Below are 282,321 nucleotides of genomic sequence, written 5' to 3'. Positions count from 1 at the left end.
CGCCTTAGCAAAGTTACAATACAATCGTTCGGATACATTAATGCCAAGTTAAAACTCTTGCACGGCAATCGGTTCTGGAGCCAAAAAAGTCCCCTGACACATTTCCTGCCATATCCTACATTTCTCGACAAAAGGCACATGATTGACCAAACCCTCTCGATATTCGGCCTAAATAGATTTGTCATGTCTCATCTTTATAGGGGCGGGGTTGCATCTAAATTCTAACCTAACCTATCCCTTCTTGAAATAAATCTAAACTTCTTGGGCTATAAATAAAAATTACATGTCAAAGGTTTTCTTGTTCATTGGACTGTAATATACCACTCCCCAATGTTTAAACACTTGACCTTTAGTCCCATTTTAGCACAAATTGTAGCAAATTAGATTGGAAAATGTCGGTTCCTTTCATCACTCCAGAAATACCACAAGTTTAGCAAGGCATTGCATGATAAGTAAGGTAGACATTGCGACACACTGAACCACGAAAACAGGAACCAAAAACAACTTCTCAATGACTGTGGTAATTAGGTTGCACGGACTTTGCAGCAAACAAATCGCACTCTAAAATTTTTTAACTAAGAACTGTTGGAATGAACAGTGTGCATTGCCTAAAGTTTTAATAGGTTCTATGATTGTTGGTCAAAAGTGCATATTTGAAAAGAAAAAGGCAACATCGAGAATTGACTGATATCTTCCCCTCAAAAATCAATATTATACCCCATGTACTTCTTGACCAAAGCTATAATTAAGAAACACCGTATGTTGCTTATGTGGTGTTTAAATATCTCATCTTTCTCGACTTCTAATCAAATAAAACTGAAATTATTCGTACTGAAAACCTAAACGCTTTAAAAAATTGAATTAGCTGCTTTTGTCCTGCAATTGCCGGTTTAGCGTCGAAATATAATGCAAGCAAGACGGAATGCACGAAATCAAACAAATTACCAGTACATTTCTGTGTACATGCACAACAAAGGAGACATTTAAAAAGTTATTCATTAAGCCTTTCCTAGAACCCATTTGCGAATCCAAAAAAAGTAAAAGTAAAATAGTTTTTTGTTAATGTAGTCAATTACGTCGTAAACTCGGTCCTGTTTTAACATTACAGTTTTAAAAAGGTATTGTTCTCTTACAATTTAAAAGGTTACAGGGCAGCATTAACTGCAAATGTACTTTTATATTCCAATAAACCCAATTTTAAAATTTACGAATTTCGGGTATAAAAGTTGAAAATACTTTTTTCAATGGGTTTTAAACTTTTTAGAATGTCAACGCAGAAGGTTTTACATTGAATTCACCAAAAATGTACTTATTTACTGGCTCTAACCCTGCCGAAAAGAAAATATTTACTTTTCGAATTGTTAGGACTTTGCCTTGTCAAGTTACAGCTTGTCATTGTTAGCCATGGCGCAACTTAACCAACAAAGGCACGGATCACCTAACATACTGCGCCATCGCCATGGCTTGGGATAACAACCTAACTGCTATGGTGAAGTTGTTTGAATAAAAACATTATTTATGGGAGTGTGCTTCATTAGACCATTGCGAGCTATTTGAGTGCAAAGTGGAGGTGGAATTTCCTTCTTACTGGTACAAAGCGGTAAAACATTAGCATACAAATTCTGTCAGGTGATTTTGCAAATAGTGCACTTTCGCACGCACAGGCACTTATAGCAACACATGAACTTTGTTCGATAACAAACAGTCAGTAAAGCTGCACACTTTTAACTGTTTCCGAATGGTTTGAATTAAAAACAAACACCAATTGAACGTTACTTTGCAGCAACAATGCGCTAATCAGTAAACAGACGGTAAGTTTTACCAACAGTGTAATCATAAAATACAGTGGTAATAATTTACAAAGTGAACTATTGGTGACTAAAACAGAGTCACAAATTATCCCCAACCTCGCCCATGTCTAAAAGTAGAAGCCACAAACCAGGTAAAAACTAGTGATGCACCGAACCCGCCTAAAAAGGTTCGGGCCGAAACCGAATATTGTTTTTAACTGAACCGTGTGTTGTTGAAGTGAACTCAATTATGTCAAACCAAAATCACTTTCACAATGCGAAAGCTTTACTAAACTTGTAATATTTCGCAGACAATGTGGCAAGTATTTTATAGATACAACAAATAGTTAGTTTATGATGTTTCGTATTGGCGAAAATGAAAGTTTGGGTATTAATTCCATGCAATCAAAAAGTTCGGTTTCGGCCGAATTTTTAAAAAAGTTCGGGTCGAAACCAAAACATCGAGAAACAGCGTATTCGGCCGAAATGTTTCGGCCAACCGAAACTTCGGTGCATCACTAGTAAAAACCCGATTTTTCTTAGACAAAGGTCGAAAGCTAGTCGAAATCAAGCTTGTTTTTGTACGAAAACCAACACGCAATTGGTTTTCAACAAAACAAACCCCAAAGTTGGTAAAATTGCGGCACAAATGAGTCTCAAATGTTAACTCATGCCCGAATCAGGCCCGGTTTATTTAGCAACTTAGGCCTGAAACCAACTAACAATTCTGTGATCTATCTGGTTTGTTACCAAATCGCCCCTTGATCGTTGCCCTGGCAACCCTGTTTCGTTACTAATGTTCTCCTTTTTTTTCTGGCAACACTAATTGTCAAAGTGACATTATTCAATTTCTAAGGTTACCTTGTCAAACAACCTCAACAGGGATAAAACTAAAAAGCAATGGACAATTCTGGGTGAAATTTTGTGGTGGTCTGTTTCTATAAACATAGCTCAATACAATAAACTAAACATATTCGTTGCTAAGTAAACTAAACACAGTCGATGTGTTCTAAAAAACAAACGAAATAATACCTTTTTTGTTAACGGATCATGAGACTCCAAAAATTTTTTTAGGGGAATTCCCATTCGGTAGTTTGATACGAGTTCCAGGTCCTTGACGCAATCGTCTTGTTTGTGCACTTCGGAAACCAATCGTCGCATGTTCCAATAAGAGCGATGGTATTTTTTACTTTGGTCAATATATACAAAAGCTAAAAAATTGGTCATTTGATTTGAAAATGCGTTTGCAAAAACAGTGAGGAGAAAGTCGTAAAGGAAACTGAAGCAGTTCATTCTTTACTTCAAACATGTTTGTAGAACAGTATTATTGTCTAGACTAGCGGTCGCCACCTTTTACTCTAAAAGCAATTCGGACACGTAAATAAACATGGGGAGCCACAAAGCCCTTTTGAAATGAAATGCCACTGTACATAACGTACTTCTGTGTTTGATACGTATTGTTACACAAATATCAACTCCGAACAAAAATAGCGTATTGCACTTATTGTGTTAACCTACGCGCCGCCAGTTTGCCTCTCACCTTTCATAGCATTTCTTTTGTTGCTACCGCAACTACTGAAAGCGGGCACAGTAATGTTATTAAACTGAAATCATTTTTGACTTTTGTAATCGACACAATCGTCATATAATTCGTTATTAAATGTTGTAAACATTTTATAATTGCAAAAACTGAGCCGCATCAGAAGGATCAAAGAGCGACATGCGGCTACAGAGTCGTTGGTTGGCTACGCCAAGTCTAAACCATGACATTTTCTAGTCACGTATCGTTAAAAGGTTTGGTATAGTATTTGTTTATTGTACAAAATCTCAATAATATAACAGAAAGGGAAGAGTGTTTACTAAATATTAAACAAACCACGTGTACAACGGCTTCAAAACCACTTAACCTTTTTTCGAGACTAAATATTTTGTCAACAGAACTATATTTTAAATTGAATTACAATCGTGTTCTCCTATCCAAGCAGCAAGTTCTGTCAACCCCAAAACCTATTACGATAACACTTTTCTGTCAAACGCAGAACGATTCCGTGTAAGCCTAGATGTTGTTCAAAAACCCACAGGAATTTATTCCCGACGTTGTTCGGTCGTGAAAAGATTTCGTTGAAAAAGCAATCACTCAACCACTCGAGAGGAACTATTTGGTGCAATAGTCGTTACAAGGAGTTTCAGCAGAAAAAAGGTTCACTAGGGAAATTTCAAGCAAAAAAAGGTTCTATTCGGCGTTTTCTGTTATCGCCAACTACACCACAAAGAATGTGTGTGGTAAAAAAGTTCCCCAATGTTTTTTAACTAGCAAGACGAATAAAGGGTGAGATGTGTCTCCAACAGTGACTTTTCATTTTTTATTGGCACTGCAGGGGCAGTTTTAATAAAATAACACACTCTGGTACCTGTAAAATTATTACAACACATTAGTCGCATTGACGATGATTCACGGGGAGACTTTGTTATGGAGGCGTTTTGTCGCATTCAGGCATTCCCACATTCGATAACAGTCGTCAATAACACCGTATATGTCTAGTCTAGAGTCTAGACAACATGATATACTTTTATCCGCTTCGCCTGGCAACCATACGCTAACGTAATGACACTTGGCCAATATTAGATAGTGCACGTTATTAGCACAAAGTTTCTTATCAGATCATATTGCTTTTGTCGTCTCAGTATACAGTCATAAAACATATTAGGGATTTAACTAGCGTCGGTAAGGTGCAGCGGCTTGCTGGGGTACGTTCCTGTTTGATGCGCGCTTCTTTTTTAGACATACAAAACATTTTACCAACTAAACAATACAACATATATGCGTCATATAAGGAAATTTTTGTATTTTTATTTTTTATCTTTGTGGTTTACATCTTGTTAATTTTCTACTAAAAGGTTTTTGAAAAACACATTGCACCAACTAAAGCTACATACATTGCGAGAAAAGCATTTAGTAAAATTCCCCCGTTTATTTTTAAAATTACCCATTAAATATGCCCAGTTAAGTTTGTCAATATTTACCCTAAAGTTAACCTGAATTGGTCTTTTTTCTCTTTATTTGTGGAAACAGGGCAAATTTGTGGATGTAAATAGACCCAGTAGAGCAATTTTCAACAACGGATTAAATTTCCCAAAAAAAAAACAGCACAAACCCACTGTTTGCCCAAATCCAGACCGAATATGGCGTTTTAGCGGTGTTTTAAACTTTTTGCGCAAAATTATTACCAGAAGGTTGCAATCGATCAAAAAACGCAAATTAAAACTAGAATGTTGTTTCTCTTACACATATTAGCAATTTACACATACCACGTCAACAAATTCTGTTTGCTGTAGGTAAAACGGATATACATTTGTTATACAACTTTATAGTTGAGACCCCACACTTCTGTAGTTGTAAATTGGTCTTCGTGTTAATTAAGTGCCATCATTTTTACATTTACAAAGACAATTTGGGAACATAAATTTAGAATGCGTTTGTTTAAGTTATTTTTGCATCATTAGTGTGTTTAGGTGAAAAAAAGCGAAATTTATCAAATTTCACTAAAAAAGCAAAAATTACAAACACTACATAATTGAACGAGGTGCAACAATTTGCGTTAATCTGCGGTCCGCGATAACTTTTTGTTGACATACAGTTACCTATGCCCGAGCGAAACAATAACGCTTTATTGACCTAAACGTAGATCGGTAATAACACCATCGTTTTGTTCAGCAACGATATTGCGGATATTGTTTCGTTGTACATGGTACTGTAATGATGACACGTTTTAGGAATTTAGACAGGAACCGAAACTGGCGAAGTATTTGCTGTAATCACATACTTAGAAAGCATTCCAGTGAGTCCTACGAGTTACATAGGTATTTTCGTTCAAAGTGCTGCTTACTGTTCCCATGATTACAAGTTGTGCAAAGAACCTTTCTCACAGTTTGGAATGTTCATTGAGGGTAAGCAACACATTCGGGTAGTCTCCTTAATTTTATTGCGCCACACATTCCATTTCATACCAATGTTACATTCACTACGACACTCATTCCATTTCAATATTCATTTGATTGTTTGGTAGTTTAATCTTGTGATAATTACATAACATATTATTTTTAAATCGCTGTAATTAGGTTATAGGGTGAACGTCGGGGGAAAGTGGATTCTCTGTATAAGTTTCCCAGCAAAATATTCTTATAAATTAACTTCTTGACAACCAGTGTTTTTAGTTATGTTGTGTTGCAATATCACCACTCTAATATTAGTTGTCTCTTTTGACGTTTCGTGCGTATTTACACGAAACTTCGGGTAACGGATGCTCAAATATAAATAAAAAACATGAACTAACAACAAAAGCGTTAATAATTAAAAAATATCATCATCACAGTAAAATAGACAGCTTGTTACGGTGAATGAAGCTTCGCATAAAATTAAACTGTTTATGTTACTATGAAGCAACAACTGTTGATTGCAGCACAAAAGTTTACCCTACGTGATAACCTTAATGAGTCATGGCATATTTTTTAATCCAGGATATTGCAAAATCCGGAAAAAAATGAAAGACGTTGTAGCATATGTCGAGTGAAATAGCTCCTAAGTAAAACTATACAAAACAGATCAAGACATGTTCTGCAATATTTTAAGTACAGCGCAGTCAATGCAATTTTTAAGGTCAAGAGAAATTTAAAAACGTTTTTTTGATTTAATTGATTAGGAATACAAATCAGAGAATGTGTGTTAAAATCTTTAACGCAAATTAATGCAACACATCGAAACATTACTGTTGCCATACGCGTAAAATGCAATATTGTTACCAAAGTTAGGTTTTAACTTACAATCTCAAAAAGCAATGATTTGTGTTTTTTTCGTTACGGGTAGTCTTCTTTGCGCCGGTAATAAGCTTTCATGCTAAACAAGATTAAGAATAAAAACCTTTGCAAATGTTTGCTTAGTAACAAAACGTATTGTTATATTTTTAGATCAAATTGAACATCGTTGAAAATGTATAAGACATTGCTACTCTCTGTTCTGGTGCTTGGTATCATCGTTGTTCAAACCAGTGCAAGTTATCTGCCAGTTGCACCTGCATTTCCTCATCCCATTCCATGGTTTCTTCGTCGAGGAGGTATCAGATTTATCTTCAATACATAATATACTGACCACTTTTTAGCAGTGGTGGGATTCAAATTGTTTGTCAGCCGGTTCTATCACACAAGTCACACTTTTCAGCCGGTTCTGTTACAAAAAGTCCATTGACAGTAACCAGTAATGCCAACCGGATCGCTGATCTCATAAAATTTCGTAAGACGGTTCTATATAGAAGCGGTGCAAACCGGCTGAATCCCAACACTGCTTTTTAGTATTAACATCTTACTTACAAACAAAATTGCAAAAAGTTTCATTGCAAAATAAGTTTTGTTGATGACTTTGTTTTAAAATTAAAGACTATTGGTTAGTGTTTGCTTGTTTCCACAAAAGTTTGTTAAAACTTATTCCCCAAAATTTTTCACAGATTTAATGGAAAGAATTTTATTGGTGGCTGACATGATGAAAGAAGCTAATATGAAAGAAGATTAAAGTGCACTCAATCTTAAATCTCAAAAATGTTTGTTTGCACAGTTGTTAAATAAACGGTTGAAAAGTGTGTGTTTCTTTGCTTTATGTTTTGACAAATCTACAAAGTGCATATTTCACCCTCATTTTAACTATTAGGTAGCTTGAGTTGAGTTTATTTCGCTTGGTCAAAGAAAACATAGCGACACAAACTGAGCAATCAACAAGCCGGAGATAGCTGGGCGACGTTAAAACGTCATGGACACAAAACAGTGGACGGCACAATTTGTGATTAATCGCGCTGCAGTTACACCGTATCTGTTCTTCTCAGTTGTATTGACAGATCGAAAAATGTTTAAGATACTGTTACTCTCTGTTTTGGTTCTTTGGCTTATCGTGGATCAAGCCAGTGCCACGTATCATCCCAACCCAACTGATCTTCCAGTGGCTCCAGTCTACCCTCATGAAAAACCGTGGAGTTTACGAGTACCAGCACCACCAACAAAGTGGAATCATGGAGGTACAATGCACGCCTTTGTTTAAAAAGTGAATGTTTTAATGCACGCAGTATTACCCTTCAAACAATTTAATTTGGGTTTTTGGCAAAAAATACCCCTATAACGAAAATTAAATTGCACAGATTTAATGGACAGAATATTGATGGCAGCTGACAGGATGAAAGATGTTTATACGGAAGAAGATTAGAGTATCACATCCAAACATGAAAGTCAAGAATTATAAATAAACTTGAAACAAGAGGAAAATTATGTTAAAAAACGTTTGTTCGATTTTTGTTTTAGAAGCTCCACAAAGACAAACACATACCAAAATCAAAACTTTCTGGGGTTTATTAGTGGTATTAACCCTAATTGATTTATTTTTATAATAATTAAGTACTGCACATGTATGTACGCGATTGTAATCTGCTGGCGAAGGGACGGTTTTAGTGAATAGAGTCATATTGCTAAACTACACAGAGTGGACCTTTTTCAGTCCTAATATAAACCCTGACAGATTTGATGGCAATTTTTTTTTTTTTTTTGATTTGATGTCAATTAACAAAATAACTCTCGTTGTCTCATTATACAGTCATAAAACATATACGAGGAATTTGTAGGAAAGTGCGTAAGTTTTGGACAAAAATAAAAATGAACTAAAGTAAAAAAGATAATTTTTGAAAGTGTGGACATTGAACAATTCTTTCAACACATCGAAATCGTAAACACAACATATTGTTTCTATGCCGGTCTCCACATGGGACTTCACCTAACAGTAAAAGTTACAAATGTTGAGAATTTGAGATGAGTTACTTTGATGAAGAACTAAAAGAATTTTATCTGTCACAATTAAGAAATAAAGAATCACAAGATGTTCAAACTAAAAGCAAAAGAACAAAGAAAAAGGTCAACAATCAAACAAACGAACAACAATACGATGTAGAAGAAAAATCCTCGTCGCCCATTGCTGTACAACCCTCAAGAAAAGTGGAGGTTGTTGTTTTTAAAAGACATAAAACCAATAAAAAGAAGATTTTTGATGAAAAGAGTACAGAAGAAACAGTCGACGATACTGATATGAGCAGGTTAAAGCCCAAAAAACTGTTGAGTAAATTGCAATGGGATGTTACTGCGTTTGGACTGGAGGGTTATTCAAAAGAAGAGAAAAGAAAGTTAGAAGCGGAAAGGGCAATTAAACTTGGTGCAAAACCGAAAAAGAGACAATACGTCAATTATAAAGTAAGTATCTTTGTTTGTAAGATATATATCTTAGTAAACGACAATTATTGTGTATCTTTATCTGTTTTGCACAAAATGCCATTCTTTCATTGTCTCAACGGTAAGTCAAATTTGATTGGTACAAACAGAACTGACCATCCATATCTCACCCTGTCTGTTTTTGTCTTAAAAAATAAAAACTTGTGTAAATTACACTTGCTGGATATGTACTGTCGGCAAGATGATGAGTTGGTTAGTGCAACTGCATTTTGTTCTGAAGGTGGTAAAACTATCTCCACCACTTGTGTTTTCCCAAGCAAGAAACCTAAATTTAAGTCACAACCCTGCAAACAAGAAAAAATGATGAAACAACTGTCTTGCAAATAAACAGATTGCTTCAGCAGACTCATAGTGAGCATAACATGTTCAGATAATGCCTGCCCACTGAGGACAAAAATGAAACAAACAAACATGTACTTTTTTTTTCACGAGGTTCGAACCCAGGACTCTCCCGGGGACGAATCCCGATCAGGTTTTTTTTATGTCTGTATATGGGTCAGGCGCGCCAGACCGTTCGGCCAAGTTCCTTAAATTGCACACGCTAGATATGTGTGTTGTAGCCAAGATGGCCAAGTGGTTAGTTTGAGTGCCCTGTTAATCAATCGTTATTGGTTTGAATACCGTTTCAAACACTGGTTTTTCCCTAAGCAAGAAACCTAAATGGCATTGCTCCAATTTAGTGGGTTGAACTGTATTGAAATTACTCACAACTCTATAAACAATTGAGTAAATATTTCAACAAACTTAAGAACAACCGCCCTGTTCGCGGGCTTATTGTAAAAGAAACACATTTGGATGATGCCTGTCCGCTGAGGATAACAGTAAAACAAACAAACATGTACTTTAAGTTGAAGAATGTTTTCTTTCATATACAGGTTTTAATGGAGGAAAGAAAGAAACAAAAGTTGGAAGAAGAGGCCTCCCACGAAAAAGAAGCATCTCAAAAGTCCAAGAAAAAGAGACAGAAGAACAACACAAAAACTGTCTTTTGGCAGGATTCACTCAAAACTAAAAACTTTGGCCAAGTTGGCAGTTTTAAGAATGGAGTTCTCAAAGTGTCAAGTTTTGACATAAAATCTGTGAAACGAAAGTAAACGGTTGATGTTTTCCCAAATCAACAATAGGTTTTTGAAGTTCACTAAAAATTAACTTCAAATTGGCGCCACAAAACTGTTTATTGTGTAACCAGACTGTGAAATGAAATCAAGAACAATTAAAATATTTTGATTCATCAAGATAACATGTAAAAACTGCAGTGTGGTATAAGCGCTTGATTACTGTCATGAATGTTTGATAAGTTGTTCAACAGTTGGCCTTCTTTTTGCATCCCGCATTAAACAACTTTGAACTATCTGTACAAGCCGTTTGTCACCGTATTGTGGAAATTCAATCCTGAAAGCAAAACAGTTTTGTCTTTAGTTATATTTGTTATACACTGTAAAGTTTTACACGATTTTTTTCTCGCCAAATGATGAATTAGAAACCAAATGTCTTAATGTCTATCATTGAACTTAATAACTTTATCAAACTGTCAGTACACATTTGCATTGTCACAATTTCGGATTCATAAAGAATAAAAATGCATGTGTTGGTGCTGATACAATACCTTGTGTTGGGATTAGTAATGGCAGAAAGTTTTCGTATTTGATGATTGATGTGTTGGAACGGCGTCCTACCGTACATCATTAGGTACAAAATACAACCAAGCGACCAGACATCTGCACGGGGACTTATCTAATACAGAAAAGCATATTTACACTGGCTCTCAGACTTTGTAACCAAACATACCCAATCTCAAGCTCTTTCTGCAAAATTCACAAAAGCTTAAGACTGTTTTTACCTTAAACTTCAAGTCATTGCCATCTCCACCAGACGACATATCAACTATCGCTTCAGGAGCCATATAGTTCAGTGTTCCAACCTATTCAGGATTTAATGCAAAATGGCAAAAGTTTAAATATATGTTCCTGGTTGTTTGTGCAAAAATACTTGGCCAATTAGATAGGATTAACCAATACCAAACCATTTTTATTTTCAGACTGTTAAAAAACTTTTTTTACTACAATAAACCTCCGTAAATTGGACTCAGTTAATCTGGATCTTCACCTAAATCAAGCAAAAACTGAGGTACAAATGATTTGTAATGTGGTGAGACTTCTTAAACTAATAGACATCAGTTAATCTAGATCAGGGGTGGGCAAACTTTTCAGTGCAAGGGCCGCATTCAAAAGTTTATAATCTTATCTGGCCGCATGGTATTTCACAAACGGCGCCAATTGCTTGCTTGTTGTTTTGTTTTAAAACAACTGATGTAAAGGATAAGGTTTGTATCATATATATACCATTTAAAGTCGCCTAAGATGCTCTGATTAAAAATCTAACTTGTGCACAAGTTTAACTGAACGGAGCTAACTGTTTATGACGTTATAAACTGTATTGTGGCGATTGCAGTGCCCGTTTTTTCGCATTGTTTGCACATAATAAGCGGATAAAAAGCCTGGTGCATATGGTTACTAGACTGGTAATGTTTTTTCCAGTCCCAAAATCAAAAATATTTAGCAAAAATAGATTGCGGCCGCAGGTTGTGCACCCCTGCGCAAAATTATTACATAGTATATTTTCAGCTTTATGCAAATACGTTTGTTCATGATTGTACAAACAGGGGTTGAAACGCTACAATTGTAATTGTTTCAAAAAAACAAGCGTTTGTTGCAACAACGACTGAACCACGTTTTTTGTTAATGAAGTCCTTGTGTCAAAGTTTGGGGGTCAACAGTGCAAAGTGGGCTGTATTTGAAAACGTGAATCGCTTTTACTTTTATCGAACGAAGAAATTGTGTCAAGTGACGATTTGCATAATAACGTGGCAGGCTAAAGCATGTGAAAAGTATCTGTGTTTAGTTCCAAAGTATCGTACGGGTACAGATACTGCACATGGTATTGGTATCGGCAAGTCGCACCCCCGGTATTTTTAAAACTCTGCGCCTGTGCTCATAGTACTATTCAGCGTTACTCGGGAAACATTTGGCGGGCCGCATGAACTCCTTTGCCGGGCCGCATGCGGCCCGCGGGCCGTAGTTTGCCCACCCCAGATCTAGATCTAAGGTTTACTGTACATATCTAGAAAAAAAAAAGTTTTTGCCAAACAAGTATATATATACAATATAAAATGTAACACTACCATTGTATCTTTGAAAACACTTGTCACATCTGACTGAATGGAGTTTGCAATTCCAAAATCAATCAACTTAAGGGTTCCTTTTACAATGAGGAAATTTGCTGGTTTTAAGTCAAGATGAATTATACCTGCAACATAATAATACCACAGTGTGAAATTGTATTGTTTTTCATGATAATACATTTGCATAAAAATATTTGATTATCCAAAATCTTTGTGTTTGGGTGCTTTAGAGGTTAAACAAACTTAAATTTAGAACCGTGGTGCACAAAGTATTACCAGCCAAGTAACCATATACATTTGATTTTGTGTACACCTATTATGTGCAACAATGCAAAAAAGCACCACGATATAGATGATGACGTCATAAACAGTTAAGACTGATCGTCAGACCGTGCCATTAGATGGTGTATACACCGATTTTTTTAATTCAGAAATTTTGAAACAAAACCAAGCAGACACTTGGCAGCCATTGGTAAAATAAGGATCTGTGTGGAGGCCCTTATTTACCATGTTGATGAACTGTATTCAAAGCTGCTAACATTTTTTTCCAGAAATACCAAACTTCATAAGGTTCAAGTCTTCCATTGTTTCGTTTCAGGGATTTTGACAAATCGGTCGAACCACATTCCATGACTAGATAGAGATCATCCCCAGTTAATTCGCTGTTGATGAAAAAAATGTTTTTTAAAAAGAGCTCACTAGCTGCTGAAAGATTTTAGTCTCTGTTATATTGCAATTTTTTTATGTTACCATGGAACTAAACAGAATGTGCAATTAAACAGATTTGCTTGAGCACTAAACCAGTTTAGGTTAATTCAGATCTTCTCCTAATTCAGACAAAACTTGAGATACAAATGATTCGTAATGTGGTGAGGCTTTAACTAATCAACATCGGTTAATTGGGATCTTCACCTAATCCCGACATTTTTGGTCCAAATGGGCCTGGGTTAACAGAAGTTTACTGTATTTAAATAAAGCTGAGTTATGTGCAGAATGTAATGTTGGGCAAAACATACAGCTTACAAATAGGACAGTTCAAAGCTAGCTACTTACTATGTATACAGATGAACAATGTTGGGGTTGTTTCTCAGTTGTTCAAGAAATTTCACTTCATCCAGAAAACCTTTTTTCACTGCAGCGTCACAATTTTTTAGACTTACCTGTGAATAAAAAAAAAACGTTTCTGTGATATATACCTTTCTATGTATGTCCTTATAAAAAACTTTAACAAATATTTGTAAATCACGTTTAAAGAGCTCTTCTGGCAAATGTGATTTTATTCCGACGTTTCGACGTCCTATACAGGTCGTCTTCATCAACTTGATACTATGCCTGGCAGCAATAGCTTACATTTGTAAATCACATTAAAATAGTGCACAAGGTAACTGGTTAATTGTATACTCAAACGCTTTTAGAAAAAATGAAACAAAAATAAAGTCTGAAATTGCACATCAAACCATTTGTGTTTTAAAGGAAACCCACATCTAATGGATTAAAAGTATCAAGAAACCATGTTCAAAATGAAGGGTCCTCCATACACTAATGTTTTCAGAATATAACTTAAAACTAGAAAGAACTGACTAAATGTAAAACAGTGACAATAATGAACAGAAATTGTATAAACGTACACTTATTCAAACATATTAATTTCAATCCAGTATTAAGTTAGAATACAGGATTGTAAATTTATTGAGACTTACATGTTTTACAGCCTTGATTTGTTTTGCTGCGACATCAAACACTTCAAATACTTTGCTTGACCCTCCTTCCCCTATCACTTTCAGAACGATGTACGATTTGTGGTGAATTCGTAACACTTGCACATTGTTCATCCAACTTGCGATTTCATCTGTTTCTAAAGAAAAACAGTCAGTTATTAGCAAACTTCAGTTGTTTATGGCCATATCTATTGCACAGAATGCTTGCAAATTCTGTTTTGAGTATTACTTAATGCACGCTTCCACCAGACAGCTCAGTTAAACACACAGACAAAACATTTAGCACCATGAAAACAAATCATTGTTAAGATACTCCCTGTTTACCACAAAGTGCCAACCCAGAGATGCTCAGTACCGAGTACTCGAGTTCTGGCTCGGCTCGACCCATCCATACTGCTCAGTTATTTCCAGTTTGTAGATTGTTTTTATGCAGTTTCAGTATGTTTTGCCAAGCAAACAAAACTAAATTCTTTACAAAACTCTTCATAAAACCCCACTTAATACCAAAACACATCCTAACATAATACATTACCTCTAGCTACAGGAAGAGAAGCAGGGGGTGGCATTAAGTTGGCAGTGGCAGGTGGTTCTGTATGTGGCACTCTGGCAGGTGTCGGTGTAGGTACAGAACTTGGTCTTACAGCAGGTGACATACTGATAGCATGTGCTGCAAGGTTCGGTTGAGGTTGTCTAATTGGTGGTGGGAATGTTGGTCTGGTTGGTGAAGCTGATACTTGTGAAACAGGTTGTGTGGGGAACACCTTTTCAATTCTGTTATCAGTTGGAGTGGCACCAACTGCAAAATATAATTTATTAATTTAAATAACTTTTTTTTTAATTTAAACAATTTTTTTGGATGCACCCTCTTTATTTACTATTTAAAATAAATAACATACACTAATACAGTAACAACAAAATGGTTAAAAAACTTCTATTTATCTAATATGATTTTTTTAAAAGGAATTTTTTTCACCTTCAGAAGCAAGTGGGAAGACCATTGGGTATTCACTCTTGTGCTTTTGATCGTTTTCTCTGAAATTATTTTTTTTAGTTATGAAATGCAGACGATATTTTTGAATCATTGCAAACTTACGGTTGTAATGCACATGGTATTCGTCTTGGCTTGTTTACAGGACCTGACCTTTGACCTGCAAGATAAAACATTACAATAAACCATAGATTGACCAAAATAACTTCTGCTATGCTGAGTTGAGAAAAAACTGTAAGAATAGTAAATCCACAGCTACCAAACATTTAACTATCTTTTTTGAGTTGGAGAAAAACATGTACATTGTTAAGGCTTTAAATCCAACATTCAGTTAAATAAATCACAAATTAGTTAAAAAAGTTGCTTACTAAAGCATATTTTGTTCAAGCACTTAAAATGGGGATTCTTGGTACCCGCTTATTTAAAATTTTATAATTTTGGTCTAATCCTACTGATTAAATGGTATTGACTTTTTGTACGAATATTTGCAGAGGTCCAATATATCTGGCCATCGATTTTTACATCAAAAATTTCTTTTTACCATTAGTTTTGGATGTCATCATTGGTTTTTGCACTGATGTGGTGAGATGCTCTTGTTTAGTTTGAAGTGCATGTCTGTTCGCAAGTGATTTGGTAACGGAAAACGATAATCTAAAATAATGCAACAATATGTTACTGAAATCCAGCATACAATAAACCTTTTTAACAAACACCAGAGAGCAGGCATTATAAATACTGAACAAAAAATGTAGATAAAGCTACATATTACCACCATACATTTTTATGCGTGGAAAATATACAGTTTTATGTATGGAATAATCATTATTTCAAGGTCAGTCCGCAAAAAATATTGTTAATCCCTGGAAAACATGATTTTGAACAAACCTTGGTGGAGATGGAGTTGTAATACCGAAAAATGAAGGTTTAGTGACAGATGATCTGCAAACATTGTAAGTTAGGAATATTAACAGCAGAATACAAGAAAAACTTTGTTTCCAGCTTAAATAGTTTTGGGATCATGGTCAAGTAGTAACAATGTAAAAGTAAGAAATTTTAAACCCATTAGAGTGATTTTCTTAAAGTCGAGAATATTTTTTTAAAATTAAAATAGTGTGTTACACCCTGAATCACCTGTTTTTCTGTATTGGTGTCATCATTTTTCCACTTGGTGTTTGAACAAAGGTTGGGGGTCTGTGAAAGTTTTGTTTTAAAGTCTTGTAAAAAAGACAAAATGCTTAACAACAGCAAATATACCTTGGGCTTTCAGGAAAATCCAAAGCCTCTAGTTCCCTTTTGATGTGAGCCGGCCTAAAACAACATGTAAAAAAGTTATTGATTATAAGCTGCATTTAGTGTTTAAGTAACAACTATTTGCAAGAATATCAACGCGAACTGTATGAAAACGCCGGGCTGTCAAAAAGTCTATACCAGTAATTCTCAAACGCGGCTCTCAGGGCCACATGCTGCTTCAACCAAATCTCAGAAAACCACCAAAGATTGCTATTTTAGCTTTCAAGGTAATAATCTTTAGTTATTTTTTCAAGGTTTCGTTTTTTTGCAGCTCCTTACACACTTAAAAAACTCTCATTTGGCCCAACAATAAAAAAGTTTGAGCACCACTGGTCTAAACAAGACATTAAAATTGTCCGACGTATAAATGGTGGGCTACAAACTTATAGCTGCAAATTACAAGCAAATATATGATATAAGGCGACTTAATAGTTTTAATATACAGATGTGACACAAAAACTGTAAGCTAGGTGAGTTATAGGGTTAAAAACTTTTACAAGCAAAAATATGGTATTGGGTGACTAAATAGTTTGTATTCTACTTTGCAATAAGTTACATATACCTGATTGGTGATTTAATGCAGGTATCAGTTAGCGAATGTTTCGAAGTGGGAAAAATTTTCATGATGGAATCTCCTTGAAAAATGAAAAATTTTAACAAACTGTGTGTGTTACTAGTTTTAAACTTAGTAATGCTTACCGAAATCATACTTGGCCACTTTTGGAGTTGACATTGAATTTGTGTTATCCCCTAAAAACAATTCAGTTTGACAAGATTGACATAAACAATAGTTTACAAAAATGACACACAGCATAAAATAATTAACAAAAAATATCATATACATTGAGAAATATCAGGCCATATTTTTTTCCATTTTTAACTGCTGTACACTTGTGCGATGTGTAATGTAAAAGATTAGGTCAACTCATAACCAAAATAGCCTGTGTTCTACATGAGTTAACCTTACTTACGTAGCACTGAGGAATTAAACATTGGGTCATTTTTTAATCCCAGATTGGTTTCATTGGACTTCAACCTCTTAATTGCATCAGAGATTTCTTTTGAATCTGGCAGAACCATTTTTCCCAGTTCTAAAATCTTTTTGGCTTTTTCAAGACGACCTGCAATGGAATGAAACAATTAGAACAGTGTTTCTTGACCTTTTTTGCGCTCGTACCCTTTGAGCTTTCATAAAATTTTCTCGTACCCCTGTCTGCAATGGCCCACGTAAGTAAACAAAATTGTAGCAACAGGAATTAAACTCAGTGTATTTATAACTTGGGTGTTGGATGCATGCATGAAAACATTATTGTAAGTAGTACAAAACTAACCCTTCTATATATATAACAAAGTAACTTGTTACGCATTCTTCACAAATATGCCTAAATAGCGTATAATTTCACACTACATGTCGTACCCCCTGCTTTGGTGTTTCGTACCACCAAGGGGTACATGTACCCCTGAATTAGAATATCTGAAAACCCAGCATATTCCAAACCATTGATCAAGGCCTCAGATTCATTATGTGTAGCCACTATGGCACAGATTTTTTGTTCCAAATGAGACATTTGAGCTTTTTCACATTACTTTCATTTATCTGTTTTGAAATGTTCCACATAAGTAAGTTTATTTTGTACAAAATATTCAAAGAAAATAATAAAAATTTTTAAAAAAAGAATATGGGATGTAGCGAAAGACTCTGCGGTCACCGTGTCAGCTACCCTTATGCAAGTGAAGAAGGGAGACTAAAACTAAAGATTTACCGAGTGCTTTTCATCAAATTCATTATCCACAACAACTCACCAGAGTCAACTTCATATTGTGCGAATGCAACATGAATAAATGGCACAGGTCGACAAGTATCAGTTGCAAAGCGGAAAGCCACCCCAGCATCTTGTCTGCTGCTTAAGCTAAAAATGTAAGTAGGATAATACAGATTCAGATATAACATGTCTAAAAGATAAGTATCACTGAGCAGTACCTGATAAAAAGTGCCTCTTGTGCAAGAATTCTAGCATAAGTTTCACTTCTTCTGTGAACTGCTGGATCAATATTCTTTTTTGCTTGAAGAAAAAACCTACAAGAGATTAGAGTTCATCCCACAGCTAAGGCAAAATGTTACAATCACAATTACTGGATACAATTTTGTATAATAGTAACTTTAACACTAAAGTGTATAAAAAAGCAAACCACTATGAGATAAGAAACGTCTTATGTCAGTCCGCAAAACATGGCAGTTCCTGATAAGATTTCAGGAGGCCATCATGTCCTACATGCAAGACCAATTTCAGCGGGCACAAAACAAGCGATAGAGGTTAAGGCAGGACAATTAAATGCCTTTAGTGCAGAATTCCAACATGCAAAAAAAAAAATGCACAAAAAATTGCGCATACAGTTGCCACTGGCACTGCAGACTAAGTCTTAAGTAAAGCTTGCAAGAAATTTGTTTTGGTGTGCAGTTGTTTAGTTTGAAGGACTAAACACTTTTACTAACTTGAGTAGCATCATTATCTTACTGTTTTAACATTCGTTTTTTGTGTAAAGTGTTGTCCAACTTTAAGCAGTCTTGAAGAATTTGATTCCATTTTTCAGGGTCGTCACCAACTTCTTTTAAATTACTTGTCACTTTCCCTAAACATAAGAACTAGGAATAATATGAATTAATTATTACTTGCAGGTATTTATGTCGCACTCGCATATTAAGTTCATCAGGTACATTGAAGTCGTTTGTCAACAAAAACAACAAACTTACAGTTACAGAAATCCGCCCAAAAAATACCTGTGACATTTTGAGTATTGGTATTTTCTTTGTCACTTTCGGCGACACATTCGTTTTCTTTGAACATTTTGGACTAACGAGTAACGAATCCGCTGTAAAGAAAAATGTTAATGTTTTGCTAAAAAAACTACTAAGTTCAATTTGAAAACGAAGCGCCACTATTGCTGCTATAGAAATCATAAATATTGGACAAGTCTCATCATAGAAATCATGAATTTTGTTCATTTTTAAAACAAACATGTCACAAAATAAACAGTCCGAACAACCTTCAATGCCGTCTTTGTTTTAACTGCTACAGTCAATGAACAATCATGCATTGGTTTTGCCGCGTAATCTTTAAAAAATGTGTCACAAACCTCTCTGCATGACATAAAATCTACACTTATATTTTCTTCAGGAATTTCTACTATCAACAGCAAAATACAGTAAGCTGAACGAAATTTTTTATTCTTACAATACATTGCTAGTCTAAAATACAAGACCTACAAAAATGACCCCAGTTCAATACAACTGTAAGCAGAACATAGTTTCAACAAAATTATAGAAATATTTGTTTAGATGGGGCTTAACCTGATAGAAGCAATACAGTTCATGTTCTATTGCACACGGCTTTAAACTACAAATTGGCAAAATTCCAAACGAGTACATTTGTAGAGGCAGATTTACAAATCATTGGTAGGTCTATTCCACTATTTTTTCATGAGTGAAATTGGGTATGCTGCTAACTGCACATAAGTTAACTTGAAGAACAATGAAGAAAAAGTATCAATTCAATTGCACAACTAGCTACAGGCTCCACATGCAAACATTCACCGATCAATTTTACAAAATTCATACCACATAGTTTTATACTGGATAGCATCACCAAAAAACAGCAAATTAAATTTGCAAATTCTGCAGTAAAATAAGGATCGTAAAGAGTTTTTTCCAAAAAATATTTTGCAATATTACACTATTTACCAAAAGTTATCACAAAATTTTGCCGTTTACGATATACGTACATAGTGCATGGTTTTATGACAAAAAATTAAGCATAAGTTCATGTACATGATGTGACTTGATGCATTAGAATTTAAAAAAGTTTAAATTGGCATCAGAAAATAAACTCTAAGAAAAATTACCATACATTTGCTATTTAGTATGCAGATCAACACTTGCAATCTTATTTAGGAATGTGTTGGGTGAAGAAAAATCTGAAACAGTACACATTTCTATATGAATGCAAACAGTCCTCAACACACATAAAACTTTAAGACGGCATTTGAATTAGGTCTGCAAATGGAACTTTAATTTTGCTCCATAAAGCAACACCCTCTTTATTCACTTTGATCTGCAAAATGGCATAATTGGTAAGGATCTCCTTAAGATCCATTGTCTTGCGAGCTTTAAACAAATCAATCTCCTGCAGTGCACTATCAAGAAACTCCTTCGCAGCAGCCTTGCTTTTGTCAAGATTTTCATCTGATTCTGTGATGCTCTTGTCAAGTTGCTCAATCTTGTTTTCAAGTTGTTCCTCTCGGTCTGCGCCCATCAATCTGGCTTTCATGCCGCTGAATGAGAAGGTGTTCATCTTGCCTGTCAACGCTTGCTTCTTCTCTGCTCGTAAATGATGGACTTGGTTGTCATACCACTCAACATCGTACTGGAGTGCCTCATGACGCTTGCACAAAGCCTGTAAAAAGAAAAATACACAACATTGTACATTTATTAAAGTTTCTGACACAACAAGATGGCAATACATCCTAAACAAAGAACTTGAAAGGATCTTTTTGCAGCTGATACCCCTTGTCATGTCAAGTTACTTGTTTAACATGAATTGTGTGATTTTATTACTAATGCACCTCTTAAGCTTACGATTTTACCAACAAAAAACACTGAACCACTGTTCCAACCACTAGGTTGTATATTTAACTAAGTAATCTTTAATTTCACAAGCTCTGAACAGTAACTTTGATAAACATAGCTACTGTCATTATTATTGTATTGTCACACTTCATTGAAATAAAGGAAGTAATTTACATAATCGTGTAGGCAAAATAACAAATGTAAGAAATGAACATTGAAACTTGTTTGTGCAAATACACTTGCAGCAGGAACAAATTTATTTACTTGTTTCATTTAGGTTAGCTCCGACACAGTTTAATTCAGGTAATTTATACATTTGTATTACCTTTAAGGAATCAGCAAAGTAAAGGTACTCCTTTAAATTTTCAGCAAGTATGTCTTCTTCATCAATCAAAGTGTCAATTGATTTGCCAAGAATTTCAATTTCACTTGCAGCTTTTTGCAATGCACTGTGCAAAGGCTCTGATTCGAGCAAAGCCCATTCTTTGAAAACTCGATCATAGTTGCCATGGATCTTGTAAATTCCAAACACTCTTTCAGCAAGTTTTGCCCGAACACGTAGCAAATTGGACAAAGCTGTTTGCAACTGATTTGCATACGATTTCAGCTGATCAAACCTGCACAAATTGCCAGATATACACGTACATATATATATATTTAAGGCCAACTCAAAGTACTGTTTGAGAAAAGTTTCCTAGAACAAACATTTTTTAATACTTCAAATGTTAATTACATTAAATTTGTTTTTGAAAAAGAAAATAAGAAGACTTTTAGTATGCTATATTGGTGTGTTTAGGGGTGTAAGTTATTTAAAAATCTGCAAAAAGGCTAATATGAGAAGTTGAAAACTTTATGCGAAGAATATGAATTAGACTAACAATGATTCTTCATATGCAGGTACAAACCTTATGTCCGGTTGCTTTACACGAAGCGAAGCATTCACTTTCCTCAACCACGAATCTGACATTGCCTGATAGTCAGTTGCCATAACAACATCCCTCCATCCATCTTCCTTCAGGATGAAGTGCTTGACGATTCGGTCACTGCTGAGCTTATGATGGCCAGCAAGTCGGTGAAGAAATGACTCCAAACCACCTCGGCGACGATCAAGAAATTCCACATCAAAAGTGTCGACAGCTGTAAGCTTATTCCATATAAAGTTGGCTCTCTTTTCAGGCAGAGGTGGAATGATAACCGATGGGTACATCGCTAGTAGATAGTTACGTAACAACTCAAATTCACTATATCTTCGCCACAATGAAGTAACTGACTCATACACCGAACTTTTGGCATCAAGAGGTGTTGTTTCGATCATATAAACCACAAAGGTTTCCTGCATCTTAAGACCAGTAGCTTGGGTTCTTTTCTCAGGATCACTGACAGTTATTTTTAGTTTATTTAACATTGTGTCGGAGTTAGGTAAAGAATCATCGCCCTTGCTTGTAACTGGAGTTGGAATTTCAACGCCCTCCTCATCAAAAAGATCATTATCTTCAGAGCTACTCATTTTGAATGTCAAATTCCGTATTACATCTAAGTAAAATATGGTAACAATGGTATATCCAAGTTAACAACAAATAAATACCAAACATTTTTTATTTGTGTGGATGTCAATACAAAACATTGTGCTTTGAGGATCTAAACTCAGTCTCAAGCATGGACTAAATGTTAGGGCCTTAGAGTGTATTTTCACCCAACCAGCTAAGAAAATATGTTGATGAGGTGATCAAACACAAATCCTCCACAACAAACCGTCGAAAACAGTGTAAACACAAAGTTTTCAAATGACATTTTGTACAAAGTTTTACATTTTTGCGTCATACACCCAAGCAAAACCACTCATCCGTAACGCTAAAGTACTTTATCGGTGCCCGCTTGTGGCCGGTAACAGACAAATACAAAATAGTCAAAGGTTTTTTACCCTGAACAAAAGTGGTTTAGGCCTAAAACAAACAAAGTTTATAAATTGACATTTTTGCTGTACGGGTCATTGGACACATCTGGCTTAGATAGAGTAAATTATGTCAATTATTTTTAGATACGTTTTGTCTTTTCGTACGTTCTGTGGCCTAAATTTAATTGATGATCTAAATATACAGATACAGACGATAGCTTTGGGGCAGCGTTCTCAACTTCTCATCAAATCGTATCTTAGTTAGTTACGTTTGTCGTTTTTTTTTCGTTCGACATGTTGCACCATCTACAGATAGGACATTTTGTTATGTTCCATCTTTAAATTCCTATTGCAATTGCTGTATCAAACTTTGTTACAAATTGCAGTTTGTTTACACAATTTTGGGTACACTTTCAAGGGATGTCAAATGAGTTGAGGTCGGTCCTTTTGTTAAGCATTGATCAGTCGAAATATTTATCAAATTCTAACACTAACAGCACTCGAAACTATCCCTATTTTGTAAATGGACTATACAGGCTCATTTTAGTCATGTATTATATAGGCTATTGACAAGCATGTGGCCAGAACTGTCAGATACGTCACACCAAACACGCGACATGCCGTTATTCATTGACTAAACCACAAAAAAATCACTGTTAATCACCACCAAACAAGCCAGGTTTGTTCGACACGACAAACACTGTGTCAATTTGAAATTTGAGGCAAAAAAGGGTAAATTTATTTCTAAAGCTAGGCAATTGTTAATTACGCTATTGAGCTAGCATTAACAGTTGGCGAACCTAGCTGTGTCAGCTTAGATTTAATGCTAGTCTACTGGTACATGAATCACGAATAAAGTTTGCTTAAAATCAATTTGGGCTGCAGTCGCTGAACAGGTCAGGTTTGGCAAATGTTTGAAAAAACAAACAACAGTGCATGATTAAAGTGTAAAATACTTCGTGTGTGAAAATAATTGCTAGAAATAAAACCCAAGCGGAAAAAGGTGTTTTGTAGCGTCTGGAACTTAAAAAATGCCAAAACATCACTTGTTCTACAAAAGCGACCAGCCAATTGTTTCCGCATTCGAATATCTGAAACGTCACAATGGCGCAGAGGAAAAAGGGTGAAAGTGAAAACAAATCGCGGCAGATCCGGGTACGTAATGGGCCACGTATTACATCACAATACTTCATTGTGACGCGTCCGTGAATTTCAGGAGAGAAAACTTTAAGGTACTTTGAAAAAGCTTTACAAAAATTTTAGCATGTAAAATGTTGTGCTGTATTTGCCGCAAAGCCTATTGTACTACATTTTATAAACGCTTTTTACTCTAAGAATAAGTTTTTGGTGTACATTTTACAAATATGAACAGATTTGACTTGCTTGTTTAGGTCAGTTTAGGCCTGAATGGCATTACACTACAGGTTAGCCGTACAGTGATCTCTGTATAAAGCGTAGAGACCAATTATCGGTATTTGCGGTTTGATCTCATGTTGCTTCAGTCAACCGCCAGTCTGAGAAGTTGATTTGTCCGTCTGCTGTCTTGTGTACGTTTCACGGTTTCTAATATTCAACTCCCAAGCATGAGCCCACATAAACCAACGCTGTATGCTTTTGCTTTTTCATTTCAGTAGGGATTTCGCCAGCAAGAATGACAGTTAAATGGTTGTATTACAGTTTTATGAGTGTATACCGACCTTGTTAAATTGGGTATGTTATTCTTTGTGGATTTGTTCAATTAAATTGGTACATCTAAAGTTTTATGCTCTTCTGCATTATCTTTGACTGTTTATGGTGTCTATGGCTGCGTAAATAATGGCAAGTTGTGTATACACCATTTAGGTCGTGGGTTAACCACGTTGACGTTGTGGTTTAATTTATCACCTTTTCCGTCTTACTGTAAACAACACGTTCGAGTCTAATGGTACAAAACGCTTTATAGTTAGTCGAAAAACTGTTGATGCATAAAACGGTACGTTTTGTTATCTAAATACCGGATGGAAGATAACTATAAAGCTATTGTTCACAGGCTTGAAGACACCCACTTAAAATCAGTATTGTATCACGGTGAATCCATCATACTTTCGATGAAGAAACCACGAATTGTTAAACCGTTTGTGGACGCATTAACACTTTACTCGTGGTTTTGACCTCCCAAGTTGTGACTTAAGTGCCTAATGTTTACCTGTTTTATGTCTATTGTAGTCTTTTGAGGCTGGGGTATTTGCGTAAAGGGTAGTTCTGTTAGTTACTGAATATGTGCAAAAAATGTGACATTATGCTACGCTTGTTTAGTTTGAATAGAAATCTAGTTTGACATTTTGTTTTCATGAAGCATGTTTTGGTCACCAATAAAACAGCTTTTATTTGAGTCGTAAACTTTAAAGTTTATTGTATGCAGTGTACGGCTGATACAATATACTTTATGTGCATAATATTGTGCAATATTCCATCTGTTTACCGATGTGTTATTGAATATGGGTCTAAGAACAGAACACTTTGTCAGTTTTGTTTTGTCATGAATCAAACTTATGTTTGAAACAATCACTTTTGTTCGAAGAGAAAGTTTTGACTGTAAGCACCTCTTGAAACCATAAGCGACGTACCATAATGTATTGTTCGCTCTTGATGCTTTCAGTGGGGAGAAATCGTTCAAGCTTTTGGCATCAGCCACGTGCCGCTCTTAAAATGGCCTGAAAAGTAAAAGTTATAGCCTTAAAACGACCTGTTTATGCCACCAACTGAACACTGCAATTGTTAGTTCTTAGGTTACATTTACAACTTTTTGATCAGTGTAGTGACTTAAGGGCCGCTAGCGCTGTGATTTAATGCGAAAGGTTTTTACGAACTGCCTTTGCTTCTGTTTTATGAATAATTTTGGTCGGAGTGTATTGCTGTACTTCTTAAGCCTAATTTATTCCTTAACTGGCAAGCAGCACCGCAGTAAACTTGCACGACAGCTCAGTCGACTCTAAACCTACAACGCCTCAACCATATCTAAGAACTGTGTACCTCAAAGCAAATATTTGTTATTCAGTCAGCAGACTGTGTGCGACAAGTCTCAAATGGTTTCTCACGGGGCAATAGAACCGTTAGTTCAGCCAGCAGTAGTCTTGTACTTACTACTTTCATATTGAATTTATATATAGTTAACCTTGTGTCGCGTTAAATGCTTGGTTCTAGTTTACTGACCAAATTGACCTGTTAGCTAGAGTAAGAATATGCAGGATTGTGAGGTAACAACCATTTTAGAGTAAAATCAATGAACCAAATCTAACCAGGACCGCCCAGTGCAGATTTCCAAAAATCGGCCAAAGACTGCTAAACTTTCTACATGTCTTAAAGTTTAGTAGAGTTAAACCTATTGGTCACAGTTTTAAAAGGAAATTAGAGGTTTAGTAAAGAACAGAAAACATCGTAGTTATCAGCTGAGTTAAGCTAAAGTTCAGTACCATTGGCTTGCCTAAACTTCCAAGAAAAACCTGCGGTCTGTTTTGCACGTATTGCGGTAAATGCCGAGTGTAAATTTTGTCAACGTTACGCCAGGTTCTTAGCATGCAGTTTTTCTGCTTTACCGTTGTGTTTGAACAAAAATTGCCGACATTATTGACATGGCTTGTGCTAACTGGCTTGAATCGTAAAACATTCTAAAACTATTGTGTACTTAGTTGTACATGGTTAAGTTCATTGAGCTAAACTCGTCTGTATTTTGGTCGATGAACATTAAACCAAGTTTGATGCAGCCCCTCGGTTTTGACAAAGCTGTACAAAGGGTTTCTTTAGGGCGGGGATGTAGAACAGTTTTGTTATTAGTGCCGCTTCATCGTTTTGCAACGGACGCTACTCTTTTCGGATGGCCTTTGTTATAATATAATTATTTTTCATGGTATCACGCTGTTCTTGCGCCTTTTGTTTCTTGCATTCGTCATTCATTGCTCTGAAGAAGTCCTACCGTTCTGGTGGACGAAACGTCAGCGAAAATACAAGTTATGGATAGAAACAACTAGTATTTTTGTTTAACATTAACACCAGTTGAACGACATTTTTGTTAAATTGCTGGGCATATTACACATTCTTATGACACAAACCGTCGCCTGTGTCACAATACTGAAAAGTCTAGCCCAGTGGTTCTTAACCGGTGAGAAATTTCCCACTAGTGGGAAATTTCATGTTTTCGGAGGGAAATTATGTAAGCTTGAAAAGAGCAAACTCGCGCTCGAGGGTCGAATCCGGCTTTGAATTAACCATTGAAAGTTACTTTACTAAAAATTGTCTGCAACAACATGTAAGATTAATTTCACTAAGGTTTACACGACACATACAAATCCAAAGGCCGTTTGTTACATCACAGACAAGACTAAAACCATCAATGACTTTGCTATTTTGCGCGAATAAAAGCCTTTCCTTTGTTGATTGTGATGCAATAAATGAATAATGCATGCAGAGCAGACTCTTCAGTATTCCAAATAGTTTAATCTCTCACAGTAGCACTATTTAAACTCAAAAAGATTGCAGTATACCTTTAGGGTCCAGACCAAATCGCTCCACAAAATTATTTTATTTAAAAAATATTTTTTTGTTAACGTAGGGCACAAAACATGATTTTAAAAATAACAGAGGGGGAAATTCGAAGTTGGTGATTGACGTTAGTGGTAAACCACACCAAAAAGGTTAAGAACCACTGGTCTAGCCAGATAGTCGAATTTGGCTTGCAACATAATAATCGTTTAAGATCGAAAAGTTACCGTTTTAACCAAGTTTCATAAGCCGAATATCTAGTTAATAGTTTGTTCGTTAATATACCATCATTAGTATAGATATATTTTTGTTCTACTTGCTCCCAAGTTACATCAGCGGTCTCGTGTGACTGTACGGCGGCAGGTTGTGTACAACTTCTCCAAGAGTCTAGTAGCGGTTCGGCTTGATCTTAAATGTTGTTGGAATCTGTCTTACCTATTGGTATAATGCATCCATATTGATTTCCCAGAGTAAACTTATTTTTATTAAACTCCGTTTGCTATATTTAAACTTTGGCGTGGTATAAAAGAGTTAAACGTGTTTTACCCGTTTTGTCCAAGTGTAAAACCATCGATCGTAGCCCGTTTTAAATTGCCACCAAATTAAGTTAATATCGATTTCAGGACACCTCTGGCAATCTTGCTACGATACGTCACAGTCTGATATGTGTGGTATCACTTTGCTGTTCTTGTTGTGTTGGGTGTGGGTTGGCAAAAACCCAGGGGACAAATTGATGTTGTAATTATGTCATAGAAGTTGAATGTATATGATTTTGATAATGGACGCAAGAGTTGTAAGTAGGGCCGGATTCGGGCTTAGGATTTGTTTATCAGGTTTTTTTACAACCTGTGTCCGTACCTGAAAAAATGTACCTAGCTAGTTGCTCCTAAGTCCTAACGTCCAATAGCCCTAAAACGTTCTTTTAAGCCATCGCTTATTATTGTCTTTGTCTTCATTATTATAAGCTTGTCAATCAAACTTTTTGACCAAAACCACCTTCTCAAAAACGGCTCCTGGATCAGGCCCGAATTTCGGGCCTGCTTACGACTCTGGGTGGACGTAATTTAAACTTATTGAACTACCAGATGCTGTCATTTACAGTTGAAAGTAGTCACGAAATTGTGCCTGAAAGTACAAGCCAGAAACCCAGGCCAAACCTAAAAACGGAACCCAAATTAGGCCTAAAAGTTGGGGAAATTGTGGCACAAATAAGACTGAGTGTAAAATACAGGCTCGAATCAAGCCCGTTTCGTTTAACGTAGGCCCGAACCCGTCCCGAATAAGGGACTTTTAACTCTGTTGTATGTATACTTGTTAAGCTTATGTTGATATTGTAAAAAAAAACAATGCCCAAATAGGGGTAGCATAACGTGCACCACATGTAATTGTAACGAAGTCGATGATAGAATTTTATGCTTTTTATGATATCGTATATTCAACTGCGAAATAATTTGCGCAAACTTTTTTCCGTATCAATTGCGTCTGCTGTAAAGTATTCCAAGTTTCCAAAATGGCGACAAAATTGAGTAGTTGTTTAACTTTAAAACAAGATTTATCACCGAAGGTCACATTATCGCCGCAATTCCAAGCTCGAAAAAACTTTAATCGCTAAAGTGGATTAACTCCCGCTCTAATGCATGTGTACTGACGTAAATAGACTAAGATTTTGCCACAATCGCATTTCAAGCGATCAACAGGTTACAAATAAAAATATTATTTCCAAAAGCTACAAAAAGTTGTGGCGAAAATTCAATAACATTTGATTTCACCGTTGATTTTGACGCCAGATGCCGACCCTAAAGTTTAACGTAGCTGGAAAAATTACGCATTTTGGGGTTGACAGTGATGGATGTGGTACCTTAACCTAAAAACAAATAATGGTTCTATTTGTATGACTAACTCAATATGTCGTTTTTAGTTTTATCGAAATATATAAGTTCTTTCCTAAGATTTACCACGACAAATCATGTTCCTCAAAAATGTGTTTCAAAAATAAACTCAACACAAAAAAATCACTTTGTTTTTCATGCAGAATCAGAAAGAGAAAATAGGTAATACGCCCGGCTAAATAGAACATGCGAAGTTTGGTAAGGTACGTGCCGCGTCGATACCGCATGACAGCGCTACGGTGCGCAGTCGGTTCAGTGATATTGCTTGTTATTTACATCATGATGTCGGGGGAGCAATCGTCCACCGGCGCAGGAAGAAACGACGACCCTCATTTTCAGTTTCGCGACGATCACAACGCGATGGCAGGCGAGATACTGGACCAGGTCGCTCAAGAGATGGAAGAGCAGCAAGCTCTTGCTCCTGGGAGCCACCTAGGGGATAGCGAGGTCGTCGAGAATGAAGGAGGAGCTGGAAACTTTTCGGAAGAAGGGATGCTGAAACCGGAGGTAAGTGACTTGTTTTCGTGACATTTTAGCGAACTTTTTTCCACAAAAAGAAATCACTCTACGTCGGCGAAAAAAGTATGCTAACTTTGTGCAGATATTTCAATGAGTTACCCCAAAATACTACGTAATAGTTCTAAAATAGCACAAAAAGAAAATTCCTGGTTTAATTATGTCAGTATGGAGTAAAAAAAGTAATTTCTTCAGGTTTCTGCGGAATTCGATAGGGCAATAGCCTTTATTGCATGACAACTAACAAAAATGCAATTGTTTGCGCACAATCGTAATGTGTTTTTTTTGTCTTGTCTTTGATCACAAGCTGTCTTTGGATCATTCTTATGCGCAATTTTGTATAACTAGCTAAAACCCTGCAATTAACTTTCGTTTTTCTGAAATACACATTCAGGCTTAAGGACCGCGAGCCCTTGATATAATAGCAAAGGGACCGTTTTGAAAAAATAATGAAAAAGTGTGAGAACCACTGGTATGGCTGAACACTATCAAGTATCAGCCCCGTACAGCCTTTTGGCTGGACCCTGAAAAAAAAGAACATTTTCAATTCTTGCGTTCCAGGTGTTTGAATATTTTACCGAAGATGAACTGAGACCTTGGTTCCCAAAGCCGCAAGCGAATCCTTCCGCTCCAGGAGAGTTCGGAAGACCGGTGAGGATCACTGATAACAAGGAGGAGACGAAGAAAAGGATTAAGGAGGGTTGGGATAAACATGCTTTCAACCATTATGTCTGTGAGAAAATTTCGCTACATCGCAACCTCGGAGACAAAAGAGACAAAGAGTAAGTAGAGTTTTAAAACAAATATGGATATGAGTTTAATGGCGATATGCTACATTTTTTTCGGAAAATGCTCATGTCATCATAAGTGGTAACTTATGAGAGACTGCATCAGTTACACCCGTTAATATCCACTTGAGTCACGTTAAATAAAGATAAAAAAGGTGCGAAACAAGCGTTGCATAAAAACTACATAAAAAACGCGCCCAGAAGTGAGGTGTAAGCCACCTGCAAACCAATATGGATAGGTGTGGGCTAAACAACGTATGGATGGGTTGGACGGACGGACACCAGGGGCGGCTCGTGCTAGGGTGCTGCGGAGCTGCAGCACCCCCTAGATATTTTTACTTAATATTCCCACCACAACATTACAGATAACTTTCATGATACTTATTTTTTTATTCTAAAGTATAATTTTTATGAGTAAAATTTCCGCCTTGATCGGCATTTTTTTCATTTAAAAAAAAAATTATGGCATTAATATGTTATCTATGGTGGAACTGCAGCTCCAGTTTCATGACTGATCGTGACGTTTCATGACGTTTTGCACTTGTGCGCATGCGCACTTGGGAAAGCTACATGCCGGGCGAAATAGGCGACAGGGTGCTGCGGCTCGCGCAGCTCCACCAATCACGCAGCGTGTGAACCGGCGTGTAGTTCAGTGTTGTCTGTTCCGGGTTTACTGTGCTACAAAACCAAACTCGTTTGCTATATTCTTGAGTTCGACAGTAAGTACAGTAAAATAATTATTTTGTCATCTTTTAATTTATTCTTTGAAGGTTAGTCGTGGTCTTTTAAGATGACGGTAAGTGGGCTTTAGTTTTTGCAGTGATCATTGAATTAAAAAGGATGAAAAAAATGTATCTACCCAAAAAAGTGTATCTACTTAAAAAGTGTATCTACCACCTTGGAAAAGAAAAAAAGGTCATCTAACCGTTTGAAAAGTCACGATTAACCTTTATAATAAAAACCTGAATAAAAAGTTAAGAAAACTGGGATAAAACATCCGCTATCTTAGTGATGACAATTTCAAGTTTGGGTTTCTTAACACACCATGTGGACAGTATTTGCAGCCAAGTGCAATCTTGTGTATTGATATAATGGACATGTACTGTTTCTCTAAAAACAGTAGCTGCTAAATTGCTTCACAGGAAATGTTTCTCAAAAATGAACATTCTACAGGGGAGATAGTAGTTACCACCAAGCATATCCTGTTGTTAGAAAAGTTACTGAAACTTTTAAAAAGAAAAGCCAGTTAGCCAGCAATTTCCATGAGTCTCTCAAAGGCAAAACGGTTCTTGTCAACACTAAAAAGGGAGAAAACTTTTCTAAGGAACACCATTATTTCCAAAAAGACTTGCACTTGCAGTGATAGCACTAAATAGAAGAAAAAAAAAACAGTTTCTTAGTTGTCATTTGGAAATCAAGGAAGAAGCTATCCATAATTTTGCTCAAACTATAACTTTATGATTCATTTAAGTTGTAAAATAGAAGCACAAGGTTCAATAATATGTTTTAAATTTAAGTGAGAGTCTTGTAATTTTCAAAGCTTGGAGAGTTTTGCACTTCAATAAAGGAATTATAAGCTACTTGCCACCAAATAAAGCAGCAAGTGTAGCAGTTAAGAGCCTTAAAAACAATTAATAGTTGTACACAAAAGTTAAGTAAAGATGTCGAATAAAATAAACAAGTTCTGACACAAATGTAATGTGGTCGTTAAATTTATCAGTTATGATACAAATTAAAACCTTTATGGCTAGTTTTTTTGTGGCAATTATAATCTGTGAAGTGTCATAGAATATGTTGAAAATGCTGACTGTGGCTATAAGTTACCTAAATGATTAGCAAGTGTGTTAGTTAGTAGTCATTGTTATAACCAGTTTTACTTTAATGTTGTCCAACTGAAATACTTCGATCTTTTTCGACTCATTTATTAATATTTTTTTCCATGTACTGTTGTTGTGTTTTACCGTATTTACAACCGCTTCGTTTCGAGTCTGTGTCACGTGTGTTTTTGTGCCACTTTTTTCCTGCATGTTATTAAGTTTGGTCCGTCGCTGTGCAAGTAAACAAAATTCCCCAATCATACCGTCTGCGGTTTACACTCGTGTGCATTATTGCGTAACAAACATTACGTCACAATGGAGTTGCCGATTAAGATTTGTATTACTTGTTTTTGTACATAAAACAATGGCTAGAAAACTAGAAATTTTTTTTCTATATATTGCCAACTAATATTTGTTCAATAAAGGCTAAAATTTGGAGCAGCACCCCCACAAATTTTAGGCACGAGCCGCCACTGACGGACACGTAGATCTGCCTGCCTAAATCGCTGAAGATCCAATCACAATCGCAGGCCTAACTAGTGACAATCGCAGGTCTAACTATGTGACAATCGCAGGTCTAACTATGTGACAATCGCAGGTCTAACTATGTGACAATCGCAGGTCTATACCGAACCAAACAGCCGTGTTACATTAGAACACACAACCTTGAATTTTTTTAAAGCACTCGCGTTTGTAACTAATCCAAAACCCAGTATATGAAACCTTAGGCCAAACGGAATCAACCGTTATACACATTATTTGCACAGAATATAAATTTCATCAAGGATTTTGACATCTTCAGCTCCTGTGAGCGAATACAACACTGATATAAAAAGCGAAAAAATAGTAAAATGGTAAAACTATTAAATAGTAAAGCAAGCTGCCAGTATTGCATGCAACTAACTTGCCAGAGTTAACGCAGAACCGTTTGTAACTAAGCTACATTGTTATAGATACTGGAAGAGTAACAGCCCAAATATAATAGCGGTCACATGCTAATTAGAGTTATTTATGTTCCAATAAAATGATATGACATTTTTACTGCACTTTTAGGTGCAAGGAAAGAAAATGGAGAAAACCTGTTCCTGACACATCAGTAATCATAATCTTCCACAACGAGGCATGGTGTGCCCTCCTGCGGACAGTGCTTAGCGTCCTGGAAAGTTCTCCCAAGGTTTTACTTAAAGAGATTTTGCTGGTTGATGACGCCAGCACACTCGGTATGTACGTCTAACAAACATTTTACGTCAATATTCACCAGAAAATGGTCAAAAAATAAATCAAATCATTTTAACTTTTGAGACCAGTATTGCTTTACTAATATTATCTTGTATTTCTGTTGAGGTGGGATTTAAATTCCTATAAGGCTCTTGTCGTGGGTTCGAATCCCACCGCATTCGTCTTTAACGTATTTTTGAGCCTATCAGAATGCAGTTTTACTTGCTTGGGAAATCACTTTTCGGATTTAAGTCAGCCTTGTGTAAACATCAAAGTTTTCACAATTTCCTGTCATGCAACATCCTATAAATATTTCCGAGGGTTTGCCACTAACTGTAATGAACTTACAACAACTTGATCACATCCTAAAGAAAAAAGTTAAAGAGTTTTGTGTTTAGACGACTTGGGAAAGAAATTGGACGATTATGTCGCAAAACTGAAGGTGGTAAAGATCATACGGTTACCTGAACGGTCCGGATTAATCAGGGCCAGGTTGGCTGGAGCAGAAGCTGCACAGGGACAAGTCCTCACATTCCTTGACTCACATTGTAAGTAACATCTTAATTATGAGTTAAGTTGCAACTCAGTTCTCATAACGGTACCGCTGTTCTATATAGTAAACCACTGCATAACGGTTAAGATAGGGTAATATGTATGCTGTTTAGTAAGATGTCATTTTTCCCCCTTTAAAAGTTATAATTTTCAGGTGAGTGCGCCCCTCACTGGCTGGAACCAATGTTGGAGCGAATCGCTGAAGATCCGACCAGGGTTGTTTGTCCGGTGATCGAAGTTATAGACGCCGATACGTTTTCGATGAGCCTCACCACAGCAAGGTAATTTTAACTATTTGTCCGTCAACAACTGATCACCTATTACCAGGGTTGCCATACCGCCCTTGTTTCCAAGATTAGTCCTTATTTTGAAGGGCAATGTCTAAAAAAGTGTATTGTTCTGATTTCTAAGACGGTCCTTGAGTCCTTATTTTGTCTTATTTTCAACAATTGCAAGGAACAGACTTAGTGAAATGACAGTCAAATCCCTGCTACAGGTAAAAGTTAACCTATACCTGAGCTGTCATGAGATGCACAAAGTATTTTCTACGAACAAGGAGTTGCTGGAACAGATTGTTTCGGGCCAAAAAATATGGCATGTGACATGGCATGACTTGCATAAATGTAAAGATTTGTTCAAAAACGTTTTTTCTTTGTTTTGTATGAAAATTTAAGTTTACAATTGTCCTTATTTTGGGTGCAAGTCGATAAACAGGTACTGAACTTCTAAGAACTGCTGTCAAAGATTTTTTTGTTTTACTTGAAGTGAGAGTGATTCTTTTTGAATAAGGTTTGCCAGTTTTTACCAGGAAAATATTTTTATTCTTGGCTATCTGTTTTAATTGTTTTGAGTGATAAGTGTTGCGCAAAAGAGTGTTTTTTTCTGTGTTGGATGCAAAATATTTGGGTTAAAAGACAACACAATTTTGTTGTTTTTGGTATTCTTTTACGGAAGACGGGAGGATTTTGTCCCCAAAATATCAGTTTCTTATGGTTTCTCTTGGTTATTTGCAGGTTTAAGTGTTTTTTTTCTTTAATATTTCACTGTAGAAACGCACATATGGTTAGCATATGTTTAATCACTACGGGTTGTTTTACCTTCTAAAACAATTTGAGTAGTTTGTGGTGGTGGTTTTCACATCGTATGAGGCTGTAAGTATGTTTGCCTCGAATTAAATCTGTTCAAATGCATTCGGTAAGTCAATTTTCTTCTTTTAAAGTGATTAGTGTTTGTAAATACATTTATAAATGCGTTGCGAACACCGAGCTGTTTTCGCATGTGCAATATACATCGATCTTGGTTTGTCCCAAACTTTAGAAAAATATGCTGGTTTCCTTAACAAAGCAAGTTACAAAAAACGACATTTGTTTTTTAAACCAGCGGTTCTCAAATTGTGGTCCGCGGTCCTCGAGGGTCTGCCTAGCGATTTTAGAGGGACTGCGAGGTATTTCCATACATGCAATCTTATTTATTATCAGATCTGTGACTGTAAAAGCAAAAAATATGTGACTGTAAAAGCAAAAATTAGACATTTAAATAAGTCTTCTTTGAAAAGAAATATTCCTTCATTTGAGGCGTTTTTTCGTTTAGAATATTTAAAACTGTGCATTGTGCACCTAAATTACATTATTGTTTTAGTTTTATTTGTGACGTAATAAATTGTCCTTGAACTTTTAGTTGTCATCTACAGGTTTTGTTTCGCTTAGGTTTATTCCGTTTTATAAATAAGTTTATATTTAGCTTGGGCCGCGACTCGCGAGTGCGCGAGAAAATGGCAAAGGAACCGTTATGACAAAAAGTTGAAAAAAAAGAACAAATGTTTAAAAACCACTGTGTTGAACAGCTTGCTTCAATTTCAGCATCAGGGCTAAACAAATGACACAAATTAAAACATTTTTTTTTAGTTGTAATACCTCACTAATCACTACATCTATTTTTACAAGTCCAGTTACAATCCTCTGAAAAGCATGGCCAAACACCAATCTTATAGTTGTTTAACGAAGCACGTAATATTATCTTAATCCAGGTCAGTGCAGCGCGGAATTCTGGGATGGAACCTGAATTTTAACTGGGGCCCACAGCGTCCGGCCCCAGGCCAAGGATACCGAAATGACGCTGCAATCACTTCACCCACTATGGCCGGGGGCCTGTTCGCGATGAGCAAAAAATATTTCAACCATCTGGGAACTTATGATCCTGAGATGAAAGTTTGGGGAGGCGAAAACATTGAGATGTCACTTAGGGTAAGTTTTGTGTCACTCGTTTGAGGCTACTCAAAGCCTGTTTTTGGCTACTCAAAAACTAAGAGTTTAGCCAATAAAAAACTGAGTTTTGAGTTCCTTGAAAAAAATGGCCATTTTGCCAAAAAAACAACATTTTTAACACTTAAAACCTGAGTTATCAAAAAGTATCAATTTAAATCTGAATTTTTTTTGGGAAAAAATCTTAGCATTTTGTCAAAAAATTTAGTTTATGCCATTCAAAAATTTAGGGGTACGTGTCGCTTAAAAGCAAATGGTTATGTGTCACTTAAAAATTGGCGGCTGTGTTTCAACTAAAAACTGAGAGTAAATGGCAATCAGAAACTAAGAGCTGTGTGTCACTCAAAAACTGAGAGCAGAATGCCAATCAAAAGGTGAGTTGTATCTCACTCAAAGTGTAAGGGCCATTCGAAATCTAAGGGCTATATGTCACCTAAAAACTGAAGGCTATGTGTCACACAAAAAATTACGGTAAAATGAAAACTAATATTTAAAATCTGCAAAATAAGTAGTGTATCACTCGAAATCTAAGAACTATGCGTGTTACTCAAAAATTTATAAGAGATGTACTGTACATGTAATGTATGATAGAAAAACGCTGTTAAAACCATCAATTGGAATTACATACATTTCAATATCTTTTATCTCGAAGATCTGGACCTGTGGTGGGACTTTAGAAATCCACCCCTGCTCTCACGTAGGTCACGTGTTTCGCAAGAGGGCGCCCTACTCCCATCCAGGCGGAGGAAATGTGATAACAAGAAATAATAAGAGAGTAGCCGAGGTGTGGTTGGATGAATACAAAGAACAATATTACAAGCGGGTGCCAAGTGCAAAATCGGTAAGAATTTTTGGATTAAGCTGCTAATTTTGCGGCGTCGTAATTATGTAACTTATTTTGTTTTTGTTCTATCCTGAGGTTTTTCTGCGTTATTGCAACACAAACAAGTGAACCTAAATTTAAGCTTACAATCTCTTTGCCATTGTCAACCGGTCAGCACGAACTTGGAATCCTAAGGCCAAACATACCCAGTACACTTCAAGCATTTTTTTCAAATAATAGGACACTTGACTCGATAACTCATACAGTTGTCTTCGATGGCTGTTTTCCAAAACCGTTCAGATTTAACAAAATTGACGAAGTGACAATACAAATGAACTTTGATCTACTTAAACTTTGGGTAAAAATTTATGCCCCATTTATGTGATTCGTCTTTCCTAGGAAACACATATGATTTGTTCTGTTACTTTACAACATGATATTTAATGGTTCCGCTTTGAAATTAAATTATACAAAATTTTCAGTGACTTTTGAAATGTTTAGATCGATGCTGGCGATACGTCGATGAGAAAGAAGCTCCGTGAGGACCTCAAGTGTCGAAGTTTTAAATGGTATCTCACTAACATTTATCCGGACCTGTATGCGCCACCTAAGGAAGATATCCTGAAGAGCGGAGAGGTTAGCCGAGATTGTGGTGTACCGGATTGCAACTTAAATTTGACAAAAGGGAGAGAACACTTGCTCTAAAGTCTAAACTTTTGGGTCAGACTAGTAAGCACGCTCGAAACTTGGAAACCGACTCGAACCACTTTTTTCATAAAGCCGGATCAAAGCTCGAAAGTTGGATATAATGCGGCATTTTTCAAGCCTTTCAAGCCAAGTCTCAAGCCCGTTTTATTCAACCTGATGCCCAATCCCGAACCCGAACCGAAAAGCCCGGTCAGATTTACGACTGTGATTTGGGTAGTCCCCATTTCTTCGACTTAAAAATATGAAAACAAAACGTTTTGTGTAGCTGATAGATTAAATATAATTAACAAATAAACTGAGATGAATACATTCATACTGGGATCAGCCTTGAAGCGTCGATGCAGACCAGCGATCACGGCATACTAATGTACAAATCATAGTACGCCAGGCCTATAAAAGGCGTCATAGCGAATCAGCCGGTCTCCCAAGCATTCCCAAATGGCAAAAATTTAGCCTGCGGTGGGATTCGAACTCACGACAGGAGTCTTTACGGGACTCGCGCTCTACCAACTGAGCTACACAGGCTCAGTGGAGAAACCACCGAAAGTCGAATCACAAGCACCGTTGCCTACCTTGTATGCTGCGCATGTCAGCTTGGGATACCGGCTGATTCGGTATGTCTTTAATAGACATGCCTTAACAAATAAACCCGTGGAAATATTGAGTTTTTGTTGACTTTCAGTGGCACAACGGTGATAAGAGTGGAAAATACTGTCTGGATTCAGCAAACCCGGATGGAAAAGTTGGTGTAAAAGCAAACATGTATATTTGTCATGGGATGGGGGTGAATCAGGTAAATGACCTTTTATATATTGTAGTTTTTTTTCAACAGTGATTTAATTTTGTGTGCTTGGTGTTTTATTTATCTCATTCTGCAAAACCACATTGCTCAGTTAGACTTTACGGGAGTCTAGATGTTTTTGATCATCCACAAGTAAGTTTTCCACGCAAATAAAGCTTTTTTCGCCTTGCCTCATTGCAACATTTTTTCTAACATTTTTATCGTCGCATCAAGGGAAATTCGTTACATTTGTTTACCAACAAAATCTCCTGACAAACAAATCTAAAACTTAATATCTAGCGCAGTGGTTCTCAATCAGGGTCAATGGCACCCCAGGGTGTAAGCTCACTATGTACACCCACCAAAAGTTAGTGAGCCATTTTCTTTAATAATGCTCAGAATTAAGTGTGTGCTGCAAATGATAAAATTTTCTAATTTAATCGACTATTTCCCACACTATTTGCCCATATTGAGGTTATTTCTAGCCAAAAAAATCATCCAGATACATCATGGACTTCACAATTTAGTTGGGTTTGCTACATACATTTTTGGTAGGGGGCCACAGGTCTTACGAAAGTTATTTTTAGAGGGGCTCAGGGCATGAAAGTTTGAGAACCACTGGTCTAGCGTATCCTAATTTTGACACAATTTTTGAATTTTTGTTTCAGGACTTTGAATACACGCGTCAGCACGAGATCCGGCATAATTATGTGAAGGAACTTTGTATGCAACCAGACGGAGCTTCGTTGATCGCACAAGAGTGTGTTTATCCCAAGGGTCCAGTTCCCGCCCAGCAAAAATGGGAACTCACTTCAGTAAGTTGAAAAATGATGATTAGGTACAACATTTGTGGGGTGATATGATTGACCTGTTTCATACTAAAAACGACTGTTTACGTCCAAAAACAGTTGTTGATTTGAAACAAATGTTGCACTTGCATTACCTGTAGCTATCTGGGCTTCTTATAGACTTTTGCGCTAAAAAGTGAGTTTATAAAAGCGTGCCCATAGAACTACAAAGCAAAGGATCATAGCTGGGGGAAATGGGGGAAATTTATATTGAACATAGATAAACGTTAGAAAACTCTTTTAAATATGTGGCATTATCATTATTTTAAAAGCAGGGAAGAGTGTAAGAATGTCTGCCAAAAAGTCCAAAAAGCAAAATGTATAACTTGCGGCTGTAAACACCACTGAAATTTTGTACAAATTTAAATCAGTGTCATTGTATTGTATTGTATTGTAACAACTTTATCCCACAGTACGCTTTTTGTGGGGTGTTATTCCGACACTAAATTAAGAAATAAGCATCTTGCTAGCAACTCTAAATCGTCTACTAAACGCATAGCGCGTCAATTCTTTAAAAAACAACGGTAGCGCACAAAACAGTATGGGAAACACTGTTGTTGTAAACAAACTTCTCTCTTTGCAGGACGGTCACATAAAACACGTTCTATCCCAGAAGTGCATAGAAGCAGTGGACACTTATGTTCTTGTTCAACCATGCCTTGACAGGCCATCGCAAACTTGGTCAATACAAGAGCTAAGGAAACATTAACGTCTCCAGTGGAAGGCCACGGACTTGTGGTGGATACGTATATGTTTGCGATTCGGGTCGGGTGATAAGGCCAAAGGGCCGAAGCTGATTAGATCTTTTGTATTGTAGAGTTGGTAATTTGAGAGAAAATTACCGATAAAGGCAAAAGACATGACAAGAGTTTAAAGTAGATGACATTTAGCATAGATTGTAGATTGCTTAAGGTCATTTAAGCGGTGCTCATTGTTTTTCTTGCTTTTTAGATTATGAGACGCAATTTAGTACCATTTTTAGGTTTGAAAGGCTTGTGTTTGAAAGTTTATAGTTCATTAGGATTGTTTTTTTTTTGGAATAAACACGAAATAATGAAAGTTGGTGAATAGGGACCCTACCAAATTAGCGTTGGCAAAAAATACACACATGTCTTAGTTTAAAATCGTACCTTGGTTTTCAGTAACAAACATACGACTTTTTCTATTTTACCTTTGCAGTATAATCGTGTCTGTTATTTATTTCCGCTACTGGAAGAAAAAATGTATTTTTAAGTCAAAAATAATTTCTCTATGAAACATCATTGAAGTATTTAGTTGTTTCCCGATTTTATTTGCACGAATGACTGGGTGCTTATATGTGATTAGTCCTATAGCTTTCCATTATGATTTATAAGCATGTATTTTATTTACCACAACAGTTCCCAAAACGTATAATTTAAAAGTGTTTTTATCCACACAAGGCTCGTATTATATGTTAGTCTCCTTGTACGAGCATTTATGGTATCAAAGTGTTTACAATCTAAGCCTGTTTAGTTGCGAACTCGAACTGAAATGACTATGTTAGCACGTTTTGTCACGGTTGGTTAAATCTCCTTTGAAATCTAGCTTGATGCACAGTGGTGGGATTCAGCCGGTTCGCACCGGTTCTATAGAACCGCCCCACGAAATTTTATGGAGGTCAGCGAACCGGTTGGTATTACTCGTTACTGTCAATGGACTTTTGTAACAAAACCGGCTGAAAAATATCACTAATATAATAGAACCGACTGACAAACAATTTGAATCCCTACACTGTTTATACATATCCATACATGCGGCTTGAAACTTGTTTTAGGGTTTGTATTTGAAAGTTGTTGAAAAAAAACTAACCTTGCTTGATACAGTAAATCTCGGTTAATCCGGACCCGTTTGGACCAAAACATTTGTCCGGATTAGCCTATGTCGATTAGTTAAAGCCTTATCACATGACAAATCATTTGTACACCAAGTTTTGTCCGAATTAGGCAAAGATCCAGATTAACCGAAGCCGGATTAACCGAGGTTTACTGTATTTATCTTATTCTGCATTCGGTTTACTGAGTTCAACAAAATGCGTTTCTGTGATTTTGGTTTTGTCGTACTGATTGCTTTAAGACGCGTGCTGTGCTTTTTTCCGGTGCAATATTTCTCTTTCTTCTTCAACATTGTGTTTGTATGACGTAAACACCGGAAACGCGCAGTTTCCGCTTCAATAAGCTTCGCAACAAATAGAAACGTAAAAGACGAATATGTCATATACTGTGTAGTTAGGTGCATATTATTCTACGTTAAACTTATTTTTATCATAGCTACCAAGTCTTTACTATACCAACGTTACATCTAAGCCGTGCAATTACGTACTGAACAAGAGAACCTTTGCTGCGCACAAACTGGTGTGTGGCCACTGTGTGCACATCTATAATGTAGACCACAGTGGTCTTTAGTGTATTCAAGGAGCTTGTTAGTATGTCCAGGCACGTGAAAATTCAAGCTTCGCCTAAACTCGTGTGTATAGCCACCGCATACACACATGATGTTGCTCGGGGAAGTTGTGTGTTTGTCTTGACACGCGAGACATGGAAAGAAAAAATATTGGTTGTGACCAAATTGAAAAGCAACTTAGTTTAATGAAGTGTTTCTTAACTTGTGTTAGTTACCGACGAAGTTCTATCTGAGATTTAAACATCCTTTAGTCAGCGATTTTTTTCTGCATCTCATAAAATACCAAATGTTTGATGCATGCAAACCACATGTCATAACGTTGCCTAAATCGTCGCACAAACATATCGTCATAGAAGTTGCAGTTTAGTGCTCCGTTAATACTTTTACGCTCGGCGTGTTCGTAAAGGTCGAAACCAATTTGTCCATAGTTGAAACCTTAAATTTGATTCGAGTCTAAGGTGAAATAACATGTTTTGACTTAACGAAGTGGTAAAAAATGAGAATATTTTAGTCGTTGTAGAAAATGGTTGAGTCGCAGTGTAATTCATGATTTGTACGTGGTTGTCTGTTTGTGATGAAGTTTTTATCTTTTTGCCATTCATTGGAGCACAACCATTTGTCATTCCATTCTGTATCATAGACACGTGCCACAGGGAGCCTTCGGCTGGGGTCTGGAATTTCACTGGGCTACTCAACCTGGAAACAAGGGAATGGAAATACAAGAGAATGCTAGAGATGATCCTTTCACGTAAGATAACTCTTACCCAAATATATAATTAACGGTGCAATAGAGTTGTAAGTTAGGCTGGGCTTTCGGGTCGAGTCTGGGAAAAAATTGAATAAAACAGGCTTAATTCAAGCCTAACTTCACACTCTGGGCTTATTGGTATTGGTGAAGCAATATCACCGACTTTCGGACTTTGATGAAGTGTTGTGAAACAATGATACCAAAACCTGTCCGTCTGCGACGCGGTAGAAAACAAAAATTGGGGCAAATTGATTTTTAAAAATGGCGTAAGATGACCTGAACGAGGCTTCACACGAGAAAGTTGCATACTCTATTTTTAATTGCTCTCTGCTGTTGTATTCCAGAACCCCTGTCATGGCTGGTGCGGTGTTCAGCGTCGACAAAGAGCATTTCTTCCGGGTGGGGGCGTATGATCCAGATATGGACGGGATCGGTTCCGAAAATCTGGAACTTTCTTTCAGGGTAAAAAGACCACTAGTGAACTATAAGACTTAAACTGATGTCAGGCCATAACGTACACATATAACGTTGCTTACAGTGGTTTTTGCTGTACTTAGGGAGTTAGCTAATGTGTATGGCTAGACATATGAAGACCTATATACCGGTGTGTAATCACAGTGTGCTAATGTTGCTTACAGTAGTATAGGCACTGCTCTTGCCTAGCTTATGATTATGCTCAGACATACAAAAAGTATGAGGAATGTTGGTGGTAATACAATACCAAACCATCTTCAATCAGTTAAAATACTTCCAAACCGTTAAGAGCCCTTTACGTCCTAACATATTTTGTCATTAGATCTGGATCTGTGGTGGGTCAATTGAGATTGCTCCTTGCTCAAGAGTTGGTCACATAGGAAGGAGGAGGAAGCCTTATCAGAAGGAGTCAGATTTGGAGGCTGTCCTCCGGAACAAAATCCGAGTTGCAGAGTTATGGATGGGAGAATACAAATGGATGTTTTATCGAAGAACTCCCAAGGTACACTCCTGATTTAAAATTACCAGGTTAAAATTGTGATAAAATGACCAACAACAATTAGATTTGGAAACCTACTATCAGTACAAATTTTTTTATGGAGTCATAGCATTCGGTTCGCACCGGTTCAGGAGAACCAATTCTGGATTTTTTAGGTTTTTAGGTTCTAAGAACCGGTTGCGACCTGTAGCCTTAGGGCTGTAAATGGCCAAAGAGTTATAAGGTTTACAATTTGCCCAGGAGCCACTATTAAAAAATAAACATATTCATTTATTTAAATTTTCTAAACAATAATTGCCTACCTAAAGTTTTTCAGCAAAAAAGCTGACTTTGTGACCAATTCAAACCGCTGCAACTGACATTTGTCTAACATCGCAGGCCCGTACTATGTTGATTCCGGATTTGGACAAACGGCGTCAACTTCACGACGAACTGCAGTGTGGAAATTTCGAGTGGTTCATGAATGAAATATATCCGGACCTTCACATCGTCCCATACGAGGATCTTATCCTACATGGAGAGGTTTGTATTTGTTTTTAGAAAATCTAGGCACCAACCACAAAAAATCTTTAGAAAGTCCTCTATTATTGTATTACCTGAAAATTGTTCCAAAAAAACATATGCTGTCCAGGTCAAGGAACATCATGTATTTGTTTAGCAGGTTATTGACCAGTAATTCACGGTGAAATCAATTGTGACACATGTGGTAACGAAGCATAATCTTATGCAACTTTAAGAATAATTCAAAATCCAACAAATTGTAACTCATCGTGCGATTGCAATAGCACTGTAAAAACCCTGTCAGTGAGTGCCAACAAAAGCAATCTGGTATCATATTTGTCATAAGCATACTTACGTGCTTTTCCTCAACGTGAAAAAGAAATAGTTTAAAGTCGAGCTGATTTTTGCTTGGTGAAAGAAAACGCAACGACACAATTGTCCAAAATAGCTCCCAAGTACTGTTGTAACGTTTTTAAGGGAAAAACTGAAGGGTGTAACTGCTGGACAATGTTTAAGGCAAGCGACAATGTATCCAAACGGTTTTTAAAACGGCTTTATTACCACAAATGTAATAATTCAACAATATACTTCCCTGATATTTTGCAGGTTTTTAGAGTTTTAAAGATCTGATTTTACGTTGTTATACTTGACTGCTTGATTTAACATATTTCGACAGATTCGTTGTTCTAGCAACGAGGATTGGTGCTTGGAGTCAAACAACATTCATGGTAATCCAGGTTCTGTAGTTGATGTTGCACCATGCCATGGCGTTGGAAAGGGACAGGTTTGTATAAATAGTCTGTTGTGAAACCTAAAAACAAAAAAATGTAAAGTTGCAAAAAGCAAGTGATTATTTTAACAATTACAAAATTGCCTATAGTTAACTACATGCGCCAAAGCAAATGTAGATGCAATATGCCTGTGGTTTAGCATTTAAGTTACCTTTAAATTTTTCCTCAGTACTACGAATTAACGGAGCAGGGTGAAATCCGTCAGAACACGATTTCAGAATTGTGTTTGGCCGCGAGAGGAAATGAAGTCTGGACAGAAAAGTGCAGATATCCTTGGCATGACGTTCCCGCCTCGCATAAATGGCTGGTGCTGCCGGTATGCGTGTTAAAAAGCTGTAAAAAGGGCGGTTTTGTTATGTTTGCAATAAGACATCAAAAATCAGAACACATGAGTACAATTAACTGTAAAAAGTGTAGTTTTGTTAGCTGTACATCAAGATACACATAGTACCAAGAATTATATATACCAGAGTTGTAAACGGGCCTGAAATTGGAGCCCAAACCCGGCCCGAACCCAAAAGTACAAGCCCGAAACCCGGCCCGAACCCGTTTTTGAGAAGCCCGTTTAGGCCCGAAAGTTTGATTGACAGGCCTATAATTGAAGCCTCAGAAAAGACCAAGACAACAAACACAATAGACAACGCGAACAAGGCATTTTAGGGCTGTTTGACATTAAGTCAGGTCCAGCAACTGGCTATTTAGCTCGTTAAATTTGTTTCTAAGATATAAAAAATCAGAACACATTAACTCAACCGTTTTAGACTCGCAGCACCCTAGGAAAGTATTTTTGTTTTTCGGCATAATATGTAGGCTAAAATCACAAAATTTAACAAAATTTGAAAAGTAAGGGGTTTGTTGAAAATCACTGATGTTTTGCAAAGAATTTTTTGCCGATTTTGAAAAGCTTAAACCTAACAGCAAAAATTTGTTTACAACTTACTTCAGCAAGGTCAGATTTATCATCCGGAGACGAATCTGTGTCTGACCGCAAACATCCACAAGCGACAAGTGAGTTTACTGAAATGTGTAAAGCAGGGAACAACACAACTGTGGAAGATGGGACAAAAGGACGGGTATAAGGAAAGTAGGTACATCGACTTGTTGCAAAAACTCAATAGTATACGGATGTCACACAAATATGCCTGATGATGACAAAAAAAATTGTCGAAACGAAATGCTTTACACAAATACAGGGTCTGATTTTTTTGCTCGGAATACCCAATAAGCTTACAAGAAGCAGTGGAGCATTTTTTCAGTTGCACATAACTGATCTTAAGATGCGGTTTTTGAGTATTTTCTTATAGTGACTGCACAATCTACAAGTTAGCTGTACAACAATTTAGCAAAATATATATTCAACTAATGTTAAAGTTACCAAATAAAAACGTGTTGTTTGCTTTTCTGAACCATAAACCTGCCTCATGCCAAATTACCTTGATCTTATGCCACAAACTGACTGTCCACATTTTGCAAGTGCTTAAAATCCTTCAATAACAGCTCACTATAGAAATAAAAACTACCGCACATCATATTAAAACTCAGCAGACAACTTCAGTACTTTAACAACCACCCCATAAACTTTTAAAACACATAAAATGTCGCGGCCTGTCACCATACTTCTTCATTTTGTAACCAACATTACTCAACTAAAGCTAACTAGAGGTGTAAGGCCTGTATACGTGGATAAGAGCCTGGTTGCCGGAAGCGCGATGCGTCGTAGACCAATCAGCGTATTTTGGGTCCCTCGAGCAAAAAGAGGAATGTTAAAAAGTTCAACTAGACCAAACCGGAAAAGTGGCAACATGCAGTTAGAACAGTTGTTAGAAGTGGCAATTTACACTTATTTCCAAATGTTTTGTATTTCTTTGGTTTGACTACATAAAGTTGGTTAACATTAATTAACCGTTCTTTCAAGAATGTTGCTCCGATTTTCATCACAAAAATTACACCTTTGAGAGTGTTTTACTATGAATCCCATTTTTGGGTGTTCTATTTACATTGGCCTGCATGCTTACGTGATTTTTGTGTTTAACGGAATTTAGTAGTTTGAGCGCATAAGCGAGTTTCGGAACGCTTCGGAAAATTTCGGAAAATTTTGGAAAATTTTCGGAACTTTTCGGAAAATCTTTGTAATTTCATTATCTGACTGTTATAACATATTCTCATACTATTGCCAGCTCCGGCGGAGGAGGAAACGGAACAATTGGTCGGCGACCTGGTCGACAAACTGACGGAGTCGAATTCGACGGAACCGATCGATGGGAAGTCCCCCCAACTGAAAGTGGTATATGAAGAAGCTGTTTTACCGAAATCTGACGAAGCCGAAGTTAAAGAATGATAGTCAAACTATTGTATTGCTATTTAGAGAACATTTTTTCGCGTGCACGTTGCTGTAAAGCTAAGGGGATGGTCAGTTTTTTTTTCGATGTTTCAGTGAAAACGATTCTTGTCGCATTTTGATGAAATTAAATTCGTTTTAATGCGATTTGTGCAAGTTTGTAATGCCTGAAATTTTCAGAATTTTTTGTCGGTTGTAACTCAAATAAATCACTGATAGAACACTTATAGAATGAAGCGAAGAAATAAGATACAGAAAACGACGAAACACTGGTGCACAACGGTTTATCTCAAAAACTCATTATAAGACGAATTTTTGACATCATATGTATATTTTAAAGAAATTTCTGCACATAATTTTCTAAATGTCTTGGCCGAAACTTCCATACATTTTGTGTAAACAGCAACAAAAAATATATACAGCATATGATTGTGTCATAGCAAGCCTAAAATGAGACCGGCTTTCCATGATTATGAGATTGTTTTTCAACAAGGTTTTGCAACAACTAAACGTTACCACGGCTATAGCAATCAGGTAAAAAACTGCTTAGTGTATCGTATTTGTAAATTATCAACTTTGTGGTTCGTAAAAACAATCCAATGGTAGTTAAATGGCGCAACAGGTTCGTATATATTATAAATATAATTAGGATATGGAAGTCAAATATTACGGTCTGACGACTTCCACGAATGTTGGAGCCATTTGGGAGTGTCGGGAAAACCAATGGGCGTGGGATTTACGATAAAATCATCGGATGATTGAAACGAATTGTTTCCGGAATGTGTGGAACCAAAACAATTGAGGCACTGGTTGTGGTGGTGTTTCGCAACATTCCCAAACAGTACACAGAATACAGTAACTGGTATTCACTCATAATCTAGTGTTAATGCGAAACCCTGTTAGGTTATAGAGTTAGTGTCCGATCTGTGACAACCATGGTTTAAAATGTGTTAAAACAGTACTGGCGTTTGACTGTGACAGGAAATATACAAATAACTTCTTTTATTTCTTTATGTGCATGCATTAAAGGTTTGTAACAACCTAATAAGTTAAATATACTAAGATCAATTTGTTTGGGATATAATACATTTTAAAATTTTCTACAATAAATTTCAAAACATTTGCTTTTACATTAAAGATCCGTTTTGCAACAGTATATACAAGCTAAATAATTCAAGACAACATATAAGGCAATAGATCTGATCTTGGGTAAATAAAGTCTTTAAGGCAATAAAGAAGAGATGAGACACAAAATTTACATTTACAGAATAAATACAAATAATCACTGTGATGAGATAGTTGTACTATTGCAAAATTTAACAAACTGTGCGAAAGATGAAATAGGTGTTAAAGCTGTTGCGCAAATAACATGCTTCTTTTGTTTCTTACCTCATGTATTTTACTATGTAGCCTAAATCAAAAAAAAATGTAACATTTCCTCAATCAAAAAAAATTCAGAAGAATAAAATTCAGATTCTATTAAAATGTTTAAACAAAAACAGTACAACTGTCTTTAAAACGTCTAAGTAATAAGATTTAAAATTTGGAATAAAACAGTCTAAACACAGAAAAAATCCGAATAAATTTTTAAATGCTGTGCAATGGTTAAGCAAAACATTCAATGACATTCCAAAATAATGTTTATTAGGGATAATTATTAATAATGCTACATTTGTTACTGAATAAATTAGGGCAAAACACCGTTAAATAATTTAAGGCAACGAGGCAACGAAAACTAATAACAAACTTTCAAATCTTAACTTTTGTTTCAATCAACCTGTTAACTTATGTGGCAAAGAGCAACCTGCTGCATATTTAGTATTAGCATCTGTAATAACCCCTAAGTCAGGCGCCATGTGAGATACGAATGGACGTGCACTTCCGTAGTACGGGCTTCTATGCTTGGCTTTCAGATCTCTTACAAGACCTTGCCAAGAGCGCCTATCCAAATTGAAGTTGTCGTATTTGTAACCAAAAAGTTGCTCGTAATAGTAAGAGTTTCTGACAGTCCAAACTTGTGAATTTAACGTAACTCCGTTCGGGTTCATTGTAGCGTTGCAGAACGGCGACATCGGCCAATCAAATGATCCAGCTTTGTCAGGAGTCATTTTGGTTCCCATCTGTTACAATAAAAGCGTTGACAGTTGTAATAAACTTTTTAATAAATTTGTGGATAAAATCTCCCATGTACACAGTACCATTAAGCTAGAAATATAGCTAAACTGTTGGATCGTAGTATTTCCGACAGTGATCGATAATTTCATTATATTTGGTTGCATACATTATGGCATTTTTATCTTACGTAGCCTTTATAGTTGCGTTTATTTTTGTTAATTTGTTGCAATTAAAATTTAAATTTGGGCCGATACACTAAAACCTTTGAAGTCTAAAGTCTTTTAAGGTTAAACAGACTCTATTTAAATAAGATCCTGTAGATGCCTGTTACTTTTCAGTCTGTTAGCATACGCTACTGTTGTATCAATCCCTCATGCTAAGTCTCCGAGGACTTGTGGTAATATAAAATACTTCACACTGTTTGGGACGACATCACCAAATTTACCGAATGGTCCAGCTAAAAAAATATTCCACTTTCATCACTGTTTTGGGGGTGGATACTTTTTGAATTTGCGGCGTTACTGTTAAGCAGCATTGTACCAACGACATCACTCTACCTTGTGGTAAGATCCGATAAAACTCGACTCTGTCCAATCTTGGTCTCCGACTTCATCATGTATAGCTTTGTAAAGAGAGTAAAGTCTGTCAATCTGGCTGTGGTGAAGACTGAATATCGGATCAAACGCAGAGTAGGTGATGGTCAGCATACTGTACAGGCAAATGTGTTGGATAAAAGAACCCTTTCCGGTACAAAGGCAATTGTGAATCTGTAATGTAAATTTTTCTATGTTCATGTTTAGAAGCAACAGCAAATGATTTTGGACACTATAGCTTTCAAATATTCTATTGAAAATCTGTTATCTAAATGATTGTTTTGGAGAGAATTTTTAATAACCCTTTGGTAAATACCCTAACACAGTGGTTCCCAACCTTTCGTGGACCATGGCCCCCTTAAAGTAACTTTTTGGCCTCGTGGCCCCCTTCAAGTTACCATGTAGGACCTGTGGCCCCCTTGATATGTAGATAGCAATCTCGCGTTGGAATGCGGTATTAATTTTGGCCTTAAATAGGTCTAATACAGTAAATGAGCGTGATAAACCTCACTATAAACAAATAGTATGTGAAATAGTCGATTAAATTCGGGAATAAAGTTGAAGTGAAAACGACTTTTAGTGGGTGTTTCTTGTGAATCTACGCCCGTGGCCCCCCGGAACATAGCTTGTGGCCCCCCTGGGGGGCCATGGGCCCTGGTTGGGAACCACTGCCCTAACAGAAATCATCCATTTTGCAAAGATTAAATTTTCACACAAGATTTAATTGAAAACACGATTTAATTTTTTACGTATGTTTGATTACTTTGTATTTACACGGAAGTGTATGATACTAATTTTTTCTATTTTTGTTTATCAAAGTGATTTGGAGTACTCACTTGTTTTAAATTTACTCCCTGATAAAAAAACAACAACAACATAGAATAGGCAATCAAGGTAAATGTTAGCCGTTTATCAAACTTACAATAATAAATTAATATTCAATTTGAACATGACATGGCAAATTATACCTGATTATGTGGATGCTGCTGCATTAGGTCGTAAGTTGCATAGTCGGGCATATTCATTGCTCTAATCACACTCCGTAACAAAAGCTTTTCCCACAAAAGGCCGTCCATATTAGGAATTCTCCAAGTGCGACTAGATACAAAATCAATAGTTTATGTGACAGAAAATTTTTGGCAAACACGGGGTTAGGTATTGCAGGCTTTTCAATAGTTTTTTATACTACGTCTGCGTTATTTTTCTTCCAGTCCCTACACTTTGGCCACAAAACAAAAATGTTTTGAATGATTTACAGACCGCTTAAAAGTTATTTACGTGAAAGAACACTTTAGCTTTTCGTGAACAGTTTAACAAAAATGCAAAGTTTTTCTCAATTTAACGAAAGAAAAAGTGTCGTTTACGTCATTTTTAAACCCAATTGGCAAAATTTTGTCAATGCTATTGACAAAAATATTCGATTATCCGGTTTCTGTATGAACAATGCGCGTCATAGGGAACCCTATAATGAAAATAATCACTTTATGCTATAATGCGTAATTGTTTTTACTTTACTTGATCCTTAACTAGACAAAACAGGTAAGAAAAGTATTTTTTTCTAGTTATCACCTTACCAAGTTTCATTGATAACTTTGACGTGGTTTGTCATGATTGAGCCATGAAACGGATTCTTAACGTATTTGTTAAGAACGGAGTCAAAAATCTCAGCATCTCGGAACAAATAAGGCAAGGTGGTCCATCCACGTTCAGTCCAATCCCAGTACGGCATACCAATTGACTTGTCCTTCAGAAATTTGTTCATTCCTGTTCACAATGTGTTTGTATTGTTCATAATGCGTAAAATTTTCATTATCAAATTTAATTTCGGCGAAGTATAAACCAAATTATCTGCAGTTCTATAGAGCGTTTGAAAGTATTTTAGGATTTTTCATTATTACTCCAATGCAGTGGGTTAACCTGGGGTAATTACCCAACGGGGTATTTTGACAATTTTGTTTTTGGGGGGGGGGTCATTTTATGATAATGTACAGCTTTGTGACGTCATGTTTGGTAACTTTATTATTTTTCTAAATATTCAAGGGTTTCAAATAAGAGATGGTGTTAGATTTAGGAAAAATTTCTAAATCAGAACATTTTTGTCTCCCGCACTAACATTACTTGTTTCTCCAGCAGGGCTAAGAATTAGTTTCTATTTCAAGGATTATTTTCGTACATCACAGATTTTCCATAATTGCTTCAATAACATCCTCAGTTTGGTGTTTTAATCCACTTTGCAAATACACGCATATTTAACTTACCCATTTCCAATTGGACAATATGTAAACGATGCCAGGCCAGGAATAATGGATGAGCGTGCCAACTGCAGTGACCGTTTCCGTGTCCAACGATAGTTTTGTACCAAGGACATTCGAAAGGCCATCCATGCCACTTTACAATATACTGTGGCAAAGGGAAAAAATGTAAACAAAATTGCAATAAACTTTGTAGATACAAAGGTCGAAGAAAAATTTTTAAAATGAAAGCGAAACAATGTAACATAACAATATCGGAACCAATTATGTCGACACCAGGGCCAAACCTTGGAAAAACTCTAGACGGGCTCTAACCATGTCAAAAAAGGCGAAAAAAATGTAGGCATAACGATATTATAACTGACTATGTAGACACAAGATTTTAAAACCAAAAACAATTTCCAAACAGGTTTTAAGCATGTCATACAAAAGCGAAAAATTTTTTAACAAATCTGAAAGAAACATAAATATGCTTTTACCTGGAAGCCGTCAGACGAGTTTTCCGCTTTAAACTTGGTGTAAGCTTGAATTAAATCGTGCATTTCTTCATCAGTTAGTGTTCGAACGTTCTTACGAGTTACGTAAGCTGCGAAAAAATAGTAAGTTCCTCAGAGCGTTTTCAAAGTGTGTTGCTTATACCCACTTTTAGATACTGTTATGCATGTTTGCATTAACCATTCGAAAGCAGTGTTTAGTGTTCATTCTGTAACAAACAAACTTTAATTCAAGGTGACTTCAGTTAAGACGCAATAACTGGACAATGTTTGTCAAATCAACGATAAAATCTTCGAACATAGTCTTGGACATGTGGCCTGCACGTAAAATTATAAATTAACGTTATCGCAGCTACTTACGTTTTGTGACGGCTGAGCATTTTCTTCCTTCACTTCCAACACCTTTGCATCTTCCCAGCACAGTAACTCCATTTGATTTACAAATCCTTCCTCTCGTCTGCAATCCGCCCCATGACGATTTAATACAAGTGCTCCAAGATGACCAACTCCCCCAAGCGGCTGAAATCAAATTAGGATAAACTTACATTCATAACTGGGATCAGCTCTGAAGCGTTCATGCTCACCATCCATCATGCATACTCACATATAAATTATGGCAAAGCCTGTTTTGCAATAACAAATACACAGACTCTTTTGAGTGAGCTGAATTTGTCAGCTAAGTAATGTTATGACAAGGCCTATTAGAAGCGTTGTACCAAATCAAGCCGTATACTTAATGGAAGTGCCAAGGTGTTTTTATATACAGTATGGCACAGGCTAGAACAATTTCATAACCCGAAAGGCTGCCTACGCCCAGTGGTGGGATTCAGCCGGTTCGCATCGGTTCTGTAGAACCGTCTCACGAAATTTTATGAGATCAGCGAACCGGTTAGCATTACTGGTTACTGTCAATGGATACTGTCAACTTTTTTTGCACAGAACCGGCAGAAAAATAAGACTTTTTGTGATAGAACCAGCTGACAACAAATTAGAATTCCATCACTGCCTACGCCTGTATATTAACCAACCTTTTTAAACCGAAATCGCGCAACGCACAAAAAATACTGAAGCACTTATAACCAATTTAAAAAATATGGAAATTTGTAAAATAATATAGAAATTCAAAAAATAAAATTCTACCTTTATTGCAGCTTTTGTTGTCGTCTCCAATACTGTATCCTTTCTTGCAGGTGCACTTGCAGCAACCAGTACCAGTATCTAACATTTTTCCGTGCGCACATTTGGCGGTGCAGAACACATTTCCCGTCGGACATTTCTTGTTTTCAGACGCCCGCAAGGCGGCGGTAAGGAGACCCTTGGTTGTTGCGTCACTCATCGGTATCAACGTCACGTCCGGTTCTGATTGAACTTCGTCGAAGTTTTGGTAGAACATGACTTCTTTGCTTTGCTTTAGGCCTGAAAACATGGATAAGTAAAAAACATGCACTGTACAGCAATAAAACTAAATATATGTGGAACAATTTAATACTTTGATTAGTTATTTAGTCAATGAGACACAACTGTGTTTAAAAAGATCAAGTTTATTTCCGTTGGTTATCTACCCTTGAGTTCAAAAATTCAACGCAAATGTCTCTACCGCTATCGCTTCACGATGGAGTATTTTTCACAGTGCGTGCTTGTGCTTTTGTAGAACTCACCTGTACTTTGCCATGAAAGTTGCGGACAGTGGACACTGTTTTGAACTAAGGTCTAATCAGCCATGTTTGTGACAAGACATTGGCCGTTTATGCTACTGTTAACCTCAAAATCCATAGCCATACAACTGACATCCGAGATTGCTTATCTAAAGCCTTACAAAGCGGCGCAGCACAAAATCAACTTAAGTTGCTCATAGGTATAACTTATTATAGTATACTATCTACTGTAAACACATTTGGCTACGAATATCACAAAAATACTAGACAGGATGATAAGGCATGGGACGTTTTCCGAAAGAAGCCTTGGGCAAGGAACGCAGCGCAACGCTTTTTTAATCAATTAGCGCGATTCGCATGCTGTTAGGCAAAGATAATGCCAATTAAATAGGTCAAGCATTACAGGGTTAAAACGAATAAACCCACTACATAATGCTAAAGCAAAAAAAATACGTTGTCCTAAATGGGAAAAATTAAGGACTAAACTATTTGACCATAGTACCATAAACTTTGAGTTGTATTAAAACGTCATCAACCCTCAGGTCAAGTTATTGACGTGTCATAACTCATAACCTTTGCACTTGACTCAGCTAAATTGGTCTTCGGTTGATGAGCGGATTTTGTCGCAAGACACAGATGGCGTCGATTTTGTTAATATTTTATTAGGATCGAACCTAATTTGAGTTCAATCACATAATAGGAAACTAACGATAATTTGCCTTTCCTGTATTTGTTTCCATTTGCAATTCGATTGCTATTTAAACGCATCAATATGTCAAGGAGATAGTATTGTATGAAAAAATACCTAATTCCGCCGAAAACATGAATGAAATCATTTAAGAACGTAATTGCAATTTGCAAGTCGGAAAATAGTTTTGCATTAACGTTAAGACGTTATAACCCAAAACAACGCAAGCACAAATGGCAGATATAGTTTTAAAATATGTTTTTGGAAACACTTGTTTGGTTTCCGGACTAAAAGTAAATAGCTTACCTTCCATTAGTTCCTCTTCCGTGACCAGAGCGGTCGTCAAGGCAACCAAGACGCACGCGACGGCGCCCAACAGATTTTTCATTTCCTACCTGTTCCTTTCCAACTGCAAGAAAACAATAGGAATATATACACTTCGATTAACGAGATAAAAGCCTTATTTCTGATTCCTGTTATGAATTTGAGTTCACTTTGGTTACCTTTCCAGACTAATACCTTACCCATTCACCAATGTAACAAATTTGATGACTTTTCAGGCTATTTGCAAAATAAAAACTCTTAACCAAAAACAACATATGTTTGATAAATGTATTCTTTCGTAAACAAATCTTGTCATGATTTTAGAGACCGTCAATTTTCCAGGCTCTCCGCAGTTTTGCCAAGTCGTAAGTTATAAACTACCACCTTGCAACGTTATATGTCTATAGATTTCACTATTTTAGATCACGCTTGTTTCCTTGATCCCATTTGGCAACTGTTGCATAATACATGTGCACTAGACATTGGCATTTCACGGCGGGATGTAATTCATTGCAAAAATTTTTCCCAAACAAAGAAGTAATTTGTTACAGTTCAAGGCATATTTCTTAAATTGTTTTTGTAAAGCTTTATAGCAAAGAAAAGTTGTTTTTTAAGTTCGCATACGTGAAATTTATTGAATATAGGCAGAATTTATTAAAGGCAGTTCCCAACGATTCTGAAGCTAAAATTTTACACTGTTACCATATAACGCTGAAAATTTAAGCACAAATCATCATGCAACGACACTGTAGCACTTAAAACTCTGGTCTTATTTCTTTTTGCGCCAAATTTAATTTAAATCACTGTGTGACAGCAGGCTTGTAAGCCTAACCGGGCTTTTCAGCCAGGTTCGGTATTATTTTTGAATAAAACAGGCGTGATTCGGGCCTGACTTTACATTATACATATATAAGTTGTAATTTCATCTTGTTGAATTTAACTTTCGGGTCTCATTCTTTATTGCAACAAATTTCGGCTTTGAAAAATTTCGGTTAAAGGCCTCAATTTAGGGCCCGTTTACACCTCTGCTTGACTAATACTGACAAAAATACTTTTTTTAAGATAACGTATTTCGACAGATAAACTAATAGATAAACTGCTTATACCTAAAAGTAAAAAGAGTACAACTAAACTGAATATAGAGAGATTAAACCATAATATATCACTCAACAGAGAAAGATAAATAGTAACTTAATGAAACAGCCCCTAAAACATTCACAGAATAGCCCGAATTTGTAAATCGCTGTAACTCATTGACACGCAACAGTTCCACTTGATCAAAGTTTTCTCATAAAATTTCATTGTGGCGTCTTTCGGAAAGCAACTGACAGCTGATCTATCGCTTCCTTTCCCGAGTTATTGATTGTCAGCTGCCTAACACTCCCACAGAAATACAATCATTTCGTATTAGCTTCAATTCGCGCCGCTAAATTAACATTCCAAAAACCGGGAATTTTAGAGTTACTGTTATACCAATGTGTACGTGCACGCATAAAGCAAGTTTAAAAAGCAGCTTTATCTATTTAAAACGTTTGTAACCAGGCTGTAAAAATACCAACTTTTAATCTTTAAACGTGTTTTATTGACCTATTATTTACACCAGTGGTTCTTAACCTTTTTTCCTTGCTGCACCCCTTTCAAATCACCAACCAATCTTCGCACCCCCTTTCAAATCACCAACCAATTTTCGCTCCCCCTTCTGTAATTGCTTAAATAGAATAGACCTAACCAACCTTAATGATTCAGCATCCCCGCACCCCCTAGGAACAGTTCTCGCACCCCCTGGGGGTGCGTGCACCCCTGGTTAAGAACCCCTGATTTACACCATTGATTCCCAACGTTTTTCGACGAATTCCACCCTTAATAATTCAAAACATTTGTATGCCTCCCTAATATAATACATAGTAGATGCTAAATCTTACAAAGATCATTTACAATTTGGTCTTTTATCACCTTTACAAGTTATATTACCAGAGCTTAAGTGCCCATTTACAAACCACATGTAAAATTCAAACTAAATTCCACCCCTAAAGTTTTAAAATTCCTCCCTGATTGGGAACCATTGATTTAAGCTTTCAACTTTTAATAGATTAAACACAGAGTAAATCACCTCACTACCAACAGCTAAAACCCAACCTAAATTTTCCACGTCGACAGAAACTCACATCAAAAAGTGTTGGCTGTGTATAGCTAAGCATATGGCACGTGGATTCATATACACAAACCGTCCCGACAAATTGCAAGAATTCCAGGACCGAAATTAAGCACTGCTGCTTTGCCAACGAGAGTCCATCACGTAGAAATAGCTATGTGCAGTGTTTAGAATAAAATCTAGGACTATATTTCACTACATATGTTTAGAGCATAATAAAGTAAAGCCATTTGTGTTTGTGTTCGTATTGACTTTCAAACGTGTTTTCATGTAAGGTTTGATTATTTCATTTTTTCCGTTTTGTACTTTACTTTATATTTACGTTTTTAAAAGCGCAGTAAACATCGGTTAAACTGGATTTGGTTAATCCAGATCTTCGCCTTATTAGCACAAAACTTGAGGTACAAATGATTTGTATTGTGGTAAGGCTTTTGATTTCTAATGGTAAACTAACGGACATCGGTTTATCAAGATCTTCACCTAATCCCGAAAATGTTTTGGTTCAAACGGTCCCGATTAACCGAGGTTTACTGCAGTTTCTAAAATAAGGTTGTTATCAATTGGCCACCTTACTTGTGTCATTTAACTGTTTTTGATTGTTACAAGATAGGCTAGAAGGCAAAATGCTTGATTGCTAACGAATAAATACTGCTTCCATGCTAACGAAAAATGTGGTTTAATTTGAACTATTCCATAACGTTGAGTTAAAACGGCATTAACTATTCCATATGCTATATTGAAAAATAACAGGTAATAAATGAAATTCATCGAGAAATATTTTAACAGAAATACAATGCTGTGGGTATCGGTATGTACAGGACAAATCGCAAAGTTCATAAAACATAATCGACGCGATAAAAATGAAAACAAATGTATTGCACGTTGCAGAAATTCTAAGTACTAAAGAAAATATATACAAGAAAAAGTTAAATTGTTGCACGCCTGTTAACCAGATGTTCTTTACTGGGGTCCAATTCCCATTACATGGGTGTAAATTGAAGTAAGCAAAAACAGTTTTTGGTGCGTGCATTATGCATTATTGACAAATTTTAGACAATTTTATCTTCTAAATCCAAACACACATTACCTAACTATAGGGTACACTATGTATTTTTTATGTCTGTAATTCTTTTATAACTTATATTTATTTGGGATGTTTAGGAGGCACAGTACAATCGGCAGGATAGTCGGTGTTCTTTTGTGTAATGGTTCCAAGTTTAGGATCCATATTGGACTTAAAAGGTTTCATAATCCCGTACGACGAACTCTTCTGCTGTGCCATCAAATCTTGTACCAGTCTTTTCCATGAATAACCAGCCAGATTCAGAGTATCGTATTTGTAGCCGAATAACTGCTGGTAGTAGAATGAGTTTCTCACTGTCCAAACTTGCGAGTTGAGAGTGACTTTATTCGGATTCATTGTAGCGTTGCAGAATGGCGACATCGGCCAATCAAAGGAACCGCTTATGTCAGGTGTCATTTTAGTATTGGTCTGAAAAGATAAAAACGTTTCTTTACAGTTCCTACCTATGATCCCCAACAGGCTGCTCTTGCGCAATTACTCGAAAATCCAGATGCATTTATCTTAGTGCACTTAATGAGGTTGTATTTAGCCCAAGACAAATATAAATCTATGTTGGTTAATATGTGTGTTGCCTCAGAGTGGACTAACGTTGTTCACAGTGGTTATTAGTAAACCCAGTGGGCTTGTGTTTGTCCAGACATGAATAGCTATGTTGACTAAAACTTGTGCTTGGTCACAGCATCGCATCAAATGTTGCTCACAGTGGTCCTAAGTGTACTCAAGGAGCTTGTATGTATGTAAAGACACATTAAAATCTATGCTGCGCATAAACTGGTTTGTGGCCGCGGCATTCACATCTAATATAGCTCACAGTAGCCCCAAGTGTTATCAAGGAGCGTATTAGTATGTCCGGACACGTAATAACCTTACCTGCTGCACCCAAGCTGGGGTATGACCAAAGCATGTACCTTTAACGTTGCTTCCATTGGTACTTAAACAACGGATGTACATGACAACAGACATAAATATATATGTGCTGCGCTTAAACTATAAGGTTGTGACCACAGCGTGCACGTCTAATGTTGCTCACAGGGCTTCTAAGTGCACTTAAGGTGCTAATGTACATGTCAAGAAACATGAAAATCTAAGTTGGGCCCAAACTGGTGTGTGACAATAGCGTGTACATCCAATGTTGCCAAAATCCGTTAGGTCGGGGCTACTCAATCGGCAGAAGGTGGTTCGCCCTTAAGCAATTTTAAACTTGTAATTGAGTTGCCCTGCCATGCTCCAGCATGTAATAAATATAAAATCGTTAAACGATAAACTAACCGCTACGTAGGATCCGATAAAGCTGGATTTTGTCCAATCTTGGTTGCCCACAGCGTCGTGAATAGCTTTGTACAAGGCGAGCAACCTGTCAATCTGACTGTGGTGAAGTCCAAATATAGGGTCGAACGCTGAATAGGTGATGGTAAGCATACTATAAGAACAGATGTATGTTCTGTACATGCTTTCACCGGTACACATACAATTGTGGATCTGGAAATAAGTAACTCTTGTTTATTAGAAATATGTGGTTTGATCAAATACGAAACAACTGTTGTGTTGTAGATTAATTTAACGAATGACAATATTTACGTTCTCTCAGCTAAAAGTTGCGCTGTAATACTTGGCTGTCTGTAAGCCATTATCATTAAGGGGGATGCTACTACATAACAACTCATATCAGATAAAGTCAGCAAAATACCGATATGTGGCACAAAGAGCAATTGCACCATAATTCAAACAGCCGCACGTTAAGCTAAATTTCTAAAGGCGGCGCAAAGAGCACAAACAACGTTAGTAGCTGCTCTACCGACGGTTAGGGCTACTAGGATTGAAGGTTTTATAATTAAAATAACAATAAACTCAACGTATATACTTAGTTCCTTATCTTACTTTCGTTCCTATTTCCATTCTCAGTGTTAATTTGAATAATTGTGCTCTTTGCGACACTTGTTATCATTGAGTGCCTGTTTAATCCAATTTGTTTACCTGGTCATGCGGACTTTCTTGCATCGAATTGTAGGTTGCATAGTTGTACATGTTCATTGCTCTTATCACACTCCGAAACAGCAACTTGTTGTAGGACAAACCCGCCAAGTTAGGATACCTACAAGTGTGACTGAAAAATCAAAGGTTTACAATTGGATGGGAAAAAAACGCAAAAAGATTTTCCTAAAGGCCATAAGACAGTTTTGTAAACTTGGGATCCAGAGCAACACTGTGTTTCCTAAACGAGTTTTTCCGGCTATGGCTTATATAAGGGACAATGTGGTGTTTATACATGTGTTCCGTAATTGAGGCTTGTGAGCGGGTCTGAGCCCATAAGTACAAACCCTAAACCACAAACCTTATTTTTGTTAAACAAAGCCTGAAACTTGGTAAAAATGTGCCAAGTCTCACAACTATGGTTTCTCCTCTCTAAGTTCCCTAACGTCTTCTTCCCAGTCGTGTTTACCCACAATCCGCCAAATTCACTTTATTGTGAGCTGTAGTCATGTATGTGCTTTATAATACGGTGTAGCTGCGCGTTTAGCCTTTATCCATCGATTGGGCAGCCACGCTTTTGCGCTCTATAACATTTCAACGTTGCGCAGCTATTTCCGATTTGGTTTTTGTTTTAGTGCCATTGTGTCGCTACGTTTTCTTTCATCTAACGAAGTTAGCTCATGTCAATCAAGCGGCGAAAGTAATTGATCCGTATAACTTACCACGTCTGATTAAGCACTTTGGGGTGCAGCGGCATATAAGTTCCATGGAATGGATTCACAACGTATTTGTTAAGGATTGGATCAAAAATCTCATAGTCGCGAACCAAATATGGTAAACGCGTCCAACCAATCTCAGTCCAATCCCAGTAAGGCATTCCAAGCGTCTTGTTTATCAAGTATTTGTTCATCCCTGTTAAAAATAGTTAGTGGTTATTAAATATGGTTACTCCGCAACATTATACCTACAAAATAGTGTAATCTTTGACCCTATGTAGTCAAAAAGTAGGCTACTGTAAGACAACAATGTAACCTGTACGCCGCTTAGTGGTAAATGTTTAGGCACGCAAGTTTGCTAAATTCCGGTAGGTGACGCACTCAAATTTTTTAAATGTAGTTTGCGTAACTGACCCATATACAGACACAAAAAGCCTGATCGGGATTCGTCCCCGGGAGTGTCCTGGGTTCCAACTCCGTGAAAAAAAGGTTAGGGCTATTAGGGTTAGCTAAATCGTGTGTGCTGTGTTAGTAGCTCTACCAACACAGTATTTCCGAACTAGTTTCAGGCCATGAAGCACCAGTTTAATTACCGAAATCGTGCACTTGGGTCTTGTTAAGTAAAAATAAAGCAAGCAAGCATATTAGCTTGAAATATATTCCTTCAAAACAGAATTTTGAGGATTGATTACAAACGAGAGAGCTAACAATAAATGGCTAATAATTTGGACAAGCTTTTTTCGTGCTGAATGTTCAACAAAATATGAAACTATATCTAGTTTATCGCCAAATACAATTAACATGCTACGCACCATTTAAAAAGTCATCATGGACCATCAATGATCCATGGACACACCAGTTGAGAACCACTGGTTTAGTTTGAAAAATCATGGCCAACTTAGAGCATGAATTATTTGTATTTTACTTTTGTGTTCATTGGCCACTTATTCGTCGATTCTATTTGAATAAGTTTACAAATTAGTGAGAAGGGCAACAATTTTGAAGGTTATAGGGTCAAATCATTTTGTGTGTCAATTGCTTACCCATTTCGAGTTGGATAATAATTAAACGGTGCCAGGCCAGGAACATCGGATGAGCGTGCCAACTGCAGTGACCATTGCTGTGCCCCTCAATGTGTTTGTACCACGGACATTCGAAAGGCCAGCCATGCCACCTTACAATGTACTGAAAAACACGGATTTCTTTAAGTCGTGTTATTACAAAAGAATCAAGTTTAGAATTGTTTTTCGAATCAGGAAAGGCCAGTTTAAATGTTTATAGCAGTTGTTAGATTCCTATTTTACATAACTGAGCTTTTATAGCAGAGCTAGAAGCTTGTAATCTAAACCCATTTTTACCAAGAAGCCATCAGAGGAATTGTCTGCTTTAAACTTGGTGTAAGCTTGAATTAAATCGTGCATTTCTTCATCTGTCAGCTTTCGAACGTTTTTACGAATACGGAAAGCTGTAAAACCAAGAATTTTTACCTAAATGAAGGCTGATACAGTTGTATTATGATTATACCTGAAAGAAATATGTAAAATAAAAGGCTATTTAAATATGCAATTGTTTCGAAACCTTTTGTTTTAAAACCTACACAGCCTTTTTATGACATTGTCATTCTAAAGCAGTTCCACACTAGCAATGGACACAATTACAAACAAACGGAATTTTACTTCAAACCTCCTAAAACCAGCCCGAAATTCGGGGTCCCCAAACCCGGCCCAAACCCGAAGGTACAAGCCCGAAACCCAGTCCGAACCCGAACCAAATCTAGACCAGAAAAAACAAGTCTCCCCGTGTAGCAATCCGATAACAGTCTATACTAGTGATGCACCGAACCCGCCTAAAAAGGTTCGGGCCGAAACCAAATATCAGGCCGAACCTAAAAAACCCGTTTATAAGAATGTTTCCAACTGAACCTTGTGTCGTTGATGCGATTAAACTCAATTTTGACAAACCAAAATCACTTCACAATGCGGAAAGCTTTACTAGACTTGTAATATTTTGTAGACAATGTGGCTCATATTTTATAAACACAACAATTAGCTAATTTATGACGTTTCGTACTGGAGAAAATGATAGTTTAGGCATTAATTCCGTGCAATCAAAAAGTTCGGTTTCGGCCGAATTTTCAAAAAAAGTTCGGGCCGAAACCGAAACATCGAAAAACGTCGTATTCGGCCGAAATGTTTCGGCCAACCGAAACTTCGGGGCAGTCTATACGAATAGCGAATACTATTTCGAACACCAAGTGTAAAAATTGAACACATTTTACATTTTGTAACACTTGTGCAAGTTCTGTCTTGACTCCCGGCTCCTTTACATCTGCTCAATGCAGTGACATTGTTTGCTTTACAAATCCTTCCTCTCGTCTGCAATCCGCCCCATGCTGACTTAATACAAGTGCTCCAAGAAGACCAACTCCCCCAAGTGGCTAAAAAAGAGAAACGAATGGTTTTATTTCATATAAAGGGGAACAGCATTATCATAGGAAAACTTGCCAAATTAAGTACTAAATTTTTTATTAGTATGTTGTTTATAAGCTACATATTATTTATGAGATCATTTCACTTGCTCAAAGCGGATGTAGCCATCAAAGGTACATGTTTCTTGTTGTTAGATTTCTGTATTGTTTAACTTTTTTTGAAATAATATACTGCGTAACAAAAGTTTATTTCATGCAGCCTTTAAGTAGCTTCATAAGTCTTTACTTGGCTATTTTAAATTGAAGTTTAAAAACCCTGAAGTATACATTACGTTTCAACGTTGCGCAGCTATTTCTGGCTTAGTGATTGTTCAGTGCCACTGCCGTTGTGACGCTATATGTGCTTTTAAATAAACTCAAATCAAATCAACATACTTCAACTAAAACATTAAAATTCTCAATAATAAAACGGACTGAGAAGTACTCACCCTTTATGCAGGTTTTCCAATCAGTGCTCAATTTGTAACCAATCTTACATGTGCATTTGCAACAACCGCTGCCAGTGTCTATCAATTTCGCTTGATCACATTTTATGCTGCAAAGCACCTGACCTTTGCCACACTTTTTGTTTTTCACCACACGCAAGGTGGCGGTACGGAGCGCCTTGGTTGTTGCGTCACTCATCGGTATCATCGTCATATCTGGTTCGACGGGTCCAGCTTGATCAAACCTCATGTAGGGCATGATCTTTTCGTTCTGCATGATACCTAGACACATTGGTGGTTATTTCAATAATTTAATATATTTTTGTGAAGATTACAAAGGCCTAATTGAAGGCGTTATACCGAACCAGCCAGTCAACAAGCATCCACATGTGGCAAGGCGTAGGCTTCAATGGGTCTGGCGTACTGTGATTTATATATATATTGTGTATAAGTGTACGGTGATCGCTGGTCTGCATAGACCAGGGGTGCACAACCTTTTTGCTAAGACGGCCGCATCGCAGATTCTTATTTCACCAACGGCCGCCATTTACCTGCTTGTTTTTGTTTTTAATTTGTGAAAATAGGGCTTGTCCCACATACATAAACCATTTAATGGCGTTCAGAAAGCCCGGATAATTGAAAACTTGATCAACAGATTGAGCTAAACAGTCTGACGACCACTCTGAGCTATTTATGACGTCATAATCTATATTATGACGCAAGAGGTGACTGTTTATTTGCATTGTTTGCACACAATAGGCGTCTATAAAGTGTGATCCACAGGGTTACTAGGCTGGTAATATTCTTTACAGTCTTACCAAATCTATTTAATGCAGTTTGCAAGTCAAAATATTTAGCAAAAGAGGTTTTTACGTCACGGCCGCCAGTGCATATATTTTAATAAACATGTTCACGGCCGCACAAAATCGTCTATTCGGCCGCATGCGGCCGTACGGCCGCAGGTTGTGCACCCCTGGCATAGACGCATGCGGGCTGATCCCAGTTATAAATTGATGTCTATCTTAACTAATATTGGTCAATCTGGCGATCCTATGCTACGAAGCTGACATGTGCAGTATACGGGGCAGGCAACGGTGTTTGTGATTCAACTTTCGGCAGGTTTCTCCACTGAGCCTGCGTAGCTCAGTTGGTATAGAGCGCGAGTTCCGAAAAGACACCTGTCGTAATTCGAATCCCACCGCAGGCTAGATTTTTCTAGCCTACGCCACACGGCAATGCTTGCTGACCGGCTGATTTGATATAACGCCTTCAATGGGGCTGGCGTACAGTAATTTCCAATAACTTATCAACCGTTTAAAGGAATCTTTTAAACAGTTGACTTTTTAAATGATAGTTGCCTATTCTTAAAAACGTCTGGCACCCCATAAGCCCATGAATTTCACGTCATGCAAGTAAGCGTGGTGTAATCCATTTTTTTATGAGCAGAAACAACTAAATTCGCTTTAAAAGTGCGAATAACGATCGGTGGTTTGTGCAGACCAAATATCACTTCAACACAACGATTTTTAATCTGTGTGTCTCGTCTATGCCCTTCGAAAGCTTTTGTTTATTCCATGTTTTTATTTCCCTACTGGGATCAGCCCTCAAGCTTTCGTGCAGGGACTGCAGACCATCGATCACGGTACACTCATATGTAAACCACAATACGCCCGGGATGGGCTACAGTCGTATGTTCAAATCCCACCGCAGGGTAAGTTTTACTATCCTATATGCTTTTCCATTTGTGTTAATGCTTGGATAGCTTGATTTGGCGTAACGCCTACAATTGTAATTAGTTGTCCTGGTGTACAATGATTCATGTTTTGCTCGACAACCAACACCACAAAAAGTCTGTAGTTAGTTCTTTGCAATGACCTAAACAGTATGTTGATAGCGCCAGGGCCTTTTAAATTTATATTTACCCGGTTGTAAACCTCTAATTTGATGGTAGGCGTACTGCACTAATGATAACAATATTCATGTCATTTAACTGTTGTTTTAGATAGAGGCGTTTATCCGCTCGTTTAGTATCGTTAGTTAATTCAAGACTCTAATTATCAACAGGCTACACCAGGGGTGGGCAACCTGCGGCCCGTGGGCCACATGCGGCCGTTCGATTAAAGTTGTGCCGCCCGCAGAGTCACTTGAATTTCAAATGCAATGGCAATTGAGTCCAAATTATTATATTTTTTTGAGCAGATTGGTGCGCCCGGTGCTATTTTTCTGCGACCTAACAATAGGCTGCTAAAATTAAATGCGAATTTTACTTGTGGCAAGGCATTTTTGGTATGCAACGAAGTTAAATCACCTTGTTTTTTTTATAAAGGTGCGGCCCGTGATCTAATCATCGCAATAGGATTTGGCCCCACAGTGAAAAAGGTTGCCCACCCCTGGGCTACACTGTTGTTGTGAGATACTATAATTGCTATCTCTTTTGAGAAACATAGTGGGCTAGTTTTGAGTCAGAATTACTGCCTAAACAGCCACATTTGTCCGCACAAGTGATGCTAAAATTTACATACAGTGCGTTGATTAATTCTCTTTTACCGGATATGTGGCTGCTAAAGTTGACATGAAATAAAGGTTTAGTATGTCGGTGTATGTAAGTAACTGACGTACGCGTTTGAGTATTTATTTTGGCATATATATTGGGAAAAAGTACGTATAACAACACTATTAGTTTGTTACACAAGCGAATAACTGGTAGGCCCCTGGACTAATGTTAAGTAACCGTTATAAACATTAATTTTGTATTTATTCGTAGGTTAAACATACACAGATAACGGCAGTCATCGCCATGTTTGTTACTCCCCAATTTTTGACGCAAATTTTAACAAAAAAAATCGAAACAGTCGCTTACCATTTACCAGCTCTTCATCAGTTACTCTCAGCGTTGCCGTAGCAATCACGACGCGCACCAGCGCGCAGTACAGCGGCAACCAAAGCCCAAAATGCATTTCCTATGTTTTAAGCTACTAGAGAAATGTACAGCGAGTCGTTTAGAATATGGCGTGGGAATTAACATGGAAATCCTGTACACAACCGCCCCTGTATATGCTGTACAGCCTACGGTACTATGACGTGCCTTTACAATAAAAGTTCTTACTGCTGAAAGCTTATGAGTTGCACAGAAAGAGGGAAAAACGTACCCACGGTTGCAAAAACTCTGCTACACGAAGCTTTTATAATTTGAATTGGCTAATTGTACCCTTAGTGACAAAAAGCGACTGTTTAAACGTCTACATTAAAGATGCACTGCTTAGTGATTAAAAACCGTTGCCAAATTTCTTGTTAGTAAAGCGCTTCTGATCAAAATACGTGCATTTCTGGCTACTTACATTAACTTGACCAATCTGCCATACCTATTTTCGTTCATTCTTTTTGCATAAATAATAACTGCTACATGAACTTTGTAACACAAAACTGCAAGTAGGCGTATACAGCACAGCTAACACGGTTTCCACAGAGAAACATCGGATTTTGTTGTTGATATAAACGATAGCGGGAAGTCCGATACATAACATTGGCCTTTGTAACACAAATACACAATGTAAGTGCTTGTGCCAAAGCCCAGACTAAACATTACACGAGAAAATACAATAACAAGAAGCAGTATTATTTTACAACATTACTTCATTGCAGAAAGCATAAAACGCTCATTCATGCGAACTATGCCGTTTCAACTTTGACCTGCGACACTATTTCAATCACAACCACTGACTTGCAAACTACCTTGTGTTAAATGCACCTGTTCAAATAACATCGCCGGAAAAAAGGCAATGCATGTTTGTGCAATTATCTTGCATTTGAAAACTAAACTGATAAAGGTTTGCAAAACAAGATACGTTACACGGTTGTATATGCTTCTAAAATCAGTCAGATACGACAAAACCTACGTTTCCTTTTGTAACGGAATCTACGAGCCCACAACTTTATTTAGATGACACTGGAAATGGTGCCACATAAAGTTTACAGGTTGACTTCTAATATGCTCGATACATTTCGATCGTTCGGTTCTTGTTCTTATCTCTTTAGAGCAGTGGTTTTAAAATATTAAGATTGTCAGCCCCTAAAGACCCCTGTTTAAATTACCACATTTTTTGAAAAAAGCTTTTTCAATTATTACGTCATTAAAAGATGACGCCGTGGTGCCAAATGTAGTGTTTCCTACGTTGTAAAATCTTTTGAATTAAGCGTAGTAATGTCAATCTTTCTCGGTGCTTAGCTAAGGTTTGTCAACATTTCAAACAATTGGAGATAATTTCGGTCAATTTAATACCAAAGCCGTACGAGCCATTGTCAACTACCTTAGTGCAATCTTTGTTAAACCTACAGAAGTTGAAACAAGTTGATATGCTTCCATGTATTGGCGTAGGAAGTTAATTCTGCGGCGAATACCAACGATTGTAAAGGCAGAAAAAAAACATGTATCTGTATAATTGAAACCATTTTTTCACGCAAATACTGATATTAATATAAGCAAACACATTTCTAGAGGGGCACGGGCCGCTTTTTTGCTTTAGGCAACCATGACTCATTGATTTTGCAAAAAGCAGCAGTCACTAACAAGCGTTTACATCAGTGCTTCTCAAACTTTTTCAGAATTTTTTTTAAACGGTCCCTTTGCCATTGTTGCGAGGGCTCGCGGTCCTGAACGTGTATTTCAGAAAAACGAAAGCTGATTACAGGATTTTAGCTAGTTATGCAAAATTGCGCTTAATAATGATCCAAAGACAGCTTGTGACATCACAAACAAGACAAAAAAACATCACAATTGTGCGTGAACAATTGCATTTTTGTTAGTTATCATGCAATAAAGGCTATTGTTTAGCAATGGAGACAGACAATTCTCAATTCTACTTTGATTTAAACTTTTCCAGTGGCACAAACTGACGCCAAGTAAGCTTATAAAATTACTTTAACCCTTTCGCGCCCCCCCCCCCAAAAAAAAATTGCCTCACGGACCCCAAAAGGACCGCGGACCCCAGTTTGAGAACCGCTGGTTTACATTAATGCCAGACTTAGCAAAAACATTTAATCTCAGTTAATCCAGACCTGTTTAGACCAAAACATTTGTCCGGATGAGGCTAAGATCCGGATTATCCGATGTGAAATAGTTAAAAGCCATACCACACTACAAATCATTTGCACCTCAAGTTTTACCCGCACTAGGCAGAGATCCGGATTATCCGAATCCGGTTTAACCGAAAATTACTGCATTGTAAATTTTACACTTTTTTACTTGACAATTAGGGTAAAATTTGGGCGTTGTTATCTAATCAATGAAAAAAGACGGTTCAAATGCACCTTTGGAGGCACGTCTTGCTAACCAAGGGAAAATGCGCAACACCAAGGTGTAAAGCAGTGTTTCCCAACCTATGGGTCGCCTGAAAATTCTGTTGGGTCGCCTGTTTTTTTAACAAAAACATCTACTATTTGACTTTGTTTCGTAGTGTTATTATTTTATTTCCCAAGACTTTAAATTGTTGCCAAATAATAATTTTGCGACAACATGATGTGATAATGAGTAATTCTGTTTGTGGCGTCATAAAATATGTGTTAGATCACTGTTGAGCGTTGTCTGGCTGATAATGCTTTGAACCAGTTCTCAAGTTCGGGCTAAATGGAAATGTTTGGTCGATAAAACGATTATTATTTGTTTGATAATTTATTTTTTTTAAACTGGCGTAGTAATTTTTAAAAAACTTTCGTGCTTTAGAGACAAAAATACAACCAAAATAGTAAGAAGGTATGTCCATGGGTCGCGAGAGACCACAAAACAAAATTTTGGGAAGTATTTGGGTCGCGTCAAAAAAAGGTTGGGTACCACTGGTGTAAAGCACTACACTGCCTCCAAAGTATATTACATCGTTTGCTAAGAATAATTCGTTCTTCTACATTTGCACTAATCGGTAAAAAAGAATTAAATTCTAATACAAAGCGGTATTAAAAACACTGCCCCACACAACAAAAGACAACAAAACAGCGCAAAAAAATAGAACTATACCCAATAACTGTCTCCAAATCTGAATTTTTTGTCAAAATCTTTGAGTTTCACCGCAGAATTGCTGGTATTTAACCAAAGGAATCAATCATGAGATGTTTTTGCAAACGTTACCCGGAAATGCGGTTCTGTTATGCAAGCCTTGCAAAGTGGCTGCGCTTGGTTTGTAAGTTGAGTTCTTTGTCCTAAATGCCAATGGTGCAACCAACTATGACGTAACAACCAGGACCTTACATAACACAACAGCAGAACGAGGGTTAATATCAACGGGTGCAGCCAAAGGTAGAGGTATTTTTGCACGTTTTATATTTTCATCTAAGTTTTCGTCATCACAGAGCACGCATAGATAGACCCAAGTTGTGATGAAACTTTTAGGTAAAACGTTTATTGACTATACATAACATATACATAACAGGGAGAATTTAGGAAACATTTTGTGCTAACACTGGTTTCTAATTTGAAACATGGTATATAATTGTATACGTAACAGCGTAATATACAGTAGTTACATTGTATGTATCAGTGGTTCTCAAACTTTTTTATTGTCGGGGCCAAATGGTATTTTTTAAGTGTGTAGGGAGCCGCAAAAAAATGAAACCTTGAGAAAATCACTAAAGAAGATGACTTTGAAAGCTAAAATAGCAATGTTTGTTGGTTTTCTGAGGTCTGGTGCGAGCCGCAAAATAAGTAGTTGGGAGCCGCATGCGGCCCCTAACCGAGTTTGAGAACCACTGGTATATATCATCATACTGTAGTTTAACTTTCAGCTTTCTGTGCGCACAATAATCTCAAAAAAATTCAATAATTCTGTGCTGATGGCAAAAGTTCGATCAAAACGTTTAATATAACTACATCTTATACGGGTACTGTCCGCAGTTGCAAGTGGACTCAAAACCCTCCAAAACCAAAAAGTTAAAGCCAAAAAGACCTTTTCAAAATAAAGCTCACCAATTTCCCCGATATTCGGTTAACCAAGGTATATTTTTTTAAATTACAAATTAATAAGCCCGTGTTGTTTAAACGTTTGCCCAAACTCGAAAAGCCCGGCCAGAATCACACTTCTACACTCGTTGTATGCCGAAATTTTACCTCGGTAAAACCCACTTTTTTGCCTAATTATTCTTTTTCTCACTAATGTCGAGATCGGGCCGAATTCGTTTGCTATTTTTGCTTACAAGGCTGTTTTGACTTTTTTAGAAACTTTCCTTTGAAACTAGCATGGATCGACCTTTTCCCGGAAATAAACAGAAAAATGCAACAAGTTTACTTTATATTCGACCGTAAAGTAAAGGAAACACTGGCGGCTGTTATAGTCCATAGAAACTGTCAAGCAACGCGCAACGGCTAAATAGTTGTATTAGGGTTTTGCTAAACCCTTAAAATGTCTTTCTCCGACTGCGTATATTGTTCCATTTTTTACCACTTAGCTTTTAAGCTGGATGGACTTTAAAGTTTAATCGACCCAAAATTAGAACTATATATGCGTGTTTTAAATCCAGTTCCAATCGTAAATTGCAAACCACTCAGGAAACGGCTAAATCGAAGCATTACTTCACGCTATAGCATCAGGCTTAGCTATTGTATACTTTGTGGGAACTCTTTGTGGATAAAATAGAAATGTCAGTGCAATTCTGTAAACTAGGTACCAAATCCGCCAATGAATCAGACGTTATAGTGAACTGATGTAGAGAAAATTCGGGTAAAGATTCAGTCAACAAAGTTTTGAAACGTTCAGTTGGCCATCAAATGCCCAGGTAGTCTGCTGTATTGATTTTACATGCTCTTAATTAACACCGTAACCTTTTGCTTGAAACATCTCAAATTCGTAAAGTAGTAGAAGTCATTAATTATAATAGATAAAAACTCATCATTTAACCAACACTGGTTAAAAAGGCCAATATTGCCAACAACTAGCACAAGGATATTCAAGCATAAGCTCTTGTTTATGTAATTGTTTGCACATAATAGCCGGTTATATATGTTTTCAGCCCAATAAAATGCATACACACCAGTCTTTTAAAGCCATGACATTATGAATCATTCTTTGTTTGAATTGCTACACCAAACCGCTTTGAACCCCTGTGCGACTCTTAAAGTTCACGGAACCCCTGTACGGGTTGTACGGAACCCTAGGGTTCCGCGGAACCCCGGTTGAAGAGCTCTGATATAAGCAAACACCTTTCTAGAGGGGCACGGGCCGCACTATTCTAAACACCAGACTAAAGCTTCTGGTACGTTCTTAACCTTCGCCGAAAGCCGTAAACAAAAATTTTAAGCCTAAAACTTGCACCATTCTTAACAACTTCAGAATCAAGACAACTAATCAAAAATAGAATAAAGAAGCTTAATTTCAAAGTTTTGAATGCAACTGATGTCGTGTTTAGTAGTGGAAACTTTCATTAACGCATAATTGTAAGCTTTCCTATACACGCTTAATTAGCATATTACAAAATTCTACGCTTCATTTCCATTTTGTCAGCTTTTGTCAGTGTCTTATATCTTGTTTTCAATGACTGTGCTGAAGCTTGCGCAATGTATTCATGTTTTTCGATTGTTACATAAGGCGTCACGGTTAAGGTCAATGGCGCGTGTAACTGTTATATAACCTAGCCTTACAATCCCAAGCTTTTTTGCTTGAGGCAACCTTACATGATTCAATGATTTTGCAAAACGCAGCAGTCACTTACAGGCGTTTACATCAATGCCATATGTCGATTAGTTCAAGCTTTACCACATTACAAATCATATGTACCTCAAGATATGTCCTGAATGAGGCAAAGATCCGGATTAACCGAATCCGGTTTGAGCGAAATTTACCGTGTTGTTAATTTTACTCAAACATTCGGTCGTTGTTTAGCAGTTTAAATGCGCCTTTGGAGGCACGTCTTGCTAACCAAGGAAAAAGCTTATAGCGGCGCGGCACCCAAGTTGTAAAGGACTGCACTGCCTCCAAAGTATATTACATCATTTGCTAAGAATAATTGGTTCTTCTACATTTGCACTAATCTGTTGTATCTAATACAAAGCGGTATTAAAAACACTGCTTCGCACAACAAAAGACAACAAAACAGCACAACAAACTAAAATTATACCCCAAGAACTGTCTCCAAATCTGAATTTTTTGTCAAAATCTTTGAGTTTGACCGCAGAATTGAACTCTTTGTCCTAAATGCCAATGGTGCAACCAACTATGACGTAACAACCAGGTCCTTACACAACAGAACAAAGCACGTCTTCTTAATGAAAGGGTAAATATCAACGGGTGCAGCCAAGGGTAGAGGTATTTTTACACGTTTTCGTCATCACATGGCACGCATAGATAAACCCAAGTTGTGATGAAACTTTTAGGTAAAACGTTTATTGACTATACATAACATATACATAACAGGGAGAATTTAGGAAACATTTTTACTAACATTGGTTTCTAATTTGAAACATGGTATATAATTGTATACGTAACAGCCTAATATATAGTAGTTACATTCAAGGGCGTCCGCAGGTTTTCGGTTAGGGGGGGTCAAGGTGGGTTCACTCTTGGGGGTCCGGACCCCCCCTTTACAAAAAGTTGTACGTAAATTAAATAGGCCCAAATCGTTTAGTTTACCGCTACATGATATCAGGAAGTCGTTATCTCAAAGCCGCGAGGCTTTAATCTCTTGTATTAGCTTGTTATCTAACGCCAATTGTGACGTAACAAGGGTTGAATAAGGAGTTTTATGCGCTAACAATCGGAAAGTTACATTCCGGCTGGGACGCTGGTTGTTAACTGCACTAAATGCAACGTATCAACTTGTTTTGCATTTTAAAAATGTAAAATGACTAAAAAATGGATATGAACGTTTAATGTTGTATTGTTTCGACCCGCCAAACACGTAATAGTTTGTCACGAACATTAGATCGATGTTCATTGAATTTATGCCTTCTACAGTTTACCTACAGTTAGTTCTACAGAACTTTAGTGCATTCTTGACATTGTGCAACTTAACAGTAACATTATCGCTTTAGAAAGGCGTTCAGTCCTTGAGAATCTGTTCCCCGTGTTTTAAGCAACGATTTCGATTAACTGACGCTTATCGCTTATCTTGCAGCTGCAGTTTTGCTGAGTAAGCTAGATGGCAGCGGCGGAATCAGGAAACTACAAAGCTGTCGCGAAAATTATTTGTTATTTCTGTCAATTGGACGGATATAGAAACCGCCAAAGTTGAAAGTTGGATTAGGTTTCGGTCTTGTACTTTCGGGTTAAAGTGGTCGGGACAATTGAGTGGTAGTTTGACGTGTGAATTACGTATTTAGTCTCGTGCGGTCTAGCGTATTTGTGTGGAAAATTTTCCACATGTCTAATGACGTCATTAGGGAAATTCCCAAAATAAAATGTTGGACCCCCCTTTAAACATTTCTGGATACGCCCCTGGTTGTGATTATATCAACAGCAAATTTGAAAATTAGCGATAGTTCAAATAGCTTAGTTTCAATCTACCAAGGACTGGTAGAAGTGTGGCAAGCTGTAAATGCAGTTTACCAGTAGCCTATATATGTGGTGATTTGAGATTTGCAGTGAGCCTAAAAAGATTTGAGCAAGCGTATGATCATTTTTCATCCAACAATTTTCCAGGGGGGGTCAGCTGACCCCATTTGCCCCTATGTGCGGACGCCTTTGGTTACATTGTATATATCATCATACTTCAGTTTAAATTTCAGCTTTCTGTGCGCATAATAATCTCAAAAAATTCCAATAATTCAGTGCTGATGGCAAAAGTTCGATCAAAACGTTTAATATAACTACATCTTATACCGGTACTGTCCGCAGTTGCAAGTGGACTCAAAACCCTCCAAAACCAAAACGTTAAAGCCAAAAAGACCTGTTTAAAATAAAGCTCACCAATTTCCCCGAAATTCGGTTAACCAAGGTATATTTTTTTAAATTACAAATTAATAAGCCCGTGTTGTTTAAACGTTTGTCCAAACTCGAAAAGCCCGGCCAGAATCACACTTCTACACTCGTTGTATGCCGAAATTTTACCTCGGTAAACCCAACTTTTTTGCCTAATTATTATTTTTCTCACTAATGTCGAGATCGGGCCGAATTCGTTTGCTATTTTTGCTTACAAGGCTGTTTTGACTTTTTTTAGAAACTTTCCTTTGAAACCAGCATGGATCGACCTTTTCCCGGAAAAATACAACAATTTTTAACCTGTCAAACAACTCGCAACGGCTAAAAAGTTGTATTAGGGCTTTGCTAAACCCTTAAAATGTCTTTCTCCGACTGCGTATATTGTTCCATTTTTTACCACTTAGCTTTTAAGCTGGATGGACTTTAAAGTTTAATCGACCCAAAATTAGAACAGACGGCTATATGCGTGTTTTAAATCCAGTTCCAATCGTAAACGGATAAATCGAAGCATTACTTCACGCTATAGCATCAGGCTTAGCTATTGTATACTTTGTGGGAACTCTTTGTGGATAAAATAGAAATGTCAGTGCAATTCTGTAAACTAGGTACCAAATCCGCCAATGAATCAGACGTTATAGTGAACTGATGTAGAGAAAAATCGGGTAAAGATTCAGTCAACAAAGTTTTGAAACGTTCAGTTGGCCATCAAATGCCGAGGCAGTCTGCTGTATTGATTTTACATGCTCTTAATTAACACCGTAACCTTTTGCTTGAAACATCTCAAATTCGTAAAGTAGTAGAAGTCATTAATTATAATAGATAAAAACTCATCATTTAACCAACACTGGTTAAAAAGGTCAATATTGCCAACAACTAGCACAAGGATATTCAAGTATAAGCTCTTGTTTATGTAATTGTTTGCACATAATAGCCGGTTATATATGTTTTCAGCCCAATAAAATGCATACACACCAGTCTTTTAAAGCCATGACATTATGAATCATTCTTTGTTTGAATTGCTACACCAAACCGCTTTGAACCCCTGTGCGACTCTTAAAGTTCACGGAACCCCTGTACGGGTTGTACGGAACCCTAGGGTTCCGCGGAACCCCGGTTGAAGAGCACTGATATAACCAAACACCTTTCTAGAGGGGCACGGGCCGTACTATTCTAAACACCAGACTAAAGCTTCTGGTACGTTCTTAACCTTCGCCGAAAGCCGTAAACAAAAATTTTAAGCCTAAAACTTGCACCATTCTTAACAACTTCAGAATCAAGACAACTAATCAAAAATAGAATAAAGAAGCTTAATTTCAAAGTTTTGAATGCAACTGATGTCGTGTTTAGTAGTGGAAACTTTCATTAACGCATAATTGTAAGCTTTCCTATACACGCTTAATTAGCATATTACAAAATTCTACGCTTCATTTCCATTTTGTCAGCTTTTGTCAGTGTCTTATATCTTGTTTTCAATGACTGTGCTGAAGCTTGCGCAATGTTGTTCATGTTTTCGATTGTTACATAAGGCGTCACGGTTAAGGTCAATGGCGCGTGTAACTGTTATATAACCTAGCCTTACAATCCCAAGCTTTTTTGCTTGAGGCAACCTTACATGACTCAATGATTTTGCAAAACGCAGCAGTCACTTACAAGCGTTTACATCAATGCCATATGTCGATTAGTTCAAGCTTTACCACATTACAAATCATATGTACCTCAAGATATGTCCTGAATGAGGCAAAGATCCGGATTAACCGAATCCGGTTTGAGCGAAATTTACCGTGTTGTTAATTTTACTCAAACATTCGGTCGTTGTTTAGCAGTTTAAATGCGCCTTTGGAGGCACGTCTTGCTAACCAAGGAAAAAGCTTATAGCGGCGCGGCACCCAAGTTGTAAAGGACTGCACTGCCTCCAAAGTATATTACATCATTTGCTAAGAATAATTGGTTCTTCTACATTTGCACTAATCTGTTGTATCTAATACAAAGCGGTATTAAAAACACTGCTTCGCACAACAAAAGACAACAAAACAGCACAACAAACTAAAATTATACCCCAAGAACTGTCTCCAAATCTGAATTTTTTGTCAAAATCTTTGAGTTTGACCGCAGAATTGAGCTCTTTGTCCTAAATGCCAATGGTGCAACCAACTATGACGTAACAACCAGGTCCTTACACAACAGAACAAAGCATGTCTTCGTAATGAAAGGGTAAATATCAACGGGTGCAGCCAAGGGTAGAGGTATTTTTACACGTTTTCGTCATCACATGGCACGCATAGATAAACCCAAGTTGTGATGAAACTTTTAGGTAAAACGTTTATTGACTATACATAACACATACATAACAGGAAGAATTTAGGAAACATTTTTACTAACATTGGTTTCTAATTTGAAACATGGTATATAATTGTATACGTAACAGCCTAATATATAGTAGTTACATTTAAGGGCGTCCGCAGGTTTTCGGTTAGGGGGGGTCAAGGTGGGTTCACTCTTCGGGGTCCGGACCCCCCCTTTACAAAAAGTTGTACGTAAATTAAATAGGCCCAAATCGTTTAGTTTACCGCTACATGATATCAGGAAGTCGTTATCTCAAAGCCGCGAGGCTTTAATCTCTTGTATTAGCTTGTTATCTAACGCCAATTGTGACGTAACAAGGGTTGAATAAGGAGTTTTATGCGCTAACAATCGGAAAGTTACATTCCGGCTGGGACGCTGGTTGTTAACTGCACTAAATGCAACGTATCAACTTGTTTTGCATTTTAAAAATGTAAAATGACTAAAAAATGGATATGAACGTTTAATGTTGTATTGTTTCGACCCGCCAAACACGTAATAGTTTGTCACGAACATTAGATCGATGTTCATTGAATTTATGCCTTCTACAGTTTACCTACAGTTAGTTCTACAGAACTTTAGTGCATTCTTGACATTGTGCAACTTAACAGTAACATTATCGCTTTAGAAAGGCGTTCAGTCCTTGAGAATCTGTTCCCCGTGTTTTAAGCAACGATTTCGATTAACTGACGCTTATCGCTTATCTTGCAGCTGCAGTTTTGCTGAGTAAGCTAGATGGCAGCGGCGGAATCAGGAAACTACAAAGCTGTCGCGAAAATTATTTGTTATTTCTGTCAATTGGACGGATATAGAAACCGCCAAAGTTGAAAGTTGGATTAGGTTTCGGTCTTGTACCTTCGGGTTAAAGTGGTCGGGACAATTGAGTGGTAGTTTGACGTGTGAATTACGTATTTAGTCTCGTGCGGTCTAGCGTATTTGTGTGGAAAATTTTCCACATGTCTAATGACGTCATTAGGGAAATTCCCAAAATAAAATGTTGGACCCCCCTTTAAAAATTTCTGGATACGCCCCTGGTTGTGATTATATCAACAGCAAATTTGAAAATTAGCGATTGTTCAAATAGCTAAGTTTCAATCTACCAAGGACTGGTAGAAGTGTGGCAAGCTGTAAATGCAGTTTACCAGTAGCCTATATATGTGGTGATTTGAGATTTGCAGTGAGCCTAAAAAGATTTGAGCAAGCGTATGATCATTTTTCATCCAACAATTTTCCAGGGGGGGTCAGCTGACCCCATTTGCCCCTATGTGCGGACGCCCTTGGTTACATTGTATATATCATCATACTTCAGTTTAAATTTCAGCTTTCTGTGCGCACAATAATCTCAAAAAATTCCAATAATTCAGTGCTGATGGCAAAAGTTCGATCAAAACGTTTAATATAACTACATCTTATACGGGTACTGTCCGCAGTTGCAAGTGGACTCAAAACCCTCCAAAACCAAAACGTTAAGGCCAAAAAGACCTTTTTAAAATAAAGCTCACCAATTTCCCCGAAATTCGGTTAACCAAGGTATATATTTTTAAATTACAAATTAATAAGCCCGTGTTGTTTAAACGTTTGTCCAAACTCGAAAAGCCCGGCCAGAATCACACTTCTACACTCGTTGTATGCCGAAATTTTACCTCGGTAAACCCACTTTTTTGCCTAATTATTATTTTTCTCACTAATGTCGAGATCGGGCCGAATTCGTTTGCTATTTTTGCTTACAAGGCTGTTTTGACTTTTTTAGAAACTTTCCTTTGAAACTAGCATGGATCGACCTTTTCCCGGAAAAATACAACAATTTTTAACCTGTCAAACAACTCGCAACGGCTAAAAAGTTGTATTAGGGCTTTGCTAAACCCTTAAAATGTCTTTCTCCGACTGCGTATATTGTTCCATTTTTTTATCACTTAGCTTTTAAGCACTGGACTTAAAGTTTAAACGACCCAAAATTAGAACAGACAGCTATATGCGTGTTTTAATTCCAGTTCCAATCGTAAATTGCAAACCACTCAGGAAACGGCTAAATCGAAGCATTACTTCACGCTATAGCATCAGGCTTAGCTATTGTATACTTTGTGGGAACTCTTTGTGGATAAAATAGAAATGTCAGTGCAATTCTGTAAACTAGGTACCAAATCCGCCAATGAATCAGAAGTTATAGTGAACTGATGTAGAGAAAAATCGGGTAAAGATTCAGTCAACAAAGTTTTGAAACGTTCAGTTGGCCATCAAATGCCCAGGTAGTCTGCTGTATTGATTTTACATGCTCTTAATTAACACCGTAACCTTTTGCTTGAAACATCTCAAATTCGTAAAGTAGTAGAAGTCATTAATTATAATAGATAAAAACTCATCATTTAACCAACACTGGTTAAAAGGCCAATATTGCCAACAACTAGCACAAGGATATTCAAGTATAAGCTCTTGTTTATGCAATTGTTTGCACATAATAGCCGGTTATATATGTTTTCAGCCCAATAAAATGCATACACACCAGTCTTTCAAAGCCAAATTTTAGCCCAAGAGATTTTTGTTCAATTCACGGCCGCATAAATTAGTCTTTGCGGCCGCAGGTTTGCATACCCGCACTAATGTATTTAGTCTTTTTCTGAATCACTGAAGCAAATTTGTAAGTTTAACCTCAAATTTCGCAACAATTCCTTGAAATCTTAACCACATGCAACTGATAATTCTTTAATACAACAGCTTAAGCACTGCCATTTACGTCTGTAGACAGACTGTTGCGCTTAAACAAAAGAATTCCAAAACGGAAAATACAATTGACAGCAGTGCATATGGCAATTTCTTTCCATATCCGCGACTCAATGAGTACTTAGAATTCATCCGTCACATCACGTCTACTTTGCACACGATAAACAAAAACTGCCATCATTCATGTCTACTCATATCGACAGAGTCGTAGCATTTTGATACGGCTTTGTTTAAGTCGATTGTTATTGGCAAACCGTAAAGTTCTTGATTAAAAAATGAATACTGAAGTGTATTCATTTCTTGACCATACGGGAGTTCCATTTTGTCATGCAATGTGGAAAAAACTAATTTTGAAACTTTAGGGAAGAAATTTACTTTTAATTTACTTTAATTTTTACAAGTGGTTTGTAAACAGACACTTAGGCTCTGGGATTACGACCAACGAAATTGATAAAAGATCCAATTTTCAATAATCTTTGTATAGTTAAGCATCTAGTATGTAGTATATTAGGGAGGAATGAAAATGCTTTGAATTGTTACGTGAGGAATTCGTCGAAAAAAGTTGGGAACCACTGATCTATAACATTTTTTTGCCGGTCGTTGGTCATAGGCGTGGGGCAATGTCTTGATTGTAGGTTCAATGTAACACCAGTTGATGTCGCTATTGTCCACAGTCTCCGTTTATTCGACCTTTCCTTAAGTAAGCAAGGTGTGAATGAGTATAAAATGAAACGATCTGGGTCAGCCAAATGTCGAACATTGTTTTGATAATATAACTTGTACAGTTATTATGATTGCTCGTATGTATGACATAACAATAAATGTCTCGCGAAATAGCTGTGTTGACAATTTTTACGTTGTTAGTTGTCACCTTTTTATTCAGAAATTTGTCAGTTGTACAAAAAGCTGTTTGGTAATTATTCATTCAACATAATTTAGATTTGTTATTTTACCGATCACACCGTAGCACACGTTTTTGCAGTTTTCATCCATTTGCATAAGGACAGATCACCAAAACGGAAAATGCTCGATAACTAATGCAGAGTACTAGCTTGACTCGACTCATCACCAAAGTAAACAGTAAGAATCCAAACTCCAAATGCAACTGATTTACAAAACAGAAGATCGCACACAAACGTATCACATAGAGGAACGGTGTTAGAACTTTTTACGCCCAAATGCATTTCTTTTGCCGCGCGAGCTTTAGACTCGCCGCAGCCAGGCCGGTTCCATCCGTGAACAAGAGGGGTCTTTGTGACGTCACAATGGACTATCACGTCACGTCACCACGAATAAGATGCTTTCGTCAGCGAAAAGAAACTGCTCACATCACGTGATCTTGGTTTGACCTTTTGCTAAAATAAATGACGTCACAATCAAAATAAATACGTCACAGACTTAAAAAAACAGGTTTGATTTATTAATGTAATTTTTTTCACCACATTCAGTTTGCATACTTTCCGTTAAGTGGCAGTAGACTGTCGGTGTTTTTTGGTATTGTTCCGTTGTTACGATTTCGATTATTGTAATCAACATGTTGGCGCTTTTTTCTTTCACCTGAAAAACAATCTGATATCTTAGCAGAAGGACAAACGGTTTGCCAGAAACGAATGCATCGCAATCAAGGTTCAAACCCAATAACCGCCATAAATGGCCACATCATTCCTTTTTACTGTTTGACCAGCATACGTTGTATCCAGTGGTTGGATTTAGCCGGTTCGCACCGGTTTTATAATAGAACCGTCTCACGAAATTTTATAAGATGAGCGAACCGGTAAGCATTACTGGTTACTGTATGTGACTTTTTGTAACAGAACCGGCTGAAAAATATGACTTTTGTGATAGAACCGGCTGACAAAAAATTTGAATCCCACCACTGGTTGTATCTTTAGTAAAAGCATAGTTGATAAGAATAGAAATTAAGAAGACAAACTATATCAGCTATATTTCTTCCATAAAATCAGCATTTTTATGGCCACCAGGTAGCGCCCCATATCTTTCATGTCTACCTTTTCCGAAGGATTTGATTTTTAACACTAATTGTACTCACCTGTCATAACAATATTAAAACGTTGATTGACGCGAGATCCACAAATTCGAAGAAATTCTGTCCGAAATCTGCAAAAAAGTTAGCGAAGTTCAATGTTTGTAATGTAAAATTCCTGTTTGTTGACCCTTTTCGTAAAAATACTATTTTCAGATTTTACTAATATCAATGCTGGGGCTTGTTTGACTCAAAAAAGCCTTTAAGTTTAAGTGGTTGAACATACAAGTACTTGGTCATGAATACCACTTTTTTAAACTGGCATCTCTGAAGAAAATCGTATACTAAACAATAGGAGCTATTACTCTCATCAATTAAGTTTATAGAGCTCTTCTTCACAAGAGCTTAAAATACATTAGCCAGAAAAGCTCTATAAACTTGATATTATGCCTGGCAGCAATAGCTTATCTATTGCTCTTATGTAGCATATGACTGCAAATTTGACAACCATGTTTCCAGCTAAAATTCCAATATATAATTCACCTTTTGTTGGCCCAGCAGTATATGAAGGGATTGTACATTGCACTGCTCATTGCAAGCCAGAACACCGCCAAGTAAACTTGCTGGATCTTTGTCCACTCGTATATTTTAGGTTCAATAAATCCAGACAGAAAGTACATATGATATGGAAACCAGCACAAAGCGAATACAACCACAACCAACATCATCATACGAACAGCCTGAAATGAAACAAAAACATTATATTTTCTGGAATGCACCATGTAGAATCGTATCGTATTCTAGAATATCACAAAACGTTACATTTCAAATCGTTTATCATTTTCTTATGCAGTAAACCTCGGATTATGCGGACCCGTTTAGACCAAAAATTTTTCCATAAAGGGAAAAATCCGGATCAACCGGTGTCGAATAGTTTAAACCTTACCAAAATTTAAATGATTTGTACTTGTCCGAATTACACGAAGATCCGGATCCGGTGTACCCGAAGTTTACTGTATACATAACATAATACAGTTCAAGTTTTCCAGGTATTTCGCATAACCTGACATATATGTTTAAGTGGTTCCTAACCCCTTTTCAGTAAAGTAACAGGGTTCTTTATGTAATTTCTTTAATAAGTCCGTTAACACCCAAATGAAAGTTACTACCTATTTTTGCCTAAGTGTTAGTCCTATCTACGTGAAAAAAAATCTTTGAATTTAAAAAAATGACGTATTTTCTTCAATCAACTACAATTAGCAATAAAGATATGCATCAACATGATAATTGGTTTGCCCCCTATGCGTAAACGATCTTTGGTGTAATAATGACGCAAATATGTGAAATCATCAATGCTGTTAACGTCTCAATCCTGTTTTGTGACGTTTGCGCGACAAAATCAATAGTTATAAGGTCCAGTTGGTGAAGTGCTAGTCCCGGAAGGGCCCTTGTCGTAGGTTCTAATCCTACCGCAGGCTACTTTTACTAGTCTACAACTTCCATAAACAAATGCTTTGGAGACCATCTTGATTCAGTATGACGTCTGTAATGGGCCTGACGTACATGATTTAGTTGCAAGGAGTTGGCCTGATGTGTATAACCGAAAATATTAGCAGAAATAGAAATTGGTTTAACAAAAGCATCAAATTAGTCGAAAACTGAATCAAATTAAATTGGTGCAAAGTTAGTTGGAAGTTGCGTTATTTTTTGTCTTGTTATGCGTCAGGCAATATATGTTACAATAAGCCCCGAAAAATCTAAATTCAGACTGTTTGCAGTACACTGTAAGTGGAATGAATTAGTCTAACTGATACTCAGCACCGTATTTGCCTTTTTAAAATTGCGATAATGCTAAACCAAAACCACGTTTTGATTCTACTTTACACATTGAATTTAACGGTCAATAACAATTAAACGTGAAGGCAATTATCGCTTTCGGGGAGTTAAACCCTTGTGGGGTAGCGGGTGCTTTCTTGATTTTCCAGAAAGCAGCAAAACGGCCCTTGTTCTCCCGTGGCGCCTCATTACTTATTAATGTGGTGCGCGGCGTCGATAAATGCGCCACCGAGCCATGTATCGCAGATATCGGTATTGATCTTTACCACACTGACCTCACGACACCGGAATGTATGTTGCAAGCATGAGCGAACATTTTTAAGTGTGTCCCTTTCGTGTGTGCGTCTGATTTGATTTTTATCTTCGGTGGCGGGCAACGCCTGAATGCGTTATGTTCACAATGAGTCCGCCGTCGAGCTGCCTGTTTTATTGTTAGTCCGTTAAGACTTTGTCATTATTATTTTTAGTTTCTGGTGATAAAACGGGCTTTTCGAAAACGATTCGAGTTCGGGCAGGCCTTATACTTTCAAATTCGGGCTCGAATTCCGCTTACAACTCTGCACCCAGGACCGCGTGGAAAATCTACGCCGTGCACAAATCGGTGTGTAGTCACAGCGTGCACGTCTGATGTAGTTCACAGTGGCCCTAAATGTACTCAAGGAGTGTATGTGTATACCCGGACACATGAAAATATATGCTATGCAGCATGAACTGGTGTCTGGACACAACGTACACATATAATTTTGTTTTGGTCATCAATGTATTTAGGTAGCTAGTTGTATGTCCAGACACATTAAGTTCTGTAGAAAATTGTGCTTCTTACTCAAATGACTGACCTCTTCGAGTCAGAACACGTGATCAAAGCGACCAATCAGATCGCGAGTAGTCAGACAACGCGCTATAATTCAGCGGAAACGATCATTCCACAGAAGACTCACATTGTCGACTATCATAGCGGCATAATTAATTCCCTTGAATAATTAATAGGCGTAGATGGATTGCAAATGTTTTCGAAATCGATTGTCTGATATTCCGATACCCCTTGTTACGTAAGAATGCACGAATTAAACCGGAATCTCATATGCGAGCTGCTAGATGACTTTCTACCGTAAATTAGGCCTAAAGAAAAAGCACGAACCAATATTTTTCCGCAAAAAAATCAATCCTACTTCTAATATATATCAAATCTATTATTCACCGTTTCTTATGACGTGTTTTATTACGTAATAATGACGTTAATGAGCCACCATTGCTGTGTACAAAATTCAAAATTGGTAAGAGTCAAATATTATATGTCCAGGTTAGAAGACACTTTTCCTTGACGTATAATTCTATTTTTTTAGAGGGGCTTTTAGATTGGGTTATGCGTAAACCCACGGAAATACGCATACGATTGTAAGACTGTGGGCGTTTTTGCCATGTGTCGCCGCCATTTTTGCTTGAGTTATTCCTGAAGATGACAATAGCGCTTTTCGAAACGTATTAAAGTAACGTGTATTGTTCTTTCTTGGATTAAATGCCATGAAATATTAAAAGAAGGTAAAAAATACAAAGTAAAAACCAAACTAGTAATTCGTATATTAGTGTGATATTTGTGTGTCAATTAACCTGTGCCATGCCTTACAGCAGTGGTTCTCAAACTTTTTTGACCGCGACCCAAATCTGAGCTTTATGAACATCTTGCGACCCAAGCCTCAAACAACAAAAAAATATTTTTTTTATTATTTTTTTTATTTTTTTTTTTTGTATGAATAGTTATCATCCTTAAACGCTAACTGTTACTTTCCAAGTTCAGTTTCGTATGACTAACCTCTTATCATTCCCCGTGCTAACGTGTTACAATCGCCGTGTGCGTAATAGAAAATTGGAAGGGTATTGTCTGTATGTTATAATGATTGGTTCATTTTGCTGTATAGCGTTGTCGAGTGAGGCTGTATTTGGCTACGGTGCTATCAAAACTCTCAGAAAACCACTTACTTATTCTGCAATACTCCAAGGTTACTAAGATAAAGCCACATAAAATGCCTATGATACAATAATTCAGTCATGACTGAGAATTGAAAATATTTGAAAATTGAAATGAAAAAAGTTCGTTTGGGCAGAATTGAATCACCACAGCGCGACCCATTTTGTGACCCTTGCGCGCCTAATTTTGTGACCCTGCGATCCAAACATGGGTCGCGACCCATACTTTGAGAATCACTGCCTTGCAGGAATGCTTGGGAGACCGGCGTGATTCGGTATTACGTATTCAACAGGTCTGGCGCACTATAAAAGAATATGTCGTGATCGCTGGTCTGCATGAAAGCTTCAGGGCTGATCCCAGTACGTGTGTATGTTCAACTTAACTAGACTAGTATAAGAATTACTTGTAAAGAGGACAGACAACTTTTTTAGTTTCTTTTGGAGACAATTAAAGAAACATTAAGGTTCTTTCGAAACTAATTCGTTTGTAATCTCGAATCTTTTTTTGGATGTTTTTACGAACCTTTCTGTTGCCTTGCGTTCTCTTCATTTGTGATTCGTTGCTATGGCCGATCTGGTTGCCATTGTTACCGCACAATCGCAGTCCCATGGCAACGTAGCTGACAGCGAGAATAATAAGAGGCAACCAGTAACTCATGATCATGAAACAAATCTGGTATCTGTAACAAAAAAAAAGTTAATTGTTAATTAAGCAAATCAAATAGGTCAGTAAAAAACGGACTTGATTCAGACCTGATTTAACACTATGTTTCACTTGTGCCGTACTTTTTCCAACTTTTGGGTCTAAATTTGGCCTTCTTTTACATACTTTTTAATAAATCCGCAAAAGTTTGTACCCAGCAGGCGAATAGGTCCGAGATGTAACGATTTCGAAATGTTAACTCTTAAAACGACCTAAACAAATTATTGGAATGCTTTTTTTTCGATGGTTGCAATGCAGTGAAAAACCAATACTTTGTTAGATAATTTTGAGAGTAATAAAAAAGAGTTTGCTGCATTTTCATTTTGTTCATCTTTAAAAGCTTCAGCATTAGGTTTAAGTGATGAGTCACGTTGACAAATTGCTGACTCACATTAATCTCATTTGACCGAGATCCCCGTCAGGAAAGTTGACGTAACAAACGCTCCGAACTCCTTCCTTGAGCTCAGTGTCGATGACGGAGGCGAAGTACCCTTGCGGAAATGCTATGGCAAGTGACAACATCCAAATTCCTCCGATGATAAGACGAGCTGAAAAAGAAATTAAGTTAGAGATTTAGGTAAACGCTCGTAGCTGCGGCGTGTTTATTCTACTCGGCTTGATATCGCGCATTTATTTACGGCATTGGTGATTGTTCTAGCGCAACTGTGCTGCGTTTGCTTTAGAAGCAAAATAAACTTAAGTCAATTTTGGCCTATTGAAAGCTTTGTACCGAATGAGATTGGAACTTGTCTAAAATTCAAATCACAAGCAACGTTGCCTGCCTCGTATGCTGCACATGTCAGCTTCGTAGCAGAAGATCGTGTGTAGCTCGGTTGGTAGAGCGGCGAGTCCCGAAAAGACTCCTATCGTGGATTTAATTCCCACCGCATGCTGGATTTTTTAGTCTACGTATTGCCACATAAGAATGGTTGGTGATTGACTTGATTAGGTATGACGCCTTCAATTGGCCTGGCGTAATATGATTTGCATTTGAGTATGTCGTGATCGCTGGTCTGCATAAACGCTTAAGGGCTGATCCCTGTTATGAATGTATGTTCATCGTAGCTCACTCAACTCTAGGTTAGGATATTGAATCGAAACCATTCTTAAAAATTTGAAACAGTCAAACCACAAGCAGGAATAAGCTAGTTTCAAAAACAATTTTTCCAAACAAATTTTAAGTTCCGACTTATGTATTTTTAATACGGTTGGTATGCACGAAACAATAACTGTGACGATAAAGTACACACAGATAATTTTAAATGTATAATACGTTGTAATAAATCGTAGTAACTTATATGATTAAGTTTCAAGCTGTACCTAAAAAAAGTTCAGTGCATCTTAAAATCAGATTTTAGTCCAAATTTGATTGAAATCGCTATTGCTTATAATATACATATTAAAGGGGGGAAAGTTAAAAAACGGGATGAAATGTGAAGCAGGTTTAAGCGTTATCGACCGTTCAGTAATGGTTCAACATATCCGGCGATTGCAAATCGATTATTCTAAAATGCGAGAACGAAACGCAATTATTCCCTGCTAATCCTGTTAAGCAGATGATATTAGCGAAGCTCGAAGCCGGTATCTTGCCAAACTTGTCAACAAGAAATCGCGGTGAAATAGAAAGACAGAGACAAGATACAAAAGAAATCGAAGTTTTACGTTTGTAATTGGCCAAGGCGAGCATCTGGAAACTCTCAAACTTATTGATTGTAATTAGGAACTAATTTGGATTTGCACTTTGGAGGGCAATTGCTTTTGAAAAGTTTTTTAACTTGGTTTATGCAAATCCCCCCTTTTAAATTTGGCTTTCTTTCAAACAAAATGTTGTCGATACGACTAGATTGGCTAAAAATATGGACTCAATATTTTACTCAAACTTAATTGGTAAAGTACTCGACTTAATAGAAGACTCAAGCAACTATTTTTGACTCACAAAAATTAAGCAAAAACTACCCAAAAAAGTAATTCTAATAAAGCTATTAAAAATCTTAAAAACAGTAAAAGAGATAAACAAAAAGTATGATTTACCTGTCTTTCTTGACGTTCTCTGTCGCATTGGATACATTACAACCACGAAGCGGTCGAGACTGATAACAGTAATGGAAGAGATACTAGCATACACAGCGGCGACAGGTACAAAGTTGATGAAATGGCAAAAAGCTTTACCGAAATGCCAGTTCCCGTTGATGGCGAAAGTAAAGTTGAACACAGTGTTGAAAACGATAACGTTACTGTCCTAAAAATGTTGAAATGTTTGTTGTTTGTTTAAACAAATGCATATTGTAGGTGGACACATAGGTGTGGGCAGTGGTGGGATTCAGCCGGTTCGCACCGGTTCTATAGAACCGTCTCACGAAGTTTTATGACGTCACCAAACCGGTTAACATAAACACTTACTGTCAATAGACTTTTTGTAACAGAACCAACTGAAAAATATGACTTTTGTGATAGAACCGGCTGACAAAAAATTTGAATCTCACCACTGGGTGTGGGGTATATATATATATATATATATTGTGGGTTCAAAAAATCATTATTTCCGAATCTTGGATTCATTTTGATACCAGTGTACTAACAGATGGGAATTGTTTAATAAAATCAGACTAAACTGAGTATTATGGCAGCTTTTTTAAAATGTTAATAAACATGCCTTTCGACATACACTTTCCCTGGGGTCGTTGTGATTTCATTTTTTTACATTAAATTCAATTTCTTACATTTATATTACTTATATTTTCTGATGACCAGAAAGCAGAAAATGACTTACCGCAAAAGCTGTACTTGCGAGAAAATAGTTGGTGACAGTCCGCATTTTTTTCACGGAGAAAACAATCCAGCAAATTCCAAGATTTCCCGCCAGCGCCACCATCACCATTACACCGTAAATCAATGACCAGGCCACTACAGCTATAGCACTCTGAAATTTACATCTGTTACTAGATTTGTGTAATTACAGCAGGTTTCAAAATGTTTTTTGTGCATTTAAGCATTGCCTTTGACCAAATTTTTACACATAAAAGTGTTCTATGCAACGCTATTGCGCTAAAAATCGCGCGGCAGGCATAAAAACTAAAGTACAGTCCAGCATTTCACTTCGTTAAATTTTTTGGGGACATAATATTATGTTTTTTTCGCTCAGTTAAGCAAGCGTGGAGAATAGGGAGGCGCCCGAACAACAATCAAGCAAAGCTGAAGGTAATTACGATTAAAGTTTTTTTTAAAGAGTTTCGATTTAAACCAGTTTAATACAAGGTAATGGTAGAACGAAAGGTAACGACGTTTGACAACACAGTGTAACTTTAAGGGACGATATCAAAAGACAGTTAAATTGCATTTTACCAGACTTATTTTAATATATATTCAGTATAATGTACTTGCGAACACCGTCCGACAATATACATTTTCAATAAGTATGAAAGATAATGTTATAACTAAAGTATGTCTAAGAACAACTGCAACTTAAATAAACGTTGTAGCTGCAGCGCATTTCAACCTTGATTTATCGCAAGGCTACGCAGCTTTTTTCGACTTGGTGTTTATTGCAACTTGCAAGGCAATACTTCCAGCAAGCAAAAATGGTTTTAACTTAATTTAAGTACACTTTACCTGTTCGTAGGGGTTTGCTTCGTTGCCATTTACCATAGGCGTAGTTTCAAATTGATACCCAGATGTGCCATTGACAGTTGGCAACTGCAAAAGAACCGGAAAACATTTGTTTACCATTTATTTATACTTTTGAAAAAATTAAACAATAATTTTGTTGTCGTACCTCCGTTACGTTTCGCATGATTGACTTGTCTTTGTTGCTTTCTGCAAACCAACGTTAATCAGTGAATGGAATTGTTTCCAATACAAGGCAATCTTGCCAATTAGACTCGATTTTTATTTTAACAAGACAGTCGATGCAATAACACCTCGCCACCGTGGAAATCAATACAAAGGATCAGATGTTATGAAATGTACAGGGCGATTTGCAACGCATGATAATAAAGTCGGGATTTTTCACACCAAAAGGTAAGGTAAAGTTTATGAGTTGCACATGCTAGAAAAAAACAAATATATAGGCGTACACAAAATGCTATACGTATACACTTTAAATGCCACTGTAATATACATTTAAATATATTTCCATGTAAAGGTTTTAACATTTGCTGTTGCTTGTTTATCAGTGCAAAATAAGAACTTGCTAGAAAAGCTTTGTAAATTCAAGCAAAGACTATCGAGCGGCTATTACGTCACAATCATGACAAGTTTTGGAATGCTTGGCCATGTGTAAGTAAGTTCCAAGCCATGATACGGTTACATGTTAAATACACATACTTTTTGTGCAGCGAGGCCACATTATATAGGCCTAGTCAAGCGGGCAGGACTTTCCCTGTTCTAAACTCAGCCAAACAACATATTTTAAATCAAGCTATTCATCCGCATAAAGTCACTGCGCTATATCCGTTATATCGGTTTTGAAACGATTTTCACGGGTTAAGAAATAATCCTTTTTTGATCCAAACGCCAAAGCGCTGTCGATAATATGCTTACGGGTGGGAAAGCTTTTGTGCTAAGCTTTGAAAAAAAAAGATATTTCTTCATGAACCAGTGTGGCGTTAAAGGTTGCTAAAACTGATACTTATTGAGTGATGTTGATTTTCGAGATTTGAGAAACATATAACAAAACTAAATAAGGTTCTTGCATCGTTGTTCACACCTAAATTTCGTATTCGTCAGCACTAAAACATGCCACCAGTTGCTGGCACCAACTAGTTTTTAACAGTGCACTTTAAAATCTCGCAGCGCACAATTTAAAGTCTTTGGATAAAACCCTTAAAGCCCAATTTAAATTTGTGCGTAAATTTGTACCTTCGAAAGACCACACTTTTAAAATCATTACTTAAAAAAGGCTTTAACCTTGAGTGGACTAAATTTTTTCTCTGAGAATGAGTGATACGCATGAAAGCCTACATGACATATGGCGACCGGATGGCCATAGTCACATGCAATGCATGTCACAATTTAAATAGATTATTATAGGTTCAAGGTCAAACTGCAATGCTATGACCTCTGTGGTAATCTGACATGTTGGCACGCTACCAAGTACTCAGGGTTTACACAGCTTCCAAATTACAATTTATCATATACCTTGGAAGCTATAGTTCATCGACCTTGATGACGTCATTATGTTGTTCATGGTTAAATCGTTCCAAGTGGGATAGCTTGTTGGTTTCAGGACTCCAAGGTCGGCCTTAGCTTTCCACAGGAAATCGGTTGTGTTGAGTTGTGAATTTGGGGTGGTTGCAGATGCTATGGGCTGTATTGTGAATATATTTAATCCTAATAGATATAGCACGGCAGTACATACGCAGCCATATCTATTACGCGTCTGCATTTTTGTTCCTTGATAGCTCTCAGTCTGTATGGATAAAAATACTGGCATATAACTATAACCCGTGAAATGTGTTAAAAGATGCGTTATGGTTAATGTGCTACTCTATTTTAATTCAACTTTGTAAATCTAAGGACAAATTGTCAATAAAAAACAATGTAATTAAACGTAATAGGGAAATAGGCCATGGTTTGGTAAACTGTATATCTGTGCAAAAAAACTTTAAACAACAATTTTATCTGAAATTATATTTAAAGTAGTCAAGCTGTGATTAAACGCTATTGGTAAAAATGCATAGTATCAACTAGGACATACAAATACGCATTCTCCGTTGTTGCTTTCACCTACACTTGACTTTTCTGTAATAAACAGTGACTTCGTATACAAAATAGAACCCTTTTCAACAAAACATAAAATATGAAATGGCCAAGCAGAAACACCGGTTTAAATATACCTAATCTGGAATACCTACTTTTCTGTAAAAAAGAAAACTACTTTTTAGTAAATAAAGAAACGCCCATTACATTTGATTGATAACGGTTTGAAATAACAAAAATAACATCCATACCCAAAACATCTGCCAATAGCAAGCATTTATTTTATAATTTTATTCGTTGGCCGATGTAAATTGCTGTTTTAGAGTATTTTTAGAACACAATTTTATAATTTTAATCGTAGGCAGATGTAAATTGCTATTTTGGAGTATTTTTAGAACGTAAAGCCAGGTGCAAAATCGTGTTATTTCGAATGGCGAAATTAACTTCGCTTACATAAATTTTGCCAAATTTATCTTACATAACTGAACAAATCAACTATGCTAGACACTGTCTCCTTGGCATTTGCATACAATCGTACAGTATACAGCGTACCATCAAGGCTAGGCCTACTGGATTCTTGCTATGCTTGGTCAAAGCTATAAAAACAACAAAACGTTTAAAACAAGTTACTGTAGACAACCTTTGTCAGCAACTCTATGAAGAGGGAGGCCAGTTAGGTAAAACCTAAGGCACCTTTTGTGCCGGATTACCGAAATCAGCGCGTTCCTGGCCAATCAGCGCATTTCGTAAGCTTTCAGGCATGTACGTGATATTGCGGTGTAGCTGCAGCGCGTCCAACTCTTTATCAATGGTGTCCTATACTTTTTGCGCTCTATAATATTTCACTGTTGCGCAGCTATTTCCGCCTAGATTGTTTAGTGCTGCTATTGTGTCGTTATGTTGTCTTTATAAAGCGAAATCAACTTAACTCAAATTCTAACTAAAAGTTTAAGTAACGCCTCAAACGGCACCAAAGCATAAAAAGTTTTAAATGTACAAAAGTATCAGCAAAGAAAACAACTATATTAACTGTTAACCAAAGTTCATAGTCAAGATGGGAAAAAGTATGTTTGAAACGTTTTTTTGCGAACCAACTACAGTTGTTCAAGTTGTCAAACTACACCCACAGTCATAACTTGATGATTATGGCGGTTACCGATTTCCATGCTTTGTATTTTACGAGTCTCACGTCGTAAACGCACCCGCTACTAAAAATTCAACGACCTTGGACTGAGATAATACTGTGAACAAAATCAGTTTTTAAAAACATGTTTAAATGTGTTTTATAAAGCCTTTCGTGTAGAGATGCAATATTGCTTTCCGAGTAAATAAGACAAGATTGGTTTATTTTTGGTTGAAAGCGCATTATGGTCGACTTATTGGTAAAATTGTTCTATAGAAAATTACAGTTATATAAACAAAAATAATTTGTATGGTTTCTATATCAGTGATATTCAAAACTTTTTGGACAGCCACTTTTAACTTCAATTTTGGCCGTTGTATTCCTCACACGACTGATAAATATAACCGTCCATCGTATTCCTTAGTAAAGTTGCCTCACCTCAGACCATGCTTGTATTTCGCAAAACGGATCTGTCTTGCAGTTAGACAAGGTGGGGGTATTACAGATGCTTTAGGTTTATTGTATGAATGCTTTTACGACACAAGGCTTTTGCACGCGACGGCAGGTGCTGCACTAAACAGTGGACCATAAATATGAGTGAGCTGTAAAACTTTTCAATCCATAATCCCTTCTTGTCTGTTTCCCATGAAAAGTTGCCATCGCAAATCAACTAACTTCGCTCTTATAGGTGCTGTTCTACAAAACGCCTAACTATCTAGTCCTAGACCCTAATTATACCATTTTGGTTTTAAAACGAGTATGAATGTATTACTTTGTGAATAAAGCGTTGTATTTATACAATATTTTTTCATGAACTTATAGTTTGTTTACATTATGTAATTAAGCAAGTTTTTAAAACTTTTAAACAAACAATTGGTAAAATGCAAAAAAATAATCCTCTCTAATCTGGCTATATTTCGTTTATTTTGCTTTTAAAACGTTTTGTTAAATGTGTTCAAACGTAAACAGTTCCGATTTTAAAAGTGCAGAACAATGTGACTTTATGGCGACCAAATTGTGCCTTCCTAAATCCTACTTCACTATTAAATTTTCTCCTTAGCATGTAGCGGAAAATTTGACTCGTGTTGTTTAAAATATTAATCTGCTGCTACGCGTTTTTCAAATCATCTTTTCGATCAATAATTTTGATCACTTGGTCATGAACGATATGCCTTCTGCGGTAATCGATATATGTTGGTATCATTTTAAACCACAAAACAGTTCTAGTTTAACTATTGCAGAATACTGTACACTTGTAAATTAATGCTTACACACAAACAAGAATCCACGCTGCATTAAAGTAATAAAAAAATGGGGTGTAAAGGGGGAAAATGAACACACCAAAACTAAATAGGGCCTTCCCAAATCAGAAAAACAAAACATTAAAGACAGTTTAACTAGTGTATAATTTGTATGGCACACAGCAAAAATTAGGGGTATTGTAAAGGCGATTAAAAACAATTAATGTTTTGCGACAAAAACTGCCTTTAACATGCGTGTAAAACACCTTTGGTATTTTCCGCAAACGCAATTAAGCCCATGAAAAATATTTCGAAACAAACCATCTTAATCTAATCGTTTGACCACTGTCTATTCTATATTCTAAACTTTGTGATCTCCAATAAAAAGTTTTCGGTACAAACGGTACTCTTAACCTATGACCAAGTGCACAGCCTGCCATAATACGATACTTAAAAAAAATCTTTTTTAAACCTGGAATCAAATTTACGAATTTCTAAACTTGGTTTATGGCGAAATAAAATTTTGACAGGAATTGTATTTCTACTATCTCACAAGAGATAGGTTACAAAAAGCTATTCTTTTCTAAGCTTTAAACCAGTTTAAATCTAACTTTATTCGAATTTCTGTGCTCTGATTAGTTCCAAATAAGTGCTTAGCCATTGATGATCACAATACCGATTGTTGCAACAATTACAATCGAATTCATTCATTCATTATGAACAAGCTGTCTAAGTCTAGCAGTTTTGTTTCAACCCAGCTAATATTTAAACTTCAAATAGTATAACCTGTGTTCTGACTGAGTTTGACTGCGAACTTATTGGCTTTTGTGGTCTTTTTAATACGCAAGAGGGGAAAGGCGTAAGGAGAAAAAGGCAAAAAGCGAGCATGACAATTCGCGATTCATTTCACCTCTCTGCAATTGAGATTGAGAGAAGATCGTCAGGGGAGAGACAACATTGATCGGACGACCGTTATTTATCTCACGGAAAACCCGCCAGGTTCATATCATATAGTGACCTTGTCGTCAGTATTAAGATGTTTGACAAAGTCTTTGTTTTGAACATAGTGGAAAAAAATGTAGAGGCCTGTTATTGCGTAAGTTGTCTGAAACATTTGTACCGTATAACAAAAACCATTTTGATAATGTTTCATTTGCGGCCATGAAAGTTAATTTGAAACACTTTTATTATAAAAATCCAACGCTGTGAGCTAATTGTCACAAAATACTATGTCTTATAACGTAAATCGGTCTAAGGCAGTGGTTCTTAACCTTTTTGATGTGGTTTCCCACTAACGTCAATCACCAACTTCGAATTTCCCCTTTGAAGTTAGTTTTAAAATCATGTTTTGTGCCCTACGTTAACAAAAAAATATTTTTAAAATAAAATAATTTTGTGGAGCGATTTGGTCTGGACCCTAAAGGTATACTGCAATCTCATTTAGTTTAAATAGTGCTTCTGTGAGAGATCAAACTTTTTGGAATACTGAAGAGTCTGCTCTGCTTGCATTATTCATTTATTGCATCACAATGAACAGAGGAAAGGCTTTTATTCGCGCACAATAGCAAAGTCATTGATGGTTTTAGTCTTGTCTGTGATGTAACAAACGGCCTTTGGATTTGTATGTGTCTTGTAAACCTTAGTGAAATTAATCTTACATGTTGTTGCAAAAAATATTTAGTAAAGTAACTTTGAATGGTTAATTCAAAGCCGGATTCGACCCTCGAGCGCGAGTTTGCTCTTTTCAAGCTTACATAATTTCCCTCCGAAAACATTAAATTTCCCACTAGTGGGAAATTTCCCACCGGTTAAGAACCACTGGTCTAAGGTTTGACTACAATGGATCAAAAAAAAAAACGTTACATATTTTAAACTAATGATTTTGAAACTTATAAACATAACAAAGTAAATATTAAAATCAGGCCCATCAAACATATCCAAGAAAAACCCACTTTACAAAACACTAAAAAACAGTCGGATTGTGTTTAGTTAATGCCAAGCAATTCCAAAGGTAAATAACAGATAGTGACAATGAAGAATCCTAAATGCAAACTTGCTTGCTATTTGAACGTTAATCCAGTCAAACCAGCTTTTGTTGTTTACAATTCACAGCAATGCATAGTTTCCAGACGTACAGACAATATTAGACAAGTCTCCTCTAGGCCTATTACTTGCAGCTAATCAAACAGAGCAAGTAGAGAAACAAACACACGAAGTCGCATTCGACAAAAGATTGCGACAAGCTTAAGGGCTATCTGCTAGCCACTGTTGTTTTGTAGTTCATTTGGATGCAAATGCTGAAGAAATAAGTTTTCCACTTTAACTACTAAAGAGCAGTATATAACACTGTGTTACATAGGAGGTCCCTTCACGTAAGTGATATACTTAAGTACAGTTTGATAGAATTAAAACTATCAAATCACTTAGTTTCTGTTTGTTATGATATAGGCTAGTAGTAAGTACCACAAAACGCAGTCTACAAATACAAATCTGCCTGCTTTCCAAATACTAGTCAAAAAACTGGCACGCAAGTCAAGACCATTTTAACATTACAACGGGAGGCGGCTTATAGAAGGTTACCGACACCCGCAGTATTGTATACAATGTATTCAATAAACTTAACTTTGGTAGTTTTGATTAGGTATGTAGTCAGGTTTAGCTTTGACTCAATGCTGTAAATTGGATTAGAATATTAAAATCTGTTTGATGGCATTGACTTATATGTGGCCGAGAACCAGCAAAAAGAATTTCAAAAACATAATGTAAAAATATTGTATTTCTGAAACAGATTAATGAATTTTTTTTAATACAAAGCAATGAAAGCGTAATATGTAGTTTAAAGCAACAATCATGAATAACAAGCTTGAAAAATATAATGTTTACATAACGTCGGGGTCCTGACCCAAGGGGGGTTGTGCTGGGGGTAAAATGTGACCCCCCTTTCTCGATAACAAGCCAATTTCTTCCTTAAGCGCCTGGAAATAAGTATTGGGGTTAGAAAGTGATATAACTCTGTTTGTATTAAAGTTATGACCAAACCTGCAAATAATTATAGTGTTCTATTTGACTGAGAGCATTATGACGTCATGTATATATAACGTATAGTTTTATATTTTGGCCGTTCTCATCTAACTATTACATGGTTTTAAATTTTTGTTCTTCGTCACAGAGTTATAAGACGGACCGGTCTTTTCATGCCGATTTTGGGTTTAAGTTTGAATAAAACGGTCTTAATTTGAGCCTTTACACGCCCGTCCACATTTTGTATGTAGTCGGTCAGTGGTAAATCCAACTTTAGGGACAACTTGAAGTACCTGAATTTCTTGAGCTTGCAGTTGTACAAGCTGAACAAGTCGGTGCTGCTCTCGTATTTCAGACTTTTTCTTTCCTCTCTCTTCCAATTCCTAAAAGAAAAAAGGCAAAATGAATCACCCAGAAAATAAGGGTTGGTTGAAACCGCATGCTTTTAGCCAAATCTGCTGATGCATTTTTCATAAATGTCAATTGTTTTACACGACACCCTGGCCTTTCATGCTTTGTTTTTTATACTTTTTCCCGCCGTGTAATTAGATTAACCCGTGGTGTGTTTAGCTACAACCTTTTACCCCCTGGTGGTGTATTTAACAAAATTCTTACAAAAATGTTTGTGCACAAAAACAATAGGAAAGTTTCAGCTATTTTGAACATGTTTGTTATCAACGACAAATGATAAATAATTTGTTACTTGAACATTTTAGTTAATATAATACCATTATGAATTAATATGCATTGAAAGTTAGTTTTTAACAGCAAGTAGTCGGACATAAAATCCTTGCCCAAAAAATTCCATTAACAAGTATTTTCTACATTAGTACACACCCTAAACACGTTTATTTATTTTTTAATCTCATGCTTCACCGCGTGAAAATGTATGTAAAACTGTCCCGATTCGGTATAACGCCTCTTCGAGGTCTGGCGCGCTATTATATCTATTGTAAATTTTTAACCTAACAATATTGTACCATATGTTTTTGTCGGTGGTCAAGTTCGACTTCCAGACTGTTGTTATCATTCATCAGCACATTCAACCTTTCAAGTCGGTTTGTGTTGTCTCGTGTTAAACCAGTGATTCTGTCTCTCAAGTCGTCGATGTGATGCTAAAAATTTAATAGAACAAGTCAACTTCTGACAAAACAAGTTGAAATTGTGCAACAGATATACGCGAAATCGCAAATTTATACCCTTCTTAGCTACAAAATAGGAGACCGATTCTCTTGTATAAACCACTTTCCATAACTTACTGCCAACCTACTTTTCTATTTGAATAAGTTATTCTTACTAAAAATGTAATTTTGCTGCTGTTCAACCAAATTTCGAAAAACGTAAAACAAGAAACAATTAACGGCAAACAGTGCACTCTGTTTTGACCTATGAGGTCTTATCAGTGCAGCCGGTGACGAGAGATAGGCCATATTGACTAGTGTAGCCTTCCAAACGAACAGAATATGTGAGGCATGTCTTTACGGCCTGTTACTCCCAATAAACTGGAGTGCCGTTGGATGGTTACACTATCCAATTCGGCATATCTCTCGTCACCAGCCATGCACTGATGAGATCTTACAGGTCAAAGAAGTGTGCACTATCTGCAACTTATGATTAGCTGACTTGATGCTTTTAGAAAGAAACAATTAGTTGTGTGAGAACAGGCAAATTTCATGGGCAGAATATAAACGCATTGCGACATTTAAAATCAGCATACTTGCATTTTAAGCTACTATGGTAGAACCGTGAAGAACTAGTCACCACATACAAGGAAAGTGTAGCAAAAAAAACCAGAAAGAAAAACAATCTTTTTGGGCGTGATTTCAAAATTTGTTTTCAATTCGTGTTTTTATAAACTTTTACCTGTAGCTTGAGTAGTTGTCTTGCATTTTTCACTTCATTCAGTCGAACTTGTTCCTTCAGTTCTTCAACGTTTTTGTTCACGGTCACCGAGTTCAGTTTGTCAAGGTCAACGATCCGACCAAACTAAAATTCAAGGTCAAATTTACAGCGTAGCCTAATAAACACACAAATTAGTTTCTACACCTTATAGCAAATTCCGTCGCAAAAGTTTTAATTAGAGTAAACAAAACCATGCAAAAAGTTATTTTTTAATAGTTTTCTGTTAAAATAAATTAAATGTGCAAATCCTTTTAAAGTATAAAATTAAAAAGAAGCAGTCTACAACTTTACCAAGGTGCTGCGGGTTACTCAATTATTACTTTAATACTCTGGTTTAGCATTTTACTTGTCTTAGTCATACTAAGGAAAAACCATGACCCAACAATACGCACTTTCAGCATCATGGCTTGCTCGCATTTTTCCTCCAGTTGTTGAATTCTCTCTTCCATTAATCTTCCACTCTTGATCAGGTGGACGTGTTGCTGTCTCGCTTCCCTGTGAACAAACCAACGTTAATTAACGTTTTTTTTTAAATCACAGTACGCTAGGCCTTTTTCTGAACCAAGTCGGTCTCCCAAGCATTGCCATACAGCAAGGCATAAGCTAGAAATAATTTAGCCTGTAGTGGGATTCGAACCCACGATAAAAGCCTTTCCCGGGCTGGCGCTGCGTAGCTCAATGGTGAGCCCGTCGAAAGTCAAATGCCAAGCACCGCTGACTGCCCCATATGCTGCACATGTCAGCATCGTAGTAGGAGATTGCCAGATTGACCAGTATCAGTTAAGATGAACATAAATTAATAACTGGGATCAGCCCTGAAGCGTACATGCAGACCAACGTCAGGCGTTTATGATGGTTCGCATGGAAATTTTGAAATTCAGCATAACGACTCGAACGGGCCTGGCGCAAGCCCCGGATAGGCTACTGTCGTCGTGGGTTCTAATTCTACTACATGTTAAATTTTTCCGACCTGTGCCTTATCTTGCCATATATGGGAATACTTGGGCTACCGACTTTATTCCGTATTATGCCTTCAAAAGGGGCGGTGTGCTATGATTTCTAAATGAGCCGTAATCGCTGGTCTGCATAAACGCTTCAGGGCTGATCCCAGTGCTGAATACTTGTTTAAATGGAGTCTAAATAATTATATATTTTGTACTGTCAATAACTCAATTAACTCTCACTTGTAAAACTTTCGCTGCTCGCTCTTCTCCTGCTGAAGTTCCTTAATCCGGCGCTGCAGCGCCGTAAGAGAGGAATTGGCGAAGACAAGACATGATGAGAGATCAGGTGGTATGGTGGCGTTGTACACGTGCTCCACCTGGTGGAAACGGAGAGGGACGACAACATCTAACTCATTCAACTTCCCCTGCTTCTCAACCTGTTGGAAGGGAATGGATTAAATGAACCAACTTTAAAACAGCTAAATTACAACTATGACCGCAAGAGAATATGAATTGTTATAGAGTGAAGATCTTAAATTGCGGACTTCAACAAAAGCAAATACTTGAGATTCTTTGGTAACGCAGATTGTTAAGCACTATTTGGGACTATTTGGCAAGCAATTGTAAGTTATAACGGGTTTGCTGGGCACAAAAGCTTTCTGTTTTACTGATTTCATGTATAAAAGCCTCAAACCGACATGAACCCGGAATTTCAAACCATATTCCGAATTAGGCCCGATAGTTCGTAAAGTTACTGCACAAATGATACTGAGTGTAAAGTCAGGTCCGAATAAAGCCAGCATTAAGGCCCGAACCTGACCAGAAAGGCCTGGTCCGACTTCTGATTTCATTGACAGTTTCGAGTTTTAAAAATTGAAACTTAGGATTGGAGAAAAACTAAAACTGACCTGGAAGGCTTCTAAGTCGTCCAGGGCATTTTTCAGTTGCGATTCCATGACTTTGGCTTTCTTCCCGAGGGCATCCACATCCTTCTTCAGTGTCTCCGCGAGCTTCTTCTCCTCCGCGAGAGCCTCCTCCAGATCCAGCCTCCGCTCCCGGAGTACCAGAGTCGAGTCGAAGAGTTGCTGAAGAATAAACAAAAAACTCGACTTATTTGAAACATTCTTTTTGTATTCAATAGTGTTTAACGTTAGCAAATGCCAACATATGTAAGTGTTGCCATGGCAATAAAAACAATAGCTTCTTTCTTAAGGATACCTGATCACATCCCGGAGGACACACAGAGTCATCGAATCCTCCTTCAACCGAATCATCCTCGTCTTCTTCGCTCGACCAATCAGATTCGTCCGATGAAGACATGTCTGAATCCTCTTCTTCACCTTCTGTAAAGAAATAACCAAACTTGTCTTATGAAATACTTCTAAACCATACATATTTCACATAATAGGTGGACCACCAGTAATCCTTTGGAGGTTTTTGATTGTTTGCAGAAAATTTTGGCAATATTTTTGTTGATTTGAGAACTTTTAACATGCTTTTTAAAACTTGTTTGAATTTTGCTTTATGAAAACAATACGTGTATTAAAACATATATTGCACAAACTGTGTACAGATCTAATTTAAATATAAAAGTCACGGATATGTTTCTATCGTGGGTTCGAATCCCGCCCCGACTTGATTGTTATTTTAGCCAACGTGTTACTACAATAAACTGCTTAAAACGCTGACGATTCTAATCGATAGTATGACTTGTTCTTGCCATACTGGATTTATGTGAATTACGATTTTCCCAAAGAACCTGCAAACCCCGGTAAAGTCGTTTGGACTGAACTAAAAAGTGAAGGCGTTCCATGTCTGCTATTGACTAACGATTTTTTTTTAAGTTTTACCAAACAGATAAACATTTCCTGCCAAAACTGCAGATTTACATTTTAGTTTAAAGTTTTTCAAAATATTTCCACTTTTAACTTGGAAACACTGTTCAATTTAACATTGAAATAAAAAAAAAACGCAACTAGACATACAGGTTTATGAACATGGGTAAAAAGTGAAACTTATCATACCGCTCGTTTACTCCACAATAATTTTCAATATTTACAATGATAAAACCAAACATGCAGGGCATAAGCAAAATCCTAGCTTTATTTTAAGAGTACTTTTTATTTCACAAAATATTGAGCCTGTTATCTTGCATAATTGACAACTTTCCATCAGGGGAATTTTTCATTTACGGCAATTTTAAGTCGATAATGAAAATAAATTTGTTTTCGTAAAAAATATAATTGCCAACTAAAAGGGTGTGATGAACGATATTTGACCCCCCAAAAAGGCTTCGGGAAATCCTTATTCAAATAGAAAATAACTACAGAAACTAGAAAAAACATCCGATTACAAATTTTAACATTGAAGTGTGTATATGGAGTATGATCTTCCAACAGACAGCACAGAAGTTAAAATTGGGAAGTACACATATTTTTACGAGAAAAAACAACAACAAAAACAGCCTTTCTTTAACATTGTCTGTACAAAAGCTGGCGATGCAGGGTAAGACAAATTTACATTTCCAATGTATTTTACCCCCAAAGAGCTGTTTGGAAACTTGTTTTCATACCCACAAGCAGTGTTTTTTAAAGGTGTTTTGGTTTTCTCCAGCGGTTTCCCAAAATTAAATATGGCTATATTTTGGTATTTAAATGAAACACTTGCGGTCTCTTAAAACTACTTAGCGGTCACCCAAACCAAACCTTAAAAAAAACCTGCCCACAAGTATAAAAAACATTTGATTTCTAGCTTTCCAATGTCGTCAACAGGTGTCTTGTGTACATCGTACGACCGACGTCATAAGACACACATAACGACATATGGTACAGGTGACATTATCACAGACATGCATGACGTCAAATCATACAGATGGCGTCATAATATACAGATGACTTTCCTCGAACAGATGACGTTATTTGACTAAGATGACGTCACAGCACACATATGACGCCACAAAGATGACGTCACATCATATAGGTGACGTAATACCACATAGATAACGTCATATCACTTGTGATTGGATCAGGCATTAGTTCTACTTACCTTGGACAATCTTTTTCTTGGCTCGCTTGATTTTTTTCTTGAAGACTTTGTTAAGGAAATCGGCAAACTTGTTGTTGTCACCAAGAGAACTCGTGAAAGACGCGTACAAAGCTTTCTCCCGGTCCACAAGCCTCTCTATGTCCCGCTTCTTACTCTCCAAGCGCACCTGCATCTCTGCTGCCTGCAAGCGGACGAAAATTAATAACACTACAAAATAGCAAAACTAGTACTTGACTTAAAGATATAATCTCCCAGCTCGTTGCCTGGTGGATAAAGACTATAAAGAACCCTACTTCAGGAGATAGTGATGGACCAAAAACAAGTTTCGCAATCTTAAAGACGAATGACTTAATCTTTTCATTTACTGACAAAGATGCATTGGTCTTCAACCAAGTCATGTAGCTGAGTGGTGTTAACATAACCGGATAAAATATATTGGTCTGACTCTTCACAATATAATCTGTTGCTTATGTTGTGCTACAGAATAAACACGCAGCTATGACAACCACATGACATAACACCAAGGTTTAAGGGTGCTAGCCATGCGTGTTGCTAGAGTTGCGACTTTCAAAATCATGCTTTTCATGGGAACTCACCCTCCCGTTAATTTCCGCCAGTTCATTCCTCTTTCCTGTTACTCTACCAGATAATGTCGTCTCACGCTTTTCGTATTCCTTTAGCAGAAGCAACTCTTCCAGCAAGGTCACGTGCCTGTATGACGTAACAATGTAATATTTATGTCGTCATCGAAATACTGGTACATTTTGCCAAACAATACCTCAAGTCAGCCATTTTCAGATCTACGTCCAGTTTGGTTTTGTCGTGACGTAGCAAACGTAGCTCCGCGTCAAATGACGTCATTTTCTCGTTGATCGAACGCAGCAGTCGGTCTCTCTGGTGCCGCAAACGGATGTTTTCGATTTGTGCAATCTGCTGCTCTAGGACAGTTGGTCCGCTCGACTCAGAACGCGGTAAACCCTGATTATAACGTGCAATGATGTAATATATGATGTAGTAAGGAAAAGAACAGTACATAAGATCACACAAGTACCTTCATAGCCTTGCTTCTGACACTGCTTGCAATGCTGCTAGCACTTTTTCTGCTGCTGTGTTTTAGATCTTTCACTTGTAAAGTTTCAGGAGGAGGCTGTAAATAACATAAAAAAGTGAATAAAAATTGGAGATGCACCAAATCGGCTTAATTAGGGTTCTGACTTCACGCGGAGTTACACTGTACGCTACGCGTTTAAAATAAACCACGTTTTTTTTTCAGGCAAATGTGGTGTTACACGACATAATACGTTTTAGTTCTGTAGGGTTTAAGGTTGCCTCCGCCATGATGGCCAGTAGGGATGGGCCAAGCCGAGCCAGAACCCGAGTACTCGGTACCGAGCATCGCTGTTTTTGATGCTCGGTGCTCGGCCGAGCAGTTGTACAAACTGACCCGAGCATTAAATTAGATATTAACATACGTAACTAGTGTTCGAAAGGGTATCTATGAACAAAAACGAATGATTTTTTTAATGTATTAGATGGTGGAAAAACGTGTACTTCATGGGCATGTACAGCTTATAGTACACCGCTGGTGACGTAAGAGACCTTGTAGAGCTAGAACGTAGAAAGGGGATTTTTTTGTGACGTCATAATGCACCGAGCATACTCGGCCGAGCACCGAGCATTAACGTGAGATGCTCGGTGCTCGACCAAACAGAACATTTGCAGTTTTGGCACATCCCTAATGGCCAGCCTTTCAATGAATTGCTGACTGTTTGTCTATGGCATAGTTTGAAAGATTGTGTGGTACTTCATGACATATTTTACGCTTTAAATTGGTGTTCGTAAAAGATAGATTCGGTTCCGGGCGAATAGTTTGTTGCAATCCGGCCGAACCGAATTGTTTGTAAAAATGACCGAATCGGCAAAATTCTCTGCAAAAACTCTTTGCTTTGTAACATACAGAGCTTGGGGGTCGTAGTTTATTGAAAAGTCTCGTTTTTTCTGGGAGTCAAGTTTATCACAACTTACCTCATCTCCAAATCCACCAAAGAGTCCTCCATCACCCTTCCTCTTCTTCTTCGCTTCAGCGATTTCGCGCTCTTTTTCCTCCTCTTCGAAGTTGAGCAAAGTCTGTCGGGTGAATTCGAACTTCCTGCAAAACAATGTAAACGAAATAAAAGTGTGACAAACGTAAATTTCAAGCCGCAGTAAAAAGCTGCACAATACATTTTGCAACCGTTGCATAATTTTGACCAACAAGTCAATTTGCAGTGACACACAACAGAAAGAAGTGGAATATGGTAAAGTGCACAGTTAAATTCTTTGGAACCGTCGTTTCGTAACTTTGTTGACTTAAGGCACTGTTTACAGAAGATATATTGCAGCACTAAGCGGCAAATCTATGACCGTTTTCATTAAACTCGATATTCAGAGCCAGAAGTATCAATGACAACAATTAATTATTTTTAATTTCGTAGTATAATTTTAGTCTTCCCGTAGTACTACACCTAATTTCCACAAACTAAAACGCAATAAAAAAACTAACTTTCTTCTTTACAACGCGATTACATAAACAACATACTTGTGTGGTTCCTCCTCCGGATGTGGATGCGGGATGTGAGGAAGACGGAGCCGATCCTCTTTGCTCATCCGAGATTGTATCGCCTTCATCTCCTGCGAGTAATTCCTCATTTCCGAAATCAACTCGAACTTAGCGTCCCGGATGTGAATCAGCTTGTTGTTGAAATCCGACTTTGCTCTGTGAATCTGAAATGCGTGACGTCATTAGGTTGCGCGTTGCGTCATATGAAGTCACTATTTGCGTCAGATTAAAAAAAGGGTCGATAAACGATTATAATGTTAGTCAAGAAAAACACGAAGTATAAATAGTCATGTCTGATGACGTCACAAACATATAAGATGACATATAAAAACAAACTATTAAAAAAACGCCCGAGAAAGATATTGAGGACAAAAAAAACTTTAAAGTAATATCTGCGAAATAAAACGATTTGTTACGTCATCACGTATTGACGTCATACTTACTAGTCCCTGTAGGATGAGGATCTGGTATCGTTTCTTCTCAGTATCCATCCTTAAATGTTCGGGCACCACATAATCCGACGATGTCTTCAACTTGAAATCTCCCATGTTGGCCTGAGCTTCTTTGATCGCCGCAACATCAGCCGGGTCTTCGTATTTTTTATCCGGTTTACTTTTGAACAATTCCTTCCACTGAACAGTACAGAAAGTCGTTATTATAGTTGTACACATTATTTGTCTCCAAACAAACTTAATTGTTTCTTTTATTGATTTTGGCTGTGTTTGATGATTGTTCATGTTACAACTTGCATGACCTTGCAAACAGTCTGTTCAGTTATATAAGTGGTTCCCAACCGAGGAGGCATCTTAAAACTTAAGGGAAGGAATTTACTTTAATTTTTACATGTGGTTTGTAAATAGACACTTCAGCTCTGGGAATATAAGCTGTGAAATTGATAAAGGACCCAATTTCAGTTGATCTTTGTATAGTTGAAATTTTAAATGATCATCTACTATTCTACTATGTAGTATATTGGGAAGGAATGAAAATGTTTTGAATTGTTAAGTTAGGAATTCATCGAAAAAAGTTACAGTTTGAAAAAAGTTTCAGTACTGTGCTATAAATGGGTTTTTATTTTAAGTATTATGCGTTTGTTTTTGAATATGTGTATTTATTTTTGTTAATGAGCCTAATTGAAAAAACAAATTAGCACAAAAGAAAGGTCTCTCAAAAAGGTTTTGTGATACTATAAAACTACAACAAATCAGGCTTGTTTTTTTACAAACAACTCAAAAAATTACCCAAGTTTTTACGTTAAAGGAACAAATTTAGACTAATCAAGAGACTTTCCCTGTCTTGCTACCTCGTTTTGTCGCTTCTCGTGTTTCAACTTTGCTTCTTCAGCTTTCTTGATTGCCTTGGCAACTTTTTCTGCTTGTCTTCCATGTAAAATCGTCTTCTTTGCTTTTCGCTTGGCTTCGTTCAGAAACGACGCGTCGTCTGCGTCATCGGTCTCTGTGAAGTAACAATAACTGATTTTTAATTGTTATTTCACCTTGTGTTGTAAACGAGTATTAAAACGAGTTTGTTGTTACAAAAATAATGTGACTCAATATAAAGTCGAGTTGTAATAAAGTCGAAAGTCGAGTCAAATTTGAGTACTAAATGTAACTCGATTATAAGTCGAAATTTTACTGAATGTGACTCGAGCAAAAATGAGTTGTTTAATGAATGTGAGTCGAACAAAGTAGAGTACTTTAGTAAATGTGTGTCTAATAAAGTCGAGTAATTTACTAAACGTGTGTCTAATAAAATCGAGTACTATTTGCTGAATGTAACTCGATTAAATTCGAGTATATTTGTAAGTCTTACCCACGTAAATTCGGGTATTTCGCTGGATGCAATTTAAGTCAAGTCGAGTCTTTCGGAGAATAGCACTCAAGTTAAGTCAAGTATATGTAACCTACAATTTAAATCGGGTCCCTAACTGCTACAACTTAATCACTACTATTAAAGAGGCATTATAAAATCAGGCCACAAAATAATTTAAAAAATTCAAATTACCGTTCCCACGTTCAGATGGTAAAGACGTTCCCACTCCCTCAACAGTTGCGAAACCCTCAGATGCGAGACTCGCTGCCCGTACTCGCTGCTCAACAGTCTGTTTCAGCGAGTAATACTCGTCGGGGAGTTTGGCTACTCTGTAGGATGCCACTGTATGGGAAGAGTTAAAGGCATGAACCACAATCCTGTCGCACTCAAGCTGGGATCGAAATCGGCCCTGAAATAAAGCAGAAAAATTAAGTTAGTTTAAGCGTGCTGGTAAAAACCAAAATACATGCTCTAGTGCAGAGGTTCTAATGCACCATGGCAAACATGATACAGTGTTAAAATTAGGATTATGTAGAATGATGCTAAATACCTATAGATGGCGTAAACTAACAATTAGACTAGGATAGGGTTATGAGCGAAATGTGGGGTCAAGAATAAATATATAAGGTGTGCTTATTACCATTTTTATTATTAGACCTCACTTTAACCCTAATAGCCCTAACCGTCAGCAAGTTAAAATGGCTGTCAGTTTTATATTACAATTGTTATAATTTATCTACTTCAAGCGATCATATAACACAAGGGGTCCAAAAAGTTTGATAAAAGTTTAAATGGTATGAGGGTAAATGCGTTTTATCTTGAACCAAATTTAATCTATTGCACAAGATGCGCTAAGCACATGTTTTATCTCCGGATGGTCTTCATATTCAATGATATCAACAAAAAACTGTTTTATTAAACTTTGGAATCGGTTATCTAGCCTTAAATCTACTTTGAAATCCTACCTCTATCTTCCTGTGAGCAAGTGCAAGTTTTTCTTTGTCCCATTGCATTTCGAGCCTGACTCGTTCTATTCTGTCCTGAGTTTGACTCAGCATTTTCATACGGATCGAAGGATCAAGTTCAAATTCCTGAAAGTTGGATTTAATAGTTGTGAAGTCAAATACTGTACATAAACATGTTTTCATATTAACAATATCATTTGTCAGTGTTTAATTCGTAAAGAATAAAAATATTTAGATATTTTTTTCAAATTTTAGTTACACAAGGTGATATGAAAAGAAATGCTTGACGTTGCAAAAATTGTCACCAAGTTAAAGTATTACGTCACCGACGCATGACGTCATAGCCGAAAGCAGTTTACGTAACTCGCCAACCAAGGTTAAAAAAAAATTCAGCACAGCTCTCACCATAATATGTGCTTGTCTGAATTATGACGTCACACGCACCTATATGACGTCACAATCAATTAGCAAAAAAATACCTCTCTTTTTAATTGCGCGTGACTTGGTAGTTCACTGTTCTTGTGGAGCAGCTCCAGGAAGGATTTTCGGAGTTTGTTAATCCGTTTCCGTTCCGTCAACTTCTTTGCTTCTGCATCTCGCATCATTTTATCGTGTTCCGCTTTCAGCTTTGCATCTTCAATACTGTACGCGTGTGGGTCGTCAATGTCGTCGATTAAACGATCGTCCGCCGAGCGTTTCTGCAAAACTCGGTTGACAGACACATGTATTTGTGGCGTAACAGTAAAACACAATGACCTCACCGATCTAGCTGCAATCCCGCTTATTTTTCGATTAAAAAAGCAATGATTTAGCAAAACATGTATGTAGTTTTTTTGTACAATTGGGCTGATTTCGGACATGGACTTGCGGGTTAGGGTTGTTTTTATGGGCGGATTGTCAAAAAGGCATTTTTTGCTATTTTGCGTGCTTTTTGATATGCATGCGTCCTTGCAAGCAATAAAATAACGGTAAAATTAGGCTCGTTTTGAGCTTGTGTTGGATTGACCTCGCAGTACCCGTTTTTGGACTAGTTTTGACAAAAAAAGTTGCGGTTTTCAAGAATTGGACCAACAAAATGATGACAAACAACAATTCAAAACGTAGATGTTATAAAAAAAAGTGACTACAATAAAACAAAACAATCACTCATAAATAGTCACTAACATCAAAAGGCGACATATACAACATCAATAAACATTAGTATTTTATTTGAGTTCCCTTTGTTATCATTTGGAAGGCATGGTACTCGCTTTTGTTAGCCCTTTAAAACGTTTTAAATTTGCGCAGTTATTATAACGACTTGGGGATAGTCTTAAAGTAATTGTGTCTCTATGTTGTTGTTTTTCAACAAGCCAAAATACTTAACTAAATCCCTAGTTACTACAATATAAAATCTTACGTGTGGACTTGGAAGAGACGCTCTTTTCCCTTCCATGCTTTTCACAATTTCTTCGTGCGCCAGTGAATAAAATCCGAATAAGTTACCGTCACCACCACAACTGAACACGTAGCTTCCATCGTGGCTCTCTTCAATGTTTGTCACACGACCTAAAATCAAAAATTCAAATTAAAAGTCCACAGCTCACAAAAGCATCATTTGACCCATAAACTGTCGATTTAAAGCTAAAAAAAATGGCCAAAAAAATATAACAATTGATATTAGTAAACGCTAACAGTGCTCTCTTCTTGTGATAAAAATAAGTTTTTAACCAACACTTTAGGCGAAATAAAACACTAAAGACACAATAAGGATGCTGGTCAAAAATAAAGACATTACTTGGAAACAGTTAAGATGAACATACATTTATACTGGGATCAGCCCTGAAGCGTTCATGTAGACTAGCGATGACGGCACACCCATGTATGAATTATTAGTACGCCAGGCCTGTTGAAGCCGTTATGCCGAATAAGTCGGTCTCCCAAGCATTCCAATATGGCAAGGCAAGAAAAAAATCTAGCCTGGGGTGGGATTAGAACCCACAATAGGAGATTTTGCGGGACTCGCTCTCTACCAACTGAGCTACACAGGTACGTGAACAATCATATTTCATGAGACAATGTCTAAAAATAGCTAATATTAGAAATAAGAACGTTATGGCATCCTTGTCCATAGTTGAATCATAACTTAGTACGCCAGGCCCATTGAGGTCGTATAACGAATCCAGCCGGTCTCCCAAGCATTCCCGTATGACAAGGCACAGACTAGAAAAACGACTTTAATGGGCCTGGCGTACAATGATTTATGCATGAGTATTCCGTGATCGCTGGACTGCACCAACGCTTCAGGGCTGATTCCAAGATGAATGTAAGTTCATCTTAACTTCTCCGTAAATGAAAAAGGTTTGAAAAACACTATGCTGACCACTGTAGCTGCAAAACTAATGGCAACGGAGCCGGGTATATTACTTACCATGTTGGTTGTCGTGCATATTCAGATTCCAATTTGACCCGAGCATGTCAAGGTCAAAGGTCGCCTCGGGGTCAGCCTCGATTGGATAGACTCGAATCTGTCCGTTCTGGAAGCCAACGAAGACTTTGTGACGATCGCTAGAGAATCGAATGGTCGTGATCGGCACGTCGGATGACTCTGCAAAAAATACGTGATTTAGCAATGCAAACAATGACTCGCCAAAACATTTAATGGTTTAGGACGAAAAAGTCGACTAGGCAAAAATGACGAATAAAGTTACAAACGCAAAAATAGTAATAAATATACGAACTAATAAAGACAAAACTACTACAAGCAGCTGAGACACTATTAACAGAAATGGATTTAAGTAACCTCTATGCAGGACTCGTATTGCATGGAGTTTGGATGCAAACAGACACCACATTATAATAAGGCGCATAAAGTAAAAAAACGGCCACAAAAAGAGGTCATTCGAAATCAGAAACTTCACAAATTTTCAGATGACACAACGTGCGTTTTTGTACATCAATTACTTTTATTTAAATTTCACAGGTTTATGATCCGAGAAAAAATGTACTGTGTTCGTGGTAACTGTTAAAGTATAATCAAATTTCTGGATGTTAAGTGGTACGCGAAATCTCTGCGAAACCTCCTAATAGTATGACAGCAGAAAAAAGTTTGGGGATCACTGGTGGTTTGAAAACCAGTAAAAAATTAGAAAGGTGGCTTAGCACATATTGTCGTTGCACATACACTATAACCTATTTTAAAACATTAATATATTTCCTATGCTTTTTTTATATTGGGTCCCATATTAGCCAAAGTCTTCAAAAACCTTAGTTGTTTCTGCAGGCAGAAATACATGGGTTTTCCCTTAAAGTAAAAATCAGAAACGCCTATCCATTCTCACCTTTGACTGGGATTGCTCTTATCGGCTCATTAGTGGCATCCTCATCAGAAGAGGAATCCTCCGGAAAGACGCACTCGTACAAGTATCCCGCATCATAGTCTCCCATCGAGAGGACAAATCTTCCAGGAATCACGTAGAAAGCCTGGAGGATGGGATTCGGCTCCGGAGGAAAATAAAGAGGCTCTTCTTCTTCCTCTTCAGCAGCCTCCGGATCTTCATCCAGGAATGCAGCAGCATCTTCATCACTGATCTCTTCGCCTTTGCGAACAACAAATTTGGGTGTAAAAATAGGTCAAAATTTCACCGACAATGCGCCAACCTAACTTTCTTTTGAGCTTCAGTCACTTAACGCTTAAAAATATGGTGTAGCTGCAACGTGTTCAGTCATCATTCACCAATAGTGTGCTTTACTGTGTTGCGCTCTATAATATGTCACCGTTGCGCAGCTATTTTCGGCTTGGTTATTCGGGCTTTTTTGCGAAAAAGCTTTCACAAAAATATTCAGTTTTTAGTGCATGCAAATTTATTACCCATCAGTTGTTAGGATTTATTAAAAGGCATTGGTTTGTTTCATCGCAAAATGGTCCCAATCTATAAGGTAAGTGATATTAATTCCACATGTACAACCTACCTACAAGAAGATTTTTCTACACAGTGTAGTAAATTGACCAATATTATTTCGCGTAAAAGGCATTTTTATTTTCGTTTATTAGAGTAATCTCGTTTTTTTTTCGTTTATTAGAGTAATCTCGCTGACTTGATAAATTTATAAAAAAGGGGCGTCATTCCCACACGACTCAGAACCACTGAATGTAGAGAAGTTAAACTCACCTCTGTCTCGCTTTCTCTTCAGCTCTCGTTCTCTATCCTTTCTTCTTTTCGATTTCTCTTTTTCTTTTCTCAGTCTTTCCTCGTCACGGCGCAAACGAGACTTGATGCTCTGGAAGGTGAAGTAACTACAAAAAACAAATAATTAAAAAGTCATGAAGAGTTTACTAAACCAAAGGACCAAAGTACAGTAAATGGATTTTATTGTAAAGGTTTTTATTATCACTAATCACTTCAGCAGTGCAAAGACGATTAATGCAAAATTTGCAATAAACTTCAATTTCTAAACACACTAAGCTTTTTCTATCGGTTATGTCTTAGATTAAACTACTATTAAAGTCCATGTTTTGTGTTTTAAATCCGGCCGCTATAAACGATTTTCAAACTTGAATGCAAATATTTCGAAGTATGTACAGATAGTAGAACGAGGTTTAAAATGTTTTAAAGTGTCAAACTTAAGTGTGTTTTTGCAAAGCTTATTCAGCAAATGAGAAACATTCACTTACACAAGCTATCCACCAGTTATGTTTTCAATTAAATTAATTTATAATTCTGCATTATGAAAATGAGTTCGTACGGGCCACACAAAGCCCAAACGTTACTGGTCGAAAAAGTGAAGATACTACAACGCCGCAATACAGGTTAAAAGTTAGAAAACACAGTATTTACCGCATAGGGATGTCAGACAACTTGTAGGTGTGCGTTGTATCCACTGAGCTGAGACTAGGAGCAGATATTTCCACGACTTTCCCGTTGCTGCAACTCACCAACAGCGTGTTGTCGGGCTAAAAAACGAAACTTGCTTTGTAAATCTGGTAAAACACAACCTAAAAAACGAATTGTCCAGCAACATGTTGCACATTTTCAACCATGTTCAAATTTTAGTACACCAGGCCCATTGAATGCGTCATACCGAATCAAACCGGTCTCCAAACATTCCTATTGTGATGCCTTGTATGGGAATGGTCGGGAGACGAGCTTGATTCGGAGTAACGCCTTCATTATAGGCCTGGGTTATATGATTCATAAATGAGTATGTCGTGATCGTTGGTCTGCAAAAACGCTTCAAGACTAATCCCAGTACGTGTTAGTTTTTTAGGGCCCCCTCGACTGGTTCCATCAACGTCCCAGCCCCAGTCGTGTTTACCCACAATGCGCCAATCTCACTTTCTTGTGCGCCCCAGTCACATAACACTTTATAATACGGTGTAGCTGCAGCTCGTTTTAGCATTATCCACCATCGTTCCCTCCACATTTTTGGGCTCCATAACGTTTCAACGTTGCGCAGCTATTTCCGGCTTGGTGATTGTTTTAGTGCAATTGTGTCGCTATGTGTTCTATGGAACCAAGCGAAATAAACTCTCAACTCAAAATATGTAATAGAAATAGACCAATACGTTGCTTACAAATCCAGGTGGTGACCACTGCATGCAAGTGACTTCGCCAGGAATTTTGACGAATCCGATTGGCTCATAACCACCCTGGTCCACCGCGAAGAAGAATACCGTTTTATCTGTGCTGCCCGTTGCAAGGATTTCTCCTGAGTTGTCAAATGACACCGCTGTGATGGTTGATGAGTGAGGCTTCAATGCCTGAAAAAACATAAGACTTGTTGATGATAAACTCCCTCAATCAAAAGCGCAAAAAAGAGTACAGAATTGATGAATGTTGTTAAACTGCAGCTACACTGTTTAAATTACATCACACACAAATAATGCCAGATTCACCTGCAGTCGAAAGGTTTAAATTTGGAATAAAAAATTTAAATATAAAAGCAATGAGCCAACAACTGGAGTGTCGTAAGCGGCTACATAAGCCAATATGGTCAATCTCTTGTCACCAGCTGCACTGATGAGACCTTATAGGTCGAAACAGCGCGCACCGTCTGCAGCTCAGCTATAAAACTAATAGGTAAAAGCACTATCGGTTTACTTTAGAATGAAACTCAACAAAGTTAATTTCTTTTGAAACTACTGTGATTTCACCTGTACAAGTGAGAGCTCATTTGTATCATCTACATTTCGGAGACAGAGCAGTCTCATTATGCCATCAGAGAATCCAGCAATTATCGAGGTTCCTTTGGGGTCAACCTAACATATGCAACACACAAACACATAAATATTTACCTGTGGTTGCTGGAAAATGTTCTGTTAAGCATTTTGCTTTCGAGCAATTGATAAAAGATTATGGCAAAGTGCTTAAACAATAAACTTTTAAATAAAAAAAGTATTTGGTTTCAGTTTAGGAACATGGCCCAAATTGAACAAAATTCAGCAAACAACATTGGTGCTAAAAACCAAAAAACAATTTTCGTATAAACTGCAGTACATCAAAAACTTACCACTTTGTTGGGCCACAGAAGTGAGGATCCTTTGCTTTGTACATTGGGTGAATGATATTGACACACAAGCTCCTTGGTCAAATAATCATAGATTCTCACATAAGAATCACCCGTTGCTGCCATTAAGTGGCTAGATGGTGAAGAAGCAAGACCGGTAATGCTACCAGCTGTAAACGAGTACAGCTTCTCTGGTGGTTTAGTCTGTAAGAGAAAAATTTACATGATTGTACACCACACTCAATTATCAGTCATTTTTTATTGTAAGCCACATACCTAAGTGTTAAAAAAGAGTGAAAGAATTTTTTTTTTTACTGCAAAAAATTTTCCTTACATAAAAATGAAACCCGTACAAATGGTAGGACAAAAAACTTTATTGGCAGCGGCTTACAATCTAATAAATATAGTAGTTTGCTAATGGACATGTGTTTGCATATTTTTTACACTTAAAAATGTATACTGTGCTATTAAAGAACTAACTTACTGTGTGCGAAAATGAAAGATCTAGTTTCCATATTCCACCATTAGAATCTTGTGCAAACCAGATTGAAGCACCTTCTTCCATAGAAGGGTCATCTTCAGGCTGGGCCTAGATGAAGGTTCAAAAGTTAGCTTTATAAAGGTAATTTTATTTTTGCATTAAAAGTAATTAACTTAAAAGCTGATTAAACTATAAATGTGTGGTGGTGAGCCAGTAGATTTACGAACAAAGTCTGTTGAACAGTGTACAACAATGTGCATTACATGAGTAAAGTGTACACTGCCCATTAAGTTTTGCAAAAGCCCAGTTTGAAAAGTGTTTGAAAACAATCTCGTTTAATTAGTTGAAACCTAACACCTTTTATTCAATTCTATAACATGTTCATCCAACTGTCCGTTGACTGGTAGATTTTCTGCTAACGACTTGTAGTTTTTATAGCCTACCTTCACCATACAAGTAAGCTGAACATCATTTCCAACTTTTAATTCGTTCATCGGTTCAATTTCAAAATGATCTGACTCATCTGTTGTATCTGCTGAGTCAATAGCCTCCATTTCCCACACCTAAATTACACAGTGATGTTTTTAAATAAAGTTACAAACTCTTAAGGTCTATAGTGTAATTCAAATTACAAGATCATTTAGCTTTAAGCATAAGAAATGGTCGAAAAGTTTCAGCCAGGGAAAAAAATGAGGTAGTTGTCTAAGTAAAAATTATCTGTCGCCACTAGGGTGGTGGCTATTATGTTGTCCTTCCATTAAAAGTGGTCACATTTTTTCCAAAGATGTCTTTACAGTTGACCAAGTGACACTTCAAATTTTTTTTCACAATTTCTTATTTTTTATCCCTACAGTAAATATCACAGTATGCCACGCCTATTGAAGCTGTTATACTGAATCAGAGCCATTTGAACACATTCTGCTGTTATGTTATACAGTAGATATTAGGCGCTTTGTTTTGAAATACATAATATTTGCAAAATAAGAATTATTTAGCAAGAAATGTCATTGTCTCCTATAACAATGGGTTTTAGCTGGTGGGTGGGAGATAGCAGTTTAAAGTGGGTGAGTAGTCAGGTATGTGAGTAGCGGGAATTGAAAAGTAGCCATTTATTGAACTAGCTAACTTTTCAGAAACAATTAGTGCAATTTACTAAATAATAGCTGCAAATATGGCTAAATTTCCGGAGCATCTCATTAAAAGAAATTACTAGAAACCATTTCGCCTGTTTTTGACTCTATTTTTCATTTTTGTGCCCAAATTTACAGCACGTGGTGGGCCACGAATCGCCATTAAAATAGACATTTGGGCTACAGACCAAAAAAGTTTGGGAACCCCTGCCATATGGCAAGGCATAGACGACAAAAATCAGTAATGATTTAGAGGAAAGATTGAAAAATTCATTTTTAGCAGAATCAGCTGTACATTGGACAATGTTTTAGGTGTTACATCACAATATAAAACTCAATATTCAGACATGAAACACATTTTGTCATAGGCAACCAAGTCTAAAAACTATACTGTTTAACTCATTTTAATCATACCCGAACATATCCATCAAGTCCGATAGTAATAAGTTCTCCTTCATCAATAACCAGTTGTTGAATGGAACCATGATGACAAGGTTTTTGATTTTTCCGGCATATTTCAACCTGTGGATATGGATTTGATACATTATTCGAATACTTGAATAATAAAAATTTTGTTGCTGTGTAGCCCAACATGGCACACTTTTGTAATATGCCTGACAGTAAAAAATATTGTAGTTGACTTCTTTATCAAACAATGTTTAAACATTACAATAAATTGTTTAACAGCAGTTATTTAAAAATAACAGTGAGAACAGTTATGAAACAAAGTGAATGGATTCTAGGACCCATAACCAATCATATTGCCATTCAGATTCTCATACTATATATACATATATATATATATTTATAAATATATACCACAAGTTTGAAAACATTTATTTCCTGGTTAAAAATGCTGTTTGATAGACATTGATGGTGCTTTTACACTAAAATATTTTGGGCTTGATAAAAAGCCAGAAATTAAATGATTTAAAACTTGAGAAGCTGTTTTTCCTCAAAGATGATTTATCTACTAACCTTAATGAGACCTCCATCCCATAGAAGCATATTACCCCAGTCAGAACCAGAAAGAACTTTGCCATCAGGAAGTTGAATATATCCGTCAATATCAGAAAGAGAAGTTTTTCCAAATCTTCCCAATTCACCTTTCAACTTTAGGCCAGTAAAGGTAAAAGCCATTTTCCAAAATCTGTGTAACAAGTAAATTTGCGTTAAATTTTTGTTGGCAAAAGTATTAAAATAAAAGAGATTTTTATTATGTTCCACATAAGATATGCATTAATGAGGAAAATAACAGCCCAAATAGAAAAGGCAACATGCTTTATTATTTACATGTTTCAGCAAATGATCATGCCATCATCACTGATATAAGGGGCTACATTAGTTTATAAACACTTAAGTCACATAAAAGATTAACAAAAGATAAGTATTTATGTCTGTTTCTGTGCCTAGGTTTCAACAGCAAACAAAAAATCTAAAATATATATATATATATATACACATGTATATATCCCAATTTAAAAGTATGATTTGGTTACACAAATGTTTCTGCAAGTAAAATGAAAAAAAAAGCACTAAACCAATGCAAAAATACCTGATGTGGGTTGTACCACATGAAGTTAACTGGCCTTCCATTTCTGGGGAAAATGTAACTCTGTAGACTTCTTGAGAAAATGCCTAAAAATATTGTATTTTATCATAATCATTTATTTAACTGTAAAATGTTGTAGTGTAAACCAAAAAGCATTAATGCAAGTAACCACTAACCAGTATTAGGATTTAGGTAATAACAACAGGTTTCAAACTTATACTTAAATAATTAAAAGAAACAAAATTAACATACATGTTGTAGCCCTAAATCTTAACAAACTACATTCAAAACATAAGTCATAAAATCACATTCTTAAAAAACAGGGTTGAATTAACTAAAATCCTCCACTGCGCATAACAGAATTTGTTAAACAGTATCTTGCATGTAAAAAAACATATATCGAAGGCATACATAAGGTGTTTTCATATTTCAAAAATGAACACAGCTGAAAATTAACGACAGAAAATTATTTGAACAGGAAAATGTACCTTTGATCTTAGCATAATCTTTTCTTTTTCCCATGCCCACACAGTTAACATGTAATCAGGATAGGAACCGACCGATGCAAGTAGATCGCCCTTTGGGCTAAAGTCCACGAACGAGTAAGCTTGCTCAGTACCATCTAAAATGAAAAATGTTTTCAATTTCTATTTAAACAAAACATTTTACACAGAAACCGAGATCCTATTCTTTTGCGGTACTGATATTTTTTGGCAACTCAGGCTTTTTTGGTAATTTTATTCAAATTTAAATGTGCAAGGGCAACATAACGGCCTGTCTACAAACATTAGCAAGTTTAAAACGGCCCTTTGTTGTGCACATTTTTATCATATATTAAACTTTACTGAAAATAAGGCATTACCAGTTGACACTAAAATTGTCAATTGTTTTTACATGAGTGAGGGTACATTCAACCAAATTAAGTTGAGTTGGAAACCTTTTTTTTGAACGACTTCACAACACTGCTTCATATATAGCCGGCTGGTTCTTTTTATACTTCATATGTTTTTCAAGGTGTTACAAAAAAACATTACCTCGTAAAATTCTGTACAGTTTTAGAGAAGGAAACTCATAAATAAGAATGTGAGGTTTGGTTCCTTTCTCTGCAACAACGAAGTATTTTCCAGATGGATGAACCTAAAAATATGTTGTTTTTTCATAATCACCAAGTCAGTTTCATTGTTGTTATAGGTGTTAGCAAACAAGTTAAAAACTTAAAATTTTCGGAGATTATACTCTTTTAAACAACTCTACATGTACACAAAATACAGTAGTGGTAAAAACAAATGTATTGAAATAGTTGCAAAAAAAATGTAATTTAATACAAACTGGATTAGAAGTGATGACTTTAAACTGACACAAGCCATCTTTCTTGACTGTGCTTAACTTTCAAAAAGAAATTAAAATTGGCTCCGATTAGCCCATCATTTAGCTTTAAAGACATGTTTAAACTACTGCTAACTATAAACAAACTAGGTGTTTTTAAAGGGTGCACTGTAAGTTTGTTAAAACTTAACGAACCGCAATTGCTCCAATTCCTCCTCCACCACAACTTCTCAAAAACCGATGTTCTCCTGTTGAAAGATTTAAGATGTTCACCTGAAACAAAATGTACAAAGTTAAAACTAACAAAAGAAATAGTTATTAGCTTAACAAGAGTTTGTTGTCAAGGGAATGTGGGTAGCCTACCACTCAAAAGGTTAAGGGTCATATAGTGTTTCAACCAATTTTGTTGCCAAAGCGAGAAGCTTAAGTGACATAACTACAATCTAGCAGAACTTTGTGGTTTGAAATAAATTATTACAGGGTTCCTGCGCAATTTTTGTTTATAAATTCCATAATTTCTCCAAAACTTTTCAAGAAAAAAGCCCAAATTTCCATGACCTGATTCGAAAAAAAAATCGAGCAATTCCCATAGTAAAACTAGTAAAGAGGCTTTGGTATATGCAGCCAATTTACCATGCTTGCAACGAATAAACAAACGTTACGTAATTTGAGGTTCCTATCTCTATCTGGCATTTTCAGGGTAAAACAGGTGCCAAATTCCATACTTTTTCAAGAACTTTTGCAAAAGTTGGCCTTTTTCAAAACTTTTCCAGGCCTTAAAAATACAAACTTAAATTCCATAACTTTTCCAGGTTTTCCATGCCCGCGGGAACCCTATTAATATCACCAACACAAACCACCAATATCAACAAACTAAAATAGAAAAAGTTCCAAAAATATACAGCTGGCAGCTTAACTGCAAACTTATCATCAACAAAATGCAGACTATCATTTGCTGCCCAGTGATAAATTAAAACAACCAACAGTTCAGATATTCACTCTGACTAAATTTTAGGGTGGCACTGACCAGATTTCCAGCAGCAAAAACAAGAGTTGGTCCTTTCAACAAATGCAGATTGGCTCGTTTGCAGCAGTCGTATCCGAATGAATGGTAAAACTGAAGAAGGTTGGATGGTATTCCTGACTCATCGCTGGATTTTGATATCGACTGGTATTCCTAAATATCCAACAAAAAACAGTTTTTGAAATATTTTAAACTTATTATAAACAAATTGGTTAATCACAAAACCAATCTGCCCAGCTTTTTTATGTAATTTTCCAAACAATTTCCTTAACCAATGGCTACCTTTAGGATTTACGATCCCTATGCAATTAAACAGATAATGTAATTTACTGGTATGCGATTAACCAGAGTTGTCTGTACTTTGTTAGCATGTGAAATTTAAAATAGAAAAACACTGTTATCACTAGCAATTCAATAAAGGTTTTTATGACACAGCTTTGTCTATTTCACTTATTCTTGTGAAACCCATAGATACCTTTTATAGAACCTTAAACAAAGTCATTGTTTTTAACGTAGGAATTATTTATGTACATACTTCAAGTTCATAGAAGAAATCTTTTGCTGGTCCTTCTTCTTCTTCTGCAAAAATAGTAACATTAACATATTTGCTGCATCACAACCAATTACAGACTTTAATTTAGAGTTTTACTGAATGGAACTAATTCTGAATTCTACTGCTGATACATATGATGAATGGTACACAATTTTAAAAAATCGAAATGTATGTTCATACGTAACAAGCATGGCATATCAATAACATGCAAACTAATATTAGAATGATAGACCAGCGAAAAGCAATGTCAGCATGGAAATATACATGATAAATTTTGAGTGTTTTATAAAATGAAAAAGTTACTTTTTAATGCAACTACATGAAGTAGCAAATGAGCAACACACCAAAAATAAATGAAAGCATTGGGCAAAACAGCTCACTCAATGAAGGAACATGCAATCTACGAGTAATCAAATCACACATCGCTAATAATAAACACACAATTTGGCATTCAAAAATTAAGGTTTACCAACAATTTTGAATAATAAATTAACTGTAAACACAGAAACTGCAATTAAATCTAACATAGTTAATTTGTTCTATAATTTTTACTACCAAATGCTTGACATATATAATGCAATTAAAATAGGATTAGTTTGAAATGGAATCAAGCGATGTTATACAATAAGCTCTAATAGCCAAGCTTTTAAATGAAAATAACCAGATTTTTTCAATGGGCTGCAATTTCAATATGCAATAAGACAAAATTGAAGAAAAACCAAAATTGTTACATATGACATGGCCATTTTAATTCTACAGTTTAAAGCATTTCGATGTTAGATGCAAAAAAACAAGCAATGAATCAATCTTTGTTAATAAATGATCACGCTAAACCTACAAAACCACAAGTATCCTACCACCCCAGCGGGAACCAGTAACTACAAGATTACCCTCTTCTTCAGTCTTCTCTTCTGCAACCTCCTTAAGTTCTTCAGTCTTTGGTGCCTCTTCAACAATCGGGGGTTTTATTTCACCATCCTCACCGGCATCTTCTTTCTCTTCTGCTTCCACTTCTGGTTTGCTTTCATCTGTTTTCTCCTCATTATTATCTGCATCTTTGGAGCTGACTACTGGAGGAGTGGACTCAGCACGCTTTTCCTCAGCTTGAGCGGCGGCAGTTTTGTCTTCAGACTCTGCAGACGTTTTCTCCTCAGCTGATGGTTGTCCATCTGATGTAGCTTCTGTTTCATCTACATTAGGTGTTGTTTGCTCCTGAGTCACATCTTTGCCTGCTTCTGGAGATGGTGGTTTATCTTTGTCATCCGAATTATCATCTTCATCTTGCTTTTCTTTTTCAATTTTGTCTCCTTCTTTCTGGTCGGCATTATCATCCACAGAAGGATCTGCAGTTTCATTTTCTGCTTTAGGCTCATCCTCAGTCAACTCTTCTTTATTTTTATCTTCATCTTTTCCTTCTTTGTTAGCATCTTCAGCACCACCCTCAACTTTTGTCGGATCACTCTCATTTTCTGCATCTTTTTCCACAGCTTCTGGTATTTTCATTTCCGCAGCTTCAGGATTTTCATTATCTGCCTCCTGTTTTTCATCCTGCTTTAAATCTTTGTCCTCTCCACTTTGATCATCTTTTAGAGTTTGATCTTCCTCTTCAGGTTGATCTTCTGCTGAAGGTTGACTTTCTTCTAAAGTTTCATCCTTTATCGGAGCCTGTTCTTCCATTAAAACAGCATCACTTTCTAGAGGTTTTTCATCAGGAGAAGATTGATCCTCAGTTGATTCTTGATTTTCTGCTGGAGGTTGCTTTTCTACTGAGGCTTGATCCTCTGACAAAGCTTTATCATCTTCTTCCGGAAGCTTATCTTCAGTTGAAGGTTGATCTTCTGTTGGAGCCTGACCTTGTGCTGATTTTTCTTCTTCAGTGGGAGGTGGATCTTCTGTGGTAGCTGGATGTTCTTCTTCTGTTGGAGGTTGCTCTTCTGCGAGAGGTTGATCCACTGCTGGTGGTCCTGTTGTTTCCGACTCGCCAATCTTATCATTAACTACATCGCCGCTCTCATCCTTACCTTTACTCATATCAGCATCTTTCTCTTCAGACGCCATTTTCCTCTTTTGCAACTTTTCACTTTCAGTAGGGCTAGGTATGTCTGTTGAAATGGAAAAATGTCATTTAATAAGTATTTTTTATTTAAACATAAGCTTTATTCCACAAAATTCAGCTGCTCATGCACGTTTAAAAGTGTGATTTTCTGAACCCTTAGAATTATATCATAATGCATTTCATTGTTGAAAATATAAATGTAGATGATTTTGGTTAACCACCAATAAGTTTTTTTCACAAATTTACAACAATATTTTTCAAACTGTAAATAGTGCATAAACTTATACAAATTAGGGCGTTAACCAAAATCATCTGTATTTATCCTGAATTAAAGATATTTAGCTGTGAACAGGTGAATAATTACCAAAAGCCTTTGTAAAAAAAAACAAGACTGCAAATGTCTTGATGAATGAATAATACACAAAGCAAGAACATGACAGTGAAAGTGCAAAAATAAATGAATCAAAAATCTGACAAATTAAATCTCAGATGGTCAAGTGATGTTGCAGCCACAGAAGAACAATGATGATTTTCAGTGCATACCCATGCTTTACAATATATATGATTGATAAAAAAAAATGGACAGTATGAACAATAATATACAAAGAAAAAAATGTGCGTACATGCAATTGATTGATGAGAAAGTGCAAAGAATTTCATGAGGTACTTTGTTTGAACAGCGGTATTAGTTTTCAATGGTGTTTGTTTAAGTATGACAACATTTGAAATTAGTTACTGTGCATAACATAAAATTTATACATATATAGATAAATCATTTTTTGAAAAGTGCATTTTATTCTCAAATTGACATAGCATACAGTGTGATAAATTTGATTTGTTATGTACATACATGCATGTGTAATGACAAATTAAAAGCCAAATCCTTGACAGTGCCAGCATGCAGTAGCAGCCGCATTTGCTTGTACCATCCAAGACTCCAACATTTCCAGAATCTTCAGAACTGACAGAGGATGTATCATAAATGTCTTTATCTTCAGACAGAATGAAATTGGATTGGATGTGGTCTTCATCAAAATCGGGTTTTTCTAACTTTTCTTTCAAGCTCTCTTTATCAGAATACATTTTAACTTCATCATCAGACAAAGATGACACTGATGAAGAACATACTGAGCTATCTAAATCTTTGTTAATCAAATCAACAACCTCTGTCTCTGGCCCTTCATGTTTGTTTGGCTCAATAGGTTCATCCAGATTTGCAACTGGACAGTCATCAACTGCGCTTGGTGTAGTGACATTGGATGAAACCACTTTCTCATTTGTGGGTGTTTCAAACCTAACATGCAGTTGTGGTGTTGTTTCTTCCTCTTCCAATGCTTGCTTATCAAGATTATCTTCCAATGCTTGCTTATCATCATCAAGCAAATAATATTCATTATCAGGGCTTGTGTCTGAACTATTATCATTTTCAGTGGCATTATCATCATCATGCAAACTGTTATTTTCATTCAACGATTTAAACTCTGAATCTTCGCTTGGGTTTTCTTCTAGGTTTTTGTTTTGTTGATCAGCACCATCAAACTCTTTTTGAAATGGCTCCGGTATAAAATTCTTTTTGCACACAATTTCTGGTGCAGTTTCATGACCCTCTTCATCATTTTCTGGCAAATTTTGATTTTTTATTTCAATACCCTCTTCAGGCTTTTCTGTCAAATTTTCATCTTGTGTTTCTTTTGCTTTAAATTCATCTGGTTGACCTAAACTGTCATGCGTATCAGATACATCAAATTTTTCTTCAAAAGGTTGTTTATTTGGGTCTGCTTTAGCTACATGTTCTGCTTCTAAACTATCATGGCTTGAAGGCTGCTTATTTGTATGTTCAGCTTTTGGTATTTCAATATATGGTTTTGATGTGGAAGGAAACTCGTAATCTGAATTTTCGCCAGCATGTTTTTCTCTGTATCGCTGCAAAGCAACTCTTTTGAGAATATGTGTGGCATCTGCAAGATTCTTTTTGGGCTTCGCTTTTTTTGTTTGATCACTTTGAGAGTTTCTGTCATCTTCCATAATGGAGATACTAGGATTTGTGCAAACCTGTTAACTAAAAAACTGATATTTCATGATCATAAATGATGGGTGGTTTATGTCAACATAACTTAAAACAAGATCATTAATATTACAATAAATATGCATGCAAACTATTTAACACCACAAACATTAAAAATGTAAGTTATTTTTCTATTTTATTTAGATAAACAAAAAATTCAAAATTTGAGTAGAAAAAATATTTATTCATAGTTTCATATACTAAATTTTTGCAACGTTTGTAAACTCAAAATATTTTGTAACTTTCTACAAATGTACAAAAATACTGTAACTGTAAGCATTCTCTGAAACAGAAACAAAACTTATTCTATTTGCTTACTATTTAAAACACTGTTACTTAAAAATAATAATAAAAAAACAATTCAGGCCAGACCCAAACACAACTGCTTGAAGAAACATCTCAGTTAAAATTATCGCCATGGAGATTAAATTGTTTAATCCGGACCACAAGAAACACATTATATCCAATACCACGTGGACTCATATTTTTAAAGAGACAATTATTTTCATGTTGCTGGTCCTCGTGGAATTCATTCAGTCGCACAAATAGTAATTTTGCGTTAAAGTTTTTGCACTTTCAACCGTTAAGAAATGTTATATCGTGTAAATTTTGTCTTTAAAAATATTTGTTTACGTCATGATTTCACGTGACCAACTTGTCGCCTCATAAACGGTAGAGCTACTAACAAAGAGCTTGGGCTGGCCCCCGCCCTAAGAACTTCTGGTAGGTGGCGCAAAAGAGCATAGGCGTTTATGGTGCTGACTCAGCAATTATTCTTGCCATAAACCCAAATTGCTGTAACAGCACCATAAACGCCTATGCTCTGTTGCGCCACCTACCAGAAATTCCCAGGGCGAGGGCCAGCCCAAGCTCTTTGTTAGTAGCTCTACCCTCATAAACTGATTGGCAACCACTTTGTTCTAGTAATGTGCATCAATCACGCCAGAAAATCATGTTTTTCCAGTGCGATTTTATGAAAAAGATTTGAATGATACAACACCTGTTGGGAAGGGAGCAGTGCAGACATCAATCAAACATTAGGGCATTCTTTTTCAAAATTAACTGGTGCATGACATCATGGACAGGGAAAAGTATGATATGGGCAAGGAAAATAAAGGTCAACAAAAAAGATATCGATGTATAGTCACAGAATACAGCTGGTTAAAAGAGCTTATATTTTTATACCTATCTTAATAATAGTGTTCGGTTAATATTTGTCTTAACTCGTTTGTGGAATTTATGTGCTTACAATACAGTCATAGGTATTAACGGGAAGTCAATGACAGCCTATTGGTTTTTGTGCGGATGTCCACACAGAACAGTGTATTAATCAACCAACCGACGGGCTATGGCCTTATAGTAGTGGATGCCTGAGCAGGTTGCGAATGAGTCATTTGCAAATGGGCCACAGTGCCATGTAAAAAAAAATTAGCCTGTAGCGGCCTCTCTCACTACCGTTATCGTGTGCTTTCATACTACAGCGAACCGGACAGATTGCATTCGACTCTCGTCTTATGCGGCGTATTCGCTCTTTGTGTTATTCTATTACGATGTACCTCGAATAAACACCTCGCTACATTTGGTGACCCCAAGCGTGCAAAAACGTTATTTTTGCATTATGACAGAAGCCACAAACTCAGAGAACGCTGTAGCAGTAAAGTTACCCACGTTTTGGACAGCTCAGCCACGAGTTTGGTTTGAGCAAGCGGAGGCACAGTTCGCTCTAAAACGCATTGCAGGAGATCTAACGAAGTGCTATTATGTCGTTTCGGCTCTGCATCAGGACACAGCAAACCGTCTTATTGACCTGCTAGAAAACCCGCCAGACGCAGACAAATACGAGACTATCAAGGCACATTTGGTAGAAACTTTTTGTCTTTCGCGCCCGCAGAGGGCCATGCGGTTACTTCACATGCCTCCTTTGGGCGACAGAATGCCACCCGCTTTGATGCAAAGGAATGTTTTGTTTTCTAACAACTGTTTTTAGAGCGATTGCCTGAGTATATCCGCACACGGCTGAGCGGAGAGGAAATTAGCGAATCACGGCTCTTGGCCCGCAAAGCTGATGCGATATGGTCAGGTAATCAAACGCCTACGGAACCCGCACTGTCCAACGTAGCCCACGATTTGATTATCAGAGTTGGGAAAATGATAAATTGTGTTCAAGAGCAAGTTTTCTAGCGAATAGGTTTGACTGCAGTGCGTTACTATACTTCAAAACAATGCAGTTTTGTTTCACAACAAGCTTAAAACGTAAGGATTGCAAAAAATCTTACAGCTGAAACGTTTGGAGGTGGATGGTACCGCCCACTTCAAGACGCCTATTCCAACCAATCATATCGGTTTGCTGTCGCACGGTTCAGTAGTTTCGTCTTGTAATGTTTTGCAGAGAAGTAAAGAAGCGTTGTTAACAGAGCGTTACCGTATTTACTCCATTGTAAGCCGCCCTCGATTGAAAGCCGCATGTTAAGGTGTTAAAAAAACGTAAGCCGCCCTCGATTGTAAGCCGCACCCGATTATAAACCGCATAAACAGCAGGTAAAAAAACAATATAAGCCGCGGCTTACAATCGAGTAAATACGGTATGTTTTATTTTATATGCTTACTAAATATGCATAGTTTTATTGTAGTAGGCAGTTCGATAACGATAAGTAAAGGCGGTAAACGCGACCTCATAGTTGCCATGGTAATTAGTGACTCACCGGAAACTACACAATTGTTTTTAAAATACAGTTTCCCGTGGCTGTACATTCAACATCGGCAACAAGCCAACAACCAACTGCTATGCATTGAAAAACACCTAACTGTAATGTATGATTGTAAAAGATATCGTTTTTTCTGCAGTTGTAGTTGCAATAACTTCTAAGCGTTTGTTGTTGTTTTGTGTGGGCAAAGCTGTAAACATATAAAATGACAAGTTTTCTTCGCAAAGACTTGCAAGACTACAAACCAGCATCAAACTTACACTTCAACGAAAGAATTAAGTATGAATAAAACGGTTGTGTTACAATAAATAAATTGTTTTTATTAAGCTATATTGTTTATTCTATTTTGTGTGGGTTTTATTTTAAGTTTTATAAATTGGATGGGCATATGAAATGCCCATGTTAACGCTTTTTTGTATGTGCAGTTTTTATGTTTTGAGTTTTGACGGTTTAAATATACAATTGGGATTTTATGGTTTTGTGTTTTTTTTTAGATCCTTGCAGAAAAATGGCACGAAAGTTTTCCACCTGGGATTTGGTCAGTCACCATTTCCCATTCCAGCCTTTGCACAAGAAGAATTTAAAGCTAATGCCCACAATGGACAGTATTTGTCAATGAGAGGTAGCTAAGAACCATAAAAAATTTTAACTTGTTACTGTTTTATTGCGTATATTGAATACTTTGTTTTTCCTTAAAAAATATTTAAAAAAATTCAATAAAGGGTCTGTGCATTTTAACAAAATAGAGATTTTAAAATGTAATAACAACTAGTAAGTTTTTATTATATCAATGGTGCAAAATAAAACAATGATAAAAAGTGTTGCTTGTTTACATAATTCACTTAGTCATATTAGCATATGTTTTTTAATTGTGCAATAAACTTGAGGTACAAGTTTATTTTTGCTAAATTGCACTCACTAGTAACATTTTAGGCATTCCTGAACTTAGGAGTGCTATTTGCACCTACCACAAGACGGAAGATGGACTAGATCATTTTTCACCTGACAATATTGTGGTTGGTCCAGGTTCTAAAGAACTCATTTTTCTTCTCATGTGTGTCACTGGATCAGGTATGAAATCATTGTTGCATAACAAACAAATTTCACAACAAACGTGTGCATGATTAGATGTGATTCTTCTGTCACCAACATGGACAACATACAAACCTCAGTCAATTTTGTCGCAACATAACGTTTTTATGATTGAAACAACTTTTGAAGAAAGTTGGAAGCTGACACCTAAAAAACTGAATAATGTGAGTGTTTTTGCAACTGCTCTGTTTTCAAGTAGACATAATAAACTAATTTTATGTCTACGTTAGGGCTTACACAACACTAAATTTTTGTAAAATTGGATTGACAGCACATAAAACAGTACAATAATTCTTTTGAGCTGATGTTTGTGGCGAATAGCTTCTTTTTTAATAAGCAATATTGTGAATATGGGTTCAAAAGTAAAAATGTTGAGAACAAAAATATATTTGATATTAAATTGTAAAAAAAATTACAAAAAAATCCATTGTGATGATTTGTACTGTGGTAAGGCTTGAGTTAATCAACATCAGTTGATCGGGATCTTCGCCAAATCCCAGACCCAATTAACAAGGTTTATTGTATTTATTTTTTTAGTTGTTTGAAGAAAATATTGTCAAGGAGAGAAGCGTTTTGATATTCGTCAATCCTGATAATCCAAGTGAGTGTCTAGCCTCAAAGCAAAAACCATTTGAAACCAAATAAAATTTTCTTGTGACCAAAATTTAAAAAAAGTTTGACTGCCTTTTCTAAGGTGCCCACAAAATTAAGTAATAACTTTTATTAAAATAAATGTAACAACAGCATTTTTATTTATGCACAGTACTGATCAATCTGTTTGGTGTTACAATACCAAACTTTCTCATAGCAATTGCTTGAAATGCATTATTTACAACTCTGCATATGTGGGGACCCATGTGTTTCTGCCTGCAGAAACAACCAAGGTTATAAATGACAGTGGCTGGGACTCAATATAGAATAAGTGTAGGAAATATATTAATGTTTAAAATAGGTGTATATGCAAGGGCAATATGTGCTAAGCCACCCTTCTAGTTATAAACTGAAATGACTGTTAATTATTGCAATAGGCCAGTGGTTCCCAACCTTTTTTGTTACATTCCTCCCTTCGCCCATTTTCGAACTATTCATTCCTCCCCATAAGACGAAAAACCAACACAGATTGACATAAAAAAATATAGCAATTTGAAATAGACCTTATAATTAGGGATGTCTGTTTCAGAATCCTTTACAACCGGTTCCAAATGTGAACCGGGTCCAAATTATAATGGACATAATAATGTAAAAACAAAAATATTCTGTATTTTCCAATGTAAATTTTTTTACAGTTTTTATGAAATTCCTCCCCTGAACTCGTTAAATTCCTCCCTAGGGGGGAATTCCTCCCTGGTTGGGAACCACTGCAATAGGCCATTGTGTAGTATTAGATTATTTAGTCACTTAGGGCAGAGGATTATTACATTTTAGCTGGAGCTTCATACACAAGAGAGGAGTTAGAAGCACTAAGGTAATTTGAAATGGCTAGAGTCATTTAATGCAACAAATATTTTACATGAGCACATTAGCTTAAAGCTATTTTTCAGGCACAATTGCAAAACTTGCTAAAAATAGTAATTAGTGATGACATTTTTTAATAATACAAAGGGAATGTAATCAAAGTTTTTGGCAAATACTGATAATAATTTATATTTTGTTTCGGTAGCCAGTCTTAGAAACCCTGACGCAAAAATCAGCTTTAATATTCCTGCACACATATCTTCTGCAAACAATTCTAAAGAGTTTCACAATAATTTATAAATAACTTGCTTATTGCTTGCATATTTTTCATGAACGATATTAATTCTTCTAAAAATTTATGAACAATGCTTTTAGTGGTAATTCTGAAAATCACAACCCAAAACACTGATGATGGCATGAGCATTTGCCGAAACGTTTTAATAATAACAAAAAAATTGTATGTTGTTTTAATGCAAAAAGTGTTAAAAAATTTTTAGGCAAACATAAACCCTGGGACGAAGGGGTTTAGGTTCAAGTAGATGTTTGCTTTGTGCTTGCCTCAACGCTATTATAGCCTAAAGTAATATTCGGCTCATTGTTTGCAGTGTGGTGTTTCGCAAACACAATCTACTGGTGGTATGTGATGAAATTTATGCCCAACTCTCGTTCAACGACAGCCACGTCTCTCTAGCAAAAGTAAGTTTTGTGCTTTTGCTCGTCATGTCAACTTTCTGACGTTAAGTACAATATAAAGCTCTTCTAAATCGCTATTGCTACTGTATTAGTCACAGTACAAAATAACGTTAATTATTATGGATAAAAAAAACAGAATGTTCAAAAAAGTGTAAAAATGCGCTATTATACAAGAAAGGTGCATAATTTCAGCAGTTAACTGTTTTACTATTTAGAAATCGTAAAAAAATGGCCAAAAAGACAGTTTCTGGACCAGGCCTATGCCAAAGTACGTTAATTAAACTTACTTAATTAAAAATATACATTTACAATGACAGTTTTACCCTGAAGGAAGCGTTCTTAGTTCAGGGATATCGAAATGGGCGAGCTGTGGCGGTTGGCGACTTGGTTATCACCTTTATCCACAAGAATTACAAGGTATCTTGCCATGTTATATGCCTATATGTGTGTAAATGTATTTTTTCGTTAAAGAGTAGCACTTCAAAAGGAATAGTGTCTTTGTTATAGAGTTGGAGTGGTGATATTTATTGGCAACTCTGTCTTTCGGCCAGTTTTGATAAAAAATGGCAATAAATTGTACAACTTAAGGGATTTCTTTTTGAATAATAAGTGGATTTGTATTTGGAAAAATTTGCTGCTAACGAATAAATACGCAGGATAGAGTCTCTCACGCAATTAATATTAACAAAGCTCTTGAAGAGGGTTTGATGATTTCCAAAGGAATTTTACAAGGTTACACCTGCATTACATAAGAAAAGCGCTTACCCATTTTGAACATTACAGCGATGTTAAATAATGTATCGCATTCATTAAACAACACTTGTATTGGCAAATTACATCCTGCCACCGAATATGTGCGCATTGTCGAATAACCATGCACCCATGCTATATCCGCTATTGTTCCCATTAACGTTAACTAATTGTGTTTTGCGGTTCGACGTTGCATTGTTTCTGTGTTTGACGTCACACCTTCCTTCTTAATTGTTATGACTTCGAAGGCACATCATGTATACTGTATATAGCAACTGGATACTTGCGTGCGGGCGTTACTAAATAGCACATGTTACCGCATGATGTGTGAACCAGAGTTGTAAACGGGCCTGAAATTAGAGCCCGAACCCGAAAGTACTATCCCGAAACCCGGCCCGAACCCAAATCGTTTTTAAAACTCCCGTTTAGGCCCGAAAGTTTGATTGACAGGCCTATACATCGAAGCCTTAGGGAAGACCAAGACAACAAAACACAATAGACAATCATACACAATTGGCCTTGAACAAGCCGTGGCCGTGTTAGTGCTGTTTGTCATTAGGTCAGGTCCAGCGCTCAGCTGCCAGTTAAATTTATTCAAAGATATGCTGACACAGAGTGTAAAGCCAGGCTCGAATCAAAGTCCGAAACCCGGCCCGACCTACAACTCTGGTGTGAACTGTGAACTATGAGAATACAAGCCACAACAAGGGTAAATTAAACCAGATTCTAGTATTATTTCAATAACAAATCCTCACCCAACCCGAACAGCTCTAACTGTCAGCGCTTTCAAAAGTCCGCAAATTAAAATTTATGCATAAGCATATTCAAGTCCTTTGCAACTTCCTACCTTGTGATAACATGCGGTATTTAGCACCACTGCTTACGTGGGTACTTTGCCTTTACTTTCTTGGTGCCAGCGACCCCAAGCCCGAAAGTTCTAGCCCAAAACCCTGGACAAACCCAAAAATTTGATCCTAAATCCCGAATTAGGCCTGAAAGATCAGTTTTTAAACATTACGAGACAAATGTGGCAAAGTGTGAAATCAGGCCCGAAAAAGGTTTTATTCAAGCGTGATTTCGAACCGGGCTTGCAAAGCCCGTCCAACTAACAACTTTGATTTACTTGTTCGAATTAGGCAGGATTTTAACAACCTATGTGCCGTCAACTAGAATACATGGTTTAACAAAGTTTTTTAAACGTTGAACGACATTTTTGTTAAAGTTTTTTAAAGCAGTCACTGCCTAAAGTCCATAAAAAAACCGATTTTAACGTGAAAATTAGAAAGTAAACTTTTCTGTGCATAACAATACATGCATTGGTCAAATAACTAAGTTTGCATACCATGTACACTGTTTAAGCAGGTATTTTTATTTTCACAGAGGTTGGGGAAGCTGTGGCAAGCGCTGCAAGCCAAACTTACACGTGTGCGAGTGCGCCAGTTCAATACGCCGCCGTATCGGTAAATTCTATGTTTTTGTAAATTAGACGTAGTAAGTACCAACAACTGTGTAAATTCGAACAACAATTGTCAGGATGGCAAAATGGTCCTTTCAATAGGTCTTTTAAGGACTTTTTATTGGTTTTAGCAATTAATTTACAGTACGGTGTAGCTGCAGCGTGTTCAGTCATTATTATCCACCAATTGTGTCCACTTTTGTGCGCTCAATAACGTTTCGAAGGTGCGCAGCTATTTCCGGCTTGGTGATTGTTTTAATGCAATTGTGTCGCTATGTTTTCTTTCACCAAGCGAAATAAACATGCTTTTTTGCACTGCTGGGAATTAGCTTTCAAATTTTTACCAAAAGTAATGGATGTATTGTGACGTTTGCATTTGTGTTTGTTTGTTAACAATAAGATGTTTGTTCAGTTGATGAAATTTGACGACAACGCAAAATCGTACGTTCAACATTGTAAAAGGATCTTACACGAGGTAGCGCAGTTCTGTTGCAGGTAGGTTTCAAAAACTTTGTATTATTAGAATGTTGTCCAGTAGTTTTTAAGTTTTTTACCTACATTTACGGTCCAATACTGCCTAATAGAAACTTCTATTTGCGTAAATCACAACCAATTTTTAAAGCTTACGAAATTTTGGGTTTTGCTTCATAATACGAGCAATTTGTAATACTTAAAAATTGTAAATCTAGGGTAAAATTCTATCTATTTGTTTAACTCATTAAAGTAAAAATTTGCGTAAAAACCGGTCAAACTAAAAAAAAAAAAAACTTGTAAAAGTAGGTAATGTGGGTTACAATACGATTAATTAAAAAGTTGTAAAATTGGGATAAAAGACGACTTATATAAGAAAAGCTATAAGTCTGTCAGGTTACGCAATACGTTAGTTCCGGTGTGTTGACTAGACAAAAAGAAAACGACATACCTAAGTCCGTGTGTGATGTGCGTAATTCATACACGATTTATGTACCTGCCTGTCAATTCCACAAAGAACGTGAAACGCAATCGTGCTATTTGTAGATTAATCTTTGTTTTGGGCGCGACGACTTGGCTGATCGAATGTTATAACAATTAATCATTTTGTGCAAGAAGGTTTGAGACCCCTTCGTAAAGTTGTTTTCATGTACTGGGGAATTTTATCCAAAAATCCATAGTTTTGGTGTGCAACGTAAATCACTGATTGGCCAGATTGATTTCGCGTTAAAAAAACATTTGTTTAATTTCAGGAAAAAAAATGAAAAACTCTAATTTTTGGTCACGTGTTTTTGAGCAGGACTCTTCGTTCAGCCGGGGTCAAAGTTCACATGTCAAACTCGGGTTATTACATATTTCCTGACTTCTGTGTGATCCGGGACAAGCTCGCCTCGCGTGGCATTCGAACCGGAGCCCAAATGTGCGAGGCAATATTGAAAGATACAGGAGTGGCGGTGAGTGATGTGAAAAAAAACTGTTAGGGTTTTGAACGAATTTTAAAAAAAATTAAGCCCAGATTAGTCCAACAGCTTATAAAATTGCGGAATAAATGAGACGGGAGTGTGAAATCAAACCCGAATTAAAGCTCGTTTTATGCAATCTTGGGCTGTTACGCTAGGTAAATGTGACACAATACATGAAATTAAGTTTGAAAACTCATTGTTTCAAACCAAGGAGTCGAACCGGAACTGAACTCCAACCTGCAAACCGGTTTGAGTGGTTTATTTCAATAAACCCGTACCTAACCCGAACCGCTAATTACGATTTCCTAAAAACCCGAACCGGAGTTGAATTCTATATTTAGTTTGGCGTTGGACCCAAACCGGAACCAAACCAGTAAAAAAATGCAGTCTGTATTACATTTTGTATTTTTTTTCCAAAAAAAAACGACATAACAGCTAAAGGACGTGTAAAGCTGACAGTTCACGGTCAATTTCTGTTGGAATTTGATAAGGCCCGATGGGTTGAATTAAAATTAAACGGAAGGGGATTTAAACTGATTTAAAAACCGCAAACCGGTTCGGACCGGGTAATTTGCCCGAATCGGAACAAAACCCGAACCCGAAAATATATTTTTTAAAACCTGTACCCGAACCCCTTTTAACGAAAATAAAGTGGAACCGAACCGAACCTGAACCCATATAATACGCGATTCGACTCCCTGTTTTAAACCATAACCATAACGATTTGTCGTTTACAGCTGATGGCCGGTGGACCTGCGTACCTGCATCCACCTGAAGAACTCACCGTCCGACTTTGTTACGTTAATTTTGACGGTGGGTGTGTTTTAGTTGACCAACAAATTTTACAGTAAAGCCAAAAACCAGTATGTGTGCCTTTAGGGCTTTAGTCAAGGATTCATAACAAGAATGGTCGGTTAAATTTGTTAAAGCAATAAGTAACATTTTAATACTCGGTTAAGAGGTAACTTAGAACAATTAACACCATACCTCACAGGAGACCCAAATTTAGCTAATTTTCGATAGGTGGCGTAATGAGCTGAATTATTTATTTAGCGGCTAAAGAGGGGTTGGATTTCGTTTGCTAGTGTTATTAAATTTCAAAAAGTAAATACCTTAACCCGACCCTAATAGCCCTAACCGTGAGCATTTTTGGAGATATAAAGTTTGAAATGTGAAAAGTGCTCTTTGAGCCCCCTATCGAAAATTGGCTAAATGTGGGTCTCCCGTGAGGTATGGTGTTAGTCGATTTTCCCGGTTAAGAAACCCTAGAAAACGTCGTTTCTCCCTACTGAATACTATCTACGCCTGTCTTTACTAAACAGGTTGTTAAGCAATTCCTCCTTTAAGCCCAAGCTAGGGAATTGCGGCCTGTTTCCAAATTTTCAAAGCATAAGAAACTATGCACATGGCCCTAGGTTTAATCCGATAGCTGGTGTATGTCCACATAAAAAATAGAGGAAATACTGGTATATTATTCGAAAAGGAGGCCTAATGGTTAGCAGGTGTTCACTAGGTGGTGGTTCCAATCCCATGTCGACCATTTTGTGTTTCACCAAAGCGGCATTGCTCCAACCCAGAGAAACTGATGGGTTGGACTAACCCATTGAAGTCACCAACCTCCCAAATCAAAAACTCAACTAAAAATGATCCAGCATATTTGCAATAAAAAGCCAGCTCGATGGTGGACTCTTTTGAAATTAATTCAGGCGTTCACCGTCCACAGGGGATAAAAATGAAACAAATAAACAATATCCATGTCTTTTGTTTTTAGGTACAAAAGCTTTAAAAGCCAGTGAGAAAATCGGTCTTCAAAAAATGCTACCCGAATCCTTCCTCAGTGAAAACTGTGCTCCTACGGTCGAGGCTATAAGCCTACTGGCCAATTGGGTTCGACAGCAATGAACATAACATTTGCAAAGTTTTTTCATTCTCATAAGTTCATCTCAATTTGTACAGTAATTTATTTTAACTGAAGTTATTCACATCACGTATTTGAGGTATCATTTTTTTGCCTCATAAAGTGGTAAACATCGCAATAACGGTAATTGTTTTGCACAAACGCGAGTTTTACAAAATCGTTAATATATGGCCTATTTTTCTTCATGGAATTAATTTGTATTAGCCGATAATGTTTTATACAATGGCTATTGTCACTTTTGCCATGCACCAACTACATTTTAATCGCCGCAATAATAATATATCCTTCTTACTTTGTTGTCAATTATAATCTTTCCTTGTAATGGAACATAGACCTATGCATATAACAGAAAAATAAATCAGATAATAATCCTTGCCGATATAATGTAGCTGTGTCGCTTTTTTAGTTTGCAAACATACTGTGGTGTAATTTCTTCACATAGCTGCCACAATCATTGCTTCATTATGGAAAAATACATTGAAACCATTTATGTCTGAGTGTTTTATTTGCAACGTACCCGGGAGAAATTTGCAGTCTATTATAAAAGATATATATATGTGTAGTTTTTGTTCAAAATTTAGAAGATTACGATTAAAATTGTAAATTTTTGTCCTTCCAAAAAATTTTGTCCAATTTTTTTGTGCTTTTTATGTGATTTCTATTGGGTTGTCACGCACGAAATCGACCATGCGTGACGCACCGACGCTAAAAACAATGAGCTTTGTGGTAAACTAATGATTTAGTTGTTTGTCGTTAAATTTTATAACACTAGTTGCCATGGCAGAGAAATAAACGCTTTAACAACTACCAGAAGTTGTGTAATGCAGTTTTTGTGAAGTAATTATTTGAACATTCGGTGAAACATGCCAAAGAAGAAGGGAAAAAAGAAGTAAGTACATTATAGTTTAGGTTTGATACCAATTTTCTCAATGACTATTTTCACCTTAGCATAACTATTTGCCGATTTTAAAAAGTGAAATAACTGCAACAGTCTAAACTAAAAAAGAGTTTTTTTGACAATATCGTAGGGTTTTTGTATGATCAAACGAAAACCTTTTATGGACTTATAACAACCAAGTGTTGCTCATCCAGCAGTTTTATTGTAAACAAATCGACGTTTCGACGTCCTATACAAGACGCCTTCATCAGGATAATGACATTTCTTGCAGCACAAAATTCCTTTTGCAGACTTTTAAACTTGATGGTTGTGTATCACTGGTTTTGACCAAGCATATGGCCAGATATGATTTACTGCTAAAACTTAATCTACTAACTTAAATATTCATTTGCATGACCGATTGACTTATGTTACAAGGTCTAAAAAAGCGTCAAAGAAGAGTGAAGGTGAGGTGTTGGAATTAGATGGTGACGGTGCACAACTTGGAATCGGAAAGAAAAAGAAAGCCAAAAAAGTAAAACTTACAAAAGAAGAAAAGGCTGCTGTAAGTATTTATAAGCAATTTACATAATTTTAACAAATACGAATTATGCAGCTTTTGTTAAAAGTTTGTTTGATTCACTAATATTACCTGTTTGTTGGTGTAGAATAATTTGCAAAGTTTAGAAACAAATAAATAGACTTGCAAATAGGCAGGCAACTTGACAGCTTATGTAGAGCATTAATTTGTGTTAACACCCCCAGGCATTGTTCACCCACCAGAAATAAAACAAATAAACAACACACAAACATTTTTAAAATCAATCTGTATATGTCGACACAGTATAAACTTCCGTAATATCTTCTGACAAATATATTTATTGCGCAAATGGTTTATATATTTCCTCATAAGATTTGAGGAGTACATATCGAGTAGTACCAAAAGTGCGGTGAAAAACACACAAGCAAAAAACTAACCTATGTACTCCTAACTACATGTGTTTTTTGCAGGCCAAATTAGCTAAGAAACTAGAAGCATTTCTTTGCAATGACAATGACTATGGAAAGTTTTTGAACAAGATAGACAAATGGATGATTGAGAATAAGAAACGGGTGGAAACATTATTTAAAAACTTTGACCAAGAAGAAGAGGGGATTGTTCCATTTGATGTTTTTAGAGCAGGTCGAATACTTATGTTTTGCATGGAATATGTTTTTAAAATACATAAACAAGCATGATTCTGGTTTATCATTTAATCAAACTCACCAAAGTAGTTGTGTTTAACCAGAAAGTGTAAGTTATCAAATATTACTTGTACAAAAATCCTTGTGATTTACAACCAATCGTTATCAGCATAATACATTTAATGCTGATAGACAGGATTTATTGAGGTCACCCTAGAACTGGTGTCTAAAACCCAATGAACACTACTTTATAAACTAAACACAGTACTTGTCTTACAGGATTCAACATTTTGAATTTGTAAAAATAAATGTTGAATTTTTGTAGATTAAAACATATATAAATTAACATGTTTTGTTTTCCTTGTAGGTTTGCATGACCTTCTCTGTCCACTCACCGACCTTGAAATAAATGCACTAGCAAGGACACTGGATCCAGAAGACACAGGTCTTATTGAGTATTGTGGCTTTGAACATGGAATTCACAATCGGACGTTTCCCGAAGACGAGGGTGACGGAGATGATGTCAAAGATGAAGATGACAACAAACTTACACCAGAAGATTTTGTTCCAGAAATTGTAACAACTGGTGCAGGTGGAAAAAAAGCTGTTAGAGATCCCCTTCATGCAAATTATTCAAGGTATGATGTTGTATGTGTATCTGTTCTTAGAAATGTTTGCCTGTAACAAAAATGCATTTGGTAACTTCTTCTTACATCGAAAACAGTTACCCTGCTCTATCAGCACAATTTCAATTTTAGACTTAGTTTATGAGGAATTAGTAAGTGCAAGAACAATTCAGACTATGCACACTGTTTTGACGTATAAGGTCTCATCAGTGCAGCTGGTACGGCCTATCTATACGCTAGCCAATACAGCCTCTCTCTTGTCACCAGCTTTCCTGATAAGACCTTTCTAAAACGTCTAAAAAGTGTTCACTGTCTGCAACTTTTATTTATTGACTTGTAGCTTTTACACAAGAAAACTTGTTTCTTGGAACTAGGTTTTGATGTTATATTAGACACAGCCTGGGTTCAAAGTTGACAGGTTGTAATGCTTGATGGGTGTCGGTTAAAATGTACTAAAGTCATTTAAGGATTGTCTCATGACAAAGTATTACCTTATGTCTGTTTGATCCCATACAGCAGTTCAAACATGCTTAGTAAAGCATAACCTTAAACCTGATATGCTTAAAGGATCGACAAACAAAGACATTTAATCCTGTGTGTATGTATGTGCGGTAAATGGGCCTAGAAAGTGCCACACAATAACTCAATGCATCAACATACACTTTCATTGACTTGGGTAACTTGCTTTACTTTGCAGATTCGTGGAGTTCAACATGCGATTGGCCACCTTTGATCACGTGACCAGCCACCCCGCCCACTTTCAAGTCACTGTTCACACCCACATGACCGTTGCCACGCTGCAGAAGCTGATTGGTGAAGTCGGCCACGTGACTACTGGAAAGATGAACATATTCGCTGACAAGTAAGTAACATCCGTTTATATTGGCTTATATGAAGGCTTGGATATTTTTTGGTTTAATGTTTAAAACACAAATTAGGATTCGGCCACTTCGTATCGGATAACCCAAAATCAAACATTGTAAAGTAACATTTTTTTTTACTTTGAGATTAACGAAATTAAAACGTCGCAAGGCATTTGTAAAAACAAAAAAAAACTAAATCTAGTCAAACCCGACTTGCAATATTAACAGTTGGTTTATATTACCGGTTTTATAACTTTTGCTTGAAAATACGCATTTATATCAATATGTTGCTTGCTTGTACAACGCAGTACAGCATATGCGTACAAAGGAGATGTGTTTTTCCACATTATATGATTTCCACAAATCGTTAGGGTTAGCCAAGTGCATCCAGTCATAAAAACCAACAATTTTATCCTCTGTGAACCCAGGCATATTACAAAAGCTTCTCTTTGCAGAGATTGCCACCAGGAGAGTTGTTTACCTCCAAGCTGTACTCTTCAAGAATGGTACAAAGGTGGCCCACAACATAATCCACAACGTGTCACCCTTTACTATGATTATGTGATAGAATACAGCGACTGCCCATTGCTTAATTGTGACCACTACTTTGGCCAGGAAAAACGACCAATGAATCCAGTTCTAACTGCCTACCCGCCAAGACAAAGGGCGAAATCATAATACTTTGCAGTTATTTGACGTTGTTATTTGTATTCTGTATTTTCGCTGTGAGTTTTCGAGATCTTAGATTAGCAAATTAAATTTTCTTACATACAAATAGGCTGACTTCGAACTGTACGTTTTGTGGTGAAATAAAAAGTTCTAAAAATGTGACATGTATGTTTGTAATAATTAATGCAACAGATTTGTCTACACTTTTAATTTGTTGTTGTGGTATTACGTACTTTTTACCTAGATTTGAAGTGTTATTTTTTATATTTGAGTCGCACTACAACAATTAACAATCTCACTAACACGACTAAATGTATCAAAAAATAAAAGTTTAGACTGTAGTCATTGGTATGCGTAGCTGTAAATCTAAATTAAAGCAGCAATAAAATGATAAAGATCAGAAACAATCAAATTTGTTATGGTGACTTTATTGCGAAATTGTGCACAAACAGGACATTTACAGTTTCAAGGTGTTAAAGGTATATGTTCTGAAAGTTGCACCATTGGACCTTACCAGCTTTGGAAACGCCCAAGTTATATTTTTCGTATTACATGTGAAATGGCGCATAACGTTACGCTCGTGCCAACACAAATATTATAGCTCGTACTGCTTGCTTTGTTGCGTTACAAGGAATACCTGAGTGCGTCACACAAGCCAGACGTTCGATTTTTATTGTAACGTCACAATGGCAGGGAGCAAGTTGTGAGTTTACTTAAGGAGTGTCCACTTTTACGCAGAATTCTTTTCTGTAGTACAGTTGTACAGTTAACCATTGCAAAAGTTAGCTTGTAAATGTACGGTGAGTTTCTTACCATTCAATTGTTGTACGTTTCTACGACCAGCATACAGACAAGCAAAGTTAGCGATTTGTAATGTTATGTCGATCATTTTTAGTTACAAACAGTTTACAGACACTATTAAGGTCACTAAAAATGCGAAACATAATAGGTTTCGTTTGCTATTGTTGCTGTAACAAACAAAAGCTGAGTTGTTTAAGTTTGCTGACGTGCGTTTGCAAACCGCTTTGCGAAACTGGGCGGTTGTTATACTGCTTGTTGGGTAATTTGTAAAGCAATCAACCATATGAACCTCATTGAACTTATGCGTTTTGGGTTTTGGTATGGGGCACGCAAATTTAAGAGCCTTGTCGTTACCACATACCAAAATTAACTAGTGCTTTTCTATAGTAGAGGGGTAATAAGTAGTAGAGTGTAATAAGTTTTGTAAAAGAAACAACTGGCAGCTTTCGTTAGATGTTAACCTATGTGAATAGGTATTTCTAACCAAATCAGGGTATGGTTGTACCTTAAAATAGATACGTTGTATCTTAGAAATTATTGAGATTATCAACCAGAGTATTAGACGAGGTGTTCCAAAAGTGTTTCAGTTTTTTGAAAGTGCTGAGTTTGGAAGAATTCGCTAAGGTTCAAAATTTTGATCTGACGCATATTCTCCTGTAGTTAGTGCTGTTAAGGCTTGGATTAGGGTCATTTTTTATAACAGGCGCAATAAATGGAAAACTTACCTTATACTTTTAAATATTTAGTGATATTTTTTGCTCTGTGCCTGTAATATATGTTTGATTTCAAACTCTCTCAAAGTTCAAAATGTGCGGGTACCTCATTTTAACTAAATGGGACGACGGAACAATTTATCAGGCAAAAAATCTGCCGCACGTTTGTAGCCTATACTTCACTATCTAATAGTTTTGTTAAAATGCATGAAGATATGCATGTCTTTTGATCATATTCTATGTACATTACTTGAATTGCAGTTTTGTTTTCAACAAAAAATAAACTTATTGCTCTTTACTTCATGTCAAACTGTTTAGTAAAGAAATTTTAATGTTCACAAACATGTCGGATTGTTCATATTAGAGTTGTGTTAATAAAAGCAATCAAAAAAACAATGTTGTTATTTTAAGTAGGAAGCAGGACCTATTATTCCAAGTAATACACATTGTTTTCCATTCATGCGCCTTTTCCTTGTACTGCTGTCTCCGTGGTGATATAAATAAACCCTTATCAGCTGCCATGTCAATGTACGTCTGATGTTACACTAGATAGGTCTTCGGTGTCGTTAATAGAGGCGGTTTTGCTCACGAATGGCAGTGGCGTTTACCCTGATAGCAGTCAAAAAACTATTTTTACCGCAACCCCTTAAAGGTTAAATCCACACATTAGAGCTCTATGCAATTGGCGTGCAGGCTAGTTTAACCGTTAAAATTGTTTTTATCGCAGTGCGGCTTGCTTTAGGCTGCATTGAATCAGTTTTTGCTTCCACCTAACGATGGTATATTTAGGGTGGTTTGCCGGTTTGTTGGTAAACACACTTAATCGCACCATAATATTTACTTAGTAAACTTTGACGCTCCGCAAACTTATACGTAGAATGGTAGCAGTTATTCCTGTACGAAATTGGTGGTTTTTATGAGTAATGAACTAATAAGGCAATGTGTGTTCCACAACACCCTGAACTTTAGGCGAAAAGAAGTTGTTTTTGCAGACGTCCCTTTAGAGCTTTATTGAGCGGTTTAAACACCGGTAAAACAGTCAAACCTTACAAATCAAGAGTGGTAGAATTTGCAAAGCATTATACGATAAACTTCGGTTAATCCAGACCAGTTTAGACCAAAAATTTAGTACAAATTAGGAGAAGATCTAGATTAACCGAACCCGATTTAACCGGGGTTTATTGTAGTTTAAAACATTGATAAAATGAAAGTCGAGCGTTTCAAACAGGAAGGGCAGAATTTGCAAATCGTTTAGTTGCGATGCTATATATAGCAGTGGTTCTCAACCTTTTTTCTTTCGTGGCCCACTTTCATTGCAAAAAAATTCTGTGGCCCAGTAAAATTTTAAGATAGAAAGAAAACAACTATAAAATAGGTTCAGAACAAAAAACAAAACAAAAACATTCCTTCTCAATTCCTCCCGAAGCCATTGTTTTTGCAAAATTGAGTGTAGTGACACAAATGAAAGTAAATTCTTAAAAAAAGCTTTCTATATGGTTGGTCTATGGGCCTAATCAAAATGCTTCCATGGCCCACTGGTTGAGAACCACTGATCTATAGGAATGGTATACTTTTCAAATGTTGCAAGAACAAATTGTTTATTTGTGTTAGTTTTAGTGTACCTGCATAGCTGCATAAATCGTATAAGGTTGCTGGATGTGAACAGATCTATGTTGGATTGTGCCTTGGGAAATTGACACGATGAATGAACAAAACAATAAGTTGGAGCATTTTCCGTCTCCTAGCAACGGACCGACACAGCCAACATCCGGACAAAGTGCCATAGTTGGTGTGAAAACTCTTCAACCGGGTAAGTGCACGTAAAACCAGTTTTTTTTAATACAGGTTGGAAAACCGAGGCAAAGCGAGTCACTAAAAAGTTTACTTTGAAGTATAGACTAAAAAAATTAATATAAAATAGCAATTTTTTTTCTCACCGTAAAGGTGAATATGTTCAAAAATACTTAAACCTGCTAAAACGTTAAATGGTGACAAAGAAAGGGTTGAAAACCGATGTCTAAAACAATGAGATAACGAACTTAAATTCATAACTAGGATCAGCCCTAAAGCGTTCATGCAGACCAGCGATCACAGCACACTCATTTATCAATCATAGTACACCAGGTCTATTGCAGGCGTCATACCGAATCAGTCGGGCTCTACGCATTCACACATGGCAAAGTATAGGCTGGAAACAACTGTGGTGGGATTCGAACCCACGACAAGTGTCATTCTGGGACGCTCTGCCAACAAGGCTACAAAGACCCTGTTGCAACTCTGGCGTACTAGGAGAAAAGATATGCATTTTACACGAACGCTTAGCGGCGCCAAACCGCTGTAAATAATACGACGTAAAAGCCAGTTGCCTCAAATTACGTGCGGGGTAAGGTAGGTTGTGAACGTACCGATGAAAACAACCTTATTCATAACGACTTGCTGAAATTTCACTAGGCCACCGGTTTATTGTAGCCTATGTTTGGTATAAAGCTAGTCACAAAACATGTAAAAAACTAAAATGGCAAATAGTGTCAATGAATTTTCTCTTTTAAATGTGTGTTTTCAAGTGCTAAAAGATTAGTTCCTTATTAAAGCATGTAGTTCATGCACTATCGAAAACTCCTTCAATAGCACGAACGGTGTCGAAAAGCACCTGGATATAAAACGTTATTGTCACACAGTATATACAGAAACCTCGGTTAAACCGGACCCGTATGAACCAAAAAAATGTCCGGATTAGGCGAAGATCCGGATTAGCCGATATCGATTAGTTAAAGCCTTGCCACATTACAAATCATTTGTACCTCAAGTTTTGTCCGAATTAGGCAAAGATTCGGATTAACCGAATCCGGTTTAACTGAGGTTTATCGTATATGACAAATAAATTATTTTGCAAGTGCTTCACTGATCACAGTTAATAACATCAGTGAAAAATGGCATAAAAATCTTCAATACACGTAACATTTTTACACAATAGATACTATATTACGTAACTTATTTGCCAATCAAAAAAGACACAACGACCGCCTAGTAAATTCACTATGGCGTCACACAGAGCTCTATGAGGTCACCGCGTTTCTGGAATGAATTACCGGAGATTGAAACGTGAAACCACTTTTCCTGTCATTGATTGCGCACAATTAACTATCGGGCCAGCACTTATGACTATGCGCATGTTAGTAAACCTATAAGGACTGTCTATCATTATTGCAGTTCACTACAGACGGGAATTAAACGCGTCCTTATTTGCAGAAACAGCAATTTATACCTTAGTATTGGCGCCTAAATTGGATGACTTTGATATAGTATGCTCAGAAGGTTTAATAAACAACAAAATATGTACTGAAAAGTGTAGATGTTTACCCAAAAAACAAGTACTGAAAAGTCTAATTGTTTACTAAAAACATCTACTAAAAAGTGCAGTTGTTTACCAAAAACATGTCTTGAAAAGTGTAGTTAGATTTTACTCTAGCAGCTGTTAGTCTTTTTCTGTTGCCAACTGAGTATTTTCGTTTGTAGGCGATCTTTCTAAACTCGAAAACAAAAAAATGAAGCGTGTTGATTTAGCAAAAAAGATGCTGTGTTCGTTTCTGGGAGAATTCGTAGGTAAATGCTTTCTTTTAGCTTTATGTGGAATCACAATATGGAGACTTACTCAGAGTGACCCGGATTTTCCTCATTGGGGATTTGCACTTCTTGGTATTGGAGCATTGCTTTCAGTGTGTAAGTATTGCGATTTTTTATTTAATAAACCCAAACCTTTCCAACACACATTTGGGACAACATTGCAAACTTACAATTAGTTTAGCCCCAGAGGTTAATGCAGTGGTTCCTAACCAGGGAGGAATTTTCTTAATTTTTTACATGTGGTTTGTAAATAAACTCTAAAGCTCCGGGAATGTACCTGCAAAACTGAGAAAATACCCAATTTTAAGTGATTTTTGTATGGTTTATTATCTGCTGTGTAGTATCTTAGGGAGGGAGTTTAAATTGTTAAGGGACGAATTGGTTGAAAAACGTTGGGAAGTGGTAACCGCCGGGTTATTGAAACTGACAAACGCGAAAAAAGGTTAAAAGCCAAAAAATTATAATTAAACAATACAGTCAACTTAAATTATCATGTAATCTTATGTTTGGAACTGGTCTATTTAACGGCATTGTTTAGTTATTAGTTCATAACTCACTGATTGATGAAATCACAAATGTTTTGTTACGTCACAGTCACAACAATTACCCATTGTCTGGTTTGTTTAGCAACAATAGGAGTTGTGACTGTACAATAACATGATTTATTGTTGAAATGTTACTACCTGCTGCAAACCCGCACAAAAGTTAAACTAAAAGTATGAATGTATCAATCTTCCCTGTTACATACGAAACCATCACCTATCTAAAAATGTGGTGTTATGTTACCATTATTGTTTTTGGAAGTAAGAAATCGAAAGTAAAACGTGTTTAAAGTTTCGTGTTGACCAGAAACCCTGTATTGTTCAAAGTGCATGTACTTTGGTTAACGATTCAAAAGGACGTTTTGCAAGCCTGTATTGTTATGTGTCTGGGCATAAACACAAGCTCCCTCAGTATACATGCTACACTCAGGACCACTGTAAGCAACATTATATATGCTCACATACGACAATTTTTGCCTACCAATAATTTTATTGTGCGTTAAGAATACGAGGGTTTTCTAAATAGGGCTAATTGTAAGTAGGATCTACACCAGGGGTTCTTAAACTGGGGGGCGCGCCCCCCTAGGGGGGCGTGAAGGGTTCGCAAGGGGGGCGCAGCACAATCTGGCAGCAAAGTTTTAACTTGCAAACAATTGTAAATTAATGCATTGGAATTATGTCGGCGCTGATTTCGAACTTATTATTTAAAGTATAAACGCTTCATTACTCTGAAATGGATGTCCAATTGTACTAACCAAACTTTTCCCACTGCGGGCCGCCGCATAGTTTACATGCCCTAGTGCCGTCTTCTCAAACTTAGCCCATGAGGCGATTTTTATATGGGCGCCAAGATATGGTCTTTTTAAAACCCCATTTAAAATCTGTTAAATTGTATAGTTAGCCTCATCTTACAAGTAATGCTTGTAAATTACGTCATAAGTGACACAATAAGGCAATTGTTTGCGCACAATTAACACTTTTTGTTTTGTCTGTGACGTAATAAATTGGGTTTGGATCAATCCTGGGCGTTGCAATCCTTTGAGAGTCGGTAATATTAATTTTACATGTCGTAACAGTAAACTTTCGTAAGGAGCAGATTAGTGATGGGACAGGTACCCGGTACTCGGTATCGATGGTATCGAACGATTTCAGTGGTATCGATACTCGTACTCGGTATCGAAATATTTTGTCCCAGTCTTCGATACCAACATGCGAGTACCGAAGGTCGGTTTACAACATAAAAACACAGGCAACTTTATGCCAAATTTGCTTTGGACAACACAAAATCGGGAAAAAGTTCCGCCCGGTTACGTATATTTTTTTCGCTATCGTCTGGAGATTACATTTTTCCGCATGTGCGTGTGTGCACCTGTACCCCGACTATGGTAGATAAATTAGCCAGTGATTTATAACTAAGTACAACAATGTACTTAAGTACTCGGTAATCGTACTCGGTACTCGGTATCGAAGGTATATACATGTGGTACTCGTACTCGGTATCGGTACTCGCTTCAAAACCTGGTATCGTCCCATCACTAGAGCAGATTAAGTTTTGACAGTAACAAAGTTATCAATACGATTTGGCAATCCAAAAATTGGGTCGCGAGTCGGATGAAATGACCTTGCGGGCCGTAGTTTGGTGACCCCTGTACTATATAGTCGGCTGTACATTGTTTATTTGTTCGCAATTTCGCATTAGAGATTGCCCTGACTTTGAGTGAATCAACAATTTCTGGGCAACATATGCGTAGTTTAAAAGAATACTGGCAACGTGTCTCTGTGTTCGCAAAAGCCTACTTTTTCGCAACTTATCAGTGTTGAAGTGGCTTTTTCCAACGTTCGGAACTAACTTGACAGTAGCTTAAGCTGACCTACGATGTATGTTGTTTTCAAAAAACAAGACAAGCATCATGAGAATAAATAATGAGAATAAATAATTAGTGTAAAGTGGGGCGCGATCCGAAAAAGTTTAAGAACCCCTGTTCTACACACTTAAGTTTTTGAAATCATTTATAACAAATAAACGTGTATTACTTTACAACTACCAACAATAATTGTGTATTCTTTTCCATGTTAGAAGTAAATAAACTTAATGTAACTGTTTACTGTACAGGTGATTGCTTGCAGGCGTTGTGGTACAAAGTGCATCTTTACGCCTACTGGCGGTTTTACAAATATCAACATTGGAAAGGTAGAACATGGTAGGTTGGCTTTCCTAGGACGAAATTAAACTTCTGCCCTGAACTTGGATCCTCTGCAATTTAGAAAATTTTTTTATTAAAGACAAGATTTTCATTTTTCAGTCAATGTATTATTGTCATTGATTCAAATTTATTTAAACATCCACCTTTATGAATTCAAGATGTATATATTTCGCCTTTACGGCATCATCGGTATCTTATTCAAATAGAATATATATTCCACCATAAGGTTCATTGTAGTCTTCATCCACCAAGCAACGGGCTGGGAGGTTCTAGTTTAAAGCCTAAAGTATACAGTATAGCTATTACAGCCAGCGGATAATTTGGAATATGTTCAATTTTCGAGTTTGGTCAAGAGTGAATAAATATCTGATTGGTTTGTGATGGTTTTAACGCTTTTGAAACATGTTTTGTAGGTTCGATCCTAACACCGTTTTCTGTCTTCTAACGATCGTTCCAGCGTTGGCATTCACCGAACTAGCGATCTACAATGCCCATTATTACTCATCAAATGCAAGTGGACTCGCCACGTAAGGAGACCTGTAATTTATTTTTTTACAATTAGCTTTCGAATTGAAAAAGGCGTTTTTACTTTATACACGTAAGTTTGAGGAGCTTGAATTAAACCATTGTTTCACAATTTGACAGACAAGCAACAATGCCCGATATTGACGTCACAACCGCCCCTTATGACGTCACAACTTTAGCTATGCTCCTAAGACGAAGAAGAGAACTTAACACATCTGCAGATGAAGCAATGGTAAGCAAAATTTGTGCAAGCTATTACAGTAGTACTAAGAATTGCTTTAGATTTTTTGAAGTTTTTTTCCGACTCTGAAATTACAAAAAGAGACCACATTAGCTGGAAACAAAACAAAAATGTCTAATACTTCGTTTTAATTGGTTGGTCTCCTATAAGTCCGTATTTAGTTCTTTTATCTGTTTTATTTCACTTCATCTCGTCGTTTTTAGGGAACGACGCATGTCGACGTAACCACTGCAGGGACAACCGTCTCTGCAATGTCGACAACACAGAACCCGTCCACTATAGGAAATTTGGTGACTTCAGGACCAGCAGGTAACACATGAAAGGACAAATGCTCAGAAACCCACCTAAATAATCTGAATCAATATGAGTAAATTATATGGACTCGTCAAAGCTGGTATAGGGTCGTCCTAAATAGCTAAGATGAAAACGTTCATACTGGGATCAGCCCTGAAGCATCCACCTAGACCAACAATCACGCCATGGAAATACTTGGGAGGCCGGTTTGATTCGGTATAACGCCTTCAATGGGTCTGGCGTACTATGATTCAATTCCTAAACAGGTCGTTTTTTATCCAACATGCTACATAAGTTTGACAAACGAATTTCCATGTTTTAAGTAGGATAAAAACTTCGCCAAGCCGATAGCAGCGCAAATTCAAAACATTATAGCGACTAGTAAAGGTACCGCACTGAATAGACCGGTAGAACTACTAACACTGAGCATTGGCTTACGCCCGGTCTGAGAACTTCTAGTAGGTGGCGCAACAGAGCATAGGCGTTTATGGTGCAGTGTTAGTAGCTCTACCGAATAGACCTGGCTTACTATGATTTCTATATGAGTGTGCCGTGATCGCTGGTCTGCATGAACGCTTCAGGGCTGATCCCACTTAAGGATTTATATCTTAACTGGAAAAAGGTCACAATTAGTGGATCGTGGCAAACCCACACCTTTGTATTCAAACTAGTACAGTGATAATTTTGTTCCATCGCCAATGCTTTAATTCTGATTTATTAACATAGAGGTGAGCGAGGTCCCAGTGGTCCGAATGGTTACTGAAGAGGCGACTTCAGAAGATACGGAAGCTTTATCGCTTGAACTTCCAGAACGTGATCTCTCTCTTCTTCTGATACACCACGTGACTTGCATCATATTAGTTCTTGTCCGAGTTCAAATCCGGCGCCCGGACTCGCTACAGCGAATTCAACTTAACTCTATTGCGTTCGAGCTTCTCTTGCATGCTGCGGACCTGGATAATTTGATTGTATCGGGTTTAGACGAGAGAGTTGTCCAAAACAGCTACGGATTATTCGTCGGGGTCATGGTACTTTGGGGTATTGGATTCTTTCCTCTCGTTTTTATACTAAGCCGCCGGCACGAAGCAGATCTGTTTCCAATAGATCGAAAAAAGTTGGAAACGTTCTACAGTTGTGTCATAATGGTTGTTCAGGACGCACCGAGGCTTGGCCTGAGACTAGCCATCATCATTCAAGCCGCACTGTGGGAATTCCCCCCAGCTGATACCCACACCATGTTTTTTGCGATGAAAAATGCTTTGTGTTTGGTGTTGTGTGGGCATCGAATTTACGCTTTGTGGACAAAGGGGGATTATGAAGTACACAGATGATCATTTGACCGTGATTTTTTCACACGAAATTTAAGATAGGGGTCTTTAACAGAGGAAACATCACACACACAAAACAATAATGGTCTTGCAGACCTGTGTAATATTTTAAAGAAAAATACTTGTAAAATATGTTTTATTGCAAAATGATTTTTTTCACACGAAACTTACGTTAGGAGGGTTTTTGACAGAGGAAACATCACAAAACAATATAAATAGTGGTTTTCCAGACTTGTTTAATATTTACAAAAAGAAAATTAGAACTGTACAGTGTGTTTTATTGTTTAAATGATTCTTTCCACAATACTCAACGTGGGAATATTTAAGAGGGAAAACTTTACATACACAAAACAAAGGTGCTTTCGCAAATCTGTTGAAACTTTTATAGCGTGTTTTGTTGTTGTATTTTTTATTTACCACGTGCACTTGTTTTTTGTTTATTAATAGGCGCTCATACGTGTTAATACGAAACAGCAAAAAAGTTTCCATATTGAAAAGAAGTCAACTTGTATAGTTTGTTTTTCATAACACCTGGTTACGAATAAGTTCCAAAACAAATTATCCTGTATTGTTACATTATAACTGTTATTCTTTTTTATTGAGTTTTGAAAACGTTCTTCTGTAGTTCCTTTCTTATAACCACTGTACTTTTACATCTCTGCTGCAATGCTTGCTTTTCGAAATGTTTAAATTGCTTTTAGTTCTGTACTGCCGTTCTTTATATTCACAAGATTTGACAACTTCGTCAAATTGCTTGCTTGTTCTTATCAAACTGCATCATTACAAAACTTTTTTGCTAACTTGCAAGTAAGCCTTTACTCAGTGGTGGGATTAATTTTTTTTACCAGCCGGTTCTATCACAAAAGTCATATGTTTCAGCCGGTTCTATTACAAAAAGTCCAGTAATGCTAACCGGTTCGCTAAGCTCATAAAATTTCGTGAGATGGTTCTATAGAACCGGCTGAATCCCACCACTGTCTTTACTTACTGAAAGATGTAGGAACATACAGCATGTGGACAATGCAGTTTCAACACAGTTAGAGGTTAAGAGTGTTTTCTTAGTATCAGCAGTGGTGGGCTTCAGCCGGTTCGCACCGGTTCTATAGAACCGTCTCACGAAATTTGATGAGATCAGCGAACCGGTTAGCATTACTGGTTACTGTCAATGGACTTAACCGGCTGAAAAATATGACTTTTGTGATAGAACCGGCTGGTAAAAAAATTGATTCCCACCACTGAGTATCAGGATCGTGAAGTGCCCATTTTTATTTAAGTGGCCGAAAGTCAGAATCGCCGAAAAACCATCAAGACTCCTCTATGTTCAAACCGACCTCACATCCCTGCTAAGTGTGCTAATGGATTAATTCCAATACCCGATACAACATTATACAATGAATGTTTGAACTGATTCCAAGTGGCAACTGGACAACTGTAACAGAAAATTTCACGGTAAAATATCAAAAACATTTTCGTTTTCAAAAAAACTAACATTTAGCGCCATGCACATATATGTGAAGTCATAAACTCATAATACCCCCCAAAAATGCTCTACCAACTATATCCAGCAAATTGCTTTAAAGCGATTGTTGGCCAATTTGTTGTAAATAATTGGTGGGCCTTCTCAGATGTAATGCAAAAACGTTGTAGGATTTAGTTTGACAAATTTTAAAGCTTTTATTTTAGCGCACACGATTTTTGTTTGAATCTCAAAAAGTAGGAAACAGTTTTGGCAAAAAATAGAGAGCACACAAGTATAAAACCCTAAATCACACTTCGAGGCAGTGACGTTATTTTTAAGAGCCACATTCAGGACAAATCTTAAGTCGACAAAATGAATTTGTTAGTTGATAAGATAACAACAAAACATACCATAGCAAGTTTACAAGACAAAATACTCAACGACACTCGGTCTTTGCTGTGGTGTGTAAAGTAAGGTTTTACCATCAAAACAACGTGACATAATTTATCAAGCTGTGTAGATTGTATCAAGCTCTTGGATGCAAAACAAACAAGGTCATTTTCTGTTACAAGTGCACCACAAAACCGGGTAACTAATAGTAGAGTATCAATGATCAATAGAAAACTATGTAGTGCACCAAAGTCACAGTACGTAAGGACAATTGAAGACACCATACCGAATCAGCCGGTCACCAAGCATCCACCACAGTGGTGGGATTCAGCCGGTTCGCATCGGTTCTATAGAACCATCTCACGAAATTTTATGAGATTAGCGAACCGGTTAGCATTACTAGTTAATGTCAATGGACTTTTTGTAACAGAACGGGCTGAAAAATATGACTTTTGTGATAGAACCAGCCGACATAAAATTTGAATCCCACCACATGACAAGGCGTAGACCAGAAAAATCCAGCCTGCGGTGGGATTCGAACCTACGACAGGAGTCTTTAGTGCACCAAAGGTGAAAACACCCTGAACTTTGTGTCAAAAATCCATTTACTAGTTACCGTTGTAAAATGATAAAAATCGTACTTTCGTCTTTGAATGTACGTATGGAGTGATAAAAGACGTTTCTCGTTTAAGGAATACTCCGTGCTTTTGTGCAATGCTCTCTAAATTTCACAGGCAATAGAAAGTGCACGCACATGATAAAATATTGCGTGAAAACATCGGGTTGAGCAATCAAAGTGCAGCAAAAACACAAAAGCATTTTCAAGAAGCAAATCTACCACAGACCACATTTCACAAAAAAACAAGTTTGAAGAAAAAACAAATAATTTAAAAACACGAGGTACAAAAATGGAATGTGTTTTCATTTTAACTGCTGCATGTAATTAGGTTTATAGCAGTCTCTAGATAGGAACTTGGTAAGCCTGTAATTTAACGCTTTACCTTACATATAGTTTGTGTGAGGTAATTTTGCCAGAATTTGGAAGGAAAAAATTCGATAGTGACATCAAAATGTTTTACAACTTTATACTTTTTCAATAATTACATTTACATAATGCACAGTAAATTGGAAACTGGTTCGTTTAGCTCCGATAATTTCTGCACACAGTATACTGAGGAAAAACTCACAGTATAACAGGTTAAATAAATTACAAAAACTTAAAAATAATAATTTGCTGTTTATGACTTATTGCAAAAAATAATAATTTGCTGTTTATGACTTATTACATTTTGCCTATACAATCCTCTGGTTCACTTTCTATAAACTCCTTTCGTAAAGATGTGATTACTTGATGCGATTTATCAGCATGTAGTCGATTGCACAGGTCAAGAAAACCGGTTTCCTTTTGAGTTACAACTTCCACGGAGGGGTGCTGCTTTTTCATTTTTTCCTTAGCTTGATCCAAAGTCATTGCAGGGTCTTCACGCCAACGAAAGTATTCCCTATACGCCGTGTCGTTTTTATCCAAATATAAAAGGTATTCGGCGAGTTTTTCAGGCGATTCAAAGTCTTCCGCGTGGATGAACGAATATGGGGGTGCAATTGCTACGTAATCGCTCTTTTTGGTCCCCCACACTACTGGGACAGTCCCGCATTCTAAACCCTGTTGAAAGAATTTCTCTGTGACGTAATCGCGACAATGGAGGGAGTTCTCGAACGAAAGATAAAATTTTCGCGTCGAAACAAATTCGATTGTTCTCGATTTCGGCATTTCGTCGCGATTTCCGAAGCATTCGCCATAGCGGTCGATCTCAGGCAAAATCTTTAACATTTGGTTCGCGTAACTCATCCGCATAACGGCGCCCTTCTTTCCGTAGCATTCGCTGACAATCCACGCCTGCAGATGGCAAAAAAATATGTTAGCGCCCAAAAAAAACAAGAAAAGACGATAAATATAGTGGCATATCAAAACAAGATCTCACATTAAAACATTTATGCACCGCTAGGTAGCGTAAAGAGCAATGTCGTTAACTAGCTTTTAAACAAGTTAAAAGTTACTGCAGTGTTGCACAACCTGTGCCCGTGAAAATTGATGTCAAAATATAGGTGCTGGCGGCCGTGACGTAAAAACAAAACATTTTTTTTTAATATTTGAATTTCGAAACTATGCGCTACATACATTTTGTGGAGATGGATAGAGTATTACCAGCCTAATAACGTTATGCATCAGACTTTTTGTCGGGCCGGGCTTTTCGAGGCCGGGTTCAGGCTTGGAATTTTTAACAAACGGGCTTAATTAGAGTTTGATTTTACATCCTGTGACCGTAATAGACAAATCATTACCCAGCTAAGCAACTGGTTGCTGGATGTAACCTGTTGGCTAAGATTCCCAAAATGTCAAAATTTACGCTATTGTTTAATGTAGTCTATTGCAGTGGGAGGAATTTTATGAGTTCAGGGGAGAAATTTCATAAAAACTGTAAAAAGAATTACATTGGAATATTTTTGTATCTACATTATTATGTCCATTATAATTTGGGCCGGTTCACATTTGGAACTGGTTGTAAAGGATTCTGACATGGACATCCCTATAATTATAAGGTCTATTTCAAATTGCTATAATTTTTTATGTTATATTTGTTTTTCGTCTTATGGGGAGGAATGAATAGTTTGAAAATGGGCAAAGGAGAAATGTAACAAAAAAGGTTGGGAACCACTGGTCTATTGTATGTGTCTTCTTTATTCTATTTTCTAGTCCTACTCTTTGCAGGCTTTTGTGTAAGTCTGTCAATCAAACTCTTCAGGCTGAACGGCCTTTTACAAAACCATTCAAGTTTCGGGCCGGGCTTAGTCGGTCTTGCGCTTTGTGGTTTGGGCACGAATTGATATACAACTCTGCGTCAATATACAGTTTGTCTACTATTGATTTTTACAGATACAGTGAACCTCGGTTAATCCGGACCCGTTTTGACCAAAACAATTGTCCGGATTAGGCGAAGATCCGGGTTAACCGATGTCAATTAGTTAAAGCCTTACCACATTACAAATCATTTGCACCTCAAGTTTTGTCCGAATTAAGCATAGATCTAGATTTACCGAGTGTTACTGTACTGTAAAAACCAGGGGACTTTCATTTTTTTGCTCAAAGAGATTGAAATTACTAGGACAGTTAAATAGTTTAATGTACTTACAACGAGCCCAGTCTTTTTGGCAATAATCTTGTCGACCGCTTCTTTTCCTCGTTCTAGTTTGCCCCATAAGTCGTACAAATTATAATATGGATCATAAATATCTGCGTCACGACGATACGTCATAGTCCAGTTGAAAAATTCGTCGTGTTCATGAAGGTCAAGGTTTTCAAACCACTGGACAACCCATGGACTTTCCAGGGACCACCAAACAAAACGCTGCCTTGCATGTCTGCGTAATAGTTAGTGTTACCGAATTGTGTTGTAAAGATACCAACAAAACTACTATTCCCATACAAAGGCATACATATAGCACAAAAATACACTTCACAGTCGTTTCCGACTACAGCCTATTTTCAATGCGGCCCGCGAGATCATTCTGTACATAATGAATGAATGGCATTTTACATGCAGATTGCAGTAGCCACATATTGCTTCACTGGTCAATATATATCTATTATGATGTAACAAAAATGACTTTTTTGCGTTTTGTTGCGTCAGAAAATCTTGATTTTTTTTTAATGATTTTTTTTGCTCTTTGTACTTAGTATCGGCACTTAGGGAGTCAAAAACGAGTAACTATATGTGTTTTTTTGATATGTATTTCGGTTCTTGTGCCCCTTTTAGCATGACAACTTTAAATTTGCCTGTTCGTATTTCGTTTAATCACCGGTGTTATGTTTATTGAGAGTTTGACCAAACCAAAAAGCAGTGATAATTAAGATTGATACATTGCCGCACGCATGATTTGGTAAGGACTAAGGCATGAGCAAAAGCTTATTGTGGGCACTAACATTTTTTGTAAGCCAATTAACTGAAAAGCTTTTTCGTACCTTTTGTGCCACTAGCGTGTACAGGTGGTACGTCGCAAACACATTTTAACTGTAAATGTTTGAACAAGCCCTAAAAAGTGGCCCATTTGACAACAACACACGGTAAACACGTAAGCAATTGAAGAAATTTGATCTGAACGTCAATCCAGTCTTTCCATTTAGATCAGCTAATGGTTCAATTGGCGCGCCTAGCCGATAAAACGAGCTTCTTCGTGGTAATGGCACATGGGTAGCAAACTGTCACAGTTGGCTACCATTGGAAGCCACGTCTTTTGTCGCGGTTACTGTAGGAACTTGAATTCAAAATAATGTGCTGGTTGCCCTGGTGACTCGTTTTGTGAAGGCCAAGAACGTCCCATGGTTACAATTACCTTTTCATTATATGTCAAAAATGTGCTTAGCCGGTTTGCTTCACATGACTGCGCTTATATAGGCCATGGGTTTCGCAATACGTTTTGACTCATGTTACAACATTTATCAATATTAAGCGACACTGTTTAATGTGAAAACCTGTAACATAAAAACGCTTTTGTGATTCACAGTATTTAAAAAAAAAGAATTTGTATTTTGTTTGGGTGGGCATTTTGCTTCTATTTATAATATACACGTAACCCATGGATGTATGGTGTGAGCGAAATCGTAACAATTGTTATAACGTTTAATGCTGTGAATGGGATGAATAACATATTCGTGTTTGAAATAAACATCCAGAGAGCTTGTATGTATTTGTGAAAACATTGAATAGCAGACGTTTCAACAGTCGATATTGATATTTTGAGGGAAATATAAGCAAGCACTGGCATTTTTGTCAACAAGCACCTTTAAATATACGTTTCTGGTGTTTTTAAAATGTATTCTTTGTTCACAGAATTTGTTAGGTAACAATTACACACCTAGCATCGTTTTATGGCACACCAGTCTGCGAAACTATGGACTGGTACCAACAAGCAAGTTAATGTGTAACATTAACCGCATGATTACGTGTGGGAGTTTTATAAGCAGTATGCCTTTATACTGCTGGTTAACTGCGTATAGGAGGGTAGTATAAGTTGGAGCCAATTGCCCAATAAACTTGTACATATTTGGAAAACTCTTTCTGGTGAACTTGACATGTTTTTGGGGTAAGTTATATCAGTGTGGGTTGAAGAGTGGTGATTTCATCTTTAAAATGTGTAAAATACGTTTAATAAGAGAAAAAAAGGTTAAAATTTCGCTTATTGACATCGTCAGTTTCTGTAAGACCCAGTGCTGGATTAACCATTAGGCAAAGTAGGCACGTGCCTACAGGCCAGTCAAAAATTCAGGCCACTTTAAAATCATTAGAAATTTAGTCAATGATTTGGCAATACTGATAATTCTAATTTTTTAGTTGGCAACCCTGATTTTCGGGCCACTTATAAAATGTGTCTACAGGCCAGCAGACCCTTAATCCGGCACTGGTAAAACCATGCATTAAAACAACAATAAAATTAAGATAAAACAACAACAAGCAAAAACCAACGACATGGAACATAAACCACTTCACAGGTGGAGAAGCGCTGACTCCGGCATGGGTCTGGCAAACAACGTTGTCAGAAACCCGCACACCAATCGAGTCTTATCAAAAAGGCGGTTAAAACGTACCGAAGAAATCGTGGGGGCACAAAAAAGGATAAGAGGCGATTAAGGCGCAACGGTTTTATGTTCTCTGAAAGTATTACGTATTCGACTGATTCTGCTTCTTTGGAAACCTGTTCCATATTTTGAGTTATACTTGAAAAGTCGGTGATCGTCGATAAGTATGCTGCCTGTCAGACAGTCAGATACCGCTCAATCAAATAATTCTAAGATTCTCATAAAATAATACGGTTAAAACTGACCTGTAAAAAAGCCACGTGTGTGGCACCAGCCAGTAATGAAACACAACGGCGTCAGCCTTTTCCAATTGTGCTAAGTCATAGGTGACCGTACACTTTCCATACACAGCACCCTCTTCAGGCCCTTCGTCTTCAACTGCCCATGGGTGCGTCCACATTAGTATTACACCGCTGCTATTTCCTTTGTATGTGTCAGCAAAGTAGAGGTCCAACGTTGGTAGGTAGTTGGGGTTTAAATTTTGTGTCCAGTACACAAAGGCTGTCAATGTGATTACAACAACCAGCAACGTGAGAAAAGACCCGACGGCAAAGCTTGATCGAACCTTCATACCATCAAAGTCCCGAGGGAGAACCGCCTATAGACATGTCAAGATAGCCTGCAACGCATTTAGCGCTTTGGTTTAACTTTATGTTACATTACAACTTTGCTGTAACTCCTTTAAAAAGAGATGTTTGCTGCCAAATAAAATCAAATATAAGCCTTTTTACGACCAAGACAGAACGCTAGACAATCTTTCATCAGCCAAGTGCCGCGAGATACTTCTAAAATTGACCAGACAGCTTACAGCAGACTTAAGGAGAATCCAACTTCAAGCGCAACTGTACAAAAACAACATCATTATTTTAAATCAATCTTTACATAAGAAAACAACCTGTTTAAAATGACCTCCATTTGATGGTTATAAACTGTTAAAAAGCCTTGCGCGATAATACAGTTCGCAGCAATAAACCAAAGAATAGGCAGTCGCAATGTTTTAAAGCCCTTAATACATCACGCACCAGTCGCAATCAATTGTCAAGTCAAACATTCATCACAATGCCCAGCAGTTAAGTCAACAAGTCTATGGCGTCGTTTTTAATCACATACCTAATTCTCACACTTTTTGCAAGCAGATACATCTTTTATTCAACGTTTAAAACACCTTCACATGCTATATCCTTTCCTTTTAGACAACTAGAACATGACTGCGCTACAGACAAAATGTCTTGCGAGGCAGTGTAACAGAAACACTTTCAATGAAAACCAGCAGGGGTTGTAAAAGGTTTCATTTTAGACTCGCGTGGTTTATTTGTTGCTCGAAATAAAGATTGGCGGTAAGTTGTGGGACACTATAGTGTATTGATAATTAGTTCCAAACGCATTTGCAAGTTAAAAGCACAAAAACGTACCAAAATTTCGGCACTTAGGCCTGAAAACTTAAAATGAGGGTTGTATTTTGCAAAAATATTTAGCGAAACTGTTTAAAATATCTCACTGCACGACACATGTGCTAGAAAAAACACTGTAAAGGCTTCTATTTGAAAAAGGAAACCTCGGATACCCTGTCTATCCGTACAAATTTTCAATCACTACAAATGTCATTACCTTTTCCTGGCCGTTACCTTTACCACCTGATAAAAGAATGGGCTTAACGGCTACATTTCCTAACCTTTACAGCTATATTCCCTTCCTAAGTACAGCCGCATTTTATATAGCTACCTAACACACGATTATAACATTCAAGTCGACTGGTAGTAACTAGGTTTAGCGCAGCTATACCGGGGCTGTGACAAATATAACTTGTTCTACTCGCATACCAGCTGTTTAAACGCAGATCTTCTTTCGTACATTGTAGTTTTTCTAGTAACAAACCAATAATGCCATATTAGTTGTTGATATAACTGTGAAGCCTGTAGCAAATAGTTTTTCTAATGGCGTTGTCAAAGTAAGGCAAACTTGTCGCTTTTTTGTTGCAAAAAAAATTGAAACAGGTAATTTAAGCAGTTTAGTGGTATGAATGTAAACACCAACCTATGTACCAGCTGTTCAATAATGCATTTTGGTCAGGATGGGACTCATCAATGCGGTAAATAGCAGATTTGTGGGGTGCTCATTTCCGCCAATTATACAATCTGTCAGCAACTGCTGCCCGTATACTGTCAAAAGCTTGTCAATAACTGCATTACGCTTGTAGTTTGGCTAGACCTCGTTTAAAAGCTGCGACAGGGTTAAAAAACATTTTCGATGACCACTGTTTCGAAACCTTATTTAGCAAAGCAACTTACTGTCAAATAGTGTAAAAAACATTAATTTTGGTTAGGTACAACACACTAACAAATAAACTAATAATCTTTTTGTACATACTCTTATGTGACCCAAAACATGCAGTGTACTGCCCTTTTAGGTGCCTTGTTATCATCACGACTTGATAAATGTAAACTGCTTCCGATAGGCCAGAGAATTGACAATCATTAATCATCCAAATCAGTACACTCGTTCTGGCTATTGCTGCAAGTATTTCGGCCTACACAGCAATACAAACTGTATTCGTAGGTTAAAAAGATTCACTAAAGTTAGTGGAAATCCCGCTTAGTGCTAAAGCAAAGTATGGTGGTTATTTCCTTCAAAAACCTACTGTACAAGCTTCCTTGCCCAAATGTTACGCAGGTTAACGGTAATGGTCTCAAAGGGGTATTTTTCAGCGTGCAGTTAGCACACTCGCCCCACACGGTAATGAGCCCTAATGCACAATATACTGGCTTTGTATTTTGCGTCCAATAGACCTTCTTTTTCAGGCCTTTGCACATTCTTAGCACAGCTAGAAATAATGGCAAAATTACTCTAAAGTTTTATCTGCGATTCTTCAGAACTTTAACATATTCAGCTGGCCTTTGTAGATGACATTTTTATTGTACAACCGTCCTGAATCGACCCTAACAAATATGTGGCACGCCTGATCTAATGCATACGACCACTACAACAATCGGTCATGCTACCTAACTACAAGAAAGAATACTTGAAGACACAATTTGCACTCACAGAAGTCGATATCAAAGGTTGTGCGTTATTCATATAGTCGCTTGGCCAACAGACGGTGACGAAAAGGCTTGTTGAGTATATCACTTGTGGACGCACGTCAACTTTAGCAAATAAGCCTTTTTACATGAGCGAATCGAATCGTATCGTTCATGCGCATTGTGTGACGTCACGATTTCGATTCGCTAAAGCGTAAAATTACATGGTTGCCGAACCGAATCGCATTCAAGGTTTTCAGCTTTGCGCAAAAACGATAAAGGCCGGATATTTGTTAATTTTAAAGTATTTTTAGACTTTTAGTCTATTCTTCCGAAAAAATCTGAATTAATTTGTGTGCAGCAGTCGTTTGCGTCGAGTTTAGACATACCAAATGTATGAATTTGTTTATTGTGAACAGTTAAACCCTCAGGAATAGTTGGAAGAAATATTCAAAGTGTATAGATCACTCTGACTTCATTGTCCAATAGTAATAAGTGCTGATTTCTAAGTTGTACGTACTAAAACTGTATTACATTTCCAGGCCATGTAGCACATTAAAAAAATTCTTTATATGACTGTACAAATCTATTAAATTTGTTTCATTAGAGTCTATTGTGGGTTATATGTATAAAAAAACGACTGATTTGTATAAATTTGCACCAGTTGGACGAAAAACTCGATTAAATATGTAACTTGGTGTATGGAACGTTCGTTCAGTATTAGCTACAAATTTTTCCGTTATTTTCAGCACCAAATTAAGCAAACAACATATGGTATCAAGTTGACGTAATTGTTCACAAAATAATTCTCCTAAGCACATTGGCGCCTAAGCGTATTCAAACCACCTGTGCCGAGCGCATCGAGAATCGGAGAAGTCTAATACGCTTTGCCCTTTTTCTTTTTCGAAAACGAGAGAAATGCGTATCGAATAAGCGTATCGATATTGGTTTATTACAGCGCTTTAGCTCTGCCAGGCGATTGACTAATCGTGAGGCAACCAACAGATATACCGGTCGATATTCTTTAGTCGAAAATTTAGGTGATTCATACTGCAGCTGCTCTTGACTGGTTAAAAGGGTTAGTGGTAAGCGAAGCAAGTCTAAACGATACCTTATTATTGTTTTATTGTACTGGTTTCATTCATCGAAGACGACAAAGTACTGACTAGAAACAAATTGTGGTACATTTCAAGACTTGGTTTGCATTTCAATACTAAAATGTCACTCCAAATGTTCTACAGTACCCCTTCTATTTATGCCTTAAACACTTTTTGTTTTACTCAGTGACTTATTCAGTCGTTCCAAACTTTGGTACATTTAATGACTCACATTTAAATACTAAAACGCCACTACAAAATATTTCTGCAATAGGCTACCCCTTCTATCCATGCCTTAATCACGTTCTTATCTTAATTAATGGTTAATCCAGTCATCTCTAAACTCTTTTCAGCATGCATTATTACAAACAAGCGCTGCTGATATGCTTGCTGCAGTGTAAAGGGATGTAACACGCCACATTACCTTGTATTTGTGTGCTGGAGTTTATTGCATGTTGATGGTCCTGTTTGACCACGCAAACTTATTTGCGCCCGTCTTTTCTACATATGTTTTGTTGCCTACGTACATAACGCCTACACACATACCAACAAATATTGCAGAAGCACACGCGTTTAGTTGGGTTCACTTGTCAACCTTTGGTAGCTATAACAACGAAAAATGCAACCTGTTTTTTTCCAATGTGTAGATTGCAATTTTGACGCCTGACCTTTGATCATTTCGTGTCTTTGACGTAGGCGTTATTTAGTACTGCTAAAGTAAATCAAACACAAGCCCGAAACGAGGTTAACTTTGCAGTCTTTAAAATGATGCAAAGACGAAAGCATGTCATGCAAAATAGGAAAAAAATAGCTGTTTTTGTAGAACCCGCTCCCAAAAAACAACCTGCCAGCAGTATATGTCAACCCGCAACTTCAGAAACCAGCCCAATTGGACGGGAAAACCGCCATCCCGGTAACATTAGTGACCGAACCCGAATCCGCGAACCGGTTTGAGCAGTTTAATTTTAATAAACTCGAACCGAATCAGAACCGCAAAAAATTTCCTAAAAACCAGACCCGAAAATATACATATATTAAAACCTGAACCGAACCCTCGAACCCCTAAAAACAAAACAAAGTTAACCCGAACCGAACCTGAACCCATATGACAAGCGGTTCGACTACCTGCTTATGACTAGTGATCCGTTTAAGCCAGGCAATATTTTTGCGACACGGCTGTTTGATGAAAGTATTGTATACAAACTTAAAGTAAAGCTATTGGATACAAACTTATCAGTAATTTGCTGGAAAGTATTAAGGTTGTTTGACGTACCACATAATAATTGATACAGTGCGGTCAAAACAGTTTATTTTTCTTATACGGGTTCCCTAATAGTATATTAGCGCAAATCGAAAATACCAGTCTCAACGCTTCGTCGCCACTAAAAGTACATGAAAAATACTTATTGAGTCCACTATATTTTAACTTGCGACGATTGTAATCTCGGCGTTCACAGTTCATTGAAAAATCGCATTTGAATTAGGACAAGTTAAATTAGCTACCATAGCCACTACCAACCTCCTGCTATGCTGTCAACTGAACAGACATCATCGCGCAATGCAAGCAAATGTTTGACATACATTCACAAGCAAAGCCATTGAGTTACAGCAATGCAACGTCAACTAAAACGTACTTCCTACAGTGTACTATGTATCTCTTGGTTAATAGTTACATTCATGTACACATGTCAACCAGAAAACATAACAGAAACATGTGTTGTTACATTTTGTCTGTGGTATTCAACTGGTGGTCCATGATGACGTTTTAGGTGGTCCCTAGTACCTTTATTATATTTGGAAATAAACTAGAAATAGTTGCATACAATTTATATAAATAAGCAAAAAAACTCATCCAAGTTATTTGCCACTTTTTAGATGTCAGTTGCTTGATATAACTCCTCCAAATTCTGTGTTGAAGGGATATGCTTGTTGTGGATTACTTCTTTATCCTTACTTAACCATGGAATGTTCCACGAAATTTATTTAAATTATTGGTGGTATATGGTCTGTAACGAGTTGAAAACCACTGCTGCAATCCTTTTGTAAGGAAATATATTTCAAGCCAAAATGCTTGCTGTGTATGCCCACTTGAATAATCCACTACATTATTTAGGACTGGTGGCCCATGTCCTGTGCAAGTTGGGAGCCACAACATCACAGATTGGCAGGGCTGCCACTCTATATTTAAAATTTTGGATCTAGATAATGGCTATAAGATCTAGATAGTTTCTTCACATAGGAACAGTACAAGCCTATAAAAGTTCCATCCAAATAACTACAAAAGCCTCAATATTAACTGTACCAGAAAAAATATAGTAATTGAAAGTAAGAAGTAAGCTTCTTCAAAGTCGAATACAAGGTAATTTTAAAAGTGTTGTTGTTTGGTAGTTTATTATATTAAATTAGATTACTTTGAGCTTAGATATATTTTTGTATGTTTTATTTTTCAATATCGAATCTAGATGATGCTAGATATTTTTGGAGGTCAAATTAGATTATTTCTTTCAAACAAAACTGGCAGCCCTGCTCAAAATCACACCCATTGCGGCTAAATGCTTAGCATGGGTGGAAATCTTTCATTTTTGCGAAGGTATATTTAAATACAAACTCGACATCAAATGACAGCAGAACAATAAAGTAACGTTGGTAATGGATACAGGTCTTTGTAAAACTAAAACAGTTGCTGTACTTTGGAAAACAGCAGGTTTATATGCAGCCTGGTGGCTCTTGACCAATGCATACAGACTTCATCCAACATTATTTTTTTTACTTCTATGAAAACTTTGCCTTTGAAAAATCCATCTCTGGATGTTGCTTCATAAATCTAGAAAAACGTTGTAGAGTTACAGAGGTAAATACACATCTACAAAGTACACAAAAAATGAAAAGGGTTGAAATTGAACATTGTTGAAAAATTCACGCATTTTAGGGGTAAATGGTAGGGCTAAAGGGTGAAACTTAACAATTGATACAAAAAATGCTATAAATTACAGAAAAATGTAAAGGATTGAAATTTAAATCAAAATGTATAGAAAGTGTATGAATTCTTACTTTTCAAGCATAGCATTCTTCTTTTCTTCGTCAGAAGTGGGTAAACCCTGTTGCTTCCTTTGTTGGTCGTACATCATTTTTTCAACCATGCCCCTTGTTTCTCCGTCCAAATCAGACAATTTCGAGTTTTCTGGATTAACTTTCTTTGTGTTTATCTCTGGATCAGTTAACACTAGTTTTGACCACCATTCCATCTTGTTAATCTAAATACACATTAAGTTTAATATCAAATACTGTACAACACACTAACATTCCCAAGCTAGCAGGCAGACAGTTATGGGTCAAAGATTGTCTTACATAGGTTTAAGCATGAAAACAAGTACACAGGTTAGGCCAGTTTTTTTAACCTAAGCCCTTGACCTCTCGTGAGTCCATAAAAGGTTTTAGTGATTCTTGAATGCCTTCCAACATGTAAAACTGATTCTCAAATGCATGTTCAGTATACCTCGGTTAGTCCAGGCCCGTTTGAACCAAACAATTTGTCTGGATTAGACTGATGTCGATTAGTTCAAGCCTTACAACATTACATATTATTTTTAAATCATACCTAGAGTTTTGTCCAAATTAGGCAAGTATCTGGATTAACCGAATCCAATTTAACCAAGTGTTACTGTATTTTATTACTGCACATACATACTAAATAGGTGTGCAATGGTCATGCTAAACCAAAAATAGTCCAAAAAATACTAGAAAGGTTAAGAAACACTGGGTTAAGTACACTTTTGTCCCAAATTAAGTACACATGAAAAGTGACATAAGTATTTATTATGAAGCATCAAATTGAAACATCCAATGCAATTTAATAAGTTAACTTTTCTACCCGACCTTTTCCAAGTTTAACACAAGCGTTTTTCTGTCATCGATCGTCCAGTAGGTTTCTTCTGTTTTTACTTCATTGTACAATTCACCTTCCACAATCAGAGGTCTTCCCTTTAATCCAATTTTCAAATTTTTCCTGCGAACTTCACAAATGACATCTCTGCCTCGAACTGGAAAGTCCACATTAAAAGGAAGACGTAGCTGCAAATGCAAGAAAAAATTAAATGTTGATCAGAAATAGCCTAAAACTTGTCACTTTTGCTTGTAAAAGCACAATCAGTTGGTTGTCTGTGGCACCTTTATATTTAAAAACCACAAAACCTTAATGTTTTATAAATGACTGTAATGGCTCAAAAAGTAAAATGCTTTGTTATGAAGCTTAGGATTACCATACTAGCATGTACAAAAGTATTATAATCAAAAACCTAACTGACAAATCTGCTGTTGTTGGAACCTCTTCACTAAGATGCACAGTATTATATCTACTCAAGATCTCCAGAAGGTATTTATGTTTATAATTGACTATTCCGACATATATATTTTAGCAAATGGTAATGGTCTCATCACTGGTCTAAAAGGTTTGATCACATCCAGTTTTAAAAATCGATAACAAGGTATAGACAAAATTCATCATGTGAACAATCCAAACAGTGGTGAGATTCAGCCGGTTTGCACAGGATAGAACAGTCTCAAGAAATTTTATGAGATCAGCGAACCGGTTAGCATTACTGGTTACTGTCAACGGACTTTCTGTAGCATAACCCAGCTGAAAAACATGACTTTTGTGATAGAAACCGACTGAAAAAAAAATTGTTTAACCCCACCGCTGAATCCAAGTATAGTTTTTCAGGGGGAATTGCACATTTGAAACACATTTTACTGGAAACTATGTTCTTGAAAATACAACAACAAAAAAGACCATTTCAAAGCTGTATTTAAAATGTATACTTAATAAACAAAATAAAGCTAACTTAATTGCAAATCATTTTTAGACAAACAATTGTGCTTTACCTCTAGTTCTTGCAGGCTTTGTGTCCATGAATAATTAGGCAGATCTGCTCCATTACCACTATTAGGTTTAAGTTTTCCCTTACTGTCCTCATCATTATCTTCATCGCTCTCATCCTCTTTCTTGGGGTCATCCTTTTTAGTTTCTTCTACAGGTTTGTTGTCTACCTCCATCTTGTGGTCACCACCACCATTACTAAGTGTTGTCTATGAAACCAAAAATATTTGAAGAGTTTTTTTTGTCAGATTGTCTTTTTCTATGAATTTCTACTTGTTTGCATGTTTGGTGCAATTAGGTTTTCAAGTAAGCAGCAAAACAACACAGAAATTAAAGATTGAACCTCTTTTTTTCCAACTGGCAAATAAAAATTGCTGTTGTTAGTGTTTTGTTGAAAAAGTATAATATGAAATCAAAGCCAACCTTTTTTTCCTGTTCCAATTTAATCTTTTCTGCTTCTTCCTCAGTTACTTCAACAATTTTACTTGATTCAATTTCTTTTTCTCGTTCTTTCTCTTTTTGCTCTTGCTCCTGTCAAATAAAGCAAGACAACATAGTTTATGTTAATCAGGTGTTTTGAAATATATCAGGACAATAACAAATTTGTTTTCACAATATCGTTTTAATTTGTTCAACACCAAAAATATACACATGTAACCTTAACTTTATCAGCAAAAAACACATTAAGAATGATACCTTCATCGCTTTTTTCTGTGCAACTTGCTCATCTTTTTTAGCTTTGTCTTCCATTGCCAACTTCTGATGCTTTTTCAACTTTCGCATTGCCATCTAACAAAACAATAAATTTTAATTAAAACTCAACTTTTAATTGCAATTGTGTCTTTTGTTTTTAAGTTTGTGTTTAGTGTAACAAGTCAAATAAAAGTAAAAATAGTTGATTTAACAAACTATGAGAGCAAGGAGCACAAAAACACCTTTTCAGCATTTCCTGGAACACCACCAGTAAAGAAGTCCGTTTTTCTTCTTAAAAATCCAAAATATGTGTCCAAAAGCTAGGCAAATAGAGTATCATTTTGTTACATAATACAAACATTTTACAGTGATAAGGTTGTTGCAAACCTCTTCAATTCCTCCCTCATGCTGGGTTGCCATATGCATAAGCATTCCATCCCATTGCTCTTCTTTCGACATTTTTGTACAGTGCAGATGTAAACTTTACTGTTTTCGGTGCACTCGACTAACGAACAACTTCAGCAAAATGCACTTGTTCGTTTTGGTAAATACAACAATGCGACTAAATTTCTACACTCTTTAATAAGGCTAATTTCTCACTGTGTTACAGATTAACAAAGATTCTTTGAATCAAACAACAAATTTGAAAACTTCCAGAATTTCCATGCACTGATTCTAAACCTACAAACTTTGAAGGTACATTTAGAAAAACAATTCTATATTTTTACAAATCAATGCTCCAAAGTGCAAAAAAAGAGAATATTAAATAACCAATGTTTGCAGCTTTGGAATTATTTTTGTTTTATTTTATGGTATCAACTCATAAGATAAGTGACTAACACAAACAGGAATTGTCAGAAACTTCTTTGGGGGATGTCAAAGTACCATTGATGTAGAGAATGGGAATTCACCGAACTTAAATTCATGTGGTTGTTGTTAATGCTTTCTGATAGTTAAAACGAAACTTCAAAGATTTATACGTACACCAAACAACTTTAACTGGAACGAGGTAGCGCCATTACTTGCGTGTTTTGTTGTGGAAAACAGGTGGTTCAAATAAAGTCGGAAGCCACTTGTGAACACAACGCGGTTGCCGGGGGTTTGCTTCGAACTCACGCACAAACGCAAGGTGGTTGCGCTTCCCCTTGGCTCTGTACATGACGTCAGTTGATAGAAATACGGGCAGTAGTTCGGTCCACCTTTTATTCGTAATTTGCTTCCATTTTTTTGAGAAGTATTTCAGTTACGCGGAAAACGGCGGACAAAATCCAATAAGGCATTTATAGCGTCATAACATACATATTTTCTAACGCCTAATCTGTCACAATACCATATGCTCAGCCCGTAGTCCTTTAAAAAATGCGTGATGACAGTACCATGTTTTCTTTCTTCTTGATGTTAAGAAAAGCTCTATGGGAAAGTTTTTGCCTCACATTCCACCAAAAGCCTAATTCAAAATCGGAAGAAACTTTTTTATTGCACCAACATTTCAAAAACATGCCACAAAATTTATACATACACCAAAAGTCCTAAACACATTCCATAATATATCCTATCACCCATAAAATATATGGCAAATCACACTTTTTTTTGCAACAATGGTTTTGTAAATCTAGACTCTTTCCACAGTAAGCAAACATCAATTATATGGTATATTTCAAATATATGGCAAATAGTCACCAGCTAAACACCAAGACAATGGAGCAAAAAATACAACATCAATTTGCTACATTTGACAGCAAATTTATGTTCGTTTCTTGGGCCTGTGACTTCTGTTAATTTTTGAAATTGGTGTCAGTTGTTACAAAGACAAGCGCATCAGGTACAGTACAAGATATATGATAGAAACAATATGCAACTGTCATGTCAGTGACAAATACCTGATTTGTGTCACATATAGTATACTGCAAATCTGCAAAGAATTTTGATGCCTTATGTTGGCAACGTTCCTATGACACTTAGCAAAAATATCATGCAAAACAATGACACAAAATGGCCCCCTTGTACCACGATAACAATAAGCACAACAAGTACTGAAACTTTACCGACCAGTCAAGTCTAGTTGTGTTATAGATGGTTTCAATGGTTAATTTTTATTTGCTTTTTGGCTATTTTTTGCACATATTTATTATTTTGTCAAAAAAAAATTGTCAAAGATTCCCCCCTTTAACTGGAATAATGATTTGAAGAAGCCACCGAAAAATTAAAAGTCAAACTCGCAAAAATTCTAGTAGACAACTTTATACTTTCTGACTTTGCAGCAGTTCGCCCAAATTTTACTTCTGCTTTCTGTAATACAGATATAACTAATAGATAAATTTGAAATCAAAATCATGAAGTCCAATCAATTCTTCGCTTTAAAACTCTTGCGGCGTCTTTGGGTCGGATTAGATAAATTCCCATGTCTGATAAGGCACGAACTGGGTCAGACACATTATCAGTGTTTTTCGATGCAAGTTCTTTGTCAGTTTCTTCGCTTAATAGTTCCATCAAAAGCAAAGCACTACCTCGCTGTAGGTTTAGCAGCAAGCAAGATTCCTTCATTCTGTAGCATTTAAGTGAAATATGAATAGAAAACAAACATGCTTGTCAGTTAATGCACTATTCTAATACAGGGCGTTATGCGGGCCTAAAATATGGGCCCAAACTGGGTAGTACAAGCCATAAGAGTACACAAAACTTGAAATTTCATTGACATAAGGTGAAATTGTGACACTAATTAGGTATTGTAAAGTCAGGCCCAAATTAAGCTTGTTTTATTTTTGTCGAAGCCCAAGAATAATTTATATTGGCTCGCTTTTGCAGAAATGAGTAATGTTTTTATCTGAACAAAAGTGATTATTTATTTACCAACTTTTATAATTTTTAATAATTCTACCTTTTAAAGTAGTTTTCTGGTTTCGTTGAATAAGTTCTGAACAAGGGAAATAGATTTCGATTCATGTCAAACTGGAGTTGATATGCTCCTCCTTCATTAAAGCGATTCTTCATCACAACCTAAAAAATAAAAAAAAATGCAACACTGACTAATTTTAACAAAAAACTTGCTTATGTGCTTATACAGTAAAATGGATAGTGTTTTGTCTTATGATACAGATTCATAAAGCCAAAAAAGTACTATTTATTTTAATGCACAAAACCTTGGCTGTTAAAATTGGTCCTTAAAGTATAGCTACTTGCCTATAAACAAACGCAATGCATGCCAGTGGTCAAAATTATGGTGCCCTTTATTGTCACATTTTATTGAAAATGTTGATGATATGAGCCATTATGGAAATATTTGAAAATAAAATGTCACTTTATTTTCTGTTAGATTCAGTATCTTTTTGGTAAAAATTATCTGCACACAATGTATTGTTTCAAAGTTGTTGTTTTTTGTCCATGACCTAAATTATTTTTCCAGTAAATTGCTTCATAGCATTTCCCACCTCTTTGAAAAGATGATCATCAATATATTCTGCAATTTCATGCCACACTCTGTGAAATAGGGTTTGACACAAACTTTCTTCGAACAGAAACAGGCGATCTTGTATCAGTTCGAGCATTGGACACGCTGTTCTTGATACTAACATTGCTTCTTGCTCCACAGCTGGAGGCATTGTTGGCCAGCTAAAACACAAAGTCTCTCTCAAGCTTCTTATAGGTGAAGTACAAAAGAATATAATTCAGCAATGTTGTATTTTGTTAGGTATGTGCCCTGTACATATGACAAAGAATGGCTTTTATTGTTAAAAGGGGAATTAAAATACATATTTATATTTTAATGAGTAAGTAAACAAGAAATCAGTTATGAATTAAGATGAACATAAGTTCAATTCTAGGATCAGCCTTAGAGTATCTATGGAGACCAGCAATCACAGCACACTCATGCACAAATCACAGTTAGCTAGGGCTTTTGAAGGCGTTATACCGAATAAGGACTCACGCTCTACCAACTGAGCTACATAGGCTCAGTGGTGAGCTTTTCGAAAGTCGATTCACAAGCACTGTTGCCTGCCTCGTATGTTGCACATATCAGCTTTATAGTATTGCTGGTCTGCATAGACAATTTATGGCTGGTCCCAGTTATGAATTGATGTTTATCTCTTAATTTTAATTATTACAATTAAATCTAAAAATATATGTTGTTTTTTTCACATCAGAATATCAAACAAATAATCATACTCATCATAAGAATATGCGTGAGATTTGAGTCCAAACTCAGTGGCAACAACTTGAACAAAATCTTTTACTCCTTCACTGCAAATTCTTTCAAAGAGATTGATCGTGCTTTCGAAAACTGTTTCATCGGTAGACTGGTCCCTTTCAGGAGATGTTTCCTGTTAAAAGAAAAAAATATTACTAGGCTTGTTTACTGCATAAAAGGCTCATCAAACATGCAATGATGACCCATAGAACAGAGGGTTTTAACCTGGGTACTTTTGATTTGTTTTGGAATGAATAAAAGTGAAGAAATATTTTAGGCATGCAGGATTAGTGTGCAAAAAAAATGGGTGTGGCTATTAACTTCTAAATGTGTTACAGGTTAGAAACCTTTTCAATGCCACATGGCTGTGTTTTTGTTGTGTCAAATTGATAATGGTTTAGTTTGCCAACATTTGTGTGTGAAATAGTAGTATATGCCAGCTGATTTGAACAGCAATAGCAAAACACCACTTTTTAAGACTCTTACATTATAACAAATTGTTTGACATGCCACAATGAATCACCAAATGTCAAGGGGTTGTATACCTCTGTGTTGGGGTATATAAGAAAAATTTGACAACCAGTGTCATAGAATGAGTGTACCTGGCTAAACAATAGGGATGGGCTGTAGACTTAAAGGGACCTAGGAAAGCTACAAAACTAGCATGGATTTTGGAATGTTTCTAAACTAAAATATAGAATTATATGTTTTCATTATTAAAGTGATCCTGACAGTAGAATAGCTTGGAATACAAAAAGCTAACTATATAAAAACCAAAAACAAATTATTACCACTTGCATATTTTCTTCATTTTGTAAACGAGAGAAAGCAAATTCACCAAGCGGTGTTTCCAATTGATCTTTGTGATATTTTAATTGCAGAAAAAACTGTAGGATAAAAGAAGTTTTGACAAAAAACAAGGTTTTTGTATTAGAGTTTTTGTCTTTTTTGTTTTGGGGTTTCTTACCACATTGTCTGCCCATTCTTGCAACACCAGTGTAATGTAGTATGCAGCATTCAGAATTGCAAACCTTGCCTCATCAAACTGATTCCTTCCAATGCTCCGAAGCATCTAAAATAAGGTAGGTTTTATTTACAGATGTTAGGTCTGGGTTTTCAAGCTTTTGTTTAGAATAAAAATAAGCGCATGTACAAAAGTTTTATGGTAAAAAAAACTTTTTGGTGATGCCGAGTCATTGTACCTGTTGCAAAAGACAGTAAAGGACTCGTCAACGTCAAGTCAGTAAGCGCTATAACAACGCTAATTAGCGGTTAGCATGTATTTCTTAACCCCAGATAAACATTTAAATGTAGTGAATAAATGCAGCAACGTTCAACTTTTGTATTGCAGAAGCGCAGGAAGTTAAATAGGGATTTGAAAATTCACCACTCAATGTCCCAACTTTGATTGCTAGGGTGCCTGTTTTTTGCAGTTTTTTTTAAGTTAACAAACGTTATATATTTGTACACTGTTTGAAAGTCAATGTCAGTCCTCTACCACAAGGCAGACAAAATTACCCCAGCAAATATTGTAAGAACTGGATTCGATATTCTAGATTCGAAACAATTATTCTAGAATACCCAGTTATTCTACTTTGAACATCCCTAAACGTCACACATGTAACAACCTATACATGACATGAAACTTACTTTCAGCCACTGTTTGGCAAACATTTACCATTAAGTAAGACCAGGGACACCACAATAGCTGGGATCACTAATATTGTAACAAGCAGTTACCTGTGTTAATCTGATTCTGAAGTCATCCAGCAACAACAGTTGAAGATCTAGAAACTTCAGCTGAGCTACATTGTTTGACAAACTCTTGTACCTGAAAAATATGCAAGATTATTTTTTGATCAACTATTATAAAAGAATCTGTCACAATAATGGAACACTCATGTGTAGAAAATGATAGTTGGTAGGGATGTTCAAAGTAGAATATCAAATATGTCAGATTCGAATCCAATTTTGCTGTTTATATCGGGTAATTGGTTGTTTCTTACATTTTAAATGAAAACATAGTTTTATAATGGTGTAAACCAATCTACTTATGTTTTTATCAAGATTAATGACTGCACAGTTGAAAATAATATGAGAATTGGATTCGATATTCTAGATTCACAACAATTATTCTAGAATACCCAGTTATTCTACTTTAAATATCCCTAATGGTAGGCTTTAAATTCAACCACAGCACATATTTGTTGTAGATCTAACAGTCTTATTACCTGTCTGTTATGGTTAACAGTAGTGAGACAAATGACTCAGCACAAGATGGAGTCTTCATTTCATCCGAGTCATCACTATCTTCATACTTTGAATGCCAGGCGTCTTCAGCAGACAATAATGTGTCCAGTCGTTCAACGGCAGCTATGCAAATCAAGTAAAGTTTACCAACACATGAAATAATACAGCAAAAAGTTGCTACCTAAAGAAAAAATACAATAGGAAAGAGTTAAAGCTTTAAAAAAATGTTTATGCTTGGTTCAGCCCTAAAGCGTTCATGCAGACCAGCGATCATGGCATACTCAGCCATAAAACGATTTGTATATCGATTACAGGAACTGACGATGCCACATTGGCGAAATATATATTCCTTCATTTAAAACGACTGATTATGTTTTACCAAGGATTTTATGGTCCATTAGTTTTAATGTATTATCATATGGTAGGTGCTAGGGATGTGCCAAAATTGCAAATGTTCTGTTTGGTCGAGCACCGAGCATCTCACGTTAATGCTCGGTGCTCGGCCGAGCACGCTCGGTGCATTATGACGTCACAAAAAATCCCCTTTCTACGTGTTAGCTCTACAAGGCCTCTTACGTCACCAGCGGTGTATTAAGCTGTTACAGGCCTCAGAAGTACACGTTTTTCCACAATCTAATACATTTGAAAAATCATTTGTTTTTGTTCATAGACACCCTTTCGAACACTAGTTACTTATGTTAGCAGTGCATGAATATGCAAATTTAATGCTCGGGTCAGTTTGCGCAACTGCTCGGCCGAGCACCGAGCATCAAAAACAGCGATGCTCGGTACCGAGTACTCGGGTTCTGGCTCGGCTCGGCGCATCCCTAGTAGGTGCATTGAAAGCATTCACCCCTGAGTCTGTGTTGCTCACATTGGTAGAGCATGAGTCACAGAAAGACTCCTGTTGTGGGTTTAAATCCCACTGCAGGCTCAATTTTTCTAGTCTGTTCCTTGCCATACGATTAATGTTTGGGTGACTGGCTTGATTCAATAGGCCTGGTATACTATGATTTACACTAGACACTTTTTTAATATTAAGTTTAAAAGTGCAAATTATAAAAATAGAATCAACATTTTACCCGATAAAAACGGTAACTGAAGTTTTGTCTACTTACCAGTTTTCTCAATATTAAGCCACTTGATTAGACACTGGGGCTGTGTTAGAATGTTCATAGGACTGTAACGTTTCAACATTGTATCAGGGATAGTATATGCTAACTTCAACTCCCGATGAAACAATAAAACCTAAACGAATATATTTTTGTTAATCACAGTGGTTCTCAACTTTTATTGACAAATTCCTCCATTAACAATTTAAAACATTTTCATTCCTCCCCAATAGACTACATGGTAGATGCCAAACCACACAAATATTTTTTTGATTTTTTTTTTTATCAATTTCACAGGTCATATACCTGGACCTGAAGTGTCTATTTGCAAAGCACATTTCAAAAATAAACTCAAATTGAAAAATTCCTCTCTTGGGATGAATGTCTTTTCCAGTTGGGAACCACTGCTTTAGCAGCTTAAACATACAAAATCTGAGCACTACAGAACTTGCTATACATTTTTCGGTTACATTTTGATGTTTAAACAACAAAAACAGTCACCTCATCCACTGTATGAATGAAGAGCTCATCCATTTCAATCACTTCCATCATATCGAGGGACAACTTGTCGTTTACTAACTTCAGTAAGCCTTGGGTAAACATAAGCTACAAAGAAATGTTTGTTATACACTAAGCAAGAATGAAGTGACAGATCATGAGAAACATTACCAATGCATCAACATGTTCAAAATTGTGGTCATCCAGTATTGGTTGAATTGTGTTTTCTAGGAACCCAACATGATTCCCAATCCATTTTAACACCTGTTTGTAAGTTTATGCACATTTTAACATTACCATTTTTGCTGTACTTTATTCTGCAATAAATGTATTTCTTCAAATAATTCTTAACTTAATGAGGAAAATAACAGCCAAATGAGCGTAAAAAGCGACATGCTTTATTATTCAAGCGTTTCGGCAAATGCTTAGGCCATCTTCAGTAACATGAAGGGCCACATCAGTTGCACCCGTTTATAACCACTTGAGTCACATAAAAGATTGAAAAAAGGTATGAAATAAGCGTCTCGTAAAAACGATAGATAAAAAAGATGCGCAGCAGTGACGAGAAGTTGTACCGAGGTGTAAACTACCTACCTGTATGCAAAGTAATAATAAAACGAGTCACTTTATGACTATTTGGACTGTTATTTTCCACATTAAACTAAACTGATAAAGAAAAAGCAATGCAATAAACAAAACACGGTTACACACTAAGCTATGTAGTTAAAGACTTATTTGTTATTCACATTTCGACACAACAAGTTTACCTGAGAAAGATACCATTCTGGTTTGTGAATTGAGTTTGTCTCTTTTTTGCCTGTGAAGTGGTAGCCAAAGCGTTTCACGAGTGGACGAAGTAGAAGTTGGAAAGGAAGAGGAATAAAATCGGGTTCATCTTCAGTCAACGGATCTTCTTTCAAAAAATAACGAAGTATCATAGTTATGGAGTGTCAATAAAAGATGAGTTTATTTCGCTTGGTAAATGAACACATAGCGACACAATTGCACTGAACGATCACCAAGCCAGAAATAGCTGTGCAACGTTGAAATGTTATGGAGCGCAAAATAGTTGATGGCACAATTGGTGGTTCATGTCTAAACGCGCTGCAGCTACACTGTATTATGAAGTGATATGACACTGGGGCTCACTACATAAATACCCACAATAAGGTGAGGATTTATCCTAATCCTGATAAAACTTGTTTACCTGTGATATCGGTAGCCGGGAAGTTTGAATCAGTTTCCATAGCAACGCCACCATTCTCTTTCACTTCTTTGTTCATTGTGTCACGTAAATGTTTACTGATTTGACAAAAACAGTTCAGGAAATGTTTTTTAATTTCTTTGTTTTAAATACAGGGCCAAATACTTTTTTTATGTTAAAGTGCATAAGTTGTTAATGTATTGGGTTCAATATGTATTCAACCAACATTATCAATAAACCATGACTTCAGGTTAAGTATTTTGACAATATTATCTTTTAACATTTACACACCAAGCAAAATTTACTCTCGACCTAATCAAGATTCTTAAATAACGAAAAAAATATTTAAACCTTCAATTAAATAAAAATATATGGTTTTGTTAACAATTTTACAGTAGTAAAACGGTAAGGATACGGTAGTTCAATACAGAGTAAACTTCCAAAGATTTTGTCCAAATTCACAGCAGGGTCAGGAGTAGTGAAAGGGCTTGGTGTTGACTTTTCTGAGGAGTCATGGGTTTTAAGAAGTTTGTGAGGTCCAGGATTTGACACAAATGGCCAACCAATCTGTTTCATCAAAACCTCCAGTTCACTGTCAAAAAACACACGCGTTGTATGTGGATGTATTTTACAAGTTATAGATGGGCTCTGGTAGTACTTTTCAACCTTTTTACTGTGACCCAAATAATATATTTTTGAAGTTTCATAATTGATTCCATTACAAGTGACCAATGCAATACAGTTAAATCTAGTAACTTTTTATGCAATTAAGTGAAACAGATGATAAACTCCAGTTTTGTAATCCTATGCCAGTAGTTCTCAAACTGTGCGTCACGACGCCCTGGTGCACCGTTTCAATTTTCCAAGGTCATCGCAGAATAGTTCCGTTTCGTGGCTTTTTGTTGTTTTATCAATAAACACAACTTTAATAATAAGTTTCCTCATTAAATTTTATTTGCTGTTGCGTCGCAAGCCAAGAAAAACTTTTCCAGAGGCGTCATGCAAGATTACAATTAACTGGATTTGTCTGTGATTCAATGGTCAGTATATACATTATCACATATATGGACGTTTTTGAACTAGTCTCAGCACCATAAAAACTAATATATCACACCTGCTGAGTTTCTCTGTAAGGATTTTATACCAAAACATGATGGTTCTGGTGAGGTATGCTAACAAGTTTCTACATCTGGTGTCTTTTGAAACAAACTCGCTGCTGAACCCAGTGAGTATCTTAAAAGTTTGGCATGCTTCTTTGATGCTGTCACTCAATATTGACTGCTGAATTCCAGCACTGAAATCAAGAAACATTGCATAAAGTAAAGAATTGAAGAATACCGAATTATGTGGCAGGGTACATACAGTTTAAAATATATATATGTGTTATATTTAATTGACAATTTTTACACCTTGTAAGGCATATAATCTATGGTGGCTTGCATTTTTGTGTCCAGTCAACAGGATCACTGCATTTTCATTTAGTTTGTGTTTAAAATTCTTTTGCATGCAGGCATTATAGCAGTGGTTCCCGACCTGGGGTCCGTGAGATGGTTTTAGGGGGTCCGTGGAGGGAAATATTTTTAGTATCTTTACCCAACAGTACAATATTTTCTAGTTTCTAAACCTTTTTACAATCCGGCATACAAGTGCAAACTGTAACTCACAATAGACTTTATAGTTCTTTATTTCAAGTTTTGTACAGCAGAAAATCTACATCTCGATCGAATTAATTGCAACACTAGTACAGAACTTCATTGAAAATTAAGACTGTGAAGATTGATTAAAATGCTGCCCCAAATAGCGAAAGTATAGTAATAAATACTGCAAGAAGTGAAAAACATAGGAAGACTTAAATTACGTTGGGGGTCCGCAGACCTATGACTTTTAGAAAAGGGGTCCGTGACTACAAAAAGGTTGGGAACCACTGCATTACAGGTTAACACACATTGTGCTAGGTAAAGTTATTTGCGTTACCAACAAGTGTTGACAAATAGTTTTACAATGTATGTACAGAAAAAATGTATCATGAAACAATGGCATCTAACTTCACAGCATGCGGCTTGCATTAGTTTTTTACACCTCAACATGCGGCTTCCAATCATGAGTGGCTTATAATCGAGTAAATATGGTATTGGTAGCAGTACATTGATGAAAATTCTTACCTTGTGTCTTCAATTTTTGCCACCCAGCGCAAATAGGTTTGGCATTTTTCGACAGCTTTAATCTCTGACATTGATTTTTCATATTTTTCCTCAGCAAATTTTGTTTTGTCGAGATAATCAGACACATCTTTCTCTACACGAACTTGTTCTTGTTGCAACTCCTCTGCCTCATCAAGTGAGCTCCGAGCTGCATCAATGGATGCTTCAATTGTTGTAGGAGCGTCATCAGCAACAATTGAGAGCTAAAAATTTGACCTTTTCATGTTCAAACTTATAGCTCTTCATTTCAGAAAAATGCCTTTTTAAAACTTCTATTTGAATTAAGGACAAATTTTTAAATTTTCTGCCAGCATAGTTGAAAGAATGTTAAATTTGTGCTCGAGAAATAGATAAATATTGTTTACCTGCTTTTCCAAATTTTCTTTCTTTTTCAGGACATCTGCATAGATCTTCTCAATTTTCTGCAAATTCTTTATGTCGGAACCAAATGTATCATTGACAAACTTGTTGACAGCTATTGTGTATGATGACATGGTGCAATATGTCACACCACTAACCCATTCAAAACACAACCTACACTATTTTTAAACATACAGATTCATTTTATCTGAAAGAAAAAAACAGTTTAACTACGGTTAATGCAAGTGTTTTTTCCAAATTGTTACAAATCCAAAATATCATAGAATACAGCAGTACAATTTTAAAAACGTTTTTTTGATATGTCAATTGTGTTGAAAACTTTACAGCAGCACTTGTAACAATAACCAAATAAACAAACAATTCTAGTCTTGCTTTGATGTTTTTTTTCTTGAATAAATGTTAACTGGTTTGCTATCCCACATAGCAATAAAGTCAGGAACATGTTCTTTCTTGATGGCTTCAGTTCCAATGGCATAAGTCACAGGTGGAGGGCCTTTTAATTCCTTCTTTCGTGCCTTTGCTCTCTTCTTTTCCATTGATTTCAGTTCGGAAGCCTCTTGTTTTTTCGCAGCTTTATCCTTTGCATCGGTGTAAAAGTCTTTCCAAACACTTGTAATGCTTGTTTTTTCCTTGGTTACTTCAGACAAAACCTGAATGAAAACAAAACGAAATGATGTTCTATGTTGGTATTACATGCTAATACTACCATGATTTGACACATTGCTGTTACAAATTATGAGACGCTACTGTTTCAAATTGCCCAAATAAACAAATATTTACAGGCTTAATGCAATCGGACAATGTAGGGAAGTTTGGAAGAACAATTATCGCAACTCATACTAAACATGTCTGTGGCATTGAAAGTTATAATCTTAATAGTTATTGGACAATGTGTAACAAGTTGTGTTTTTAAGGAGAACATGTCCTTGAATAATAGGTTTTTTGTAGGTGAAATGCATGTAATTTGTTAGCTTGAACAGCCATCAACATTTGCTGTACAAGAGGTTTGAAATTTAAAATAAAAACTGTACCAGTTTATTTAGAAAGATTTTTTCAGTGTACATAACTTTACTTTGTGAATAGCAGACTCCAAAAGACTATAAAAGACCAAATTAGGCACTTTTACTGTTTATCATAGAACGCTTATAACTTGATTTCAAGGTACTTTGTAATTGTTCAGAATATGCAATTAAGTGATTTTTTTCTTAAGCAATAACAGTCTACAGCAGGGTTTTTTAACTCTTTCCAGACATGGACCACTAGTTCAATTGAATGAAACTTGTGGATCATTACATGATAAGTAAGGATAAAGAAAGCGTGAGACCAAACAACAGACAGCAAACAAAAAATTAATCATAACTTGCATAAGCTTTTTTCACACTTTAATAGTCAATTAACTGTATGTATACAACTATTTCAAGTTTATTACCAAATATAACTAATGTCCTGTGGACCACTAGTTGAGAACCACTGGCCTACAGTTTGGGATTCAGTGTGCTGTGAAATCAAACTATTGAATTGCAATCAAAAGACAACTTCGTACTTACTGGAAAATTGAGTTTCTCTTTGACCTTTTCACTGCTTAGGAGCTGAACAAACGACAGCGTAAAGACTGTATTGATAAGCATGTACAAACTAATTCCGCTTGGCCAATGACCAATAAAAAGTGGCACTGCAACCATTGGAAGAAAAGGCGCAACACCCATAAACCTAAGAAATCGTACATGTTCAATTTGAGTAGCAGTCATGATCCAAACGGGTCCGGATTAATTAAGGTTTACTGTAATTCAAATGCTATTAGATTGAAACACATAAAGACAGTGGTGGGATTCAAATCTTTTGTCAGCCGGTTCTATCACAAAAGTCATATTTTTCAGCCGGTTCTGTTACAAAAGTCCATTGACCATAAACCGTAATGCTAACCGGTTCGCTGATGTCATAAAATTTTGTAAGACGGTTTTATAGAACCGGTGCGAATCGGCTGAATCCCACCACTGCATAAAGATAGAAAAGTAATCAAAAAGCAAATATTCAAAGTACTTCTGTAAAGTAGCTGAGGGAACAGCCATCATTCCTTGTTGCATTTGAAGCTTTATAGCGAGACCTGTCAAAGCACCAACAAGTACAGGCAAAACATAGTATGGGTCTGGAGAGCACAAGCTTTGTAACCACAGAAACTCGGTTGCTTGCAGAGATGGTACCGGAACAGTCATCATTTGTCGATAAGCCATTATCATGGAAATGAACAGAACTGGCATGGGGATGTTTACAAACATGCCTAAACACAGAAAAATGCTTTACATTTTGACAGGAAAGTATATACAAGGCAAACAAGCAAATTTTAGAAATATGAAGCCAAAATGTTGTATTACAGGTGGTTAGAGCAACCGCCTTGTATTTACAAGGTTTTGGGTTTTAATCCTATCTTGTTTGCTTGTGTTTTCTTAAGCATGAAACTTAAACGACAATGCCCCAAACCAGTGGTCCGTGATGAGTCGAACTAAATTGAAGTCACCAACTGCCCAAGTCAAAAAAAGTCATTAACAAATAAACATACTTTAAAAAAAACAGTAAAACAGGCATCTTGGTGGCTGACTCAAACAAACTTGGAAAACATGCCACTTAGCAGAAACTGGTGTATTGGCTTAAGTTTACTTAGCTTGGTGAAGAAAAAAACATAAGAACAATGTACATAAGAACCATCACCAAGCCAGAAAAAACTGTAAAATGCCGTAACTTTTTTGGAGTACAAAAAGTGGAGAGAACAACTATACGTTAAACACTATTTCGAGAAAAAAAATGTAATTAAAAATATCACATACTTTTTATAGGCCCTGTACCACTAGTCTTCATGTGGTCACGGAGTTTCTGGGCAGCTTTCATTCTCTGAATAGCTGTTCCATTTGCTTTGGCCTCTCTAAGCCTTTCTAAAAGTTTCTACAAACAAGAGCACATTTTCTAAAATCAAGTTTAACTTAAAAAATTACGTGCTTCCTTTAAAACCAAAAACTGATGGGGACTGACAATACAGCAAAAAACTGGTCTCCACCAAAGGCTAAATTCAAGCTATATTCCTACATGTACAAAATGACAAAACAAGAAAAAAGGCTGTGAAGGGTCTACAGTAAACTTTGGTTAATTCAGGCCTGTTTGGACCAAAAAATGTCTGGATTAGGTGAAGATCCATATTATTCAACATGAATTAGTTCAAGGCTTACCACATTACAAATCATTTGTACATTGAGTTTTATCCGAATTAGGCGAAGATCCGGCTTAACCGAATCGGATTTAATCGAGGATTACTGTATTTAAAAGCATAACTTTTTTAATATTCAAGCTGTTTCAAATTGCGCATGTAAAAAAGTTTTTAAAGACGAACATTTTTTATCAATTGCATACCAGTTGACTGCATATAGATTGTGTACATAAAAAAAATTGGTCAATTGGGAAAAAACTGTTTTAGAAATATTTTAAACCATATTTTCCAGCAGTTCTGTCTTGTTACATGAAATAGCAAGGACTTTCATACAGTGTTCCTAAATTTTAAAGTGACAGTGTTTCCAAAAAAAAAACTTGTCACCTGCTGCATTGGCATATTGTTTCGCATACTGATCAGAAATTTTCTCGTTGAAATGTAAATGGGCAGCGTCACAAGTCTGACAATGCATGTTCCCGCAATTATCGTAAGCCACCATGGACAACCAGTGTTTACATAAAACATTTCTAATCCACTTTGGATCCAATGATAGGGATACCAGCCGGCCGCAAGACCAAGTTCCGAAAATGGGGGATCAACAATACTCCCAGAAATGTCCGATAAAGTTGTTGTAACATCACTAATAGGTGGTACACTTTTGGCAGCTGCAACTACTGGCTCAACGTTTGAATAATGTTTACTGGAAAGTGATAGGGTCCGCAAAGATGTGATTTGAAGGCTTTTTGTTGGTCGAAATCCGTTTGGCTGAGTTCGGATTATGCCAAAACATTGATTGCAAATTCGGGTGCGTAGCTGTAAGGCAGCCAATTGCCCTGCTCTGAAATGAAGCATTGTGGTCCTATGTTACATCACAGACTGCTAAGCCACACAAGCAATACTAATTTCCCTGAAAAACAAGACAAGAATAAGATCAGCAAGATAAACACGATTTAAACATGACACAGGATATCACAGAAAGCCATCAAACCATACTGTTGGGTTCAATAGCATTTTTAAATTTCAGAACTTGGTACAAAATGGGCAGTATTTAAAAGCTGATCTGACCAATAATGTCGCACAACACAAAATAGATAAATAACTTGTTAGTTTGGTATTTTACCAAAGAGATTAGTTTAAGCACAATTTAGTCTAAATAGGGACTGAGCTGTGATGGTAGCCAAATGTTTAGTGAAAGTTTTCTTTCAGTAATACCTTGTTACAAGAAGTGCAAAATGGGTAATAACAGTAAACTTTGGTTAAACCGGATTCAGTTAATTCAGATCTTCAGTTAATTCAGATCTTCGCTTAATTCGAACAAAACTTAAGGTACAAATGATTTGGAATGTGGTAAGGCTTTAACTAATTGACATCAATTAATACGAACATATTTTTTTGTCCAAACATGTTCGGTTTAACGAAGGTTTACTGTTATTCATTGTGAGAGATTAAAATTTAGCTTCACAGAAATGGACAGCAGTAGTTTTAGCACAATCAAAAGAAAAAGTATGTCCCAGATAAAATTCAAACAGATATTGAATCCCTTTAATGTTCAAGTATTTGTGTGAATGCAAGTGCCCACTGACAACAATTGCAGCATAGCAATTTGTGGACAAAAGTGCCAGTAAAAAGATAAGTAGTCAATAAAACAACACAGTTCTTTATATAGTTCTTCATAGTTTGGTATCGGTAACATGCAAGTATTCAGCATTTTTCAGACAGTTCAAAATCAACTTTTAATTGCAGTGCATATGTATGAAAGCATTAACACATAATAAAATGCAAATAGTTATGCATCATCAATGCATTTCAGTCTTTCTTGTTCTGTTTTTTCTCCTTAGCAGATTTGAAACTGATTTCTAACATTTCCATTCAAGTCTCATTCACTTTGCTGTTACTCCTAGTATAAACTGAGCAGTTTTTTGCCAAAATCTTTTGACTGGTCATCACAAAATTGGAAAAGGCATTGGACTCATAACAAGTCAGTGAAAATAGCCAAAATCAGCTAGGGCAACAGACCAACCATACAGCTTACTCTTCAGATAAACTTCACCATTAATCTTCAACTGGTAGTAAAAGATACCAACTTGATTCCTTGACTAAAGTTGCGATGTGTCCACAATAGGGGGTTGTGTTATTCAGAGCACATTTGGCCAAGTAAATATTTTAACTTTCTTCCTCCACTTCTTCTTCGCTTTCACTGCCAACATCTGCCGTGTCACTTTTAGCATGAAGCAAGACATACTCCCGAGAACTGAACCCAAATTTAAGTACGTCTTGTTCTTTGAGTTCAACGTACCTTGGACAAAAATACCCTGTTAGCGTATAAAGTCAAGTTTTACAGAATTGTTATGTTAGTTACCTTTGAGGCTCAATTTGTTCGTTGTTGACAAATGTGCCATTAGAAGCTCCCAAATCGATGATGTATGGTTTCACTCTGCGTCGCAAAACACCGTCTACTTCTTGTTCAACCATTCTGTTGTTCAAATGTATGAGTTTTTATGAATGCTTTCAAAATGCACTGATGCATAGAATATGACTATGAATGCATTTATTTACATGATAGCCCAGGGTATTGCAAGAAAAGGGTAGCTAGGCCTTTAAATGACTGCAAGAAAATATTTATGTTGGACCTTTCACATAGGTTTACCACCTATTTTTTTGAAAGGTCATACACCGATAGACCAACAGTACTATTTGACTATGCAGTAAACCTCTGTTAACCGGATTCGGTTAATCCAGATCTTTGTATAATTTGAACAAAACTAAGGAACATATGATTTGTAATGTGGTAAGGCTTAAACTAATCGACGTCGCCTAATCTGGGCCATTTTTTGGTCAATATGGGTCCAGATTTTTTTGCGGATTTGTTTCAAAACAATTTTTTTATATTTTTTTATATGTTTTTGTGTTTCAAATGTACCTTGAACGGGACACATATTATTTTCAAATGTATCTTTAACGGGACACATATATTATGTCTGTATTTTTTTCTGCCTTATGCTGATTTTTTTTACTTGTTGTGTCAATAAAAAGTGCTTCAACTTAAAAGTCTAATCTACTCTAATGCAAAAAAGCATTGCACATTTTACATAAAACATGAACAAACAAAAGGAAAGTCATCGAAATGAAATAGTTCACTTTCCATTTTTCTATTCACCTGAACTGAAAAACAGCATGTTGTTTAGAACATGAAGGGTGGTCAACTGGAATGTCTGCTATGCGACGCAAGCGGCCAATCAAATAGGCACTTTGTCGATGCAAGTGAAGAACCTACAAATGTAAAAATCAGGCAAATTATAAATCAATCCTGTTCATATAATTAGCAGCAATCTCTTCAAAAAAGCTTTACAAAACTGATAAAAACAAAAATTAAGTTTGTGCTGCAATGGTTTGTGATGTACAATAAGTTGAAGTATTTACAATAGCTGGTTGTGTACCCATGTTAAAGCAAATTCATGACTGGCTCAGCCCTAAAGTGTTCATACAGACCACGGATGATCAGACTTTCGACAGGTATACCACTGAGCCTGTTTCGCCCATCAAATCCCAACGCAGGCCAGATTTTTCTTGTCTATGCTTTGCCATATGACTGACTAATTTAGTATTCAGTACTATGCCTTAAATAGGCCTGGTGTACTGAGATTTAATGTACATAATCTATTACACATTTGTGAGTTTCAACTCAATGCATTTAATTTCACACTTACCTTCAATGATTCAGTGCCCTTAAATGGGTAAAGTCTCCACTTTTTCTTAGGCACCCTTGCTTCAGGTGGCTCACGATATTTAATAACGACTCCTCGGAAACTGTTTTTGTCTTCAGTGAGGGCGCCAGAGAGTCCTAAGTTTGGTTTCTCTTTTTCTACTGGTTCCTCATCTTTGTCTATTAGAAATGTAAACACAGCTTTATGTTGTGCAACAAATCAAGGTCAAAATTTTCCACAACAGAAATGGTTTAAAATTTTATATTTTCTTTCGAATAATAAAACAAGGTAAATATAAAGAGAAACACATAAAAATATTTTTGATTTGTTAGTTTTGAAACGCAATAGACCATTTTACTTTCAAATGCTTCTTCAGTTTGTCCACTTTCATCTCTTCTCTGTCTTTCTTCTAATCTCCGTTCATCATTCATTCTTCTGTCACGCTGATGCTGATCTCTACCCCTCCCTGCATACATAAACACTTCAGTTTTGTTGAGGAATTTTATCAAGCAAAACATTGAAATTACCCACATCCTTAAATACTAGGACACAACATGGTTTTAAATTTTTTTTTACAATTAAATAGCTTGAGCAACACCGTTATTTTTTACTGTATTAAAAGCATCAGTGGCGGGATTCAAATTTTTTGTGAGCCGGTTCTATCACAAAAGTCATATTTTTAAGCTGGTTCTGTTACAAAAAGTCATATTTCCATGGACAGTAACCAAATTTCGTGACACGGTTTCAAAGAACCGGTGCTAGCCAGCTGTACCCAACACCAAAAGCATTTTAGCATTGTAAACTTTAAATAGCTGCAGCAAACACATAAGTAGTGTATAAAAAATATTTCAAACTACTTCTTTCATCTTGAGGCTCCTCCTTCACATGAAAGTCTCTTCGGTTTCGCTCTTGATTGCTTCTTCTGTGATCTACAACACAAAGCAGCATTACACGAAAATAAATCGAAAAAAATCAAGCTAAAAGTGTTTAAATTTCATGGTTTTTAACCCTGTAGGTTTAATCCAAGAGAGCCAAACTTTTATACAAAGCGCCAGATAACATTAAGAATGACATGCTAGGGCCCTATAGCTTACAATCGCTCATGCAGCACAGTTCAATGACTGTGATACACGAACAATTAGATAGTGCTGCTGTCAAATAAAAAAGATTTTTGGTATATTAAAAACACCCCTCAAATAATAGTCATTTATTCCATTACAACTAACAAATGTAAGACATTTGTTTCAACACAATAAAAAAGGCTTTAATGCTTTTAGTCTTGTCTGCGATGTAACAAACTGCCTTTGGAGCATTTTGTCTTGATTCAAAGCCTCTTTAGACATGAGCTACTATAATCTATATGGGGCATTTGCTAAAAGAAATAATATTTTCTAATTCAAATGTACCAGCATTTTGTCAAAAACCACCTATGTAAAAACAATATTGATGGCATTATTAATAACATCTATCACTCAAACCTCCTGGGTGTTCATGACGATTTCTTCTACTTCGTAATTCCTCCTGACGTCGATCAAAATCTTCCTCTCTTTTTATTCTCCTATCATGTGTGTATCGTGATCTTTCAGGGGAATGGTGTCGATAAGAAGGTTCTTTCTTAACACGAACTTTCTCGTTGTCAGGAGAGCGCTCCCATTTTGATTTCAGTTCAGGAGATTTCGGTCGATGCTTTTTGTGCCTCGGAATCTCTGGGCTAGAGTCTCTACCAGATTCTGGGCTACGATTTCTTTGTTTATCATGCTTGTTGTGTTTTTTCCTTATTTCATCTTTGCTTCTACTTCTTTTCTTTTTCTTCTTCACAGGAGAAGGTGATCGATCTGAAGATTCGGACGAGCTGCGCTTACGATTTCTATGTTTATCAGATTTTGGCATTTTATATCCAAATAATACCTAAACGAAAAAAAGAAAGTCTTTAAACAGCACGACATGATACCTTGTGTATATTCACCAGTTTGTAATGAACAATACACTTTTATTTAAATGCGGGCAAAGTTTGACAAAAAATATCTTTGGAAATTTCTTCAAAAACAGTTAAAAATTCATTTACAGATTAGTCTGATGAATTGTGCATTCGAATTGCCAATATTTTACCGAACAAATAGTAGGTTTGGGGTTTAATTATTAGAAGTATGCAAAATGTTGTTTTTATACTGTAACATACAAAAAATGTACAAAACGATTGGCAGTGCTATCAGGATTTAGGACATAGCTTTAGCATTGTGTGTCAATAAACAACAGCAAATAGGTAACAGACAACCGGAATTTTTTTTATTTCATAGTGCTTGCCAAACGTTCATTGACAAGGAATACAAATCGTAGCAAAGCAATTTCCAATACAGAGTCATGTTGAAGTTTTGCCCTTCCTCCTTTCATTACAACCTTACCATCAACATAAATTGGCCGTTTGCCTTCATTTGTGATGATAAAATCTCCGTTATTTTTCATTTTAATGGTCCCTTGCTGGCGTGAAATTTTGTATGCCGGACCTTCCAAGGACAAATCAATGTCAACTGTAAGATACTCTGTTGAGCGGCCAAAAGTGATTTCTCGTGATCGCATGAGGTATCGTACCAGACGTCCTCTCAAAACTGCAATGGTGTGCTGATCCATTTCTTGTTTTGCAACCCCAGTGACACTGCTTACTAATAATTCCCACCGTGGTATTTCTTCTTCAAGTTTTTTGATCTCATGTTTTTGTTTACGATCAGCTATTTTTAATTCATGTGCTATTGCATCATCACGCTGTTGTAGTATCTCCTGGTCGTCAAGCATATCTTCAGCATCGGAAAAGTTCAGAATATGATCACCTTGTGGCAGAGGTTGGACTGTCTGATCTTCAATAAGTTGATATTTTTTCATTAACTCCCAATGCCTTTTCAACAGTTCCGCTGTTCTCCCGTGGTGAAAGACAGAAATATTTTGGTCTAACACAGTTTGAAAAGTTTCCACAGTTGGCTGTGAAGAAGTAAAAATCTTTGCCAAAATTTTCTCCTCGTTTTTGCTGTAAAGTGCCTTGGCATGGGCTGCCCTTGCCAATTCTTGTGGTAATGATTTCATTGCTTGTTTGGCCAAGCCAGATATTACTGGGTCATACAACAGAGCATACCAACGCTCCTGAATTTCCTCAAGTGAGAAAAAGCATGAAAATTTTACAGCGAGATGAACCTGTGTCAAATCTTGCACTTGCATAACAGCGTCAATCAACAAAATATCATCAGTGGGTTTCCAGCGGCCCATGTCCTTTGCTGCAGCAAAAGCTTGCCGAGTTTTCTTAATCTTTTTCTTTTTAACAGTTTTTTTGTCTCCAGTTAGACTTCCAGAGCCAACCGATGTTTTACGAACCAATTCCTGAGCTTGGCGATGCATTCTCTTATCCGCTGGGTCTTCAGCTGTGGGTGTAACTTCAACATGTGGCGAAGAAGTTTCCATTTCTTCCGGACCCTCGAAACTCTTTCTTATATTGGGTTTAAGTGGGAGGCTACTCTCAACAAGTTCATCGTCAAACTTTTTGCGCTTTATAGATCGCGATGAATGCCTACGATGCATTGCTGACTCAGGATTGTCATTAGTTGACATACTGAATTCAGTTTATACCTTGAGATAAAACTACAATTTAAAGAAAAGATTTCACAGTATTTTAAACTACAACTTGACATTTTTTATCAGAGCCAGTGCATATTTTTTGACGTTTATTTTTTAAATTTCAGCCTAATAAAGGTTATAAATTCGCTGTATTTACGATAAATGACATAATTTTATGTCACCGTATGATAGGTTGCTTAGTCCCATTTACTAAGGTTTTTTGAAATTATAATAGTTTTTACAATTAATTGCAAAGATAATAAAAAATCGCTTTTTGACTCCGCAACTTAAATTCTCTACGTCTTTACTTTAGCCTGACATGCGTGGAGCACTATACAGAATAATTTTAAAACACCCAAAAACAAAAGAAAGTTACTTTTATTAAAACTAAACTCAGAACAGTTTGTATTTGTAAATTATAAAAGTAAAGACGAAAACTTGGACCTTCACAGCACACGCACATAATCGTGTGTAATCATGCATGACTCCAAATTGAAGTGATAATATAGAAATCAAAAATTATCATTTTACTTTAAAATGAAATTGTTATTTTTGGTTTTACTTTATTTTCTGTTTTACAACCAAAAAAATCAAATACACAAGCTTAAAAAGTTTTTGTCAAACATTAGGATTTGTAAAAAAGGCGTGATTACTGATGAGGTATCGTTGACATTGACAGTTGGTGCAAAATTCAAGTAAGTATTGCATGCTTTATTGCAACTAAATGGTGCCAAATCGGCACACAGTAACTGCTGTTTATTGGGGTGAAACAAAGAATTTACTCACCTACCTCTTTGTTTATCCACATTTCCGCCGTTGCTCAGTAAACTTGACTTGCTGGGTTTATCCCTCCCTGAGCAAACAAACCATCATGTATGTGTTGTACCTGAGTACATGTTTTTTGTTTTGCAGTTCGTGGATACTGCAAACACTGTACGTTACCCTGCAACTACAGGCTTATATAGGAACATTTGGCAAAGCTAGCACAATGTTTAGAAACACTCAACGAATAGGCGGACAAGTTTCTCTTGGTTAAAGATTAAGAAAATGTCTTGATTGAGAATTTTAAACAGTCTATGAAAGATATGGTAACCTCAGAGCTATGCACGAGTTGGGTTGGGGTAAAAGCTGTTCACATACAACTAGTCGTTAACAATTGCTAGATTTTGTTCTTTAAATGCAAATAACACCTGTAGAAAATTTAAGGTTCTTTAATCGCTCGCTTGAAGGTGCTTAAGTTGACACCTATGGTTTTGAGCTAACCAATTAGATTTCTTGATTCGGTGGAATCTATTTTACAGATTTACAGTCAATATGCCACCTGCAAATTTAGACGAATGTTTGACATCACATCAATATGAAGAAGTATTTAAAGTGCTGCTGCAGGTGTGCAATGAAAAACCACCCATTCAGCACGATATTAGAGCACTCAACCTCACGCTGCGTGATAGAAATCGAGACCTAAAAATGTCAATCCAAATGGGCCAAAACCTATTGGCAAAGTGCGAGGAATTTGAAAAAGAAAAATCAAACCTAGAAAACCAAATTGCAGACTTACTGGACGAAAAATTACAACTTCGATATGAATTGGGAAATTTAAAGAAAAGAATGAATCAAATGGGTGGATATAGTAGACCTGCATCTCCAATAGTACAAAGTGATTCATTTCAAGAGGCCCAAGATTACGAAGAAGGCCAGCAAATCAACATTAAAGAGCTGTTCAAAAAAGTAGAACGTTTGGAACAAGAAAATGCCACTTTGAAACAACTGCAAAAGGGTTTGCTTTGTGCGGAAATAAAGAGTAAAGAAAATTCTTCAATCGGAATTAGCGTTCACCAACTAGAAACCATTAGCAACACGGTGCACATCGCAAACGAAGAAATTGCTAAAGTAACCGAAGACTTTAAAAAGAGAAACAGTGTGAAAGAAAAACACCACCAGAAGGCTTTAAAACTGATAAATCACTGCGACCATTTGATTTCAGAGCTACAGGAGGATATTTCTTTCGGTAAATCATTACATACGCAAGACATTGACAATTTTTTGCAGAACTTTGGGGCTAACCAAACAAAACATGTAAAAAATATATTGGATGAAACGCGCGCAGAGGTGCATAACATCACCAACAGTTTAAACCACACAGTTTACGAAGAGGAGATAACCTTTGATGGATCAATTCCATTTTACGAGTCGTTGGCTGCTAATTTGGAAGTAAATGACTTTGTAGCACCTTTTTCTGACTGCTTTAACGCTTTAGGGCCATCGACATCAACTCCTACGAAAAACAATGGGGTGCAAACATCGCCGTCTGAACAAACTGGCGAAATTTCGTGTCGAGCAATTGAGACAGTCAAACCAAAACAGTTGGTAAAGTGTGAAACGCATCTGTTTGAAAAAATCCTACAATATTTTAAAACAAATGGTTTACAAATGGGCAAACCTGGTGTTCCTGGCACGCACGACCTTGAAAGGACCCTAAAAATTCTTTCTCTGCAATCAACAAGAGCTACAACATCAACTGTTAACGGCTGGTTTCGTATGACAAGCTACACTTACCGTTTTTCATTGGATAAAAAGTGAATTAGTTGGAATCTAAACATTCTTTTTACACTGCCGGTAGAGTTTCAAAATAAATAACATGTCGACAAGGTTAATTTTGTTGTTTTCTACAACTTTGAATACATTCATAACAATACAAAACATCTACACAAAAGTGTCTGCTCGTGTTTTGCATTAGTGGCCACCCGGTGTTTCAATGGTATAAGAGTTTTTACCCAAACGCAGCGTTTGTGAAACAAAATTCAGAATGATTTGTGTAAATTTGTTTTAATCAATGGAACATTGTAGTTTTTGTAGTCTTGTTGCTGCATTCGACAAAAGGATGAGGTGTAGTTGTTTTACAATCGAATATTTATATTGTTGATTTTAGTATTTATTCTTTTTCGGTAAACCGTTGTATAATCATAAAATTCTATGGTATAATGATACGAATTGCCGACTTTCTTTTTTGCGTTAATCAAGTAATTAAACTACAAGTCTTTTTTCGGTATTTCAGTTGTTTGACTTTTCGTTTGTTCATTTGTCCTCTCATCTGTTTTAGCGACAGGGGAGGCGAGTGCTGAAAAAAAAATAAGTGCCAAGTTTTGTTATTTACTGTGGTAGACTTACTTACTCACTGTGCGTGTCGAGGACTCGAGGTTGCTTTGCAAACTTTTCCCCCGGTTGTGTTGTAATACAAACAAAGCTATTGTTTATTCTTCCGGGAACCAGTTACCACAAATATTTACCGCTGTCTGATTGTAATAATCTTGATCATTAACAGCACAAGGTAAATTTAGTTTTGTCATTGTCTGGCGCGTTTTATTACAATTTAAAACAAAAAAATTACTGGAGTGACTTGGTATTGGTGAACTAGTTTAGTTTTTAGACAATGTATTTTGAAGTTGGTATAGCAGATTCAGACAGTTATGAAATATAGTTGAAAGGTCTTTAATTATTAAACAGATGGCAGAAGGCATAGGATAACTCTGAAAATTATCTCAACTCACTTTTTAAGGGTATTTTGATACCATTATACCATTTTCAGTCACAGAGATTTAACATGCATAGGTGCAAATTTCAGTGACCAAAACTCTAGATTTTAAACTTATTTTGTTAATGAAATAAAACAAGTTGTATATATCTTTTAAATCTGTTTAAAAATAAGTGTTGAATACAATGAAACTAGAAGTAAATCAATATTGTGGTAACCGTTATTTAAAAACTACTAACATTTCTTCATGATGCAGATCCAAAACAAATAGCCAAATCCTTAAAAGTAATTGAAACAATTTTTTTTTGCTTCTTATAATTTTCGGAAATGTTGTCAAGTGCAACAACTGTTTTGGCAAAATGAAGATATGTTTCAAGAGGTTTCAACCATTACTGATTTGCACAACGAAAGCGACCAAGCTGAAGTGGAATTAGTATCTATAGTGCAGGATCAAATACCGAAGTATACATTAAGAGCGGACTCGGTACATGGTTATAGTCAGCAGGACTGGCTACAAGTTCCAGTTTTGCCACCTGATTTTGATGTGGACTTAACACCACATCAGTGCAGCGAAGTGTTTAAACTTTTTCTGCTTAGTGGTTTCCGTCATAGCCAAATGACTGAGACCTACCATGATATTAGGGCCGTTACAGACTTGTTAGAGGAAAGAGAACGTGATTTGGAGCTAGCAGCACGGATCGGACAAACCTTGTTGGTGAAAAACAAGGCAATTGCACAGCAAAAGGAAAGCCTAGAGGTTCAACTTGCGGAAGCAATGGAAGAGGCATCACAGCTTCGGCATGAAATTAATCGCAAAGAAAACTTGTTACATATTTACACATATGATGAATCCCCGTCACCTACAAAAGATCTTCAAAGAAGTGAAAGAGTGAGTCCTCAAGATCATGTCGAATTACTGCATGACAAAATCAAACAACTAGAAGAGGACAATGCTGTCTTAAAAGAGGAACAACAGACTTTGCAAGATGAAGCAAATAACTTAGATGAGAAAGAAAATTTGTTAATCGTAAACACTGTAGGCCAATTAGGAACGCTGCATGATGAACTAAGAAGTGCAAATGAGCAAATTTCTAATATTTCTGAAGAATTATCCAGGAGGAATGATGAGGCTTCTAAGCAACAAGAAGAAATTGACTCTTTATTGGCACACATACTAAAACTTCAGCAAAGATACAACAATTTGACTTCAGAACATGAGGAACTACAGCAGGACTTATCGTCGGCCAATATGTCCCAAAAGGATTTATGTGATGCTGTGATGAGCCTTGAAAACAAGTACAAAGATGTGTTAACTGTCTTGGATCAAACCCGCAGAGAGACGCACAATCTAACAATGAATTCAAACAGTATGCTAAGTGATGATGGCATCGAAATGAGTTATGACACCAAAATTCCTTTTCACCATTCTTTGGCCGCTGAACTTGAAAACAGTGCCTTAGATACATCAACATCATCACCTCGTCATTCACAAGAACCAAGTACTTCTGCTCCACGGCCTAGAAGAAGTATTGACAACCGTACCTTAGAGACAATAAAGGTCGCAAATAAGAAACCCTCAGTATCTGTTGAAGATCTAGATGAAGACAGTAAAAGTAAACCTAATCGGCCTGCTTTTTTGATAAATTCAGAAACAAAACCTTATCCAAAGTCCCTACAAATTCCTGCTGGTTCCAGTTTTCCAATGGGCAAACCAGGTGTGCCAGGTACAGCAGATTTGGAAGAGGCATTGCGTAAATTAACTATAAGACGGTGGACTTCAAAATGCGTTCATGCTAAATTAGTCAAAGAGATGGAAAAATCTCAGAAAAAGGAAGCTATGAGAAAATGCCAATCTGCTCCGAGACTTCGAATTGTCAAACCTATGGAAGGTTCAAACACTTTGCAGCAATGGAAAGCATTGGCAGAAAACATGCTTCCTCTCTTTGATGTTGAAATGAATGCTGAAACTCCGGCAGGGGTTGTAATTCGCAAATATCACAAACAAGCAAAACATGAGAAGGTTGATTCTTCCCCAGAGAGTGCAGATGAAACGACAGACGATTCCAATGACTTTGGCATCACTTTCAGTGCAGCACAGGCTTCAAATTCAAACAGTTCAACGCCAACTTATTCCCAAAACAAACTCGCGATTGAACAATTGTCTAGCATACAACAAGACGGAAATGAGATGATTACACATAGCAAGCCTGAAACTCCATTTAAGAAAAGCACAAGTTTTGTAAAGTTTTCTTCAACACCAATACAGACATCTAGTCGAATGCAGAGCAATGGTGAGCAGCCCATTGTAAACAGCTTACCGAGTGACTGGAACTACCTACATGGAACTAGTACTCCAACGCCAACAAGTTCCCGGCCAAGTAGTGCTAGATATGAAGATGTACCACACAGTTCCAGGACCTCATTTCCTTCTGTGGATGTAGGAAATAGTGTTCCTACCACAAGTGCACAGTCGAGTCTATTCTTTGGCACATCTGGGGCAGCTAGTGTTCCCAAAAGCTTCTCTGGTGACTTTTAACTCTTTTATTTTTGCAGTGGTATTCACAAAATGAAATTTGCAGTGTGTTTTCCCATTTCACCAACAATTTTTTATGTTCACAATGCGCATGCTCACTTATAAGGAATTAGGTAAATAATGTATGCAGTACGATAATTTCTGCAGTTAGTATGGCCACCACACGCATTTTCTTAATTGAAATATTTTTTCACACTAATTTTGTGGTTGCATGTTGCTAATGCTGAAATTTAGTTTCATATTTTTTCAATGTTAATTTCTGGCCCAAATGCAGCATGCACCATTTTGTAAACAATACCATTTCACAATCATGAAATTTGCATGCTGTACTATTTTTTGTGTTCCATTTTCTTGGTAGACTTCTGGCATATTTTTCTATTTGTTTGCTTGGTAAAATTTCTGCTAGAAAACAGCTGCGTTGTTCAAATCTCCACAGACTGCACTACCAATTAATTTGTTTATTTGTATGTTTGTAAATGTTTGCTATAGATATATATCTCTGTTTGTTCACTATTTATTCTGTTTTTTCATTTGTTTTTGTTTTTCTGATTGTCTGTACAATGCGGGGTTATATATTAATTATAAGACATGTTCTATTTCAAATTGACAAGCCATTCTCAATTTCAAGTACATTTTAAAGGGCACCTGCCTATATTTGTTTATTAAGTGTTAACCTTTATTTTACCTTCTGCATGCATGTTAATGCGTAATTGTCTGCCTGTGTATTTCCTCTAGTAAATTTTGTTTTCCAATTGTTCTTTGTTTCAAGTTGGAGCAACTGTTGTTCTCTAAAAAAATTGTCGTTTAGTTCAAGTTTTTCTTGTTTTTGTCTGCAAAACTATTTTATTTTACCACATTAGGCTATTTCTTAGAATGTATTTCCTGCTTTGAACTAATTTGGGTATGGCAGCTATTATTTTTCAGAAAAATATGTCACAAATTGTAGGCATACTGATACGATTTCAAAACCAAAACATTGGCCATAATGTTTACAATGAATTTACATGAATTAATTTATGCTATAAAAATATTTTTGTGATTTATAACTCTGGTGCAAATTGGCCTTGTTTTAGCCAACATGTAACAGTTGAACTATTTTTTTTATCTTTTCAACAGTAGCAACATTTTGTTAACGTACAACAGCATGTTTGAGTAGCAGACCCTTAAGTCTGGTGCAAATTTAGGTTTACTAACTATGTGCTGTGTTTTATTTTGCGCAGTTAACTTCTGCTTCTATTTACATCAATAAACATCAGTGTTGCAAGCATGAAAAATCATTCTATCAAATTGTCAATCTGTATTAGGCCACATTACACTAGTCTTAGCATACATAAGTAAGAGTGTACAGGAAAATCAACTCAGTTTATTGTTTTAGTGAAAAAACAAACAGTTAACCTAATTTAAGTTGATCAGGAAATTTGCTAGATATGTTGGCTAGAAAAAATCTGGACATAAGATGTTGAAATAATCACAGCACAAAATTTTCACTAACACTCTAGCGCCACCTTTGAATACAGAAAATTTAGAATTGTTGCCATTTGGTGGCGGTATATGACCAGCAGGGTACAAAACAAATTATGTACCAGTGGGGGTTTGGGGGTCCAGACCCCCCTTTTCAAAAAGTTGTGCGTAAATTAAATAGGCCAAAATCGTTCCGTTTACCACTGCAGGGAGTCGTTATCTCAAAGACGCCTTCAATCTCTTGCATTCGCTTGTTATCTAATCGCCAATTGTGACGTAACAAGGTTTTAATAAGGAGGATTATGTGCAACATATCAAACTGTTTTTGCATTTGAACAATGTAAAAGTGTTAAAAACGTGTAATGTTGTGTTGCTTTGATCCGCCAAACACGTAATAGTTTGCCAAAAACATTAGATCGATGTAAATCGAGTTATGTTATTAGGGTAATTTGTTACTTGCCAGCATGGGCGTCCGCAGCGGGGGGCAAGAGGGGCACGTGCCCCCCCCCCCCCCCCCTGGAAAAAAGAAAAACGCAAACGGTCGGAGAATCCGCAACTTAAAACAAAACACAATAAACATTCACACAGTGTTATAGAAAAACTATTCCTGGAACGTAAATGGAAGACGTCGTGGGTCTCCACCCCTTTATTACAAGTGTAACTGTAACAGAACAGAATAAGGTTTTACAACAAATTAAATGAATCGAACATTATTACTTAACAATAGTTCGGTAACAAGCATATTATTACGTCATTGATGGATGTGTCAAACAGGCATTATGTGATATCTTCACTGTATTTGTTGTTACATCTGATAAGGTTGGTCAATGTAAATCCTACTTCCGTTAAAAAGTATTTGCGAACCTACCACATACTTCAGTGATATTTAATATTGTGTTTATTGTATTATTTTGCTACTTTGGGATTGGCAAGAATGAGTATCACTGTCCGATGATTTTTGTTCTGAAATACCGTTTATCGAACGGCGATGTGAAGATAGTTTTGCCCTCCCCAGTATTTTTTCCTGCGGACGCCCATGCTTGCCAGGCACAATTTACACCTTCTCCAGTTACCACCTTTAGTGCATTCGTGACTTTGCGCAACTTAACAGTAGGATCACTAGCGTATTTAGGGGGGGGGGGGGGGGGACAAGGTGCCATGCCCCCCCCCTCAAGAAATTTTGACCGGCTGTTTTAGTATTGAATCTTGCAACTTCAGACAAAACTGTAAATGGCAATGTGCGTAACGCATTGATGCTCGTCACACATCTCAATAAACAATGCCAATCTAGACCACTTGGCGTCCAACTGCGCGTATGACGTCACAATGGATTTTATAATAGCTTTGTTATGTCACACTCATACAAGTGAAGATAATTCACAATATGATTAAGAGGCAACCACTGTTAGAAACAACTGTGTCGAGTGTTAAAAAGTGTTACATGTATACGATCGGATCGTGACTATACGTTCGTTACTTACTTACAAGAGTAAGGGCTTCACAGGGCCTTAGGCTAACCAGCATTTAGTTGATATTGCGAGTTTAGTAGGCACAACAGGTGCTAACAGAGAGGTCTACCGCCAGATGGCGCATTTCCGCCGTAAGGTGGCGCAAAATATTTTGCCCCCCCCCCCCCCCTAAAAACGATCCTAGATACGCCACTGAGTAGGATTACCGCTTGAGCAAGAGATTTAGTTCTTTAGAAATTGGACCCTGTTTTTTTAAGCAACGATTTTGATTACCTGACAGTCACGCTTATTTTGCAGCTGCAGTTTGGCTGAGTAAGCTAAATCAGAAAACTACAAAGCTTTCGCTAAAATTACCTGTTCTTCCTGTCAATTAGATGGGTAGAGAAACCGCCAATTTTGGAAAAAGTGCTTTGCCCCATAACGCGTCGTTTTGAACGACGTGTGACGTCATAATGACGTCATTAGGGATTTCCCCACAAAAAATTGTTGGACCCCCCTTTAAAAATTTCTGGATACGCCCCTGATTGTAATACCATGATATGTATCGCAGCCACCAATCTAAAACCAACCATAAACAAGTTTAAAAACTAACACCTCTCAGGAGTCAGGACGTTTTGGTCATCGGTCGAACTGTGGAAGGAAAGCGTAACCCAGTTTAGGCAGCAACCCACAGTTTGTTTACAACAACTGCATAAATAGAAGTGTATTGTTTAAACCAGTGGTCGGCAACCGCCGGTCCGCGGCCCGGTACCGGTCCGCGAGGAGTTCGTTACCGGGCCGTATAATTTTTCAGGTTAAATGCAATAAAACATTTTGCCCATGTATCCCGGGGATGATAAACAAATTTAAGCGTTTTTATAGCTATATATTTGTAGTTTTTTGAAGACCGGTCCGCGATAAAATTTTACTTTCAAAACCGGTCCGCAGTGCAAAAAAGGTTGCCGACCCCTGGTTTAAACGAAAACCAGTCGCCTATGGGAATTTCGTGAACGCTGGAACACTTGAATATCACCAAATTATTGACAACAAGTCGGAATATCGAACTTTCAATAACCTTTGCGAAATTTACGATTAGGCAAACAACAGTAAAAACCATTCAGACCACCAGTGTCTAATCGCGGCTATTCCCACTAGCCACTACATGAGAAACATACACCCCAACACCAATTGACAGACAAACTTCCACTGAAAAAATTTTGACAGGTATACACAACAAATTATCAAATAGCAAAAATGCATACCAGTTTTTCGCACCAATAAACGTACAGCGGCCGACCAAGCAAGAAAATAAATGGGAGGAGATTTTACAATGGGAACCGCTAACCACTAAAAAATGGGGAGAAATGTACAAAAACCTATACGATTGTACAATGGAAACAAAACTACGCTCCTTCCAAATTAAGTTTAATCTTAGGGCTATTGTTCTAAACCAGGGCTACTCAAACTTTCTTGCTTTGCGACCCCATTTCAAAACAGAAATTCCTACGCGACCCCTTGATGGGAACAGCCCAGGGGTGCACAACCTTTTCGCTATGACAGCCGCATCACATATCTTTATTTCACAAACGGCCGCCAATTGCCTGCTTGCTTTGGTTTAAAAATTACTGATGTAAAGAAATACTTATATTATATATATATATATATATACCATCTAATGGCGCCTTAAAAAAACTTGACACACAGATTGACAGTCTGATCTTTTATGACGTCATAATCTATATTCTGACGTTTGTGGTATCTGCTTTTTCGCATTGTTTGCACACAATAGACATAAATCAGTCTGGCGCATATGGCTACTAGGCTGGTAATACTCTTTTAAGTTCCACGAAATGTGTTTAGAGCAGTTTGAAAATCAAAATAATTTGAGTTTTTATTTACGTCACTGTCGCCACAATTGGGGTCGCGACCCACAGTTTGAGAAACCCTGTTCTAAACGATACCCTTTATGGCTTCGGGATTGCTGATGAGTGCACTTTTTGCGGCGTGTACAAAGAAACAATGTTACATTTATTTTGTGAATGTGCATGTGTACAGGCATACTAGGAAAATGTTAGTTCCTGGGTTGACAGTGTTCTAGGCTGCCGAATCGCTTGAAATAATGGTATGAAAACTTTTGGACTTCATAATGAAAGATTTGACCAATATTTTTTGAAACTTGTGAATTGCATGCTTTTGAACGCCAGATTCGTCATCTACAGATGTAAAATACAAAAACAGAAACCAAAAGTAGACATATTTGTGTACCAAGTGAAGCGTTGCCAATGTAACGAAAAACCATAGCAGTGAAAAACGATACCTTGTGTAAATATAAATTAAAGTGGAATGCGCACTTGCGTTGATTGCCTTTGTGTTTGTTCGCTACTGTGTTCCTATGTTGTTAGTTTGTCATTTCAATATTTTATCGCCAATAAAAAAAAATACCAGTATTGTAATAGATATTGTTTCCGCTCGCTTACAAACGACATATTAATTATCTATTACGACATTGAATATTTTAACAAATTGATGTAAGACAATTACAAAAACCGTGGAGTCAAAACGTTTCAAATATATCTTTCCAAGATGCAATCGCTCGTTGTTGTTGTTTTTTCGACCGAAATAATTTACGCCCAAATAATCACCTTGCAAAGTATGTGGGATTATAATATTCAGTTCAATATGAAAGTATTGTATAAAAAAAATACAATACTGTATGTGTATGTTTGAACTGTATGTTTAAAAGCTTCGCTGGCTTAGCGATTAGCTCAAGTTCTGACTTTGTCTCAATAACTTTTGTTTTTCTTAGCAAGAAACTTCAGCGGCATTGTTCCAACCCAGAGAAACGTGATGATTTGACCTGAATTGAAGTAACCAACTTCATAAATCGAAACAATCGAATATATAACATGATTTTTCACACTTGCAATAGAACAGGCAGTCTGGCGGATAACTTACATAACTCTGTTCTCCGAGAATAAAAATGAAAACAAACAAAGAAGTGAATGAGTAAAGAATGTTTGTGAACCAATGGTGAATGTCGTGACTCGTGAACCGAGGTTGTAATTAATGTTGTTGGAATGTAATGTATACCTTAGTAAACTGTTTTTGTGCTGCGCCATCATGTACAAACACAGTTTTCAATTTACTTTTGCATTGGTAAAAAACGAGGCTTTGGTAAAACGAAAAATTTCCCAGCACCCTTCAACAACGAACGATTAAATCGAAGGAGCGCGGCGCTAATGTTCCGGCCTCTTCACACCGCGTTTTCACGAAACCACAGCAGTGCAATTGACGGTGCGAAAAAAATAAACAAACCACGAGAGATAAGGACAACAAAGAACGCGTCACCTGCGTTCGGCGGACACACGACCTTTATGATGTCATAAGGGGCGGCGCGCACCTGGCAAACTGGGCCGTTTAAAACACTGACGCATCGAAGATGGGTGTAACGATAAAACCCTGGAATGGCGTTTTGTATTGATTGAAGCGATTTGGGTGAAAAATGAGGCGGCCAGTTGTTGATAAAAAGATGGCTTAAAATGTTATTTTTTCGGTTAAATGGTCAAGTTTAGATACGTACATGAATGTAAAAACGTACTTGTAAAATATGACTTTATTAGAAACACATTTGCTAAACAAATATAAATTTTGTTCAAAAACTCTTGCTCTAAAAACGTAGCTCTAAAATAACTTTATTTAGAAACAGGTTTACTAAAAAAATACTAAATTTTGTTTAAAAACTGTTTTTTAAGCATTAGATTATTTTGTACAAACACTACAAATTATTTTTTCGTAAAATTTATTCTCCATCAGTCTCACAAATCAAGTCTCAGATACTTTTAAACAGGAAAAAAGAATAAATTTTTATCTCAATCTTAAGCTCACTGAAACGCCAGATTTCATGTCACGGTTCGAAGTTTAACACAAAGAAAAAACTAAATGTTGTGTTCTTTGCCGGGACATCGAACTCATAAATAATTTACGTGTGTCCGACACAGGCCACGAAATCAGCAGCTATCTTTGGTCCGCGCTGCCAAATCCTTCACTACACGCAAGGCGAGATTGGAAAGAAATGTGTGAGCTTTATTACTTGAAAAAATAGTCTTTGATTCAAGCTTTTTTTGTGCTTTTGGAAAAAAAGTACAAAAAAACTGTTGCTAACCTATTTAAAACCCGTAAAAAACAATATTTCATATTTTGACAATATTTTCTTTCTATTATACTTTTTCCCCTTTAAGTTGACTTTGTTTCTCGTTTCGCAATGGACAGTCATATATTCGGCAAAAATCCTCGTCGCATTAGGAAAGGTTTACCACGTCCCTGCCAAAATATGTGTTCCCTGTCAAAATAAGTGTCTATTGCAGGGCCACCACTTATACTTGTTGCCAAAAGCCAAGTCTGTGTGGACGCCCTGTCTACACAAAGTACAATAGTTTTCATGTAGTGCGTGTACAGCTGACACAGTGCAGTGTCAGTAGCCACACGCAAGGCACGAATACTAAATGTATATTGATCTGCTGTTTTTGCAGCCCTTGCAATTTCGACAACTGCCTAGCAAGCAAGTTGCAAATTCTGCAGCACTATAAAGTCTTGTAAAAGTTCGTGCATTAAAGAACACTTAACATACTTGTTTACAATGCATGAAGATTAAACAATGCACTTTCATGGAAACTGCTGATCATACAGCACCATTGACTTCACATATATTTTTGGAGTAACTACAACGCTTAGTTTCGGCAACTGATTATTTACTTGCAGACACAGTTAATTTGAACCCACATAATTAATGTCTGTGTAGTCTAGCTAGAGTCTAGTCTAGCTGCTAGACTACTGGAGTAAGGAAAAAGAATTAACTAATGACTGTTTTTATTTTGCTAAAATTATTTACTTACCATGCAAACCTGTTTCAAAAGTCTTTTCTATTCGATTGCGAACATACGTTGCCACACAGCCACAATTTTCATGTTAAATGTTTTTGACAATTTAGGCCTAGAGTACAGCCAGTTTTCTCTTAAGGCCGTGAACAGCAAATCAAAAAATAATACCCAATGGTGGGTCAAGCGCACAAAATCGCTGACAATGGCTCATTATGACGCATCAATCGCCACAAAGTGTTTGTTGTTTCTGATTCTGGAATTGCAACGGTTAGTAATTTCTCCATTCAGTTGGTCATTGGTCGAATGCACGCGATCGGTAGGTCAGTCGGTCGCGTTTCTAGCTCTTTCTTTGTGTTGCTGAAGAAAGGGTTGGCAAGTCAGTAATTTCACAGGCGTAGGCGTGATTATTTCCGTTGATAGATTGTGGAGCGAGTACTTAGATTGGTTTGAAGTCAAGATGGTTTGTAGAATGAAAGAACAAGCCTACATTGGGGAAAGTACAATATAGGCTGTGTTATGCTTTAACTTTACCACTTAAAATTTTAAAACCTACAGTTGTATACTTGAATCTTGGACCAATATACAAATAATATAAAATCACAAAAAGAAATACAAAAACACACATATTTTATTGATTTTTTTGGCACAATAGTGTTGAAAACTTTATTGAAAGTATTGTTCGGGCCGCCCAATTCTAAGACGGTGGAAGAATTCATGATGGGTTGTATTTTAACGCTTGTTTTGACCCATGGTTTCCAAAAATGTGGTATATTTAACAAACATTATGGTTGAATAGTACACATATGCATCCATTAATGTAGGGCTTGAATTTTCGTAAGCTAACCTTTAGCATAATCCAAGTACTAAATTGTCGGTTTAAAGATCAAAGGAAACATACATACTTGCACGTAAATGTACGGACTACAAATCAGGAAGGTTTTAATTTTGCACCTGGCCTCTTGATATTCATATACATGACCTTGGTCGCTATATTAAGCTTCCAATTACTCATGGACTAATAGCTGGGTGGCTTACAGCTTTTGCGGTTCGACATCCGGTAGCCGAATTCCACACAATGAGCCTCATTTAGTGCGAATTCTTTACCCAAAGGCGCGAAATGGTACACAAGTAGCGACCTGTGGGCTTCGCGCTTCGTAGGGCAGGGGGGCAACGGGCTATTGTCCCAGCTCGCAAGTTCTGTGGCCTACAACGGAAGCACGGTCGCGCGACAGTTCATTAAAGCGCCCAGCGGCCGTAGGTTCTTCCTACGACGGCGCGAAAGCAGACGGACAATAGATAAGGGAGAGCAGAGCGGAGGAAAGAAATAATTGCCAAGCGGAGGGAAAAAAGCTGCGGAATAAAAAGCCGCACGACGGGAAATGTGAGAGTCTGTCGTCCAGGTGTGGAGTGCTATTAGCGAGCTATCGGGTTCCGTCGGATCAGATACAGAGCCTCGTTAGTCATAACGCGTGGGAATTCGGTACTTTATAGTGCATCTATTTGCCAGGCGTGAAACTCAGCTGAGTGAAGGTAGTGGTGTTAGTTGGCCTTTGAGCCTTAAGCCAAGTTTGAAATAACAGTTTTATGCATTTGATGGGAAAATACTATTGAAAAGACGTAGCCTACTAACCAAGAATAGCATTACTTTAAAATCAGTGCAAACTGGTCGAGAAAAGGTATTTTTTTCTCGTTTGTAAGCATGACCAGTTTCTTATTCGAATAGAATCTAGAAAAAACTGTTTGAGTTAGAAACAAATGCGTTACATTGTGCAGTTTGTACAGCGAATGTTGGAACAGGCCAAACACTATTACCTCAGAAGAAATATAACACAAACTACTTTACAAAACATAAAAATGGCGTAAGAGTGGTGAGTTTTTAGATCCATAAATATGCACATTAAGTGTGCCTTATACGATAACAGCTGGGTGATATTCACAAGCAAGTTATTAGCGGTTTAGCACGAAAGGCCACAGTAATGTAATCGGGCGAAAGTGGTGAACTTTTGCGCAAGCCCAGCCCTGCACTAAGTATACGTTAAGTACATTTATCCTGCTGGTAACATGCCTCGCAGGTGGCCAATCAAAAGGCTGCTTTCATGTCAGGTGTTGCTGCAGGAGCCTACAAGATCAAAGGCATTAACCGTGCACCGAAATTACTTTTATCTAATCGGATTATACAATTTCATGTATGACATCAATGGGATTAGGACACATGGGGTAGCAGCAGGGCAATTAGTGTGATTTGCCAAGCAAGCTACTTTGACGTCATTGTCTACGTAATTATCGCGCCGCGGTTATGGAACCTTTTGTTGTTGGATACCGAACGTACGTTCGTGGTCTGTTATCGCGTGGATTGTTTGGTAATAATAGGTTCAAATGTTTTTCAGATATGCCTCCTAAAATCAATACGTTTCATCAAATTATTGGGAGAAATTAATAATCTCTTACCTATTTAAGTTGCAGCATGTCTTACTACTGGTGTATAACACTAAGCAAATCATAAATTTAAGTTAGTGTGCAGTTGCATAAAGAATGCTACGAAATGTAAGAAAACTAGTTAAGACGAATATTTATTTTCAACAAAGAGGTTTTGACAGCTTTACTAAGTTAGGGATCCAAAATTTTTATGACAGCTTTACTAAGAATAAAACTGCAATTCGAGTAGTTATGCGATGTTGTCGTTTGTACTATTGCAATGGCGACCCTAGATCAGGTTAATATTTTAAACCAGTAAATTCCTAAATGACAAACTTTTCTTGTTTTCAGTGTACACGTTTTATATTATTGTAATGGCAAACTTTGTTAAGGTGCGATTTTAAGTTCGTAAATTCCTTACCCTGGTTTTAGTTGAGCGAACATAAAAAGGAGAAAACACATAGTTTCGAGCAATAGTTTTTAATAGTGGCGTAAAATTTTCTAGTAAACAAAAAATACGTGAAATATTTCTAAACGGACAATCCCAGCGCCTAGCAATTATCGCCAGCTGTGCTTGGTACACCTTCTGTCATTCTTCGCATTTCACACCGAGAGAACGGTGTCGCGCCCACAAAAGATCATTCAAAACAAGAGATACCGATCGGGCAAGCTTTTCAGTGTTTAATCAAGTGAATAGCGCGTGAAATCTGCCAACTCCCGTGGGGTTTTGCCGTCCGTGCAGCGCTAGACTTCGCCCCTATAATGCAGTGGTGTTATACCGACACCCGATCAAATCGATCCGCCCCTTGTGTTACGCGCGTGCGTTAAAATAGATTGCGGTGTAATAAAACCTGAATATCGAACCACGGTCGATCATTGTCGTATGCTGCAAAGCCTGAGTGCTTGTATATTGTTGTTGTTTCTGTTTGTGGACAGAATTTACATATTTATGATTTTTATTTTCTATTTGAATAAGATATTAACGGCGCTACGTAGAAAAAACATGCATTTAGTTGAAAATGTTAAAATTTTTGCGTAGTATCAAAACGGTGCAGAGTTTTAATGACATCTAATTGTTTTTTCAGATTTGTTAAACGTATAATAACCTGCAAACAAAAAATGTCAATCAAACAAACCCAGCCTGCAACCAGCGCCCCCAAGCGGCAATCGCGAAAACGTAAAACAAAGGCATCAGAAGCAGCATCCACTGAAACCTGCAACAAACGCATGAAGCAAGACACCAACGTTCAATCTTTTCAACAACATCAACAATATTCAATGTACAGCGACCCAAACACAAGTATCGCGCCCTTTGACGTAACTCTGACGTCACTGGCTACGTCACAGCCGGTTATTACGTCGACGCCAAAGCGTGTGACGCGTCATCAGGAGAAACTATGGCGTCCGTGGCTCCCAACTGACCACGAGGTGGCGCGATACAAGAAGATGCTCAACCGCCGCCACACAGGGGCGCAACGGCAACAACAAAGACGCCGCGCTCATCCGAACCACGGTTACCACGGTTACCCGCAATCACCGTTGCCACAGCAGCAACAAGTTTACCCCGGTAACTTTCCGTCTCCAGCGTTCAGGACTGCGCCCCCTGCTACCACGACCGGATACCATGTTAACCCAACAACCAATCACATGCCGGAAAAGCGCACGTGGTCACCCGCAGTTCAAGTTGCCACGGGGTACGAGTTTTTCAAGCAACCAGTAAAGTAAGTATTTTAGCGAAGTTATAAACATTCTTAATGACGACTGGTTCTATCGCTTTTTTAAGCATGACTATTCTAAAAAGATTCTATTTGAATGAGGAAATGATAATGCCCCAAACCTTAAATATAATGTATTTTTTCGAACATTTTTGTACTTGGGTCGATTCTGTTCGCCGCGGGACTTAGATATTGACTTTTTAGATATTATTAAAAACACTGGACGGAAATCGGAAATTATGGCGGTCCGCTTGCAGTTTAATATCTGTTAAATTTCACCTTCAAAGGTCATATAAGTGTCAAATTCAATTTTAGTGAAAGCGAGGTTCTCATCGAATATCTGGTTATAATTGTAGCCACCGCCCTACTAATTGCGACAAAACCAAGCTAGCTTACAAAATCTTTACCTAATTCAGCTCAGTTACGCCGAAATAATAACACATTAGTGTAGATGTGGCCTATATTAAAAATAGTTGCCTATACTCTTTGAAATTCTGTGAGAATTTTTGATAGTTTTTCGGTGGTCGGGTACTTGAAATCGCGAGGAATTAATCCTATGCGTTGTAGTAGAGGACTCTAGTTATCGAACTGACATCTGCTAATCATCAAGTATCGCTTAGGTTGTCGTACCGTGGGAGAATAAATTTTCAAGCACTTGTTAAGCTTGTTTCAAGTGTTGCTAGCCAGTAAGCGCTTAAGACCAGCCGCGGGCTTTTTTCATGTGGGACCGCTTTTTATCAAATCTTGAGCGGAAATTGGAACAGCATTAATACGGATTATTGTTATCGAAGTTCCTAGTAAATCCGGATACGTTTTGTAAAAAAAATATTTACGTATATATGAATTCTATGGCCGAAGATTTAAAATACCTAAAACAATACAAAACGAAGTTTTTTAACACTGTTGCTATTTTAAAGTGTAAATAACAAACCCAATTAATAAGAATATAATTTTAAAAATGCAATCACAAAAAAACGACGTTTTTAAAATGGCGATTGAAAGTTTTTCCATTTTCCAGAATTTTCCCACGTATAATATTCTGTCGCAATTTTGCTGCAAAAGGTACAAAAATAAAATGGCGTGAAAAATCAGCCGTTGACGTAAAGCAGCTAAAAAAAAAAACAGTCGCTTATTAGTGAATTATGCATGTGTGCAATATAGGTTAGCCATAAAATATTCATTGTCTAATAACTGCGCATGCAAAACCGGATTTTTTAAATCCATATCTAATCTCACGTAATCACATCACTGCTACGCTATGATATCTATGTAAACAATTTTCCTATGCTTACTTGATTTAACATTTTTTTTCTTTTTTAGACTGATGTGGCCAAAAAGCAAAGCCCACGACTATATGTTCCGTGAGGGCCAAAAACTACTCAAACAGTTGCCCTTCCAAGCAGCAATAGGCCTCTATGACGACACAGACAGTGACGCGTCAGAGCAGAACGAAGCCTTTATGACGTCACACACATTTGCGATGAATAAGAATTTTGTCAACAATCTAGCCGTGGTGCAGAATTAAATTGAGTTTATTATTGTTCCGTCCATTTTCTTGCCATTTTTTCTTTATATTTTTCGTTATATTATACGTGAAAAAAGACAAAACGGCGTGGTGAAATCCTTCAGCCTTTTTAAGAGCAGAAATGAATATTTGAAAAACTAATCGCAGTAAGCATATCTAGCCACTGGAGGGATTCGAACCCACGAGATGAGCCTTTTCGGGATTTTTTTTAGCCTACGCCTTGCCATGTGGTAATGCTTGGTGACTGTCTGATCCCGTATGACGCCTTCAATGGGCCTGGCGTACTATGATTTCTATATGAGTGTGCCGTTATCGCTGGTCTGCATGAACGTTTCAGGGGTGATCCCAGTTATGAATTTGTGTTTGTTTTAAAAACTAAGCACAATGAATTTTCCTTGCTCAAAAAAAAAAAGAATTTGCAGACAAGTCTACATGAAAGTTTAGGGAATTTGCGGATCAGCTTTAAAAGTTTAGCCCAAACTTAAATGCTCAATCTCCAAGTCCAGTCCGACCTTGGTGAAATTAAATGTCCGAGAAGGTTTAAAATTTAGGGTTAGTTTGAGTAAAATTACAACACAAAATAGCCGAGTGTGAGGTCAGACCGGAACGAGCCAGTTTTGTTTAAACCAAAGTCAGTCCGTAAAGTCGGATCCAGTTTACAGCTCAATAAATCAGTTGACTGCCAATGTTCGTAGTCCGGTTTGATTTGTTCCAGCAATGCTAAAAATTAGTCAAATAGTCCAAATGACTGTAGTTTGTTCTTTTTTCACCCCTTTTAAAAAAATTATCGAAGAATAAAGATCATAAGGTATAGTTTTTTAACCATGAATGGGCTGCACACTGCAAAGCATTCCAACATAATCAATCACTTCTACACGCAAAATGAAGTAGGCAAGGAACAAATGCTTTAAAGCTGTAACTTGCTATATAGAGTTGTTATTTAAAACTGGAATCAGAGAATGGGATTAAAATCCTTTCAATCAAAAGATCACAGTACGCCAGGCCCATTGAAGGCGCCATACCGAATCAGCCGGTCACCAAGCATTCACCACCATATGGCAAGGCGTAGGCTAGAAAAATCTAGCCTGCGGTGAGATTCGAACCCACGACAGGAGTCTTTCCGGGACTCGCGCTCTACCAACTGAGCTACACAGGCTCAGTGGAGAATCCGCCGAAAGTCGAATCACAAGCACCGTTGCCTGCCTCGTATGCTGCACATTTCAATCAAAAGAATTTCATTTTTAAAAATCAGAAATGGAATGGGATAAAATTCGCAACTACTTCAGGTATCAAGCATTTTGTAACAAACAGTACAACTTGTACAAAGTGGAATTTGCTCCAAATTTGCAGTAGGCTTTTTGACCACAGTATGGCATAAGATTTGACTAGATTCTGCCCTCTAGTGATCCATTGCACCAAGGACGATGACCGCCGAAAGGTATAATTTATAACTTATTTAACAACATGTACCTACTGTTTCTACATTAACCGGTTAATTGCATATCATAAGTCTACAAAATTGGTTTGTTAGGCCATTAACCGGACAAGTATGTACATACAATATAAAGTAAATGGTTTACAAACAAAACCTGCTACTGCCAATCTAACGCTTTGTACAGTGTTTCAAAAACAAGAATGAATTTATTACACACTACGCAAAAATGACACAAAACATAAACTATAATACAGAAAGATAAACAGTTTCAACATCCGAAGGTTTAAAAGAAAGTCGTCTTTGCAACAGCATTGGTGTTAAGTATGAACTGCAAAAATCGTACAAGTGTTAAAGATAATGAGTATTTTCGTTTGATAGCACCGTATTTTTCATTACACACATTTGTTCTCTAAATCTCTATTAACCAGTTCGTGTATCAGACTAGGTCTTTTATGACGTCACACACGCATGAGATGACGAAAAAAGACAATAAAATGGTTCTAAATTGCAACGTGATTTAGTCAGGGTAAAAATAAGTTAGTGGCTATGTACTCTTATTCTTACAAGTATTTTAAAACAGCAATTTACCAGTAGTTAAGCTCTGCTATACCAATAATTGCCATGCTCTGCTATACCAATAATGTATACCAATAATTAGGCCAATTGGAAAACGCGTTAGGAGCTACAATCTTTCTTACCTGTTGTATGGTGAAATAAAAAGTTACTTCTTGCAGCATGGGCGGTTGCATTTGCAATTCTCTGGATTGCACTTGCATTTGCTGCAGTCCTTGCATTCCAGGCATGTACAATTTCCAGTCTCTGCCGAAACAAAAGAGAACCAACTACTACAAGTACTTAAAGTTGAGTCAACCAAATATTTCTGTCAAAAACTACATTAAATACCTTTGGATGAAGAAGTTTGTTGCTGAAATAAAACTTACCGGCACACTTGCATGGATCCATTTTTCACAAAGAGTTTCTGCAGTTTTTCAACGTAAATCAAAGCTCAACTGAAAAGTAGTGAATTGGCCTTTGAACACGAAGAGTCGACATTTGTTTCTGTTTTGCACACGGCACGGTTTTAAAGGTTTTTAAGGGTTTTTAAAGCATCAACAATATTTAGTACTATATTATGTTTTTATCGTTGCAAAATTCAATTATCCTTTGAAATGTTTCATGCAATTTAAAACTATTTATATTTAGCCCAAAATTGATGCATTGGATAGTGAAAATTAAGGGATATTTTTAGTTTTGTAGATTTAATAAAAAAAAGTTTTTACATCCACCCCTCCTTTAAAGGTGTCACGTGATTTTACGAAATCCGTGCGCAACGTAATTTGCACACGGTACTTTGATGATCATGGTGGTGCCAAATTTTCCATGCCTTGATCTATATTAATCAATTAAAGCTTCCAGTTCAAACATTTTCAGTACTTTACCTCCAACACAACAGACAATTGGTCTTAAACAAGGCGTTCTGGGGCAGTTTGAAATTAGGTCAGGTCCAGCAACTGGCTACTTAGCTATAGCTTACCTTTTTTTTATAAAATACTGACCCAAGCCCTTTTTTAAGAAACCTAAGTCTGAACCAGCTCTGTACCGGCTGTAAACTGAATATTAACCACTTTTCCTTGGAACGAGATTTAAATACCTATATATATATGTCACAACAAGAGTGGGCGGAACATCAGACAAGAAAGACACAAACGAAGAGATTTAATACGTTAAAATTTTCTTCCAACCAACCCAAAAAACTATCGTTTTTGGTACCCACCAACTATTGTTTAAGGCGCAGGTCGACAAGTCCATTGCCAGACGATGTAATACTTCAGTAGTTCTCAACCGGTGAGTAATTTACTTTAATTTTCCATGCGGTTTGTAAATAGACACTTCATCTCTGGGAATAAAACCTGTCAAGTTGATAAAATACCCAATGTAAAAAGATATTTGCATGGTTTAGCACAGGGGTGGGGAACCTACTTAGTACTGCGGGCCGCATGAATTGCACAACATTTTGCGGCGGGCCAAATATTTATTTATTTTCAAATTCCGTGTAAAACTACCCAAGGGACACAAGTGGTATTATATTTCATCGCTCCAGATTTGATTTTTTCTTTGCTGGTACATGTTTGCAAAAAAACAAGGCATACAGGTTTATCACTTATTTCGACTAAAAAATAAGAGTTGGAACACCCTAGCTCTATTACTGATCTGTTTGTTTTTTCAATGATATGTTTGAAATACCAACATAAGGATCGCACGTTAATAGCTCTAAAATCAAAAAATAACACCACGTGACAAATGATTTGTTACTGCAAGAAAAGGCAATCGAGTGACTGTTACGTCACAAACATCGCAAGTGGTTTAATGCGTGGCATTTTTTTTATAAGTTTGGCGTCATAATGTGGAATGGGAAGATTAGCAATAATGTCGAAGTAATTTTTAGGAAATATTTGTACATAAACGGTTTTTTTATGCTATGTTGTATACTTTAACAAAAATCTAAAGCGGGCCACATTGAAAAGGCATTCCCCACCCCTGGTTTAGCATCTACTATGTAGTATATTGTGGAGAAATAAAAATGTTTTGAAATGTCAAGTAAGAAATTAGTTGATAAAAGTTGGAAACCACTGCTTTACTTAATAACGTGCAACTGCTTGGTTTGGAGTTGGACCACAATTTATCTACGAATTTACTAAAAAAAATGGGAAACACTGATGTGAAATCCGGGTGTCCACACAACACAAAAAAAGCTAGGAGAAAGTTCTTTTTATTTCGACATTTCAACAATTCGCATAGCAATATGTTTGATGGCATTATAAACATAAACAAATCCACACTTATATTGTCGAGGTCGGGGCGCGTAAAACGCGACGAAACAAAAACTAAAAAATACAACCACTACATAACACGTGTTACAAAATTAAACTAAATACAATTATCGTTAGAAATTGTTTTACATTCTACACACTGAAGACTACATATTAAAAGTTGTACAACATATTTAGCACTAAAACCATGGTGTTAGATATTTAGCTTTAAATGCTTGTGATACGATGCAATCCAAAATCCGTGTTGTTACTTTTGTGCTTAGAATTACATTCTTTGTGACAAAACCAACTTCCCATTTGCACATTGACACAAAAAGATGCTTCAAACTTAGTTCATTTGCTTCCAACAGTAGAAATAATAAGTGCAGTTACGTCACGTGGTTATGTCACGCTAGAAAATGCGTTCAAACGTTTTTTCTGCTAATTAAAAAATCCTGTTTATTTTCATTTCATTTTAAAATTTTTGTTTGAAGTTTTGTTTTAAAACAGTTTAAAGCCGAAAACGATTTGACTTGAACTTAAAGCCAACAAATAGCAAATGGAGGGAAAGCCCCTTGGTTGCAACTGGTCACGGAAGATTGCACACACATAAATATTCGGAGAGTGCAGAAGAAAAAGCAACATAGGCAGTTGTGCAGTGCAAATAAATTTGATTAAAAACTAAAAAACGCCATTTAAGCGTTTTTCATGATTTCACAAATGTATCGAACAAAGAAAAAGTGCTGACGTAATGGTTTTATGGATGACGTGCAAATTTTTGTTTCCGAAAAAAAATGTTTCATTTTTACCGATAAATAAGTGAATAAATGGAACATAAGCACATGATTGCACAGAAGGTTTTCAATGCACAGAAAAGTTGTGGAAGAAAGTGATTACAAAGCAGTTTGGCATTTTTTGTGCGATCGTACAGAACTTGATTTTCTTACGACGACACAAGTCGCATTTCGCCATTTTTATGAAGTAATATTGCACCAATAACTCTAGTCGTGATCCGCCAAAAATTCACAAACGGTTGGACATAAAAAACACACGACTTCAGTTACATATCCGTATTTGGTACCGCGGCGTGTTTACACAACTGAGTAAGAACCAAATTTTAGATACCTTAGATATTAAGAACAAAACTCTTACAGAAGGTGCAAAAAAATATTACAAACTTTCCTTTGAAAACAGCTTTACAAACACTTATGTCGAAACCAACTTGCAACTTTTGCAGATTTGGTCCAAAAACCATTTACATATAGAGATCATACATCCGTCACAACACACCATGACGTAACCGCAACCTTGTGACGTAGGCTTGATGGAATTGCAATGTTAGACTACCCTACGAGACTCACAGTTAACACATGACACACAACGCTATATGTGACGTCACCCCTACGACGTAATTGCTACGTAATAATGCTTTCAATCCGAGTCGTAGAATTGGTGTGCTGTTGCTCCGTTTGTCAGAGGAGTTTCATCAATTTCGTTTCTGCAAATTATTTATTGGCAATTATGTAAGAAAGTTTTAGTGTGAAAATTTAGTTTAAGGATTAAAGGGCGTGTTGACTGGGATACTGTAAATTAGTAGTTGCCTTATTGCTGATAGTTTCAAACAAATAAATATATAATTCCCTCTTCAGGTGTCAGCCAAGGGCGCAATAGAAAACCTAAATTGCCCCTTTTAAATACCGGCATCAATCAGCCACAATATGTGTATGTTAATAAGCACCTATTTTTTTCAAGTCTTTTGTCACACATCAAAGGGTTGAGGATAAAAAATACATATTTTTCTAGTAGGCATAAACTTTAAGCTGAGGGACGGAATTTAGCCTTAGTGTATATACTGGTGGGCAGTGGCTATATATTTATGTTATTCTCTGTCAAATTGTGTTCCTGTTTTGCTTGATGCTTGTGGGCTGGTTTGTTTTTCCCTCTTGATGATTCAGTACTTATGTGCTTATTTAACAAGTGCACAAAAATACAAAAAATATGGTTGATTAACATTTGTGAAATTGTCTGATTAATACAGCTATGTTTTTACCCATACAGCACATCTTCATCTGAATCATTGAGTAACGTGAATCCTGTATCTGCCCGGAAAACTGGTTCTGTTCAAATTCAAAAAGGCATAAAGTAACATATGGTTTGCTTTGGTTAAATGTTCCTCTTTAAAGGAAGCAGTGCTTGAAAGTTATACAGAATATTTACAAAATGTTGTACAAGTTTCGAAAAGCTGCAATTATTAAAAAAACTCATTGCATTATTACCTGTTTATAAAGTTTCTAATTTTTTTTTCATAGTTTTAGGTTAATAGTTAATGACTGATAAACAAATATTCAAATACGAACAAGATGTACCTGGCCCAGAATTTTCAGATGGGGAGTACACAAATGCCAGTGTATATGTGTAGAAGTTGAGAAGTCCATAAAAGCAGACAAACTCAGCAGGTGATGATGGTATTAAGGAAAGTAATAATTCTAAAGTAAAACTGTGTAAATAGTTAAATAGGTAATTTCTTTGGGCAAGTTTTTGAAAAAGTATCATTGCAGAGTATGTTGTCAAAAATGTTACCACCAAAAACACAATGTTTATTGTTGTTGTTTATGTCTTTTTAGATTTAAAAAATCACCGGCAAAATTAGCAACACCACAATTCAAGTGTGCAAATGCACGACAAAAAAAGAGTTTTTTTGTTTACACTATTTGTGCCCTATATAGTTCAAAAGGATATAGTTCTTGTATTTTGTTGATATTTCTGCCACAAAGTTGTCTTGTAAAACTTGAGTTCCGAACCGAAGTACCACGATAGCAAAACTGCAAAAACAAACAACAAACTGGTAAATAATTCATAACACACAAAATACCTTTACAGCTATAATACTGTAGTTGAGCTATGCCAAACAGCTACGTTTTTTATCACAGCAACACAAAGCATTTCAGTGGCACACGGTATTGATCTTTTAAGGCAGGGGTGGGTAACCTGCGGACCTTCATTAAAGGTTGTGCGGCCCGCAGAGACGCTTGGATTTCAACAGTACTGGCAAACGAGTCCAATTATTACATATTTTTGAGCTGTTTAATACGCCTGGTGCTAGTTTTCTGCAATCTGGCAAAATGTGGCTAGAATCAAATACGAATTATACTTGTAGTTAAGCATATTTGGTAAGAAACAAAACAAAATCACTTTGTGTTATGCACATGTGCGGCCCGCGATCCAATTTTGACATTTATAATTGGCCCTACAGTAACAAAGGTTGCCCACCCCTGTTTTAAGGGGTGGCCAACCCATAGTTAATGAGATACCAGTGGTACACAAGGTACTTTCTAAATTTAAAGGTGTAAAGAAACTTTGTCTCAATCACTACTATGTTTGTTTCTACTACACTATGTCCCTAGTATTTTGTCATACACACAACCTCATTTTTTAAAGTCACCCCATATTTTTTAATAAATGTTGCTATTTGGATGCAGTATTTCAACTAAAAGTTTATCAAGATTTTACTGTGCATTTCTGATGTACGCTGTGTGCCCCAAGATTGACCGTTAAATTATTTATTTATCAAAACTAACCAGTGGGATCATCAAACCATAGAAAAAACAAACAAACATCACATTTTCATACCTGACTGCCACAACGCAAGCAGTTATTCCAGTGAGAAACTTCAGTCTTAAGTTGTTGTATGGATTTGAATGAAGCTCAGAACACGCTCGTACCAAAAGGAATCCAAGATAAAGAAGATAAACTCCTCCAATGAGAAAGAAAAACACTTTCATTCCCTACACAAAGCAAGGTAACCATTGGTTAAAAGAAAAAAAAAACTTCTAATATGTATTAGACACGGATTTGATTAGAAGCCTGGAGTGTTTCATAGTACAGGCCTGTTGAAGTATGAACTTTTCAATAGAATTTTGTTGTAGGGGTTTCAACTCAATATTATTATCATTGGTGTATGTCACAAGCAATAAACCATATGCATTGTTCACAAACTTCTATAAGCTCAAATGGATTTAAATTTGACATGCTTTGGGGGTAAATTTTTTAGGTATCTTTCTCAGGCTGATTTTTATGTTTTTTGGTTGATATATTTTTGTCAATTTTTTTTAAAGACTTACCACAAAGTTTTTAATATCCACTCTAGTTTGATAAGTTGGATCCAATAGTTCATTGTACCTGTTTAACACAAAAAAACTTGTTACTTACTATTGCAGAATATGAAAAAAGGGTTCAACTTAACTACTTGATGTTATGACGCACTGCAGTAATACAAATAGGAAAATATCCAAAATGGCTTGAAGTAGTTAAAAGATAGACTATTGCCATGGCTTGTTACATACACCTTTTTAGATATTTTTTTGAAAAATTAAGGTTTTAATTTCCAATTTCAAGCCTCTTAGTATTTCCTGTTCTTTAATGTAGCATCTTTCGGTAATTTTTTTGTGTTTATTTTGTAGGACATTTTATCATAATTCAAACTTTGCATACAACACACCGACTTTGCACTTTGGATAAACAAGTTTTTCACAAAATGGTATTGAATGAAATATATTTACTGTTGCCAAGATCCAAGAGTGATAGCAGCCAGCCACAGTAATCCACATATTACAAGCTTGGGAAGATAGAATGAGAAGAATGGGCGTTTTTCAGAGGATTTTCGAATTCCATGATATACACACAACCAAAACAGTAGCAACATACACAAAAATGTTGCCTGAAAAAATGCACAAATGTAAAGTTTTTATGTTTTTTTTTCTCAAAAGATAAGTTTGTTTAATGAGGTATTTTATGTTGAAATTTTTTTTAAAAAACTCAATCTTTGAACTTAGAAAAACTGCAAACATAGCATTTTTTGATCAAAAGAATGGGACGAACAATATTTGTTTAAAGTAGCATGTAGCAATACAATACACAGAAAATATTTCTAGTGTTGACCAGATAAATATACTGTTTAGGGCAGTTGTGCACAATCTTTTTGCTCCTGCCAGTAAGAACAAGTTCTTAATGTACTTCAGTGTTTACTAATTGTGAATACAAGGTCAAACAGCTGGAAGGGTTTGTCTATTTGCCCTGTCAACTGTTATATAAACCTTCTAGACTTAAAAGTCCTTCAAAGCCAGTTATCAAGGTCAAACATCAAGCAAAATATATTTTATGTCTGTCTGTGCATCTGTTTCTCTGTGTGTGTGTCTGTATGCTTTGTGTGTGTATGTCTTTGCGTGTATGCCGGTGTGTGTGTATCTGTGTGTGTGTTTCTCTCTTTCTCTCTCTGTGTGTGTATCTTATTGTGTGTGTGTCTGCCTCTCTGTGTGTGTGACTGTTTCTCTGTGTGTGTGTCTGCGTATGTCTCTGTGTGTGTGAAACCGTTTCTGTGTGTATGTGTCCGTGTATGTCTCTGTGTGTATGTGTGTGTGTCTGTGTATGCCTCTCTGCGTGTGTGTGTATCTGTGTGTGACTATTTATCTGTGTGTTTGTCTGTGTATGTCTCTGTGTGTATGTGTGACTGTTTCTGTGTGTGTGTGTCTGCGTATGTATCTCTGTGTGTGTGACTGTTTCTGTGTGTATGTGTCTGTGTGTATGTGTGACTGTTTCTCTCTGTGTGTGTGTGTGCCTGTGTATCTCTTTGTGTCTGTGTATGTCTCTCTGTGTGTGTGACTGTTTCTCTCTCTGTATGTGTGTCTGTGTATCTCTTTGTGTCTGTGTATGTCTCTCTGTGTGACTGTTTCTCTGTGTGTGTGTGAAACAGATTGTGCATATCTGGTTTGCGGTAAGTGCACTATTCGGTACATATACTTCCTTTTTATCACAAATAGAATTCAGAACCAACCTGGAACATTGCATCTAGCATTCCAGGGACCCAACTGTTTACCAAGAAACTCAGAGGAAATATAGGGTCTGAAATGGACAGTATTTTAAAAAGTGGAAACTCATAGTTTAATTGTTGTGAAGGGAACTATGCTTACCATCATAGAGCAGCAACAACGGCAGAAGTAGAGACATCCATTTTTGCTCGATTGTCCAATTTCGAATGTGATATTTTCGTAAACCGTGAGCGAACATACACTAAAGTAAAAAATTTCAAAATGTTGTTTACTGCCTTGGGTACACAATTCACATGTTTAGAACAGTTTCATAACTTTACACTGCAGTACTTTACTATTAGTCAGCAATAAATTTAGTGATTTTGATAATGACTATGAATCATATATTCATTAAAAAAACACTATACACTTTTGTGAAACAGAACTGTGTGGTCAAATATGATGCATAATTTTAAAGGCATAATGTACTATTTGCTACCACATAAAAAAAACTTACCGTCACAAGAAAAGTCACAACCAGAAAGACAAACCGGAACCAGATTTCAACTTGAGTAAATGTAGGATTGAACATTTTAAACTGTAAAAACACATAGTTTTAAATTTCTGGTAATTTAAACAAACTTTCTCATGGTTTGATCCTGAATTTATCTTTTTTAGTATTATCTTTTATTTTTTTATTTGATTACGACCTTTAATTTATCTTTATTGCAGTAAGAGCCATAATTACAAAAATCTACTCTACTTAACAGCTAAATAAGCTACTATTTACATGTGCCATTAAGATAAATATAACTCTTTGAAAACAGTAAGTAATATTCTAAACATATTTCAAAAAATAAAAATTGTTAAATTTCAACCATTGATGCAACAAATTAAAAAAACACTTACAGAAAACATGACATCATCAACCGGATATCTCAAGTTCTCCAATCCAATAAACTTTATCTCAAGCTGGAACGCTGAATATTCAAGGTAACCAAGATGTAGAACAACGATCGGTTCACACCAACCCTGGCTATAACAAGATAATTTGCGCTGTCGACTGTGTTTTTCCATTCCTTCTGACCCAGCACCATCAGGACCAAACGGGAAAAATAGCACCTCCATTGTAAAGTTTTGCGAAAATGATGCACCTATGAAATAAAATTGTAAGGTCAACTGCAAAGGTATTTAATTTGACCAACAAGTGCATTAGTTTAATTCAAGTACAAAAACAGATGTGATAAGCTGCAGACAGAACACAACCTATATTTCGATCTATAATGTCTCATCAGTGCAGCTGGTGACGGGAGATACGCCGTGTGAACTAATGCAGGCTCTTATGGCACTCAAGTTTGGAGCATCAAACTTTAAGCCATGCCTCACCAATCTGTTCGATGTGCACTGTCTACAGCTTATCAAGTATTGGCTCAATGATTTATGCTGATATTTGTGTGCTGTAAACTATAAACTCTATTTTTCTAACTGCAAGTCTTTGGTTCAAGTCAAATTCTGCAAAGAGCAGAACAAGGTAATCATAGAACACATAACAGTCATTTAAGCGTGGTTACTTTTCTATCTGGTCACAGCAATAGGTAGAGATATAAAATGTTGCATAATGAATGAATACCTGTGGGATTATTAACATGAATGTGGGAAAGCAGCCAGATCTGCTGATTGAAAGTTGTTAAAACTGGTGATGCAAAGGAAAATGGTCCAACCTAAAAAACATGGATTTGTTTTACATCAAAATTGAGGTAGGTTACTGACCTATACATGTATATGTGTTCAAAACTGTTAAAACTTTTATTAATAAAATGATTTATTGGTTATGTTAGCTGTCAATTCTTTAGTGAAAGTTTTTGTTTGAGCCTACAAATGTTAATATTATTATCTCATTTTATTTTATGGATTTATTATGCATACAAACATAGAGGAACCCATTTATTTGTATAATCTGTTAAATAACAAATTTATTCTAAATCCCAACCATAGTCATCGTTGATAAAAAGTAGTTACAAAATTCAGTTAATTGCATAAATAAAGCTAGGCAAAATAGTTGGCGATTAACCAGACTTGTGTGCAGACCAATGAGAAAAAAGTTGTACTTACCGACATGGACTTTGGTTTTTGTTGAAATTGTGTAGAGTTGACATTTTTGGTTGAAATGATTGAGGGTCCTGGAAACAAAATTGGCAATAAAACAATAAAAACTACTTGTCCTTTTCAGTAGTAATACAACACTTATTGTTTTCTTTACAAGTATGTTGTATAATAAAGATTTTGAATAATTTGTTTGTCAGCTATAAAGGCACAAAAGTCACCACATAGCCCCTGATTCATGCTGATCAGTTGATTCGCATGTATGTATGCTACACTGTCCATACTAGAGGCTAGAAGTTTTAGACATTAAAAAAGTGTTTTTAAAAATTACATAAAAATTAATGCTGGAATTCGGGACATCTGGAAACCTATACACTGCAATCTTGCACTAACTTTGCTTATTACACATTGTTATAAAAGACTATTTTCTTACCTGCTAAACCAATCAGCACAGTAATCAGAAAGCTGAATATAAATGTTGCAAAGACAATAACAAACTGACGCTTCGATAGTGAGTAGAGTCGCATTTGTATAGATCTGTAATAATTTAACTACATTTAAACACGTGTAAAGGTAGATAGTGTTAATACAAAAAAATGCAATTTTAATTACATACGTAGTATTGCAAAAACTACAACCTACGAGTCCATTTGCTAAAAACTCCTTCAGAACTTGTGGTTTTTTTTTTTTCTTTTTTACTCTTTTTATTGGAAGATAGGTCAGAAATCCACGTTAAGTTTCGCCACGTTATACCATTTTTGGAAACGTATTTGTACAACGGAAAGCAAATAAAAATTAAACTAATAAATCAGAATTCAATAACTTCTTGCTTCAATTGTGACCAGTCATGTGGAACGATTTCGCACACACGTGACCTGAAAAAAATGTTAAATTAACATCAAGATCATACTAACCTTCCTTTTGGTTTTTGTCCGAGACGATCAGCAATAACACAATCTGGAACAACGTAATTTTCAAAGTCTTGATAAAGGCGCTTTCCATATGTTATGTAGTCCTCAAATGTGGTCTTTGCTTCGCTGAGTCGGTCGTACAGAGTTGGCTGACTGAAGTAGTGATCATCAGACCTTTCTTCCTCGCTGTCATCATGTAAATATACTGACATTGTTGACCAGTTATTATAGTTTTTATCTAGTGGCTTATAAACAAAACAAACAGTAAAACACAAATTGAAGCATTAAAACAGGGGGTAATCCGAACGCCTGCCTAACACATTAGGTAAAAAGCTCTTGCTATCTTACACTTAAAAACCAAGCAAAAAGAATTTAGATTTCTGCAATTAATTTGCTATTATGAAACCCTATTCCATCATCTGTCACATCTACTACACTGTAGCTTGTGAAAGAGCAAAAATAGCCACTAACACATATCTCACGTTAGTCCAGTCGACGTTTATCGATCTTTCTGCCTACAATTGACGTAGCTGCCCAAAATCAATTATTCATGGAAAAACTATATACGTTATACTCGTGCTAAAATGATTCCGCTGACCAGTTTCACCTGCCATTAAGTGATGGAACAACGAGGTAATTAACACAGAAAACAGTTGGACGTAAATTACCATTGTCCGAAAGTGAAGTAATCTGTAAATGGATGCGGGCAGTCATTGTATTTTAATTATAACAGCTAGTGCAACACTCGGTGCTAAACAGATTAACGTAACAAATATTGTCCTTTTTCTTAGAGTGTGTTCATTTGGTAAATAAATCAAACTGCTAAAAAATCTCAACCCAACAACAAATAAATAAATGCGCTGCGGTCATCCAACCAATGCTGAAAACAGCATGCGACAAATTGCAAATTTAACAATTAAAATGCCGTCAAGCTATAATTAAGATGGACAAACAAAGTTCCTCCGAAAGTAAAGAAGAAATGAATGTATTCTCCTATCAGCCTTTGCTGGAGGTTTCACGTAATCAATTGCTTCATATAAGTGAGACTTTACGACCAGATTATTGGCTTTCCTTTGTTTTTTTTGGCAAGCGTTTGCGATGTGTTTTTGTTTACAGGTCAAGATGTGCAATCAAGAGTTAACTGTGAGATAAAAACGTTTTGTTCCGAAGTGGAAAGGCTGTTTTTGACTGGAGACAAACGTTTTTCAGAAGTAAGCTGATTGCAATTAACTTTCAAGGCAAAGTACTACTAAGAACACTTACAAAAATAACATGAATATGTTTGGTATTTTCAGCACTAATAAGCCTGTCTAACTTTGTGTGGCCGACGTTTTATGCATTTTTACGAAAAAGATAAGCTTTATTTAGATTTGAGGATTACAATGTGAAAAAAGAAAATCTTTAGACCAGTGGTTCCCAACCTTTATTCAACGAATTCCTCCCTTAACAATTCATTCCTCCCCAATGGTGGATGCTAAACCATATAAACATGATTTAAAATTTGGTCTTTCATAAACTTTTGTGTATGAACAGGTTATGTTCCCAGAGCTAAAGTGTCTATTTACAAACCACATGTACGAATTAATGTAAAAATCACTGCTTTAGACGGTGCCAACATGGCAAATGTGTTTTTTTAACCTGCTAGGAAGACCAGGAACCAAAAGAAAACAATTACATGGAAAGTGCATTACTGGACGACTTTCCTGTCAATGAGAAACACAGCAACTTTCTTGAATGTCGTTCCGATTCGGGTTGGGACTCTAACCTAAGCACCCCAGAACAACTGCAACAACACGAAGACCTAGAAAAACTTTTGGACCATGAAGTAACCTTACTGATGTACTGGGCTTTGGTCTTATGTAATCGTTTAATGGATTGACCACAATCGGGGCTTGGAAAAGTTTATTTCAACTGCTACAGTTGCGAAATGCTTGGTGTTTGTAATTTTTTCGTTCTTTGTTTTTTTAAGCATGTGGGAATTGCGCGAAAAACTCTTGCAACACCTTGGCCTGAATAAAACCAAACAAAAACATACACTCGGTTTTGAAAATACACAGCTCAAAATGTGCGAAAATTTGTTTTGATAAATTCGGTTGTAATTTTTTTGAAGAATTATCTGTGCGCGACTTAGTAGCATTGACGCCGTACAGAAAAAAACCTGCAAAAAAGCTTGCAACATTACCAATAAACAACGAAAAAATTCGACCAGTTAATTGTAACGCCCACACACATGACAGAACCATGTACACAAAGAGCGATCAGAAACAGTTTGTATCGCTAAATTTCTTCGTCTGCTACTCCGTTTTGAACATGATTTGCATCAGTGACATCAGTCCTAGATTTTGTCACAACTTCGGAATACGCATCAGGCGGCGTGTGTTCGTCATCACCGTTTCTCGCTATTTCGAAGTTTAATCTCTCTTCAACCGGTGTGTCTTTGTACTGTTTTAATTCGTTGTGGCCGTTGTCCGTTGGATTAAAGTCCGTAATTTCAACGTCGTGCTCATCGGACAAAACCGACCCGGCGTCGCCGTTCATATTATCTGCATTAGAACTTTTACACAAGTTATGCGAATTTTCTACATCACTAATTTTGTTTGAATCGTGGGCCTCCGGTGACCGTACAGATTTGATGTGAGCTTTAATATCTGGTTCATCAGCTGGGTCCACCGAATCCTGTTCTTCGATGTCCAGCCTTGAATTAGCATCATCGGTGGCAAGACTAGTATTAGTTCTATCGTCCCATGCATCACCAGAGTTTCTTCCCTTGTCCCAAGTATCATAAAGCCCCATGCTCTCCTCAGTGGGTGTGCCTGGGGACCTAGGTACAGACTGCATGGACTCGCTAGTAGGGGTACCCGGCGAACCCACCTTACTCTCATTTATACCCTCCCTAGCACCAACGCTATCATAGTTTGGACTGACCATGCTATCGGCTTTGTGAAAACCGATGTCGCATATTTCGGGGTGCGTCCTGTCATCCACATCTTCATCGTAATCAAGCTCGCTTGTCCTATCCATATTACTTTCATGGTCACTTACCGATGCTACATCGTTTTCGATATCAGAAGGATTTTGTTCATCTTCTGAATTTTGACCTGATTCACCTCTAATATAACCCCTCCTTTCATCTTGGTCATCATCGTCATTGACCCCATCCGACTCCATAGGTGAATCCATCAGCTGTTTGCTTTCATAGTCTTGAATTATTCCTTGGTAGTGCTCCAAGTCTTTTTTAGTGTCAGCCAGTTGTTGTTGTAGCACTTGGATTGTGCTTTGCATTCCTTCAACCTCTTCGTCAAGCTGGATCACAAATTCGTTGAGCTCTGGAGATAGACAATTTTTTAGTTCAAAAATCTCATACATTTAGTTAACAAAAAAGTAATCGAATTCACCTATCCAGTAGTGTGATTTACATATATAGTTAAAGATACAAATGATCACATATTCTTATTGCAAAACTTCATGCAATTTGCATGCATCTATGAGAATTGGTCGTTATATACATTATGCTGGACAACAAAAGCTTAGTTAGCATGCATAAGTTCTTGACCTATTATAGGGTACAGTTTGAAATTTAGTGTGTAAATAAAAGAGTTTGTGGTTATCTGGTATGCAATTAAACGGAATTGCATGTTTTACAAAACTTCAAAGCAAATAGTATGTTTATAGGTGTGCAAAGAATTTGCGACAGGTCTAGTCTAAAACAAAATATTTAGATAAACATCAAATTGACAAACTGTTCAGGCGCACCATCTTGGCTGGCTTTCAGCTCTTCGCTGTACTTTTTTTGAAGAGCTAATTCTGCTTCAAGTTGTGCAGACTTGCCCTGAGAAAGCTGTCGTCCGAGTTCTTGGTTTTCAGCAATTAATGTTCGACACCTTGCCATCAGTTTCTTTCCATTTTGACTGAGACACAAAAAACTTTTTTTCAAAACTTGTTTCACACAAACTTTTCTCGTACATGTGTTTTATTTAGATGTACTGCAGATATCTGCACTATCTTAGGTAACCTGTTGACATACTTCACAGAGCACTTTTACCAATAGAACAGCCCTTTTACAATGATTCATAAAAACTACGAATAGTTAAGTAGAGTAAATCTCGGTAATCCGGACCAGTTTGGACCAAAAAAACAAAGTGAAATTGGCGAAGTTCCGGATCAACCGATGTCAATTAGTTAAAGCCTTTACAATTTCACATTACAATTTATTTGTACCAGAAGTTTTGTCCAAATTAGGCGAAAATCTGGATTAACTAATCCTGGTTTCACTGAGGTTTTCTGTACATTTAAATGGCAAAAATAGAAGCATTAAACAATGAAAAACTCTATAGCAAAATTGAAACTTCACCCAAACAGCACATTTGGTAAAAGTGTTTGTCCAAGGAAGCCTTCCATCAGTAGTTAAAAGAAGTTATTGAACAAAGTGTCTGCCAACCTGTCTGGGGTAAATTTCCATGCACTGAGTTCACTCTGTGCTTGTTCCAGTTTGTCTTTCGTTTGCTGCAATTCCTCTCGCATTTTCCCAAACAGAAGATTGACACCCGGGTCGAGATTAGCTTGTCGCAGACTAAGAATAGCAGCATCATCCTGCGTCTTTTTCATTACACTGATCTGAGCCTGTAAAATGTATACATGTGTCCAGTTGGCAACAGAGGTTTGTCGTCCAATTTGTAACTACTTTGCAATGCATTTACTGTATCATTCTCATTCCTTTATTTACAAAAAAGGCATTAACACACAATGAAAGAGTTGACCGGGCATTTTTGCACTACAGTTGCAGAAAGAGACGTATTTGAAACATCATTGGCATTGGAGATACATGAGGATTTCAGTAAAATGACTTACAGCATAATCTTGAACTTCTTGCTCCTTGCTTGCAAGTCTCATTACCAGTACATTCTCTCGTCGACTTGCCTCTGAGTTATGATTCTTTTCTTTCTCTTCACATTCTTCACCTGCAAGATGGGGCCATGTTTATACAGCTGATCATTTTTCAAGTATTTTGCATGAGTTTAAGTGACTACAACACTTTGGGTGCATTTTTTTAAACAATGGGCAAAAGAGTTCAGAAACAGAAGATTCTAGTTGATTGTATGTCAATTTTGCCGAGCTTATTTATTCCAAAAATCGCAAAATACATATATATTACTATTTTCTTTTCTAATCATGATCAATAAGGAATTAAGTATGCAACCTTAAGATATGTATGACTATGTGGCATGTAATTAACCAGAATTGTCTGTACCTGCTACTTACAAATTTGCTTTGACAATCAAATATAGACTTATTTCTAAAAACTACACCATCATTGACATGTGGCTTTGTTTATGACCCGATCAAAGATTGCATTTTATGCACAAGTTTGGATATAATATGCAACAAAACTGGCAAACACAACCATGTTTACCAAAAAGGTGGTAGAGGGCAACCAAATGCATGTAAATTAATTGTTTTCATCAACTGTTACCGGTTGGATGAAAAAGGTGGAATTACTGACACTGACATGTCCTTCCTAGAATTAAACTGACAATATTGCTTTTTGTGAACATTATACAGCTTGGGTGGTGTTGCAACACAACCATTAAAATACAATTGTCTAGTGTAGAAAGTACATGGGACAATGAATAAAAGCTATGCCATAGTAACAAAGGATATCGGATAATGTCCTATGCAATGGGTTATTTATAAAATTAAGGTAATTGATTTACTTCTTAACACAAACAGCTAGCATCAACAATTTTAAATACATTTACCATTTTGTTAGGGTCTGCCTCCAACCTAAGGTCTTCATAATCATTTTTTTTTACAAATAGTAAACACGCCATAACTACAAACTTGTTTAAATTTGATGTGAAGCTGTTTAAATAGAACTGCCATTCAATAATGGCCTAATTTTTGGCATAGGAACAAAAATTTCCAAATTAAAATACATGATGTATTCATTTTACTATTATGTACAGACAAATCTTGTTGACTGCATAACCAATAAGACAAGCTGTTATGCAATTACTGAGATAAGCAAGTATGCAACTAACAAGATTTGGCTTTACATGTATGATATGTGGTGCTAAGCTGACATGCTTTAAAAACGAGTCCGCAGAGTATGGCAGTTGCACTTTTTTATTCTTAGGGTTGTATGTGGAAATTTTGCACCAAAGGCATTTAATTGTCTGGCCTTGACCTCTATCGCTTGTTTTGTGCCTACTGAAATTGATATTGCTCCCGGACTTAAGGGCTTTGAAAGCCGCACATAGGACATATTGGTCATGCAAGCCCAAGATCTCGTCGGGAACTGCCATGTTCTGCAGACTGGCTTAAAAATAGGTTTAAAGTATATTGAACAAAAATAACTGCTTTGCATATACAAGAAAATATATTTACATAAAGACAATAACTATACACCAGCCATCATACCATGAACAAGCTGCAAATGTACATGACGGTTTTCACGATTTTCAGGTCATTGTACTTTTGCTGCATTGGCACTTGAAAATATAAATTTGATCTCATACTGTTACTTGCACTTGCGCCACGCTAGTTTATACCACCGATCTCCAGTTTCTATTGTCAAGCACTGGTCGCTTATGTTTTGTCAAATCGCGGTGAGCTCCAGTCTATGCACTGGCAATGTTGGATGCGAAACTCTGGTGTCACAAAATCAACGTTTCATCAGGTTGTAAACAGTTACCTCCTTGCGTTGCGAGTTTGCCTTCCAATATAGCAACATATTCTTGCTGTTTTTGAAATTTTTCCAGTAAATCTTCTTTGCTCAACTCCGATATTTCTTCTTTTTTGATCCTTTTGCTTGGTGGAGGGCTCAAATCGCCCATTTCGGGCATATGTTGGTGTTATCAAGAGTTTTTAATGTTTCCACTTACAAACACTAACAAAAGCATCGATAATTCTAAAAAATACATCAGGTATAATAGGGTGCATCCAAAATATGTAGGATCACTTGGATCACCTTTTTATTGATTTTAAGGTGCACCAAGCAGTGGTAATACTGCACTAAGCCAGGGTTCGGCAACCTTTTAGGCAACACATGCCAATTTACTTGTTATTTCCATGTGTTAATGACCTTGCATGCCAACGTTTTCTAAATAATAGTGGTTCATGCCAGCAGATATCAATAATAAAGAGAAAACAAAGTGTTTTGTACATGTAAGGCTGAATTTCATGACAATGGTGTGGTAAAAACTATAAACAAGCAGTGTAACAGGATAAAATGCTATTTCAATTTTATCACGCAAATCGGTTGGAGTGCCATGAAAAACCACCTCGCGTGCCAGGGGTTGTCGACCCCTGCACTAAGCGATGCTGTATAATTTTGATGCACCAGGTAAAAATACATTTAAAATGACACATATTGATGGCTTTTAAACAGTCAAAAGGTTTCATTGTGCTTGCCTTTAAATACAAAAATCTATTAAGCTTGGGAACTGTAACTAAAACTGCGTTTTGTAATGTGTACTGAAACTTGAAAAATATTTGTTCGATGAACTGTTTCAGAGAACAATTAATAGATTATTGTTATTTTGTGAGCCAGATGCTACTGAAATGCTATTGATGAGAAAATATATACGATTCTCAAGCATCCTACACCAGCAAACCGAAAGCTTTTCTTTCTGTTTCTGTGTTTTTTAACATTTATTTCACTGACAAAAATTGTTGAAACTTAAAAACAATTACATTATTTTGATAATTCTGACACGTAAGTTTTTCAATTGTCGACAAAAGTGGTTAAAAAACGCAAAAAAACGGCCATAAAAATACACCCTTTACTATTTGTTCGTTATGCATTTCTGCCGCATGGTGGAACTGAAACTTCCCTTTCCGATGCGCGCGCAGCCATTATTGTGACGTAATAATTCAGCAAACTATTCTTATGGGGAGTAAATACGTTTTTTAGAACTATTTTTAGTGACATTACACAAATCTAACCTTTCTAACAGTTAACAAAAAATATCAAGAAGTGAACTCTTATCCTTAATCTAGTAAATTCCAAGATTATACCGCATTTATTTTTCATTTGTTGCGAATAGCAAGTAGGTTTAGAGCAGTGGTTTTCAACTTGTGGTCCATGATGACTTTTTGGTTGGTCCACAGGACGCCCACTAAATTTGTTGATAACTGAAGATGATTGCATATTACATATTGAAGGAGTATCAAAATGTTAGCTGTTAATAGTTGTTTAAGCCCATTTCGCACCAGTGTGTTTCTATTCGCTAGTCTGACGTTTATGCAGTGCCGGATTAAGGGTCTGCTGGCCTGTAGGCACATTTTATAAGTGGCCCGAAAATCAGGGTTGCCAACTAAAAAAATATAATTATCAGTGTTGCCAAATCAATGTCGCAAAGATCGTTGTTGCAAAGTGGCCTGGTTTTTTGACTAGCCTGTAGGCACGTGCCTACTTTGCCTAATAGTTAATCCGGCACTACGTTTATGTAAGGTAAGTTCTAGCCCAGGGGTGGGGAACCTGCGGCCTAAAGGCCGCATTTGGCCTTTTAGGGCACTAAGTGCGGCCTTCGATGTCAGAATACAATTTAGGATGTTGATAATACACACTGCACCAGGCGCTAAAAACTAGACAGAAACGTATTTTTTACCTTTATTCCACATTACTATTTGATTAGGGTAGCGGTTTTGAAACTAGAGCCAAATGTTTGCGTATTGGTACACAAAGCGGTATCCGTAGAACTGCCAAGGTTCTACAATCGAGACCAGGGTTCTACAATCTTGTGTTGCAAAAGAATAATTGTTTGCGCATAATCGAATGTCTTAAACTCGTCTGTGATGTCACAAGCGGCTCTTAGATTGATATTGATAAACAATCGAGTTTTTATGTTAATGAAATCCTGAATGTTGTAGTGAGGGTGGAAATGTAGTGACGAATTTTATTTAGCTTGGACCGTAAGTCCCATAGCACATCAACCATTCTGTAAGTCAAAAAGTTTGAATGCCACTGTCCTTGGCCTGAGAAATAGTCTGTGCGGCCTGAACAAGTGTCGACAAACCGTTTGGCGGCCTTCACGAACAAAAAGGTTCCCCACCCCTGCTCTAGCCAATCAAGTAGACAGGTGGTTCCCAAACAAATTTGCGGACCTTAAGGGGCCGTGTTACGGTTCCAAAAGGTTTGTGAATGAAAATTGTATGAAATAATTTGTTGCTTGTTGTAACGTTTTAAATTCTTTTCAAATGCAAAATTCTTCATCCGAAAAATTAAATAATGCTTGTAACCTTATCTTTTTTACACCTAGCCCAGTTATTATTTAAATAATGGTATAACTGTTTTTTTTTTGAAAGCCTTTAGAGATCTGCAGACCTAGTGGTTTTATATAGAACGAACATTCCAAATTTCGGTAGTAGAACTTTTTAATGATTTGAAACACAAACGCAAAAAATGCGACCAACAATAAAAAGAGCAAAGGCAGATTGAAAAAAAATTGAAGAAACCAATTCCATGCGGTTTAGAATATGAAGCATTACAACGGACACAATAAACCTTGAAGATCAAACCCATGATGATATGTTTCACTACATAGGCAGCGTTAATAACAACGCATCTAAGCTCCAGCGATAAACAATACAAGGCGACGAAAAACGGCAAGAAATAGGGACCACATAACTTTTTTACACTACTATAAATGATGCTCATATTTTGCGATTTGCGTACAAAACAGTTTTTAGTCTCGGAAATATGAATATACGAATCCGGTTAATCGAATATCTAACCAACAGACAAATCTGGTTAATCGAATATTCATTTTGTCAGGTTCGTTTGTGCGAATTTAATTTTTTTTTCATTACAAAAGATAGGTTTAAAAAAACGTGATTCTTCATATTCATGTTACGTCATAGATCGATGACATCATTTACGCGTCACAACGAGTCATTTTTTGAGGCAAAAAGATAGTGCAGCAAAAAAGCGACAACGGTTTGGTGATGAGGGCGTACGGATGTGACTTGCATAGTTCGTCATTGAAGAGCGTTTGTGAAGATTTCCAGTGTTTACAAAAACAAGAACTGCAAGGAAATGTTTTTTACTGCGGGGAAGCACTGCTGAAGAATGTTTTTAAATGGGAAACACTGCAACGCAGTTTGGTGAAACTCAAGTATTTTGAATGAATAACGGAATGTACAAGCAACTGAAACACTGAACGCATTCGTACTAAAGGCATTTTATACGTCAGGGTTGTTTAGGTTAAGGAAATCCGGGGAGGAATTCTTCCCAAGAGAGGCATTTTAAAACTTTGGTTTAATTGTACATGTGGTTTGTAAATAGACACTATAGCTTCGGGAATATAAGCTATAGACCCACATTTAAAATATTTTGTATTGTTTGGCATCTACTAACTTATGTTGTCTATTTGGGGAGGAATGAAAATGTTTTGTTTTGTTAAGTTGTGAATACGTCGAATAAGGTTGAGAACCACTGGGTTAACGAACGATGTTGGTATTAGCGTATCCCGTGTTGCGCCGTAGAAGTTCGCAGTAGCTCATTTTCACGGCTTACACTACCTTCAGCTCGGTTTGTCGTTAAACTTAAAAGCGGCTGCTGCATTGCTTCGCTTTTATCCACCTTAAAACCTTTATTGCGCCCTCCAACGAGAGACTGCGAGTCAGTTACGTCACCGTTCGGGGGTAGCACAGCGATAGCATAAAGTCCCTCAGCCACGAAACGGCCTTTCGGCGAACGGCTTGAATCCGTCCCCGTGGTGGCGCTAGAGTGCCCGCTGATACGGCGCTGTGATTGGACAGGATGGTCACGTGCTTCATGGGCCCTCGGGTAAGCTTCGACTGCCGGTTGTTGGTTGTAGACGAGAAGTGATTGCGAACATTTTCGCCATGTAAGCATGGTTTTACGCGACCAAACCCAGAATCCTAAAAAACGGCAGAATTTAAGTAAATGGGAAATGTTTTTGGTTAACTGGTTAATTTTTACGGTTAAAAAATATAGATTTTCAAACTGTGTGAAAAAAGAATTTCGAAGTGGGACAAGATTTGGCAAAGTCATCTAAGTCATCTTATGTTTTAGGACTTAATGACAAATTGTGGGCATACAGGACCATGTTATAACGTTATAACCTCATTTTGATTTTGTTTCTTGATTAAAGCATTCTAATCCATAACATTGAGTTTTCAAATAATGTCGTTATAACTTCGTGTGTATTCAGCTTGCAAAGTATGTCGCGAAAAAAATTACCCCCCCCCCCCAATATCAAGAAATTCTATTCGCAAGGGTTTGTATCGTGATTGTATTAACAACCCTAAGTGGAAAAGGTTGAGAGAATTTGAATAAAGAGTTTCCCAAAAACAGCATTTCTTGGCTTAGCAAGTAGCACAGCTAAACCAGTAGCAAGCACGTGTTTTATTAATATAGCCACAGCACAATAGGTCACATTCACGGTTACATAACGAAACTATAAACTTTCCGTTTTAATCGTTAAACTGAATTTGACCTTTGTGCAGTGCGAATAAAACTATTGTGTGATTTTTATTCAATATTTGCAGAACGTTACGTAGGAGACGCGCTTTTTTTACAAGTCGTGGTCTTATCTGCGACGTATTCGTCATTACCGTGACTCATCAAATCCCTTCCGCAATAACAAGATACTTTGTCAATCAAAATGCTGAGTCATCAAGTTTTGCACTTTTGTTAAAATGTAGTTACGCAATTTACAGTTTATAATTTTTTACATTGAATAAGGAGTTTAAAGCACATATGCCCGACTTTTCGACATCTGTTTTTTGCTTTAAATAAAAAGTTATAATCTAAACGACCTTATGTAACTAAATATACACGAGGAAATGACAAAAAATACAGTAAAGCTCGGTTAAACCGGATTTGGTTAATCCGGATATTAGCCTAATTCGGAGAAAACTTGAGGTACAAACGATTTGTAACGTGGTAAAGCTTGAACTAATCGACATGGATTAAACCGGATCTTCGCCTAATCCCGACAAATTTTTGGTCCAAACGGATCCGGATTTACCGAAGTTAAATGGAGTAGAAAAATCAAATACTTAAATTTTTGATTCATTTTTTAACTTAAATGGTTAAATCGCAAATTTGTATTCAAAAATATATGATAAACGATCAAGGAATTGTTGAAATGCCAAATATAGTATTATGCAATATATTGACTTTACCTGTAAAAACTCCAATAATAAGTTGCATTAAGATTCTCAGGTGATATATTGAAGCGCTGGGATTCACTTCACCTGTTTCTTCCCACAATCTGTGACAAAAAAAAAACAAAATTGTCATTTTCAGCATATGGCTATTAGTTAAATGCAGCTAGTTTCGACTTTGCACGCCTACAGAAGATTGCTTAAAAAAGTTTGACTCGCGTGCTAGATAGGGTTCTGTCGTGGGTTCGAATCCCACCGCAGGCTAAATTTTTATAGCCCATGCCTTGCTATATGGGAATACTTGGAGATAGACTGATTCAGTATAATGCGTTCAATAGGCTGGCGTAGTATGATTGATTTTTTAGAATACCAAGTTTGCATTCTAGAATACCAAGTTTTGAGCACTATATGCAAGCTTTTTTCTGTGGAAAATTGCTTTAAACTGGCTACAATCACGTTAGCAGAGCATTGTCTTCGAATCAGCTACAAAATTGAACCTTCTGAAAGCATTGCATTCTTGGACAACATGAAGGTATAGTCTAAAATGTGTCTACCAGTAATAAGATACAACTTACTTTTTGTTTGAGTGTTCGTAAAAGTAACAGCCGATCACAATGGCTGCGGGAACGATGTAAAGAACGGAAAAGATTCCAATTTTTACCATAAGCCGCTCCAGCTTATCTGTCTTGCTGCCTTCTCTCTTCATATACGACCTAAGGAAACACAAAAACGTTAATTTTGGTCAAGTTTTTTAATGTTTTTTGCTAGTTTAAGTAATTTGCAGGCTTTAGCTTAACAGTAAGGATATATGAATGGTGAGATTTTTGTTTACAAATTGCGCAAAAATTAAGAAAGTTTTTGCTTGATTTTGAAAACTAAACTTTATAACTAGATTCAGAGACAGAGCTTAACATTGCAGCAAGGATATTTGGGTGGTTCGATTTTTCACAAATTGATAGCGCAAAAAACAGCAAAGCTTCAAAAAAAGCCGAACGTATCATTTCAACACAATTTAAACGGGTTACTAAAGTGAATGCAAGATTTTACCAGCCCTTTCAGGCCAATACAACTATGTTAGCCAAGCCATAACTATTCGCAGAGTACAGACTAGAAGCAAGGTAACAGGATTTAAAAAAACGTTTTGTATGTCGCGAGGGGAAAATGTTGAACTAAATAGAATTTTACGCTTACATAGTTTCATTTTTTTCAAGTAATTTTAACCATTCTTTACAAACTAATATGAATTTACAAAAAGGGTAAACCCAGCGTATAAGCTTTCCTCATTCACACACACCCCAAAATGACTCAACGCTCAAACATACACCCATATTTACGACAAACCGTATAAGTAACCCAATAAGGTTAAGGCCCTACAAAGTTCAACCAAAACAAAACGCTCCCTTTTTGTGCAACGTGGGCCACCGTGATTGGTTGAAACTTAATACGCATAATATCACATCACATAGGAGCCTTCAGTGTTAGAGTAGCAACAAAAGTGTTTCCCTTCGTTTTGCAATCGAGTCCGTTTGAGAAAATCGAAATTACTTTCAGCTTTGTTGTGTGACAATACAGCACAACTCTTAATGCAAGTGCTACGCCGAAAGTTGAGCTCAAATTTCGGACTTATAATGTTTTTGCTGCACCAAACGGGAACTGATGTTATTTACACGACTCGTGACTTTTCACACCTAAAACGTTTTTACACTGACTCATAAACTTTACTATTGGAAATCAGAACTCTAAAAATACACCAAGAGACCTCTTAAGGAAATTTACAACGCCCAATAAAGAAATTTAAGACTTTTGGGTTAGCTTTTAACATTTAAAAGGCAAATTTTGAAACACGATATAACTTACATATACCGTTCATGATTCGTATAGTACAGTTTTCTGTAATAAATTCTTCTATGTTAATGGTGTTTTATGAATTGGACTACAAAAGTATTGTAGAAAAAGCCAAAACTAGCGGTTCGTGTTGCTGAATAAAGCTTTTAAACGAGACTTATATGTGACAAAAAAAAATAAACTCAACCCAACTTTAAGTGTGGTTGTTTAGCATAGAAAGGCGACCAGCTAAATCGCATCGGAATGTGACACTGGCGACATCTGGTGTTAGGTTACATTAGTTAAAGACTTGCATTGTTTTACCGCAATGAACCATGGTAGTTTGGGATTACAGCGCTAAAACATTAAACTACCAGTAGATAGGAATTGGTTACGTAATAATGGGCAAGAACTGTTTGAAAAGCGACAGATTCTGCATACACTTATTTATAATCAAGGGCGTCCTACAGAACACGATATTATTGTAGTAAAGTCAAGAAAACCAACGACAATTTGTGTGTTACAGAGTAAATCATCCACAATTTAACGAGGTACATCTAAAATTTATAGACCATTTTTTTACAATTTCCACCTTTTCTGTAGTATTAATGTGAATATTGTTGTACACTATGCATACACCACTCAACAATGCGCCAACCTCACTTTCTTGTGAGCCCAAGTCACATTACGCCTTGTAATGACGGTGTAGCTGCAGCTCGTCTTGTGCACTTTTATACGCTTTATAACATTTTAACGTTGCGAAGCTATTTCCGACGCTTTATAACATTTTAACGTTGCGAAGCTATTTCCGACGCTTTATAACATTTTAACGTTGCGAAGCTATTTCTGTTTTCGTCCAGTTGTGTCGCTATGTTTTCTTTCACCAAGCAAAATAAACTCAATTCAACTTAATTTACACATACAACACTTTGGAATTTCGCAATTTAGCGTTAATTTTGGAGCAGCTTTGTACATAAACACGTAATCGGCTTGGAATTTTGCGTCGACACCGAAACGCATTGGACCGTGAAGCCACCGCGTTTGGGGGTGTCACGGTTGAACGAACACGACCGACGGAACCATAACAACCCACTTAGACAAGGCGCCGTGGTTTAGACGCAGCTTTTCCATTCTGATTCATAGTCGTGGATTCAGCTTTCAACTGATTGTGTTTTAAGAAGTGGGGGCCAGGGTGGTTGAGGGGTTAGAACCACCCACGTAGGGGTTCTGGACTGAACTTTGTATAGAGAATGCCATGCCAAAAAAAATTCAACGTATGTGTCCAATACATAAACCGTTGCCGCCAGGCATAATAAAACAACTAAATCATGGTCTTGTCTCTTGTGGCAAATGTGTTGTACGAATGTCAAAAGCACATTGTTTAGTTTCTATATGTCCAATTTTGCTAAATATTAATATGGAATTGTTAGTAATCATTTTGGAAAATACGTACTTTGGAAAAAGCGATGCGTTATGGCATTTTTTATGATAAAGGGTAATGACAATATTACTGAAATACAAGTTATTACTTTATTACTGAAACCTATATAAACACCATAGCTTCACAACGTTATGCATTAGAATACCTATTACAAAAAACCCCACAATTATAGTTAAATATAAGTACAGGTTTACGTATGACTACCTGCTATGAACGCTGTCCTTAAAATAGTTACAAACATTTAGTGAAGAACTAACGAAATATGGGTGGATATTTGCAATCAAGGTAAAATCAAGAAAATACAAGGCCACTTTAAAAAGTTCGCATCTAATTTGTCTTTTGCGAAAAATCAAAATATTTTGTCAGCTTTTCACTCCGAAACCGAGCAAGCGTAGCTCTACTATCGCAATTTCTAACCCGATGCGTGGAATTTCAAATTTACGAGACAAGCGTTTTATTATTTGGGGGGCAACGGCGCGCTATTATTTCACTCCCCCTAAAACTTTGACATGGCCGCCAAGACCAATATTCTAAAACTGACAATTTGGGAGTCGGTATTTCAACCTTTTCCAGGCAACGACCTACATTTGACCAATGACGTATTTCTGTGTAAAAGTTAAATTTAGACTCAAAAGTGAACATGTGTTTAATAAATACAGTATATAAACCAATTATAGAGCTTCGGCAGTTTAGGTTTTCAGCATTTACAGCACAAAGGCCCGGATATCCATTAATAGGAGTTAATTTCCGGCATAAGCAGGCAATTTTCGATAGTTCCTATTGTGACGAAATAGTTACTTCGTAGTTAACGAAAACAAACAAAGCGAAACATCCAAGGTTAGTCAACACCTTTCAGACCAACAAAGACCATTTAGTGCAGTGGTTCTCAACCTTTTAAGTTTGCGGACCGGTAAACTTTCTAAACAAATTTTGCGGACCGGTGGACTTTCAAAATATAGCCAAAATGCAATTACGACAAAAATATGCAATTCAAAAAAAGTATGAAAAATTTAATGAGAAGTTTGCTGCTGTCTGTTTGATATCATATGTGTTAAACGCGGTTGTTTGAGATATAAACAGTTAAATTGAAACAAAAAATTGTAAAAACTTATATTTGGCGGACCGATATTTGGCGGAGCGACAGGAAAATTGACGCGGACCGGCGCGGATATAAACGGGTGTAACTGATGAGCCCCTCATATCACTGATGATGGCATCAGTATTTGGCGAAACGTTTGAACAGTAAAGCATGTCGCCTTTTGCGTCTCTTCTGGCCGTCATTTTCATCATTGAAGTTACGTCATAATTACTCACTTGATACGAAACAAAGAAACGAATCCAGCGAATAGAAACGATGTCCCGATGACAAGATAAGTGAATATCGGTGCTAAGACGAACCCAGTCAGAGCGTTTATGTCTTGATTTCCGACGTAACAAAGACCGGTTAATTCGTCACCATCCACCTGTGTGACGTCATAGAGATTTAAATATGACGTATGATTTTAGTTGAAAAAATTATGTGAGCGAAAAAAAACTTACGTGACGCATAATAAGAATGACTACGACTTTTATGGACGGTATCGACCACGCCGCTAGGTGGAAATAAGAGTTGTGCTTCTCTATCGCCTCATGTGACCATTTCATACCTGGAAAAATAAAAGTTTGGTTTATACATGATAATGCTTCAACTGTATGTCCTGTATTAAAGGATTTTATTTTGTTTCAAATGTACTATTAAAAAAAAGAAAAACTTGAAATATAGAATCACCCAGCTTGTTGCTTGGACTACAATGAATCTTATCTCAGAAGATTTAAGTTTTTAAAACATTAGGTAATTCGTCCTTAAGTTTGTAAGATACATATATTTTGCTTCAGTATTATCTGTACCTTATTCAAATAGAATATGTCAGGCGAAAAATATAAATATTTATACATATCAATCTGAAGGAAAAATGACTTTCATTTTTCCTGAACTTAAAAGAAAACTAAAATTTATACATTTTGAATTTCATCCAACAAAAACGTCTGAACTGATATTTCACAAACAAACGGGTCATCACTGGATTTGCTAAAACAACTAAACAAGAGAATTCAACACAGTGATGATACACAGCACTTATTTTCGGCTTAAAATCACAAACAATCTTTCCAGCCGGGCAAACAAAAAACGGAGGGAAATTGAGAGGATCACAGCACACAAATAAAGAGATTTTCACGTTTCAAGACACCTGCCCACATAATATCAGGATTCTGTCATGGTCTGTTGCCCACAAACACGTCACAATCGGTAAATGGCACGCACCAGTGATCACAGGGGGGATTTAGGTCAAGATAAGACTGGTTAGGTGCCATTGGTTCGGGTGGACTGTTTTGAGAAACGTAAAGCCTTTGTAGTTTTTGGAAAATTGAGATAATCGCTGCAATTTCAATAAGACTGGCTTTAATAAAATCAAAGGCGACCTTTTCATATTGTAGACTTCTTATTTTAGAATAAAATTTTGGTTGGATCAGTGGTTCCCAACCGGGGAGGAATTTAATTCATTTTTTACATATAGTTTGTAAAAACACACTTAAGCCTTGGGAATATAACCTGTAAAGTTGATAAACGGCTCGATTTTAAATGATCTTTGTATAGTTTAGCATCTACTATGTATAGCATATTAGAAGTAATTAAAATGTTTTGAACTGTTAAGGAAGAAATTCTTCAATAAAGGTTGGGAACCACTGGTTTAGATCATACGTGACTTAAAACTTAGGAGAAATTGCCTTTACTGTCAAGTTTAGGTAAGACCATTCATCACAAAAAGAGAATGAAAGGCTAAAAAGTGCAGAAGCGCGCATAAAAAATGGCATACAGTCATGCCTTACGCTTCATAAAGAGAGTTCAATATTAATAAAACATAACGCTTCATTTTTCACACCGAAGAACCCAAGTAAATACCCCCAAACGAAAGCAACGTGATTTGCCAGTGTCAGGTGGCTGTCAACAAAAGCTAGGAGGTGTTTTGATGCGTCGAAGGTCAAAACACGTGAAAGCAAGGTCACACTTGAAGCTTGTTCGAGAATTGCATTGTTGTCGTCACAGTCGACGTCGTAACAATAGTAATCGATCGTCAATCCGCTTTCTTGCGGTCAAGGTCGTCTCAGGGGCACACGTTGATGTGGTAGGGGTCAAAAAGCCTTTAATCATCGGTGAAGGGTGTTTCCGAAATTTAAGAGTAAAAAACGAAAAGTGAATTTAAGTTTGTGTAGTACGCTGTTACCGCATAGGAACACTATGCCATAGAACTACGTATACAGTAAACCTTGGTTAACCTGGATTTTCGTCTAATTCGGACCAAACTCGATGTGCAAATGATTTGTACTGTGGTAAAGGCCCGTTTACACTATGCTTAGCGGCGCCTAACCTAACCTTAACTTGCGACCCCTACCGTTTACACTGCGATTATCGGTGCGTACCTAAGATTACTAAATAATATACTAGACGTATTTTTTAGCTCACAGCAACTGTCTATGACCATAAATCACCACATAAATTTATTGTTACCTATTTTAGATCGAAAAAGCTTTGTTTCAATCTAAATTAAATCATATTTTGTTAGTAAACATGATTTTGCATCTTGGTAATCATACAGGATTGTTCTGGATGTTGTTGTATAGATTTGTGGAATGTTTATCTCATTTTCATGTTTATATAACAACCCGCTGTGCTAGGGTAAATGAACATTTCAAATGCAATTAATTACAATATTTAAACACAATAAAACACAACATGCAATCATAACCACGTAATAAATACTTAAATTGAAGGCAAAGAGCGTGCCATCATTTATTTTTGGCAAATAAACCAACTTTTTCATATCAGAAACCCGCACACAGCGATAACACAAATCGTTTTGCGCAGGTTCAAGCAGCTTGATACGCAGAAAAACGCTCGGTAGGCGATCGCTCGCTCATTTCTACGAGACTTGAGCGCCCGAAATCAGTCAAGCGCGAAACCAGACAGAAACAATGAAACAAACAAACTTACGCAGGTTTGAGCGAGCGCGATACGCACAGTGTAAACGGGCCTTAAGGCTTTTACTAATCGACATAGGTTAATCCGGGTCTTCGCCTAATCCGGACAAAAATTTTGCTCCTAACAGGTCCGGATTAACTGAGGTTAACTGTATATTTTGATTATGTAGAGCTTGTGTATATTTAAGATATTTAACTGTGCAAACGTTTGTATTGATGATAACAGAAGGGTTTGTTCAAACGACTGTAATAAATTGAATGACTATATTTCTGTCATATTTAACAGTTTGTTTTGAGTAAATAGTAACATCTTTCGAGAAATCACAGTACGCCAGGCTCATTGAAGGCTTTATACTGAATCAGCTGGTCTCACAAGCATTTCTATTACAATGACCAGGCGTAGGCTAAAAAAATCTAGCCTGCGGTGGGATTCGAACCCATGACGCCTTCAATGTACCCGACACTTTGATTTATGTATGTCGTGATCGCTGGTCTGCATGAACGCTTTGAGACCGATCATGAATGCATGTTATTTTTGTCTGATCTTTTTAGGAACGTTTAGAATATTAATATTTTTTGTAAACCATTGAAACAAAACAAAAACCGGAATTTAAGGATTTCTGCACATCTAGACATACTACATGGCCAGAATTTCAGACGCCAACTTAAAATGTTTAGCAAACATTAGTACGTCCATTAGCTTAAAACATGTCCAAAAAATGTGTATAGATCAGGTAAAGGTTTATCTAGCTCTCGTGGCGTCTGTTACACGAGTCTGGAAAGGGTTGGGTCACTTTGTCAATATCCTGGCCGACATTCACTGAAATCTTTAGGAGGAAACTTGCTGCGAAGATAGTTGGAATTTCCGGAACACTTCAACACAGGCAGTTTCATTTTTCTAGAGCTTTCTGTACATACTTCAAGAGAAGTGGGTTTCATTTTACATTTTATCTGACGATGACAATAGAAACTGTCGAAACGTGGTAGTGTTTTACATTCATATACTCGCTTGTAACTTCTTGCTGAGAATAATTAAAATCTTGACTTATGTACAAAAAACGGAGCGTTTTTACCACATCAAGCGAAAAACACTGGTAGACTTATTAAAACCAATGTCACATGGTACAATTGAAAATCGGACGCAAAGCACAGTTTAAAAATCACTACTATAGGGTGAAGAAACTCGTTTTTTTTGGTCAAGATTGAATTTCAGTACTTTAGTTGTTTGCAAGAAGATCGTACGCCGGGACAGGCTTTTGAGTCGGGTTCGGGCCTGACTTTACACCCGGCCACATTTACGCCGCATAATCACTAACTTTCGCATCTAATTTGAGCTTTGTTGCACAACAATCTACGGTTCGGGCCTGCTTTTGGGCTTGAATATGTAACACATTAGAATTAAAAAAAGATAAAGAAAAGTTTGGAAATGGGACGTTATTACTCCTGTAACGATTTAATAACCTTGATGAAACAGGCGCGATATTTACATCTGAGTTAAAAAAAGATTTAGCCCAATTTAAGAAAACAAAACAAACTTTCGGTGCGTTTAAGCTACTGTTTAGATGCGGTACACGCTTCAGGGAGCAAAGGAATTTTAAGACGGACAGAATTAGGCTGGATTGATGTTTTAAACAGCACGTAATGATTTAGGCCATGCCAAACAATTTGACCCCACATCAAAGGTCACAGCATGTTGCATTTTTCTTAGGTTCAAAGCGGGATTTACGCTTACCGTGGCTTAACGGTGGCTAACTTTTACTAAAAATTAGAAACAAAAGCAATTTTAGGCATGAAATGTATACTTTTCGAACCAGCACGAATGGTGCAGTAAACCCCAGTTAAACCGAATCTTTGCTTAATTCGGAAAAAAAACTTAAAGTACAAAAGATTTGTAATGTGGGAAGACTTAACTAACCGACATCCGTTAATCCGGATCTTTGCCTAACCTGGGCTTATTTTTTTGGTCCAAACGGGTCCGGATTAACCGATGTTTACTGTATACGTAAAGTTAAGAAAAACACATTTATAGAATAATGTTTGTTTAAGAGATCTCCTATGACGTCACGTGGTTCGTCATTCACCGACCCACTCCTTCTGTGACGCCATAAAGTAGCGTCACGCGTCAGTGGAAATGGACAAAGGTGACATTTCTCTTCTTTCCGGCTTAAAACCGACATTAGGGGGGTGGGTGTATAGAGGGGTCGCGAACCCCACTGAAATGCAGTCATGCACGGACATATGTTATCCCCAGGACATACCCGTCCCACCTTGGGGGCTGGTCAAACAAACTGGGTGAAACAAGGGGTGAATAGATAGAACTAGGGGTAAGTAATATGGTAACATGGGACTCGGTCCTTTTTATGAAATGTTGGGTTGGTTTGCTACGGGTTTGGTAAATAGCAATAGAATAGGAAACAAATGATTGATGTCCAATAAACGTCCCTCTCTTGTGTTACAAGCATGAATTCGGACACAAAACTCGGTAAAACGTTCCAGAGTGTTGTAACTTTCCATATTACTAAACTGAAACAATAGGGCATTGAAAGACTTTGTCGCAACTGAGTTTCACCTATTCGAAAAAGACAACGTTCTATACGTTTCTTAAATCTATTATACCTGTTCAAAGTTAGGAGCATTACACGGACTTGCCAAAGAATTTAATTAAAACATAAATTTTAGAGAACTTGTGTGTATAGGATACATCATGCAGATGTTTCAACAATCGCTGTTGCCACCATCAGTGCAGGTTGTCCCGGGTTTTATACGAACTTACATGAGAACGTGTTTAAAGTCATGTGAAAGCTAACACCAAGTGTAACAAAATGGCAGCGAATGTAAAAAAAAAACACACAACACAAAGTTAACATTCCTAGCGGTTCCGGCTAACAATTTCTGTTTTTGCGAAAACCGTCAAACTTATGCCACCATCAAGGCGCTGTACCGGGGGCTAAAGCCTTGTTTTGCCCGTAAGCTATCAAGTTGCTCGTTGTTAAACAAACAAGCCTGCTTACCCCAACCACGACCCGCAATGCAGCAAAACCTTTTGAAGTCGCGTAAAAAATTTACCGACTAAAACAAGTCGACGCCACGACGGGGGCTGTTCCTGCTCCGCGTTACCCCTAATTGGAAGACGTATGGGGGTAATTGGGGGCCTAGGTGAAGGGGGCAGGGTCTGGGAATGCCAGCTGCTTGTGACGTCACACTGGGGTAATGGATGAGGGGTAGGTAAGTGATACGGAGCGGGGTGTTAAAGTTACGACTCTTGGTGGAACTGTGATGTGCCTCATTAGATGGAAATGGGAATAACGCTTGGCGTGGAACATTGCCAGTTTGCAGGTGTTTGTTTGAAAGAATGTACGTTTAAATCCAGTGGCCGGTCTTCACGAAATTTGTTAGACCTTCTACGTGTTGGTATGGGGCTTAGCGATATTGTTCTCAAATGCCTTTCGACTTTCTGGGCGAAAAAATGGGCCGGCTTAACATAAATTTTTTGGACAAAAAATGTGAGGCATAAAACTTAGCTAAGTGGCCGAGCACACCAAAAATTGCCCAAAAGGACACACTAACGACCCGCTAATGCCCTTTTAACGCGACTGGCCATGAGAAAACCACGACCCGAAAACCTTCAGGTCACGTGCTAGCAAGTGGCGCGTGACGAACAGGGTCACGTGACATGCGATATGGCGCGGCGGGGGCCGGTATGATTGACGAGATGTGATACTCGACTCGCTGTTTGTGCAGTTTTATGTTTGTTTGCCTATTCAGTCACTCCGCAGAAGGTGAAGCCATCCTCTCGCGTGGACAAGCTTGTTTTGAACGCAATTTTGTGGACTGGTGATTTCAAAACTACACCACACAACGCATGCAACCTCTTGGTGAAAGATTTACATGTATAAAACGATTGGCTTATAGTGGGACTATCTAAATTAGTGATTCCCAACCGGGGAGGAATTTTAAAACTTTATGGGAATTTACTTAAAAATTTACATGTGGTTTGTAAATGGACGCTTAAACTCTGGGAATATGATCTGTGTAGTTGATAAAAGACCCAATTTTAAAAGATCGTTTAGCATCTGCTATGCTGTATATTAAGGAAGAATGAAAAGGTTTTGTAATAAGTGTTAATTTGATTTAATTTAAGTGGTAGCGAGCTTTATATGCTTGATTTAATCTTTTGCAATAAACGTATAAAATGTAAAAAAAAACAAATTTTTCCATTTGCTTTGAAGCAGCCACCCAAGCGGACAAAAACAAATTTGAAAACATTGGTTTTGCGATTTTTATTGGCAGGTGTCATAGGACAGGCGTGTGCCACCTGTCAGCGTTTCATGTGACAGTTGTCATTGTTCGACGTCATTTGTGGCGACGATTGACATGAGAGACTCGAATGACAGGCGTGGCATGCGTTTGTTTGATCATGATGTAGCTCTGGGACTCAGAAATGTTTCTAGGTATTTGAACATACTTTGTAGTTGTACATATATACCAACTCTGTGGCTATGCGGCGTTAATGCCTGGGTTGTGAATGTTAATGTTACAATTTTATGTTTTACGTCGCATTTGGTAGTTTTTTGTCACTATTATAAAAACAGAAACATATTTCACCAGTTTTTCAGCAGATTTTTTAAAGAAATTTTTACGTTTTTTGGAGACAACTGTGCTTAAACCGACAAAAAATGCATTTTACACCTCATAAATAGAACAGTGCTTCAAATTTATCAAATAATACAGTTTTTCCAACAACTAAAAGCGACCTAGGTCACGAGGCACTCACTTAAAAGAGGTTGGATTAGAAACAAAAGCTTGTATGTGATAAATACCTTTCCAAATGATAACAAGATCAGATTATCAAAACTTCTGTAATATAATGTAACCTCTGCATAAAGGCACTCTAGTATACAACACTCATTCCAATATTTTACATAGGGTTAAGGTGGGTCATGAATAACCGTTCAATTTTAAGGTGCTTAGTTTTCAGTTGCGTTTCGCTGGTAAAATCACTAATGATAAAACGTCACGTAGGCAGCGATTTCTGCACCGCAACATGCTTGACAAATTTGCAGCACTTAGGCTTTAAAGTCACGCCGCGTCCTATGAGCGGTAGGTTTGTAACGGCAAAGCAGAGACGTAACAGCAGAATAAACAGAGTGAAGGGTTGGACAACACCGGTAAAACACGTCTCCAAAAGCAGACGTTAGTACCACAGCAAGACTAATGATTATTTAAAGTTTTTGCGCGTCATTCCTTATCGCGGATTTACCAGAAAAGGCGGAACAGGGTTACGACGGTCCTACGGTGTGAGGACTTTTACTGATAGGTTTTTGTTGTTTTTTGGCCCCGTTATGACTAATTGCTTGTCGATATCAGTAAGGCTTCGCGCTTGATAAATTAACAAGAAACGTGCCAATGATTAATATCCGATTTTTGTTCTAGCAAACATATTTCGAAACACCCTTAGACCTTACACACCTATACATAAAATACAACAATGCACAAAAACATTTACAACAAGACATGTTGCTAAGATTTTTAAATCAACGCAATGTATTAGCTTACTCTTTTGAGACAAAGCTTACCAAACCGCGTTTTTTTAGGTTTAAAACATATTTTGGTCGCATAATACTTTGTTTAAACTTTGGGTAAAAAGTAACGGTTACTTTCACTGAAAAATGCACGATATATCGTTGACGAATGCAAGTAACGGTGATACTTTGCGGAATTTGTAATTGGTTACGCACGTCTCACTGAAGTGTAAAAAAAATCGCGCATTTTAGGCGTCGAAATTGAAATTCGAGTAGATTTTTGTATCGCAACTGTTTCAAACTGCGAGACAAGTGTAACATAACTCTGCACATTCCAGCAAAAAACAAGATCTTAAGCGATTGACCCGTAAAATTGTGAACGCCGAGCCAAGAAACAAAAAAATACAGTGGTTGACAACGCATTTCTTTTATGCAACACTGATTGGTCTAGCACAGGTCACGTGTTTTTGACAATCCTGACTTATGACGTCACAATGCCCGCCTTGTTGAAATTTTGGCGGTGAAATTAAACCAGCCGTAAAGCTGAAAGATGAATTGCTTGCTGGTTTAAGTCAAAAGGTCAACAAAACGGGTTTTCTGTTTTATTTTACAAACGTATTTTACCTTTGTCTTTACTACTATTTTTGCTTATTTTTTTGACAAAAAAATAGTTAAAAAATGTTTTCGTAAGGGTAAACTGATTTAATCTTGGGATTAACAAATCTCTTCGAAAAACGCTATGAAACAGTTATATATATTAAACGCTGTTAATCTTTATGCCTCAAAAAGGCGTGACATATTTCAACGTGATGTAAAACATTTGAAGTCCAGTTTTTAAAAAAATTCAACATTTCTAATTTTGGATTCGAAATTTTTAATTAAAAGTTGGCGTAGCATTATGAAAGCAAAATAAACACCAAGTACTTTGTGTTCGTAATAATACAGAGTGAAGGGGACTCGACGGAGTACGAAGTGGGTTCTTAAGTGGACTCTTCGCAAAACATTCACCTTTCATTGCGCTATGTTAGTTTAAGAAGGTGGTTTGTTGTTTGTCTAGACATAAGTGAGCCGTGCTTGGGGTATTTTTAACCGCCAGTATGTTGTTTTTGTTGAAGAATTGAAAGTTGAGCACCCAGGTGGAAACTATTCAAAACGCAAAGAAATTTTTGATTTTTTTAGTTTTGTTGAATAAACCCATTAAAAGTCCGTTGGATCAACCTAATACGTGTTTATACTATTTTTATCTTTAACTAGAAGGGTGGCTCAGCACATATTGCCATTGCACATACACTACGTACATATTGGGGCTGCAGGATGAAACACAACAATCGACACCTAATTATGGCAAACTGAACAAACTGTCAAAATTTCATCTAATTCGGACATTGTTTAAAAATCACCCTTTTTGGGGGGCTGGTGGGGTAAATATTGGGGCTGCAGGGTGAAACATAACAATCGACACCTAATTATGGCACAAAGAACAAACTGTCCAAATTTCATCCAATTCAGACTTTTGTTTAAAAAATTCACCGTTTTTAGGGGGCCAGTGGGGCAAATATTGGGGCTACAGGGTGAAACACAACAATCGACACCTAATTATGGCAAAATGAACAAACTGTCAAAATTTCATCCAATTCGGACATTGTTTAAAAATCACCCTTTTTGGGGGGCTGGTGGGGTAAATATTGGGGCTGCAGAGTGAAACACAACAATCGACACCTAATTATGGCACAAAGAACAAACTGTCCAAATTTCATCCAATTCGGACATTGTTTAAAATTTCACCCATTTTTAGGTGGGGTAAATACTGGGGTGATTAAGTCAAACAAACCAAAAGGCACATCTACATAACCATATCTTCAATCTGTGAAAATTTTATCCAAATTCAACAAAGATTTGTTGCCAAAAGTGCATGGACAAACTTCACGGCAGAAAAAAGAAAAGAAAAAAGAAAAAAACATAGTGAAATCAAGATGCGTCCCCTTTAGGGAAGGGGACCCATAACAAGTTGAAACAGAGTTGTAAGTCGGGTCAGGTTTTTCGGGCTTTTTAACAAACGGGCTTGATTCAAACCTGACTTAACATTCAGTGTCTGTAATTTTTTCAAAAAATATAAATTACTGAGCTAAGTAACCAGTTGCTGGATATAACCTAATGCCTTACATTTTAAAAAGGTCACCTTTATGCCATTTTCGGGTATGTCTTCTTTATTACAGGCCTATTAATCAAACTTTCGGGCTAAAACGGGCTTCTCAAAAACGATTCAGGTTCGGGCTCAAATTTCGGGCCCGCTTAAAATTCTGGGCTGTAACAAAAGTTTATGACGGTCGTTGACAATCTTGATTCAGTTCATAGGTATTTTGTGACTTGTTTATTCAGTTTAAGTTATTTTATTTTTTTTATTTTTCGACAATCAGGACAATCACACTAGTGGTCGCTGCATATATGTCATTAGTTAAAGAAACATTGGTCAAGTGTCTTCACCCATACACTCACGGTATTGAGTACAGCAAGTTTGTACCCAAACATTGAAGGTATTTTTTTTCAAATGTGACGCAAAACTAGCCACAAAGCGTCGCACTTAACAAGATTATGACGTCACAAACCATGCTTCGAGATCCGACCGCCGCGCTTAAAATCAGCGGGGGTGCAAAGAAAAAGAATCGCTAAATTCTGAAAAGTGGACTAAGAACAGTATTTAACTGCGTGTTGCCAAGATTGCCGAGACACGTGAAAAAAGAGAGTAAATCCATTTGTGCTACACTTCCAAATGCTCAGGATGGATCAAACAGCGGTCACAACGGGGTATTAAGAAAGCGTGCAGCAAACCACAAAGAAACTGGCTACCTGTAAATCCTTCCCTATACGTTAAAGCCGCATTATGTCCCCCCAAAAAAACCTTTTCCGCATACAATTGAAGGAATATTGCAACGATATTTTCTTGAAAAACTTGAAAAACGAAAGAACAACCACCGTTGAGTGTTATAACAGGGAAGAAAATAGAGAAAAGAAAACCAAGTAGAAACAGACCAAGTTGGTTACTGCCTTGCCCTGAATTATAAAATTGTTTTTGTCTTTTTGACACTTCGAATCAAGGACCACCAAAACTACGTTTTTTTTTCAACTCAAAAATTTATGATAAGTTATATTTGTATAGTCATACTGTCTGCTTTTTTGACACTAATATCCATAATAATATAGAAACATGATGCTATTACATGATAAGTAAGCTGCAGACAGTGCACACTGTTTATATCTACGAGGTCTCATCAGTGCAACCCGCATTTTGTCAATATTTTGCTGACCCATTACGCTCTAGTTAAGTTTTTAAAGACAAAAGGTCAAAAAAGTGACTCACCAGCCGCCAGGAACCACGTGATTGTGAGTATAACCCACCACAGGTAGCTTGCCATTCCGAAGAAATACGACAAAAGAAATATAATTGCACAACCGGTGTTCCCGAGACCTTCCTGCAAAGTTAAAAGGTGTTTTATGAAAAAAGGGCCAAACGAGCTTCATTAAAACTTCAATTTTACGGCACTGCTGGGCACCATTTTTATCTATCGATTTTACGCCGACGCTTGTTTCGCACCTTTTTATCAATCTTTTACGTGATTCAAGTGATTATAAACGGATGTAGCTGATGTGGCCCTTCATATCACTGATGATGGCATGAGCATTTGCCGAAAAGTTTGAATAATAAATCATGTCGCTTTTTACGTCTATTTGGGCCGTTATATTCGTCATTGAGCTTCATAAATTTGCACAATTTTCCAAAAAAAATTTAATTTGGCAAATATTTGTAACCAAAGCGTTTTTTGAATCTTTGATTAGATTTCAAACAACGCCATTGTCAATTGTATTTTTATTGACAAATCTGACGGTTTTCATTTTCCGTTTACCAACGGCTGACTGATTGGCCTATTAAACACAAAGATGTTCTATATAAGATTTAAAAAGCAAACAACCCTTCAATGCCAATCTTTTGACAAATTGAGGCAATAAAGCCCATAATATCGATTTCTTTTTTAACAGTTTTTGTAAGCTTATTGTCCAACGTATTTTTATTGTTCTCGACGTACAATTATCGCGTTTTGGCCAAGTTTATTTCTAAAGAGCAATTTTCATTTACAAAGTTGGCCATTTCACCTAGTTTGAATGCAGACCAACATTAGAAAATACGATACGATAAGGTTTCTACCTCACCTGAATCAGAAACATATCGCCGTGGATATTTCGTTCACACGAGATGTTTTCTCTTCCCACTAGGAGGCGCAATATAAACGAGGTGCTGTAGATGTTGTAGCAGATGGCAAGAAATATTATCGAGCGCTCGGGGTACCTGTCAAAAAGTCAATAAAAATGTAAATAGAAATAACAATAAAGCAAATTTTACGACAGGACTGTAGTAAAAACAAAGCAGGTGCGTAATGGTTTCTCAGTAATATATATTCGGGGATAGGCACTCTTAATTTTTAGTGACCAAGCACTCGGAAACAAAACAGTAAAAAGCGGTGATATTTATTGAATAAAATTGTGGTTGCACCTAATACCCAACAGCCCCAAAACGCCTTGTTTAAACCATAGACCTGTCAACCAAACTTTCCGGTCAAAATGGACTTCTGAAAAACGATGAGGGTTCGGGCCGAGTTTCGGACCCGCTTACAACTCTGGTCTGCCATAAGTGTTGTAATATCATACACATGTTTCTGTTATTTTGGAAAGCTATGAAATAGGCATGTGACCAAAACACAAAGTTACCACGCCCAATAATTGTTACATCGGAGAAACTGTAACATTATCGCTTCTTAATTGGGAGAAAAAGTAACAACAGCGATTTTATCGTAGACAATTGCTATCCGTCGCCTGTCGTCGCAAATTATTACGCAATTACGGCGAATTAAATGTCGTTAGCAAAACAATGCATTGACCTGTTTTGCAACAATGGACACTGTTACGTGTTTTGACGCGACAAAAACGAAAGTAAATTTTAGGCGCCATTTTTCACCTGGATGAATAAACACACTCACTTGTTTGTGCTAATAGAAGTTTTTGCTCTATTCACCACGAAAAAAACAAAACACAAGTATCTTTACACCCCCTGGTCGTATACATCGAACAAAGTTTCAAAACAAATTCTAAATGTTTATTGTTTTAAATATAATTGTGTTCTAATGCTTTAAGAACACAGCAAAGTCAATAGCATTTTCGTCAATCTAATGGGGATTTATAATAAACGGGTTAAAACTGCTAATAATGTTTCTAAAGTATATCGTGTATCAGACTATCCTTTCTTCCGACTAACTAGTCTCAGAGTCAATGAAACGTTTATTCACGAAAATAGGATGGAATTAAAAAAGTTATAAAGGTGGTTAATGAAACATGAGATTAAGGTACACTGCCTCGGACCGCAAGAACATTCGTTATCAGAAATGTAAAACTGATATTTAGGTCTTACTTAAAGCGACTGGCGTCGATCAGAAAAGTGAGAACAGTAAAGATGGTGCTGAGGAAACAGAGGACGGCCCAAACGCCCATCCATCTATCCGAGAAATTCTTCTCTTCCACGCTGAACATCCCTTGCTCGTATCCACATTTCCACACGCACCTGTCATCCTTTGTAAGCTTCATTTGCGGCGGTCTAAGTGAGCAATATATTGTTGGCATATTTGCTCATAATTACATAATGTATACACTGTACAATATGTGTTGTTTAAGGTTAATGCCATACTCTTTCTTTATGCCCAGTATAAACTAAATTACAAAGTGTATTAATACAGATCAAATGCAGTTGCGTACACTGGCAATAAGTAATGCACTTATTGGGGTAACCAAGTTTGCATAAACTAGAACCGTACAGCAAATGCACAAAAACACCTACTTGCAATGGATGTCTTGTGGAAGATCATTCTTTTCACCGGGTTTTTGGTTTTCATGTCCCGCCATGCACAAAGTTGGAGGCTGATTGTCAGCGGGGAAATTGGAACAGTTCAAACTGTCGGGCCATTCAAAGTCAAATGACTTCATAACAGGTCTGCAGGTACGCTCTACAGCCCTGCACATGCTCTCACACGGGCCTATTACAGTTTTAGCTTGCTCCGAGCACATAGGTGCATGTACAGCACACAGGAAAAATAACAGCTGACTTGAGCAGTTTGATTGTAAAAGCGGTTTATATGAAGTCAATACCATGGCCGCCTCATTTTGTCTTTCGTTTCCCAGTCTGTTCGGCATGTACGTATAGTTGTACCCGATGCCTTGGCACTCTTTTATCTCCATTTTCTCGCATTTAAATTCTTCCTGGTACATCCCGTGGATCTCCGAAGGCTGGACGACAAATTTTTCCGGCCGTCTGCGGGAGGATCGAGCCCCGACCAAATCGGACGGGATTAGGAGAACCGAAATCAGGCAAAATGTTACAAACGTAACCGATGTCCTGATGGCAAGCGCCATGTTGTCGCTGTTTGACGAGAAGATTTGCTAGCTTTGCTGTCAGTCGACTGTTTGAACAATATCAGCGTTCATGGGTATGATTTACGGCGTACACAACGAACTGTGCTTTGTATACCAGCAGTGTCGTTATTGAAATGAACACAGTTATTTCATCAGGTAAACTGCTTACAAAACACTGCTGAATACAAAATGAACACTGCTTTAAAAGTGCTATGTCATCGTTTGTAAATTTTATTTCATATAAAGTCTCACGAATAACAATGCCCTAAAAAATACAACCCTAAATTATAAGTTGATTACAACACAAGCTAAACCAGAACTAGTTCAACTTGAAGGTACATGACCACAGCTTTACATATATCTGCAATCTGAATTTTGATGACTGAGCAAAACCCAACTAAACTTGTATTTGACTATTTCTTATCGCTGTCCTACATGCCCAAAACGCTGCGGTTTACGCAAGTACATGCACCAAGCACCTGAAGAAAATAGGGCTTTTGACCAAACAATAAAGGGTGGTAGCGCGTAGTGGCACACTTTAGCGGTTTTAATACGCAGCTTGTCTGAATAGAAAACGGCTGGATAGTAAAAAACGTCTCGACAGAAAACGAGTTAAAATTTTACAGCGTTTTGCCAGGCGAGTACATTGTGCGCTTGGCCGTAACCTGGTACTGAATTGAAACTTGGTGGTTTCGCTGAAATTGGCTCTTAAACAAAATTATTGTCATAAAGTTAGTCATTAGGTGGGCTTGGGTGAATATACAGTTTACACCGACATCACAATGCATTGTATAATAGGAGATTAATTTCCCCTATTCTGTCCATTGCCATTTAAAATGTTTTCTGTCTCGCAGTTTTTGCCCTTAAATGACTGGATTGCATAAAGATAATGATATCACTGCTTTTAAACCCTATACAGATTTAAGTTAGTCTACTGCTTGAAACAAAAAGCAAGTAATACTTTCTTTCACTACATACCAATATGTTCAATCCATTACATGATTTGTTGTCCAGCATCTACAGACAAAACACTTTTCTACCCAAACATGTTTACCAGATGACATACAAGTCCAACTAAAAAAGGGCATGTCAATCTACAATTCTACACAGAAAGACAGCACTTCAGGAAAGACTTGACTCACATAACGTCCCTAAACTAATCCCTGCTTGCTAATTGACAACCACAAGTCTCGATTCTCTGTAGGGCCGCTGTTCAAACAAGGACTTTAATTAAAAAGCATCTTCCTACAGTACAAGGCATGCCATGGGTGCCAAGTGAATCTTGTTGTCTCCCCTTAAGAACATCCCTTTGTACCGTAAGAATGCACATAATGCCGAAACGAGTTCATGCGTGACGCCTTGGCGCGCTGCCAAAAACAATAGGACTGTTTTGAAAATGAAATTGGCTTCGACTTTTCATCATTTTGGCGAAAAGCTGACTTTGGTTCGCCTTAGCTAATAAACAAAACTGGTATACTGTTTAGTTTTAATGCTTTTCTAAACTACTAGAAAGTAGAAACCAAATAAATATTTATCAATTTTAAAAACATGTCATTTTGGTAAGCACTGTTAATTAAGGACTGGTAATAGCCTGTCCTATCTCCAAGACTCGAACAGTCCAACTGCCAAAACAACTTTCTCTTTGCCCGAAACTGGTTTACATAAACCCTAAGCAAAGTACAACTGGTAATACAGGCGTGTGTGATTTTTCTCTCTGGTATTTAACTCAAAATTTCCAGTCGACTGGAGCGAAGCTTTTCGCCAGGGCTCATCGTGTGATCAAAGGGCCGAAGCCGAACTGGGCTTGAAGCTCGTATTAGAAGCCCCGAAAACGGTTTAGTCTTATCTTGAGCACGCCCGCTGGCCGGGATGAAAGTCAGGCTTCTGATTCTGAGTCAGTTAAGAAAATAGGTGAAGATGTTAAAAAATATATACACAGATTTGGAATAAAATACACATCGAAATTTGGCGTTTTCCAAAAAATGTGGTTGACACAAAACTTTAAAGCTCGCGCTAAAGTTGGGAAATGAAAGAAGCCCATCTTTCTACTTTTCAACATAACGTTTATGCACAACAACAGTTTTCGCCGATTTTTACATATCCTAAAAATAACATAAGAATGCTGTCAAAGAAGGGAAATAACCTAAAGTCCTACGCTAAAAGTAAAGAAGATTAGCCTGTTCCTTACACTTTCAGTTTCCTTGTGCAGCTAACAGCTTGAACGACCATAATTTTCAGACGGTAAAATTCCGCCAACAACGGGCGGTATATACGACCCACAGCGGCAAGTGAATATGGTCTGTAAACTGAAGATTTTTTTATCTAAGGGACGAAAAAACTGGTGTACTGGTGCATGAAGCGGGTGACAGGCCACTCTTGTTGGGCTAGAAACTGAAATGAGACGACTGCATTCACCCAAATCTGTCGGTGCAAAAGATAAGAGCAAGCATAAAATGTTTGCTCGCTAAAATGTATTACTGATAGCAGGTTTTAAGTGGTTAACGTTTAATGTTTTGCAAATAACACGCCACAAGAGGTTTACAAAACGAATTATTTGCCTTATTTGATGCTAAAAAGTAAGCAATACATACACAAGCTATAAAATGCGTTATACCTACAACTGCTGCGTTTTTACTGGAATGCTACAAAACCTAAACACGATTTTATCGGAAGTTGCCTGTGTTATACCAAGTAAACGTCTTTCTGCGACAGCTTGTACAAATATAAACACTAAAGCATTTTGTATTTGCAGTTGCACCTAATTCGTTTCCACCTTTCCTGCTTTATAAAACGCAAAACATCCTCTACTAATCAAAGTTTAGTTGCCGAAAGTAGAGATAAGAAGCGTTTGATGTGAACGCAGACCGAAGTCTTCGCATACACCCTTCAAAACTTTGTCGTGTTATTTCAGATGCTGTCTTTATCACATGTACAACAACTTTCTTATTCAAACATCAAGCCATATCGCATCTCTGACCTATCGTCCGTTCAGTCAACGCATTCCTCCTACTAGGGCCTGTATGTCAGTTTGCTTGGCTAGATAGCGTTTTCGTAAACACAGATTTTTACCTAAACACATCTGACTGGTTACTGTACGTTGCTAAAACAATAACTTGCCTAAACTTTTTGCTTGCAATGCCAATGCTACATTATTACATAACAATCAGCATTTGGAACAAAGAACGTTTTTGTTAAAGGTGTACTTGTTTAGACTTGAAATTGGAAACCCAAATTAAAACTATTAAAACTGAATTTCTTTAGCAAAAGCGCAGACAGGTTGCTTTTACTATAAACTAGTTTGTCACCACTGCAAGTCGCCTTTATAAGATGTAGTTTAATTGTTAAAAAACGTCTGCAACTGTCACTTAAGAGAAATGTCAAGTACGATTTAGGGCTTGCAGAAATTGTCTAGAGTCGCATTTTGGCTGTAGACAGTCAAATCGAAAATCCTTCACTAAGCGAAATTGGCACTTATATCAGAGTACAAGCAGAACAACGACTGTCGCCTAATAGCTGTTCAGCATTGGCATGAATTCAAACACAGATCAGCGAAGGAATTGTTTGTCAAGCACCAATGTTTACCGACTGTACACAAAAGCGCCCCGCGCCAAATAAAGAATAAACCAATTTCCGATGCCTGCGTTCTCCCAAAGACCAACAGGAATGATAAATTAGCAGTCGTCATCCACGAGTCGGCTATACCTCCCACATGGAGATTTTTAAACAGGGTTTGGGTAGAAATTAGCCTTGGAATCTTAAACAGGTTTACTGTAATATGCCAATGCTGGTTTTAAATGGTTGTTTTGCAACTAAAACTGATATTATTTTCGAACATGCGACGTTAAGTTTTTAGTAACCGAATTACACATTTAAAAAACAAAATCTATAAGAGAAAAAGGCCAAAAGTTAATAAAAATCAAATCAATATGAATCTAAAGTTTAAGCAAGATTAAAGCAATTTTATTTTGGTATTTTTTGTGACTAAAATACTAAACTATCTGTTCATTTGAGTCCACTCGCGTTTTTGCTTCGCAGAGCCGATTATTGGACATTAAACAAACCGGCTTGACACGTCTTCGTAAATTACGGCTTGACAAACATACGCTAGATCTAACCTCGCCCAATTTTTGTAGTTTGTTTTCAAACTCTTAAATTTATTTTAGCTGAAAAAGCACAGAAGTCAAGAAGTATGTTGTTAACACACTATATTGTATGTTGATTGTGCCACGGGCACTTTAAAAGTGTGTGATTTTTTTAATTAAAGTAAGTATTTACGAAGTGCATTTTGTGGACTTTAAAATATCGATGTTACGTTTGGGGTAAAAGACAAGGGTATACCTTACTGTTTGCCAAACAGCCGTAAATAACCTACTATAAATCTCAGTTGTGTTGGATATTTTTCTACATGTTTTTTGTAAAGTTTGATAATAAGGGCACTGTGTCATCTAGCGGAAATTTGTTTTTGCCACAAAAAGTGATAAAACAACTAAACCTTCTATTTAGAAATATTGCTGATTCTATTTTGCTCATGTTGGACAGCTTACCTTACTGCACTGGCCTTCAAGAGAAACTAAATGAGTTAGATTTTCTGTAAATCGTAAAAGAGCCTAAATGTTTTAACTACTCGCTTAAAAAAGTAATAAAGTCCGAACAAAAGAATATGTGATGTTAACGGGCTTAATAAATTCTTGACGAGAAGTGCGCTATCCAAGAAATATGTTTGTAATAGCTAATATAAAGTCATAAAGCTATTTTATTAGCGTGCTAATTCCCTAAGAACCAACTAAGCTAGCTGATTTTTATGTCACCGTAAACTGTTGTGACGTCATAGCTTAAGTGTAAATATTTGTTGTAAACTCCAATAGGTAAATATACAAGTAAGCAAGTTTAACAAAGCGATTTTTTAGGTTTTCCTGCCTTTAAATCAGTCAAGTAACTCAATAAAGTGGGTGGAGCAAGGGCGGGGCCACAATAAATTACAAGATTCTGAATGTTTGCCAACGCACAATATTTTTGAGTTTTTAGGCTAGAAAAATCGGTGTGTCGTGTAAAACAGACTTTAAACTGTTTGTGTGTCATCAGCAAAAAATACGGGACCCCTGACGTATTTTGCTTGATAGTTACAAAACGTCTTTCAGAAAAACATAGCTTTGACTGTCTTTATAAATCGAATTTGAAAAGCGAAATAAATCGAAAAGCAGGTGTTGTAAAAATAATATCCTAATGACCATAAAATGTACGTCGTCCTCGATTTTAAAAACGGGCTTGATTCGGGCCTGACTTTACACTCTGTCTCAGTATTTTGTTGAATAAATTTAACCAGCGAAGTAGGCAGTTGCTGGGCCTGAGCTAATGTCAAACAGCCATAAAAAGCTTAGTTTAAGACCAATTGTCTATTGTGTTTGTTGTCTTGGTATTTCCTGAGGATTTAATGTATAGGCCTGTCAATCAAACTTTCGGGCCTAAACAGGCTTCTCAATAACGATTCGGGTTCGGGCTCCAATTTCAGGCCCGTTTGCAACTCTTAGCCGCACAAACTGTAATGTAAAAACAACTCGGCTACCAATCGAAAAAAATGGTAGTTGAAAGGTAATGGGTTATTTTTTAAATGTCTTGCACGATTTTTCTTCGATTCGTGTCATTTGGTAGCACGGTGGGGATCTGCTAGTACAGTGGTTCTCAAACTTTTTTGAACGCGACCCAAATCTGAGTCTTATAAACACCTCACGACCCAAGCCTCAAACAACAAATAATGTCTTTTATTTCCTTGTACGAATACTTACTCATCCTTAAACGCTAACTGTCACATGGCCAAGTTCAGTTAACGCAAGATTAACTTATCCTATTATTTCCCGTGCTATGACGTTACAATCGCCATGTGCGAAACAGTATAGTGGGAAGGCTATTGTGTGCGCGACCCATTTTTTTACCCTGTAGTGTTAAATACGAGTTGTCTCGGTATAAGCTATAAACCGAGTCACTATAAATGTTCGCTGATGAGTCTCAAGGTTACAACCGTGTCACTACAAATTAGAAAGAGGTATACCACCGTCCTTAACCTCCCAAGCTCCTGGGCTTGTCAGGACCGGAGTCCTGGAAACTCCACACACGTGTCTTGCACTTCGGTTCGTTTGTTTATTGTTCACGAGAAGAGAGAGAGATGGAAGAAGAGAGCTAAAAAAATCGAAATGAACGAGTGCGGTTTTATATGTACTCCGGATAACGGCGTTAAATCGTACACATGTGCTCTTGCGACTGGCTCTTGCACAAATTCCCACATAAAACATCGTCCAATCACAGCACGAGACAAAACATACGGTTAAAGCTCGCAAACACCAGATCACAAAGTCGAATATGCATCCTAATTAACTGCGACAGGAAATATTACAAAGTCCGAACACGATTTGTCATTACAGTGGGATTTGGTTGCTATACATTTTAACTTCCTCGCAGCCTTTGAGCTAGCGAGTCAAAAACGAGCTATTTTGGTAAACAAATATTGCAAAGTTTGCACAAATTATGTCGCAACCGCTACAAAATACCCCCTGGCCATGTTTTTGAGCAATGGGCAATATATGGTCATTGCGGGATTGGGCATGAAAGTGGCACAAGAAAATACATGTCATACGCAACACAAAACAGTATACAATGGATAATTTGTTGATTTCTGATAATTTCTGGATCAACTACTCAAAAATACATAAGTTACAGCACAAAGGCAAGAATTTCTTCATTAAGCATTTAAAACAGCATGAGCATATACATTCAAAAACAAACAACATTCAATTTACACCACACCATTTATCGAATTTGATTATCGCATTTCGAGCGTAACGTTTTGTTCCTGGAGATTGATTGTCTCCAGTCTTCAGACACCTCAATCGCTGAAATTATGTGTCTGTCAGTATGGTGAATTTGAATGTCCCTTGCTTTTGATCACAATAGCGGTTCGAAGGCACGTCGCTTCTGAAACAACAAAATAACAAGCAGTATACCGAAATACAATGACATTTATTTCACACATAAGTTTTAATGTGTAACAATAGAACATAGTAATTACGGTAGAGCAGCGCATTTATTGCCTGAGATTTGAATTCAGTATTATGTGTTACAATTGGGCAGGCAATAAACTTGGCAATTGAAGCGTTAGTCTTGGCTGACTAAACTAGAAAAATTGTACAATAAATGAATACGTTTGATAAAGTAGAACATGAAATCAAGTTTTGGTTTAATGTAGGTTTGCCCCCAAGCTAGCCGATGTTCAGACTAAACCTTAAAATTGAGATGGTACTCAGGAGTATATTGATGTAAGTAATCATTCGCATAGCATTCATTCCTCGTGGGAAAATAATAAAAAGTACGTACGTGTATCGAGCCATGCTCGGAAGCTACGACAAGCTTCGATTGTTCGTTCTTTTGTAATGTATAGAAAGCGTCTATAGTTGGCGTATCATGCAATGATAATAAAAAAACAGAGAGCGCCTAGTTGGCATAGTAATGCAATAGTAATAAAGTAATCACCGCCTATTTGGCGTAGTAATACAATAATCGGACAAGTAATAAAGACCGCCTAGTTGGCTTATCATGCATGAACAAGAAGAACAATAAACGCCTAGTTGGCCCAACATGCGATGTAATAGCACGGTGGCATAAATAATATACTCCTATGGCTAGGCTAGTGGACAGCACCCACACGATTTGGTTGTTTTTATGGTTAAATTACGTGTTTCTTAAAATCGAGCGCATGAGGTCAACACAGTGGAAGACCGATACAATTCTTTGTGCGCATATGATGTAACATGAGTTGTAAAAAGTTTTTCTTTCGTTAAACAAATACGCATTCAAATAACAAATCAGCCAAGAATAGCACTTCAATATTTGCTCACCTGGTTTAAGAAAAGACATCGCACTGCGGTGTAACTGATCGAACGATGATATAGAAACATGATCCAAACGGTGAGAAACAAAAACAAACGTTCGACGTTGATGACAACACATAAAATACAGTTTTCTGCAAAAAGTAAAATGTTTACAAATTCTTAGCTTAAAGAAACAGTCCAGAAATTTGGACGGCAAACTTGTAATTCTTTTGGTCGCTTGTCGTAAACTTTGCTGACATCACTAGAGCTTTTCTCAAGTTATCATTCGTTAAACAGCAAATTTTGTTCTCCTCACTCGGGGCACCAAATTTTTGTAGTGTTAAATACGAGTTGTCTCGGTATAAGCTATAAACCGAGTCACTATAAATGTTCGCTGATGAGTCTCAAGGTTACAACCGTGTCACTACAAATTAGAAAGAGGTATACCACCGTCCTTAACCTCCCAAGCTCCTGGGCTTGTCAGGACCGGAGTCCTGGAAACTCCACACACGTGTCTTGCACTTCGGTTCGTTTGTTTATTGTTCACGAGAAGAGAGAGAGATGGAAGAAGAGAGCTAAAAAAATCGAAATGAACGAGTGCGGTTTTATATGTACTCCGGATAACGGCGTTAAATCGTACACATGTGCTCTTGCGACTGGCTCTTGCACAAATTCCCACATAAAACATCGTCCAATCACAGCACGAGACAAAACATACGGTTAAAGCTCGCAAACACCAGATCACAAAGTCGAATATGCATCCTAATTAACTGCGACAGGAAATATTACAAAGTCCGAACACGATTTGTCATTACAGTGGGATTTGGTTGCTATACATTTTAACTTCCTCGCAGCCTTTGAGCTAGCGAGTCAAAAACGAGCTATTTTGGTAAACAAATATTGCAAAGTTTGCACAAATTATGTCGCAACCGCTACAACCCTGTGCGACCCATGTTTGGGTCGCGACCCATACTTTGAAAACCACTGTGCTAGTACAAACCATGGGTCTTGTATGTACCGCGAGAGGCATTTGTTCTCTACCCGGTCAAACTCTCTCAGACAATTAGAAAACAAACAGATACAAGATGCTTCTGTTTAAAATGGATGCCTCACTTTGCCCACTAGATGGCGCTCGGACATATATATATGTTAAGTGGTGCTGACTCCTGGATTGTGAATGAATCAGGTTTTGTGTGTTTTTCTTGCCACTTTTCGCACCATCACATCAGACATCAGTATCGACCAACGAGTAAAGCAGGTTATTTGAGTCTCTTACGACTAACACTTAAAAGAAAAAAAAAACGTTTGAAAGGTTGAAAAGGAAAATTATCGGACAGATTTGCACCTTGCATTACAGCTGTTTAGATCGTTGCATTTTTGGCGGCGACATCATACTTTGATGACTTTGACCCAACACCGAACCTTATCTATATTTTTGCACTTTATCTGTTTCCTGGATGTCTGTTGTGCATTATTAATTTTTAATACTTGTATCCCACTGCTTTTGTCATACTGTACATACTCTCGCAACGATTTCGGTGCATTACTCTTATGATGCCAATCGCGCTGGTGGGTTCTTTACCTAACAACGATTATTTGGTAAACATTTACACCAGTTGGAAGCAAACCTTTAATGAAAGGTAGAATAACGTTTCGCCAAAACATGCCTGAAGTGGTATTTGCAGTAAGCTGTATCCTTCAATAGCCAGAGCAATGACAAGTCCATACCATCTAGGAGGGTAAAGCTTGGCAAAAGTTTATTGCACGTTAAACACTCCATCATTGACAATTACATATTCTCAGGCCCACCATACCTGAACAAGAACAAAGCAACCACTTTGAAAGAAACTGTAAGGAGTATGAGAGCACTAAATACATAATGCAAAGGTTTTCAAATAACCGACACTTTATAGGGTGATTGCCTGCTTCATCAAAGCATTGTATTTTAGACGACTTAGGGTCTCACCCCACTACAGAATTTTTTTATCTTTTAAACTCAGTCTTGGTGGGCATTTTTGAAGCTTATGAGTCGATTGAACTGACTGGTATTCGGCCTTCTACGCTCAGCACCAGTTTTTCTGTCGGCAGGTGAACCAAATGAGCCTCTTCTGTCAACAATTGGAGATTGAACTATTGATGTTGTGTTTTGTCTCTGAATAGCATGTTCCACTACCTGTTTACACAGAATGTTTGGGATATTTTACTAGTTAATCACAACCAAAACTGATAATAACAGTTTCAAAAACACTTCTAATTGAGTAAAGTTAAAATTTAGGGGAAAACTGGAAGGTTAAATCGGTAAAAAAACACAGTCTCAGTCAACACAATGATATGGTAAAAACAAATGATTTTGGTCTGTATTTGAAAACTGATCCATATGTACTACAGCCATTTTCTCATTGTTTCGGCTACATATCTATTTTACCTTGTCAAAAAATCTGCTTAACTTCACAGCATTGCCACTGCCAGCAGCTATGTACTTTGGTTCAGCACTCTCCTGTAACAAAATCATTTAGCTAAACACAAAACCATAAGGCACATTATTTTGGTACTTACAAGGTGAATTTCGCCACAACCAAACTCGACAGAAAATGTTTTACTTCGCAACACGATTGGAGTCCTACTTCCCTCAGCAATTAAATCGAGTTTTGTCCCAATCATAAAAATGGGAATTGAATGAGTGACAGGAATATCGTCAGCTTGATTCATGGGAAAACTACAAAATTATATGTTATTGCACCTCCCCAAATTTCACTCATTTAAGATGCCAGAAAAAATCACAATACAGTATTTAAATACAGAAAAGTCCATTTGATCGCATTAATGGTTTAACTGGATAGGAATCATAAATCATAGCACGACACAAAATCAGCACCCAAATGTTTGGCAAATTGGTTATTCGATTAACCACATTCCTCTGTAAATAAATACATGTACGAACCATTGTACAAATGCATTTTCTCAACTCTGACTTTGTAAGTGGTGTCAGTTAAGCACACACATAATTGGTTTGGTAAAAAGTAACATGATAAGCATAAAACCTGTTAGTTGAAGATGCCACCTTTACTGAGGACAAGCCACCAGACGGTTCTTGGTTTAAAACATCATCAAGCCATCTTGGCAGGTTTTGCAAGGATTTTAAGTTAGTAAGATCATGGACAAGTATAATTCCATTCACATTGTTGTAAAAGATAAATCTGAAATATAACAAAATTAGCTTAAATTTTGCATACTCACTTACAGTTTTAGGTGTTAAGGTGATAAACTTTGCTAAAAGATAAAAACAGTTTCAAACCTACTACTTGTGTGACTTTTAGAAGCCCCAATGTCCCAGACTTCCACACAACATGTTCGCTCCTCGGGTGTTCCCTGCTTGTAATCATGCAACTACATAAACAATACAAAAAATAAGGAACATTAAAAGTTTAAATTTCATCTGCGAATGCAAAAGTTTATTTAAAATTGCTGAGTAAGTGAGTTGTATGAATTTATGTCTGGGGTATTGCCATTGTTTTATAAAGTACAATACTGTTAACAAATCTGTAATTAAAACTTTTGGGCTTTGTTTTCATATTTGAAGCACATTTATGTTTTTAAGATTACATAGCCTATCTTGCCTACAAACTGTTTGTTTGTTTAGAAATACTCGTTTATATTGAATTAATAAAATGCAAACATGTCAGTTTATATGAATGTACAAATTTTGTGTAAAACAAATTAAAATTACTTTACTTAGAGCGAGATACGCACCCCGAAAAAAACATGCACGAAACACGTATTTCATTTAACACAATTCACCTTTATTTCCACATTACAGCCGATCGTATAAGCTGGGTTCTTGCAAGAAGTTTCGTGACAGAGAAGATGTGTAAACGACGATTTTCCAACGCCAGAGTCGCCAAGAACCAATACCTTGACTTTCAGATTGCGGTCCACAACAGTCATGTCATTTCCTGAATTGTTTACTAAAACAAAACCGTTTCAAAACGACAAAAATTTAATGTTGAATTGAAACTTTAAACTGAAGTCGGCAAATCGAATCCAAATCCGCAACGTTTTTTAATCCAATGAGAGGTGATAACTGATAACTTTCCCCTTCGTGGCCTTTTTGTGCGACAAAGGGCCGCTGGTTTAGTTCTTTTTTGAACTTTTTAGTTCTAAGGTTTAATTTGAAATAATTTAGTTGTTCATCACATATAATGGTTTGTCTAAAACTCCACTCGTTCACTACAGTACATTTATGCTATTTACACATTCCGAGCTACACTTACACAGGGCAAAAATTGAACTTCAAATCGGTGTTGAAATCATTGATGGTAAAAGTTTCTTACACTCTGTAGACTTGTAGAGGCTATAACTCAATTTTTTGTACATGTTTTAGCTCCCTAAAGAAATGTTTACAGGTTGGACCTTGGAGAAAACATTTACCAAATCACACAAACAAGGAATCAAGTTTTTTATTCGCTGTGTATCTTTATAAATGCTATTAACCTCTGATTGTCAGATCAGAAAAACATCTATCACTCTTTCCACCACCCATTGGTGTCACGTTTTAAACCAATGCAGGTTGTTTTAACATGTGCATTAAACTACAGGAGTATTAAAAATGGAAATCATGGATATTGTGTAATTTCAACATGAGTAATAGTCTGTGGGTCTTCAGCCGTTTGCTGGGTTTTAAAGCGTTTTGTTGCAAGTTGGTCAAACACAGAGTCTGGAAATTTTCTTTTCATGGCTACAGGAAGAGTTTCAAGAAGGGACGCGGCTTCAGCGCTGTGCCGGCTTTTTGACAGATCTCTTAAAACCACATGTAATCTGTCTTTAATTTTCCACAGGACTTCATCAGACTGTACTTCCTCTAAAGATGTTTCAATTTGATCCAGTACATCTGATATTTGATTGCCCCACAGCTCACAGTGGTCTGCACTGTCTTCAAGCAGGGTAGAGTCATTTTCATCAAGAGGAATTTCTGATAGTGTTTTCTGGAAATAATCACGTATGTCTTTAGCAGTGGGAAAGAATCTCCTGTCTGCTGCTAAGGGTGCATCGCGTCCTTTGAAGAGTTCTTCGAAGACAAATGTTCGGAGTTGTTTTTTTAGCTCTTTGACAGAGCACACACCCAGACTCACAAGTTCATTGAGCTTGTGCATTATTCGCTCGTCAAGCTGAACTTGCCACTGGTTCTGTAACAAAATTAACACTTTTGCAATAAAAACACAGCTGTAGAATTAATGCAGAGGTAACCCAGTCAAAAAATATCCTACAAGCCTAATCAAATCAATGTAACACCAAACAGATTCCAGTAACCTGCAAATTTTATTTTATAGCATACTAACTTATGAACTGTAGGTTGTAGCATACCACAAAGAAAAAAAATATCCAGCTGCTTATTCTGCATAGAGATAGGAAAAAAAGTTTACAAATTGGGGTTCCTTTTTACCTACATTTGTCTACATGACCAATTTACAATGCAAAAACAGTGTAGATTGTGATTTTGGGGACAGTTTGTTCCCTTAAAATAACCATTCACAGATTTAATTGAGATTTAGGAGTTAAAAAAATGTGTTTAAGGTGTTTACAAGCTCATGAAAATCTTTCAGACTTGATTTCGCGGAGACTGATTAGTTACTTTGGATTTAACAGAGAGCTTACCACTCCAACTGCATGTCCTGAATGTGCTTCATTTGAAGGAAATACAACACAACATCCATATTCCTGCACTAGTGTATCAGTCTCATTAACAATAACTTCACGGAGAAGTTTGCTTGTTGCACTTCGTTTACTTTTTCCAAAACTGTCAATCTTACACAACAGAAAGAAAAGTTACTTAGTTTACTTGCATAAAAACCATGGAAAAAGTTAGAGAAAAGTTTTTAATTGATTAAATACTGACAGTCTTAAAAAAAAATTATTGAATTTAAAATACCTCGTATTGGGGAAACTTTAGTACTTCAGAAATACTTATTGTAGCTTCACAATTCTTCTTTTTCGACCTTCTACTCATTGGTGGCCTTTTTCTGTTTGGTTCCAGTCCTAGCATCTAGTAAAGTATGTAAATTTTGCATAAAAATCAAAGTTTAACTACTTCTTAGCATTGGTTCAGTGGCATTTTTATGCAGAACTCTGTTTCATTGAAATCCAAAAATTACAAACAAAACTTGCTTCAAAATGTATATTTTACCAAGGATTTTGCATCATCAGTTCCTTATTAACAGGTTCAGTTTAATTATTCAACAGGTATTTGTACATGTATATAAGCAAAGATTAACCAAAATAAAAGAAGTTGGTTACCATGTTGTTTAGACTTTTTTGTTTCCTTTCTTCCTTTCGTAATTTGTCCCTATCTTTCCCAAACTGACACTCCAATTTGCCACTGGCTGTTATCACATATGGAATCCTTGTATTTTCATCCCACCTGATTCGGCTTTTAAATAAGTCTAAAGCAAATATATACATAAAATGCAATCACAACTACAGTGTTTGGTTTTTCATTTTTCGGAAAGTACTTGCCATATTTGTGTCGAAAAAGCTTGATAAATTTTGTGCCAGTTTCCTTTTCAAATTTTCTTATTGCAGTGTAAACCTCCTCAGTTGACTCAAACCACTACAAAAACTCACATGCTAATAATAGCCACACTCATACTTTAAAACATCACATCCAAATGGTACGTGATTCATATTTTGGGCTGCCATTAAATCACAATTTAATAAATTAAACCAAACTTTTTGTGTGTCAAAGCAAAGTTTTGTGTCTCAAAGCAAAGCTAAGTCTGTCAAGGTCTAACCAGTTTGTATAGCTGGCGGTTTAAACTCCAGCAAAATGACATGGTATTTTGAAACTTTTTGTGGCTTCATATACCTGTGTGATTCCGAGTGTTTCAATCTCTCCGCCATCAACAATACCATCAGGATGTCGAATATCCATCATTAAAATTTCTTTGTGCTGGTGGTTTCAACAAACTGCTCCACAGTAATTTCGAAGTATTCGAAAGTTTCGAATTAATCAACACTAAAATTAAGAAACATTGAAGCGCATTTGAAGTAACAAATAAACAAATTCAAAGAAGATAGAGTTTGGCAACCAGTGACCAATTAACAATTGAGAATTGACCAAGAAACTTTTGCTGCAGCGTCACACTTTGAAAAACCAAAATAAAACTTCACCACCACACGGGCACTCAGTCATGCAGAACGCGAAAAGGAGTTTCTTGTAACTGTTTTTTTGCTTGATATTATATTCGCAGAAGTATAAAAGATTCTCTTATACAAATCTTATATTTGTATGCCAAAAACAACTCAGAACTAAAACATTAAAGAACAGTAACTTTTTGTACAGGTTAAGGGGTCTAACAGGGTGGTAGCATTTTGGACTTTTTAATACTAGGATATGGGTACGTGTTTCCCCCAACTTTTGACCAACAGAATGAGCGTTTCTGGCCGGCAATCGGCCAACCTGGCAACCGTGTCACATAGGAACACCGTTTCATCGGGAATTGGCTTGCATGTGCTTTCTTTTCCTATTTCTGGATCACGCGAATGATCTGACTTTATGTGACGTAACAAAGAGCCGGCCGTGATTGGTGGAGAAATCTTTGACGTAACAATGCGTGTGGTGTCATTAGTGGTGCAATCTTGTGCAGACCACGTTTTGTACCCACAACAGTTTTTTTTTGTGCTGTTAGCAGCCTGTTTAGTGGTAGTAGTTGGTGGTTTAACTTTTTTTGGTTTGGAAGTATTTACATATTAATTACTGCTAAGTTAATTCTTTCAGTCTTTCTTTCAAGTCTTTCACCAAGCGAAATAAACTCATCTCAACTCAAGTGCTTAAACGTCCGTCAAAGTGCTTGTAGTTTAGTCCCGGACTCCTTACAAGTTGGTACGTAATTTGATTGAGTGTAGTTGTATCAGATTTATGTCATGATAATATTTGTGTATAAGTTAAGAGATAATGACTTTTATAACATTACATGTTCCATTGCCTAAGTTTAACCGCCATTTGGGTGCGTATATTACTAGCCGAATGTGACACTTTCGCTTCAGAGAGAACGCATGGGCGCCGGCAGATTTTTTTCCAGGGGGGGTCAAATTTTGACAAATTTGCAGGGATAGATTACTATATCAAGTAATTATGTACACATTCCTTGTTTAGACATTCACTTTGACTCCATCAATTTCCCTTAGAGCATTCGTTTTTCAGTCATCACGTTTTTCGAGAAAATGTTGTAATTTTGCGATACTTTGAAATTCCAAGGGATTTGTATCGTTCAGACAGGCAGTGTTGCGTTCGAAACAAAATAGTAAACCCTAGTGTGGCGGTTGGTGCAGAGGGGTGCATTTAAAATATACAGGGTTGCTTGGTGCACCTTAATATCGCTTGGTGCACTTAAATATCACTTGGTGCACCGTAATATCGCTTGGTGCGAATTAGAACGCTTGGTGAGCCCTAATGTCGCTTGGTGCATATTTATATCATCCGGCTTTATACAGGTTTACCAAGTAATGTAAATGGCCACCCACGAGTAAACGCGCACCAAGTGGAATAAAGGTGCATCACACATGTTTAGGGTATATCAAGCGATGTAAGGACATAAACATGCACGGTGCACCAAGCGATCCTGTATGTTTTAGATACGCCAAAACGAATGCGGTTGAACCACATCCCCAAGTCTTCTCATAGTAACATAAAAACACAAATGTTGTTACTTAATGGATGCAGACAGTGTTTAGAGTCAGTAAAAAGGTTCACAAATCAAGTGCAAAAGTACACAAAATGGTGTGCTAAAAGTCACTGTGCTTTGAGTCACAACAAAATTACAACCAAAAAAGGATTGAAGAAAAAATGTACTAAATATTAAAATGTACTAAATATTTTGGCACAAATACATTTAAAGCTTGCAAAATGTTGCTTTAAATCTGTCCAAGTTATAGACCACAAGCATATCTTTAACACGAGGTATTGGGAAAGGTCTGTAAAAATAAATTTATATCAATTTAAATTTCCCTTTGTTTTATGTGAAGAGGGAGGGCCACACTTCATGGACCCAATGTGGAAGTAGCCAACATCTTGAGATCTATCTTTCTTGAACAAAATAAGCCTTCAAAATTTCTCGTTTTGAAGTTTAACTCTGTTGCAATCACCACCCCAATCCCCAGATAGTTGAAAGCTGAAAAACAAAATAACAGTTGGTGATTTTTTTTCAAACAATATATCATGTTAATTGCCAATGTTTTTAAATCTCTACAATATGATGTAATTTGTTGAATTCATAATATTATTCTAGAAGTGATTACGAATTAGTAAACATTTAGAAATTCAATAAAGCAAATGATGTTACAGGAAGTTCCAGTCTTTCCAATTCTTTGCCTAAAATCTGTTTCCCATCTTCCGAAATCTTGCAATGAAACAGCTTTAACATCCTTACTTTGTTCAAACAACCAGAAATAATTTTAACCTCGTGATTGTTGAACTCGTTGAAACTCAGGTTAAGTATGTCCATCTGCACAAAGTTGGATAATAAATTGATGCAAGTTGTAACTGACAAGTAATCTTTAACAAGTAGTCTTAAATGACAGATTTGGGTCAATAATTATGGGTCCCCTTCCCTGAAGGGGACACATTGATTTTACTCAAAATGTTTTTGTTTTTTTTGTTTTTTTTTCTTATTTTTTCTTCTACCCAAAGTTTGTCCGACTCGTTTTTCCATCAAATCCTTGATGGATTTGGATGAAATTTACACAGATGGTAGATGTAGTTATGTAGATGTGCATCCCACTTTGTTTTTGTTGATAACCCCAGTATTTACCCCGCTAGCCACCTAAAATGGGTATTTTTCCCCCGAAGTTTGTCCGACTCGTTTTTCCATCAAATGTTTGATGGATTTGGCTGAAATTTACACAGATGGTAGATATAGTTATGTAGATGTGCATCCCACTTTGTTTTGTTGATAACCCCAGTATTTACCCCGTTAGCCCCCTAAAATGGGTGAGTTTTTAAACAGTGTCAGAATTGGCTGAAATTTGGATTTCTTGTATAGTATGCCATTTATATGTGTCGATTGTTGTGTTCAACCCTGTAGTCCTAACATTTACCCCACAAGCCCCTCAAGTGTAAAACGTATTTGTATGTTACTGGTCACCACAAACGAAAGATTTCTTTGGAGCAATAGTGTCACAAGGGCAACCAGTTGTATGTTGCTCATTGGTGGGTTGCTTGGTGGTCGTTTTTGCGCCATGGCAGTTAGGTGCTTGTTAACAGCCCTATGACGTCAGAAACATTAACGGTTGTTGCTCAAAACACCTCTAGTGGTCGAAATTTTAAACATTGGCGGATTGGGCTGAAATTTTGCAGTACTATTCATTGAGTCATTGCGGTTTTTACATATTTTTTAGTTTGTGTGTCGAACCCAATTAGTTGCTCTACTAGCCCCCTAAAATGGGTCAGTTTTTTAAAACATTAAATAGGACATACTTCAAAGAATATCTGGGTTGAATCTAATTTTATAGCTTGTATTCTACATAGTATTATTATTTAAGCCCAGTGCCGATCACTGTGTTTTACCTTACATCACCCGACTTTCTCATGGTTATCTCTTGAATTGCATTATTTTCAACTTTACATGTGTGGGGACCCATGAGTTTTTGCCTGCAGAAACGACTAAAGTTATAAAAGACGATGGCTAATATGGGACCCAATACAAAATAAGCATGGGAAATATATTTATGTTTTAAAATAGGTTATAGTGTATATGCAAGGGCAATATGTGCTAAGCCACCCTTCTAGTTTCTTGTTCGTTTTAAGTTCTTTTTTGACAGGTTTTTGTAATACTGTTAAATTCTTACCGGGATTTCTAGGTGTTTGATTTTTTCACACAAAACCTCCAAACCAGTCGCAGAAATATCGCAACGCAACAGCTCCAGCCACCTCACTTGATGTAAACAACCAGAAATAATTATAACTCCATCATCTCCGAACTTGTTGTCACTAAGATTAAGAAGCTCCATCTGCACAAGATTTGCATTTGTTGCAATTGATTAATTGACAAAGCATGGAGTTTTATTGTCACATGACAAGAGATGTAAAAGTGTCATTAATTTGTTTATTTAATATAATATATTTCAAGGATTAGTAAAACCCTTACCGGTTTCATTTTTTGGCATAAAATTTCCACGCCATCCCTAAAAATATTGCAATGCACCAGCTCCAACCTTCTTACTTTGTTTAAACAACCAGAAATAGTTCTGACCTCGTCAACTTCGAACTTGTTGTAACTCAGATCAAGGAATTTAATCTGCACAAGATTTTCTACTATTTACTGCAAATGCATCAAAACAGTTGCTTGGTAACACACAAACCTATTTTTTATCTTGTGCTGAATGACACATGTATTTACAACAAAACTTGTGGAATTCATGAAAAAAAATTTTTGAAAATTTAAAGTGGATGACAATAGTTTACCTTGTTTGTGAGTTTCATAATTCCTTTACAAATCAGGTTCAGTGAGTCTAAGTTGAGGTTGCATTTGTATAGATTTAGCCTCTCAACAGGTCGATTCAACCTAGGGAGAATTTGACCCAGGGCATGGGCTGTGCTGCATGTGATGGGCGTGCGTCCAAAATTAAACCATACAGGAAAAATCTTTGCAATGGTATCTTTGTTATCATCTGAGCATTCTTGAACGTCAGTCAGCACATCTAACAATCAGTATGGAATAAGATTAAAGATTTATGGCAGTAAAGTGTTCATAAGAGATCCTAATATGTTTTGAAAAAGAAAATTTTGCCCCAAATTTAAGATCATTCACTATTTATTATGTTTGCATCTTAGTTGCACATAAATTTGGGATTGTAGTGAAAAGTCCTCCTGCATACTCTCCATCAAATACTTAAACATACATTTCATATTTATGTTTATTATGGGTCCCCTTCCCTAGATGTTTTTGCACATGCCGGTTAGAGGGGTTTTAACAGCATTATGACATCATAAAAAATGTCTGAATTCAATGAAATTTGGATAGCATGTTTAGTGCGCCATTTATAGGTGTCTATTTGTTGTGTTCAACCCTGTAACCCTATCATTTTACAATCGTGTGCAATTCACTGTTAATAGTAGCTGATTGTTGTGTTTTAGCTAATTTTCACACTATTTAACAGTTTCTCAGATAGACCATAAAAAAGAACAGACGTTTAAAAATGTATGAATTGAATGAATTTAAATAGCTTGTACTCCATATAGCATATTTAAATATGCACAGTACCAATCACTGCATATGACGTTACAATACCAAACTTACTCATAGTTATCTATTGAAATGCATTATCTACAACTTTGCATGTTTGGGCACCCATGAGTTTCTGCCTGCAAACAACCAAGGTAGACAGTGGATGATATGGTACCCAGTATAAAATATGTAAAGGAAATATATTAATGTTTTAAAATAGGTTTTAGTGTATGTGCAAAGGCAACATGTGCTAAGCCACCCTTCTAGTTGATAACTTGTTTATATTCTATTTGAATATACCAACAATACAAGTTATCACTAACTAATTTACAACATCAGTCAGAAAGATTTTTCTAGTAATAACAATGTTAAAAACATTCATACTCACCTATTAGTTGGTAATCAGACATGCTGGTTGTCACAAATTTGACAAACATGTTGTGAAATGTTTCACGCTTGTCTAAAATATAATAACAAACAAATTGTGTAATATAAGATTACAGTACACACATACACAGTGGCAAGGAGAAAGAAGCTTGTTAAATTCAAGAGTGGCAAGAAGAAAGAAGCATATTTAATTTTTTTTATCTTTGGATGGCGTAAAAATGTCAGCTAATGGGTTATTACATGGTTTTCCATTTCTTTTGTATTGGTTTTAGGGAATATAAACCTAGAATATAAAGAGGTTCATCAAGGGTTCTTGCCTGTATGACGCCGCTGCAAAATTCGTGTGAACATGGATGAGAGTCCCCAATCAATGACCTGGTTGGTTGTTCTGCCTTTTTCTTCACCTGCAATATACAAGAGTAAAATATGTTAAATGAAAATTTTGTTATTGTGTTATTTGTTAGAAACTATTCTTTCATTCACAGTTCATCAAATTCTTTGCATCCATAAAATCATATGGTAGTCTTTAACGTTTCATCATGTTTACTAACCATCTTTGTGGTCATCTCCAAGCAAAAATCCACAGATGAAGTGTCGAACCATAGACCAGTGGCTTTCATGGATAACCTGGTGAATGATTTCGTTAAATTGTGATTCAGGCATTGCCATGCAGATGTACACAGCTGCAAACATCTCTTGCAATGTCTGATGCATGAAGTAGAAGATTACCTTGTCACCTTCAAATAGTCTTGGGCATAAAGCTACTTCGATAACGAAATCTTGTATATTTACATCCACCAATTTCACCTTTTCTAAATCATCATTTGTAAACACTACTGTTTTGCGAACCATTCCATTGTAAGCCATTCTACCAAGTGGTTCAATAAGTTCACGAAATGGTATTCCTTGTTTGTGAACGGAGTTTTCAAACTGAAGTAAAACCGATTTAAATACCTTGGTGGTTGTGTCAAGTTGGTTTACATTTACATGCAAACCAGCATAAACCACAAACTGTAACAATAATGGGTTGTGGCAAAGTTGAAGTAAATGGGGTGCATTAGTGTTCAATCTCTTCCACAAATAATCAGCTTGACTTCCGGCGAAGTGACAAAATAGCTTATGCATGCCATCTGTTGGAAGATCACCAACAACAACTGTAAGATTTGGGCGCAACGCTTGTGGAATTGAAAAGATAGAATGCGTTCGGGATGTAAAAATTAGCAAGCAATCGCTAAAAAAGTTTTTGGAGCAAAAGTTTGCTACAAGATGCTGAATTGGCAAAGCTTTATCATAGGACACATTGGGTGGTTGTTTGTTGCTTAGCTTCCATTTGGATTGGTCATACCCGTCAAAAATCAAGACACATTTCTCTTGATTTTTTAACATCCATTCAAAAGCATTATCTCGAGTTTTTTGATCTACGTCTTTGAAAGGAAAGTCAATTAAAAGTTGTTGGGAAGTGAGAACCATATCATAACTTAAATCCATAAACCTCAAAAAAATCACAAAAAACTTGGCGGATTTGGCCAATCTTTTTGCCAATGTTGTCTTTCCACAGCCTGCAGGACCAATAAGAGCCAGGAAACCAATGCCCATCATTGTAGCTAGTAGGTTATTGAAGTCGATAATTTTTAAGATATTAAACTTTTCAAATTTATTTTGTTCAGTTGATGGATAGAAAGGCTCCTGTTTCGGTGGATCTTTGATTTTATAGATGTCACTTTCAGCTAAGTTCTGATACACTTCTGGAAATTCTGACTGATATACAGGCAAACCATGTATAACCTCTTTTGCTTGAAGTTTTTCTGTCTGATGCTGTTGAATTGTGTCTGCAGCTTGTTTTAAAATTGTTTCTGTGTACAAAATATAAAAGAAAAATGGTTCTTGTGGAATGATTGTTTGAGTTTTTAAGGACACAATTTTTTCACTAGGCAATATTAGTATCTCACAACACTAAATTCTGTCTTTCAACTGTGAGTTATTTATGTTTTGGGTGTTGGTTGTGGGGTTTCTGGAAAAAAAAACTGTTCTTGTCATGTCACACCCACACGTTTGCAATAATTGAACTTTTTTGTTGCAGTCATATTTATCTTTGGCTTTATTTGTGACCCAATTCAGGCACACATGAAAAAAATGTTGCCAACCCTGAGAAGAAAACCCTCTCTTATCAATCGGTGCAAATATTGCTAAACTTTTTGTTTGAAGCCCAACAACACGAAAGTAAGTCCTTATGGTTTTTGTTTTTAAAAGAAGTTTTTTCCTTTCTTTACTTAACTTCCACAAACAGCTAAAAATGATTGTCAATAAAGCAGTAGAGTGATTTCTTTTACCTGGGTCTTTGCACAATATTTTAAGAGAGGTTAAACTGTGCTGGTTAATAGAATATATATGTAATTAAAATCAATACTAGAAAAGTGGCTTTCTGATATACTTCCATTTTAAATGTTCTATACGATATTTACTAGTGATGGGACGATACCAGGTTTTGAAGCGAGTGCCAATACCGAGTACGATTACCACATGTATGTACCTTCGATGCTGAGTACGATTACCGAGTACTTAAGTATAGCGCTGTACTTAGTTGTATATCACTGTCTAATTTGTCTGCCATTGCCGGGGTACACACGTTCACACACACATGCCGAAAAACGTAATCTCCACGTGAAAGTGCATGAAAATATACGTAACTTTGCGGAACTTTTTCCCGATTTTGTGCTGTCCGAAGCAAATATTGGCAAGAAGTTGCCTGTATTCTTATGGTGTAAATTGGCCTTTGGTACTCGCACGTTGGTATCGAAAACTGAGACAAAATATTTCGATACCGAGTACGAGTATCGATACCACTGAAATCGTTCGATACCGAGTACCGGGTACTCGTCCCATCACTAATATTTACTATACTATACACAATTTTATCTACACATATAATTGTGTTTGCAAGCAAAAACGAGTGGGTCCCCACACGCTTGTTTGTGCGGATTTACGGTAAACCTATGTTGCGGTTATTTTTAGATTTTTAAGGACACTGTTTTTAACACCATGCAGTCCTTAGTGTTCAACAATACCGTTTAGCCTAATTTATACATGACTTATGTACTGATTCTTGGGTTGATTTGTCAAAAACAAGATACGTTATGACGAAAAATTCTTAACTGTGTTGTAATGCTTACAAGTTGACCTTTAGTGACCCGTTGTTATGCGACGGCCAAGCTGACAACGAGATATTAAAGACCATTTATCGCGGCATTCAAACAAGTTAAAGTTTATTTTTTCATATTTATGTTGATCAACGACGTTTTGCCTGACATAAACGAAACCGAGGTACGTTTATCAAGTTTAAATTACGTCTTAGGTGTAAAACCTTCGCCAAAACTGAAAATGCGCGTGATAACTCAATAAAACGACACAGCATTGCTGCTCACAAAAAACAGCTGATTTCTAATCACCCAAATGACTGTCTCGTAAAACGTCTGTCCAGACGTGAAGCTGAGCACTCCCGCTCTGCCGCCTTAATCGTGAACCAGTAAACTCCTCCCTTGGGACTTGTATCTGACTGATAGCGTACATGGGTTGTAAAGGTAACTGGCAAAATTTTAAATACTAAACGAATACCCTGCTTAAATAATTGTTAAATTTTTTAAATATTTCTGCACCATAGGGCTTGTATTTCTGGCCTAAAACTAAAACCGATTATTTGTGGTTTAAAGGGTGAAAAATGGGTGAATCCGAAAAAAAGATACAAAATTCTTTAAAATTACATTGCACCAAACAACAAAGCATGAAACTCCAAGATGCTGTACTTTAGTCAGTACAGCCGTTTTAAAAATTTTACGTTTTGGGGGCCTGTGGGTGAACCGCTGGGTCAATCGGGGTCAAACTTCAGGAGGATCAAATTTGGATTATTAACTAACATATCTGTAAATTTGAAGCACTCTTTCTTGACCAAATGCGTCTCACAAACCAATGTTAGACAGAAAAAAGAAAAAAAGAAAAATACGGACAAAAACAATATGTGTCCCCTTCAGGGAAGGGGACCCATAATAATTGTTTGGTATGTGTGGACAATCCAAGGATTTTCTTTATAAAAGATGGGCTACCATTTGAGATTAATAATCCTGGTGCTGTTAACGTGTGTATATGTCAGAGAATAAATTGGATCCAATCTGTAAATTAATATTTGCTATTGTTTACAAACACTTACCATCAGTTCCTTTGTCATGTGTAGCACTGCGTTGAGTCTTTTCAGTCTTATCTGAACAAAAGAGTAATATATTGTTAGTAAAAAAGCAAAAATGTTATCTTGATAAATGTAGTGTTGTTGCCAGGCATTGTTTATAAACTTTCCTTTTGCTCAACCTACAATAGTATAAGACTCATCCAATGTTTCTTTATCAGAAAAAATAACATTACTTTCAAACTCAAATATGTTTTACATAAACATCAACATGTATATAAGAGAATGTATTACAATTTATATGAAAACTTACTCAAATCATTGCCAACAATGTTAATCACAGAATGTGATATAGAGGTTCGATCAAAGTTGGCTGTGAAGGTTTCTGCAAGACAAACATCAATAGCTTTGTTTTCACATTTCTGTTACTGTGTCATGATTTTTTGTATACATGCCACAGTTGTAAAATAGGACTGGGCATATCTAGAAATTTTAAGAGATGGGGTCCAACAGTTTTGGGGATGATATCAATTGTTCTGCTTTAGGAAATTTTGCTTATAAATGTCTATACAAAATTTTATGTTTTGGAGGCATGTGTGTAAGCTGGTGGGTCATCTGAGGTCAAACCTCTAAAAGAATTAACTTTACTTTTCAAGTCGGTGTAGAGTGTTCCTAATAAAAATATAGTGTTCCTAAGATTTCTAACAAACGTATTTGTAAATTTAGATAAGTTTGAATCACTCTTTCTGGACCAAACTGTTGAAACAAATCAGCAATAGATAGAAAAAAGAACAAGAATTCAGACAAAAAATTATGTGTCAGAGAAGGAGAGTGATAAAAAATCTTGAAACAAACAGCAAAATAAAAGTTGGCAACAAATAACAAAACAAACAAGTCACCTGTCTGCTTTTGTCCCAAACTTTGATCATTCTGAAAAACAGAAAAAAATGTTTTCGATAACAGAAAAAGGTGTACAGCTAGATACATAATTCAAGAACCCTAAGTTTAAAAAGAGTTACGAACGCAGCGAATTATAGCACCTTATAAATGCTAATGTACAGCCTACAGCCTTCATTTTATATGGCTTAATTAATCCTTGTATTGCAATACAAACATTGTTAAATTTGCTTAAATTTTGAAAGACAAACAATTAAAAGTTAACACACAACCACAATAACATACATACCTCAACATTATGACTGCTTGAACTAGGCTGGTCCATTTATTCTTATGGCAGAAATGACAAACTTAGTTGGCCATGTTTAGGCTTCATAAATGCAAAAGGCATTTTACTGGTAACAAAAAACTTTAACATTTTTCAGAACATTTCAATAAATTAATGAACTTCAAGAACAATGGATTTGATCATCATCGGCACTTCTGCATGCAAAACCATTTTGGTCCATTTTATCAAAGATTTTCTAAAAGGTCAGTTTACACCTTTTCATAAAGCTTTCGTACATATGGTAAAAAATATGGCCAAGGTTATTTTATAGGTCATAGCAACCAGTGGTGGGATTCAAATTTTTTGTCAGCCGGTTCTGTTACAAAAAGTCCATTGACAGTAACTTGTAATGCTAACGGTTCGCTGATCTCATCAAATTTCATGAGACGGTTCTATTAAACCAGCTGAATCCCGCCACTGATATCAACTATTGGGAATTTTTTAAGTTCATGTGATAGAAATGCATTGTGAAGAGTCTAAGGTTTGTTACTTGTACTATTTTAGCAACTTTTTTGTAAAATGTTTTATTAAACCCGGCAAAAACTTGTGCAATAAACATTCCTGTCAAATTGTTTTTGTAACATCACCGAACAAGAGAAAAAGCAGAATAAGCATGTTGTTTTGTTAGGTCTTTAAAGTCCGACTCACAAGCTTAATATCTTTTTCCCACTTCTCAACAGGCCTCCCTTCTTTCTTTAGCTGCTACATTTATAAATGTTAAAAACTTAGCTCAATCAGGGTCTGCCCTGTGGTATGGTGTGGAGGTGGACTGTGGACTAGACCACTAGAGTTCCTTCTCGAGAAATTCTCGTCGAGATTATTTTTATTTATTTCTCTCGTCGAGAAATTTTTATTTATTTCTCGAGAAAAATTATGTCACGCATCTTAAACAAAAAGTAAATGCGACACCTCTTATTACGTGTATTTTTCGTTTCAACTCGCCTCTAGAGCGGACTGGGCACATAACTTTCTTATTTTGCTTCCGAAACAGCCATTTTTAACGTGCGTTGCCGCTAAACTTTCACCTTTCCCAGGCAGAAGTCGCGCCTGGTTGATTTGCTAGCGAATCACTACTTGCGATCGTTACTAGAAGCGAAAAAACGTACAATCGGAATTTTTTTTGTTTGTTTTTGTTACAAAATCGGCTTAAATAAAAATTTCGAGACTCTCGAGATTCTCGAGAAATGGATTTTTAATTTCTCGTTTCTCGAGAAACAAAAAAATCGAGAAATAGAGGAACCCTACTGTGGACATGTCTAAAATACGGGAATACGGGACGACGGAAATACGGAAA

General features: G+C 36.7%; 27 protein-coding genes, 4 long non-coding RNA genes and 2 other non-coding genes across 41 annotated transcripts; 10 read left to right on the top strand and 23 right to left on the bottom strand.

Annotated features, from left to right (window-relative positions):
• Window positions 1-6,761: 6,761 nt before the first annotated feature.
• LOC145231945 (uncharacterized) lies at window positions 6,762-7,420 on the top strand. Its single transcript, XR_013860795.1, has 2 exons — window positions 6,762-6,901; window positions 7,289-7,420. It is a non-coding gene; the product is annotated as an uncharacterized LOC145231945 (long non-coding RNA).
• Window positions 7,421-7,648: 228 nt separating this feature from the next.
• LOC145234746 (uncharacterized) lies at window positions 7,649-8,082 on the top strand. Its single transcript, XR_013861334.1, has 2 exons — window positions 7,649-7,849; window positions 7,970-8,082. It is a non-coding gene; the product is annotated as an uncharacterized LOC145234746 (long non-coding RNA).
• Window positions 8,083-8,532: 450 nt separating this feature from the next.
• Window positions 8,533-10,707, top strand: LOC145232165 (40S small subunit processome assembly factor 1-like). The gene is made up of 2 exons (XM_080096694.1): window positions 8,533-9,065; window positions 9,980-10,707. The coding sequence occupies exons 1-2, from the start codon at window positions 8,631-8,633 to the stop codon at window positions 10,196-10,198; spliced, it is 654 nt and encodes a 217-aa protein (XP_079952820.1). The 5' UTR covers window positions 8,533-8,630; the 3' UTR covers window positions 10,199-10,707.
• LOC145232161 (dual specificity protein kinase TTK-like) lies at window positions 10,261-19,204 on the bottom strand. Of its 2 annotated transcripts, none has more exons than XM_080096688.1 (21): window positions 19,061-19,204; window positions 18,798-18,912; window positions 18,263-18,358; window positions 18,085-18,191; window positions 17,253-17,402; window positions 16,981-17,031; window positions 16,844-16,916; window positions 16,246-16,299; window positions 16,123-16,182; window positions 15,877-15,930; window positions 15,533-15,642; window positions 15,097-15,151; window positions 14,977-15,035; window positions 14,536-14,799; window positions 13,986-14,140; window positions 13,339-13,445; window positions 12,793-12,947; window positions 12,286-12,410; window positions 10,945-11,025; window positions 10,711-10,838; window positions 10,261-10,496 (listed from the first exon to the last, which is right to left on the bottom strand). In XM_080096688.1, the coding sequence occupies exons 1-21, from the start codon at window positions 19,125-19,127 to the stop codon at window positions 10,385-10,387; spliced, it is 2,178 nt and encodes a 725-aa protein (XP_079952814.1). In that variant the 5' UTR covers window positions 19,128-19,204; the 3' UTR covers window positions 10,261-10,384. The 2 variants fall into 2 exon arrangements, with proteins under 2 accessions (XP_079952814.1, XP_079952815.1); XM_080096689.1 differs by having other exon boundaries at window positions 16,844-16,913.
• Window positions 19,205-19,486: 282 nt separating this feature from the next.
• LOC145232164 (sorting nexin-4-like) lies at window positions 19,487-22,497 on the bottom strand. Its single transcript, XM_080096693.1, has 3 exons — window positions 21,811-22,497; window positions 21,231-21,522; window positions 19,487-20,732 (listed from the first exon to the last, which is right to left on the bottom strand). The coding sequence occupies exons 1-3, from the start codon at window positions 22,410-22,412 to the stop codon at window positions 20,310-20,312; spliced, it is 1,317 nt and encodes a 438-aa protein (XP_079952819.1). The 5' UTR covers window positions 22,413-22,497; the 3' UTR covers window positions 19,487-20,309.
• A 6,895-nt stretch (window positions 22,498-29,392) lies between these two features.
• Window positions 29,393-47,506, top strand: LOC145232162 (polypeptide N-acetylgalactosaminyltransferase 4-like). The gene is made up of 13 exons (XM_080096690.1): window positions 29,393-29,713; window positions 30,284-30,504; window positions 33,381-33,547; window positions 33,944-34,093; window positions 34,252-34,378; window positions 42,580-42,687; window positions 43,032-43,149; window positions 43,484-43,663; window positions 44,039-44,182; window positions 44,838-44,945; window positions 45,122-45,268; window positions 45,898-46,036; window positions 47,130-47,506. Exons 1-13 carry the CDS (start codon window positions 29,393-29,395, stop codon window positions 47,288-47,290), a joined length of 2,091 nt encoding a protein of 696 aa, XP_079952816.1. The 3' UTR covers window positions 47,291-47,506.
• On the bottom strand, window positions 38,341-38,414 carry Trnay-gua (transfer RNA tyrosine (anticodon GUA)). The gene has a single exon. It is a non-coding gene; the product is annotated as a tRNA-Tyr (tRNA).
• A 48-nt stretch (window positions 47,507-47,554) lies between the features above and the next one.
• Window positions 47,555-54,643, bottom strand: LOC145232163 (hemocyanin, beta-C chain unit G-like). The gene is made up of 9 exons (XM_080096692.1): window positions 54,403-54,643; window positions 53,885-54,160; window positions 53,105-53,263; window positions 52,730-52,836; window positions 52,257-52,398; window positions 51,573-51,762; window positions 50,967-51,096; window positions 49,963-50,172; window positions 47,555-49,410 (listed from the first exon to the last, which is right to left on the bottom strand). Exons 2-9 carry the CDS (start codon window positions 54,135-54,137, stop codon window positions 49,063-49,065), a joined length of 1,539 nt encoding a protein of 512 aa, XP_079952818.1. The 5' UTR covers window positions 54,138-54,160; window positions 54,403-54,643; the 3' UTR covers window positions 47,555-49,062.
• A 3,633-nt stretch (window positions 54,644-58,276) lies between these two features.
• On the bottom strand, window positions 58,277-67,951 carry LOC145233369 (hemocyanin, beta-C chain unit G-like). The gene is made up of 9 exons (XM_080098089.1): window positions 67,108-67,951; window positions 64,251-64,529; window positions 63,613-63,771; window positions 62,693-62,799; window positions 62,378-62,519; window positions 61,341-61,530; window positions 60,622-60,751; window positions 59,917-60,126; window positions 58,277-59,055 (listed from the first exon to the last, which is right to left on the bottom strand). Exons 1-9 carry the CDS (start codon window positions 67,202-67,204, stop codon window positions 58,708-58,710), a joined length of 1,662 nt encoding a protein of 553 aa, XP_079954215.1. The 5' UTR covers window positions 67,205-67,951; the 3' UTR covers window positions 58,277-58,707.
• A 12,217-nt stretch (window positions 67,952-80,168) lies between these two features.
• Window positions 80,169-94,302, bottom strand: LOC145232745 (substance-P receptor-like). Of its 2 annotated transcripts, XM_080097418.1 has the most exons (12): window positions 92,384-94,302; window positions 91,825-92,095; window positions 90,461-90,501; window positions 90,298-90,381; window positions 89,459-89,608; window positions 88,720-88,927; window positions 87,080-87,236; window positions 86,509-86,665; window positions 82,728-82,924; window positions 82,251-82,318; window positions 81,658-81,757; window positions 80,169-81,555 (listed from the first exon to the last, which is right to left on the bottom strand). In XM_080097418.1, exons 2-12 carry the CDS (start codon window positions 92,069-92,071, stop codon window positions 81,525-81,527), a joined length of 1,440 nt encoding a protein of 479 aa, XP_079953544.1. In that variant the 5' UTR covers window positions 92,072-92,095; window positions 92,384-94,302; the 3' UTR covers window positions 80,169-81,524. The 2 variants fall into 2 exon arrangements, with proteins under 2 accessions (XP_079953544.1, XP_079953543.1); XM_080097417.1 differs by lacking the exon at window positions 92,384-94,302 and having other exon boundaries at window positions 91,825-92,359.
• A 3,205-nt stretch (window positions 94,303-97,507) lies between these two features.
• LOC145232442 (cilia- and flagella-associated protein 44-like) lies at window positions 97,508-125,741 on the bottom strand. 2 transcript variants are annotated; one of them, XM_080097065.1, is made up of 39 exons: window positions 124,572-125,741; window positions 123,611-123,691; window positions 121,572-121,615; window positions 121,040-121,189; window positions 120,208-120,285; window positions 119,721-119,823; window positions 119,175-119,308; window positions 118,690-118,772; window positions 118,113-118,284; window positions 117,549-117,656; window positions 116,448-116,567; window positions 116,008-116,112; window positions 115,527-115,727; window positions 115,171-115,275; window positions 114,592-114,777; window positions 113,855-113,970; window positions 113,189-113,313; window positions 112,358-112,615; window positions 111,448-111,624; window positions 110,437-110,585; window positions 109,517-109,735; window positions 109,038-109,163; window positions 108,265-108,481; window positions 107,564-107,715; window positions 106,704-106,892; window positions 106,240-106,424; window positions 105,687-105,810; window positions 104,713-104,808; window positions 104,440-104,639; window positions 104,258-104,372; window positions 103,662-103,842; window positions 101,835-101,959; window positions 101,525-101,701; window positions 100,857-101,053; window positions 100,065-100,167; window positions 99,634-99,756; window positions 98,751-98,885; window positions 98,064-98,153; window positions 97,508-97,724 (listed from the first exon to the last, which is right to left on the bottom strand). In XM_080097065.1, the coding sequence occupies exons 1-39, from the start codon at window positions 125,668-125,670 to the stop codon at window positions 97,629-97,631; spliced, it is 6,444 nt and encodes a 2,147-aa protein (XP_079953191.1). In that variant the 5' UTR covers window positions 125,671-125,741; the 3' UTR covers window positions 97,508-97,628. The 2 variants fall into 2 exon arrangements, with proteins under 2 accessions (XP_079953191.1, XP_079953192.1); XM_080097066.1 differs by lacking the exon at window positions 124,572-125,741 and adding an exon at window positions 124,496-124,544.
• Window positions 121,650-123,605, bottom strand: LOC145232588 (uncharacterized; the record flags this gene model as incomplete). Its single annotated transcript, XM_080097249.1, has 1 exon — window positions 121,650-123,605. A coding segment is annotated over one exon (1,182 nt), but the record flags the coding sequence as incomplete, so codon positions are not given.
• A 2,808-nt stretch (window positions 125,742-128,549) lies between the features above and the next one.
• Window positions 128,550-137,702, top strand: LOC145233744 (aspartate aminotransferase-like). The gene is made up of 13 exons (XM_080098516.1): window positions 128,550-128,694; window positions 128,910-129,037; window positions 129,349-129,486; window positions 129,544-129,671; window positions 130,045-130,108; window positions 130,933-130,972; window positions 131,568-131,658; window positions 131,973-132,072; window positions 133,786-133,865; window positions 134,274-134,356; window positions 135,132-135,285; window positions 136,032-136,107; window positions 137,066-137,702. Exons 1-13 carry the CDS (start codon window positions 128,621-128,623, stop codon window positions 137,194-137,196), a joined length of 1,287 nt encoding a protein of 428 aa, XP_079954642.1. The 5' UTR covers window positions 128,550-128,620; the 3' UTR covers window positions 137,197-137,702.
• Window positions 137,703-137,901: 199 nt separating this feature from the next.
• LOC145233587 (uncharacterized) lies at window positions 137,902-141,773 on the top strand. Its single transcript, XM_080098342.1, has 6 exons — window positions 137,902-138,101; window positions 138,528-138,654; window positions 139,101-139,272; window positions 139,642-139,912; window positions 140,598-140,762; window positions 141,219-141,773. Exons 1-6 carry the CDS (start codon window positions 138,076-138,078, stop codon window positions 141,439-141,441), a joined length of 984 nt encoding a protein of 327 aa, XP_079954468.1. The 5' UTR covers window positions 137,902-138,075; the 3' UTR covers window positions 141,442-141,773.
• On the bottom strand, window positions 138,951-140,601 carry LOC145233589 (uncharacterized). Its single transcript, XR_013861140.1, has 2 exons — window positions 140,392-140,601; window positions 138,951-139,952 (listed from the first exon to the last, which is right to left on the bottom strand). It is a non-coding gene; the product is annotated as an uncharacterized LOC145233589 (long non-coding RNA).
• Window positions 141,774-146,467: 4,694 nt separating the features above from the next.
• LOC145233586 (uncharacterized) lies at window positions 146,468-152,474 on the top strand. Its single transcript, XM_080098341.1, has 6 exons — window positions 146,468-146,666; window positions 149,226-149,313; window positions 149,730-149,843; window positions 149,962-150,073; window positions 150,286-150,391; window positions 151,103-152,474. Exons 1-6 carry the CDS (start codon window positions 146,492-146,494, stop codon window positions 151,705-151,707), a joined length of 1,200 nt encoding a protein of 399 aa, XP_079954467.1. The 5' UTR covers window positions 146,468-146,491; the 3' UTR covers window positions 151,708-152,474.
• Window positions 152,475-152,944: 470 nt separating this feature from the next.
• On the bottom strand, window positions 152,945-160,599 carry LOC145233392 (4-galactosyl-N-acetylglucosaminide 3-alpha-L-fucosyltransferase FUT5-like). The gene is made up of 3 exons (XM_080098115.1): window positions 159,434-160,599; window positions 156,745-156,973; window positions 152,945-155,450 (listed from the first exon to the last, which is right to left on the bottom strand). The coding sequence occupies exons 1-3, from the start codon at window positions 159,757-159,759 to the stop codon at window positions 154,836-154,838; spliced, it is 1,170 nt and encodes a 389-aa protein (XP_079954241.1). The 5' UTR covers window positions 159,760-160,599; the 3' UTR covers window positions 152,945-154,835.
• A 5,277-nt stretch (window positions 160,600-165,876) lies between these two features.
• Window positions 165,877-169,503, bottom strand: LOC145233473 (nuclear migration protein nudC-like). Its single transcript, XM_080098198.1, has 8 exons — window positions 169,259-169,503; window positions 169,114-169,191; window positions 168,875-168,967; window positions 168,602-168,709; window positions 168,184-168,387; window positions 167,179-167,373; window positions 166,354-166,556; window positions 165,877-166,126 (listed from the first exon to the last, which is right to left on the bottom strand). Exons 1-8 carry the CDS (start codon window positions 169,328-169,330, stop codon window positions 166,075-166,077), a joined length of 1,005 nt encoding a protein of 334 aa, XP_079954324.1. The 5' UTR covers window positions 169,331-169,503; the 3' UTR covers window positions 165,877-166,074.
• Window positions 169,504-170,322: 819 nt separating this feature from the next.
• LOC145233467 (RAD50-interacting protein 1-like) lies at window positions 170,323-180,886 on the bottom strand. Of its 2 annotated transcripts, none has more exons than XM_080098192.1 (17): window positions 180,688-180,886; window positions 180,284-180,525; window positions 179,236-179,415; window positions 178,537-178,713; window positions 178,125-178,219; window positions 177,685-177,830; window positions 177,089-177,181; window positions 176,921-177,025; window positions 176,426-176,555; window positions 175,289-175,430; window positions 174,798-174,888; window positions 174,025-174,129; window positions 173,849-173,944; window positions 173,036-173,190; window positions 172,300-172,480; window positions 171,750-171,868; window positions 170,323-171,416 (listed from the first exon to the last, which is right to left on the bottom strand). In XM_080098192.1, exons 1-17 carry the CDS (start codon window positions 180,814-180,816, stop codon window positions 171,203-171,205), a joined length of 2,400 nt encoding a protein of 799 aa, XP_079954318.1. In that variant the 5' UTR covers window positions 180,817-180,886; the 3' UTR covers window positions 170,323-171,202. The 2 variants fall into 2 exon arrangements, with proteins under 2 accessions (XP_079954318.1, XP_079954319.1); XM_080098193.1 differs by having other exon boundaries at window positions 177,685-177,827; window positions 180,688-180,875.
• Window positions 180,887-180,976: 90 nt separating this feature from the next.
• LOC145233471 (mitochondrial inner membrane protein OXA1L-like) lies at window positions 180,977-184,753 on the bottom strand. Its single transcript, XM_080098196.1, has 5 exons — window positions 184,284-184,753; window positions 183,526-183,640; window positions 182,744-182,981; window positions 182,251-182,413; window positions 180,977-181,353 (listed from the first exon to the last, which is right to left on the bottom strand). Exons 1-5 carry the CDS (start codon window positions 184,749-184,751, stop codon window positions 181,066-181,068), a joined length of 1,272 nt encoding a protein of 423 aa, XP_079954322.1. The 5' UTR covers window positions 184,752-184,753; the 3' UTR covers window positions 180,977-181,065.
• Window positions 184,754-184,807: 54 nt separating this feature from the next.
• LOC145233472 (uncharacterized) lies at window positions 184,808-189,512 on the bottom strand. Its single transcript, XM_080098197.1, has 7 exons — window positions 189,082-189,512; window positions 188,461-188,532; window positions 187,962-188,069; window positions 187,607-187,782; window positions 187,057-187,169; window positions 186,259-186,372; window positions 184,808-186,195 (listed from the first exon to the last, which is right to left on the bottom strand). The coding sequence occupies exons 1-7, from the start codon at window positions 189,491-189,493 to the stop codon at window positions 186,063-186,065; spliced, it is 1,128 nt and encodes a 375-aa protein (XP_079954323.1). The 5' UTR covers window positions 189,494-189,512; the 3' UTR covers window positions 184,808-186,062.
• LOC145233469 (microspherule protein 1-like) lies at window positions 189,512-191,247 on the bottom strand. The gene has a single exon (XM_080098195.1). It carries the CDS (start codon window positions 191,195-191,197, stop codon window positions 189,890-189,892), a length of 1,308 nt encoding a protein of 435 aa, XP_079954321.1. The 5' UTR covers window positions 191,198-191,247; the 3' UTR covers window positions 189,512-189,889.
• A 3,749-nt stretch (window positions 191,248-194,996) lies between these two features.
• LOC145233468 (trafficking kinesin-binding protein 1-like) lies at window positions 194,997-198,545 on the top strand. Its single transcript, XM_080098194.1, has one exon. It carries the CDS (start codon window positions 195,103-195,105, stop codon window positions 197,269-197,271), a length of 2,169 nt encoding a protein of 722 aa, XP_079954320.1. The 5' UTR covers window positions 194,997-195,102; the 3' UTR covers window positions 197,272-198,545.
• Window positions 198,546-206,442: 7,897 nt separating this feature from the next.
• On the top strand, window positions 206,443-210,792 carry LOC145233474 (uncharacterized). The gene is made up of 2 exons (XM_080098200.1): window positions 206,443-209,190; window positions 210,505-210,792. The coding sequence occupies exons 1-2, from the start codon at window positions 208,532-208,534 to the stop codon at window positions 210,707-210,709; spliced, it is 864 nt and encodes a 287-aa protein (XP_079954326.1). The 5' UTR covers window positions 206,443-208,531; the 3' UTR covers window positions 210,710-210,792.
• A 999-nt stretch (window positions 210,793-211,791) lies between these two features.
• Window positions 211,792-211,865, bottom strand: Trnas-gga (transfer RNA serine (anticodon GGA)). The gene has a single exon. It is a non-coding gene; the product is annotated as a tRNA-Ser (tRNA).
• Window positions 211,866-212,330: 465 nt separating this feature from the next.
• LOC145232909 (uncharacterized) lies at window positions 212,331-213,192 on the bottom strand. Of its 2 annotated transcripts, none has more exons than XR_013860951.1 (3): window positions 213,048-213,192; window positions 212,843-212,963; window positions 212,331-212,472 (listed from the first exon to the last, which is right to left on the bottom strand). It is a non-coding gene; the product is annotated as an uncharacterized LOC145232909 (long non-coding RNA). The 2 variants fall into 2 exon arrangements; XR_013860952.1 differs by having other exon boundaries at window positions 213,086-213,189.
• A 1,706-nt stretch (window positions 213,193-214,898) lies between these two features.
• Window positions 214,899-224,038, bottom strand: LOC145233187 (transmembrane protein 181-like). 2 transcript variants are annotated; one of them, XM_080097864.1, is made up of 15 exons: window positions 223,776-224,038; window positions 223,295-223,398; window positions 222,871-222,938; window positions 222,389-222,479; window positions 221,668-221,912; window positions 221,276-221,356; window positions 220,921-221,020; window positions 220,785-220,852; window positions 219,514-219,671; window positions 219,076-219,133; window positions 218,585-218,739; window positions 217,694-217,776; window positions 217,321-217,410; window positions 217,005-217,071; window positions 214,899-216,452 (listed from the first exon to the last, which is right to left on the bottom strand). In XM_080097864.1, exons 1-15 carry the CDS (start codon window positions 223,982-223,984, stop codon window positions 216,386-216,388), a joined length of 1,644 nt encoding a protein of 547 aa, XP_079953990.1. In that variant the 5' UTR covers window positions 223,985-224,038; the 3' UTR covers window positions 214,899-216,385. The 2 variants fall into 2 exon arrangements, with proteins under 2 accessions (XP_079953990.1, XP_079953991.1); XM_080097865.1 differs by lacking the exon at window positions 223,776-224,038 and adding an exon at window positions 223,504-223,573.
• A 565-nt stretch (window positions 224,039-224,603) lies between these two features.
• On the top strand, window positions 224,604-225,808 carry LOC145233431 (uncharacterized). The gene is made up of 3 exons (XM_080098153.1): window positions 224,604-224,812; window positions 224,889-224,983; window positions 225,418-225,808. The coding sequence occupies exons 1-3, from the start codon at window positions 224,716-224,718 to the stop codon at window positions 225,649-225,651; spliced, it is 426 nt and encodes a 141-aa protein (XP_079954279.1). The 5' UTR covers window positions 224,604-224,715; the 3' UTR covers window positions 225,652-225,808.
• On the bottom strand, window positions 225,658-230,708 carry LOC145233430 (uncharacterized). The gene is made up of 5 exons (XM_080098152.1): window positions 230,464-230,708; window positions 228,621-228,730; window positions 228,211-228,392; window positions 227,526-227,680; window positions 225,658-227,098 (listed from the first exon to the last, which is right to left on the bottom strand). The coding sequence occupies exons 1-5, from the start codon at window positions 230,612-230,614 to the stop codon at window positions 226,050-226,052; spliced, it is 1,647 nt and encodes a 548-aa protein (XP_079954278.1). The 5' UTR covers window positions 230,615-230,708; the 3' UTR covers window positions 225,658-226,049.
• Window positions 230,709-233,129: 2,421 nt separating this feature from the next.
• On the bottom strand, window positions 233,130-255,376 carry LOC145232195 (frizzled-4-like). The gene is made up of 9 exons (XM_080096733.1): window positions 254,593-255,376; window positions 254,170-254,352; window positions 252,918-253,053; window positions 252,070-252,181; window positions 240,712-240,818; window positions 240,487-240,635; window positions 236,483-236,620; window positions 235,926-236,014; window positions 233,130-234,656 (listed from the first exon to the last, which is right to left on the bottom strand). The coding sequence occupies exons 1-9, from the start codon at window positions 255,162-255,164 to the stop codon at window positions 234,232-234,234; spliced, it is 1,911 nt and encodes a 636-aa protein (XP_079952859.1). The 5' UTR covers window positions 255,165-255,376; the 3' UTR covers window positions 233,130-234,231.
• A 9,387-nt stretch (window positions 255,377-264,763) lies between these two features.
• LOC145233560 (rab-like protein 3) lies at window positions 264,764-267,224 on the bottom strand. Its single transcript, XM_080098313.1, has 6 exons — window positions 266,822-267,224; window positions 266,319-266,410; window positions 266,065-266,220; window positions 265,580-265,739; window positions 265,449-265,520; window positions 264,764-265,196 (listed from the first exon to the last, which is right to left on the bottom strand). The coding sequence occupies exons 1-6, from the start codon at window positions 266,966-266,968 to the stop codon at window positions 265,020-265,022; spliced, it is 804 nt and encodes a 267-aa protein (XP_079954439.1). The 5' UTR covers window positions 266,969-267,224; the 3' UTR covers window positions 264,764-265,019.
• A 240-nt stretch (window positions 267,225-267,464) lies between these two features.
• On the bottom strand, window positions 267,465-270,062 carry LOC145233557 (uncharacterized). Its single transcript, XM_080098311.1, has 6 exons — window positions 269,883-270,062; window positions 269,534-269,627; window positions 269,315-269,460; window positions 268,950-269,063; window positions 268,676-268,825; window positions 267,465-268,206 (listed from the first exon to the last, which is right to left on the bottom strand). Exons 1-6 carry the CDS (start codon window positions 269,949-269,951, stop codon window positions 267,637-267,639), a joined length of 1,143 nt encoding a protein of 380 aa, XP_079954437.1. The 5' UTR covers window positions 269,952-270,062; the 3' UTR covers window positions 267,465-267,636.
• An 812-nt stretch (window positions 270,063-270,874) lies between these two features.
• LOC145233556 (uncharacterized) lies at window positions 270,875-281,860 on the bottom strand. 3 transcript variants are annotated; one of them, XM_080098310.1, is made up of 13 exons: window positions 280,989-281,859; window positions 280,702-280,732; window positions 280,116-280,187; window positions 279,830-279,880; window positions 276,358-277,481; window positions 276,180-276,255; window positions 275,946-276,032; window positions 275,630-275,701; window positions 274,479-274,714; window positions 274,162-274,311; window positions 273,863-274,024; window positions 272,359-272,520; window positions 270,877-272,187 (listed from the first exon to the last, which is right to left on the bottom strand). In XM_080098310.1, the coding sequence occupies exons 1-13, from the start codon at window positions 281,022-281,024 to the stop codon at window positions 272,158-272,160; spliced, it is 2,289 nt and encodes a 762-aa protein (XP_079954436.1). In that variant the 5' UTR covers window positions 281,025-281,859; the 3' UTR covers window positions 270,877-272,157. The 3 variants fall into 3 exon arrangements, with proteins under 3 accessions (XP_079954435.1, XP_079954436.1, XP_079954434.1); XM_080098309.1 differs by having other exon boundaries at window positions 270,875-272,187; window positions 274,237-274,311; window positions 276,180-277,481; window positions 280,989-281,860; XM_080098308.1 differs by having other exon boundaries at window positions 276,180-277,481.
• Window positions 281,861-282,321: the final 461 nt, after the last annotated feature.

The sequence above is a fragment of the Phallusia mammillata genome, chromosome 6, assembly GCF_965637545.1.
Source record: "Phallusia mammillata chromosome 6, kaPhaMamm4.hap1.1, whole genome shotgun sequence".
Lineage (NCBI taxonomy): Eukaryota > Metazoa > Chordata > Ascidiacea > Phlebobranchia > Ascidiidae > Phallusia > Phallusia mammillata.
This window is presented reverse-complemented; position numbering and strand designations above follow the sequence as displayed.

Bases quoted from the DNA above. Each gene is read 5' to 3' on its own strand.
- LOC145232165 (XM_080096694.1), top strand. From the start codon at position 8,631: ATGAGTTACTTTGATGAAGAACTAAAAGAATTTTATCTGTCACAATTA. The intron at 9,066-9,979 runs GTAAGTATCTTT...TTTCATATACAG, and splicing joins GACAATACGTCAATTATAAA to GTTTTAATGGAGGAAAGAAA.
- LOC145232161 (XM_080096688.1), bottom strand. From the start codon at position 19,127: ATGTTCAAAGAAAACGAATGTGTCGCCGAAAGTGACAAAGAAAATACC. The intron at 13,446-13,985 runs GTAAGTCTCAAT...TTTTATTCACAG, and splicing joins AAATCAAGGCTGTAAAACAT to GTAAGTCTAAAAAATTGTGA. The intron at 10,497-10,710 runs GTATTGTATCAG...TTTTGCTTTCAG, and splicing joins ATTACTAATCCCAACACAAG to GATTGAATTTCCACAATACG.
- LOC145232164 (XM_080096693.1), bottom strand. From the start codon at position 22,412: ATGAGTAGCTCTGAAGATAATGATCTTTTTGATGAGGAGGGCGTTGAA. The intron at 21,523-21,810 runs GTTTGTACCTGC...CAATTTGTGCAG, and splicing joins GTAAAGCAACCGGACATAAG to GTTTGATCAGCTGAAATCGT. The intron at 20,733-21,230 runs GTAATACAAATG...TTCTTTTTACAG, and splicing joins ACTTTGCTGATTCCTTAAAG to GCTTTGTGCAAGCGTCATGA.
- LOC145232162 (XM_080096690.1), top strand. From the start codon at position 29,393: ATGCGAAGTTTGGTAAGGTACGTGCCGCGTCGATACCGCATGACAGCG. The intron at 42,688-43,031 runs GTAAGATAACTC...GTTGTATTCCAG, and splicing joins GCTAGAGATGATCCTTTCAC to AACCCCTGTCATGGCTGGTG. The intron at 45,269-45,897 runs GTATGCGTGTTA...AACTTACTTCAG, and splicing joins ATAAATGGCTGGTGCTGCCG to CAAGGTCAGATTTATCATCC.
- LOC145232163 (XM_080096692.1), bottom strand. From the start codon at position 54,137: ATGTTCTACCAAAACTTCGACGAAGTTCAATCAGAACCGGACGTGACG. The intron at 53,264-53,884 runs GTAGAATTTTAT...ATTTGATTTCAG, and splicing joins CAACAAAAGCTGCAATAAAG to CCGCTTGGGGGAGTTGGTCA. The intron at 49,411-49,962 runs GTAGAGTGATGT...TTATTGTAACAG, and splicing joins TTATCGGATCTTACCACAAG to ATGGGAACCAAAATGACTCC.
- LOC145233369 (XM_080098089.1), bottom strand. From the start codon at position 67,204: ATGCATTTTGGGCTTTGGTTGCCGCTGTACTGCGCGCTGGTGCGCGTC. The intron at 62,520-62,692 runs GTAAAAATGGGT...CGTGTTTTTCAG, and splicing joins ATTCCTCTGATGGCTTCTTG to TACATTGTAAGGTGGCATGG. The intron at 60,127-60,621 runs GTAAACAAATTG...ACTTATTTCCAG, and splicing joins AAGAAAGTCCGCATGACCAG to ATCCACAATTGTATGTGTAC.
- LOC145232745 (XM_080097417.1), bottom strand. From the start codon at position 92,119: ATGCCAGTATTTTTATCCATACAGACTGAGAGCTATCAAGGAACAAAA. The intron at 81,758-82,250 runs GTGAGTACAATT...ATTGTTTTTCAG, and splicing joins TTTTAATATTGTTATGACAG to GTGAAAGAAAAAAGCGCCAA. The intron at 81,556-81,657 runs GTATGCAAACTG...CATTTATTTTAG, and splicing joins CTACTGCCACTTAACGGAAA to CAAAAGGTCAAACCAAGATC.
- LOC145232442 (XM_080097065.1), bottom strand. From the start codon at position 125,670: ATGGAAGATGACAGAAACTCTCAAAGTGATCAAACAAAAAAAGCGAAG. The intron at 113,971-114,591 runs GTAAGCAACGTA...TTCGTTTTTTAG, and splicing joins AGTGGTCACCACCTGGATTT to CCCGACAACACGCTGTTGGT. The intron at 110,586-111,447 runs GTAAGTAATATA...TTTTGATTTTAG, and splicing joins TATGCACGACAACCAACATG to GTCGTGTGACAAACATTGAA.
- LOC145233744 (XM_080098516.1), top strand. From the start codon at position 128,621: ATGACAAGTTTTCTTCGCAAAGACTTGCAAGACTACAAACCAGCATCA. The intron at 130,973-131,567 runs GTAATTTGAAAT...CATTGTTTGCAG, and splicing joins GAGGAGTTAGAAGCACTAAG to TGTGGTGTTTCGCAAACACA. The intron at 134,357-135,131 runs GTAGGTTTCAAA...GTTTTTGAGCAG, and splicing joins GTAGCGCAGTTCTGTTGCAG to GACTCTTCGTTCAGCCGGGG.
- LOC145233587 (XM_080098342.1), top strand. From the start codon at position 138,076: ATGCCAAAGAAGAAGGGAAAAAAGAA. The intron at 138,655-139,100 runs GTAAGTATTTAT...TGTTTTTTGCAG, and splicing joins CAAAAGAAGAAAAGGCTGCT to GCCAAATTAGCTAAGAAACT. The intron at 139,913-140,597 runs GTATGATGTTGT...TTTACTTTGCAG, and splicing joins CTTCATGCAAATTATTCAAG to ATTCGTGGAGTTCAACATGC.
- LOC145233586 (XM_080098341.1), top strand. From the start codon at position 146,492: ATGAAGCGTGTTGATTTAGCAAAAAAGATGCTGTGTTCGTTTCTGGGA. The intron at 149,314-149,729 runs GTAGGTTGGCTT...CATGTTTTGTAG, and splicing joins CATTGGAAAGGTAGAACATG to GTTCGATCCTAACACCGTTT. The intron at 150,074-150,285 runs GTAAGCAAAATT...CGTCGTTTTTAG, and splicing joins CATCTGCAGATGAAGCAATG to GGAACGACGCATGTCGACGT.
- LOC145233392 (XM_080098115.1), bottom strand. From the start codon at position 159,759: ATGAAGGTTCGATCAAGCTTTGCCGTCGGGTCTTTTCTCACGTTGCTG. The intron at 156,974-159,433 runs GTCAGTTTTAAC...ACTATTACGCAG, and splicing joins CACACGTGGCTTTTTTACAG to ACATGCAAGGCAGCGTTTTG. The intron at 155,451-156,744 runs GTAAGTACATTA...TGCCATCTGCAG, and splicing joins CCAAAAAGACTGGGCTCGTT to GCGTGGATTGTCAGCGAATG.
- LOC145233473 (XM_080098198.1), bottom strand. From the start codon at position 169,330: ATGTCGAAAGAAGAGCAATGGGATGGAATGCTTATGCATATGGCAACC. The intron at 168,968-169,113 runs GTGTTTTTGTGC...TTGTTTTGTTAG, and splicing joins TTCCAGGAAATGCTGAAAAG to ATGGCAATGCGAAAGTTGAA. The intron at 168,710-168,874 runs GTATCATTCTTA...TTTATTTGACAG, and splicing joins CACAGAAAAAAGCGATGAAG to GAGCAAGAGCAAAAAGAGAA.
- LOC145233467 (XM_080098192.1), bottom strand. From the start codon at position 180,816: ATGTCATCATACACAATAGCTGTCAACAAGTTTGTCAATGATACATTT. The intron at 179,416-180,283 runs GTAAGAATTTTC...TCTTGATTTCAG, and splicing joins GCAAAAATTGAAGACACAAG to TGCTGGAATTCAGCAGTCAA. The intron at 172,481-173,035 runs GTATGATTATTT...TTTGTGTTTTAG, and splicing joins CACGCATATTCTTATGATGA to CTGGCCAACAATGCCTCCAG.
- LOC145233471 (XM_080098196.1), bottom strand. From the start codon at position 184,751: ATGCTTCATTTCAGAGCAGGGCAATTGGCTGCCTTACAGCTACGCACC. The intron at 183,641-184,283 runs GTGACAAGTTTT...TCTTGTTTGTAG, and splicing joins ACAATATGCCAATGCAGCAG to AAACTTTTAGAAAGGCTTAG. The intron at 182,414-182,743 runs GTACTTTGAATA...ACGATTTCTTAG, and splicing joins CCCTCAGCTACTTTACAGAA to GTTTATGGGTGTTGCGCCTT.
- LOC145233472 (XM_080098197.1), bottom strand. From the start codon at position 189,493: ATGCCAAAATCTGATAAACATAGAAATCGTAAGCGCAGCTCGTCCGAA. The intron at 188,533-189,081 runs GTTTGAGTGATA...TTTGTGTTGTAG, and splicing joins TCGTCATGAACACCCAGGAG to ATCACAGAAGAAGCAATCAA. The intron at 187,170-187,606 runs GTAAGTGTGAAA...TTACATTTGTAG, and splicing joins AGGGCACTGAATCATTGAAG to GTTCTTCACTTGCATCGACA.
- LOC145233469 (XM_080098195.1), bottom strand. From the start codon at position 191,197: ATGTCAACTAATGACAATCCTGAGTCAGCAATGCATCGTAGGCATTCA.
- LOC145233468 (XM_080098194.1), top strand. From the start codon at position 195,103: ATGTTTCAAGAGGTTTCAACCATTACTGATTTGCACAACGAAAGCGAC.
- LOC145233474 (XM_080098200.1), top strand. From the start codon at position 208,532: ATGACATCTAATTGTTTTTTCAGATTTGTTAAACGTATAATAACCTGC. The intron at 209,191-210,504 runs GTAAGTATTTTA...TTTCTTTTTTAG, and splicing joins TTTTTCAAGCAACCAGTAAA to ACTGATGTGGCCAAAAAGCA.
- LOC145233187 (XM_080097864.1), bottom strand. From the start codon at position 223,984: ATGTCAGTATATTTACATGATGACAGCGAGGAAGAAAGGTCTGATGAT. The intron at 222,480-222,870 runs GTAAGTACAACT...CATGTTTTTTAG, and splicing joins AAAAACCAAAGTCCATGTCG to GTTGGACCATTTTCCTTTGC. The intron at 217,777-218,584 runs GTATGAAAATGT...TTGTTTTTGCAG, and splicing joins GCTTGCGTTGTGGCAGTCAG to TTTTGCTATCGTGGTACTTC.
- LOC145233431 (XM_080098153.1), top strand. From the start codon at position 224,716: ATGGACAAACAAAGTTCCTCCGAAAGTAAAGAAGAAATGAATGTATTC. The intron at 224,813-224,888 runs GTGAGACTTTAC...TTTTGTTTACAG, and splicing joins TAATCAATTGCTTCATATAA to GTCAAGATGTGCAATCAAGA. The intron at 224,984-225,417 runs GTAAGCTGATTG...TTAACCTGCTAG, and splicing joins GAGACAAACGTTTTTCAGAA to GAAGACCAGGAACCAAAAGA.
- LOC145233430 (XM_080098152.1), bottom strand. From the start codon at position 230,614: ATGCCCGAAATGGGCGATTTGAGCCCTCCACCAAGCAAAAGGATCAAA. The intron at 228,731-230,463 runs GTAACTGTTTAC...CCCATCTTGCAG, and splicing joins CAAACTCGCAACGCAAGGAG to GTGAAGAATGTGAAGAGAAA. The intron at 227,681-228,210 runs GTTGGCAGACAC...TTTGTGTCTCAG, and splicing joins TGGAAATTTACCCCAGACAG to TCAAAATGGAAAGAAACTGA.
- LOC145232195 (XM_080096733.1), bottom strand. From the start codon at position 255,164: ATGGCGCTTGCCATCAGGACATCGGTTACGTTTGTAACATTTTGCCTG. The intron at 253,054-254,169 runs GTAAGACCTAAA...ACTTTTTGACAG, and splicing joins ATCGACGCCAGTCGCTTTAA to GTACCCCGAGCGCTCGATAA. The intron at 236,015-236,482 runs GTAAGTTGTATC...TTTTTGTCACAG, and splicing joins TACGAACACTCAAACAAAAA to ATTGTGGGAAGAAACAGGTG.
- LOC145233560 (XM_080098313.1), bottom strand. From the start codon at position 266,968: ATGACTGTTGTGGACCGCAATCTGAAAGTCAAGGTATTGGTTCTTGGC. The intron at 266,411-266,821 runs GTGAATTGTGTT...TTGTTTATGTAG, and splicing joins GCTGTAATGTGGAAATAAAG to TTGCATGATTACAAGCAGGG. The intron at 265,521-265,579 runs GTAAGTACCAAA...ATTTTGTTACAG, and splicing joins GTTGTGGCGAAATTCACCTT to GAGAGTGCTGAACCAAAGTA.
- LOC145233557 (XM_080098311.1), bottom strand. From the start codon at position 269,951: ATGATGGATATTCGACATCCTGATGGTATTGTTGATGGCGGAGAGATT. The intron at 269,628-269,882 runs GTATATGAAGCC...GAGTTTTTGTAG, and splicing joins AAACACTCGGAATCACACAG to TGGTTTGAGTCAACTGAGGA. The intron at 269,064-269,314 runs GTAACCAACTTC...ATACTTTACTAG, and splicing joins AAAAAAGTCTAAACAACATG to ATGCTAGGACTGGAACCAAA.
- LOC145233556 (XM_080098308.1), bottom strand. From the start codon at position 281,024: ATGGACCAGCCTAGTTCAAGCAGTCATAATGTTGAG. The intron at 279,881-280,115 runs GTAAGTTTTCAT...TCTTTTGTTCAG, and splicing joins CATTGTTGGCAATGATTTGA to ATAAGACTGAAAAGACTCAA. The intron at 274,025-274,161 runs GTAAGGGTTTTA...AATCTTGTGCAG, and splicing joins TATGCCAAAAAATGAAACCG to ATGGAGCTTCTTAATCTTAG.